The sequence below is a fragment of the Xyrauchen texanus genome, chromosome 6 (genome assembly GCF_025860055.1).
Source record: "Xyrauchen texanus isolate HMW12.3.18 chromosome 6, RBS_HiC_50CHRs, whole genome shotgun sequence".
NCBI lineage: Eukaryota > Metazoa > Chordata > Actinopteri > Cypriniformes > Catostomidae > Xyrauchen > Xyrauchen texanus.
The window spans coordinates 31,230,170-31,518,527 of NC_068281.1; the positions used below are offsets into that span (position 1 = coordinate 31,230,170).

Genomic DNA, 288,358 nt, shown 5'->3' on the forward strand with positions numbered 1-288,358 from the left:
TGCCAAAACATCGCCATCCCTCATATCAGAATAGCATCCTGAGATGATATTCTCATCACAATAGTACAGAGCGGTTATCTGAGTCACCGTAGACTTTGTCAGTTTGAACCAGTCCGGCCATTCTCTGTTGACCTCTCTCATCAACAAGGCATGTCCATCTGCAGAACTGACCCTCACTGGATGTTTTTTTTGTTTTTAGCACCATTCTGAGTAATTCTAGAGACTGTTTGTGAAAATCCCAGGAGATCAACAGTTACTGAAATTCTCAAACCAGCCCATCTGCCACCAACAGTCATACATGCGATTATCTGATCAGCCAATCGTGTGGCAGCAGTGCAGTGCATAAAATCATGCAGATACGGGTCAGGAGCTTCAGTTAATGTTCACATCAACCATCAGAATAGGGAAAAATGTGATCTTAGTGATTTGGACAGTGGCATGATTGTTGGTACCAGATGGGCTGGTTTTAGTATGTCTGTAACTTCTGATGTTGATCACCAAAAAAAAAAAACTTTTTCAAAACATTGCATTGTCATGGCAATGCCGTTGTAAAACATTAAAAGTTGTAAGCGATTTATCACACTAAAATCATGTTAACATGCATATTGTTTTTTGTGAATCTATACTTTTTTATGCACAGCCCCGTTTACATCCTTTGTAAGTGCCTCACTTTAACCCAGATTTTTGCTGTTTGTATAAAGAAGGGATGAGTCTAATTGATTTGTTTGTGGTAATCAAAATTATGCCAGCAATACTGTCAAATGATCTTAACTTGTATTGAACCCAGATTATTCCTTTACAGGTTAGGTCAGGTAAAAGTTGTTTATAACAGTTAAAAGTGCAGGTTGCCATTTTAAACAGTGCAGATACATTATTTTCCACATGAATGAATACTCCATAGAACAAAAACAACTTTTAAAATTGAATTTTAATATTTACTTATGTACAAAACAATTTCATGTTTCTGAAAAATAATGGTAACAGTGGATTCAATATGCTTATCTCTGTATGTACAGGGTATGTGAGGAGAGTTCATGTACAGTACATACCATTTTACCCTGTATTCTGTACAAGCAAATGATTTATAAAAACCATTTAAGGGGATAGGAGCAGACTTATTGCTTAACTCTACATTAAATGTGTGGCATATCAGCAGACAATTTACACACCATGGGCTTGATTCAAACTGCACAAGCGGCAAACAGACAAAACGTGACACGACGTATCTAAAGATTGTTATTAGCTAAAGTTATTCTGTCCCCGATCACATGAATCTGCGTTATAACAAACTTTAATAAAACAGCTGATTAGTGCAGCTGAAATGAATGGCAAAGAAACATTTAGCTCTTTCAGTAACAGGCTCACAGACACAGCAGGCATTTTCTTTTGAGAATGACAAAAGGCTGCGTCAGGAAGTCCGAGTGTCATGGTTATGGTTTTGGTCCACATGCCTTGATCCATTTAAATCAAACCCTTAACCCCCCATTTCTGCAGTGCACAAAAAAACTGAAACATAACACATTCTCCATTTAGCTCTGCTAATGCTCTGACTAGGGTAGTTGTGCTGTTTTTGACCATTCTGCATAGCCTTGTTCAAACACAGTATTGATGCAAACAGAATACTAACAGGCTGAAGATGCTGTAAATATGACTAAACTCCATGCTGAGGTCCTGTAAACACATTAAAGGTTGTGAACTTTGAAAGGCATTTATAAAATATAATAGCCACAGACTCTCACTCCCACTTGTCCGTTTGTTTCAGTACAATACTTATTAATTTAGTGCATCATTGCAAACATTTAAAAAATTAGTTTAATTATCTGCACGGTAGAAATGTTCAATAAAATAATCCTATATATCAAGCATTAATTCTAAGAATACAGCATTATTGCACGGTTGACCAAGCTATGAAAATAAAATTACATGTAAAATAATTCAAATGTGACTGGATTGCAAGTACACAGAATATCCATAATTGTAATTAGTTATATTTCAACACTTTGAATGTCACTGGATGAGATCTGCACAGTGGACCACAAACTGCCTGGTTAGAAGGACTGTGTGTGATGGTATTTATACAAAAGCTGGTTCTAACACAGTCTAAAACCTTAACACTCAATCTCACTGGATTCCATTCCAAAATCCTTGTGATTTGGTGTCTGCACTAGATAGTGTGTCTTAAAGGGGTAGTTCACCCTAAAATAAAACTTGTGTTCATGATTTACATTTTGTAATGTAAATCATGCTCATTTTGTTCCAAACCCATGACTTTCTCACTTCTGCAAAACACAAAAGTAGATATTTTAAACAATGTTGCAATCACTGAACTTTAATGTGAGTCGCTATCAACTGCTATTGTGAAGAAATACATCAGCGGTTGTAAAAAAACAAAAACAAAAAAAAAACACCTATATCATGATGTCATGATATTTGGTCACGAGACGTGCAAGAACCAATGATGTTTAATGTTACTGATGTATCGCCATATTTGATTTGTTCTGTTTACAGGAGTTGATCAATTATTTGTTTTTGTTTTTAGAGCAAATAACTACGTAAATTGCGATCTGTTCAAGATACAAAGTGTTTGTATGTCTTCAGAAGACTTGGAATATGGTGCACAAATCGCATAGACTACTTTCATGACACATTTGGGTGCTTTTTTAAGCTTTAAAGCGAGTCGCTATCAACTGCTATTGTATGAAAATAAGCAAATGGAGCATCAATAAGCTTTATGGGTTTGGAACGACATGAGAGTTAGTTTGGGTTTACAATTTCTTTAAACTCATGAGCACATGCAAATAAGTATCAGGCTCTGGATTTTTCAATGCAGGATCATTTAGCCTCATAAATGCAGTTCAAATTCCCCGAGGCCAAATAATTAAACCTGATGAAGTAATATATACATTAAACAGCCCTGTGCAATCTTTTTAAATGGTTTTATTTAAGCTTACTGCAAAGCAGCGCTCCATGATGAGTATTGTTTGTGCAAGTGTTTGTGCATGCAAATGATTGTATTGGGGTGAATGCATATAATTAAGAATTTAAGAGCCTCCATTTGGAGTTTCTCAGGATATTTAGTGCTTTGTACATTTTAATATGGCCAGGCAGCTATGTGCTACACTGGTCTTGACACATACTGTATCTGCGCATGCTTGATGTGTTGTGGGCTATCATTACTCATAATTACATGCAACATCATCCAAACCATGTGCTCAATGAAGGCATTTTTCCGATCTTATCAGTAAGGAAAAGGTTTGTGTATTGCTGTGTAACGTTTGAATGGTAATTACAATGCGTTTTGCATCATTTTCTTGTTCTTCATGTACTTTTTAGCCCCCCACCCCTTCCCCCAATTTCCTTGCAGTGTGGGTTTTTAGGGTCTATATTTAGAGCAATATTGTAGTTTTGATCTCAGAGACTATTTTATTTGGATTTAAAGTGTCGGCACCAGATGGGTGCGTTGGCTAGCTGCAGCTGAGTCACACTGGCACACACTCTACCTTTCTTACGCACATTCTCTCACTTACTCAAAAGACAAAACACACACATCAACTAACATACAATTTTAAAGTGAATATACATACAAAAACAAAAAATCACATGCACATATGATCATTCATGAGCCTGTCATGGTCTGACATAAATTTTAAACTTTAAAATCAACATTTAATCCTAGTCTATTTACTTTAATGCACATCCCTGGTATTATTATGAATGATTAGTGCATGTTATTCCAAAAAACAATCCTAGTTTGTTATTATAGGGCTCTCAATCAATTAAAAATGGTAATCTAATGGATTATTTGCGATATTGATGAATCAAATTAATCGCATATATTAATGTTTGCTGTGAAAGGCCCCCAAATAAAGACAATTCAATATATAATAGACAAGACAAGTAAAGCATTGATTAGACAATGCAAAAAGTGGCTTACAGGAATGTTCCGGGTTCAGAACAAGTTGAGTTCAATCGACAGCATTTGTTGCATAATGTTGGTTACCACAAAAATGTATTTCAACTCCTTTTCTTAAAAAAAAAAATAAATAATCGAGGTTACATTGAGGCACTTACAATTGAAGTGAATGTGGACAATTTTTGGAGGATTTAAAATCAGAAATGTGAAGCTTAAATTTATAAAAACACATTCATTTTTCTGTTAAAACTCATTAATTATTTGAGCTGTGAAGTTGTTTAAATCATAATTTTACAGTCATTTTAGGGTTTTAGGGTTGGTTGACATTACGTCGTCATGGCAACAAAGTTGTAAAATTGGATATAACTTTACACGCAGAAAGTTAGTAAGTGTTTTTATCAAACTAAAATAATGTTTTGTGGATATACTTTTGAAATGTGAGTATTTTAATGTTAAAAACTTGGCCCCATTCACGTCCATGGCAAGTGTCTCACTAGAACCCAGATTTTCTTTTTTTAAAGAAAAGTCAAATTCAAAATAAATTTTTGTTGTAGTGAACATTTTGCCACAAATGCTGTTGACTGAGCTTAACTTGTATTGAACCCAGAATATTATTTTAGGGGCTATTGGGTAATGTTAACCAATAGCTATTCATGTTTAAAACTTACATTCGGTCTGGCTCCATTCTGGTCAACCATTTTTGCAATCCAATCAATTCACAATGGGTAAATCAAGTTTCATCCTATATTTTTTCTCATTAAATATCCTGTTTCACTCTAATATATCTCATTATGGAGGTAAAATGGGTTATAAATGGCAATTAACACTGACATAAAGTCATACATATCCTGATACAAAGTTTTAAAATGTATCCTACCAACATAAATCCACACAGTGTACATACACACTGCAGCATATCTATGAACATCCCACACATACAAACACACACCCACACACACAGCGTGTTTTGTGGGAGGGCAAGACCAGTTACTGAGGTTTTGATTAGTACACAGCAGACAGTGTGCTTCACCGCTTCAAGATTTGCCTCCAAGTTCTCTTCACCCTGACTTCACAATACTGTGTATGGTGTAAATGGAGTGCGCATTGCCAATCACAGCCAGCTGTCATTCTGGTTGCCCCTTTGAGTGGGAGGGGCTTGCCTCACTCAGTGGTTCCTCATTCTGGGTTGGGCAATGCTCGTTGACTTCCTCCAAGCTGTCCTCAAGTGGGAGGCTGCAGTCACAGGGGAGCTGTGATTGGAGCTCCTCTTGGGGTGTGGCATTGGTGTAGGGAAGCTCTGATTGGTCGTCTGTGTGTAACAGGCTGTTCTGGCTGGATAGCTCCGTGCACTCGGTCTCATTCACAAGGCTGCCCTCGGACGGCTGCTCCCCTTGGTCTTCCAGGTCAGGGAGGTTGAGTTCCCTTGGCAATGATATGCTCCTGTGACGACTCCAGAGCTTGTGGAGTTCGGTAACCTCTGAAATGCTGCTGCTGTTGCCGCTGTCGCGGAAGCTGGCCAACGGTGGACGGACTTTCACTCCAGTCACTGTTACAGAGCCCTCAATGGCCTTACGCAGCTACAGACAGGCATAGTGATTAAATCCTTCAGCTCAATATACTGAGTGTGCATTAAAGGAATAGTTCACCCAATAGTTGTTCCAAACCCATATGACTTTCTTCCGTGAACCACAAAATATTATGGCTACTTTGATAACATCAGACCTCATTAGTTCTGGTGACATGACATCATGACGAAGCCGATGTATTGGAGTTTATCAGTGATTTCATTTAAGAGTGAATAATGACTTGATTGGCTGATTGTGTGGCTTCATAAGACTTATATATTGGAATATATTGCATGTGTCATATCGATTGCTTTTACTGTGGTTTTAAGATATGTTTTTATGTCCTTTTTGGAGCTTGACAGACTGGAGTCACTGTTCACATTTATAAAATGGCAAATAAACCATGTAAAGACTTACACAAAAATAACTGATATGGATTTGGAGTGATATTAGGGTAAGTAATTAATCACAGGATTTTCCGTTTTTGGGGGTGAACTATCCCTTTAAAAGCTGTATTTTACTTGCATTAAAAAAAATCATTGATATAACGATGATAAAGGGCTTTTACAATAAAAATGCAGTAAGGCAATGAATCTCTCTCATGCATAAAGACAACATGATAAAAGAATACAATCAAACAAACCTCCTTTAATGAGACAACCCCAACTAGACGGCCAGTACTGGTGACATAAGCATGATCCAGGCCAAGTAGTGAGAAAATAGTGTGTGTCTGTAACGCACAAAAGGACAGAGATAAAGGGATGAAGTTCTTGCTTCATTGAAGGGCAACTGTGATAACAGAACTGTCTTGTTAGTTTTCCAAATAAAACCCCTTTTTTCCCATGTGAAACAGAGAAGAACGTTTATTTCCTTTCCTCCTGAGAACTCGACTTTCTAAAAAGCCTTTAAAACATTAACAATACTTTGTGAATGACTTCCTCATGTTTCACTGATCTTGTTTATGATACTGTAAGTCCTTACCTTATGCAAAGATGTCCGCTCCACCAGCTGAAAGGGGGCGGGGTCTATTTTACAATTGTTGAAATCTACAGCCTCATCCAACTGTTGCTCTTCCCACACTGATATCTGTAAAAAAAGTTAATTGAGCAACATCTTTTAAAAAGGTAAAAAATAGACGGGGTAATTTTATGTGAGACTTCATATAATGTATGCAATATCATAAGATGCAGGCCGTAAAAGATTAAGAAGCTACAGAGTTAGCTTTGTTATGAGTCCTCCAAACCATGCGGATACAATATGAAGCTATTAATATAAAGCTATTTTTTGTACAAGCAATGACCGACAGAACATTTTGTCAGGTGCAAGGTTTATATTATAAAACACCACCCACAGTGAAATCTCACTGGGACAAAATCCAGATTCACATTACTATATTAAACATCAAATATGTTTTTATTGGCTGTGATTGTGTTGTGATGTGCAGCATTTATGCTTTCAGTGTGGGCAAATAACTTGTACTCATATTAGGGGCCGTTTATAACGAACACGTTTTTGCAATTGTTTTTCTACGTAAACGTGTGCTAGATGAGGCTTGTTTTTTCCCGCATAGGAACGGCACTTATTTTTAGATGATGTGTCAAGTTAAAAAGAACTTCAACTATTAAAAAATGTCTCGACACCTGCGTTTTTCTCTATTCATTGCAAGGACACGTTTGGTCTGAACAGTCCCTTAAGCCACGTCCATACCCATACATTTTCCTTTTAAAAAGCATTGATTTTACTACGTTAACGCTTCTCATCCACACTGGAATGGTGTTTTCCTCCACCGAAAACAGAGACTTTCAAAAACGCTCTTCCTAACCACAAACATTAAAATAATGAATTCAGGAGTTTTCAAACTTCAATAGATTAGTGTGGACGTGGCCTTAGTTGTACAAAAAATATATGTTCTAGAACACATGCTATAATGGAATGGAAAATGGAAGCATTGGCATTACCTTTGAATGTGTGATTACAACATAGATACACTTTACAAGAATCTTAGATCATTATGAATCGTTATTAGGGGCTTATGACATCTTGATTCAGTAAGTATTTATCAGTAAACACAGTAAGTTTACCTCTGCTGTTGACATGTCATCTTCTACATTAGGAGTGTCCTGAAAACGAGTTAGAGTTAAACATAGAAATGCACTATATTGTCCCTTGCATACACTTGCCTCTACAAATGATAATGCAATTAATAAAAAATGTTGTTCACAAGACAAGCAACACATACTAATGTAGTCTACCAAAGCAGCTCAAGATTTACTAAACATACTGTAAGCAAGCTTAAGCAATAAATTAAACGCAGCCTAGGGGAGGGTAAGGGAGACTGGATATCATTAAGAAGGCAATAAAGAAATAAGACAGGGAATAGCTTTTGCGAAAGGTTGTTAATTTGGTTGGAGAGTTTAAAGCTTGAGGTTAAATTGGGCTTCAATCTGAAGTTTTGTTCAAAAGAAACAGTGCTACCCATGAAATGTCCTGACATCCGTCTTTTGGTATATGGACATACAAAGCTCCTAGGCTCATTTTCAATCTTGACAACCGCAAAAACCAAACCATGCGTCACACAAACGCACTCATCCCATGAGAGACATATAAACTTCATAACATGGTATGAATCATCTTGTGAGTCAGCTAGTTCCCTGTTCCCTAGAGGGAAAGTACTAAAGTGGAGCAGAGTTATCAATACAGTGCATAGGCAGAACTCAATAAGGCCTCTGTGCTGTACAGGTCCTATTGACTGTGCCACTGCCACCCCATTAATGCGTGTTTGTGGGTAGCAGAAGAAAGGGTCTCTGCTGCAGCTCTCTTACCGCCATGGTTATCTTCACACGCTTGGGCCTCTTGCTCCTCTTAGGAGCCATGGGGCCAGCATTGCTCTTCCAGACAGAACAGAAAAGGGAGGAGCATAAAGCATTAATGCAACTTTAATGCAATGCTCCCTCAACAGCTGTACCTTCAACATTAACTATTATCAAGGGACACTGTTAGAGGCAACCATTGCTCTTCAAAATTGAAAGGCAGAAAAGGGTTATGTATAACAAATGGAACAGCCAAACTCCGTAGTTAATGCTCGGCTGACAGAACATTCCCTTTACGCTGGTCAACAGATGCCGCTTTATCAGAGAATTCCTGTGGGAACCTAGTTTAGCAGAGGGTGAAAACTTTAGAGTTATAATGAACAACAGACAAAAAGCTTTGATCACACCAGGGTTATTATAGTTTTGATTTGTTTAATTTAAAGCTAAAGTAAAATACTTTCTTCTATTAGAGCTTATTATGCAGAGACAACTATAAAACTGAAAAACAGAAAACTGTAAACACTGTGTCTCAATGGCGCTATAAACATTCCTTTTTTGTTTGTTTTTTTTTAGTTACCCATCCAGCCTGACACAACAACATTGGTTCGACCAATGGCATAGGTTGGGGCGAGACAATCTGTTTGTTTGATTTACGGCAAAGGGGGGTAGTGTTTGAAAAAGCTGTGTGAAAACAATGTGTATTTTTGCAATTAATCCAGAGAGTTTTCTTTGGATTTCACTCTCCGACTGTTAGTTTAGCTGTAGTTTTATAAGTGTTTTCTAGTTTCAGTTTAGTTACTTTTTATTGTAGCTTTAGTATTTAAAGGGATATTTCAATTCTCTCATCATTTACTCACCCTCATGCCATCCAAGATGTGGATGACTTTCTTCTTCTGAACACAAACAAAGATTTTTAGAAATATTTCTCAGCTCTTTTAGTTTATTTAATGCAAATTGCTCTCTGAAATCTGAAGATCCAAAAACCACAAAGGCAGCATTAAAGTAATCCCTTTGACTCCAGTGGTTAAATCTGTGTCTTCAGAAGTGGATATGATAGGTGTGGTTGAGAAACAGATCAATATTTAAGTCCTTTTTTACTATAAATTCTCCTCCCTGCCCAGTAGGTTGCGATATGCATGAAGAATGTGAGTCACCAAAAACAAAAGAATTTGAATGTAAAAAGGGGAGCTTGATATTAAAAAAGGACTTATATATTGATCTGTTTCTCACACACACTTTCAAAGATATGGATTTAACCACTGGAGTTGCATGGATTACTTTAATGCTGAATTAATGCGCTTTTTGGACCTTCAAAGTTCTGACCACCATTTGTTTGATTGTTTTGACCTATAGAGCTGAAATATTCTTTTTAAAATCTTCCTTTGTGTTCTGCAGAAGAAAGAAAGTCATAAACATCTGGGATGCATGAGGGTAACTATTTTTGGGGGAACTATCCCTTTAAGGGCTGCCACGGTAAAGCTGACCATACTAAGTGTACAGAACTGGAAAATTACAGAACTGGAAAATTAACATTGTTTTCAAAAAGCCTTACGAATACAACCCCCGTCTGCTATTGATTGGACAAACATTGGTTGAGTCAATGTTGTTGTGTAGGGCTGGACGGGCCGCTCAAAACAGAATTTTTATCGCACCACAGTAACACAGTGTTTATAGTTTTCAACTAAATGAACCTACATATGGCTCACTTTTAGTTGTCTCTGCATATTAAGCTGAGATAGGAGACAGTAGTTAAACACCAAAAAAGTTACACTTTAGCTTTAATGAATTAACTAATATCAATAAAATATGTTCAATAGAGTTAAATTTCTTAGAGCAGTCTAGTGTTACTGCTATCTAATGGTGTTTCGTTTAATGAATGTTTTATTAAATGTTGTCAAATTGTATTATTTACTGTGTATGTATATAAAACAAAACAAAAATGTAATTTAATTTAGTTTTGGAGTTAAATGTTTTTTAGTTTATTTTATTTTCCCCCCAACTATGTTTATTTTATTATTTTCATTTAGCTTTCATTTCGTTTTTGTCAATGTTAATAACACACTGGTTCACACATAACATACTATAAATCTGATTTATATCTTTTGGACTGACAGTGTAGTCAATATCCTGAATCTATATCGGTAGGCATAGTAATGACTTGAGCATCAGCAAAGAGACACCAAGAAACATAAGTCACTTGCTTTCATTATGGAAAGAGAGGATAATAAACTAAAAATTATGCCTCTGCTCATGTCTTTCATGACATCTCGCCACGGTGATGAACTCACAAGAGAGCATTTGCATCAGAGGTTTGCTCATTCAACATTCAATACATAGTGAATGCCAAATGTTAGCAAATATGAATGAATTTAGACACTGCTGTAGAAACTACTGCACTTTGTGACACAATGTGACTGTTACATCCATGATAACAGAAAACTATTTGAAATCCGCTCTCACCATTCAGACAGAAATGGCATTTTTAAAAATCAGATTTTAAACATATCTCAAACAACATATTTACAGAATCAGAATCAGAATGAGCTATATTGCCAAGTGTTCTCATGTACAGAAGGATTTTGTTTGGTGATAGGAGAAACAAGTGCACACAGAACATTAGAGTGAGACACAGAATATAAAACAAGGTAAGAATATAAATATACATACAAATAATAGGACAAATAACAGAATGGCATATGTACATGTGCTGATGTATGTGCAAGGTGTATGTACAGTTAATTAATTAAATCTGAGTTAATTTACATATGTACATGAGATATTTATTTACATTATTGCACTATGGGGGAGTCCTGATGCAGTTTAATTTTTCATGTGGAAAATGGCCTGAGGGTAGAAAGTGTTCTTGTGTATGGTTGTCCTGGTGCTCGATGCTCTGTAGTGCTGGCCAGAGGGCAACAGTGCAAAGAGGGAGTGGGCAGGGTGTGTGGGGTCCAGAGGGATTTTTACCTGCACATTTCCTCACTCTGGAGACGTACAGGTCATGGAGAGGGGCAGGGGGCAACAATAATCCTCTCAGCAGTCCTGACTGTCCGTTGTAATTGTAGTGGCACGTTACGATTCGACTCGCCTCAACTCTACACGCTTTACGTTTCTGAGCTTGCATTTCCACTGCAGTTTAGTGCCATCTCAACGTGGGTGGGATTATAGGCTGATCGTCATAGTTGCGCCGCCTCTACTGTCGTGACATCATCACGACACAAACTGACCTAGCTGTTAGCTACAAGCTCATTGTGCTGCATAAAGCAGTTGTTGCATGGGGATTTTGGCCTGGTTTTTTAGAAGCAAGCTTCCAGTAGCTGCTTCAACTAAATAAAGTGAAGCTTTCAAGCAGAGTATAGAGTTAACGTAACAAAATGTACATCCTCCATTGTGGCTGAGTCCAGGGCACTCTCCCTCCCATTGCTCGCCGGTTTAGATAGCGTCCATTTGGTCGAACCACTTCCACTTTTCCTTGATGGTTCTGTAGTCACTTTTAAGTTTTTATGAACTTTTCCCTAAACCGTTGGTAGGTCCGGTGATAGACGTGTACGGCAAACAGCTGATACACTTCCTGAGAGACTTTTTTCGCTAACGAGTGGACCGTCTGCACCTCATTTATTGACCACGGCGTGGTTTTGCACACACTGTAATTTATTTTTTCACAATTGAAAGTCACGTGAACAAATGATACTGTTATCGCTTTTGCTAACTTTAAAACTAGCAGGTTGATGTCGCATGTTGGAAATCCAGTGACGCTGGTAGTGATGATTCTCCCTGATCAGTCAGTGAGCTGCAGGATTTCGAAGTCACATTTAGTATCGCCTCGGCTCACTTGGAACCTCGACCGAGGTGGTACTAAAAAAAAGTATCAGGTACTATCCACAGTGTAAAACCCCAAAAAAGCGTGCAGAGTTGAGTTGAGTTGTACTGTGCAGTGGAAAAGCCCCATAAGTCCTGTGATTTTGGCTTTTTTAGGGACCTGAAAGATGGTGGAGCGTTTGAAGCGGCAGGGAACTTCACACTGCTCCAGTGATCGATTGAAGATCTGTGTGAAGATGGGGGCCAGTTGGTCAGAGCAGACTTTCAGACAGGCAGGTGAAACACTGTCTGGCCTGAAGCTTTCCTATGCTACCGGTCAAAGGTTTTGAAACACATACTCATTCTTTATTATAATATATATATTTTTTTTTCTTCACATTTTTTAATAATAGTAAAGTCATCAAATCTATGGAATAACATAATAATAATAATAATAATAATGGGAATTATGTTGTGACTAAACAAAATCCAAAATAAATCAAAACTGTGTTACATTTTAGCATCTTATGCTATATTAGTCACCCTTTGCCTAGAATTTGCAGACATGTTCTCTTTACATTTTCTCAACCAACTGGGATGCTTTTTTTTGTTTTTTTTAAATCAGCATTTTTCAGTAGCATGACAGTGGCAGCTGTTTACATTTACATTACATTTATGCATTTGATGACACTTATTACAGGGACAATCTGGAGTTAAGTGCCTTGCTCAAGGACACAATGGTGGTGGCCGTGGGATCAAACCAGCAACCTTCTGATTAACAGTTATGTGCTTTAGCCCACTACACTGGAATGCTTTTTAATCAGTATTGAAGGTGTTCCCATCTATGTTGGGCACTTATTGGATACTTTTCTTTATTATTTGGTCCAAGTCATTTTTATTAAATTTTTGTATATAATGAAATAAATTATTATGGTGGCACAATTATATTTTTTTCTAGTAGTAGGTGGGGGGGACGAGGGGGGGTTCCAGTAGGTGTTGTTGTGTGTGTGAAGTGAAGATCAGAGCGGGGAGGGGTGCGACACTGGGCTTTTAAACCTGCAGTTCATCAGCCATTAGTTGACTCTCTACATTGCAAGGGGGAGGTGTCATATACTTGGTAATGCTCTTCAGGCCTTTCCATACAGATGCAGGATTGTTGGCTGAAAGTTTTCAGCTTTTCAGAGCTGCTTCTTTTAACCACTCTGATTTCCTTAGTCAATGTGTTCCTGGCCTGGTTGTACAATATTTTATCCCCACTACTGTAAGCATCCTCTTTGGCATGACGAAGCTGTCTGAGTTTTTCTGTAAACCATGGTTTATTGTTATTGAATGATGAAAATGTCCTAGTGGGGGATGCACATATTCTTACAGAAGCTGATATATGATGTCACAGTACTTGTGAGCTTGTCCAGGTCTGTGGCTGCAGCTTTAAAAACTCTTTACAGTCCTTACTACAGGCTTAGCTGATTTTAGTTTCTGCTTGTAGGTCAGAAGATGATGAACCAGACAGCGATCAGAGAGTCTTAAAGTTGCACACGGGACAGAGCGATATGCATCCTTTACAGTGGTGTATCAGTGGTCCAGTATATTTCTGTCTCTGGTGGGGCATGTGATGTGTTGTTTGAATTTTGGCAGTTCACAGATGAGGTTAGCTTTATTAAAATCTCCCAGAATAATAATAAGAGAGTCCGGGTGTTGTTACTCTGTGTCTGTGATGTGATCAGCCAGCTGTTGCAAAGCTGCGTTCACGCACGCTTGTGGCGGGATGTAAACATTCACCAGAAAGAATTAAGAAAACTCCCACAGTGAGTAGAAAGGTTTACAGTTGATGAAGAGCACTCCTAAATTAGCACAGCACATATTCTTCTACGCTGTTACATCTGTACACCAACTTTCGTTGATATAAATGCATGTTCCACCGCCTCTCGTTTTCCCCAATAACTCTGTGATTTGATCTGCTCTGAACAGCTGAAAGATCTGCAAATGTAACATGCTATCGGGATGACTTCATTCAGTCAGGTTTCTGTGTAACACAGAACAGCAGAGTTAGAAAAGTCCTTATTGGTTTGAGAGTGCTGAAGCAGTTCATCCATTTTGTTGGCGAGGGAGCGGACATTCAACAGTTGAATACTTGGCAGCGGAGTCTCAATGCCGCGTTGACAAAGCTTCACAAGCGTGCCGGCTCTCTTCCCTCACGTGCATCTTTTGGATCACTTGTAGAGTACCGCTGCGCCTCTAACTATGATGTCTAATAAAACGTCCGAATAATCAAACAGCGGCAAGAAATTATCATGTATGCTCTGCCGAATATTCAGCAGTTCATCTCTGGTGAAACTGATCAGAACAAAAAGAGTGACAAAAACATGACAAACAAACAAAAGTAATAAAAATGCTAGAGCGCTCCACACCGAAGCAGCCATCTTGCGCGCCATCTTCCCGGTGTGTGTTTTGGATCGTGTTTGTAACAACAGGACTTCATCTAGGTTTTTTGCTGTTCAGACTACAAGCAACTTAATGAATTATGCCAAAAAATCTTATTTTTGGACAAAGCCTAAGACAAGGTTTGAAACATGAAGGAAGTAAATCATACAAGACATTTTAGGCTAATTGTGATTCTGCTTTGCCAGATGGATCCACTTATGTTTCTTGCCCCATATTCATTCTCTGAACACCTGTAAAATCTACAGCAATATAAGTGCTTCATTTCACCCACTCTCCCTAGAGTGCCATCTTACCTCGACTACCTCATTTACAGGTTCCCTGGTGGAGAGATTTGGAGAGCCTGCAAAAAGAGGAGTGATTAGATTAGCACAAGATGGGTACATACAAGAGGTTCGTTGAGAGAATGAAACAGCGGAACACGGCTACATGTGTGGGAGTTTAAATGTATGAGTAAGTGTTAAATACACACTATTCAGTGACTCTGTGTTGCTGATCGCAGACACTGTCTTCAGGGCAGACTTGAGGGGGATCTGAGAGTTAGTCAGAGTGGGGCTGTAGGAGGACTCTTCAGTGGAGATCTAGAGAAAGACAGTCTGTTAGATCCACATATTAACAAGGTTAATTACTAACATACTCCCTTCACATACTAACAACTGTAGTGCTGAAATCAGCATTGTCTGCCTGCCACGCATTTCCCTCTTTGCAATGACTGACATAGAAAACAAAAAACAAAAGAAAACTGAGTGTTGTGACATTAAGATTCATTTGTTCTTCTTGTGAAATACAGCTGAGAACCACAGACTTAAAAAACGAATGTGAGAATAAGGCTGAACATAATTAAAATAATATGTCACCCCAAAGAGAAAATTCTGTAATTGTTTACACATCCTCAAGTCATTTTTGCTGTTATTTTTTACCATTGCTATATTCTGCCGTACAATAGCTTTGTGTGAGGAACACACAAAAATGTAGGTGGTTCTTCACTGGAAATCTTCTGCTCTCAGATCTCATTCTCAATTCTGCATGTTTGATCACAAAACACATACAAACAAATGCAGTTTTGGCATCAAATCATGATGCAACAAGGCACCATTCTGGATAGACTGATCTCACTGTGAATTCGGCAACAGTAGGTTGAATGTTAATCTTCAGCTGAAATCAGTCTGTGCTTACCGAAATTCAAACTGCCAACCACAGTTGCCAAGGCTGGCAGTGTTGTTGAACAACATGTTTAACAAGTGTTGTTGAGCACGCCAAAAGAGAGTAGTAAAGCAAGTTATTTTTAGCTGTAAATGACGTACGGTCAACAGTCACGTAGTACAGCCTAAATCAAACCCCAACCCTGAGCCTAACCCTCAGTGGAGTAAAATGTTTATTTTAGAGTGAAAATGCGATCTCTGAATCACTATCGCCCTTATTTCTGTGAGCATGATTATTCCTGGTATTCATGGGTCGAGAACCCATGTCCCTGATGCTGCTCACGCAACATGCTATCAGTAAAGTCATAGGAAAAGGTAAAAACATTTGGCCCGATTTGAGGGTACTGGAACATTAGGTAGCAACATGTCAACTACCAGAGTAATTGTGTGATGGAAAATAACAGCATATGGTTAAACTACATGAGGATGAGTAAATAATATAAAATGTAGAATTTTCATTATGCCTGAACTATTCCTTAACCTATTATGTTTTTTTGCATAGATCTACATGTATGTCTGATTAATCTAAAACTAAATAAATAAATAAATAAACAAGGGGTTGTTCAGTGTAAGCCTCATACCAGGAAGCGTACACCATGGGCAGTCTTGGGGGGAGACTCCTGGGAGAACGTGGGCACATGGGTGCCGTTGTCCTGGGTACGCTCTCTCAAGTACTCCAGTCTGCGAGCACGTCCGAGCTGCTGTGAGAGTAGGGACTGCAGCTGAGAACGCTCCATAGAACCCAGCAGGATCATGGACTCTGGAGCCAGGTGGGGACACAGGCAGGGGAGACAGCAGAGAGACCAGAGAGATAGGGAAAGAGAGAGAAAGAGAGAAGTGAGAGAGACACTTCAGGAGAGCTGGAGCAATGGAGGATAGCTGGAGGAATGGAGGATAGCGAAGGGAAATGGAGGGAGGGCGGGAAAGGAGATGGATAAGGTAAAGAATGTGTCTGTCACTGGGTTAGAGGTGTAATTATGGGAAAACATTTCCATCTGTGAGCTTTCATTTAGGAACTTCAATAAAAGGTGCTGCTTTCTGAAAAAACATTTATTTGCATTTTTCCTTAAAGAACATTATCTGTTTTGAAGCATCATATAAACAACTCACACTAAAATGTTTCTTTAGATTCATCCAGCTCATTCCTATTTCAGGCATCTACAACAATGAGGTCGTCCTCATTGCAGACTGTAGTGCAATGACGTAATGGATTAAATCCACTACGTAGTCGATTTCTGTAACATACTGGATGTTTTTAAAGCACACGCACAACTGGTAAATTACATTCGATTTTCTTTACAACTTGTTACCAAAATTATATAATTTAGTATTATCAGTATGGCATATGGCTTATTCACAACTTTTTTTTTTGACAGGCTTTATTAATGGCTAAATAAATGTTAGTCTTCTAGGGGAATACCAAGATCATTAATTGGCTGATTTTTGGCCAAGTAACCATACCAAGCAAGCTGAACTTCAAAACAGAATGCACTTTTTGTTATTTAAATACCAAACAAATCGCTTGACGAGTGCTGAGTGCTGATATACTCCCTCCTCTCCACCAATAGCTGGAGTGTGGTGAGCATACTGGTGCTCTATGGCTGACGACGCATCATTCAGGTGGATGCTGCACACTGGTGGAGGTTGAGGAGAGTCCCCTGTTCACTGTGTAAAGTGTTTTGAGTGTAGTGTCAGAAAAGCTTTATATAAATGTAACGTTCATTCATTCCACAAAGGGCTGCTGAGGCTTAGTTGGTAGAGCGGGTTGGCCACTAAACGCAGGGTTGGTGGTTTGAATCCTGGCCCACACGACTCTATATGCTGAAGTGTCCTTGGGCAAGAGACTGAACCCCAAGTTACTCCAAATGGCAGGCTAGCACCTTGCATGTGTGTGTGAATGGGTGAATGAGTCACAGTGTAAAGCGCTTTGAATACCGTTAAGGTTAAAAAGGCGCTATATAAGTGAAGACCATTTACCTTTAAAAAAACGAAATAGCCAATAGGCTTTACATCACAGCCATGAACAATGATTTGCATTATTTGCTGGGATGTGTTGCAGGTGGTATTAGGGGGAGTGACCTTCTCTGAGTGCATCTGTTTGGAAAAAACCTGTGTAATGCAAGATGGGTCATCCATATTTTTGGTCCATATTCCCAGAAGAGAAAAACTACATTTTAAGTGTGTATCTGTGAAAGGTTAATTTTGTCAACGTGCAATAGGATATAGATGGCTTCACTTCTAAGAGACAGACTAAAAGCCACACATTTTCATTTCATGGGGTTTTAAGTAAAAAATGTGTGACATGACATAATATAATATAATGTAATGTAATGTAATACAATATAATAATATGTATTGCATTATATCGGCCATTAGCAACCTTGCACTCTTGGTATCGACATCAGCCATTGAAAACCCACTTCGGTCAATCACTGCTCCCTTCTTCCCAAAAATTGCTTCAGCAATTAAAGACTCCAATTGCAATGAGTGATTTCAGCAAAATTGTTCTTCCCATTTGAGTAAAATAATAATAATAATAATATACATTAAAAGACTATTTCTGAATGTTAAAGGCAGTGGCCTTGACATCCATTCCATAAAGCTTAATCAGAACTCTCTCTTAAACTCTCTAAAATGTGAGATAGTGATTATGTATGAAGGACATATGCAGAACGTGGACTAACTGAACAAAAACAAGAGCTCAATAATTCCCTTAATAAATGAATAGACATACAGGATTTTATATACAATATGTCTCACCTTTGGACTCCACCAGTGCAAGGGTTTTAAGCTGGCCTGTTACAAGAGCTTCCTGTAGGTCCCGATAAGTGGAGAAGAGAGTGATATATCGCACGTCTCTCACCATTATGTCCTCTACACGGATATTATATTTCCTAGAGGTAAAAAAGAACCATATGGGGAGTTAGCACTCAAAAGGCCAGGGGAATGATTTGAGATTTAAAAATAATATCAAGGGAAAATATAATAGCATAAGTTCTCACTCCTGTCCCCAGCCCAGCTCTGGCAGATAGGGAAGCTTCTGGATCCTGATGATGGAATCATATAAAGAAGGCTGCAGACTCTGAGCCACAGCATTGGCCAATATCACAGCGATCATCACAGGCAGGATGTGCGAGATTTGACCGGTCAGCTCAAACACAATGACAGCGGTGGACACAGTGTGAGTGACAGCACCAGAGAGAGCCGCCGCCCCTGTGGGAATCACCATTTCATTACGCATCAAATTACAGTAGCAGTCACCTACCGCAAAAGCCAACTGATTTCCTATTGTGCTCCTGACAAGCTTTCTGCTTCACTGCACAATGCAGTGCTACTGCTGAAGCCATTTCCACAAGCAAGATCTAATTTGGCTGTTGGTCTGTGTGGGTTAATGAAAAATGTATGACTCTTGCATACAACACCCCGCAGGTTCAATTACGTGTGTGAATAAGATATAGCCACGACGGGCTCAAACTGATTTGATTTGAAAGAAAACAAATGGACATCCTCGAGAATGTCGGCACAATGGATGCTCTCACCTACAACTGCGTAACCGCCGGGAACTATTGGATATACTGTGCTGTCAGCATGAATCCCTTCAGGGAAGATGGCAGCCATACTCTCACCAACCAGTCGACCGAATGCAGCGCCTGTACAACACAGACATAGCATGGTACAGAAGTCCCAAAAAGTGTTTGGACACTTTTGTCACACTTCAGAACGCCCGAATGCCATTGCATTATATTCAAAATATCAAATGGCATCTGAAAACAAATTATGGAGAAATAACTTTTCTTCTAGTAATTCATTTTAAACAATATGGATGATGAATGTATGTAGTCAGTTCTCCTCAAGTTCACAAAGGTGTCCTAGCAATTTAACCACAGATGCAGTTCATCACTTAACCCTTGTGCGATCATCTGGACATTTTTGTCATTTTCATATTCATTTTGCCGTTAATGCCAAGGTGTGTATTTTTTGGGAGAATTTAGATTTTTCAACCTCAGTTCCCATAATACATCTATAATACACAAAATAGATACACTCAGGACCTTAAGGACAAAAATGTCCCCATTAAAACCCAATGAAACTGCAATATTTGATCTAAGGGTATCATGCATTCATTCCAGAGCCCTGGCTTTAAAAATATTTTTTTTAATATATTTTCCACCATATGGCACCATTTTTCACATGTTTAGCCTATGGAGCAAATACATGCTTTTTTCCTATTTTCTGTTTGCTGTATTATAGAGCACTGCAGGCCAATTGAAAAAATGATGCAGCTAAAATTGTTGGTGTGACTGTCAGAGTGTGTTTTGTATGTGTGTATTGAGAAATGTGTGTGTGTGTGAAAAAGAACAGTGGCATTATATAAATAAAGGCATTTAAAGGGTTAAAATACAAAAAATTAATTAATATTTGGTAGTTATGATCAGGACTGATGTTGGTTAAAGAAATGTACAAATTGAAAGTGGAAAATAATATTAATATATAATATTATGGCAGTTTTTTGACACGGACATTTTTGTACTCTAAGGACCTCTGAGTAACTTTTTTAAATTGACGCACAAGTGTTAACTATGAACACAGAGTTTCGCTACCAGAAAGTGTCCAAATACGTACGTTTTGTCTTAATTTTGAACAATCTATCTATTGCTTTATAATTTGTAATCTAACATTCTTTTTGTTAAATGTTTTGCTTAAAAAGTGTTTGGTTTGATACTTTGTTATAGACTGTAAAGACAATCATATATTTATAAGTGTGGCCTGTGTTCATAAACTTTGTTGGCATTTGGGTGTGACAAAAAACAAACAAAAAAAGACACATAAAATTGTTAACGCATAAATTACGAATACTTACATGAGATCAGAATCATTGACTCCACAAAAGAGCTGCAGTGATTTGACCACTTTATGCACAGTGTCTTTAATCATTCAGACAGTGATGAAGGATGGAAATGGACAGCATGATTGCGGGAAAATGAAAAACAACCATTTAGAAGAAATTAAAACATGGTGTGAATATGACAGCAAACAATTTTCAAACCTGCACACTCATGCAATAGTGGCTTGAAATGAAAACCAAAAATAAAGCATATCCCACAGTGTTGTTGTATGACTGTGAAAAACACCCGCACTATGCTACAATCACATACCAATGAGGAAAACCGGCATGAAGGCCCCACAAGGCACAGGCATCGTCGTGGCCAGAGCTGACATCCAGAACTGAGGAAAAACATTCAGAACCAACATTCAGATGGTCAAACACTTGATCAGAGGAGCATTGAAATACAGAAATAAAATATGATACATGATAGGTAGATAGATAGGCAGACAGACAGATGAATGGATGGACGGACATACAAACAGGTAGACTAATAGACAGACGGATGGTGGACAGATGGATGGACCGACAGATAAATAGACAGACAGACGGATGGTGCATATTGTGAATGATTAATATCTATGGATGAATATATATCAGTGGGGATTTCTTTAAGACTGCAAGGGAAGCTCAGCTTCCCCTATAATGTCAAAAAAATAATGGTCAAATATGTACTATTGTGTAAACAATTTATTGACTAAAAATGCGTTAGAACACGTTCATCTCGAAGACGAGTTCGTTCAGAATCAGCTACATTACATATAGCAGGTCGGCTGACTCGATTTACTTCTCATACATTCCCGTAGCGTCAGTGCATTTCCCTGTTGAAGTGAGCGTCCACTGACTTCAATGTGGCTGCTCTGAACAGTTTTTTTCAGTGCTCTGAAAATAGACGGTCATTGGATAAATGCTGCGATTATGTCCCGCCCACGGACGCTCAGCGTCTCTGGGGGTGAATGAGGAGTGGGCTGGCCCGGACGCCGGGCTTCCGCGTGATGATTGGAGGATCTGTCGAAAGACTGCATCTCCTTTTGATTGACAGCGAATCTGTACTATAAGAAGTCACTGAAGCTATTTTGCGCTCAGTCCCATCGCGGATTTCTCAAGTGTAGTCGAAAGACAAACTGCTGCAACCTATTTCTTTATATTTGTTTGGCGAAATTGGTAGTCAATTTGCATAATACATTTCACACAATTATACACCACATTCCTTGTTTCAGTTTTACCAAGTTTAATATATTTTGTTTTAGAGCGTTCGTTCGTTCATTCATTCATTCATACAGTAGGCTAGGCTAGGCTAGCGTCGTACGGGTGAAACTGCGCACGATGGCAGACGGTGCTAATATTGTCGACCTGATTTTGGCGAAGCCATTTGAAAGTCTTCCTTACGAGGAAAAAATTAGAATTAAACAGCAGGGCAGATCAACACCTAAGATTGATTTAGTGCAAAAAAATAGGGTAAATAAGTTTATAATGTAGGCTGAAAATGAGCTTCCCCTCTTTGAAAGACCAGCAGCTGCCACTGATATATATTACATAAGGCTTACCTTCATGACAATGAAGAGCAAGAGTGTTATGAAAACACTGACTTGCGGGTGCTTCCAGGCTTCGGGTACATGACTGGCATACTCAAACTCCTCGGCAACACCTTGCTTGTACCAGGTCAGGTTGTCAAACAGTGCAACTAGTGACTCATGTTGAGTCAGCTAAATGAGGGGGCAGTGCTCTTTGTTAATTGTCTGTTAAATGCATAATTACAGATTTTGATCAGAAAATGTTTCAGATTCACACTCACTTAAAAGTTAAATAATTGGTTGTATTTCTTTATTTACAGATACAGGATTTTATAGTTGTTTCTTCTCAAAGAGAAAGTATAAGAATTCCTTATATACTGTAGACTGATGAAAGAAAGACATTGAAAACTGACACAACTGAGAATGACACACACAATAACAATCTGATACAACAGACCTGGCCTGCCATAAACTGTCCAAACCCTGGAGGAAAGGTAAGTGTGGACACGAGAAGAGTGACCACCGCAGGATACACTAGTCTTCTATAGGAAACAGAACATGAGAGAGAGAAATTAGTATTTCAAATCTCACATATTAGGACACATACAGTGGCAGCCAAAAGTTTTGAAAAATGTATAGACTTTGCTCTTATGGAAAGAAATTGGTACTTTTATTCACCTACTAAGTGGCATTCAGCTGATCACAATGTATAGTCAGGACATTAATAATGTGAAATATTACTATTGCAATTTTATTTTTATTTTTTATTTTTTTCAATTTTGAAATACTTAAACTACTTCAAAGAGTTCTCTCAAAAAAAATCCTCCACATTTAGCAATGAGAGCTTTGCAGATCCTTGGCATTCGAGCTGTCAGTTTGTCCAGATCCTCAGGTGACATTTCACCCCACACTTCCTGTAGCACTTGCCATAGATGTGGCTGTCTTGTCGGGCACTTCTCACACACCTTACAGTCTATCTGATCCGACAAAAGCTCAATGGGGTTAAGATCCATAACACTCTTTTCCAATTATCTGTTGTCCAATGTCTGTGTTTCTTTACCCACTCTACCCTTTTCTTTTAGTTTTTTAGTGTTTCAAAAGTGGATTTTTCTTTGTAATTCTTTCCTTAAGGCCTGCACCCCTGAGTCTTATCTTTACTGTAGTACATGAAACTGGTTTTGAGCGGGTAGAATACAATGAATATGTCAGCTGAGGACATGTGAGGCGTCCATTTTTCAAACTAGAGACTCTGATGTACTTATCCTCTTGTTTAGTTGTACATCTGGCCTTCCACATCTCTTTCTGTCCTTGTTAGAGCCAGTTGTCCTTTGTCTTTGAATACTGTAGTGTACACTTTTGTATGAAATCTATAGCATTCTTAAAAACAATGACTGACTGATGAGTTTCAAGAGAAAGCTGTTTCTTTTTCTGCCATTTTTGAATTAATATTGACCTTCAGACATGCCAGTCTATTGCATACTGTGGCAACTCAAAAACAAACACAAAAACAATGTTAAGCTGCATTTAATGGACAAATAGCTTTCAACTGTGTTTGATATAATTGGAAGTGATTGTGATTTTCTAGAACTAAAAAGGTGTTGGAGTGCACCTTATGGTGCCTGCTAGATTTGATCAAAAATGACTTTTTTCAAATAGTGATTGTGTTGTTTTTTACATCAGTAATGTCCTGACTATACTTTGTGATCAGTTGAACGTCACTTTGGTGAATGAAAGTATACATTTCCTTCCGAAACAGCAAAATCTGTACATTATTCCAAACTTTTGGCGGCTGGCATATATTTATTTATAATGTTCTTTAAACCTGAAACAAAAAGCATATTTCCTGGTCACATGTCAAGTTAATCACAGACTACAGAGCATTAAACATAGAGTAAGTGCAGGAGTATATTGTTTTTCATATAAAAAACTCACTTTTTTAGCAAAAACTTGTTGATGATTTTCTGTTTCCTCATAGACTCCACTATCAGCCTGTTCAGGTAGACGAACAAAGCCCCTCCAAAACCACTGGCAATACTGAGAAAGAAAATCTGTGACATTACATTTTCTGAAAAAATTACAAAGACATTGTACTTTCTATTTGACAGCAGATGGCATGGCAAACTAAGAATCACTGACAAGTTGGATTTTCAGCCTGGACAAATAAAAAACCTGGACATGTGAACCTTATTATTACAGCCTTGGTCACCTCAGCACAATTCTTATTGTGAAAGTAGAAATGTGAACAAATGTTATTAGACTAGGCTACTGGCTTGCAGATCATTGGTGTCCTAACTGCCATAATTCAATTCATATAAATCAAAATTTTTTCTAGAAAAAGGTCCCAAAGGCAAAACACATACCCGAGCACAACAAAAGCTGGAAGCTCTTGTAGGTCAAAGGGAAAGTCCAGACGAAAGCGAGTTTTAAAGAGAGCTGTGATCGTCTCTGAAATTTGACAAAGGAAGCAAAAGCGAGAGAGAATGACAAAGTATGACATTTATGAAGAATGAATCATCTGATTATGTTGGCTATCTAACAGTATCTCTCCCTCACCCTCATCCTTATTCCACACTGCCAGCACCCTGAAGATAAAGGCACTGAAGGTTGCAGCGAAGAATCCTCTCCAGTAGTTCCTTACTGCAAAGAACGTTGATGTGACCTCAATGCTAAACAGCACTCCTGCAACAAACACCGCACACTGCATGACATACAAATTTGGTCGCAGCTGAAAATATACAGGAGAACTGAACTGCCATAAATGTGATATGACGTTATCTGCAGTGGCCAGCTATGATCACAATGTCTGGTCTTACCTCCAATTGGGGCCGCAAAGCAACAGCCCACCCCCACTGCACAGGCGGCTGACAGCATCTCTGTGTTTCTCAGTTCATTCTGTCAGATTAACAAGAAAACCAAATACATGCAAATCCTGCTTCAAACAACTGTCACTGTGGCATTTTACAGGCAGCCATCAGTGAAACGGTGTAATTACATTGATGGATACATGAAAACGACATGCTGAACAAGATATTGCTATGCACTCAATTAAAAAATGGACAAACACTGCTCTTTCATTCACTACACACCATTTTCATGAAGACTATCCTTCAGCAATTGAAGATTAAGTCCAATAGACTCTAAATTACAACAGACAATGGCCAACTGAAAGGAAAATCACAAATGTGCAAGAAAACAAAATGAATTTTAATTTATTGTATAACATTCTCAAACTGGTCGACTGGATTACATGGACACACCCAGACATACACTATGTCTCCAAAAGTATGTGGACACCAGAACACCACATCCATACAGTATATGGTTGTTGAAGATTTAATAATAAATTTTAAAAAAACAACAACAACAACCAAACAAAAATGACTTAAATCGGGAGTTGGTCCTCTTCCACTCCTCTCAGAAGGCTTGCTTTTAGATGTAGGAAAATCACTGCAAGGCTTTGCCTACATTCAAACACAATAGCATCAGTAAGGTCAGGCACTGATGATGGGCGATTGGGCTGGAGTCTGCATTCCAAATTGATCCCTAAGGTGTTCAGTGGGGTTCAGGTCTGGGCTTTGGTCATGCCAGTCAAGTGTTTCCAAACAAGATGCCACGAAGAACGCCATGTTGCTTCAGAAAGTTCATGGACTCTGGAATCAACCCCATTCAGCACCATCAGACATTTTTATACCAAATCAAGTGGGAACATATTTTCCTCTAGCACTACTCGCTAGGAACCAGTGAGGACCAGGAAGTTATTGTGTTCACATAAACAATAGTGGGCGCAATTCAGAGTTTCATTACTGCTCTAAAACTACATTTGTACTCCACTGATGTTTATGTTTAGCGTTGGGGTTAGGGTTAGGGTGTAAAGTTAATCTAATATGCATTCCTGTTTATTGCATTAAATTATTTACAACTAAAAATACAACAATTTTAGCACCACTTTTGTGGACATTTCACCTAAAAACTGGAGCACACATATTTGGCCACTGGGGGCAGTGATTAAATTTTCGGTAAGCACAGACTGATTTCAGAAGCAAAACTTTAGATCTACTGTTGCTGAATTCCCAGTATGATCAGTCTGTCTATGGACCTCACTTTGTGCAAAAGGGCTGCTGAAATACAAAAGTCACAACCCTACTAAAAATGTTTAAGGAGATTACATAAAATTGTTTGTCTAAATAGATTGCATGTCTGTATGCTTGATTTTCTGCACCTGCCAGAAATAGGTGTTGCTGAAATAGTAAAACCTGTCATAATTAGAAGGGGGGTGTCCACATACTTTGGCCATATAGTGTATAAAAACCTGCATACCATCTTACCTTGTTTCCCTCAAAGGGCTCTTCCTTCAGCAGTAAATCAAAATAACACATATACAAGTGAGTATCTGAGCACAGTGTTCTTTTAAAGTCTTTCAAAGCCTAAAGTTCTTCTGTCGTTTTGTGACTGAACACTCAGATTGCATTTTGACATGAAAACAGCTTTAAAGGTGTTTTGAATTGCATTCCACTGAAAAATTTATTTTCAGCCAATGATCACCCCTGGCCTATATCTAAATTACAGTATGTGGATGTGATTTATGAATGTTATCTCAATATTGACATTATCCTTTAAAGCCAGTATATCATCTAATTGGAGCTGATTCGTATCCTACTATCAAAAGTAACACCCACAGGTATGAGGTGTCAGGCAAATAATTACCAGCACGGCCTGTTAACCCAGACCATGCTGCCTGATTGACTGTGTAAACATGCAATTGACATTTGCCTAATTAAACAACCTTCAATTACAGTGAAACAGTTCAAATGTGTTGTAATGTTTATGCTCTCCGATCTTCTGTCAAATTCATTCTGTACTAACAACATGTTATTGATCCATTACCTAGTGGGCTGTGATTTCTCAAGTTGCTTGGCGGACAAAGTCTAGACTAGGTTTATTAGGAATCATTAAACAGAAAGTGGGCCGACTTGCATCATAATTTCCGAACAGCTTCATTCACTGTTCTTGTAGTAGTTCCCTTGAGAACTGATACCTTATGCCCTCTAACTAATCACAGTCTATCAAAAAACCCTAGAGAACCATCAGCTGCTTGTTTGTATGATAATGTTTCAGAGGCAGTGACATGTACAGCGTTGTTGCAAACACTATTCATATTGGTAACACATTAATAGGTCATTCATAAAAAGTCATTTAAAAGCATTCTATTTTCTTGAACAGTAGTTCATTTACATTCAAATACTAATATTCTGTGGGAATCCACATTGAAAATCTGACATTAAAAATCTAGTTTAAACCTGGAAATAAAAAAAGCTTAAATAGCGTGACGTAATATGAATGAGAAATATTTAAGATTTTGTACTGTTTCTAGTCACTAATCAAATGTAAGCACAATTGTGACATTAACCATATTAACACCTTTGTTTAAAATGTCATATTTCCTTGCATCCATTAAAGCAAGCAAGATGCTGCAAATCATGCTGGGATATCATGAATTAATAGGCTTTGCATAGACTTGTGGAGTCCATGCCAGCTCGAGAGCATGCTGTCATTGAAGCACAAGGAGGCCATTTCAAATACTAAGTCATTCGGAAATTCTTGTTTATTTTTCTAGTTCACTCAAATTGTTATGCTAAAATTACAATATACTGTATAAGGTACTGACAAGAGGTTAGGGTGAGCATTTTTTTTCAAAGAAAGTTTCTCACCATGTAGATTCCTCCAAACAAAGCCATAAATTTGCTCAACAGAGCAGCACACAGACTGGCAACATGAACAAATGGTCCCTAGAGGTGCAAGAGAGAGCAGTAACAGATGACTGTGATTACAGGGCAAAGACTTTAAGGTAAAGAGGTTTAGATTAGAATGCTTATCTAGGATCAGATATCCCTTCTGACGTACCTCTTTGCCCAGAGGCATGCCACTGCCAAGGGCACAAGTTAAGCCAATCACTTTGGCGACAAATGTTTTGAAAGTGAGGTACTCTTTCAGCACCACACCTCGGAGGATGGTCTTCATCTCGGGGATCCCAGAGCCTAGAGGAAGGAAAGAAAAAGGGGGTTACAGAGAGACAACTAAAAATCTGGGAAAACATAAAGGTCATTTGGTTTAAAGTGTGTGTGCACGTGCGTATCTCACCCACTGCCTGTGGTGCAAGTATTTGTGTGAAGCCAGCAGAGAAGGTGATGAGAACAACAGGGTAGGTGACCCAGGCCAGGTACTGCAGAAGCATATTACTATGCAGACCACCATACATCCACTTCTGTGCTGCAGACACCGACACACAACATAATATTAGACCTGTGTAAAAACTACACCTCTAGGTGTACTTTTGATCCTTTACTTTATTGTTTTATGTTTATAATTCATTTTGTTGAAAAGTGGAAACAATTAGATCCTCCTTAATATCTCTATTGTTTCTCTTAGACAGCAATGAGATTAACATTTGCATAAGTCTCCTGCTTCTTAGAATAGCCCCCATTAATCTTATATGTGTCCTTTGGAGTTTGAGAATAGATACCAACAATGTCTGTGTTCAAATTTGCCAAGATTTCGATATGAACTCAAACTAAAGTTATCTTGGCCATGCTATACACATTCATTTTTAAAGATGGAGAAAAGGGAATAGTATTTGACTGACCACTATGAGGGGGAGATCCACCTCATGTAGAATAAAACTGCTTTTTCTAAGCCACTGGAGTGATCTTTTGTGTTATTAATATTTTAAAAATGTTTGTCAAAATTACCATTAATTTCTTTAGGTGTAAAATTTCCACATTAAAGTAATATTTCACCCAAAAAGTATAATTCTCTTTTCATTTACTCACCAAAGAGACTGCAGATGTCAAGATTTATAGTGAAAAAGGAGTTACATTTTGGTCTATATCTCACCCCAAACAGATCATCTCACATCAGAAGACATGGATTATATCCTTTATATACTTGTAAGAGCTTCAAAGTTTTAGACCCCATTGACTTGCATTGTATGAAAAAAAAAACACCTCATATATCCTTAAAAAAATCTTTGTTTGTGTTCTTGGAAGAAAGAAAGCCAAACGAGTTAGAAATAGAGTAAATTATGAGAGGGTTATCATTTTTGGATGATTATACTTTTATTGTGGAACAACACACTTAATGTACTTTCAAATGCTAGTCACGTTGCCTGCAACCTTAAATTTGCCCTTGATACTCCCTTAAAAAGCCCTTTTGTCACACCACCATCCCTTGTAAATAAAATCATTCTTTAGCAAAAAGAGGTCAGTGAGTTGGCACCAATTCGTTGAGGCATTAATGTATCTTCCATCCCAGAATACACATGATGACAAAACCCCACTGGAAAAAACAATACTTTACTGATTAAATGACACCATCTGTACTTTAATGGAACCCTGTCAAGCAGAAAATTGTCCTTTTCTTTCTTTCCATTCCTTTCTTTCACTCACCTTGCTGGCAGAAGGCAATAGTGTAGTCCATAGCCCAGCTGACCAATGCCATGAGAAGCCCCAGAAGGATGAGGAAGATCCAGTCTTCACCCACACGGGAAATCAGGAACTTCTTACACCGTGACGTACAGACTGCAGACAGAAGTTAGTTAAGAGTGCACGTTCACCATCCACACTTTTACTCTGCTTTATAGGTCAGTCTGTTTTCACAATAGAGAGACAGGCCATATGAACAGTATATGGACAGCCCAGAGCAATTACCCAAACCCAGCAGTAGGTGCACAGTATGCTTTAATGAAGTGAACAATTGGCCATTAAAGACCTATTTTTTCTCTGGTTTCCAGATACACATGAGAACTGTTTCAACTGCACAGTTTCAGTCGTGGACAGGGTTGCAGAGGCACCGACCAGAAATGGCTTGTGTGTGTGAAGATAATATGCATCTGAAAGACAGCGAAAAGGGAAAGGCCGCGGCAGGTGAATGGACATTTCAATGTACCTGACAGAGCTGTTGCCTCGCCAGCCACAGCACCTGCTGAGTTCAGGAGTTGGCGCGTGGGCCGATTTGCCCACCGCAGTGGCCCAACAGATGTATTCACCCTAAAAATAAACCCTTAACAATCCACAACAGAGAAAGTACTCTCTGTTCATTTTAAGCCTAACCAAATTTAGCCCAACTCAAGACACATTGTGGACGCCGCGAATCTGCAGCGCTTATCTCCAAACCACAGCAGACAGAAGTGCTGAGATTTGGCATGTTTTGACATTTAATTGGAGCTTGAGGAATAACTGTATAAATATGCAGAGCCTATGCTTCCACACATATATCTTAGTGTCTTTGACACTAAGCGAGTCACAGGCCAGCACGGAAAGTAACATCCTTAATATATGCATAATATAAGAATATACTGTATTACATATCCAGGAACGGTCTATTTATATCCACAGTGCAAGTAGAAAGGTGTAGGTGGTTTGGTGAAAAGCAATAAAACCTGCCCTCTTTCTGCCTCGTATGACAACTAATGCAAAGTTTTCCATGTTGAGCCTCCAGGCAGTACTCACAATTTCCCACAAGAGTGAGCTTGTGGACTGCTGCCAGCTCTCTGTTTTCATCCACATATCCAAAACAATTATCATGGAAATAGACAGAGTAATCCAGCTATTATGATAGTGGCACTTCACTCTAAACTTAGAGAACCAGCAGCGGTGGTGACAGCCTGTCGCAAATCTACCCCCTTGTGTTATGTTAAAATTCACAAATAAAGTCTAATTACACAGGAGAGAGAGGGATGTGAGAATGTATTAAAATAGGAACCAGACAGACAGACAGACAGACAGACAGACGGTGCATGATGTGGGTGTGTAGGTAGTGAGCTGACAAGCATCCAAACTCTGTCAAGGAGGATCAGAAGACCTTCGCTGCACACTGCGCTGATAGATTTCTCATGCTTTTCACACTCAACAGGGAGGCGGGAAGGATGATATAGAGACAGATGCTGTGTGTCTTTGGAGATTACAGAGGGCCAAAAGAGCAGTCTATTTATATTACTAGAAACCAATGAGATATCTCATTAGTACTAAAAAACATTGGACTGCGAGACACTGTTGCCTATTTAATGAGGACTCGCCTTTGAATAGGAATTTATCATAGACTTCCGAAATGAATCACTGTTGCATTTGTTCAGTGTTTTTTTTTTTAGCAAATCATCTTAATGGACCATTAAATGAAAAATAAATTGTTGCTGGAGGGAAATGTTTCTTCACATAAACAAACGTAACGGTGGAAATTCTGTCCTTATACTACATCCCTTTGGTGAGAGTTGATGTATTTCAAGGCATAGGCATACAGATGCACATGGACTCATTATGGATACACTGCACGTCTGTGTGTCTCATCTATCACCCCTAAACAGTGCAGACTGATTATGCTCCCTGCTGGTGAGCAGCTAGCACTGCACGGAGGAGCAGAGGGAATTGAGCATTCGCCGGCATAGTGCAGATATACGGTATGCTACAGGTTGTTGTTTACAGCCTTGACAGCAGCTAAATTACACTCTTCGGTGGCGTTGCTTGAAAAAGTGTCATAGAAAAAAGTATTCAACATCAGTGTGAGGAGACTGGCCCCCTACAACCTTTTAGGATGATGGCCACACCTGTGGAATGTACGTGACAGATATAAATAAACAAAGGCAGCAACACTACCACAAATCAGTGACAGTTAATGATCAGTAGAGGGCAATCTAGAAAACAGCAGTTAAAAGGCCACATTTACCGAATCAGACATGACCATATCCTGTCATCATGCTGCTTTCAAACACATGAGAAGGTTTATGAGACCCATAAATTAAAATAATAGTTTTTCTGCTGATGAAACGGCAACTGCTTCCTGCTAAATTAATTTTCCAATCATTTTCCAATCCAGGCATTCATAACCAATCATTATCAGAGGTAACCATTCAAGCCAATCAGCTTTCAGTATCACGTTAATGCATCATCAAGCCTGCTTGTGGTTACCCCTGCTTACACATTTGGGAAAGCTCAGATGGAGCTTTTGACACAGTAGGAAAGGTCAGTTTGGAAGGCGTGCACCACAGAGGGTAGAGGCGGTCACAGATAAAGATGATATTAAAAATATATCCTTTTGACAATGTACCAGAAAATACCAAAACTTCTCCAGGCTCTCTCTACAGAAATATTTTTTAACCTGACAGAAAAAGATAACAGAGGACAGGGAATAAATACACCGCATTTCACAGTGCAACTAGTCCCGCCTCTGTGAGATTCCCATTGGTCAATGGATGTCTACACCAGAATGTGCTGCAGAAAAAGTTTAAATGTTTTCAACTTTTGGTCCACTATCTCAAAACCTTGCGTTGTCCTACTCATTCCGACGCAGCATCCCCTTTGAAATCAATCCATTTGCAGCGTTCTCTGACGCAGCGTAAACTCTAGTGTGTAGGTGCTTTTAAAATTTGCCAAACTATCTATGAAATCTAAATTATTCAAGGATCTAAAAACACATGAAAGACTGAGCGACAGGATCACATATAAATTAGACTCAGAGTTGTGTGGGTGCAGCTTCTGTGTAGGTCTGCATATGAGTGTGTATGCATCACACCATGCCAAGTAAAGCTCGGATCTTCAGTCATATCTCTCTCACTTATCTCTAGCATCAGTCTCACCTAATCCCCAATTTCAGCACTTTGTCACTCACTCCCTCTCTTCGTTCCCTTTGTGACCCTATTCCTCTTTCAATTCCTGATGCCCTTCATCCCTGTGCTTCTGCCAGCTCTGCTTTCTTGGCTTTGCTCTGCTGCCAGATGAAGCAAACTGCTGCTTGTAAACTATTGGGATAGCAGCATAGTCACTGAAAAGTTGGCACACATACATACAGTATATATACAATATACCCACCTTGACACTTGGCACACGGGTCCTTCTCATACTCCAGCAGTTCAGGGGCCTGGCCTCGCACACTGGCGGTCCTCCGCAGCGCTCCATCCTCACGCAGGCGAGCTGCCTCTTCTTTGGCATAGGCGCCCAGCTCCTGTGTATAGCGTCCATACATCTGAAAGCGGGACAGAACCAAGATCATGTACTGTGCAACATTTCAGGCATTTTGTCAAAATAGTACACTGTGGCGACATTTTTGCAAAACGATATATTACAAACTTCATTACATGTATCGTGGCAGCTCAGAGGTGAAATGTCCACTGAGTGGCGGTAAACATTCTCCCAAACAGATGAGGTCTTTAATGCTCTACCGTATCAAATTTTAAATCAATAAAACCTAACTCCATACCCAAAACCTTACACCTAAACCTAACTGATAGTGTCATAAAGCAAATGGGACATGAAAAATGCAATTGCTGAAGCAACCTATGACACTTTCGGCTCACGTATAAACATTGTGTGCTCTCCTGGACACATATCCTGATCCTTTGCATCAGATGAGCTACTGTGCAATTTCTATCGCACTGAACAAGCATATACGGTATATGTAGTTGGTTATGTAATGGAAATGTTAAAATGTATTAAAAAGTCATCCACTATAGTAAAAGTTTTTCGATGTCAGAAGATATCATTGTGTGAGAAACAGGTGAAAAGTATTAAAAAACTGATCATCTGCCCTTGTTCTTTGATTTGTGTGAAAGTCGCTGTTTTAGCAATTCTAGTGTTTATTTCATCAGGAAAGTGAAGCGACACATGCAACGAGCCATGTTAAAACCATTTTGCAAAATTGTAGGTATAGTAACGTGATTTTATGAGACCAAGCAGGTTGCTTTTTCCAAATGTCTGACACACAGCAAACAGACAAATGTAGAGTACCATGGAATAAAGATTGTAATGACAACGTTTTATAGACGTATAAGCTATTATACGAACATTGTGAGCACCTTCGTATATACAGTGACAGCATTTTAAGCATATAAAGTTCAATAATGTGTTATATGACCACAATCTGCAATAAAACATAGGGCACTATGACAAACAGTATCAAGCATTTTAGGTATTGTGTTTGAGCATTCATAAACGATGAATCAGTCAACTTGTATGCAATTAGTAGACACCAGATATTTTTAGGACTAAATGAGAAGAGTTGAACCCATCAACTAAAAGGAGGTAGATTGTCAAACTTCCCAGTCCCTGAGACCCATACCTAAAGCATAAAGATATCACCAGCATGCTCCATTGCAATAGTGTTCTTTGCATGCTATGCTTTGTTAGATTTGCATCAAACACAGTGCTTAGACCAAATGTCCAAATTGGTCTAATTAGACCACTGATACATCCTTGAGATTGTTCAGTCACCCTCATTCCTTTCAGATAAGTCCACCTGAGAAATGATTTGAATTTTCCTCTTGCCTCTTTTCCAAACAAGACAGATTATGAATTGTGCATGCTGTTTTTGTCTCATGCACAGTTTCTTTGATCTGTCATGAAAGTGTTTTGGTGGTCTCCATTACAAAGGCTCTTTACACCAAGCTAGTCAATTTGATGAAAAACAGTGAATCTCAGCAGATTCACAGTTTTAACAATTTTTAAGTTAAATTCAGTGCTTTGGAAATCTTCCTATATATTCCTGACTGTTTTTTGATGAAGCTTAAAACATTCTAATTTGAAAGTATGATTGCCCTTATGGAGCAGTGTTTCCATAAAACTACACAGAGATCCTCGCACACTTATCTGCAGAGAAGCAAACTTTCAAAGATAATTTAGCTGTTCTAGCAAGTAAATATGAGTAAAGCAGTAAAATATTATTATTTAGTAAAAAGACTATGTATATACAGTGAGGAAAATAAGTATTTGAACACCCTGCTATTTTGCAAGTTCTCCCACTTGGAAATCATGGAGGGGTCTGAAATTGTCATCGTAGGTGCATGTCCACTGTGAGAGACATAATCTAAAAAAAAATCCAGAAATCACAATGTATGATTTTTTAACTATTTATTTGTATGATACAGCTGCAAATAAGTATTTGAACACCTGAGAAAATCAGTGTTAATATTTGGTACAGTAGCCTTTGTTTGCAATTACAGAGGTCAAACGTTTCCTGTAGTTTTTCACCAGGTTTGCACACACTGCAGGAGGGATTTTGGCCCACTCCTCCACACAGATCTTCTCTAGATCAGTCAGGTTTCTGGGCTGTCGCTGAGAAACACGGAGTTTGAGCTCCCTCCAAAGATTCTCTATTGGGTTTAGGTCTGGAGACTGGCTAGGCCACGCCAGAACCTTGATATGCTTCTTACAGATCCACTCCTTGGTTATCCTGGCTGTGTGCTTTGGGTCATTTTCATGTTGGAAGACCCAGCCTCGACCCATCTTCAATGCTCTGAGGGAAGGAGGTTGTTCCCCCAAATCTCGCAATACATGGCCCCGGTCATCCTCTCCTTAATACAGTGCAGTCGCCCTGTCCCATGTGCAGAAAAACACCCCCAAAGCATGATGCTACCACCCCCATGCTTCACAGTAGGGATGGTGTTCTTGGGATGGTACTCATCATTCTTCTTCCTCCAAACACGGTTAGTGGAATTATGACCAAAAAGTTCTATTTTGGTCTCATCTGACCACATGACTTTCTCCCATGACTCCTCTGGATCATCAAAAGGGTCATTGGCAAACTTAAGACGGGCCTTGACATGTGCTGGTTTAAGCAGGGGAACCTTCCGTGCCATGCATGATTTCAAACCATGACGTCTTAGTGTATTACCAACAGTAACCTTGGAAACGGTGGTCCCAGCTCTTTTCAGGTCATTGACCAGCTCCTCCCGTGTAGTTCTGGGCTGATTTCTCACCTTTCTTAGGATCATTGAGACCCCACGAGGTGAGATCTTGCATGGAGCCCCAGTCCAAGGGAGATTGACAGTCATGTTTAGCTTCTTCCATTTTCTAATGATTGCTCCAACAGTGGACCTTTTTTCACCAAGCTGCTTGGAAATTTCCCCGTAGCCCTTTCCAGCCTTGTGGAGGTGTACAATTTTGTCTCTAGTGTCTTTGGACAGCTCTTTGGTCTTAGCCATGTTAGTAGTTGGATTCTTACTGATTGTATGGGGTGGACAGGTGTCTTTATGCAGCTAACGACCCCAAACAGGTGCATCTAATTTAGGATAATAAATGGAGTGGAGGTGGACATTTTAAAGGCAGACTAACAGGTCAATGAGGGTCAGAATTCTAGCTGATAGACAGGTGTTCAAATACTTATTTGCAGCTGTATCATACAAATAAATAGTTAAAAAATCATATATTGTGATTTCTGGTTTTTTATTTTTAGATTATGTCTCTCACAGTGGACATGCACCTACGATGACAATTTCAGACCCCTCCATGATTTCCAAGTGGGAGAACTTGCAAAATAGCAGGGTGTTCAAATACTTATTTTCCTCACTGTATATATATATATATATATATATATATATATATATATATATATATATATATATATATATACATATATATATATATTTAAGTAGTATCACATGAACAAGAATCTGATATGGCTCTTCATCAGCACTGCTGTGATTCGGACGCAGGCCGAGTGCCGTATCACAGCAGTGCTGATTTAGAAAAACGCATTTGTGCATGCAACTTCTTTCTTACACCACGGATCAGAATCTGCCGTTGCTGGTTCAAACCAAATGATGCATCTCAGCCTCTCAAAAACATCTCTTCAGAATTATTAGTATCACAGCTTGAGCTGTTTCTAACATGTTATTGGAGTATGGTAACAAGGGTGTGTGTGTGTGTGTGTGTGTGTCAGAGCAGTGCTGATGTAGGGCCAAATCGCACTCTTGCTCGAGCGATATTGCTTATATATGTATAGATAGATAGATAGATAGATAGATAGATAGATAGAGAGACAGACAGACAGACAGACAGACTGTCACGAACGCCGGTGAAGGCGCCTCCTCCCTCAGCCGTCAGAGATCGCTTTCACGCGAATACTGATTATGTTAACTACATTTCCTTACTGCCCGCATACCTAGGTCTGATTAATCCCCAGCTGTTTTGTGTTACCCTGCCCTATTTAACCATGCCTGTTTAATCCTTCTTTGCGAAGTCTTGTTAGCCCCGGCGACATTACCAAGCAAGTTATACGCTGTCAATTTCTATAGTTATTCTGTGTGTCAACCTAGCCTGTTTGCAGCCTGTCTTGTTTACCTCTTGCCTGTCTCTTACTACGATTGTTTGCTGCCTGCCCAGACCCCTGCCTGTTCTAGTTACGCTATTGCCTGCCTGTTATGTTCTCCGTTTGCCTGCCCACGACCTTGCTTGTACGACTTGTGTTCTGCTATTCAATAAAGTACCGCAGATGGATCCCAACTTGCCTGAGTCTTCGTTACACAGACAGATAGACAGACAGACAGACAGACAAATAGATAGATAGATCGATCAAATACAGGTCAAATATATACACATTTTGGGAAGAAGACATTGAAGACTTGTGTACAGTTCTTTCTAAGCACGTGCACTTGGCTGTGTATTCACATAACACATAACATTAAAGGGAAAAGTATCAAAAAGGTACTGGCAGCCTGTTTTTCACAGAGATAGACAGTAATAATATACGACCAGAATTTCAACTATTTTTACTTTTGCTGCATTGTGTTGTGATATGGGGGTGCGATTATGTCATACAACAAAAATTTGCCAGAGCAAGTTGACGCTTATAAACATTAAAGTTCCTCCTAAATAGTCATTAATTCTGTTAAATTTATGAGCCTAAAATTAATAAATGACATTACCCACACCAACTTAAGCGTTTTCCAGTCACCCTGTTGCAGATGAATATTTAAATAGTCAATATAGTAGTTACACGTTGTTGCCATACACTCCATGCACAAACCCATGACATTATGAAGCACACAGATTACCCAAATTTTAATCATCAGATTGCCAGCTTGATGTCACTAAAATTAACAGTGATTTTTTTATCTTCTCTTAACCCAAAATTATTGCATATTTTTGGAGAAATCAAATATTATGTTGTTTTGTGGCATTGCATGTATCTAAAGCAATTAAAGATTTAAAATATAGTTCTGTCTTTGTTTACTTAAACGGGTCTGTTTCTGTCTACATACTCCAAAAACCTTGTCTGCATGAATGGATAATGAATTTAAAGTTAAAAGCATATTGGGGGGAAAAAAAAGAGTACATTCTGTGTCTGTTTGTGTTTTTTAAAAATACAGTTGGAGACATATAGAGGACAATGCAAAATAATACCATAAAAGATGTACAGTTTTATACAGTTTTATTTATGGAACCTATTTTCATTTTTGTCTTTACTGTCATAGTTTAGCACAACTTTATACATTACATAAGACACCTGACAAGACTACCTGGAGATCTGATCAAAATGACAGATTTCTGCTAGTGCCGTTGGAGGTGATGATTAAAGCATTTCGAAAGCTTCCCCCAATTGGAGTGGTAGAATGGTAAGAGTGGTATTCTCATTTTCCATCCCACTGCAGAGCTCAGTGACCCCACACCATAATAAATAGGGCAATCAATCAATATTTAAACAAAACATCATTGCATTATGACCACTGAATAATATTTAGCAGGGTAAAATTTATTTATGGAATATACGCTTTTGGTTCAGACATCATCTGAAACCTCCACACACTGTGCTAAAACGTCACTGGTGTCCAAGTGTCTTAAATACTTATTAAAAAACATTTATACATTCTAAAGATTGTAAATTGTATGCATAACTTTAACACTTTAATTGGATTAATTAATGAATTAATCAGGGACTAAAAACTTCCATGAACAAGGAATGAAAATTAAAACTGAAAACTATATATTTTTAGCAAATTGTTTTACTGAAAACCAAAACAAAGTGATTTTAAGTTTTTCCGAAATGAAAATGCTATTTTTAAGTGCTGGTAACCGGTTCTAACCAGTTAATTTTGTTCCAATATTTTTTTAAGTGAAACCAAAGGCAAAAGGGTTTATTACAGCATGTTTTTGGAATTTCACAACTTCATATTGCCTGAAAATAACAAAACATGTGCGTTGATCCTAAAGGAAACTGTTGCATCACACATTTCTTTACCTAACTGCCCATTGAGATGTTGCATTCTCTGAATAAAGACCTTTTTAACAACTATGTATAAATACTACATACAGTATACATGCACGGCTAATCTATATATAAGGAAAACATTAAAAGAGGTAAAAAGTACTTTTCTCAGTTGTTTCCAAGTCTTCACTGAATTATTGTTAGATATGATGCATTAATACAGATTTGATGCTGCTGGGTTTTGACTGAGAAGCAGATCTGTAAATAAAATTATTAAAGTTATACAAATTTAAGTTAATTAACTGCTTGTAATGATTTCTATGCTGATAAATCCACCACACAGAAAAAAATTGCTTATTTTTGCTTATTTTTGTGAGGCAAGTGGCTTATTTTGGACTTGTTTTTCCAGACCATGTTGCTTCTTTCTCTTGCAAGATCTGGCAACACTGCAATTGGTATTTCACCTTCCAAGCAGAGTACTGTCATTTTAAAAAGAATGCTATTAACCCTTCTTTTATTTCGTTCTAACTGGTAATCATTTGGAAAGGAGACTGCAGAACTGAACTTCTGAACTGGAATGAAAAAATACAGTTTTTTCTCAGAACCAACTGAAATAAAAAACAATTTGTTTTTAGTCCCTGGAATGAATACTTGGACACCTCCAGTGTTTTAGTGCTGTGCTTGGAATTTTCAGATGGTCCATTACAAGCGCTAGTCCATGAAAGCCCATCTGAGCATTTTTACCAAGTATAGGTCTCTGCAGAACAGTAATGGGTGTTTTCAAATCTGTGGGCATTTCCAAACCAGGATGGGCGTTTCTAAACTATCCAATGAAAGTAGGGAATCTCAGTGTAGTAATCAGTGAACGTTTCCAAACCGGGATGGGATTTCTAAACTATCCAATGAAAGTAGGGAATCTCAATGGTTTGAAAATATCCACTGATTGGGAAAAGCCCATTTTTGTTCTGCAGAGATATTAGTATAATTAGGCATAGTATTAGGCATAATTATCCAGCTACAACAAGCGTTGACCATTTGAGTTCAGTTTTATACCTGTATGTTATAGTCATACTGTATATTCTTTAACCTAATTGTGCTAATGATATAGTTGTAAAATTGTTGGCTTCCTGTTGGCGCAGGAAGGAGAATCCGAAAGTCAAACAACTAACAAATGGACATTAGGTAGAGGTTCAGCGTTAGTTTTGCATCTTTGGACCTGCCAGCTCCAGTTTCAGTTCTGCTTAATGTGGATTATATATACTGGTGTAAATATAAGTGTAAGTTAAGTTACTTTTATGGCGAAACCCAATTTATTATCACAAAACCCGATCTGGATCTGATTTTCTTGGTTGTTTTGATTATAACCTGAAATCTACGCCCCTGATCTAACAGGTTTTAATTTCTAGAACAACTTCCAGTGCACACTTATGTTATTAATAATGAGGTATTTTAACACTCAGCGGCACGTGCAACAGCATCAGAGGAGCGTGCGTGTTTAAGCTTGTCTGGGAAAAACTCAGTTACACTGCTCTTTAAAACAAGAACCAGCAACTTTTAGGTGAGCACATTTTATCACATCTCATTCAATCAAATGTATTCATGCAAATTGCTTTGCAGGTGCAGTCAAAACTACAGACTTAAAAAGTACTTCACAGCTGTTACAGAAGTGATGTCAGCTCATATGCACAACCTTTTTCAGCAGAAGATAAATCGATGATGAAAAGCTAACCTTTTTAAGAAAATAACCAAAAATGTTTGCTTTTACCCCAAGGCTCCCACACTTGGGGCTTTTTACCCCAAATACCACACTTTTTTAAAAGGTTTTTTGACAGTTTTTGAAAAACGTTTGATTGAATGATCTTAAACAAAACTGAAAATGATAAATGTATAATGCATAATGACAAACAGGTGTTTAGGAAAGTGCAGTGGTTGTTTTTGTTGCTATTTAGTGTTTTTGGAGAAAATAAAATCAATGGAGCCTTTAACCCCAGGGGAGCCTTTAGTCCCATTATACCCTACTGTTGGGTACAGTCACAACTAACCGGGAGAGAGAGAACAAAGCTGCAGAGTAGATCCTGCATCTCTTGCAAACTAAATGCAAGAGAAGCGCTAAATAGTTTATAGGGAAGATAACAAACACAACGGCATTTATGAACACCATTTATCAATCAAATACTGCACGCGTGGTGCAGCAATCATAAAGGAGAGACTCACATGTGCTCAATAATGGAGAATTGAGCTTAATATTAGCAACAGCATTCTCTAAAAGAGATGCAAGTCAAGCACACTCAATAGAGAATGAGCATAGACACTGACAGACATAATGATTTAACACACACACACACACACACACACACACACACACACACACACACACACACACACACATACAGATTAAAGCCATTGGTCACTTATAATTATAATGCATGCAACTTTTTTAAACTTAGTAACTGAGATAGATACATACATTTACAAATTCACTTGTTACAATGGACCATTTAAAAATGTGCTTAAAAATTCTTAAAAGAATCTTAAATGACATGGTGACTATTTACACGACCTGTACATGATGATTATAGCTACTGATTAAATTCTAATCTAAAATCATGATGTAGCCTTTCATTCATGACTGCATTAGTCATTCTAAAGAACAGCATGGTAACATGGCTTAAAGTTTATAGGGTGCATTTAAAAAAAAATATTTACAATTTTAACAATTACAATTTTAACTCAAATTGGGTGAATCTTTGGTTGTCTTAAAGAATTGCATGTCCGCAAATATTAAAACAGCAAATTATGTTTTACATGTGTACAGGCAGGGTTGGGGAGTAGCAAAATACATGTAACAGGATTACATATTTAAAATACAAAATATAAGTAACTGTATTCCACGACAGTTAGAATTTAAATCATTGGTAATTACAATACAGTAAGATACAAACAGTATTTTCATTACTGAAGAGATTAATTTGCATTTTATTGTAATTTGTTTAATTTAATATTTAGTTCTTTCAGATGGAAAACATTTATGCATATAAATGATGCGATCCAAAGAACAGCGGTGAAACACTTTCTTATGATGTGTTACATTCATACGAGCGGACAGAGAAGTTAGTTTGAAGTAAGTTTGGAGCAGAAGAAATAGAAACAAACCTTGTGTAAATTGTCAGATTTGTGCTAAGATAAAATGCTATTTCTAGCCATTTTACATGCACATGTAACCAGACACGATCATATTGTTTTATCAAGAAAATTCATGTTGAATCATAAATTCTTCTTTTCTAGTAAGACCTTTGATATTAGGTTAAAAATCGTGTCTCTGACAAAACAAGTGACAAAATCTACCAGTGCTGGAGAAGTAATCCAAAGTATTTATAATACATTACTAACCTTGAGTAATCTAACAGAATAAGTTACAAATTAAAAAGTAACCTTTCCAACCCTGTACAGTTGCCCGCTTACAAGCATTAAGGCCGACTCTAGACCCCAGTCAAAATTGTCTAGAACCGCCGATAGTTTGTTGCAAATCTGCAATAATGCTTTCAGTAACTTAGAATGCTTATGCTGAATTCATATTTAGTTATTTTTAATATTTTATATCAAGTAGTACTGACATTTTTACCCCTGATATTAAAAATCCTGTGTGGATTACTGTAAGGGGGTGTTATATGCCCTTCCCACCCTTTGTAACCCTGTCCTTTGCCTTTCTTCATTCTTTTCTTCTTCCACCCCTTGTTCTTACAGTCAGCTGCTCCCACACAGGCAGATGCCCACGGCATTAAAGATGGAGAGAAGGGGATATTGGCAGGTCCGTTGTGTGAGCGCCACAATCCCTCTCTCCCACTCCCTCTGCGTGTTTCTCTCTCTCTCTCTTCTATAAACACATGACACTCTGATCTGAGTAGCTGTGCCGCCAGCGGCACATTGAGATGAGCATCACGATTCCAGCAGACTCTCTTCTTTGCTCGCATGAGCAGGTGCAGCTCAAAGAGAGAAAGCAATGCAGCCTGGTATGGATTGATCCGCACACTCCTCTTCCTCCTCTGCTCCATCTGCCTCGTTTTATATAACCTTTGCACCACTTTGTCACTCACTCAGGACATTTACCCACCTGAAGCCATCCTCCAACACTGATACCTCAAAAATATACACCAGACACCTGATCTTCATCAGTTTGGCACTTGTCCCTTCTTAGACAGCTTGACATACTAGTCTGGTGCAATTAAACTCTCTCACCATTTATTAGCAGAGTAACATCATCAAAGTGGTAAGTGTTGTTGGGCGTATGGTCATTTGTGGCTGAGTAAAAGAGGATGTCATGGCCTGCTCATTCTTCAGTGCGCAATCATGATAATTTTGATAGTACAATCATAATGTGAAGCTAACACTAGCAAACAAGAGCGTTAAGTTAGGTCTCAATATATATGCTAGTTTCAAAACTTTTATTTTTTTTACATTTTAAACTGAAAGTTTCTCTCTCTTTCTGTCTGTCACTCTCCCTCTCTCTCTCTATTTCACAAACACACATACAGCACCCACACACACAAACACACATTGATTGCTTCATCAATTGCTGTGCTGTTTTTGGTTCTTCATTAGACAGGCGTCATAGAAGCCTTCACACTGCAGGAATGTGGCCTAAATTTTCTGACACAACCAGAATGCCATCAGTGGATAAGATTCATTACATAGGCAATTCATCGGCCATCAGTAGGCATGTCACACTATGAAATCCAAGACTTATAACAAACAAAACATTTTATGATCTGTAAAATCATTTTTGTCAGGCAAAAAAGTGGCATAAATCCTACAATGTGAATTTGGCTTAACCAGCTGTTCAGTACAAATTTTGTAATGTGGGAAACATAATTAACAATCACATATAGAGGGGCCTGGGTATCTCAGCGAGTAAAGACGCTGACTACCACCCCTAGTCGTGAGTTTGAATCCCAGGGTGTGCTGAGTGACTCCAGCCAGTTCTCCTAAGCAACCAAATTGGCCCGGTTGCTAGGGAGGGTAGAATCACATGGGGTAACCTCCTCATGGTTGCTATAATGTGGTTCGCGCTCAACAAGCCATGTGATAAGATGCATGGATTGATTGTCTCAGACAAAGAGGCACTTGAGATTCATACTCCACCACCTGGACTGGGGTGAGAATTGGGCATTCCAAATGGGGAGAGAAAAGAAAAAACATAGTACACAAAGAAACTATAATAATACACACGTTTCTAGTAAACACCAAGTAAAACAGCAATATAGATTATAAGGTAGATCCAGGGTAGATGCCTAATTTTTCACAGATTTCACAATGAGGCTAAGATGAATGGATGTACAGTACAATCTGTTCAGTTGGTTGTGTTGTTAATATCTTAGTGCAGAGTGATACAAATTTTAACCAAAAATATCCATTACACAAAAAACAAACAAGGAGGACATGGGTTGATAATTAGATGTGATCTAGAAAAGTGGTCCTCAACTGGTGGGTCATCGACTGTGTAAAGGGATCAATGGAAAGGAGGAGGCAAGAACCGGCTTGACAATATAAATAATATTTGAATGAAGAAATAAACCAAAAGATACAAACACACACATATGACGGACAGCTGCCTGTAAACGTTCTCTCTCTGTCACGGCCCGCCCTCCGCCCTGTCACAGGCCGATATGGGATTTTTGAGACCGATAACACCCGCGTTTCAGCGGCTGGTAGGGGACACCTTCGCCCCTGGCAGCGGCCCTGACCGCTTCAGGCGGTCGGTTAGGAGGTCCTTCTCCTTTCATGGTCGGCGGCCGTTCCTCCACTTCCAGGTGGCCGGGCATCCCCGGAAGATGGCCCCGGCTGCTCCGTTGGGGTGGATGGTAGCAGCGAGAACTCTACTACAGCGTATCCCTCCTCCTTCCCGGGTTTGGGCACCAGTGTAAAGGGAACAATGGAAAAAAGGGGGCGACAACTGGCTTGAAAATATAAATAATAGTTTAATGAAGAAATAAACCAAAAGACACAAACACACACATAGGACGGACAGCTGCCCGTAAACGTTCTCTCTCTATCGCACCACCATCCGCAGTCGGCCTTTATCCCTCTCTGAGGCTTAATTAGCCTGATAAGGGACCGGGTGTGTAAAATCACGACCCGGCCCCGCCCTCCGCCCTGTCACCCTGTCATATGGGATTTTTGAGACCGATAACAATTTTAGAGGGGGAAAATTTACTGATCAACGATATGGTGGCCAATATAGTTTATAGAATATTTTACATTATAATTATACATGGTCAAAAAATTCTAGAAATGAACTTTGAGAAAATAAAGAATAAGTAAAAATACAATAAATAGCTTAAAAACATCAGTACTGTATGTTCAGTATCAGTCAGTTTCTGACCATTAAAATAAAGAATAAATATTTTTTTTTTTTATAAATGGCTAAATAAACATCAGTAATACTGTTTAGTATCAGTCAAATGCTGACTATTTTAATACTCAATTAGTCAGTCAATTATAGGCAGATTGTAAAACAAGAAGTATTTACACCTGCCGAGTCAAGAGATAAACAGCGGCAGTGGTGTTACACTGTATTCTGCTATACAAGTTCAGGAGAAACTTTCAACAGTGGAAAACCAGACTTTTAAATATTACATATTATAAATGCAACGGCTGGAATTTTTCGGTTGAAGGGGTATCAAACTTCAAATTTGGTGAATAGACAGTCTGCAACAGTTTGGTGAATACATGTTTACACATTAGCTATCACTCATCTGATTAGCATTGAAAGTAGCTACGTGGTTAGCTATTTATCTATGAGTAAAAGATGGACTAGCATTGCGTCTCACCAACTAGGTAACAACGTAGCGTGAAATCAACACTCAACAGACACAATCCACCACCACACTGTTGTCTGCTAAGCTGCAAAAAAATGTTCTGATGTTTACCTTTCAATCTGCTACATTACTGACTGCACTGACAAACTATAGATGGCTAACTGCAAACAGACATGAGTGACATGGTTGTCAGGTACAGGGTTAACATTATATTAGTTATATTGAAAAGGGAAAATGACAGGGTCATTTTTTATTAACTTTCCAGTGTGTATTTCACAATCTAGTTAGCAATTTACAGAGACAACACCACTCAACTCTGCATCACTTAACTCCGCCCTGTCTGCAGAGCCACCGTTAGCACAGCTCTCTAAACAATGGAGTTGGAGCATGCTCTGTTGGACAAACTACGTCATGACACAATTCTAAAGCATTGTTTTCTGCATTATATATTCTGAAAAAAGTTTTCATATCTGCGCATACCGGTAAACTTATATGCCAATACGATATATCGGTGAAAGGCTAATATCGGTAATATATCGGTCGGGCACTAGTTGTGACCCAAAATTATCTTGCAGGTCTGTTCTGATAGGGTCGCGTACAGCAGGATAAACAATACTAAATTGTAAAATAGTTAAAATATTACCAAAAATGTTTTTTTTTTTTTTTTTTATGTATTTACTTTTTGTATGATATGCAATTATGGTACTGTCTTGGGTCGCCACTTGATGCCCAAAATGTTCACACCGCAGATAAATGAATTTTCTGCTCAAATCAGTTTTTTTTTTTAAGATTGTTCACATTTTAAATGTATTTTGGGGTTGAAAAAATTTGTAGTATGCCTATGCCCACTTCATCCGTCAATAATCCACTGCACAAATTTATGTCTGTATCTTTTCATGTGCCTATTTTACTACATGTAGTCCAAACTGTTGAGCCTTTAATTTTATTTTCTCTCTTTAAAAAATAAATGAATGCATTAACTAGAAAAGATATGACTCACTATTAAAGGTTTTAAACCGTAACACGTCAATATAAGTCGGAAATCAAGTGCACAAATGACGAATGTTGAGATAGATTAATGTAAAAATCACATTAAATCTGACTTGGCTGTTCAGACTATAGGCACATCCAAAAAAATCTTATATGTATCCAGGGCCGGATTAAACATATGGGCAATTGGACATGTGCTCAGGGGCACAATGTGCAGGTTGGCACCACACACAAATTCTTTAAAAATTGTCTATGGTCTGTTTTTATTTCAGGTTTATTTTAGTTTTCAGTATCATAAATAAGGTATAAATTATTGTCCAGAGGTCCGGACCGCTACTGAAGCAGCATGTAGATGGTGCTGAGATGAGGTACCTCTTACTATTCTCAGCACTGGCCAGGATGGTCTAATCACAGTAGTTTATTATTACTTGATGTTGATTTTAAAAATTATTTTATAGATACTGCTGAGGCGAATTTCTATTCACAGTTATGAATCCTTGTAATTATCAGTTTTTATTTAAACTGACAATCCAATGAGCATTATGAGATCTGAATGTGGATGAAAGCATGATTCTGTTTTCTGAGCCATCAAGCGTCCCCTGCAGGAAGAAAACTTTGAGTCTCATAGGACACAGTCATAGTAACTAAAGTGTCTCCAGCCCTGTACGTTTATTTCCACATATGAAAGTGGCCCAACTCAGAATTGAAAAAGCCAGATTCAAAGCACTTTTTGCTATTCACACTGTCATCCAATTAATAGATCTGTGTCACATGTCAGTGAAAAAATCTGATTAGGGCCGCTTTCAGCTGCGTTGTGAATGTAGCCTTAGATAGTACAACCCTTTCAAATGACTCAGAGGGGCAGATTCACTAAGAATGAATTGTGGACTGTAATAGCGCCGTTTTTTGCACACACTCTCTGCATTGATTTACTAAAGAAATTATGTTAATCAGGCACCTGTGCAAACATGCCTACAAAATCACTACTGAGCGCTGTTTCCACACGCAATCCTGATCTTGCGGTCCGATCTTGAGCACAATCTAGCGGTGGATACTGCAGACCACTGTATTTGACACACTCTGCCTGGACTTGCAGCATCAATTTGATCCAGATGCCTGGACGTGCGCTTGACGACACGTGCATCTGGATATATGCCAGGTTATAACACTCTTTTCCATCATTTGATGATTATTTGATTATTAACTGCAGATATGATCAGTTCATGTGTCAGTTCATGATCAGTAATGTGCACAAATATCTCTTTTAAATTAAATGTATTTGACTGCATACTTTCATTTGGCGGTAATAGAAATGTGTAAATTGTGCAAGGCAATTTTTGTGAATGAAATTTCTGGACAATATTTAACCACACCCAAGTAACCATTTAGTGCACCCTAGCAATCAAAACCCATTGACTTCCATTAAAATGACCTTAGATGATATCTCTGGATCAGAATATCATAGAGACTTCATTGTTGGCTCGTATAACTCAGGCTAGAAATTAGCCTTGTTAGTATCACTCTGAAAAATCATACATCTCTGTACCAGAACATTGTAGACACTTCTGGTTTTGTTTATTTAACTCATGGTAGCAAGGAGTCTTATGAGTATTACCTTGGTAACTGCCTAGCAACAAAATGGGATTACCCTAGCAACCAAGTAACAAATCACATACAGTCAGGTCCATAAATATTGGGACATCGACGCAATTCTAATCTTTTTGGCTCTATACACCACCACAATGGATTTGAAATGAAACAAACAAGATGTGCTTTAACTGCAGACTTTCAGCTTTAATTTGAGGGTATTTACATCCAAATCAGGTGAACGGTGTAGGAATTACAACAGTTTGTATATGTGCCTCCCACTTTTTAAGGGACCAAACGTAATGGGACAATTGGCTGTTCAGCTGTTCCATGGCCAGGTGTGTGTTATTCCCTCATTATCCCATTTACAAGGAGCAGATAAAAGGTCCAGAGTTCATTTCAAGTGTCCTATTGCATTTGGAATCTGTTGCTGTCAACTCACAATATGAGAGCTGTCACTATCAGTGAAGCAAGCAATCATTAGGCTGAAAAATCAAAACAAACCCATCAGAGAGATAGCAAAAACATTAGGTGTAGCCAAATCAACTGTTTGGAACATTCTTAAAAACAAAGAACGCACTGGTGAGCTCAGCAACACCAAAAGACCTGGAAAACAGCTGTGGTGGATGACCAAAGAATTCTTTCCCTGGTGAAGAAAACACCCTTCACAACAGTTGGCCAGATCAAGAACACTCTCCAGGAGGTAGGTGTATGTGTGTCAAAGTCAACAATCAAGAGAAGACTTCACCAGCGTGAATACAGAGGGTTCACCACAAGATGTAAACCATTGGTGAGCCTCAAAAACAGGAAGGCCAGATTAGAGTTTGCCAAACAACATCTAAAAAAGCCTTCACAGTTCTGGAACAACATCCTATGGACAGATGAGAGAGATCAACTTGTACCAGAGTGATGGGAAGAGAAGAGTATGGAGAAGGAAAGGAACTGCTCATGATCCAAAGCATACCACCTCATCAGTGAAGCATGGTGGTGGTAGTGTCATGGCGTGGGCATGTATGGCTGCCAATGAAACTGGTTCTCTTGTATTTATTGATGATGTGACTGCTGACAAAAGCAGCAGGATGAATTCTGAAGTGTTTCGGGCAATATTATCTGCTCATATTCAGCCAAATGCTTCAGAACTCATTGGACGGTGCTTCACAGTGCAGATGCACAATGACCCGAAGCATACTGCGAAAGCAACCAAAGAGTTTTTTAAGGTAAAGAAGTGGAATGTTATGCAATGGCCAAGTCAATCACCTGACCCGAATCCGATTGAGCATGCATTTCACTTGCTGAAGACAAAACTGAAAATGCCCCAAGAACAAGCAGGAACTGAAGACAGTTGCAGTAGAGGCCTGGCAGAGCATCACCAGGGATGAAACCCAGCGTCTGGTGATGTCTATGAGTTCCAGACTTCAGACTGTAATTGACTGCAAAGGATTTTTAATACAACCAAGTATTAAAAAGTGAAAGTTTGATTTATGATTATTAATCTGTCCCATTACTTTTGGTCCCTTAAAAAGTGGGAGGCACATATACAAACTTTGTAATTCCTACACTGTTCACCTGATTTGGATGTAAATACCCTCAAATTAAAGCTGAAAGTCTGCAGTTAAAGCACATCTTGTTCGTTTCATTTCAAATCCATTGTGGTGGTGTATAGTGCCAAAAAGATTAGAATTGTGTCGATGTCCCAATATTTATGGACCTGACTGTATCTCTGCACAGAACATTGTAGAAACTTCCAGTTTCGTTCATTTGATTCAGGGTAGCAAGGGGCCTTTTGAGTATTGGTAAATGGTCCGCGCTTTTTTAACCTTAGAGGTTACCAAAGCACTGTGTCCCAATCCTCCATTCTCACACACATTCACACTCATACACTAATGGTGGCAGAGCTCCCATGCAAGGCGCTAGCCTGCCATTGGGAGCAACTTGGGGTTCAGTGTCTTGCCCAAGGACACTTCGGCATGTGGAGTCGTGTGGGCCAGGAATCGAACCACCAACCCTGCAATTGGCACATATCTCTGCACCAGAACATCATAGAGACTTTTGGATTTCTTTAATTTTACTCAGGGTAGCAAGGAGACTTTTGACCATCACCTTGGTAACTGCTTAGCAACCAGATGGTGTTACCCTAGCATGGGGTATCTATCTATCTATCTATCTATCTATCTATCTATCTATCTATCTATCTATCTATCTATCTATCTATCTATCTATCTATCTATCTATCTATCTATCTACAAACTTTTTGATCTAGTTGTCTTTACCCTATTAAGTTATATCACTGTCAGACCAAATTCAAGTTATATATAGCTCCAAAAACATAACTCTAAAACTTGTGTTTTAGTTTAAATGAAGCAATTATGAGGCAGAAACTTCTCTTAACATTTTTTCATAAACTTAAGCTCCCTCAGCTTTGGGCCTTGAAATCTAATTTTGTGTTATCAAACCTTTTTTGTGCAGATTCCTTTCCCTAGTTGGAGCATTTTACATCACATCTCTAGGAGCAAGCTTATCAAGATATTTGACAAGTTTTAGCTCCTCCATGTCAGACCTGCATCAATATATATAATGGAAAGAGGGAAGCGAGGCAGAAGATGTATTGGATTAGCATTTAACAGAGGCAGAAGATGCACGAAAACAACCCCTGTCAGCAGTTTCCCAAAAAACATCCCCTCCAAGAAAAAAAAGACTGACTCAAGACATTGATCCCATTACACTAATGATTCATCTGCAAATCACTGCACCTGGTGTGGAGCAATTTGATACTGAGCCAGAATGAAGAAAATTAAAGAAATTTGTAATATCCTTACCTGAGGTGTTCTATTAAATTATAGTGGTCCAGAGCCAAATGGTGCTTCAGATGCTTGGATGGGGATCATGCAACTAAATGCTGATGTGAGATTAAACTGCCTTCTTTAATCCGTTTTGCAATCAGGAAGGTATGCCTCTCATTAGTTATTGCCTGCTTAAGGTTATTTATTGCTTAATTTGAGGGGACAAAAATGGAGGGGGGGGGGTGATCTTGGTGAATGATTAATGGCATATCTACTTTCACATAAGAGCATATGAAAAACACTGATCGATGTACTGTATGTAAAACAAAAACTGCAGCCGGTCACAGTGGTTGTTGGAGACTTCCCACCTTAATCTCTTTATCCATGGTTTATGGGCAAATTGTGAGGTCATTACTGTCTTCCTGCTTTAGTAACTCAACTGTAAAGATCATCTAGTAGTTCTAAAAGCTTTATCACATGTCAGTGACGGCGTACCCCATACAGGGAGGCTGATGTCGCACTATAGGAATAGTATCCTCTGCATGTCCACAGACTTTGATCTCATCAGTGGCCAAAATCCTGCTCCCCTCCACAGTGGAATGGAGGACACTGGCATACTATCTTAAACATCTGCTCTTTCATATTCTCAATCTTGAAACACAGACTGAAAGGTCAGAACCAGGGGTCATACACCTTCACTGCTGAATATGGTCTGAGAGACTGAAATACACATGTTTAGATTCTGTTTTCCATACAATGAAAACAGAATATTGTGTTGTTTTCAGTATTGAATAGATAATAAGAATATTGATAATTTTAAATTTATCTTGCATTGTCCACCATCTTGGATTTTTTTTTCCACCGAGTTCATCAAGGTTCATTCTAGGATTGCCTACCCAGAGAAGGATACATAAGATCATATCTTAAAATTTGGCTAAAAGGAAATTGTAATGAGGAGGAGGGCGTGGCCGTGCCGTGATGGAGCACGGCCGGTGCTGAATCAGCTGATCAGCCAGAGATGGAGATAAAGGGCAGCAAGAGACGGTTCGGGAGAGAGAGAGATGCACATGCCGCATTGCATGTGTGCGACTTTCTGATTAAAATTGATGTTGACTGTTCAGCCGGCTTCGATTTTCCATGGAAAAACTGTACATCTTGTTTTTTGCCAATACTTGCCTCCAAACTGACACCTTTCTCTAGTCGCTACTCAGCTTCTGTCTGGCTCTCATATGTAAATCCCAATTTGGGCAGCAGCATTTCAGCTGGAGATGCTGGATGGATTTTTGATGGATTGAATGCTGCTGGTGATCAGACAGGGTGATAGCAAAGGCTCTCCAGTGGACTATGCTGTTGGGGAACTGTGACACAAAGGAGTGATGTGTGCTAATGCTGTGAGGATAGCATCCCCAGGCATGCTATTTTTGCAGAGAGCTTGTGGGTAACAAATCTGACCTGGCTCTCTTGAGGAAGCAAAAATGGAAGCTTCATGGTTCTTTCCCTGTTTCTCAACAATACACTGCAATTCTTCAAGGCATTGCCAGTGCAGCTGAAAAAGATTTGATAAAATAGATTCTTCACTCAAAGTGGAAAAAATTGCAAATAGTGTGGGCATGTGCTATCAAGAGCTGCAAGATACGAAAGGCCACCGAAGAGTATGCTGAAATGAATCAAGACTCTGCTAGAGCACGCATTAGTTCACTTGTGATGCCCATACTTGCAAGACTATTTAAAAGGACCTTTGTGATGATATTATTGTAGGTACAATCACACGACTTCTAAATAGGAGTTTCTGTGCAAACATGAATCACTGTACAGGCCTAGATTTCCAAGAAATGACAACATTGAAACCACCACCAGCCAAATTAAGCATCTGTTTGTGGATTTCAGCTCGGAAAATAGTAAATCACAAAAGAAAATGCATAGCAATATCTCTAGAGATATTCAAAAAAAGAGATAATAAAATACAGAGTGAGCTTGTTCACATAATGAATGAAAAACAAACATGAAGAGGAAAGTACACATCACTAATCCATCCTTGGACAAATGTGTCCAGACTTGTATCTGGCTGTGCAGTGGAGCACGTTGCAAGGACATTAAATGATAAAGACATCAATCAGAACCAGGTCAATAGGGAAAGGTGTTGAGAAAGGGAATAAAACAGTGAGTCTCAAGCCACCATTTTGTATAGCTCTGTATTGATCCTCTCACCGATAAGGGAAGCTGGGCTGGGAAAAAAAAATGTCCCAGTTTCATTCATCACATATGTAGACGCTGTGGAACACATAGTCTGGCCCTGCAGGGAGAAAAGCTGCTCAGAAATAGCCTGAACTCAAAAAGACAAGATACAAATGCAACACATGGATCCAAGTGTGGCCACTTAACGCCTACCTTCATTATGCAAACACATTTGTCATAACAGTGCAAAACAACTTGTTCAGATAGATGGGTGTTAGTGGGAGGGGTGGACTAGGGGATTTTGGTGCAGAATGAAGAGTCTGTACCCCATACACACCATCTGAATGTGTCCTTCAATCCGCCTCTCTTTACATCTGCCTGAATATTGATATATCACTGTAAAGTGCTCCAGAGTACAGCTGTCAATCAACATGTGACAGAAATGGGGGAGGAATCTGGTGCATGAGTCAATTAATATTCAGAGAGGATCTACATTTAGTCCACTAGTAAAAGAGCACGAGCAGAAGGGGTACTGAAGGGGACTTTAAACTTGAAATTTGGGTGAACTCATAGCTGCAAAAGATGCCATTAAAGCCACATTAGTTATGCATAAAATGTTATCATGGACTCGACAGACCTAAATTACCAGTTGTATCAAAATACAAATTACTTAATTAGCGGGAGATGGCATATAACTTTTTTGCAAATGTCAAACAAGACACACAAATGCAATATCAACTGTCTTTCATAACATTAAATTTTTTACTTCTCTCAAGCAAAACACAATTTTCAGAGCAGATTTATTTCTTGACATGAATAGTGAGATGCAACATCCTTATTGCCTATAATGCGTCTTATGACTGGCCTATAACAATTAGAGTATATTACATTCTCACCCATTTAATTAAGAAATGTCACACACTAACAGAAAACACACTCACTCTCTCATAGTTTTACACACTTCTGCAGACGTGAAAGCCGCTAGTTTTAAGATAATATGAGCATAATTACATTTAGCTGCATTACTCACCAGAGTTTGCTGGTACTGAAGCACACGTTCCTGCACTCTGTCTTGAGCCATAACCTTTAATATGACAGGGATGAAGTATTTAAACGTGTACCGTATTTCCATACACCACAAGATCACATCCGCATCCTATTTGGGACGCAATCCAACAAGCAGCAAGAACAGAGTAACAGGTCCTTTCACAGAAAACAGCCCAGCTCCCTTTCAAGCAGTCGAATGAACGCTTCCCTCTGACAGAGCGCGCTGCTGGGCTTGATGAATATGGCATAAATGCGCAGGAAATCTGCTCGCTTCGTGTGGGAGGACAGAGGTTACTACACTTGATACCTGTTGACTCGATTGTCAAAAATCAATAGATATAGTTGATATCCATGTGAGTAATCGCTATATTTGTACAGCTGTGAACTTGACCACTTAAAGAGTAGATTACTCATGCCAGGATATTGCATGACTAAGATTTAAACAAACTGAAATGCACAGCAGAACAGTATCTGACATCACTAACTGGTGCTGGCATTCTCTTTTCCCGAGGTATAATTTATTCAGTCAGTCCAAGCCATTAAAAGGTCCACACAGTCTTTTTTTTTATCTAAACAGCATGTACCATCCTGTACCAAGGCAGGAACAGGTTATGTTACATTTGGGTGGGAAAAATGACTCCAGTGAATCAAACAAAGATTCTCTTTTAAATTGGAAACATAGTTGACAGAAAACGCCAAATGGGTAGACAGTTTCCCTCTACCTTTAACCTGTTAGTCTTTCTATCGATTGTTAGTGGAATTGAGCTCATCTGTAAAATGACATTAATAGAATAGTGGGCAGCTCATCAAAATATTCATTAATATTTCTAATGGTGGTTACAGTAAATACCAAATATAGATATGGTTGTGCATAAGCTGCATTTCAAGCTCTGCACACAAGCACCAGCAGCTTCATGGGATGAAAGACAGAATTCCTTGGAGAGACAGAGAAAACCAATAGGTTGTTAAAGAGATTTCCCTGCAGAGACAAAAACTCTGGTAGGCTGCATTCGGGCTCAGTAACAGGTCTACTGCCAACTCAGGCAACAGCAGGGCCTCAGAATGAGATGAAATATGAATGTACAGTACCACTGTGAATTCAGAGATTTCTTGCAACACTGCAGTGTTTTTGTTTATGTGTTCATTCTTGTTCCCACTCTCTCTCCTCTATGCCTGCTCATGCACACAGGCCTAACTCAAAAACTCTGCTTATACTGTACATACTGTAGACAGCAACAGCGGCTACACTGTCATGTCTTATCATCTACATCACATAATGTCTGTTATCACAACACTTCCTTACAGACATAGACTGTTTCTCCAAATTTTCCAGATCAATTTGAAATAAATACATAGGATATAATGGGGTAAAAGGCACATTTGATTTGATTTTCTCCAAAAACACTAAATAGCAACAAAACTACCACAGCACTTTCCTAAACACCTGTTTGTCACTATATGCACTGCACAATTTTCCTGATCAATGGGGTCATTGTGTGTAATTTCTAAAAGTTGATTTTGAGAATGTTGCAAATGTATGTAGCTAATGTAGCTAATTCCAAGCTATCCTTGGAATTATCCAAAGGATAGCTTGACAAAATACTTTTCAGTTTTGTTCAAGGTGATTATATCAAAAGATATTAAATAACTGGACAATAAGTGAAAGGACTGTATTTGGGGTAAAAAGCCCCCCAGCTGCTAAAGGCCCCCGTAAAACACATTGTTTTTCTTAGGTGGGGTGAATAGATTTGTAATGAAGAATTTTCTAAATGGGCTCACATTGACTGATACAATCACAATGGAGATTAATTTGTTAATAGAATACTTGAGATGTTATGAAATGCCAAATGTGATTGAAATTCACAGGAAATGGTGCATACTTTTCTGAAATCTCAAATGTGGGGTAAAGGGCCCCTCACCACCTTATTTTAAAAACTGAATTTTAATCAAAGCAGGTTTTAATTTAACCTTCTGTTATTATTTATTTTTACACAAATGATTTTGCTCCAACAATAATATTAAATAAAAATCCATGTTTTTTTCCCCCCAATCTTGATATGCCTACATTTTGTGATCAGAAAAAAAAGAGAAAAGAAGTCATTTTACTTTAGGTGTGCCTTTAGCCCCATTGTACCCTATGAGACCTTTTTGTCTTTGAACATCATACTCAGTCTACACAGGGCCATAGCAAGGTATTCTGGGCCCCCTGACTGTATATTGCTCTGGGCCCCTTAAAATTACAGTTAAGAATACTATAAACTATAAAAATATGTGTCTACTCTTGGAAAATGAGACGTTGAATCGTCGATGCATATGGGAGTGTGAAACAAGTGTCAATATTGGATCACACACTACCATCCCATATGGGGAATATGACCCATTACGCACTACGCTCAATAGCATGTGGTTGTCCTGTGTTAAACATTGGCCTGCAACAAACTGTGTATAGATCAAAACACATTCAGCACATAATCAAAATAATCTTGCCTTATTCAACCTGCCATTATAGCAATCAGTCAAGTTAAGCAGATGAAGTTTCTCCCCAAGTGCCTAAAACTATTCCATTTCAATTATAGACGCATGGTCTGCAAATGCATGTAGACATTCCATAAATTCCTGACTTGAAACATGTGAATGCAAGTATGAATGTCTGTTTTTTTCTGCGCTTCAGATTCCTCCATCCCCAAGAAAGGACCTTGAAGGGACATTGGATCTAGATGCATACACCACTAAATCTACAGGGTTTATAGAGAGGGATAGGATATCATCTTGCAATGAGCCGGTCGGACTAAATTGTGCCTATTTGTCCTCATTAAAGAAAATTGACAAGGAATCAGGCGTATGTTCAACTCCCTATAATAACACTGTGCCCTTGAGCCCCGAGGGATAACCAAGTCGATATAATGCGCCCTTTGGAATAAAAATGAAATGCAAAAGCTTTAAAGGCTAACGAATTGTTTTGATCGCAGTTTGGTGACTCCGAAAGCGCTCTCAACGCGCAGTTTATCGTCAGCAATCTTGAACACCGTTGCTATTTCGTCTTTGGTCAGCTACTTACATTTTTTTCCTCGCCGGCTTTTAGTCTTGATAAGAGCTCCTCTTGAACGCAACAGTCCAAACGTCACCTACGCCGCTCCATTTAATGACGCAACAATGCATGAAATCCCCACACAATTAGACCAACGCAATCAAAATCAAGTAATGACGTCAGTGCTTCTGGTCACAATTGTTCCATCAGAAGATCGATATACTTTCTTTGTAATTGTCCGCGCTGGTGAATTGGCAGTGCCCTGTTGCTGCTGCCGCCTCTGCTGCCGCTTGTTCGTCTTGGAATTCGGCTCAGACTGGAGGCTAAACTTCAAAAAAAAAAAAAAAAAAGACTAGTGCTTCCCTTAACACATTGCCTTGACGGTATTAATGCATCACTTAAACGGCTCGGATTTATGTGCGCTGCACGTGCAAACATGTAAAGGAGTAATTAAGCAGAAACTGTGGCGCGTGCAGTGGCCAGTAATTGATTCTGTGATGCAATGCGGGTTCCGTCACTGGTTTAGTTGGAGCAGGTTGACTCCACTTCTGTTCCTATTGCCCGTCATTAATGTGATGGCGCATGTCTTAATCAGTGCAATTGTTTGATGAAGTCTTGGTATTTAAACAGAATGTTAATGATCTATCTATCTATCTATCTATCTATCTATCTATCTATCTATCTATCTATCTATCTATCTATCTATCTATCTATCTATCTATCTATCTATCTATCATTTCAGTTGGAGGTGATATGACATGGGCTGATTTTTTTATTTTATTTTTTATTTTTGCAGAGGCTTTTTGCTCTATGTTGTTTTGTTTTCCCCACAGCTGTGACTCGTGGGCTGGTGCAGAATGACCGAGTGCATTGAGGAGAGAGGGTGATACAACAGGGACAACAGGAGTTTTTTGGGACTTGGGAGGATAATACTCAATGCTACATGTTTCAGTACACCCTTGTACTGTGAAGGCTGTGGCCTGGAGTTTGTTTCACTTTTGCCGAAAGCTAGATTGGGATGTTTTGTTGGGTCATGATGATAAAACATCTCTATCACTTTAAGCAATAAACATTAAAGGGATAGTTCACCCAAAACTGAAAAATCTCTAATTTACTCACCCTTATGCCATCCCAGATGTGACTTTTTTTCTCCTGCTAAACAAAAGAATATTTCACCTCTGTAGGTCCTCACAATGCAAATGAATGGTGACCGGAAATTTGAATCTCTAAAAAGCACATATATGCAGCATAAAAGTAATCCATAAGACTCCAGTGTTTAAATCCATGACTTCTGAAGCAATATGATAGTTTGAAATTTAAGTCATTTCTTACTGAAAATCAACACTTTCACATGCAGCCACCTACTGGTCTGGTCAAAGTTGGAGCTTAATAGTAAAAAGGACTTAAACATTGATCTGTTTCTTCATAATTATGAAAACGGATTTAACCACTGGAGTCTTTTGGATTACTTTTATGCTGAATTGATGTGCTTTTTGAACCTTCTGAGTTCTGGTCACCATTCACTTGCACTGTGAGAACCTATAGAGCTGAAATATTCTTCTAAACATTTTCATTTGTGATCAGCAGAAGAAAGAAAGTCATACACATCTGAATATTTCCGCTCAGTCTGTATTTTTAAGTATTTAGTATTACTTTTAAGTATTTTTGTCTTGTTTTCCTGTAAAATTATCTAAACATTCTTACAATGTGATTTATTTACTAGTCAAGCAAAATGGCATGAGATATTAAATCTTGTTTTAAGAGAAATCTGACAAAATTTGGTGAACTTTAGACTTAAAACAAGAAAGAAATATGCCGAAATGACGTAAAAATCATCCCCTCGAATGAAGCATATTTTTCTTAGCCCATTGCCAAATAGTTTTTTCTTGTTTAATGCATGAATCTCACTTGAGTTAGATTTCTCTCAAAACAAGACCTTTGACCAGCCCCAGCCAGTAGGTGGCTGAATGTGAAAGTGTAGATTTACAATAAAAAGGTACTAAAAAGGATCTGTTTCTCACCCACACCAATTATATCACTTCTATATGTATTTAACCTCTGTAGTCTTATAGATTACTTTAATGAAGCCTTTATGTGCTTTTTGGAGATTCAAAGTTGGGGTCACCATTCACTTGCATTGTATGGACCTACAGAGCTGATACACTGATCAGCCACAACATTACATTAAAACCACCTGCCTAATATTGTGTTGGTCCCCTTGTGCTGCCAAAACAGCGCCAACCATCATCTCAGTATAGTATTCTGAGATGATATTCTTCTCATCACAATAGTACAGAGCGGTTATCTGAGTTACTGTACATCAACAAGGCATTTCCATGTGCAGAACTGAGCCTCACTGGATTTTTTTTAGTTTTTGCAAGAAAACCCAGGAGATCAGCAGTTACAGAAATACTCAAACCAGCAACAATCATCCATGCGATTATCTAATCAGCCAATCGTGTGGCAGCAGTGCAGTGCATAAAATCATGCAGATACGGGTCAGGAGCTTCAGTTAATGTTCACATCAACCATCAGAATGGGGAAAAATGTGATCTTAGTGATTTGGACCGTGGCATGATTGTTGATGCCAGACGGGCCAGGTATTTCTGTAACTGCTGATCTCCAGGGATTTTCACACACAACAGTCTCTAGAATTTACTTCGAGTGGTGCCAAAAACAAAAAAACATAAAATGCATTGTTGCTGAGAGAGGTCAACAGAGAATGGCCAGACTGGTTCGAACTGATGAAGTCTAAGATAACTTAGATAACCACTCTGTAAAATTGTTGAGAAGAATATCATCTCATAATGCTTTACTATACGGATTGGTGCTGTTATGGCAGCATGAGAGGGACCTACACAATACTGCTATTCTTTATGGCAGGTGGTTTTATTGTCTGGGTATATTCTTCTAAAAATCTTCATTTGTGGTCTGCAGAAGAAAGAAACTCATCCACATTTGGGATGGCATGATGGTGAGTAAATGATGAGGAAATAAATATTTTTTGGGTGAACTATCCCTTTAAAAGAACTGCTTTCTGTCTGCGTATGATATGAATCAGCAGAGCTGAATGAGTGCGATCAGACGGCCTACTTTCATGATCATCAGCCTGCTGGTGTCTCTGTCCCTTTTCATGCCATCATAAATATTTGTTTTATTCAACTCAAATCAAACTCTTTGCCAGATCAATGAGATTACACAAACATCTGCACAAACAGTGCACCTCAGTTGTCATTTTATTTCACATTTTAAGGGTACAAAATATGTGATATTTTTAAGGGATAAAAAATATGTGCAGTAAAATAAATTCAATATTATTTGTATGTTTGTGTAGAGACAAGAAAGTATGTCCTATTGGATGTTGGCCACCCACTGAGTAGGCTACAGCTGATTTATCAAGTAAAATATTAACTAGGGCTTGTTTGTTTAGCCTTTTTTAAAAGCGTTGTTACTTATTTATTTAGAAATGTATTTAGAAGAGTAAGTGCATCTGTATCCACTACAGGACGGTATTTGTTTGAAAATTATTATCGAACCCTCACTTACTCTGTTGGCTAAGTACTGTGAGCAGTGTGGATGACTCACTTTAAAGGAAAGTCAGGGCTGAGAGACGAGATAAAAAAACACAAAAAAAAACATTACATCCGGTAAAATAACAGCAGAAGAAATCAGTAAGTGTGTGGGTAATGCACAGCACAATTGTATGTGGTGGAGAAGCTCACAACTTGATGGGAGTTTTAGTGTTACTTCTCTAGAACAAGAATCTCCAATGGCAATCAACGCGACTGAAGATTTCATGTTGTAACAGGGCATGGATTTAAGTAGTGAGTATTCATGAATGATAACTTCCAAAATAAATCTCATTCTCTCTTTAGCCTATAAATGTATGCAATTTTCAAAGCTAATTAAAAAATATTTTTATTTTTAAATAATTGGTCACATGACTTTTGGGGAGTTTATAACTTTCATCAGTAAGTAATTTGCAAACATAATTTAATGCTTATCAGATTGTGTACATTCATGTACATTGAAATTTAAAGAGATACCAAAGTTATTTGACATTTATAACCACTTTAGATACTTGTAGTTTAAAATTAGTAGTATACAATAACTACTGTTTTAAAATGTTTATAATGTAATAATGTGGTAACACTTTACAATCAGTTTCTATTTGTTAACATTAGTTAACGCATTAGTTATACTTAACTAACAATTAACAATTCAATTTTACAGCATTTTATTTTATTAACGAAAAAACTAAATAGTTATTTTTAGTTATTGTTAGTTCATAATACATTAACTAATGTTAATGTATACAACTTTTTGTTTTAAAAAATGTATTAGTATATGTAGAAATGAACATTAACCAAGATTAACAATTGATGTAAATGTGTTGTTCATTATTACTTCATGTTAACTAATTTTGTTAACCAATGTTAACGAATACAACCTTATTGTAAAGTGTTACCAATAATGGCCTAATGTCATTATAAAGTATTACTACTACACTTAATGTATTATGTTAATTCATTACTGGAGTTCACATACTGTAGTTAATACAGGCACATGTTTTACCTATGGATTGGTTGTCTCACAGGGGTGCTGGTAGTAGTGTTGAGCATGGTTGCCTCTGAACTGTCTCACATTCACGCTAGACCAATTGACTTTGTGTGTGACAGCGAGGCCAGACGAGTCATGAACAAGGTGAAGGACTTAGAAGGGGAGATGGTAAGACTTTGGCAACTAATCTAGATGCAAATACTGTAGCTGTAACTCCTCATGTGGTAAATCATACCAACAGTGGCAATATTTTAACTATCATACGGTTTGTACCTCATAGGGTAAAAGATACTAACTGCGCTGGAAAAAAGGTCTGGAAATATATTCATCTATTGAACTGACTGGCTTTCCAATGTATTTTGTACCCAACAAAACATGTTAACTGAATTAGGGGAGACCAGGGCTAGTTATTACACAGGGAAATAGACATAATCTTAGCAACTCTATGTATTTGAGTCAAACATCCAATTACATACATGTGTGCTTTCTCTACCAGTGTTTTTGTATGTTGGTTAGGTATAATAGTTCAAAACCTTTATAGATTTTAACTGAAAGGTTTTACTGTGTTCTCAGGACTAGAGAGCTTTTAATGTAAGGTCAGTGCAAGTTGTCACATTTTTATTGGGACAAGCTGTTGTGTGTGAATTGATTAATTACCAAATGTATTGGCCAAAACAATGGTGTGATTTGTTTATGTTATCTTTTACATTTGCTACCTGAAGTTTTACATTTAATTCATAATTAAATGTATTTTTAATTGTAATTGTTTTAATGTTTAAATCATAGGCTGTTTAATGGCAGCTCCTCCGTATAGTGTGACAACATGCCCTGATTTTGCTATATTGTATCTTTTCTTATGGCAGTAACGGTATAGATGTTCAACAGCTTTATTGTAGCCAAGACTTCAAAGTATGTGCACATACATAAACTGATTTAAAAAAATAATCCTACCCTGAGAAATATTCCCTAATAAGTGTGACAACTAACCCTGGTCAACCCAACATTGGCATTAAATTAACTGAATTAGGCTTTGTTAGACTTTTACCAGTCAACTGAGTCATAAGTCATCAGCTGTAACTTACTGTTTCTTGTATGATTGTTTATATTTATGTCAAAAGCATTACTGATATGGATTTAGGTTTTATCATAAATGCCTCAGCCTCATTAAGATGTCTTCATGCTGCACTCCACTTGAAAGATGTCTGACATGTGTCAGTCTACCTATTTGCTTTGACGTTAATGATCTTGTTTGATGCTCGTCTGTATTGGCAACATCTACAATCTTGCTTATTGACTTGACTCTTTAATAGTTTGCCAGTCTGCTGCTCTGACTCCTCAGTGTATATTTCTGCTTTTGTATCCACCAGCGAGACATTTTATGGGCTGTGCTTTTTGCTCCCTTCACAGGTAGACTGCAGTGCTGCATCGTCTCTACCCTCTTCTATTCAATTGCCATGCATCAGAATTCACAAAGCGACCTGGGAGATGAAATCAGTGAGTCATTGAATGCAGCCCACTCCCACACACTCCCTCCATTACAACATCCACCCACTCATGCTGCTATCGGGTGCACACTCTCTGAGGCACTTGTATATGTGTGTTCCAGGTGTATGAGAGGAGAGCTGAGATCCTACTGTCTTTGGAGACTCTAGCGCAGGATGTGCGGTCTGCCAGGACACTCAGCCAAACTAGCTGTGCGCTCACTCTGCTGGAGCGCTTGGAACACAGTGTCAACAACTACCTGCATGTAGTGAAACTACTCCACAATGAGGTGAGGATGAACAGTTCAACCATGTGCTGCTTCTCAGATACCTGTAGATAGTGGCATAGTATCGGTTCATACAGATTGATGGGCTGCAAGAAACTTACACACTTACAGATGAGGAAATGATACTAAACGGCAAAACTTGTAACTCTAAACAACAGAATAAAGGCATGTGATTTACCACAGGCCTGAATACAACCTCAAATTAGCACATTGTTGCTTTTACAGAGTGACATTTCACTAAACATTATAATGAGCTTATTGCAAGTGTTCACACTTACTGGTATACTTATTTAGTATAGGCAACATTTTCTAGATTACATAACACGTTAAAAGTGTAAGATATAATTCCTTATTTTTTAAACCAAATGTATTTACTGTATTATTAGGTTTCATAAATTGGCTTCCAAAATAAAAAAAATATATATAATTTCCCACCTATATAATTGAATGGCATTCTTCATTTGGTTTCCCAAATTTCAATGCGACCGAGAGACCACATAGTTATCAAAGAAAATATCCTGCCTTCCCGGAATCTTTGCTGATTTGTCACGTCATCTTGGTGGCTCCAAATCCAGCTGACCTTTGCCTTCCTTCCCCAGGAAAGAAAGGGAGATAGAGACACATACTTGGCAAGTGAGAAGGATGGGAACATAGTGATATCTTAAGTGCATTATAGCCATGCCCCACTGATAAAATATACATACCACCACTCTTACAATCAAGCACGTACTTTGGAGTTGAGGATAACTGTAATTTGGCTTATTTCTCATCTACTTCTGAATATGTACTTTATTTCAGTCATGGCAACTATTGGAATACATTTTAAATATTATAATAGATATGACAAGCTAGTAGGTTTGGTCTTGGTGGACTAGATCTGCTAATGCTACTGCAGAACAAGTACGAAGACTTCAATTAAAATGGTTGTGCCGATTGGATGACAGATTACATTCCAACGGGACCCACATTAGGTGTTTTTAACTACTATGTATGCACTTAAAACAACGCACTTATGCGCTTATGTGCTGTTGCATTGTACTTACATTTAGATATAGTCATATTAAATTATATATTAATTAGAAGTAACCTAAAGAAGCACATTTTTACCTAACACAAGCTACCGGCAATTTTTTTTTACATATGCAGTATATAATTTTTTTTTTATAAATAATAAAATAATATTGTAATAAATAATATTGTAATAATACATTTTGTTACACAACAATATTGCCCTTCAAACAAAGTAACAACACATTATGTCACAACTGAGTTATGACTGGTGTCTCTTTAGACTCTATCAGAAAAATAAGTGTTAACCTAAAAATGTGCTTTATGTTAAAACATCTAAATTACTGGTAACTGGTTTGATTAAAGTCAAAATATTATTTAACATAAGTGAATTAACTACATTAGGTTAAACCACAAAAAGCCAGTTTTAGGGGGTTAAATCAAGTAGAAAATGCTCTTTAAGATAACAATAGCAGGTTACCACATTTTAGAGTGATCTGTCCCATCTCACCACGCAACAGTAAATAATATGGCAAATTTTTATCCAGCTCGGGTGAGTAACATGGTCGTCATGGAAACAATGATACATTACGAGCTCGTGTAGTATGTGGTTGAGCAGCTGCTATTGTCTCTAAAGAGACTGATTAGTGAATTTTAACATTTGCATTTACACATATACACATTTGCTGTATGAAATGCACAACGTCAACACATTTGCCCCATGAAAAAGTGTGGGGGACAAACCTTGGTGTTATTGAAAGTGCAGGAGACACGTCCCTGTGTAACTCACAGGAAATGGGAAACAGTAGGTTGAAGTTTCTTTATCTGAAATTGGTCTGTGCTTACTGAAATTTGAAACACTGCCTCCAGTGGCCAAAGCGGTAAGTGTTGTTGGGCGTATCAAAGTGCGTGAGCTACATTTTTTCTTGTGTAATGTCCACGGAGGGGCGGCAAAAGCACATTGTGAAGCAAGTTGTTATCAGCTGTACAGGTTGTAATACAGTATAGAGAAATGCATAATTTATAAAAAATGAACCCCATCAGTGGAGTAAAAATGTAATCTTCAAGGAAAAATGCAACCTTCAAATAACGCTCCTTACTGATAATGTGAACGCGACTACTTCCTGGTTTCAGTGCAGGATCTGAACCCATGTCACTCCCACCAGATGAAATGTGCCACAGGGGACTGTAAACACACCAATGAAAAAATGTCTGATAGGAGATGCCACTTGTTGGGGAGTCGGTATAATGCGGCTGATCCTTGGGTACCGGAACTCTCGGAAACAACATGCCGACTTCTTGTGTGATCGTATTGGAACAATATGTCATTAAACAATAAGTACATTGTATGGTATGTATATTAATGTTAGTATATAGTAGTTAAAGTCACCTAATATGAAGTGAAAACTTCCAGTGACCTATCGCTTAAGCCATGTAGTACGGTTGACCGATTATACGTTAAGGACTTTATCAGTTTGTGCCATATATTGTCATGACAGAACTTAAAAATCAAGTAAGGCACAAATCCTTTGTTTCCAATTATGTCAATGCAGATCCATTATTCTAATATTCAAAAGTAGCTCAGTAAATGTCACTCTTGTTCTCCTTTCTCATCATGCTATTATTATTTTTAGAGTGAACACCATTTTTCCTTATTCTGTCCATCTTTGTCTGGTCCACCAGGGGGAGCAAGTAAGGCCTCAGTCAAAGAGCTGTCTGGGTCAGGACTCTAAGGATTTGGGTCTGGTGTTGAAGCACTTTGGGCGTCTGCTCACAGGAAAGCTGGAGTGGCTCGTAGTAGAGATGGCGAAGGGATGCTAGAATGAAAAACTGACTTGTAATCTCTGCCTTTCTTCAACCTTATGTAATGGGATCAGACAAGCCCAATCAATTTTAAATACGGTTCACCTTCAAGAAAATGGAGGGTCATGCACTTTACAGGAGACCACCATCTATGTTAAAAAAGGAAAAAGTACAATATGTGTAAATGGCAACACAGCGCCATCTACTGGATCAACTACAAGCACTGACTGACGCCTGTTGAGATGAACCCACTGAACATATAAGATAGAAAACTGGTTCTGAAATGAAAAACAAACAAACAAACAAACAAACCAAAAACACCTTTCTGGTGAGTCTTAAATAACATTTTGTATAACAGATTATATTTATTTATCTTATAGCCATAAAGTTTGAGTAGGTTTCAATTTAATTAATTTTATTGCCATTACAATGTACAAGTTCAGAATACATTTTCTGTGTGACGCCACACAGGTGCAACGCATCAGGTGCAAAATAAACAGAAGTAAATAAAAGGGGCAAGAAAAGTGACACAGCCATGCCATAGTGCAAATGTAGATGTAGTGCAATTGTAGTGCACATTCAGGTCACTTTATACACTCCAAGTTATTTATATGGAGAATTAGTGTATATACTGTATCATGTATATAACACCAAATGCATAGGATAATTAAAATTCAAGATTTGAATTGCCATGTGTAAGACATGCATTGGAACACTAATGTATTAACACACAACACTGTGTAAATAAACACAAAGTATGTGAAATAATATTGAAGAAAATATTTAAATGGCGAAATAACATATTGTTTGATATCCTTTCTTGTTATGTTACAAAAAAAATGTAAATGTATAATTTGTAACGGTTTGAAAATGTACATAATTAAATATTTAAATATATTTTTCATTGAATTGGTTATGTCGATTGTATTTTCTTCTAATGTATGGTAAAACACTGACCATAAAAATCAGCTTCATTCTACACTGAAATCTATAGGTCTGTGTACAATATATGCCAGCAACATTAACATTGCTCAGTGGTTTTTATTGTGAGATTATTGATGAGATAAACAGACAATTCATGTTTTGCTATTTGATTATCTTTCAGGCACTTGTGACATCAGAAGTAACCATTATTTATCACTTTCAATTATAACTTGAATCAATGAAATTACAAAAAGTGGCTATTGTTTCACATTGAAAAAATCTTTCACATTTGAGAAATCGTTTTAAATAAAAAATGTGTGTGTGTGTGTGTGTGTGTGTGTGTGTGTTTAATGCAATTACTTAGAAGGGCTGTATTCCTAGGTTATTCATCATAAGGAAAGTGGTGACAGGGCACAAGGAGCCATGAATAAGAGAGCATATCTGGCCCAGCCAAACTCACTGGGGAAAATTCACCATCTGGACAGTTGCAGCCAACATCTAAAGAGTAGAAAGAATCTCAGCATTGTTCAGAATGGTTATACCAACCCTCTTTTGCCTTGTTGTCTTCAGGGTTTGTAGACCCTGACTGAACTGCATCAGTCTGTTGTCATGTTTAAGGATGTCATCCTTAAACATGTGTAGTGGGCTAAAGCACATATCTGTTAATCAGAAGGTCACTGGTTCGAGCCCCACAGCCACCACCATTGTGTCCTTGACCATGGCACTTAACTCCAGGTTGCTCTGGAGGGATTGTCCCTGTAATAAGTGCACTGTTAGTTGCTTTGGATAAAAGTGTCTGCTAAATGCATAAATGTTATACACTTCATCATGTTTTATTTTACTATTTTTACTTTGTTTACTCCTTTTGTTTCATCTACTCTACGTAGCCTACAGGTGATCTAAACTAAGGATGTTTTACCAAGCCATTCCCTGCTGAACAATGACAATCCAATTCTTTATTACTTACAAGTTAATCTTGACAGCGTTTGTGGCATAATATTGATTACCACAAAACATTATTTTGACTCATCCCTCCTTTTCGTTAAAGAAAAGAGAAAATCGCGGTTACAGTGAGGCACTTACAAATGGAAGTGAATTGGGGCAATTTTTGAACATTAAAATGCTCACTGTTTCAGAAGTATGGCCACAAGACATAAACAATATGTGTTCACATTATTTTAGTGTGATAAAATTACTTACTAACTAACTTACTTTAAAGAAAAGTAGGAACAAGTTGAAATGTATTTGTGTGGTAATTAACATTATGCCACAAATGCTGCTGATTGAGCTTAACGTGTATTGATCCAGGAATATTCCTTTAAAGAGCATCTTGTGTCCTTCATTGGAATACTTTTCTACAAAAGAATTATCTATACTCTGAATTTTTAACATACTCTGTCCTCACAAGGCCAGCAAACTGATTACCTGTACCTGATATGGTTGTTTTACCTGCCCATCTATGTGCTAAGCATAGTGGGATTCTGGTGAGGATGATACTGATTAATGGCATTGATGTGTCTGTCAGTGTTACATCCATGCTGCTTTTCCTTTTGCTCATCTACTTCTTCACTACATCAGCTGGGGCTACATCTCTAAGGCTTTTTTCTTTCACCAGGTATTTAGGTATCTAGGCTACTGTACCTCCAACAGAGTAATCAGAGTTGTCTCAGACTCAGACACACACAGATTATAATAACTGAGCCTGATCTTTTTTTAAATCTTGACTGTTTAATAGTTTTGTTTATTAGTTAGGTATATGCACACTACATATAGCACAAGATATTAGCTGTCTATATTTTAGGGTTTTCCTAACACAGACATTTTGCCATCAGATCCTCTACTAATATTTTTATTAGAGGTTTTTGTGAATCAACATGACAAAGTCACACATGGTCAATTATGAATGATTCTCTAAAATTTAGTTTTTGCCTTCATTTGTCTATAATCAGTGCTGGGTAGTAACAAATCAGATTACAAAAATCAAGTACTTAGATTTAGTAATTATATTCAAATTACATTTGAAAATACTCATAATCTGATTATGTGTACTTTTGAAGGATTACATGATTGCATATTTATCAGGCTACTGAGGTAAATTGTAAATTGCGAATAAAAGAAAAAACAATTCAATAAAAAAAATTATTCATATCATCTTTTTCTGTCATCATGGATGAAAATAGTGGGTATAACACAAAAACTAAATTCTCATATTTTGATTAATTGTAAGTTTTCTGAAATGCATTTAAGCAGCAGTATGTAATAGATTATCCTACTAAAATGCATGCACAGTCAAGAAAACAAGAATTAGGCAAGAGGCAAAAGTAATCAAATTAGATTACCTAAAACATATAATCCAAGAGATTATGTTACTGATTGCAATTTTAGTCATGTTATTTGTAATTAGTATCAGATTAAATTTCTGAAGTAATTTACCCAGCACTGTCTAGAGTGCACTGATAAAATTGTAGTATCATGTAGTATTCAAGGCAGAGTGCCAGATGAAGGGCTACTGTGAAATAATAATAATAATAAATATAGCTGCGAGCAGCGATGGCGGGCCCAAGCCGGTGGCACCGCCACCCCCATGCCTTTAGGGTTGCTGTGCACGATGGGCAATAACGTAACCTCGCTTTGACTGTCGAGAAGATGTGTGCTGTAGACCTTGCATCAGTGTGGGCTCTGCAAAAGTGCGCATCGAGGGCACATATCAACCACAAAGTATGCGTGAGCACCCTTCTGATACCTAAAATGAAAAATGAGACACCCTACGGTCTCATGGAGTTAATGGACACATGAAATAAGTACACAAGACTGAAAATTCATATGAAGTGTGCCATTTGGGACAGGGCCTATGACCGTGAACCACAATAGTCACATCTATGAGGTAATTCAAATGTAGAATAATTTTTAATGTCATAGGATGTCATAGGCCAATATCTTTTGCAGCACTTAAATGTGTTAATCCAGAAGGCCAGTATTTATCTGGAGGTCTTTGTACAGGTTTATTAATGTAATTATAATTTACGCTTATGTGTTCCTATGATATGCAATGGAAGTACATTTTTATGTTTAACATGGGTGTATTCACAATACATAGCATACGATATCATATTTTACGATTATTTATCATTATGTTAAGTAGATCATTAAAGTTAAGATAGTAAATGTATTTATATATTTTGTAGTAGCTAATATAACAAGCAAGTACACTGTGGGAATTATGAATTATACCAATGGAGTCGTATGGATTGCTTTTATGCTCCCATTATTATGCTGTCCTTTTTATTCATAAATTAATTTCCTCGCCACGGCCAAAACGTTGGAGATATCAAAAATCCATCCGCAATGTAGCATCCTCAATGTCTTGACTTCATGCTGACCGAGTTTGGTGGCGATTGGATTAATTCTCTAGGAGGAATATATATAATTCCAGAGCATGTGTTTCCAAACAACCTATAATAGCCGACTTCCTGTTGGGCTGGCGTAAAACTTAGAGCACGAAAGTTGTTCGGCCCGATGAGATCTAGAAGTGTTCCAAGTTTCATATTATTACATGCAAGCATGTTTGATATATGGACCAAGTTTTCAGACCCCGTTCAAGGGGGCGCTGTCGAGCCCCCCTGCCACGCCCGGGTACCAGCTTCAGCCCGGCCCCGATGGCCGCGGGTTCTGACCCGTGTGCAAAGTTTCAAGAGTTTTTGAGCACGTTAAGGGCCCCAAAAGTCCCGGAAACCTTGAAAAACAATATCTTAATGCAAATCTCACCCAAGATTGTGGGTTAAAGTATAAAACCAACCCCCTCACTTTTGTCAAAAGGTGGCGCTACTGAGCCCCTGCACCACGCCCGTTTCTGAAACTTTGCACATGTCTACTGGCTAATAAATGTGATGTGTCTGTCGAGTTTCATGCAATTTCAAGTATGCTAAGAGTCTAAAAAGCATCAAAAAAGAATATTCGAGTTTGAAGCATTGCCGCTGCAACAGTATCCAAGATATCAATAATCCTTTCACATGTCTACATCTGCCGTGTGTTTACATTACACACCAAAAGTTTTAAGTAAATCGGGTAAAAATAAGAGGGTGATTTCAAAGCATTTTGAAAGTGACACACTTCCTTCTGCCAGTTGGTGGCGCTATAACTTTGACTCACAATAGTCACATCCATGCGATCGGGCTCTTACAGCGAACAAACTGCTGAAGTTTCATCGAGATCAATTAATGTATGCAGAAGTTATAACACACTTCCTGTTTCTCTTTTCGCGCCATCATTTCGTTTCCTCGCCACGGCCAAACCGTTCGAGATATCAAAAATCCGCCGGCAATTTTTCATCCTCAATGTCTTGACTTCATGCTGACCGAGTTTCGTGGCGATTGGTGGAATTCTCTAGGAGGAGTATTTCAAATTCCATTGCATGCCTTTTCCAAACAACCCTAAATAGACGATTTCCTGTTGGGCTGAGGTAAAAAGTAAAAGTATGAAGGATATATGAAACGATGAGATCTATATGTGTACCGAGTTTCATATTATTACATGCAAGCGCGTTTGATTTATGGACCAAGTTTTCGGACCCCGTTCCAGGGGGCGCCGTCGAGCCCCCCTGCCACGCCCGGTACCAGCTTCAGCCCGGCCCTAATGGCCGCGGGTTCTGACCCGTGTGCAAAGTTTCAAGAGTTTTCGAGCACGTTAAGAGCCCCAAAAGTGCCCCAATAGTCGTAAAAAAAAATATAGCTGCGAGCAGCGATGGCGGGCCCAAGCCGGTGGCACCGCCACCCCCGTGCCTTTAGGGTCGCTGGTGGCACCGCCACCCCTGTGCCTTTAGGGTCGCTGTGCACGATGGGCAATAACGTAACCTCGCTTTAACTGTCGAGAAGATGTGTGCTGTAGAGCTTGCACTGCAAAAGTGCGCATTGAGGGCACATATCGACCACAAAGTATGCGTGAGCACCCTTCCGATACCTAAAATGAAAAATGAGACACCCTACGGTCTCATGGAGTTAATGGACACATGAAATAAGTACACAAGACTGAAAAGTCATATGAAGTGTGCCATTTGGGACAGGGCCTATGACCGTGAACCACAATAGTCACAATTCAAATGTAGAATAAATTTTTATGTCAATGGATGTCATAGGTCAATATCTTTTGCAGCACTTAAATGTGTTAATCCAGAAGGCCAGTATTTATCTGGAGGTCTTTGTACAGGTTTATTAATGTAATTATAATTTACGCTTATGTGTTCCTATGATATGCAATGGAAGTACATTTTTATGTTTAACATGGGTGTATTCACAATACATAGCATACAATATAATATTTTAAGATTATTTATCATTATGTTAAGTACATCATTAAAGTTAAGATAGTAAATGTATTTATATATTTTGTAGTAGCTAATATAACAAGCAAGTACACTGCGGGAATTATGAATTATACCAATGGAGTATGGATTGCTTTTATGCTGCCTTTATGTGCCTTCTGGAGCTTCAAAGATTAATTTGCAATGTGTTCCACATTCAAACCAAAATATCTGACTGTCTGTTGGTCGGAGCTAATGACTGTAAATTAGAAAGTTGTTCGGCTTGACGAGAACAATATACACGCCGAGTTTTGTAACTGTAGATAGAACTAAGTTATAACACACTTCACGTGTCCTTTTTTAGTCATAAATTAATTTCCTCCCCACGGCCAAAACGTTAGAGATATCAAAAATCCGTCGGCAATGTAGCATCCTCAATGTCTTGACTTCATGCTGACCGAGTTTGGTGGCGATTGGATTAATTCTCTAGGAGGAATATATATAATTCCAGAGCATGTGTTTCCAAACAACCCATAATATCCGACTTCCTGTTGGGCTGGCGTAAAACTTAGAGCACGAAAGTTGTTCGGCCCGATGAGATATAGAAGTGTACCGAGTTTCATATTATTACATGCAAGCATGTTTGATATATGGACCAAGTTTTCAGACCCCGTTCAAGGGGGCGCTGTCGAGCCCCCCTGCCACGCCCGGGTACCAGCTTCAGCCCGGCCCCGATGGCCGCGGGTTCTGACCTGTGTGCAAAGTTTCAAGAGTTTTTGAGTACGTTAAGGGCCCCAAAAGTCCCAGAAACCTTGAAAAACAATATCTTAATGCAAATCTTACCCAACAGAGAAATCCCCTCTCCCTCCCCCTCCCCCTCCCCTCCCTCCCTCCCACACACACACACACACAGAATCGCAGGTCTGTCTGTCAGAGAGAGAAAAATTCAGAGAAATCTACATTCAAACCACAATATCTGACTTTCTGTTGGTCGGAGCTTATGACTGTAAATTAGAAAGTTGTTCAGCTTGACGAGAACAATATACACGCCGAGTTTTGTAACTGTAGATAGAACTAACTAAGTTATAACACACTTCATGTGTCCTTTTTAGTCCTAAATCAATTTCCTCGCCACGGCCAAACCGTTCGAGATATCAAAAATCCGTCCGGAATGTAGCATCCTCAATGTCTTGACTTCATGCCGACCGAGTTTGGTGGCAATTGGATTCATTCTCTAGGAGAAATATACATAATTCCAGAGCATGTGTTTCCAAACAACCCATAATAGCCGACTTCCTGTTGGGCTGGCGTAAAACTTAGAGCACGAAAGTTGTTCGGCCCGATGAGATCTACAAGTGTACAGAGTTTCATATTATTACATGCAAGCGTGTTTGATATACGGACAAGTGTTCGAATACCATTCCAGGGGGCGCTGTCGAGCCCCCCTGCCACGCCCGGGTACCATCTTCGGCCCAGCCCTGATGGCCGCGGGTTCCGACCCGTGTGCAAAGTTTCAAGAGTTTTCGAGCACGTTAAGGGCCCCCAAAACCTTGAAAACAAAAATAAAAGCATTTCACTCATCAGCAAAATCAGCCCCTCCTCCCAGACACAGAGAGACGTAGGGTCAGTGAGAGAGGCAGAGAAAATTCTCCAAAAATCCACATTCAAACCAAAATATCTGACTTTCTGTTGGTCTGAGCTAATGACTGTAAATTAGAAAGTTGTCCGGCTCGATGAGATCAATATAATTACTGAGTTTTGTGACTGTGGGTCAAAGTATAAAACCAACCCCCTCACTTTTGTCAAAAGGTGGCGCTACTGAGCCCCTGCACCACGCCCGTTTCTGAAACTTTGCACATGTCTACTGGCTAATAAATGTGATGTGTCTGTCGAGTTTCATGCAATTTCAAGTATGCTAAGAGTCTCAAAAGCATCAAAAAAATATTCGAGTTTGAAGCATTGCCGCGGCAACAGTATCCAAGATATCAATAATCCTTTCCCATGTCTACATCTGCCGTGTGTTTACATTACACACCAAAAGTTTTAAGTAAATCGGGTAAAAATAAGAGGGTGATTTCAAAGCATTTTGAAAGTGACACACGTCCTTCTGCCAGTTGGTGGCGCTATAACTTTGACTCACAATAGTCACATCCATGCGATCGGCCTGTTACAGCGAACACACTGCTGAAGTTTCATCGAGATCAATTAATGTATGCAGAAGTTATAACACACTTCCTGTTTCTCTTTTCACGCCATCATTTCGTTTCCTCGCCACGGCCAAACCGTTCGACATATCAAAATTCCGCCGGCAATTTTTCATCCTCAATGTCTTGACTTCATGCTGACCGAGGTTCGTGGCGATTGGTGGAATTCTCCAGGAGGAGTATTTCAAATTCCATTGCATGCGTTTCCAAAAAACCCTAAATAGACAATTTCCTGTTGGGCTGAGGTAAAAAGTAAAAGTATGAAGGATATATGAAACGATGAGATCTATATGTGTACCGAGTTTCATATTATTACATGCAAGCGTGTTTGATTTATGGACCAAGTTTTCGGACCCCGTTCCAGGGGGCGCCGTCGAGCCCCCCTGCCACGCCCCGGTACCAGCTTCAGCCCGGCCCTAATGGCCACGGGTTCTGACCCGTGTGCAAAGTTTCAAGAGTTTTTGAGCACGTTAAGAGCCCCAAAAGTGCCCCAATAGTCGTAAAAAAAATAATAATCATAGTCATCCTAACGAAAACAATAGGGCCTTGCCTTTTCAAGGCTTGGGACCTAATAATAATCATAGTCATCCTAACGAAAACAATAGGGCCTTGCCTTTTCAAGGCTTGGGCCCTAATAATAAAACACATTTGTTTTCAGCCTGAGATTATGGCATTATTGCTCCAGCAGGCCCAAAATTGGAATCCACATTGTTACAACAAGTGTAAGGCTACGGCTGAATGGGAAACTAGTGCCATCTAGTGACAACATTTTATACTCAATAGCACAATACATTTTTCGAAGAAAAGAAAAAGAAAAAAAAGAGAGAGAAGAAGAACAGTCTCATTAATGCATCACGCAGTTCTGATTGCAGTGGACCTCATATAATTGTGATCCATCAGACAGTTTAGTAAGGTGTTTTAATGGCGTTTCAATTTATTGCAGTCTGAAGGCCAAAGTAATTTTAACTGCCCGCTGTTGATGAACTCACACAGAGCACCGCGATATTCACGCTGACCACTGGGTGTCGCACTTTATGCAGATAGTGAGGTTAGACAGTTAACCCCAAAAAGACAAAAATAGTGATATTCCGAAAAACACCCAGGAGCAACACCATAACTTCAAATTGAATTAGAACACACTCATAATTTCACAAACCTTGAAATAAACATCGGCAACACAGGAAACTTCAGCATGGCTTTGAAAGACCTGAGAGACAAGGCACAAAGAGCTTTTTACGCTATTTAAAAAAATATATCAAAATTGACATCCCAATCAGAATCTGGCTAAAAATAATTAAATTGGTTATAGAACCCATCGCACTCTATGGATGTGAAATCTGGGACCCAATCACAAACCAAGAGTTCACCAAATGGGACAAACACCCAATAGAGACCCTGCAGGCAGAATTCTGCAAAAAATATACTGTGAGTACAATGAAAAACACCTAATAATGCATGCAGAACAGAATTAGGACTGAACCCACAATAATAATAATTAAAAAAAAAGATCCATTAAATTTCATGCCCACTTAAAAAATTGTGATGCACAAACCGTTCACCACAATGCCCTAAGACAGAAAGAGCTGACCTCAGAGCTAAACCCCCTTAGCTGGTTGGTCTTTGAGCTGACTTTGCAATCTAAAACATGTCCAGCTAAACCCCAGAACAAAACTCAGCTAGACCAAATCAAATAAAAAAAAAAAAAATATCTAAAATATTGGAAAGAACAAACAGCTCAACAAAGTAAACTGGAATGCTATCTGTCCCTAAACAGAGAATATAAACTGGCAGAATACCTGAACACAGTCACTGACCCTAAACTAAGAAAAGCCCTGACCATGTATAGACCTAGCCAGAGCGAGACGGGTAGACACTGTTTTTGAGCATTCCAAAGATGGCTGACAGTGGACTGACATGCTAGAAAGACTTCGAAGCTACACTGATGCAGATTTCCACAGAATTGCAACATTTGTAATTCACAAAAGATCTACAAATTACCTACTCCTTGCATGTTTGTTTATTAAATATTCTGGCTAATTTGATGAAGCTTTCACAGAGGATTAATATATAAAAATAAGAATGGGAGAAATTGGAACAACCATTATGGCGAGTTGTAGAAAAGGAAGTCCCATCTTACAGGTAATAGAGCAAATCACCTTTTAGATTCAAACTGTTAAAGGGATAGTTCACCCAAAAATTATAATTCTCTCATCATTTACTCTCATGTCATCCCAGATGTTTATGACTTTCTTTCATCTGCAGAACATGAAGATTTGTAGAAGAACATTTCAGTTCTGTAGGTCCACACAATTAAATTATAAGGTGACCAAAACTTTGAAGCTCCAAAAGCACATAAAGGCAGCATAAGTGGTTTAATCCATGTCTTCTGAAGCAATATGATAAGTGTGGGTGAGAAACAGATCAATATTTAAGTCCATTTCAAATTAGATTTATTTTAATATGCTTAAATTTGCTAAGTAAAAAAATGCCTGCTTTGCCATTTACCAAACTCTTTTGTTTAAAACAGGAATTTTGTTTACTACGTTTTAAAAGTTCATTTATTGTCATTCATTTACTATATAGTTTTAATTAATTTCGAATTCATAATATACACATCATTTAAAGATTACCCAGTTCTTTGGAAATTGACATTTGCCATTCAATATAAATGAATAAATCTTAAAAACAGACTGAAATATATTTTCTGAGTGTACATACAGTAATAATACAGTAGTCTACATACAATCATCAATTATTTACTCAAAATGAATCCTTTTAAATCAGGAAAGGTGGTTTATCAAGTAAAGCAAATTCATCTGAAAATACTCGCACTACCCAGATGCACGAGATCTGCAACAAAAGTCTTTGCTGCCAAAAGATGCTCGATTGTTGCGTAGTAGTGACGTCACATCGGCTCGGGTACCGCCCCGCGGTAATATTGCCACGGGATTCAGAGGCACAGCGGTGTCACCCCGCTGTGAAACATTTACCACACAAGGTTACGAAATAGACGCCATTTTGGCTCAACCATAAACTGTCAGTGTGGGAATCTCTCGCCCCACCTCAGCGTACCTTGAGCCAAAATGTCCCACCCTTGCTGCAGTTCGTAGTAACCTTCTTCTCCATTCGGGGGAGGGATTTACGAGAGCCGTCGCACGAACTATTTCTACCCCGACTTCTGTGGAAGACTGGAAAATGGCCTAGCCGTGCCAGGAGATATACATGATGTCAAAGACGTTATCGGTTGTTTATACGACACGAAGTATGTTGGATTTTACCCGTGGAGTTTCATGGCGGAATCGTGCGTGAAGATGTCGGGGTTTCCACCGGTGAGTGAACGAGCAACACACAAACTGTTATTCTCTTATCATAGCTGTGATGTTTACTATACGAGTTCAGCATTTTAGACTCATTTAGTCTAAAAAAAAACAAGAAAGAGTGAAGAAGGATTCACCAATAGAGCTGTTAAACTGTGTGTTTCTTTCCAGAGATGGATTAATTAAGGCGGAAGCATTTTTATCTTCACTTTCTAAGCACTAAGATTACATTACCCTCTGTCTGACTGTTTGTGAAGCCTTTATAAATAGCTGGTAATCAGGTTAGTAAACATATGCAGTGGAGCACGAAGCTAAATTCTGTAGTGGGATATTTGACCTGCTAATAGTTAGCAATCGTTAATAGAGTCTGTGGAGACTGCAGAATAACCTCAGCAATACACAGCTGTGTGTGTGTGTGTGTGTGTGTGTGTGTGTGTGTGTGTGTGTGTGTGTGTGGTCTCCTAACACAGTGTTGCTATGAAATGTGTGTGTTCAAGTATATATTACTGTTGTTAACACTTTGTAATAACTTTAATAAACAGTTATTAACAGACAGACATTATATAATAATAGGGGATGCACCGATTTTAACAAAAAACTGTATGTCGATACAGAAACCAATATTTTGCCGCTCGCCTTATTTTGTCATCAGAACACCGTTTAACTTAAGAATCACAGTTGAAGTCAGAAGTTGACATACACATTAGCCAAATACATTTAAACTCAGTTTTTCCACAATCCCTGACATTTAATCATAGAAAACATTCCCTGTCTTAGTTAGGATAACTACTTTAAGAATGTGAAATGTCAGAATAATAGTAGAGAATTATTTATTTCAGCTTTTATTTCTTTCATCACATTCCCAGTGGGTCAGAAGTTTACATACACTTTGTTAGTATTTTGTAGCATTGCTTTTAAATTGTTTAACTTGGGTCAAACTTTTTGGGTAGCCTTCCACAAGCTTCTCAAACATCACTGGTGATTATTTTGGGAACTTGGGATGCAGCTAAGAATGCAAATATGACTAACTTGTAATAATCACAGATAATGACACCAAACCTTTTTTAATGTTCAGATTTGACAATATTGTTTTATTCTGGTGGGGCTTGTGTAGAGTCATCAGGGCTTGGCACTTGTTTTGCCTGAGTGAATCAACACTTCTGCAGTGCAGAAGTTACTGTTACTCATTCAACTTTATTAATGTGTGACTGAGTCTAACCTCAACTTGATATATTTTTGTATTTGGGAGAAGAGGAGATGCAATACAGAGGAAGGTCTTGAAATCCAGTGAACCCAGTGGACTGCCAAATTCATGCTCCTTCAGCAACAGATACAGCCTGTTTGCTTTATTTAGACATCTGAGCTACTAATGTTGTTTCCTGCAAATGTGGCACCTCACTACTAACAGCAGAACAGCGGCTAGTATGTTGCTTTCACTCTTTTTTGCCTGCTGCGCTCTTGCATTATCTAGTTTTCCTCAGCTTTTGATGGAGCATCACTTAACGTTTGTCCACCAGAACCCTTAAAGGTATATTCCAGGTTCAATACAAGTTAAGCTAAATGGAAAGCATTTGTAGCATAATGTTGATTACCACAAAACATTATTTTAACTTTTCCCTCCTTTTCTTAAAAAGAAAAAGAAGCAAAAATATGCGTAATAGTGTGGCACTTAGAATGGTAGTGAATGGGGGCCAATCCGTAAACATGAAAATACTCATTGTTTCAAAAGTATAGCCACAAGGCATAAACAATATGTGTTTATGTGATTTTTATGTGGTAAATTGCTTTTCTGTGTGAAGTTATAGCCAATTATCAACTTCATTTCCATGCCAATGTAATGCCATAAACCGTAAAATGATCATAACAAAGTTTTAAATGGCATTACGCCTCAAAAAATACAAAATATTTAACAGAAGCTTTAAAATAAGTGCTTTTATAAAATTATAAGCTTCTCATTTCTGCCTTTTAATCCCTCCAAAAATTGCTGCCATTCACTTCCATTGTAAGTGCCTCACTGTAACCTAAATGTTTTTGTTTTGGTAGTGCTTGACTAGTATCAAACCTGCGATATTCCTTAATTTATGCAGCCTTATGTTCAGGATGACTGTTATGGATGGGTGAAATGCCGCAGCTTGCCATAGAGTTTATCCAGTTCAGTGGTAAGAAAGTGACAGGGAACGATTCTTGGAGTGTGGAAGCAATCAAACTGAGCTTCCCGTTAACAGTCTTAACAGCACAGTCTGGGGCAGAAGGATGCTTTGGAAAATGAACAATAACAGGAAAGAAGACCATACTTGATGTATAAAAAAAGTTGACAGATCTCCACATTCCAATGCCTTGCAAAAGTCCAAACTGATCTTGTCACATGACATTCTCGAAAATTTGTTAGTTTCTTGCTAAAATAATATTTACTGGGAATACAGGGAGTGATTTTAGCATATCAGGATAATGTTCATTTTTCCAATATCTTAAACTGTCTAAAACACATAGTAGTCTAAGCAAGTAAAGTTCACAAAACCACAAAATTCACAAAAAAAAAGTAGCTAATACGGTATGCTATAATTATTATTGGTTATTTTTGTCTAATAAAATTTTTATAAATTTTTGTTGAATATTACATGAAATATTGATAACGTTTAAAAGATATATAAAGGAAAAAAACATTATGACCTCAATTTTTTTTTAAACACATTTGGAAAACAATTACACGCTGTACATGTAACTTCCAATGGCTTTTAAATATCTGTATACAATCCTACACATTCTAAGTGCAGGCGTTAAAAGACTGCAACTTGGTTGACTCTGACTTTCCATGTATTATTCAGGGAATCTGCTGAGTAATTAAATCTTAATCAGGAATAGTCCCTGGTTTCTTGGGTCGCAACTAGCTTGTCTCCAAAACGTTTAGTTTATTCCAGTGACTCATAATAAAAGACACAATAAGCTAAAATGTTGCAAATTTGAACTACGCTCTGCATTAAATACACTGTGGATTACACAGTGCGTTTTTTTAACTTTGGTGATTAGTTCTGAATCTAAAGCTCTTTGTATGAAAACATGGGTGGATTCACTGTACGGTTTGAAGGATTTGTTGCTATGCTGCCACAGTCATCTATAGCAACGAATCAACGATTGCAGATCAGGTATTGGTCAAATAATACGGAAGCATCCCTCGAGCGTGCAGACTTAGTACAGCTAGATTATAACATGATGGATCGCGACTTATTGAATCATAATATATGTCAATGTGCATTTCTTATTGTGAAGAAAATTGGCAATATGCAGCTTTATTAATAAGATAAATTATTTTTTTGTGAGTTAAAGATGAATCACAGTGACCAGAAAGGTGAGAGAGGGAAGTCTTTGCCACATTATACGCTGCAACAAAATACGTTCATGATTTCTTTTTGTTTTGGCTTGTTTTCCTATTTAAATATCTAAAACTCCTTTAAAACAATGTACAGTTTCTTTAGCAGCTATACTGCAGAAGAAAAAATTGTTATCTGAGAATGTTGAATATAATATAAAAAATCCTTTAAAAAAAAGATGCATTCACCTGAGAAGCAGCATATATGATATTTAGACTTGCTTTTAGAGAATAGATCTTGAATATAAGTATATTTAGTCTTTACTATCAAAATGTCCCAGATTATAACCAAGTGAAAAAAAACACTAATATATAAAATACACTTACAGTATATTTAAGATACATTCTATTAAAGCAAGTCTAAATATCTTACATGTTGCTTCTCAATTAAATTGATCTTGTTTTAAGGATTTTTAGACTATTTTAAATGGAAGACAAGATAAAACAACTGAGATCAATAGGATTTTTTGCAGTGAATTTCTTTACTGAATTAAAGTTAATAAAAAGTATTTTTCCCCTTTTAATTCAGTGAACGTCATTTAGAGGTATTTTTAAAAGATTATTTTGTCCTTAATTATTAGTAAGCATGTTTAATACAACTTTTTAAGTCGGGGCACAAGCTGAAAAAGCAGTTAAGAGCTAATGATTAATCATTGCAATAATCACAGAATAGTAGAAAATAATTCTAATAATCTTCGTTATTATTCATTATTATTCGTCTTAAAATAATCGTTAGTTGCAGCCCTACTGTGCACGAAATGATTAGCAATGCAGACAACGGAAGTATACTTTGGCCTTTACAGTAATGCATAGTTTAATTTAATGGATCATCTAGAATTGGTTTAATGTGAAAAATAATTTAAAACATTTGCTAGGTCTAGATCTTAATTTTCATGTAGCAACTAAATGGCAAAGCAATTTACAAAACACTAGGAGGTTCAGTCCTCTCAAATGAATTTTATTTGCAAGTGAACTTGGTTCTTTGGTACAATGATCAATGTTTCCCCTAGGTTTACATCTTTAAGGAGGGGTCTTCTTCTTGCAGCCTATTGCGGATGTTTGTCTTGACCTGCAAATACATTAACTCTTAGGCTTTAAAAGTGATAGCTTAAAATAGTGATAGCTTAAAGCAGCAAATCCCATTGTGAAAAGTATGTATTACCCTGTTCATGGTTGAGAAGTCCTTACACTGCTGACCGGGAACGTCAGGGCAATGGAAGCCAGCAGGCTCATAGTTGGGTACAGGACACAAAACTCCTCATATTTTGAGGGCAGTTCAGACAGTATGGCCAGCTGTGTCTTGTTCTGAAAAGGTTCAAAATAATATCAGTAACACAGTATAGCATTCATGATAATGTCATGTAGAGGTCGACCGATATTGTTTTTTTCAGGCCGATGTCGATGCCGATCTTTTGAAATCCGGGTCGGCCGATGGCCGATTAGTGCTGCCGATTTATTTTGGCCGATATGTGCTTGTTTTTAACCTCTTATTTGAACCTTTTATTTGAAAGATAAAATGTAACACAAATAATTACTTAAGATAGACAAAATTTCTCAACAAATACATTTATTGAACACAAACCACTTGCACTTGTAGACTTAAATTAAAAATGTATAATGTAAAAACATATTGTATAAATAATGTATAACAAATATATTAAATAAACAAAGCAGGTGTTACGAACTGCTCCGAGACACGAAGGTTCAGATCCAAATGCAGCTTTAATTAAGGGGCAATCCAGACACGTAATCCAATATTCAGAGCATCCAAGAGAAGCACAGGCATAACTAGGGATGGGTATCGTTAAGTTTTAATGGTATTACTATCTTACCGATACTGCTTATCGATCTGGTACTTCAACGGTATTCTTAACGGTTCTTTTTGTTATATATATATATATATATATATATATATATATTACACGCTGTTATTATGCACTCTTTTTATTATTAAATGTGTCCCGCAATTTAGCAAAAATTTAGCTAGACTGCATTTTACAACAATCACCGATCGTGCTGATGCTGACGTTAAGTTTGAGTTTTAGGGAGAAATGTCGGTGCACCGCTGTGAAGGGAAGGAAGTTGTGCTAGACAGAATGCGGCTTATGTATAAATATTATTTTTATAATCTTTGGAAGGCGAAATCTAAAATAAAATCAGACTAATATCACAGATCTAAACCAGGCTACGTTTGAATGTTTAGTTCTGTCACTCATTAAGCAGGGCTCTTGTTGTGCTCGCTGTGACACCGCGTGAGAGAGATGTCTCTCTCTCTCTCCGACTGCGAATAGCTAAATTGCATCACAGACGAATGGTTTCATAGAATTATTATACATAGAAATGGCTGGCGAGATAAAATAACTTTCTCTTTATAGCAATAATAAATGTATTTTCTTAATTTCTCCAGTACCGACAGCAGACCCGATAACGTCCGAGCTTACCAAAGCCAGTCCTTCACTAGCCTATAGTGCGTTGGTATCTTTTTTATTAATTATTTCTCTGCATTGAGTGACAACCCTCTCAAATATAAGACACACAAACAGAACAAATAAAAGTCTCAGATTCACTGTCTGTAATTGCAAAATTCTTGCTTACTTATTGTGACATGATAGCAACCCTTCTGCTGTGATGATGCAACTTCAACTACGCTATCAATATCCAAAGTAGCCGAACGTCGCGTTTGTCGCGTTTTTTTCTTGAAGTTGGCAGTAACATATCAAAAGTTTTTAATTAAATATAAAGAAGTTATACAAACTCTTTGCTCACTCTGCTCACTCTGCTGGAAAATGACTCTAGGGGCAGCGTGCGTCGAACACATGTTCCACAACAACACTAGGCTGCCCACAGATGCGCCTGCCTAATAATCGGCTTGATATACTTGGATATTGGCCGATGCCAAAAATTCAATCAGCCGACCGATTAATCGGTCGACCTCTAATGTCATGTGAAAATGTCACATATTTAAGTTAAGTTCTGCTTTCCTCTCACAACTGCCTGTTTATGCTGTCTACATATTCGACAGAAAATTCCTAAAACCAAAAAGAAAACTGAAATAATCCCCTATTCATTCTGTAGTCTGTCTGTCTGTCTATCTATCTAACTTGTATATCTATCCTGTCTATCTATCTATCCTGTCTATTTATGCATGCATGTATGTATGAAATGTATGTATTTACTTACCAAGATCAGTCTTGTACAGCCAGGGGGAGTATTTCCCCTCTGACAGCCAAGCTGGGTCAAAACCTGTCGTCCGGTGATGTCTGGCTGCTACTTGCAGGAGAGCGAGTGTTGCCATCTTTACCATATCTGGGAGCAGATATTTTTGTCTGCTTTTCAGGTGGTTGACACAACATATTTTCCGACGCGTGCTCTCTGTCCGCTGGTGGGAGTGTGTGATGGGGAGTCAACTCCAAAAGAGTCGATTCCTCAACTCTGAATCGCCCCAGAGTCGGGGTCGACTCGAGCACAGGAATCGACTCTCGGTGTTGACTCTGATACTGTCCGAAATCACTCACTTGTGCGTATTTAATCCCTATACATTTTTTTATTTTTGCAGTAAAGTTGAGTAGATTGTATATTTTTTACATTTGAAGAAAACCTGGAATGGAACACCCCTATGTTCACCTGTGTGTGCGCGCATCGGGGCAGAACTCGGCCGTGCGCGATACAGAAAGCAGAGGAGAATTGTAAATGCGCGACCATGTAGAGACAGAAATGACATGCCGTTGTGTAATTAAGATAAATAACATGAGGGCTATTTAGTTTGTTTAATATTTATTCATTTGAACAAGGTATAGACCTGTTCTATAGGAAAGGTTACCTTAAATGACTTCTGTTGTGATCTGGTGCTATATAGAAAATAAAATTAACTTGACCTTCAAGGTGGGGCGGGAAGCCCCCCTAATATAATGGCAAGGGAAACGCTGATGATAATAAAACACTATAGTAATCTCAGTAACCCTCCATGTGCTCACTCAACCGTACTTAATCAGCAGACTTTGCGTAAGGATCACTCATCCTTAAAGAGCACCTATTATGGTTTTTCAAATAATACCTTTCATGTAGTGTTTTATAAAGCTGCTTGTAAATGTAAAAAAGTCTGCAAAGTTTCAAAAATCAAAGTGCATGACAAATGGAGTTATTGACTCCCAAAAGAAAGAACCGATACTGAACACCTGAAACTAGTCGTTAGTAATTCCAGATTAACTTCCTGTACTAACCTACGTGAATTGGTAACAAAAAACCCACCTCTGGTCTTCATTGGCTGCTCGCGAACCGCTTTGACCTGCCCTCAAACACTAGACTACACAGCGGTAGACCAGTCACAACAGACTGGGACATCTGACCAATCAGAGCAGAGTAGGTTTTCTGAAAGGAGGAGTTTAGAAAGAATCCTTTAGAATGGTTCATTGAGCCGTTTTTGACACTGGGGAAAAAAAGGTATTGCTGCAAATTAAAGTGTTTTTTTTTTACCTTAGATGCATGTAAATCTATTGTATGAGACCTTTAAAACAAAATTAGGCACGTTTCAAAACCATTATAGGTGCACTTTAACAATTAGGCTACAATTAACCCATAGCAGGATAGCTTATAACTTCTCAGACTGATTTTCAATAGAACAAACTCCCATAAGATTTAATTTTTGTGTTTACTTTTGTAACGACGTTCATGTCAGATGTAGGTTAAATGTTATTTCTTATGATCAGAACTTCCTATTGGTTGTTGTTTGGACATGTGAAGCCATAATAATGTTGTACGGTCATAGATGAGCACATTCTTAGGAAGTGTCTTGATGGGAAATAAGGGTATTTGTGTGAGGAATGAGCTCTCCCACCTACATTCCTTTGCTTGTTTTCTTCAACACAACTCTCCTAACGGTATTCAAGTATGGCAGTGGATTTGTGTAATTCAACACAATAAGATACTGTTTTGGTCTGCCACATACAGATTTAACAAATTACCCCTTAGCTATACACTTTGGCACAGAACATTGCTTAAGCATGTAAGACTTAGTTGTGTTTTCATAAGCTGGGTTTCCATCCACAAATTTGTATGTGCATTTTGGTATATCACATAAAAACTGCTGGATACACCAAGATGTGAATTAAATCTTCAAAATGCACAGAAAAGGCATATACGCTCACTTGAGGTGTATACATTTTTAATTAGATTAGAAGAAATGTACTTAAACTGATGGAAAGACATTTACTGAATAAACTCCCATTGAATTTATTAGGAATACAGGAAGCTCATCAAAGTCATGTGACTGAATAACTTGTTCATAAATGGACTAACCAGTGGACCAATCATCGCATCTGAAATGTTGCTCTGGTCATCCTGAAATATGGCATCCTGAAAATCCAAAGCCTGCAAAGAGTTTGATGCGCAAATAAGTCAAATATAAACTTAAACTGTGCCAAAGAGCTTTTGAAAATATCTTATAGGTGTGCACGGATAAAGTCATAAGGGTGGAGGAACGCACACACACACTTAGCTAGTGCTCCCAGAACTGTGTGATGTGCTGTTGCTCCCAAACATGAGACAAGTTCTTTAGTGTTTTTTCTGCTCTGAACCGCAAGTATTTTAATTAAGGCTGTCGATTTAATGCGTTAATTCGGTGTGATTAATTATATAAAAAATAACGTGTTAGAAAAATAAACTCAAGTAATCATGTCCCCGGACCGTGTTAAGGAATATTCCTTCCAACTGAGCAGTTCAAGCTTGAAGTACCACCTGTTTTCTCCAGGGGGCAGTAAGTGAAACTTCAGCTGTTTGGGCAACGCGCTTATACAGAGAACAAACCACACTCACAGACCGGCAGATAAAACAAGATGAAAACATGTTCTTGCATTCAAACAGCTTAATGGAGCACAAATACGAACGCAGGGATTTTAAGTTTCAAACTATGTTTAACATGACACAGCGACCTACACAAATGAGACCCTCCAAAAGCATCTGACGCTGGTGTGCATTGATGCATCCTTAAAAAAGCCCTCATAATAAATCTATCTCGGCCTGATTCAATTACAATATAGACTGCTGTGAACTGTAAGCCAATGATAGGAAGATGACAAGTTCAATAATATGGAAATAAACAAAATAGTCTTTTTGGTAACACTTTACAATAAGGTTTTATTTGTTAATATTAGTTAATGCATTATGTATCATGAACAAACAATTAACAAATATATATATATATATATATTACAGCATTTATTTATATTTTTAACAGCATTCTTTGTTAATATTAGTTAATTAAAATACAATTGTTGATTGCTAGTTCATGTTAGTTCAAAGTGAATTAACTGATGTTAACAAACACAACTTTTGATTTGAGAAATATATTAGTATATGTTGAAATTAACATTAACTAAGATTAATAAAAGCTGCAAAAGTATTTTTGTATTGTTAGTTCATGATAACTAAATTTAGAACTAATGTTAACAAATAGAACCTAATTGTAAAGTTGGGATTGACAACCTCAGTCACCATCCAATTTCACTGTATGGAAAAAAGATGCAATTAAAGTGAATATTGACTGAGCCTGTCAGCCGTAAGTCTTATGTTGTAACTCATTTTTAATTATTATTATTAAATTTTTTTACCATTTATTTTAAATTGTTTTTTAGTTGATTTGTTATTCTAAAAACATAGCAGATAGATAGTTTTTTTCAGTCATGGAGAGCAATTGCCTGTCCTCCGTCCCACAAAAATGGTTTGCCCAACTGCATGTATCGTATTCCACTCCTCCCATGTCTTCTTAGCTTTGCGCTAACAGCATGGCAGAGCCTGCATCTTTAACTAAGTGTAAAATGTGTTGAGTCTGCTACTTTCAAAACACTCTGCTTGCCGGAATGTCTCGTCTCTCGTGTAATCCTCAGCACACTTGTTCTTATGTGTCACCAGCCTTCTCCATTACCCACTTTGTCAGTGGCGTACTGCACGTTGCAGTTTATCATAGAGTCAACCACAACTTTGTGTGGATCAGAAGGAATTATTATACACCTTATTGTAACTGTGCTCAAAGTTCTAGTAAAATATATAAACTCTGACTTTAACAACAGTCAACTGGAACATTCTGGTTCTTTTTGGGCCCTAAGGGTATTAATAGGCATCTATTTAGCATATGGCTTACTAGGCTGAATCAAGCATTAGAAGAATTCAGAACATCTCATTGGTCTGGCCTCTGTTCTTATCGTCCTGTTCCGTTTCAGGTTTGGCTGTCCAATGTGTGCGAGACTGGGTGAGACAAGGGCTCTGTCAGGAGCCTTTGTGCAGATTTTCCTTCAATTACTGAAGAGGACCTCTAGGCAGGTGAGAAAGAGTATTACTGTATATTTATATCTATCTTTGATCATTTTTATTACAAATTTGTGGGTGTGATTTATTTGGGCTTGTCTGACATTTTTGGCACTTTATATGATCACCAAGGCATTTTATAGAACATAAAAATTAAGTCAGAATGAATCAGTAACCTCATATATCTCATAGCTACCAGACTCTGGGAGGCTTTCACAGTTTGCAGTACCTTTGTGACACCACAAACACTTGTTAACAAGGTTTTTAACTTGTTAGCTGAGCTGTTTTTGTCATATGGAATAGATGTAGACCGATTTATCGGTTTTACGGATTCATTTGTGCCAAAAGTTCCCTTTTGGAACAAGTAATTTGCAGAAAATACAGTATCTCACAAAAGTGAGTACATCCCTCACATTTTGTTAATATTTGATTATATCTTTTCATGTGACAACACTGAAGAAATGACACTTTGCTACAATCTAAAGTAGTGAGTGTACAGCTTGTATAACAGTGTAAATTTGCTGTCCACTCAAAATAACTCAACACACAGCCATTAATGTCTAAACCGCTGGCAACCAAAGTGAGTACACCCCTAAGTGAAAATGTCCAAATTGGGCCCAATTAGCCATTTTCCCTCCCCGGTGTCATGTGACTCGTTAGTGTTACAAGGTCTTAGGTGTGAATGGATTGCCAAGACCCTGACACTGAGCTTCAGCATGGTGACCATACAGCGGTTTATCAGGACAGGTTCCACTCAGAACAGGCCTCGCCATGGTCGACCAAATAAGTTGAGTGCACGTGCTCAGCGTCATATCCAGAGGTTGTCTTTGGGAAATAGACGTATGAGTGCTGCCAGCATTGCTGCAGAGGTTGAAGGGGTGGGGGTCAGCCTGTCAGTGCCCAGACCATACGCCACATGCTTCATCAAATTGGTCTGCATGGCTGTCATCCCAGAAAGAAGATGATGCACAAGAAAGCCCTCAAACAGTTTGCTGAAGACAAGCAGACCAAGGACATGGATTACTGAAACCATGTCCTGTGGTCTGATGAGAGAAAGATAAACTTATTTGGTTCAGATGGTGTCAAGCGTGTGTGGCGGAAACCAGGTGAGGAGTACAAGGTCTCTAACATCCACCAGCTCCGTGATGTCGTCATGGAGAAGTGGAAGAGTGGACTCCAGTGGCAACCTGTGAAGCTCTGGTGAACTCCATGCCCAAGAGGGTTAAAGTAGTGCTGGAAAATAATGGTGGCCTCACAAAATATTGACACTTTGGGCCCAATTTGGACATTTTCACTTAGGGGTGTACTCAATTTTGTTGCCAGAGGTTTAGACATTAATGGCTGTGTGCAGTTATTTTGAGGGGACAGCAAATTTACACTGTTATACAAGCTGTACACTAATTTATATTGTAGCAAAGTGTAATTTCTTCAGTGTTGTCACATGAAAAGTTATAATCAAATATTTACAAAAATATGAGGGGTGTACTCACTTGTGAGATACTGTATATGCCACTAGTTGCCGATAGCCTATTTATTTTTATTTTTATTCATGTTACACTGTGGCCAGTGCTGGATGATTCTACAGTTCTTATTACAGAGGCGAGGTGAAATGAAAACAATTACTGACACCTTGTGGGGATATGCTATGGAATTAAGAAATTGTGTTTTCCAGGCCTGAAAATGTCATGGAAAAACAAGTTAATGCTGAATGGCACTTCATTAATGCTAGATTAGTTCACTCACAATTGCTCAAGTTCATATGGATAGTGTATTAGTAAAGGAATTAATTTTTATATTTATATTATTGTTTGAATATTTTAAGTCTTTGAATGTTTGTATAACTCACCATGTTAATTAAGCCTTTGGTGATGTTTGCTTGTCCATTTCTTGATGAACAATCATTGAATGTATCAACTACGTTATCCTGTTTTTAATGGAAAACATGAGAAGACGTGTGCTTATTGTCATCGTTGTCCCTTGATCTTTCCCTCGTTCGGTTCTGTCAAGAGTCACATCCATGTACTAGCGTAAAAGCAGATTAAGGGCTCTCCCGTGAAAGGTGTCTGTTTCAGGTCTATTTCTCTCAATTTGTTTTCTATTCTAATCTGTAATTATTAACATTGACAAATATATGTGAAACTGATGCATGTGTATATATATATATATATATACACAGTAAATAGCCTTTAGATTTTGAAACATTCTCAGCTGTTTGGATGAGGTGCTGGCTGAAATAGACTACATGACAAACTGCGTCCCATATTGATTTAATATTAAACACAATTCTGTTCTCTTGTTCTCTTTAGTACTGAACGATACCGTATTATAGCCTACGTGATGGTTTATATTTTGCAGAACAGATGAAAGAAAAACCGTGGATATGCATGTCTGATTCAGTGTTTTTTGAGTGTTTCTCACAGAATGTGCATTTGAAGAATTTCTCTGTATCAGTGGTCCGAAAATTGTTTACAAGAATATTGGCTCAATTGTGAGTGCTGCAAATTATCTCAGACCATGCCGGAGGTGCTCAGAGTTGAATTAATGTTAAATCCAGTGGTTAGCATTTTACTGTACATGTACCTAGATATACTGGTATATTTTCCTCTTTGTTTGAATAGGAAAAAAGTGGCTTGTAAAAATCGAAGTGGGCATTAAAAGGTAAAAACAGTGGGTTCACAGCAATAAATTAAAATAATGAAGAATGTGTAGAAACTAGGGCTGTCAATCGATTTTTTTTTTAACCACAATTGTTCGAATATATAAATATTTGCTGAGAAACCCCACAAATAATAATAATTCAATAATAACAATAATATATAATGATCAAATAATAATAAATAGTTATATTTAAATAATTATAAAAATAATAATCCTAAAAATAAATAATTAAAATGCATTACATTATTGTGGCAGACAAGTAAAACTATGAGAAGACAAAAAGTGACTTTAGAAGACAATATATTTATTTATATTATTAATATATTATTGAACATAATCCTATCATTGGCCTACAGTCCACAGCAATCCATTTTGTAATTGAATTAGTTAATCTGTCCAAAGGTATATTTCTAGGTATGTTCTAGGTATGTTTTCTAAGGACGCTTCAATTTATATATGGGTCAGATGAACGCTTTGGTTGCATCGTGCCATAAACGCAGCTTTTTTGGTCACCATATCAAGTTAAAAACATGCCTTATCACGGTCCAGGGACATAATTAATTGCATTCGTTTGTTTAATGCATTATTTTTATATATCATTAACTGCAATGAGTTAACATGTTAAATCGACAGCCTCAGTAGAAACATTTGAAAATGCTGCAAAATAATTTTTGAAATTTATTATATTTAATATATTTAAGTCCTTGAAAACCCATGGAAATTTACTAGCAAAAATGTGTACGAACCCTGCAAATTATGCACAAAATTTTCATTTTTTATTCTAGTTATTATTGTGATTTTGGTTGGACAGTAAACTGGATCTGGGATTTATTTATTTATTTTTCATTTTGGATTCTTGTAGCCTCTATGTCTGTGCTTGTTATGTTAATGAAAGACTTGTTTTATATATTTTGAAAACTACTAGCCAATGAATAGGTTTTCAGTCTTTTCCACCACCTTAGTTATCGTTATTCGCAAAATCCACTATATATCGACCGCCAGCATGGAAATTATTGATGTTGCATTTATGTAGTTATAAAAATTACAACTTTTCTTTCAGGTTCATGCAGCGCTTGGCAGGGTGGAGTTTCTTGACCCATGGAGAATTACTTCCAGGCGGAGGCCTTTAACCTGGACAAGGTGCTGGATGAGTTTGAACAGAATGAAGGTAAGAGGAAGCTACTATTTGACTACATCTTGCAAAACTTTAAATTAATTTAAATGCAAAAACACTTAAGCCCCATTCACACTGACAGCAATAAAGCTTCTGAAAGTCTTTCATTTTTAGTGAGAGTTGGAGATTTCCAGCAACATGAGCGATGGTGACTGCTTGTGATGCTATGTAGATGTCCAGCGAACACAGCTGGGAAAAGTATCTGTATATTTTGTCCCTGACTACATGCTGGGATATAATAAAAGAGAATGTGTGGAAAACCATGTCAGAAATTGGTGGCCTTCTGATTCATACATTGATACATGTTTTACTAACATAACTCGTCATTTGTGATCCGATTTTCAAAGGCTATGGCCAATTGCGGAGCCCACCAATAATATTTGATTGTCCAGTGACAGGAATGCCTACTAGTAACCAACAGTACAATTACCTGGTGACCTCCTTCGAAAACAATTGCTGACAGTGTGAAGAAGGCTAAATATATGCTGAGAGAATGAATACTCTTTATTAACTGATGTGTTCGATGGAATAAAAATGATTGCTGTACAGAACAAATGTTATTATATTTTAGTACATTTACATATCTTCAGATAACATGCATAGTCAAATGAATTGGAGCATAATGAATGAGCCAGAGGAACTCGGGTGCATAAGTATAACAAATGTTTGGCACTGCTGCTTAGGTTGAGCTGCACAAAGCATGGCTAGCACAAGAAGGTAGCTGTGCTGGTGGCAGCAGTCTGTAGTGTAAATGGGGTCAATCGAATTAGCATTTCCCCTCAGGACTTCTGCTTCTCTCTTATTTTCCTAAAGACTGTTTAATTGGTGTCACACGGTCGTGTGTGTGTGTGTGTGTGTGTGTGTGTGTGTGTTTGTGTGTGTGTGTGTGTGAGATCATTCTTGGGTGTACGTAAGGGACAGGAAATGCCTGCCCACTTTCCAAAGCATTCATGTGTCACTTTTACAGATGAATCCCAAGGCGATGACCAGATTGGCCCACTTCCTGAACATTTTACAATCTGGCTTGTCCTAATTTCTCATTTTATCTTTTATTTGTTTCAATCTTTTCAAACTTTCTCAGAAGGAAGCTAATGAGTTCTCTCCCTATTTGTCTTGTCCACTCAGATGATACAGACACACCGACTCTCTCGGATGCCAAATGGACTCAGATTCTGGCCCCTCCTTCACACTTTCTTTCCTTGAACCCTGCCTTAACCAACTCTGACCTCAGCCCAAGAGATAGTCCCATTAGCTTCAAGCCTCTTCTGGATGCCCACACCTCAGACAGCTCCTCTTTGGCTGAAGTCACCAGGTTAGAGGGGAAACAGGGGCTGGGGCAACAACCAGAGGGCAGGAGTGAGGACCGGCAAGCAGATGTTCACAGTCCCCCTCTGCCTCAGCCCAATATTGGCAAGCTGGTGAGCACTGACGGGCAGTTGCCGGACTTGCCATCCTCTAACAGAGTGGGCCTGGAAAACAGCTTTTCAGCTAGTCTTAATCATAGCAGATGTTCGGAAGTCCTTCTGGACAAAAATGAAACAAGTCAACCTATTTCAGACCAACAAAGTGTTATTGATACTGGTCCCTTTGAGTTTAAGATGGAGCAGAATGGTACCGATGAGAGAAGTGGTGCTGGTTTTAATGACTCTCAGTTCTCCTTTCCCAAGGAAGTACTTATAAGTAGGAAATCCGTTTTTAAGAATGGTGGCTCATTTTTTGAGATGGAGGCAAGCAAGACTGCCAGTGGTAGTTCACCTGTAGGGGACCAGGAAGTTGGAATGAGGGACTGTAATCTGGAATTTCCAGAGGGAAGTGATACCCAGAAAGGGGAAACAGTATTGCACAAAACAGCTAATGGAAGTGTGGAGCTGGACTGCATGAGAGAGAATCATGAGGGTGCCTTTCAGAATGGTGGAGTGGTTGAGACTGAAAGTGAAGGAAAAGATACCTGGACATCAAATCAGGACGAGAATGACAAAACACTAAATAAAGCCCAGGATGGGACAAACAGTGACTCAGTTGCTGAATCACCAGGGGTGGAGAAGTCCCTGTCCAATGGACTGATTGTGGACCTTGATAGAGATGCGGACAGCCAGCCACCAGTTCCTTCAAAGGAGGACTCTGTGACAGAGGAAAAAGAGATGGAGGAGAGCAAGCAAGAGTGTTGTGATCCAGTTCGGGGATCAGAAGCTGTGAGAACTGGCAAACTCAACAACAGCCGGCTGCAGCCTGTCAGTGTTCCCTACGGAGGTGCTCGGCCAAAACAGCCTGTCAGTTTAAAGCTGCAAATTCCCCAGCCTCTCTTGAGCCAGGTCCAGAATGAATTTGGCACTACTGGCAAGAACAAGAACCTGGTGACGCAGTGTATGACAGAAGGCCCCGAGTCGTCTTGTGGTGGAACAGAGTTTAGAGTAGTTCGAATGAATGGAGAGACTTGTGATGATTCGTCAGCCTCGCTCATCCCTTCTGAGAGTCCCGACAATGACATTCTGGCAAGCCAACAGGGGGCCTTCTCTAGGAAACCTTTCAGTTCTTTGGGGGAGCTGGCCCCTGTATGGGTTCCTGACTCTCAAGCACCTATTTGCATGAAATGCGAGGTCAAGTTTACCTTCACTAAAAGAAGACATCATTGTCGGGCTTGTGGAAAGGTAAGGCCTCTTGTTCATTCATTAGAAGTGCTTGCTAAGACAAGCATCACTATTATTTTAGTTAATACCTATGGCTAGGATATGGTTAGTTTTTCCATGTGTTATTAAACCTTGTGTACAAGCCTTTCAACGTATAGTCTGTTGACTGCGAGCCCCTACTGATGCATCCATGATTCCATTACTTTGTGATTCTCTATAATGCAGTCGACTTCATGCACATGTGTAGAGGTTACGAAGACTGGGCTGCGCATGGACATTCTGCGTGGACTGTGCTGATGACTAAATTTCTTTTAGTGTGAGATGTAGCGGTAAATGGAAAGTAGAAGCGAACTTTGGCCTCTAGGTTTAGGGATCCATCCAAACCCCTAACCTAAATATTAAACTTTCGAGCACAGCTATGCCTGCCCAGTTTGGGTTTTAGACATAAATTATACTTCATTGTGTAATTTGTTGAGGAGAGATGTGGTATTACTTTTCAAAGCAATCATTCCTACAATTTTTTTTTTTATCTAGCAGACTCTAAAACGGGTGTATAAATCCATTGATTTTCATTTAAGAAGGGATCCAAACCATATCTAGTGGTCTGAATATTATAGAGACGTGGAGATGGGCTCTTTTGACTTGCGCCAGGAAGCAACCATCTCGAACACCCTATCAACCTCATAGCAATGTATAAACCATCTCAGCAATTACATATCAATTCCATTGTAACAACTCACACCTTAGCATCGTAGCACCAAGTTTGGCAGAGGCAAGCGCCACTCAAGTTTTCTTCAGAAAATGTGAAAATCTAGTTAAAATTTGTGCTCATGCAAGTTGGAAGCTCGCGGAATTCAAGATTGTCCCACCTCTCACAGTTAAAATGTCACTTACCTTTCTGTACATGCTTTGCAATGTCACATAATGTGGTAGCTATTGTTCCTGACATACTGATAACCATACCACTGTAAAATTAGTAGAATTTAAAGGAGGGAATTGTTGGGATATCTTAAAACATGTGAAACTGTCGGAGAAATGGCTGTCGATGCTGCACTTAAAAATAGCTGCGGATCGGCTGGAATAGTGCCTTAATTTCCCTTGGTGATAAACTGCTGCATCGTTGATGACATTTGCACAGATATGGGCTGAAACGAGTGGAAGGAATTTTGTGAAAATGAATTGTAGCTATGGTGCAAAATAGTCTAATCTGACAGAACTGTGATTCTTCTAGACCATGTACTTATTTGGAATAAAAATGCAGGTGTCTCGAGACATGTTAAGTTTGCATTCATTGTGATGTGTCTAGCTTTTTTGCAACACGAGTGTGTGTTGTCTGAATGGCCCTGTTTTTTAAAAAGATTTTTTTTTATTTAGTTTCATTTTGTTGTGCACATTCATTTCAAACAAGCATGTTTATGATGTGTGTGTCTGGCCAGGTATTCTGTGCAGCATGTTGTAGTCTGAAAAGCAGGCTGATGTACATGGACAGGAAAGAAGCGAGAGTTTGTGTAACCTGCCACCGTGCTCTCATGAATGGTGAGTGAAGTGAAACTATTCTAAATTGTAGTAATGATAAATTCTCCATTGTATTCTGTGAATTTTCATACTAATCTAATTTACCAGGTACCTTCATGTAACATGAATCATGGTTACACGGTTCCCTTTATTATCATTTTTAAAGGCACTTGTCTGTAGCAATAGCTTACTGTAGTTTTCTTTTAAATTGATGGTGGTATAATTCAAAAGTGTTGCGTTCAATTGAAGTCTTTATTTTGGGTGATTCAGAGAGCATTTGAAGATGTACAAATCCTACATTTTACAACTGATTTTATTGATTTAAAAACGTACAGTGTTTTGTACAGTGTAAGAAAGTAAAAAGGACCCATTTGAAATTAAAAGTTGTACTGTGTAAATAACCAGACCCTGTAATCTTTCCTTTATTAGCTCAAACATGGGAAAATATGGGAGGTGGCTGCAATCAGACCCCCAATCCCAACAACCCAGCGGAGTACTGCTCCACTATTCCCCCTCTGCAGCAGGCCCAGGCGTCAGGAGCACTCAGCTCCCCACCACCAACTGTCATGGTGCCCGTCGGTGTCCTCAAACAGCCAGGAACTGATGGTAAATAATTTGTGGATTTACACAGACTTTCATTAAGACACAAGAGTTAGCTGATCGTCAACCTCACCATGGTTGTGTACTGCCAGGTTCACTAACTCGAGAGCAAAGAAGGGTATGGTTTGCTGATGGCATTCTCCCCAACGGGGAAGCTACAGACTCTGCTAAAGGCCCTGCGGCAAATTCCAATCCCCCACAGCCTGTGGCTGCATCCCAGTACTCAAGCAAATCCTCAGGCGCCAATGCTTCTGAGGTGAGAACTTACTTTGTTCCATTCAAACTTGATAAACTGAACAATTCATCTGTAAAATTTGTTTTTTTTTTCCCTCAGGAATAATCTCTTCCAATTGTGATAAACAGTACGATTCATGAGTACATTTTTGCTATTGCTGTTTACTGGTTATGCATATTTATTATACTTTTTATGCTATGTTTAAAATGTTTGTACAGCCAGTGCCTTAGTTTATAAGGTTTAGACTTTCTAATGTGTATACTTATGCATACAGAACATTCATCAACTCACTCTATACTCGTGCTATAACAAGTCTTAGGCATATAACTATCATATAACTGTCATGTAAATACTGCCTATTGAGTAAATCATCTTATCATATCCTATTTATTGTTTATTTTCTGTTGCAGTAGCTGTTGTATTTTACTACCATGCAGGTATAGCTCAATTTGACGTATGTCTGTATGGATCTTATATGTCGTACTGTAGTTTCCTGAAGGAAATTCATTTCATTTTGTTCATAGTTCAATGTGTAAAAATTACAACAACCCCGGCTTTGATCATCAGACAGTCCTATTGGTATGTTTCAGCAATTAGTTTATCTATTATACCTGGTTGTAGGTGGCCCGTGCCCCTGGAGCCCTGACTGCTAACCCTGTGGGCAGCTCCCTCAGTCTGATTCCAGAGGACGGGCTTCCTCCCATTCTCATCTCCACAGGAGTTAAAGGAGGTACGGGAGGCCACATCACAGGTGCTTGCTCATCCTCACCATTCAGCTGCCTCCACTCCTCTAAATTTGTGTATTTGTACTTATGTATGTATTTGTACTTGTGTATGTGTGCATGTATTCTGTTTCTGCTTATGTCTCCACCACTCATGCAAAGGGAGGGCTTTTATTGTGTGGGACGATGGTTCCCCATCAGAGTTGCACCATGAATATATTAAAGTGTTCGTAACAAGAATAATAATGAGTGTCTTGTCTGCAGACTATGCTGTGGAGGAGAGACCTGTTGAGATTGTGCTAATGCAGCAGCTTGAGGAGGGGGATTCTCATCCCCTGGTATTTGTCCTCAATGCCAACCTTCTGGCCATGGTCAAACTTGTCAACTGTGAGTGTGCCACTTCTTGCTTGATGTTCTCTACAGTTTTATGTCGCTATGGAGTGAATTCTTTTAGAGTGTCAAATATCCATTAATATTATTCCATTTAACAACATGTAAGATTGTTGTATTCATTAGTGGTTCTTGCAAAGGTGTGCATTACTATTATTACTGCACATTCTTAGGTTGTTCTAAACACCTGTTAATTCGTGCTAACTAATGTTAACAAATGGAACCTTATTGTAAAGTGTAAGGAAGCTACAAGCTAAACTTGGATAAATCTTGTTAATCTTTAAATTTTCATGGGCAAGAATATTTTTGTGATGTAAATGTAGCTATGTTTTCTAACCATTGTAATACTTTTGTGGAATTGTAGAAAGTTACAAAACAGTGTAGCTGTCTTTTTGTGTTATTATTTTGCTTTAAGATGTGAATAGGAAGTGCTGGTATATGACAACAAAAGGTATGCATGCCGTTGGCCAGGCGGAGGTAGTAGTGCTTCTACAGTGCCTGCCTGATGAGAAAAGAATTCCCAAGGACATCTTCAACCACTTTGTCCAGCTCTACCAGGAGGCACTCACAGGTAAACTGATACACTTCCACCAGGAGGCCCGTTCTGGTAAACTGATCCAGACGATATGAGACCAAGGCCTACATAGATACAATTAAACCGACCTATCAGGAGGCTCTCAAAGGTAAAATGAGGCTGCTGGCCTTATTTGCATTGAGGAACCACTTCAGCAGAAATAGTTTTTCCAGACACAATCCTCCTCTTATAACCCAGCCCTACTTCATGTCAGTAAGTGCAGCCACAGAACAGTTGTCATGTTGCACACTGACCGCCATCCCATTGAGCCTAATGTATGATCTGTCAAAAGTGCAGAGGTCTAATTCAGACATCTTCTATCTGTCTGAGTAGATTTAGTGGCTGTCACCTTATAGTGGCTAATGCTGTGAAACTCATGAGTCTTTTTTCCATGCGCCTTTTATTTTTATTGAAATGAAATTTGTTCTGTTCTAAATCCTAGTGTGCTGTCTACGTTGGCAGCAGCCTTTGGTCTCCTAACCTAAACAGAACCTGACTGATTTAAAACAGTCTAAATAGGCAGCAATTCCACGTTCCACATAAATAATTAGTTTTGCATTAACACGTGCTGCTAAGCTAACAACATGATACTCTAATAAGCCAAAAATGCATAATACACAAATATTGGATAAAATAGTACATTTTGTATTAGATTTAACTCTGTATCGCTATTTTTCAGTATTCATAATTTACATTTCTGTTAACTTTGTGGGCTATGTATGTGTATATATATATATATATATATATATATATATATATATATATATATATATATATATATACATACATGTATGTATATGTGTGTGTTTGTATATGTATGTTTTATATTATATATTCATATTAAGATTAATATTATTGATTTATTTGTTTATTTTTCATTTTTGTTTTGCTTTGTCTGCAAAGGATTGCTGCCCTGGAATTTGGTCATAACAAAGTATCTTAGAAGGCAGCGTAATTTTGGCGTCAGGAATGAGCCTATGATGCCTAAAAATACTACTAAAAGTAGTCAGCTCACTAGGTTTTGGAATAGAGCTTCTATTTCCAAAGACTTAATTTCTAGCCCTGACCCTTATTGTTTTAACCTGTCGTAAAAAATGCACCTCGTTCAAGTCGTTCCTTATATATTTTCAGTGTTTTGACAGAATTTAAACAGTCTTTAGAGCTACTTAATAAGGTTTTATAAACCATAGCTCATGTTATATCTGGCATTAAAACATGGCCTTATGGTTGCTGTGCACATCTCAATCAATGCATATTGATATATCTGTCAGTGCTGAGAAGCTGAGATATTGTTTGATTTAAAGAATTTCCATCCAAGCATGAAATGTGGTAGAACTTGAGCCAATCCCACACTGTCTTCTGTGCAGGAAATGTGTTTAGCCACCTGGGTCACTCCTTCTTCACTCAGAGCTTCCTGGGAAGCAAGGAGCATGGCGGCTTCCTTTACATTAGCCCCACTTTCCAGTCCCTGCAGGATCTGCCTTTGCCTAACCCACCCTACCTCTTTGGCATCCTGGTGCAGAAGTGGGAGACCCCTTGGGCCAAGGTTTTTCCCATCCGACTCATGCTCCGCTTGGGGGCGGAATACAGATGTGAGTTTTTGGTTTGATGTTGAGGGATCATTAAGGGTTTAGCTGTGTTGAATGATTTTGATTCTTTATCTTAGTTGAATATGGCTGAATGATGGGATACATTTTCTACCCCTTTGACAGTAAAGTGTACAATTGATTATGAAAGGATCTGCCACTATTTGAATACCAAAATCTCTATTCGGTTATTCTATACGTGCAATAGGTCTTTAACCCAACCTTTAATTATGGAGCTAGTTAGGGGCTCTTCAAACATGCTTTTGTGCGAGTCTGTGCTATTTTTCTATATACTGTTAATGCGCTGGACGGACGTCTTATAATGTTGCGCAGAATCTCGCTGTTTTTTCTTTTACAGGCAGGATAGCAACATTTTTAGACGCCAATTAATGTTAAAAATAACTTGTATTTATTAAACGCATCTCGAAAGACCTGTGTTCTGTTTTATTTGTTGTGCTGCATTCTTTGCAGATGTGTGACTTTGTGTGACTGGTACGCTTGAAACACGGTTAGACTGTTTTTTTTCCCTTTTGATCTGGTGTGCATATTTACATACAATAATTTGACAAATTCAAAACTATTCGATTTTAAACTATTTAAAAATGTAAAGCACGCTGAAGAGGCTATTTAACCACAGCACAATAGCTCTATTGCGAACAAAATAACACAATTGTGTTCGCATCCTCACGGAAATGTGAACCTGTCCGGGCGGCGTGCACTAACAGGCAGTGATAGTTTGATTATTTGTGAGATTTTATAATTTGAAGATCTATGAATTGTGCTGTTTAGGCTCACAGCTTACTCTGCACTTTAATTGCTGCTATTCTGAGTGTTTGAGGAAATTCCATTGCAATTAACGTTCTTTATTCCCACACCCCAACTCTTGGCTAAAAAACTATTAACTGTTGGTTTAAAACTCACGGTCAACCGATTGTTAAAATCTTTAACCGTGCACATCCGTATTATGAAATAAGCCCCCTTTCTGATACTGTTTAGGAAAAGACAATGCAGAAAATGTCTTCACATTGCTCCATCTCTCTGAGACACCATCTCCACACACAGAGAGAGCTTCTCCAATCTAATTCGTAAGCACTACCTCCTGTGGAGATGGAATATATAAACAGAGAGTTTCCTGCAGAGCTTTCCTTGACACGCAATGGACTCCCTTAGAAACAGCATGAACAGTTTTAATCTCAAGTATGCTGGGATCTTTAGGGAATGGTGACCTATAGCACACAGGTGTAATAACTTTTAAATATGTACATTACAGTTGCTTTATTATGTAATATCTCAGCCATTTGAATTGTCAAGGAGATTATTCTGATCTAGACATTTCACATACAAAAAAAGAGCTTGACTTTTTAAAAAGATTATCTGGAATACTTTATTCTGATTTGTCAGTCATGGCACTCTGCAAATAATTTTTGTAAAATGACTGCTAAACTGAGTTACACTGGGCTAGTTTCATGTCTCTCAAGACTGTTTCTTTTCACATAATTATATAATTTTAGCTCAAATACAAAAAAAAAAATTCTGTGCATTTATTGATTTGGTAGGTGGCCATGTAATAAGCGGGATAATGTACAGTAACTTCCCTGATCACCCTTTCAGGTTATTGTGTGATAATAACCAGCTGAATGTACATTATCCCTTACTTGTTTTTCTGGTGTGTTTTCAACATGTTCACTTGTTTTGCAGTCTATCCCTGCCCACTATTTAGTGTTCGCTTCAGAAAACCACTATTTGGAGAGACTGGCCATACCATTATGAACTTATTAGCGGTAAGAATACTAATATTGCACGTCAGTCCCTTTTATTAGCACATTCTTTTCTCTTGTACTCAACTTTAAACCAAAAAGAGTCACCAAAGGCCATTTGTCTGTTTGCAGGATTTCCGTAACTACCAGTACACATTGCCAGTGGTTAAGGGGCTGGTGGTGGACATGGAAGTGAGGAAGACCTGCATCAAGATACCCAGCAACCGTTACAATGAGGTGAATGGAGATTCCAAATCTCACAAAATGCTAGTAGAATACACCATAGAGATGCAATTCAGATTCATAAAAGAATTTGGTTGTTGTCTGGCAGCAAAATAAAAATAGGATGCATGAAAAATGTATGTAGCTGATCTTTATGTGCAACAGAGTGAATAACAGCTCGAATAGCAGCATGATGCAAACTGTTCTACAGAACAAGTGATGCATTAATATCAGCTTGCCTTAGCATCCTTTTCACTAGTCTTCTTTGAAGACTTTAGGTATTTATCTTGTGTTTGACCAAGCAAAAATTGTAATGGCAAACAGTTGACACATGGATGAACTTATTCTCTTCCTTAAAAAGCTGTAATTTTTACTCATATCCACCTTTTTCTCAGGCAGCACCCATTATGCTTAGTGTGTTCTTCCAATGTGGATGCAACAGACTTCTGCTTCACAACTTATTCCCATTACCAAGCAATATAATATCACTAACAACAGTCGAAAACGGAAGAACAGTCTGTGTTTACTTAACGTAATCACTTTCTCACTAATATCTGCGTATGCAGATTAGTCAACGGCAATCCCGAAGAGATGAGCACACAAGCACACACACATTTTCATGGTAAAGTTACTTGGACTCTATCGCTCGGCGTGTGTGTGTGTGTGCGTGCGCATGCGAAAGAGAGACACAGACATACAGCACGCAGAGAGAGAGAAAGAATCCACGAATATGATGCGCTAGATTTCAATGCGTTTCTTGTTGTGCACTTCAATATGAAAACAGCCAAATCCCGGACATTTTGGGAATCTAGAAATCTGACGAGATGCTTTATTAATGTTCGAAAAAGAGGACATGTCCATGAAAAGAGGGTGTATGGTCATCATATGTTCCATTTCAAAATGTTCTTCATTATTTCTGCCGCCGCCTCACGCACTCTGCCGACAGCAACTCTGTCTGTCTCTACCTTGTTCACATACACAAAAAAAAACAACAACAAGGAGCATGGTTGAAATGCTTTTCATCTTTGTTATCTTCCAAAATGGCAGACATCATTTGGAATTATAGGTCAATGTTTTAAAAAAAAATAGGCAAGTAACTGAGAATTAATTTAATGCATCCTTTGAATATTACATCTGGTTTGACTCAAAGTTTCAGCATTGGCAGCTTTTGTGGGGGCTTATTGTTGTGACATTCATTTAAAACTGTAGTTGTTATAACATCCTATAACAGCACATATTCACCCAGAGCCTCCGCTGCTCACAATCACCAGTAACGTTAGTCTAGTGCAGGGGCCGGGAACCTATGGGTCGCAAGCCACAAGTGGCTTTTTGTTCAAAATCAAGTGGCTCGCCTGTTGTCTCACCATTCACCAACACATGATAATTTAAAACTATCTAGAGATAATTTTCCTGCAGAAAGTGTGGATGCAATTGCAAAGCTTGAATTCAATGACACTTTTTTTATTTTATTTTCTCCCGAATTTGTCATGCAGCCTACTCCTGGTGAACAAGGTTTGAAATTAACTGTGGATTTTTCAAGCGCAATGGCGGGTAATTTTGCTGATTGAGCAGCCACTGTGGAGGGCGATCTGTAAGACTTCTCAGAGTGATATATGACAAGAAATTAAACACAAAGACATGTGTTTGCCGAAATGTGTGATTATATTTTGAAGAACAGATGAAAGAAAAGCTGCCAATACGCGTCTGATTTGATGTGTGTGCAGTGAGCTCTGCTATTCACGAGTGCAATGAAAGCGCTTTTCCAAAACACGCACATGCATAGAGTTCTGGGCCTCGTTCCCCAATATCTATTGATCTTAGCGGTTAAGAGCATTTTCTATTATTTCATGTGCGAGTAATTTTGCTCATCTACCCGCAACAGGCGGGTGACCTATAAGATGTCTTGGAGTGACAGTTGACAAGAAATGCTATTAGTCACAAGGACATGCGCTTGAAGAAACTATTATATTTGATCATATAAGAATAGACAAAAGAAAAGCCATCATTGCTTGTGTCGAATTCGCTGTTCAGAGGCGTGCAGCGTGAGTCTGTCTCGTGGAACACACACATGTAAAGAGTTATCATTCCTTTTTCTGTTTCAATTGTCTGAATTTTTTTTGCAAGAACAATGTCATCAATGAGCATGCTGCAAATGATCTTTGATTATCTCAGGAGGTGCCATGAGTTTCACTTTATTTCCATAGAGTAACTTGCGGTTAACATGCATTGTGAACGCAACACTGCAAGCTTAGTAACACGCACGACGCACGCACACACACACACACACACAAATATATATGTGTGTGTATGTATTAAACAAAGATGAAAGTGATTCAATCATAAAATAATACAAGACACCTTGAACCTAAAATTTAGTTCTATTTTCTTTAGGCAGCATAAAATGTTACCAAAATGCACTACAAAAACATTCGATAAGAACACACATATGGCAGCATTTTTGGGAACACAAGGGAATTTATTAGGCTTATTTATTATGAGTATTATTATCGTTACATTTATAATTGTCCTTTAGGTCTTAATTTGTAGGCTATTAGTAATTTTTCACCTGGTGGCATTTACGGATACTTACGTGTTGGCAAATGCAGCTGTTGGAGACAGTAAATGTTTGGATTTGGGGAGGTGGATATATAAGATTTTTTTATCACTTCTTTATTTTAATTGCTTTTTTGTTTCGTTTAAAGTGCAATTTGAATTTAGAAATGTCTTTTTGTTTAAGTTTTTTGTGTTTCAATAAATTAACTTAATTTTTAAAGCAAAATCAATAAACTTAAAATATTTGCTGAACCTTGGCGGGGGGTTGACCATATAATCGGATATCAAGATTTTTTTTTTAAGGCAATTAAATTATTTACATTTTTTTTACATATCGCCCAGCCCCAAAATGAAGTGAACTTTATCATGAAAAATTGTTCATGTTACCTATTAATTTTGCATATGTGTTTGTTTTTGAGTAGTTTATGGGCATAATAAACATTTTAATTAATTGAAAAACTTTTATTAGTTTGTTAAAAATTATTAGTTTGTGCTATGGCCCTTTTGAAAAAATGCATCAACCAAAAATAAAAAAATTGGCTCCTTAATGAAAAAGGTTCCCAACCCCTGGTCTAGTAGATAACAACAACCAAGCGGAAGCATCCGAGAGGAAGTCTCGCCGTAATGGCGCCGCCCATGAAGAAGTCAGGAAAAAGGTGGACTTAATTAAGTCTTAAGATTATGCATGAGTTTGTAAAGTAATGCTAACGTTTTCTTTTGGTTTCCTCCTTTCTCAGCTGATGAAGGCAATGAATAAGTCCAACGAGCATGTGCTGGCCATGGGAGCGTGCTTCAATGAGCGGGCAGATTCCCATCTTGTGTGTGTTCAGAATGATGATGGTAACTACCAGACCCAGGCCATCAGTATTCATCACCAGCCTCGCAAAGGTGCGTCATGATTACATTTGAGAGTCTCATGGGAATATATAAAGTAATATGGAGAGTAATATATGCCAAAAATTATATATTAAAGGTGTATGAGGCCAGCAGGGAGTGCTCAGCCTGCAGTCTGTGTGGGTTCTAATGCCCCAGTACAGTGACAGGATGCTATATTGTCTTTTGGATGAGAAGTTAAACTGAGGTCCTGATACTCTGTGGTCATTAAAAATCCCAAGGCACATTTCTTAAAGACTAGGGGTCTTGGCCAAATTTGCCCATTGGCCTCTATCCATCATAACTTCCTAATAATTCCCTATATATATATATATATATATATATATATATATATATATATATATATATACTGCATGAATTGGCTACATCACTGTACTCTCCTCTCCAACAATAGCTGGTGTGTGTTGACTATAGCTGCTGTCGCATCAACTAGGTGGATGCTGCACACTGGTGGAGGTTGAGGAGATTACCTCAATACTATGTAAAGCACTTTGAGTGCCTAGAGAAGGGCTAGATAAATTTAAGAAATTATTATTATTTAGAATAGCCACGTCTAAAGGCTTTGCTAGTAAATTTATAATATACTGTAGCACTGCCTCAATTGCCTTATTGCTTTTATTAAACAGTTTCTAAATAAAATATTTATGACACAATTAAAACTTTATTTCATAAAGCAAATACATTAAATTCCATCCTTCCATTGACCTGTCTGCATCTATAAACAGAATTACTTGTTTGATAAGCTTGTGACATAAAGTTGATCACCACAAAATGAATTTTTTCAGTTTGTTTTTGAGTTGCCACAGTATGCAATAGACGGGCATGTCTTAAGCTCAATATTAGGTCAAAAATGGCAAGAAAAAGAAACCGCTTTCTCTAGATAATCAATAACATCAATAATATTTTTGAGAAATTAAGGCTATACAATGCTTGAAATTGGCAAAAAAAAAACTGAAGATGTACAAAGGTGTACCTACAGTCTTCAAAGACTAAGGACAACTGGCTCTAACATGGACAGAAAGAGATGTGGAAGGTCAGATGTACAACTAAACAAGAGGATAAGTACATCAGAGTCTCTAGTTTGAGAAATAGACGACTCGCATATCCTCAGCTGACAGCTTCATTGAATTCTACCCGCTCAACACCAGTTACATGTACAACAGTAAAGAGAAGACTCAGGGTGCAGGCCTTAAGGAAAGAATTACAAAGAAAAAGATACTTTTGAAACAGAAAAACTAAAAGAAAAGGTTAGAGTGGGCAAAGAAACACAGACATTAGACAACAGATAATTGGAAAAGAGTGTTATGGATCTTAACTCCATTGAGCTTTTGTGGGATCAGCTAGACTGTAAGGTGTGTGAGAAGTGCCCGACAAGACAGCCACATCTATGGCAAGTGCTACAGGAAGTGTGGGGTGAAATGTCACCTGAGGATCTGGACAAACTGACAGTTAGAATGCCAAAGATCTGCAAAGATGTGAAGATTCATTTAATGAACTAAATAGCTTTCAACTGTGTTTGATATAATGGCAAAGCTGTCGTTTCTGCACATGAAGGATTTTTTGATGAGATCTCTTTGAATTAGTTTGAGAAGTTCTGAACATTAAATTGTAATAGTCATTTTTCACGTTATTAATGTTCTGACTATACATTGTGATCAGTTGAATGCCAATTTGGTGAATAAAAGTACCAATTTCTTTCCATAAGAGCAAAATAAAAACATTCCAAACTTTTGGCCACCAGTGTATATAAAACAATTTACCTTTTTTTTTTTTTTTTTGGAGTTTTGTAACCCCCCTTTTTTGGTTACGTATTGGAATGTGCTACTTTTAAGTGAATGGCTTTCACTGTGTTGTTAAGTACAAGCGCGGGCAAGTTAGAAGCAACATAGTTTTCTGATGAACAAGCTGTAATATAAAGAAAAAGACAAAAAAGTTGATGTAAGATGTAACTTGCACTCAAAACTGTGTGAACATTTTGAATAAAATTTTATATCAAACTAATTGTTACTACTTGTCTGTTTAATGGTTTATGAACTTAACATTGGAACAAAAAGGATTGCCATTACACCATCCTTTTCTTTAAAATAAACAAAAATCTGGGTTACAGTGTGGCACTTACAATGATTGTAAAAGGGGCCAATCCATAAACCTTAAAATACTAATTGTTTCAAAAGTGTATAGCCACTTGATGAAAACAGTATGTTAACATGATTTTAGTGTGATAAGTTCATCTACTCACCTTTTCTGTGCAAAGTTATATCCAATTTTTCAACTCCATTGCCATGATGACGTAATTCCTTAAACACTTATCATGGTAAATGAGGATTTAAACAACTTTAAAGCTGAAATAATAATACACATGTTTTAACAGAAGAATTAATGTAAGTAGTTTAATTAAAAGCTTCACATTTTTGCCTTTTAAACCCTCCAAATATTGTCACATTCACTTCCATTGTAAGTGTCTCACTGTAACCTCGATTTTTGCTTCTTTTTTTTTAAGAAAAGGAGGAATGAGTCAAAATAATTTTTTTGTGATAATCAATATTATGCCACAAATACTTTTGGTTGAGCTTAACTTGCATTGACCCCAGAATATTCCTTTAATGAAAGACTGTTTTAGCATGTACTCATGTTTTTTCAAACCCACTAATTTCTTTCCTCTTTTAGTTACTGGTGCCTCCTTTTTCGTATTCAGTGGGGCTCTGAAGGCTTCATCGGGCTACTTGGCTAAGACCAGTATTGTTGAAGGTACTATATAAGGCATTTATACCCTCTTTCTGTTCATGTAGGACAGCTGATCCCTCTGGAACAATGTCTAAACTGGACATAACTTCCCATTTCACTTCATAAGGTTGAATTGTATATTCAGTACCATGTAATGGTAACTAAAGATTCAGTCTCATCAACTATTGACCCACAGAGCTCATTTAGCACTATTCTATGTGATGTGGTAGTAATGTTGAATGGTTATGTCTCAGATGGTGTGATGGTGCAGATTACGGCTGAAACTATGGAGGCCTTACGGCAAGCCCTAAGAGAGATGAAAGATTTCAATATTGTCTGTGGGAAAGCTGATCAGGAAGAGAACCAGGAGCAGGTCCAAATCCAATGGGTTGAGGATGACCACAACATTAACAAGGGGTGAGCAGACAAGTAAAGCTGGAACTAGGGCTTTCAATCTATAAAATGTTTTATCTACTTAATTACATGACATGCTGAATACTGATTAATTAATCAAATTAATTTATTAAATCACAAACAAACAACATCTTCACAAACTAATGAGACAGGCTGATTTAATGGAGTGTGGTATTGAGATCTTAATCAAATGCATATCAATTCAGTATTTAGCAGTAATTGCAGGCTCTGAAATGTGTTTACCTGCAAATTGCCAAAGTAAAAAAAAACAACAAGTGATAGAGCTCTAAAACTAGACTGATGTAACCAGTCAGGCACATTTAAAAGTGCACCTGTTCAGGATATTTGATGGCATGGCAAAAAATGTCACTCTTTACAGAATAAAAAGGTGCTTTTTTGACCACAGTGCAGGTGATAAAACCAGATAAATATATTCTTCATGACACCCAGGAACTTAAAGGGATAATTCATCCAAAAATGAAAATTCTCTCCTCATTTACTCACCCTCTTGTCAACCCAGATGTGTATAACTATCTTCCTTCTGCAGAATATAGAGTTTTAAAAGAATATCTCAGATCTGTTGGTCCTCACATTGCAAGTAAATGGGTACAAAAAAATTTAAGATCCAAAAAGCACAAATGCAGGGCAAAAGTTATCCAAAACACTCCAGTCGTTAAATCTATGTATTTAGAAGCTATATAAGTGTGGGTGAGAAACAGATCAATATTTATGTCCTTTTGTGCTATAAATTCTCCACGCTGTCTAGTAGGTGGCGATATGCATGAAGAATGAAAATCGCAAAAAAACAAAAGAAGAATGTGAAAGTGAAAATGGAGATTGGCTGTAAAAAAGGACTTAAATATTGAGTTTCCCACCCACACACCTATAATCTTGCTTCTGAAGACATCGATTAAATCACTTGAGTCATATGGATTACTTTCATGCTGCCTTTATGTACTCAAAATTTTGGACACCATTTGGAATCGCTTGCGTTGTGTGGACCTACGGGGATGAAATATTAAAAAAATATTTGCTTGTGTTCAGCAGAAGAAAAAAGACATACACATCTTGGATGGCGTGGGGGTGTGTAAATTATGAGAGAATTTTGAATGAGAGAACAATCCTTTTAAGACTCTTCAATTCAATATCATTCCATTCAATGCTATATGTATGATCCATGATCACAGGCGTAGTCTAACTGATGTTCATGTTGTCCTGACATCATACTGGCAGAATTCCAACCTCTTTTCTGTTTACAGCCTTATCACCATCTGTGATCATGACATTGTGTAAACCCACATTTAATGATTTTGTATTATGCCTGGTGACAAAATCATAAGTGAATAAGGAGAAGAGCAGGAGGGCTAACACAGACTTGGATTAGCTCCAGTGTTTACAGTCAGTGTAGATGATATGTTGGTACTGAGCTTCTACCCTTTTGTGGACATACCATCAAAATGATAAAAATCTGTTTTTAAAGGAGCTTAATGAAAGGATTTGAGGGTACTATGGTGAATGCTGAACTTTTAAAAATGAATGGCATTTTCACCTATGTGCTTTTGTTTTTAATGACAGAGTCATCAGCCCTATTGATGGGAAATCAATGGAGTCAGTCACCAGCGTTAAGATCTTCCACGGCTCCGAGTATAAGGCCAATGGGAAAGTCATCCGCTGGACAGAGGTTCTTAATACTGATTTGTTATTTATTTTAGTTTGTGTAGTCTATAAAAGTATGATGTGTAATTATTTAGTTTTCTTGAAAATGATTAATTAACTTAATAATACTTGTTTGCGTAGGTGTTCTTCCTGCGGAGTGAGGACCAGACCAATGGCCTGAGTGATCCAGCAGACCACAGCCGACTCGCTGAGAACGTGGCAAGGGCTTTCTGCATGGCCCTGTGCCCTCACCTCAAACTTCTCAAAGAGGATGGCATGGCAAAACTGGGCCTGCGGGTCACGTTGGACTCTGATCAGGTGAGAATGACTGGCTTTAAAATTAAAAACAAGATTACCCATAGTAGTCCATATTGACCTCTGATATATTCCAAAATGTGTTACAGGTGGGCTACTTAGCTGGCAGTAACGGCCAGCCACTGCTCCCCCAGTATCTGAGTGATCTTGACAGTGCCCTCATCCCAGTGATCCACAGCAGGGCTTGCCAGCTGAGCGAGGGGCCTGTGGTTATGGAGCTCATCTTCTACATCCTGGAGATCATCTCCTGAAAGGAGGGTATCCTTCCAGCTCTCCTCTCTTCCTTTGCCTCTCTCTCTCATTTGCACTTCAAATAGCCTGAAAGCTGTGCAGGAAAAAGTCCTCCATCTATGCACCATCTCCACTGGGACCCTCAGCCCAGCCCCTCTGAATGTGGTGCTCTTTCGTTTCTCCCCAACTCCACTGTGGAAACCATGGGCCCCATTGATTGACAAGAAAGGGCGGTGACCCTGAATCAGTTCAGAATCCATTGTAGCAACACTAAGCTCCTAAAAAAAAAAAAAAAAGAGGGTGCTGTACCCTCACGGCCCTTATGGAGACTCTCCTTGGATATTGATTATTAAAGACTGAGAGAAACTCTAGCAGGACGATTTGCTCTAAGAAATGTTTTTTGGTGGACAGTGCCTGGGACTCAATATGAAACGAGGAATGGATTCCTTTGAGCTTCAGTTTCGCCTCTTAAGCTTTATGAATCACCAGATGCTTTATTTCATGAAACTGGACCTCAGTTTGTTTTATTTGTCTTTTTTGTTTTTGAGTGTAAATTGCTCTAAAGCTAAAATGATGTAGCTTCCTCAGAGATGGACTGCTCTGCAGACAGAGGTGAGAGCATAGTGTTTAGAATGAATACACTGAGTTACTGTTACAAATGTCTAGAATGGACCTCTGTTACAAGACATCTCGACTGGTTATTGAATCAAATAAGATCCAACTATAATTTCATGCAGCCGTCAGGATTTTAACTTCAACTTCATGTGTTGACACATCCTCTAAAGGAGCATTTTGTAGTGGATTGGTTATGATCTATAGCTCATCTAATGATGGAAGCCACTTAATTTAGTATTCTGTCCATCTCATTTCTTTTCCAAACCTTTTTAGTGACCTATATTTATATAATGTTCTCCCAATGTTTTTAACATGTTTTCATTGAAAGGATTATGCAAATGCAAGGAATAGACCTAAAAAAGCAATGCAGTGCACTGTATAGTAAGCCATAATTAGGAAGTTGAAGGAGGGAATAAAGAACACAAAAGAGTTGGCCTGAAACGATTAGTCAACGTTATTGACAACGTAGATAATAAAACATTTTCGACAACATCATTTAATGTAACATGAGATCATATGAGACACTTATTATGATGTGTGAGAGCAGCGCTGCAGCTCGTGCCTGACTGAGGAGAGGAAGTCCAGATGCACTCTAAACTTTCCAAACAGCTTCAGGTGATGTAGATCGCAAAGTATGAGGCAATTATAAAGCAAAAATACAAAAGTAAAAACAGAAGTACTCCGAAACTGGCATTTCTCTTAGTGTCAGCGCCTCTTCTATGAGTTATGCGAATGTCCCGATCTAAGGGGGAGAATTTGAAAACACAGCTGTCTGTATCACACTCTGCCGCAGGGACGCTTGTCCTCGAGCGCACACACTTAATGCAGCTAGATAATAACTTTATGGCTCGCGACTTATTGAATAATAATACATCAATGTGCATTTCTTATTGTGAAGAAAATTGGCAATATGCAGCTTTATTAATAAGAGAGTATTTTTTTTGTGAGTTAAAGATGAATCACAGTGACCAGAAAGGTGAGAGAGGGAAGTCTTTGCCACATTATACACTGCAACAAAAAAAACTAAAACTCCTTTAAAGTAATGTACGTTTTCTTTACAGCTATTACTGCAGAAATTGTTATCTGAGAATGTTGAATATAATATAAAAAATCCTTTAAAAAAAAGATGCATTCACCTGAGAAGCAGCATATATGATATTTAGACTTGCTTTTAGAGAATAGATCTTGAATATAAGTATATTTAGTCTTTACTATCAAAATGTCCCAAATTATAACCAAGTGAAAAAAAAACACTAATATATAAAATACACTTACAGTATATTTAAGATACATTCTCTTAAAGCAAGTCTAAATATCTTACATGTTGCTTCTCAATTAAATTGATCTTGTTTTAAGGATTTTTTTTTTTTTTTTTTAGATGATTTTAAATGGAAAAAAGACAAAACACTTGATAACAATTTAATTTTTTTGCAGTGAATTTCTTTACTGACTTAAACTCAAAAAGTATTTTTTCCTTTAATTCAGTGAATGCTATTTAGAGGTATTTATTTTATAAAAAAAGAATTTTTTTCCTCTATTGTTAGTTCAATACAACCTTTTAAGTCGGGGCACAAGCTGAATAATTGGTTAACAGCTAATGATTAATCATTGCAGAATAATCGTTCGATTAATCGATTATCAAAATAATCATTAGTTGCAGCCCTACCGAAGAGCTTTAATGGTTCTTGAAAGATGGATGATATTTTAGTTGATAATGAGAGGAACGGTTGGATTTTGGCATGAGGTCTCTAAGCCATTAATTAAATTGACAGCGTCATTAACTCAATGGGTTTCTCACAGTGTTTAAAGCTATATTATTTCTTGAAACAAACCTTCTGTGTGCTGCTATGAATATTGTTAATATGCATTAGTTGAGTAAATATCAGCGGTTTTCCCCAAAATGTTTGTTTCTTTTACAGATATAATGTGTTATAAAATTTTACTTTCTTCATGAGCAGTGCTTATTGTTTTAATGAACTTTAATTGATTCATTCAGAAAATGGATTGCCTTCTGTGGTTATCTGGTATAATATTGACACTTTCCCGAAATAGATAACTATCAATATACTATAAGGAGCTCAATGTACAGTATGTGGGGAAACGTCGATAACGTTTTCAGAGAAACGGGCATTTGGTTTCAAATTTCAGAAACTGATATTCCCATCATCAGACATATTCCAAGGTCAGTTGTATTTATTGAGTGCATTTACATGCTCACCAATATATGAATAACCAAGCTTATTAAAAAAAAACAATAACACAAGAAAACCATGCTTACATGGGATTCGTTTTTGATGTGAAAACGTTTACGGGCATGCGCACGAAACTTGCATACATTGGATAAGCCGGTGACAATGCCAAGTAGGTATAGCTGCAGGACGGAGATCTTCAAATGGGGTAGTCTCTCCCAAATATGGCATGGGTTACTCCAAAAGGGGATGACACCTCCATAGACAGTAAGGGTTATGTATGGAGCTCTCGTCCCTTTTTTGGAGCTCTGTTTACAGCTATACCCTTCTCGACAATACCGGTAATGGTGTTTACATGGAGAACGAAATCAGGCTAAAATCTACTGTATATGTGGCGATTAGTTTATGCTTAAACAGTTTATGACCTTATACCCTGACAAAGGAAAACAGTTTAGGCAATTTACATGACCTTGCTCATTGTCAGCTTATTACACATAGTCAGTGTAACATTTTGCATGTAAACGCACTCATTGTCCATCATGCTAAACTGAAATAAAAGGCACTGTGACACCGCAGAATGTCTTTGTTAACCATTGCTATAATGCCCTTTTTAGTTAACGAGTCAATAATTAAAATGACCTAAGCTGAAGTAGGATCTTGACAATGACAATCAAATTGTAGTTCATCTTTTAATCAGATAACAGAGCACCAGCCAGAGAGTTAAGGTGGCATGGTATCATATTCACCTATTTTGCATAATGACTTTAAAATGGCATTGTCATTCTGTGAGCTCAGTGAGATGCAGGGCTTTCAGAGCATCTGATGAATGAGGACAGCAGCTGATATAAATATCCACAGCAAGTGAACCTCACAGACCTACTGTAGGAGGTCAATAGTTGAGACATAAATCATGTGTTTCTAGCTGAAGATTGCTGACAGCTTTGGAAACAGACTGTTCATTAAAAATAAATGGCATTACATGAAAGCTGCATTATATTCCCACAGCCCAAAACACCCCTTTGTTACTCTGCATTCAACTTTGACATTCTTTCCAGGTGTGCATTAATGTATATCCAAAATTATAACCTGTTATTGTTTTGTCTGTCATAGCCTTTATTTTTGACAGTCCTCCCAAACCACTAACATGACAGCATGCATGCTGAAACCAACAACAACTTTTGGAGCAACATTTCAGAGGTGTGGATCTGCTTGGAAGAACATATTTGTACAAACTATTCATTACAGATTGGTTTGACCTGTGATTATACACAAAAAAAAATGTATATGGCCAGAATGGAAATGAATTTGCAATGTATGAAAAGCCAAAAATAAAAAGTACACATCCTTTCTTGTACACTACAAATGTCAATAAAAGCAGTCTTTATCAAACCTGTTGAGTATCCAAAAATATGCCATCTTTGCACAATATGAAAATAAATTCTTGCAACATTGATAAACTGCAATGTAGAGTAGAATAAAAGGAAACATTTCCTTTAATGAGAAGTCAAAGAAAAATTCCAAGAACTACGGTTCATAATTTCTCACGTTTAATAAAAAAAAACAGCTGAAAGTTCACAAAATTTGTGTGAAATGGAAAGAGAATACAATAGTGCCTCCAGAGCAATCAGTATAACAAAACAAAGATTTTGGGAGTAACTAGACCAGAAAACTAAGCCAGTTTTCAGAATAAGCCCAGATATTGAGGAAAGAAACAACAATATAACAAAAGGATCAACACTGACAGTGCAATTTAAGCAAGGACAAAAGCACAATCTGTGACTGGAAAATCTGGCACTTCAAACGTAAAAACCAAATACTTCACATGAGATGGGAAGACCTGTAAGTGAAATGAACGGACAGCGCTGTACAGAATAGGAACTAGATTGCACATTGTCTAGGCTTAAAAATGAAAAGCCAGTCAGTTCTTTCAAATTTAAAATCCAACATATCCCAAAATGTAAAAGGGGGTAATTTTGGACTTGTGAATTAAATACTAAACAACAGATTTCTAAGGTCATTTCATTGGCAAGTGAAGCCAAAAGGTGGCAATCTTGTGTTTGTCTTAAATCTTAGGTAACGATAACTTATGTAAATATGGCTAAAGCACCTTGAGAAATTTGCAATCCCTTCAGGACAAGACCATGATGAGCAACAGCGTTTATAACCTAAAAGATTTTAACTCTCATAAATAATGCAAGGGAAGTTTTATTTATTTATACAAATGAATGCAAAACATCTCTAAAATGCATAAGACTACCTTTGCGAAGTATTAACCAAACTGGCTCTTCAGACCTCAGATGATATACAAGTGATTGTCAACAAAGTGCTGAAAAAGCTTATTCAAGCTTTCAATCTCAATACTATTTGGAACATTTAATGAACAATTCACATCTGCTTCAATTAGCAAAAGCTAGACTATGGAATTTCTATAGAATAATATATAAAGACAGAATTCTGGCACGATCAACCCATGTTAAACTGTGCATTGAATTTAAATAGGCTGTAAACAAGTTTTGAAATGTCTGGCAAAATGTTTGGGATGCAAATGCAAACCTTTTTTGCATAGCTAATCAAATTGACCTCATTTGCATAGCAATCACACATTAGTATTAATGGTATGGCAGCCACAGGTTCCTAGTACGAGGGAGAACAGATTAAGTCATTCATCTTATTGCAGCAACAGTGATTACTTTGGCATTAGTGTGTAAGTGCATCCCAGAGCAGAAAAAATGGTAAGGTCTCATTGGTTCAACTCCAATGCATTAATATAAGAGTTGGGGTGTGCGGTTATTATAAAATCAAGAGGCAATCTATCTCAAAAGGTAGATTTAAAAGGAATTTCAATCTCACGCAAGTGCTCCTGCTCCCCTTATTAATATCGATTGTATTTTTAATCACCCTCAACTATTACATCCTCATCTAACCTCTTTTACCCTGATAAAAAACAAGCCTGTAAGTGACGATGTCTCTCCATAAATGGCTCAAGGCACAGAGAGTGTGTTGAGAAATTTCCTGGCGATATCCACCTAGTGGCAAGTGCTTGAGGCTAGCAGCACTGTGGAGATTTCACCCTCAATATCTTCATCCACTTAGAAGCCATTTAGACCTCGAAACCTTGAAGAGTAAAGTGTAATCATTAAAGATCATAATCTGTGAGCTATCTCTGTCTTAAAAAGAAAAGGACAAAACAGTCTTACTTTGAGAAGAAGTTCTGTACATCACAATGCCAGTTACAGCAGTACCTAACATAAACATTAAATCAGAATTAAGAATCACTTGGGAAATATCATGTCATTTTTATAGGTGCACACTGCATAGAAAAGTCTTTATGTTTTTGCCTTGACACCTGGCAGTGTAGATGCAGCATTACGAAGTTCTCAATTACCGATATAATTGTAAAAATGCATTATTTGCAGTCAGCCATGATTAATAATTTATTAATGAGTGAAAGCATCTAATTGGGTGTGATTGGATGATATTCATATCTCACTATTTGGTTCAATATACGATATGATGTTCACAATTCTATATAATTTCGATTCGATATAATAACACTTAAATGACAAAATATGACAGAAAATTTTGTTTATTTTTTGAAAAATGTTTGAGCAAAATGCACATTATAATTTCCCATCAAAATAAAGTTCTTTAATCTACTATATTAGAGAGTTTCTCATATGCCTTTATAAGAAAATATCACAAACAAACAAACAAACAAACAAGCCATCAAAAATAGTGGCTACATTCAGGCTGATGAGGTGTAGAAGCAATAGAACTGAACACAGCCTGTCCTGGAAAAGTTTGTAAAAGATTCTAAAAAAAATTATAATTGGTTTGTCATCATTATTTAAAAAAATTAAAATGTAATACATATTCTACATTCTATCAATTAATATTATATCATGAAATTGTATATATAATAATAATGATTTGAGCTATCACTGTTTGAAATTAAGTAATATCATTGAGTTTACATTCATTTGTACAAAAAGTGCATAAATGGTACTGTCACTTTAAGAGTTAAACGAGAATCTCAAAGACCCCATTTACATCTGATATTAAGAGGAGTTTTTGGTGATCCGATCACATGTGGTCAGCGTTAAATACAGGTCTAAACAGGGTCTAAAATGTTTTGTTATCAGATCACAAAAGATCAAAAACACATGTAACCATCACATTTCAGGTGTAAACACAAATCCATCCTGAATGTGTCCTGGATATCAGTGATGCGCCACCCCTCACCTGTCAATCAACCGCTGCGCTAAAACATCTAAAGCTCCTTTAATACATGCAAACCAATAAAATAAAAGAACTTCTGCTCAAATGTTTGTGCTTAGATGAAATTTTAACTGCATCAGTTTTTGCACGCTTTGTCTTTTCTGACTTTTTGCTGTTTATTATCATGCAGTAAACACACTGACATAGTGATTGATGTATGCCAATATGAAATCAGAGACCCTTCCCTCAAAATCTGAACACAAGTGGTCATAAGAGATGCATTAACGACCAGGTATAAACAGCTTTGTGTCTCGTCTGACCCCATGTGATCGGAGACGCATCTTAAGCTGTTCCAGTAATTAACAAGAGAGAAGTCTATCGCATTTGTGCTATTTGTGATTAAAATTAATATATCTTTTTACCTTTTTATGAGACAATAAAGAACAGAAAGGATATTAAAAGACATTCAATGAAAGTGGAGTGTGTGGATCTCATCTTTGATGGACACATTATAATGGTTTGTTTTAATCTCAAGTTCTTCTTGAGATTAAAAGAAGGGGATTTTCCAGGCATTCCAGTGCTTACATTTCTAAAAGCTAAATTAAGTACTTTAAAGTTGCCGTGAGCGATTTTAGCATTATGAAGCTTTCACGTGACTGAGCCCTTGAATTAGCCACGCCCCCTCTTTTAAAACTCTGCCCTCCAAAGATCATTATAAGACCAAATCCCAGAAAAAAAGCAGTATTGTTTGTTCCTATGGCTGTCAAATTCAACAATAGCGCTCTCAACTGACAAACATTATGAATCGTAGCCTCAATGATCCGCTTCAAATGAGAACGAGCATTTGAGCTTTGTTTGCTGGTTAAAAAGTCTGCAGAGCTGTCACAGAGACCAGTGACACTCATTTCATTAATATCTTTAAGGGAGTAGGACATTTTTTTGCATACGATCGCTTACAGCACCTTTAAGCACCATGTGCAAACCTGTAAATGGTTTAGAAAAAAGTGCATTAGGGGTAAATCAAGCAAGAGAGAGATTATGAACATTGACGTGTCATTTATGATCATATGGACAGAAAACTATGGAGGCCAAAGTGTTATGACTCTAATATATGTGTGCTGCATTAAGGAAAATGAATCCGTCTATATTAAACAATTTCTATTTGCTAATCCACGCCCTTCTGTGGCTATATTTCAAGTCTGTAGAATCACATTTCATTTTGTCAACCACAACATGTCACTGTGGCCTCTAATCTTCACACTGGACTGCTCCGATTGCTATGCCACAAAGTGAAAACACACCCCCTCATTTTCATACAGACAAAGAAATCTATACATAAATAAATGTGGAAATAATGTGTAACAAAATAAATGAGCCAATATATAGACACATTTAAAAAACTGATACATTTGGAAATAAATAAATGTGGAAATAGATGAATACATAAAAAAAGGATATAAAAGTATAAATATTAATTTATGTCACATTTGAAAATGAATTTATTTTGGTGTAAAATGTTTTTTAACATTTATTTGCACATATGTATTTATTTATTCCTATTTTGGCAGACTTGGTCCTCCATAGAACACGTTACAAATGTCGAAATATCAAGTCTATATGGTTTGTCATTTTTTGTTTTGTTCACAATATATAGAAATTCTATATATTGTGTCATTCCTTATCTAGATAAAGTGAGAAATATTCTGCTGGTCATATGATTTCAATATGGCAGCTCTCATGAATGTGCAGCTTGTGCACCCAGCACCATATTATAGAATAAAAGCTTCTCCAAGAATGATATGAGAGTTTTCATTTTATGTGGGTGTACACATAAAAAAAAAGATTATTCTACTATGACTTTCTATTTAAAAGCCAAGCAATAAACAAAAAAAACAAATAAATACTGAGTGCAGATTTAATACCAGGAAAACAGGATTTGGAAATCGTAATGAACAGGTAAAAAACTAGGGCTGTCGATTTAAAACGCAATTAATCATGATCCTGATCTGTACGTAAAATACGTAATAAGGAATGTTCCAACCATCAGAGCAATTCAAGCTTGATGTACCACATTGATATAGCAGTAGGGGGTAGTCAGACCAGTCAAACCAAAAAAAGCAACAAGCAGCTCTGCCTTCCGCAGACGTGCTTTAGCACTCAATGACAGCTGAATGAAGCACAACAGAACATACACTATTTATTTATGAGATTTTTCATCATTAACCATGCTGGGGAAGATACTTTGAAACTGTAGATTTCCAAGCAACTTGTTACTTAAAATTAAAACTACATTCAAGCTAAATGTAGTTAGCTAAACAAGTTAATAACAAGCAGTAGCTAACTACACAGAGGCTTTTTAAAGAAAATATATTTCAATATAAAAAAATCTGATTTAATTCAATCATATTTTGAAGCTCTTCCTCGCAATCTGATTTAGGTGAGCACATTTGATTACTCCGTTGGCTCCTTTGCTGTGTTCATAATATGATACAATGAGACAAACGTGACTCGTTACTGGAAAAGCTGCACAATTGTGAAAATAGTGGAGCTGCTGTCTTAACTGAATATGTACTGAATTGTATAGTCACTCCCCAACAATGATCATTAGAGCCCTAACAACAGTACACAACCACATACACTGCATAATGTTTATTGTGTATATTTAATCTATTATTTATAGTATATTGACTATACTGTAGTATCTGTAGACATGGTATATTTTACCCCATAGGAGGGAAATTACAGTAAACCTACATTGACTTTGACAAGCACTGACCTGTGGCTCTTCCAGCACTAGCCATCGTTCTGTGATTGTTTGGAGATCCTGCCCACCCAGAGGCTCTCTGAGACGCACCCTCACCTCCAGACGACCACCTGTGGCTTTTCGCCCATCCATAACCTATATACACAAATAAAGGCAATAACATAAACATGAACCCCCTTTGCAAATGGAAACAGCAGTATCTCACGGAGTTGAACCAATAAACTCAAGTTTATTGGTTCAACACAGATGTTTGATTTTTGCAATTATGTTTGCATACTCGTATCCAATTCCTACACATGTACTATTAAAAATGCAGTTCTGGATGAATGCCTCTTTAAACACACAGAAAAAGGAGAGCTGTGGATTAAAAAGTCAATAGATTACCTCAACTATTTCCCTCACTTCACTTTCAGCTTCCAGTTTTTCCAGTTTAAGGGTGGCTGTTCCTACTGGCTTGTCACTCCTCAGGAAGCCACTGTCATAAAAACAAAGATATCAGTGTGACCCTCAGAGCCACCTACAAATACTGACCCAGCATACACCACAGCCAGGCACAGAAATCAAATCAGGGCAGCATTGGTCACATAATTTTGACTAGGTTTCCCACTCTTATTGACCAATACATATTCATTAGTTTTTTTGAGTGATTACTGACATTTAAAATAAATATGTTTCCACCAATTCACTGAAAAACAACTCAAAAGAATGATTTGCTCACAAATCGCACATTATTATGGCTTGAGAGCAAGTTTTACTCACAAGCTATACACAAAAGCAATATCTATTTGATTAAATATTTTAGAGCACAGCAAAACTGCAAAAATATGCATTCACTATAAAAATTTGTACAGATAGACAGATATATTGGTTTTACTAATTAATCAGTGCCAATAGTTACTTTTTGGAACTATCAGTTATCAGAAAACAAAAAAACAACAACGAATTATAATAACCAATTTTAAAACTATCAGCCGATTGATTGGTTATCTTAGATATCTGCAAAATCCACTCTCGGTTAACCTCTGGAAATTTCCATTACTTTTTTTTTTAAAGATTTTATTATTTTCCAGGCCTGTAAAACAAAAATCCTGATTGACTGACATTTCACACACACACACACACACACACACACACACACACACACACACACACACACACACACACACACACACACACACACACACACACACACACACACACACACGATAATAAGAAGAGTAATATCAAATAGGCAACTTGGATCATGTGGAGATATAAGAATAATGTGGTCATAGATTATTACAGGAACGCTCACCCTTTGTGCAGCACTTCCAGCTTTAAGCCTTTAGACTGTACCACTCTCCTGAAGCCACGGTGGTTACGGTTGATGTTCAGCTTGAAGTTCTGGTTATACTCTGCCAAGACACAAAATAATAATTCAGCACAGCACTAATGACAAATTCAGCAGAGAACATTAATATGATGTATATTCAACAAACAGCTACTGTAAACAAATATGTATTGCAAAATCATAATACATCACCAATCAAGTATTTAATGGTACAGAAATGAATAACTAAACATTTTTACCTGGGTTATTGGTATTTTTGATTACTGATGTTTTATGTTTCTGAGGTTGATCCTACGATGAACACAGACAGTGTTAAGATCAAATTAATGATTAAGTAATTTAAGCACAGATTACGGAGCTGTTACTCACTGAACTGGGATATGGGAATTCAAACTTGACATAGGCATCCAGGTCATTTGATGCAACACCTTACAAAGAAGCAGAAGAGGAGAGGTTATGAGGATCTTAAAGATTATTTTTAATCTTTGAATACCCTCAGAATTGAAGGTAATTATTTGTAATGAGTGGATCATTGTTAAAACACTGCAGAGGGGACTCAAGGCTGGATTACACAACCCAGCGTTAACACATTTTTGTTATGATTTGCAATTGAGTAAAGTTGGTGCTCGTCTGCAGATTTTGGGCCAGTCGAGGTTGACAGATTTCACAGAATGCTGCCTAGTATATTATGTGAACAGTCTCTGATTTCTTACATCTAGTCAGAGGATATCAAACATGTTTGATATTTCAGAGTCGACAATAGAGGAAATGTTGTAGTGTGCGATGCTCTTCAACATAAATCTTAAATCCAACGGTGACTAACCAATAGAAATCAAATGCATGGAGCAACTCAAAGAGCTTCATGATGGAGAAAAAGTTGTGGCAGGAAAATTGGTGCCTCCATGATGTCGAAAACAGTTTATGTGAGATCGACTTGAAAGTTGGGTGTTGTGTGATCATCAGTCAATTGGTGTATGATGTCTGTAGACATTCACATCGTTTTAAAGTGTGTGATACCTAGTATTTTTGTACTCAAGTCGGGTGGTGTATTCCAGATTTAAGTTCACGAAAAGCATAGGTGTTTGAGGTTTAATGTTTACCAGAAGGAGCAGGGAGGTTCATCCCCCTGACAATGACTACAACCATGTCTGTACTACTAAGCTCTGGAAATATCCTAGAAAAGAATAAAACAGAAAAAAAGCACTGAAAATTCCAACCGCCACAATGACTGTCGTGTTTAACGGTTTAACAGAGAGCATGTCAGACCTGACAGTGCGGTATGTTCTCTCCTCAAAATAATGTTTAGGAGGCTGAAGCCCCCCATTGTGAGCCAGCTTAAGGATCTCCAGACTCTTTTTACATTGTTCAGCAATTTTCTCGAATCTAAAGAGAACCAAATGGCAATAAATGAATAGCTTAAATAAACTATACAGTATATGTGAGACATGAGGTATATTTACATACTTGGTCGTCTCTGCAACGTTCCCCATGTGCGTGAACTGCTTTGAGTATGTTACACATTTCTGAAGAAGAGAAAAACATATCAGATTCACATGATCCACATCCACATATACTCTCAGCTACTTCATTAAAGGGATAGTTCACCCAAAAATTTTAATTCTCTCATTATTTACTCACCCAAATGCCACCCCAGATGTGTATTAATTTTTTCTTCAGCAGAACACAAATTAAGATTTTGAGAAGAATATTTCAGCTCTGTAGGTCCATACAACGCAAGTAACCAGAACTTTGGAGTCTTATGGAATACTTGTATGCTGCCTTTTTGTGAAATTAGGACCTTCATTGTTTTAATCCATGTCTCCTGAAGCAATCCAATTGGCTTTTGGTGAGAACAGATAAAAATGTATCTCCTTTTTCCCTGGACACCTTGCCATTGCTTTTTTTAAGTACAATCATGATTTCAAGCTTGATTACACTTCCTAGTGCTTGACGCATGCGCAGAGCGCTAGATGAAGTGTAATCAAGCTTGAAATCACGATTGCCAAGGAGACTGCTGTCAAGATTTATAGTGAAAAAGACATTACATTTAGGTCTGTTCTCACCCAAAACTGATTGGATCGCTTGACAAAATTACTGGAGTCGTATGGGCCTACAGAGTTGTAATGCCCTTCTAAAAGTCTTCATTAATCTTCTGCAGAAGAAAGTAAGTCATACACATTTGGGATGGCATTAGTGTGAGTAAATGATGAGAATTTTAAAATTTGGGTGAACTATCTCTTTAAATCACTGCCTTCTTATTACCTCATGTTGATCTTTGAGTAGTTTGTTAAGTTGACTATAGACCTCCTCAGCCTTTTCAGAGATCTGAACATCACGGTGATGAACCTGGATGATGTCTTCATCTCCAGGTAGTGATGGTACCTGACGACAACACAATTCAGAATCGCACTACGATTCAATTCTACAGCACAGTACTTGAGATGTCCTTGCAGTAAAATCAAGATCTAATAGCTGGATCCCTCCTGGTGATGGTTTACAATTATCAGGGTTTTAACCCTGCCATATACTTTTTCCAAAACATTTGCTAACACTACCATCCTTTCGTTGGGTATTTCTTTATAATAGAAATGGGGACACGGTGGAGCAATAATATTTATTACAAAAAACAGCAATCAGTTTACCTTGCTTATGTCCACTATCTTGCCACTGCATAATGCTTCTATCAAGGGGTCCAAACCCTTGGCTGTACGCAGGAGGGTCTTGGCCTTCTCTAGATCATTCTTCTGCTTTGCCTGCAGTGCTGCTTTCATGTACTGTTTTTTACGGCCCTCCAGAAACTCCAGCTGCTGCTGAGCTGAGAAGACAATAACCAGAATAACTGGGCAAACAAGCACAAACTGAAACAAAGACCATTTGATAAGAATTTTCTGTGCTTCTCACATAAATCAGTAAAAAATAGGAAAGCGTCCCCAATGAACAGGTAAAAAACTAGGGCTGTCGATTTAAAATGTTAATTTAGTGCGATTAATTAAATGAAAATGAACGCAATTAATCATGATCCTGATCTGTATGTAAAATACGTAATAAGGAATGTTCCAACCATCAGAGCAATTCAAGCTTGATGTACCACATTGATATAGCAGTAGGGGGTAGTCAGACCAGTCAAACCAAAAAGAGCAACAAGCAGCTCTGCCTTCCGCAGACGTGCTTTAGCACTCAATGACAGCTGAATGAAGCACAACAGAATTAAGGGACCTCGAGGTGGGTTTCTCAAAGTTTCAATCTTAATTTCACTTTGTGAAATATGTATTTGTATTGTAGAAATGTTTGTCTGCTGCCACAACATATGTATATTATGTAATGTATTTGAATTACATTTATTTAGGGGCCTTTCTTATAAATATTGATACAAGCGTTTAAATGTGATTAATTTGATTAATTTCATCATGTGGCAATTAATTTATTTAATTCAAATGTTTAATTACATAAACCCTACCAGTATCAGGCAGACTCTCCCTTTTGGATGTCCTGTCTGGGGAAGGGGTCCTTTTGGGCTCCTGTACCGTTGGCTGTACCGCAAGAGTGGGCTTCTTCTGGTTGTCTACTTTTGCAGTCTAGAAGGCAAAATTGTTAAACAGAGACGGTGTGCTCATTACAAAAGATTTAATGTCTTTAATGAACCAAAGAGAGGACATTTACATTACATTTACATTACATTTATTCATTTGGCAGACGCTTTTATCCAAAGCGACTTACAAAAGAGGAAGAACATCAGCGAATCATCTTAGGGAGACAGTGGTACAAAAAGTGCCATATTACAAAGTTTCACTATCATCATAATAGTATACAAAACAGATTTAAGTGCAACAAGAAATGTAAATATATATTTTTTTATTTATTTATTTATTTTTTGTTTTTTATTGACCGGTTAAGTGCTTTTGGAAAAGATGTGTTTTTAGCCGTTTTTTGAAGATAGAGAGTGAGTTAGCTTCCCGGATTGAGTTGGGAAGGTCATTCCACCAACGTGGTATGATGAAACTGAAAGTCCGGGAAGGTGTTTTGGTGCCTCTTTGTTTTGGTACGACAAGGCGACGTTCCTTAGCCGACCGCAGGCTTCTGGTGGGAACGTAGCTCTGCATAAATGTTTTAAGGTATGCTGGAGCAGACCCAGTGACTGTTTTATATGCCAGCATCAGGGCCTTGAATTTAAAACGGGCATGAACCGGCAGCCAGTGGAGAGAGACAAAGAGTGGTGTAACGTGTGCTCTCTTAGGTTCATTAAAAACCATTAATGAACCCGAGGACACGTTACACCACTATTTGTCTCTCTCCACTGGCTGCCGGTTGATGCACAAATTAAATGCTGGCATACAAAACAGTCACTGGGTCTGCTCCAGCATACCTAAAATCATTTCTGCGGAACTACACGCCCACCAGAAGCATGCGGTCGGCTAAGGAACGGTCGCCTTGTCGTACCGACACAGAGGCACCAAAACACTTTCAGTTTCATCATACCACGTTGGTGGAATGAACTTCCCAACTCCATCCGTAAAGCTGACTCACTCTCAAAAAGAAAATAACGACTTAAAACAAATCTTTTCCATGAGCACTTAACCAGTCACTTAAAAAATAAAAATAAAAAAAAAAAATGTAAAAAAACTTGTTGCACTTTAATCTGTTTTTATTCTGATGCTAGTGAAACTTTGTAGTATGGCACTGTCTCCTTAAGATGATTTGCTTATGTTTTCCTTTTTTGTAAGTCTCTTTGGATAAAAGCATCTACCAAATGAATAAATGTAAATTTAAATCTACACTGTGTCATCTTTAAAGGGGTCATGGCATGCCGTTTCTATTATTATTTTAATATGTTCCTTGAGGTTCACTAATATTAGAAACATTTTTCTTTTCTTTTTTTTGCACAAAAAAGAGTCATATATTTGTAAAACATGATAATTTTCCACCCTCATTCTGATCCTCTGTCAGAAATGCTCAGATTTGGTGCTGCTTCTCCTTTAAGACTTGACAGTAAATACCCACTGTTATGATTGGCTCTCTGTTCTTGACTGACCTGCTCTCTCTCCTTGCAATCTCACTGCTTATCACTACGGGGCAGGGCTACGGAAGTCATAAGGTAAAGTAAGCATTGATGTGTTGTTGTGGAGGTGGACAGATGCAAATATCTACCACAGTGTGACATCAGAACGTGGAGAGGAAATAGAGAACGAGTCGTTTTTGACAGCTTAGTTTAAAAAAAATGCTCTTTTAAGTTTTGAGTTCTAAAACTTAGTGGTTTTTTTTATAATACAATGACCTCATATGTCAAAGAACCATGGCAAATTTGATTCCTCGTCTCATTACCCCTTTAAACAAAAGAGGACAACTTTTGAAAATTACAAGAACATTTTATGGTAATTTTAATAGAAAAATACTTACTTTTTCTGCCACCTTCTCCTCCCCATCTCCATCTTCCTCCTCAGCACCAGCATCAGCTTCATTAGATGTCAGCTTATTGGCTGTTTCCAGCACAGCATCCAATCCTTGCTCTGGTGAAGTGGCCTTCTGGCCTGGGATTGGTGGAAAGCCTACAGGGAACATTTCCATTTGAGCTCCATAATTTCTTGGCAGGCATTCAAACAAGTCATTAAAGAAATGTTGATATGTTCCTGTAGCTCAAGTTGTAGACCATGGCGCAATTAACGTCAAAATCATGGATTCAATTCCCAGGGAACACATGTTATAATAAAATGTAAAGCTTAGATGCACCAAGTTGCTTTAGTTAAAAGCATCTGCCAATGGATGATTATAATGTAATGTACTGTACAAATTATATTCTTGCATTTGGCAGTTGTGCTAATCTTCTCTTTAACTATTGAATTTAAGGTAAAATATATACTATGCAAGAGCTCTGAGATCAAACCTGGTGGGGCTGGAAGTTCATCGTAATTGACTGCTCGACCTGCTTTATGGGTACGGATGGCAGCCTGGTATTGCTGTGAACCAGAGAAAGAAGACCAAAGATCATCCACTTGCTTCCATAACCAAACAAGTCTGTACAAACACCCGGCTATGCCTACAATGTGCAATGCTTTGCTAATGCAAACCTGAATGGAGTTCCATACCCCCATTGAACCAAACTGATCAAATCTAAACAGGAAACTATGTGACTGAAACTGAAAGCATGATGGTAACATTCAAATTTGACTACATGCCATTGCCAACACATGATGTGGCTGATTACAGGTCAATTTTCCGTGTGACAGCTTAACTAACCTTAGCGATGCGGTCATGCATGCGGGCCTTGCGATCATCCCCGCTGGCCTTAGCTTGTGAGAAGGCCTCTTTGTATTTGGCCATCCTCTGTTCCAAAGCTTCAAGAATAGTTTTGGGCTGAGCAGGGCCAGAAACATTGTCTGCTAGAATAACCAAAAACAGAGAATGCAGATTAAAAGACAGGACAAGCAACTCATACAACTCTTAGTTCCATTTAGACCACAATTAGACTATTAAAAGAGACACATGGCCAATTGCTAAAAAAAAAACACTACTCACCTTGCACTTCAGGAGCAGAAGGTGAGACTTTAACAGCTGCCTGAGGTGTGACATGAGTAACTGTAGCAGCCAGGAAAAGAATTAAGCCTTTAAAAGCAGATTAAAATACAGTAGACAGTACTACTTCAACTGAATACTGCTGTATCCATACAAACCACAAAATCTCAATCAAGTCTTACAAGCTAAATGAAAACTAATTAAGTTTGAATATTACACTGTATTGGCTTCCTTTAATTTTTTTGTACAATGCAACAGCAGCTATTCCGTTAAGCTACAAGGCCTGAAACAACATCACAATCTGCATATGCAGAGTATGTTTCTGTACATAGATGACACTTCAAGTGGTCTAACCTTGAGTCAAAGGGGAGGGAGGGAGCTCATGTCCACCGACTGGCCTTTCTCCAAAGCCTCAATTGCTGCATCGAATCCCTGGTCCAAACAAGCACACAGCATATTTAGCTCTCTTTGTGACTTCCTAAAGTCTTGAATACCTATAACTTTGCAAAATGTTGTTACTAGTGAGTTATTAAAAATCATCACTCATGTTAGAATAGAATAGAATAGAATCCTTTATTTTGGTCACACATTATACACACAGTTTTTTGCATATATACAGTGAAATTTATTAGTTTTCACATATCCCAGCTAAGCTGGGGTCAGAGTGCAGGGTCAGCCATGATACGGCGCCCCTGGAGCAGATAGGGTTAAGGGCCTTGCTCAAGGGCCCAACAGTGGCATCTTGTTGGTGCTGGGGCTTGAACCCCCGACCTTCTGGTCAGTAACCCTGAGCCTCAACCACTGAGCCACCACTGCTCCCATGTTGATGGGAACAAAGAAATGGTTATGAGGAATATCCACTTAAAAGTAATATGGTTGATTTAAATGAATTAAATGCAATGCTAAATGAAAACTCTACAAAGGCTTGAGGAAAGTTCAAGCTCTTCTAAATCCCCACATTAAACAAAAGGTAAGCGAAATAAACAACACATTCTGAAACATGTAAACTCAGCAAAAAAGGACCATCCCTTATTCAGGACATTGTATTTTAAAATAAATTTTGTAAAAATCATACTTTACAGATCTTTATTGTAAAGGGTTTAAACAATGTTTTCCATGCTTGTTCAATGAACCATAAACAATTAATTAACATGCACCTGTGGAACACTAACAGCTGGTGGGTGCACACTTTACATTTTGGCCATGATTCTGCTGTCTGAGACAAATTTTGGGAATCCTAAAGGATTTCTCTGGTCACAGGGCAAAATCGGCAATCTTACAACGTTCAGTGTAACATGTTCACATGTTCACGCATAGCCAATACGATGATCTTCAGCCTCCGACGAAATTTGTGTAGTGTCTGAAATGTAGCATCAAAGCCGTATAGTGTGACTGCTATTAAGACAGCCAGATGAGATCTCTCGCACCCCAATTCACTTGGAAAGAAACCTGCTCTGCGTTTGCACCACCATAGCAACATTTGTGCCCAGTCATCACTCTACTCAAGCACTTTCAATGTTTTTTCTTCTTTTCTTCTTGTATAAAATGTTTTAGTTTAAACTTACAAAATTAAAATAAATAAATGATGCATTTTATAAAAAAATTTCTTTACATTTATCATGCATTTTATTTACAATGTTATTTTAATTACTATTTTACTTTTAATAAATTTGCTTTAAATGTCTGTAAACTTCTTTAGTTAAGATTCACAACACTCCAATTTTATTTATAAATAAAATAAATAGAAAGACTGAACAATTTATACTGGTAAGTATTTATGGGACATTTTAATCCAAATGAGCAAATACAGTTGGATACAATTATAGAAATCAATGTCATGTTTGTGCATCATCCATAGGGTATTTGCAAGCGTGATATATTATCAGCCTTTATTAATTTTCTAAATTTTGCGTGGCAGACAGGTTACTAATCTAAACGAGGAGCAAGACATAGATTTACATTTTACATTTATGCATTTGGCAGACGCTTTTATCCAAAGCGACTTACAGTGCACTTATTACAGGGACAATCCCCCCGGAGCATCCTGGAGTTAAGTGCCTTGCTCAAGGACACAATGGTGGCTGTGGGGATCGAACCAGCGACCTTCTGATTAACAGATTACCAGTTATGTGCTTTAGACCACTACACCACCACAATTATTTTTATTTCCACAATAAATATTTGCTTGTGGTAGCTCATTATTGCTGTAGGCAACCTCCCGCACTCACGTTTATTCTCAACATCTGTCATTTTCTGTATTTGTGATCAAGCGGTCTTATTATAGGCCTATTTGACAAAATCCATCTTTCTAGTAAATGTTAGCCTATGCTTGTGATGGAGTGGTATTGGAGCAATGGAAATGCTGATGTACTGACTTTCAGAGAGAGAAAAAAATGCTCCTCCATGGTGGGTAAATTTTGCCGTACCGCTTCTATTCCACAACACTCCCGTAACTTGAGTCACGTTCACTGATAGGGACGATTGGGACAACAGTCGGCTATGATGTATATCGTGCAGTCTGACATAACGTCACACAGTGTGCTTTAGCGATATCAATGAGTTCATATCATACAGTCTAACAAGCAACAATAGTAACGGATTATTAGAAATCATAAAGTGTGCACCGCCTTAACCACTATCCCACATAGGCTAACCATCATCAATATTTGTCCTTTTCAAGAACTTGTCCATGTTTTCTGTCTGTCTAAGTAGCGCGTTTACTTGTAATGTTTAAAATTCGGCTATAGAAAAATGTCAAAAAAATTTGACCTTCTCATCGTCCATCATATTGACAGACAGGGTCGTAAAAATTCAGTCATAATCTATTATTACCCATATTTTAATGATAGTGAGACATTTAATAGCTTTTATTTTTGTTCACATTTTCATTTTTAATAATGAATTTACAGGATGAGCATATAGCAGATTATGCATTTATTATGAAGAGAACCGATGAACAACAGAGACGAAGCAGATTTTTTTACCTGCAGTGACCACGGAGGCCACTAAAACACGACATATGATCAACGTAATATTACAAAAAACAAATATGATTAAAATATGAAAAACGTAAAATATGAACTGAACTCAATCGACAACTCAACTTCCATCTGGTCTGCATCGACTTAAACTGTGTGCTCTGCTCGCCAGTGCGTAATCAAACACATCAAGGGAGACTGATGCTGAGGTAATTGTCATTAGATTTTGCGTTTTTGTCTCGGACAGACGACTTCTCGTGGCAGTTTTAATTTGGTTCTGGAGGCTGAACGCTGCATCAAGTGCCGCATTGCCCTCCACATGACAAGAGTTGCAGAACGCAGAGCAACCTGGAGTTAAGTGCCTTGTAGGGCTGGGATAAATGATTATTTTTTAAACGATTAATCTAGCGATAATTTTTTCGATGCATCGATTAATCTAACGATTCATTTTTCCAGTCCGATTCGATTTCGATTCGATTATCTCCCCATTAATTGACTAATAGCAATTTCTACATGTTGATTTACATATCTCAATGAAAAAAAATTTAATTCCTTACCATTGCAATGTATGTTTATTGCTCTTAAAATTCCAAAATAAAAGACTATACAAGTGCAAAGTAATGCATTCTTAGTCAGAGGTAGCATTCAATAAAACCTTGAAGCCTTGAAAACACATAGGCCTAGCTTACTGAAAAAAGTGCATCTTGTAATTCTTCTTTCAGATTAAAATAACAACAACTTCATGTCTAGCATTCAATAAAAAAATAAAAAGGTCACCCAAAATACTTGTTTAGAGCAATTGAAAGAATACAGTATCCAATGTAAACTTGAGGGCTTTAAGCTAATACAGAAGTGCTTTTCCAACAAAAAATAAATAAAAATTAACAGCGACAGTGGGAGCCAGCAGCCTGTCATGGCGTCCTTCCTGAACCAACAGAATTGAACATTTATGTTGAAAACACATAGTCCTAGCTTACTGAAAAAAGTGCATCTTTTAATTCTTCATTCACATACAAATAACAACATATAGTAGTAATACACTCTGCCACTCACCTTTTTCTTAAACTCAAAATTCAAAAATATAAAATTTTATAATAAGTAAAAGTGTACAAGAGCAAAATAATGCATTCTGATGTCTAGCATTCAATAAAAAAATAAAAAGGTCACCCAGCCACCCTTTCTTAGAGCTCTTGAAAGAATACAGTAACTATTGTAAACTTGGGGGCTTTAAGCTAATACAGAAAGTTATTTTCCAACAAAAAATAAATAATGAAAATAAACATTCAGAATTCAACATTTATGTTGAACATACTGAAAAAAAGCATCTTCATTCACATGCAAATAACAACTTACACTCTGACACTTTCCTTTCACCTTAAGAATACTGTGTGTGCGTGCGTGCGTGCGTCGTGCGTGCGTGCTGGGGCTTGAACCCCCGACCTTCTGGTCAGTAACCCTGAGCCTCAACCACTGAGCCACCACTGCCCCATAATCATGCTAAATTGCTAATTTGGTACTAGAAAATCACTTGCCATTATATCAAACACTGCTGAAAGCTATTTGGTTCATTAAATGAAGCTTCACATTGTCTTTGTGTTTGTTTTTGAGTTGCCACAGTATGCGATAGACTGGCATGTCTTAAGGTCAATATTAGTTGTAAAAATAAAAAATAAAAAAATTACTTTCTCTAGGAACTTATCAGTCAATCATTATTTTGAGGAATAAAGGCAATACAATGCTTGAAATAGCCAAGAAACTGAAGATTTCATACAAAGGTGTACACTACAGTCTTCAAAGACTAAGGACAACTGACTCTAACAAGGACAGAAAGAGATGTGGAAGGCCAGATGTACAACTAAACAAGAGGATAAGTACATCAGAGTCTCTAGTTTGAGAAATAGACGACTCGCATGTCCTCAGCTGACAGCTTCATTGAATTCTACCCGCTCAACACCAGTTTCATTTACAACAGTAAAGAGAAGACTCAGGGTGCAGGCCATATGGGAAAAATTGCAAAGAAAACAGCCAGCTTTTGAAACAGAAAAACTAAAAGAAAAGGTGAGAGTGGGCAAAGAAACACAGACATTGGACAACAGATAATTGGAAAAGAGTGTTATGGATCTTAACCCCATTGAGCTTTTGTGGGATCAGCTAGACTGTAAGGTGTGTGAGAAGTGCCCGACAAGACAGCCACATCTATGGCAAGTGCTACAGGAAGTGTGGGGTGAAATGTCACCTGAGGATCTGGACAAACTGACAGCTAGAATGTCAAGAATCTGCAATGCTGTCATTGCTAAATGTGGAGGATATTTTGATGAGATCTCTGAATTAGTTTGAGAAGTTCTGAACATTAAATTTGAATAGTAATTTTTCATGTTATTAATGTTCTTGACTATACATTGTGATCAGCTGAATGCAACTTAGGTGAATAAAAGTACCAAATTATTTCCATAAGAGCAAAATCTGTACATTATTCCAAACGTTTGGCAGCCAATGTAGATATAGGTACTGACAGAAACCATGTCTTACCTTGCTGGCCATCATGTGCATTTTGGCTTGATCAATATCTCCTGCTTGTTTGGCCATGACGGCTGCCATCCTGTACTCTTTCTGTCGCTCCAGCAGAATGTCTTTTGTGGGCTGTCTGACTGGAGAGTCTACTTGACGAGTAGAGGAAACCACAATGAGGCCTTTCCAATAAGAACTTCAGTTAAATTAGCATGTCAGGAACAATTTAAAGGGAAAGGTCTTAAATTTCAACATACTTTTAGTTTTTACATGTCTAACCTTGTTGATTCAATCAATCAAAAATATTAAAGATCAAGAATTGTATAATAATACAAATACTGAAGTTACATCTAAAGAAAAGGCGTATACTCAGGGAATTTATTACATATATTTAAAATAATTTCATTAAATTTTTCAAATGCATGTGTTTACTTGGAATCACAAGATGTCACAATGTTAAACTGCCAAACAAAGTGTTTAAAAATGCAACAAATGCATAAATATAAATATTAAATGAAAGGTAGGGATCAGTATGTTATCAAACAATACATTAAGAAAACTTTAAATTACATTTTCCATAAAAAAACTACTTCTGTTACATTTTCCTTAAAATAATCTAAATTGTGTCCTCGTTGCATCAGAGCCTTCAGATTTTTTATTATCCTGAATAAATCAATGTTTAAGTCTCTGTGGTCACAGCTTCAACATGTCAACTCCATCATTCCCATTGTTATGATTTCTGTTCAGTGGAATAATTTTTGCCATATTAGTTTAGGTTATATAGGCAAAATTAAGATAGAAAATTCATAGAGGAAAAAAACAAAATGGCTCCAGTGTACAACAAATGGTTAAAATGGAAAACAATTTACATTTTGTCTACACCGTCAGAATAGTGTGAAAACAGAAAACATTTATAGAATATTTTTTTATCACTTAACTCCTTAAATGAACACCATTGTTAGATAATTAAAGTTAACACTCTTGTTGGATGGATCAAATTAAAATGGAATGCTTTTTAGTGTATTTGTCAGAGTTGACAAATCACAGTAAAATGTGTATGAAGAGAAACAATGTCAATTTTCAGAAAAAAAAGCATTATTTTATTATATGGTTTGTTAGCTGATACCTTTGACAACAAATTTACCCATTTTAAATTAATTTAGTATTAAAAAAATTAAAAACTATGATTTAAAACATGTTTGGTCCATCTCAAGAATCTGCAAATTAGACTTTTCCTTATTTATATGTGTTTATCTCTGACAAACTAGGTCTACAATTAGTGATAAATTAATATTGTTTTCCCTTTATTTATATTTATATATATATATATATATATATATATATATATATATATATATATGAGTTGTTGAACAACAATGAAATATATTTTTAAACAGAGAATGTGCCAAATGTAAATCCAAAAACAATATAAATGCCAGAAAATTAAATTATCTAACTAAAATCTAATGTATCCATTTCTTAATAGTTTGTAAGCAATAAAGGAACAAAGCCTGTCTAAAGGAACAGAAAAAGCATAAAAAATACAAACCAAATAGGAAACCAAGTTGAGCTGATCTCACAACCACAAACTGTAAAATGGGGTTCAAAAGTCTGAGATCACCAGTGATAATGCTTCTATTTTGCATTATTTGAAGACATCTTTACACTACAGAGTTAAGCCTGCTCAGTGGCTACGTACAATTCTGTGTAAAAACACAAAAGCCAGACTAAATCAGCCAATGATAAACTTGAATGTTTTGATATTTACATATTCATCTCTTAACATTATTTACGCAATTGTAATTGCCGTTTAAACGATTTATGCCTGCTCTGAGCAGCTTTAAACTACTTTTTCCATGGACTCCACAGTTCATGAAAAAATGTGTGATCCATGTTATTCCGGCATGATTTGGGAAATATATTGTGTGCTTCAATGGAAGCAAGGCAATCTGACATTTTGTACAAAGGACTCAACAGTCCTTTATTAAAAAATAAAAAAATCCCAGACTTTCAATGTGTAATTGTAACTGTAATTGTAAAAATTAAATAGTGGTCTGTTGCTGCAGAAGCACATCACTGACCTGAGGATGATTCAGCAGCACTTCTTGCATGTTCCTCTTCTGGAGATGACAGGGAAGCTGGAGAGGTTACACCAGAAGACTCCTCACTAGTGTTTGGTGCTGGATCCATGTCAACATGGTCGGCTTCCACTGAGACAGGAGAGATCTCAACAGCGCTATCAGACTCCCCATGCTGATCAGGTGATGTTGCTGGTGGGGTAAGAGGCCAGTCATGACCACTAGAGGCCCCACATGCAACTGGTGGGGGAATCTCCGTTTCGTCAATCTTCCCTCCTTTCCGTGCTGATGCCAGCATAGTTTGTAGTGTCTAACAAATTTTTTAAAAGTTAAAAGACTTCAATTTTCATCAATTACCATTTAAACAAATTAAAAGAATGCATGAATGATTGTGTTTTACTCCCTAACACTGCATGCTTTTCCCTTATCCAAAGTTACACTAAATCCACTCACCTTTAGGCCTCTCTCATATCTCCGGGCTTTAGAGGATTCCCCTGCCGACTTGGCATTTGCAATAGCCATTCTATACATGCTTATTCTCTCCTCTAAGGTGTGTTCAATGCTCCCAGGCACTGACGTGACCTTAGTTTCCAGTGGGAGAAACCGAAATATGATGTGGCTCATTATTCTTATACAAAAGCATTCTACAAACTCCTGACAAATATAGTATAATTGATGTAGTATTATGAAGAAAATCATATTTATATGACCAATTCAATACTTTTAAGGTGATAGGGATTCACATTTACAACATGATAACTACATCACTTAGGATGTCCTAAATAAAATTCGCCTTATACCGGTTGTGCTGTTTCTGTTGAAGAAACTTTGGCACTAACAGGGGAGGCTGAGATTGTGGAACCGGAGTCTTCCATTACCTCCTCTTCAACCACTTCCTGTAGCTCAGCCTAGCGACACATCACAACATATATATTTGTTTTAACATATCTAGTAGGTGCAGAAAGTGAAAATAAACAGTCCAAAATCTATTTAATTTACCAAGAGATCTTCGTCATCTTCCAGGTTGTCATCGTCATCATCATCAACATCTTTCATGCGTGCCTCTGCCATTTTTGCAATATCCTCCATTGGTAATGGGGCTTTATCATAAAAAAGTAATGTCAGTGAATCTGAAACCTTCACAAACCATTTTCAAGTTATAAAAGAATAACATAAAAGACAGAAAATAACCGATCAGATTGATAACATTATTAAAGGAATAGTTCACCTAAAAATGAAAATTCTCTCATATGGATTACTTTTATGACGTCTTTATGTGCTTTTTGGAGCTTTATATTTTTGGCCACCATTCACTTGCATTGTATGGACCTACAGAGCTGAAATAAATCTTCTAAAAATGTTTGTTTGTGTTCAGCAAAAGAAAGAATGTCATTCACATCTGGGATGGCATGATGGCGAGTAAATGATAAAGAGAATTATCTTTTTTTAATGTGGCAGTCAATACCAGCACTTTATTAAGTGTAGACCTACTCTGTCATCTTCTCAGTACTGGTTGCGAAAGATACAATCTGTATTCATAATACAAATTTGAATATTATAAGAAACAATAACCATGATACCCACCTTTGCCAGACTTTTTCCCCGTTGCAGCAGGCAATGGTTTCTTCCCAACAATGGCAGCAAATTCTGCTTCTAAATCGGGGTCATCCATATCTTGGTCCATGTCCATCATATCATCTGTTTTGAAATCAAGCAACAACCCCATCTGCAAAAAGACAATCTAGCATTACACTTTCCACTGTACATCTGTCGTGGTCCGCAGATGGTAAGTTCAAAGAGGGTTACTAAATCATAGACCCCTTCCTTTACATGTCTCAGACAAACAACATACCTACAGCTGATGTCATACAGTTGCAATCGAAATCATTCAACCCCCCTGACCAGCAATATATTCTGGTGATGTGAAATAAAACACATTAACTAAAAGAGAGCATCCTGACTGGCTGCATCACCGCCTGGTACGGCAATAGCACCGCCCACAACTGCAAAGCCCTGCAAAGGGTGGTGAGATCAGAGACTCCAGCCACCCGAGTCATGGGCTGTTCTCACTTCTACCATCAGGCAGGCGGTATCGCAGCATCAGGACCCGCACCAGCCGACTACATGACAGCTTCTTCCCCCAAGCAATCAGACTTTTGAACACTTGATCTATCAGGATCAATAATTAGCACTGCACTTTATTCACTTATAATCTCACACTGGACTGTCAACATATTCTCCTCAATATACTACTATATATATACATATATATATATATATATATATATATATATATATATATATATATATATATATATATATATATATATATATTTCATATACTCCTTACTTATTGTATTGTATATTGTGTATTCTATATTGTGTGTATTGTATATAATTATTGTGTTGTGCAAGTATGTGTACATTTGATATGTAAATTGTGTTGTGTAAATATGTTGTTTACTGTAATTGGTATATGTCTCGTCACTGTCATGACTGCTATGTTGCTCGGAACTGCACACAAGAATTTCACCTACTGTTGCACTTGTGTATATGGTAGTGTGACACAAGTGATTTGATTTGATTTTATTTGATTTGAAACCTAAGTAAACAGTCAAAGTAAGTTTTTAATACACATTTGAGTGATTTTGAGAACAAAGAATTCAGTTTACCCAAATTTTAAAATAAAAAATAACTAATTCTCTCAAGTAAAAAATATTCAATGCCTAAAGTCAATCATTTGTGGAGCATCCTTTATCCTTAATAACAGCAAATAAATGTTTCAAGTAAGTGTTCTCAGGCATCGGACACTTCTCTATTAGAACACATTTCTCATGAGCAAAAGCTTCCAGCTCATTGGCATTCTTTGGTTTCTGTGCTGCCACTGCTTCCGGGGATGTAATTTTAATGATGGACTGAAAGGGCTATTTAAGGACATTCCACAACCTATCCCTGAACCAGATTTTGGACAACTTGGAAGTATCCTTGGTGTTATTGTATTGCTGGAAAGTCCAGTGATAACGAGCTTCAATTTACACACTGAAGGAATCACATTTTTCATGCCAAAATGGCCTGATACCTGAAAGAATCCATGGCGTCAGTCACATAGTCAGGATAGTCTTTTCCTGCAGCTGAAAACAACCCCATAACAGGACTGACCCACCTCCATTCTTGACTGTGGGTTGGTGTCATTCTTGGGACCTTGCCTTTCTTACTCCAGATGTACTGCTGACCCATGAGTCTAAAACTAATTTTCAGTTTAGTGTCATATGTCTATAAAACCTTCTTCCAGGACTCCACAGTTCTTTCCTAATTACTTCTTGAATATTCAGTCAACTGGAGTCAACATTTCCCTTATTGAAGTTTTACTTTCTTCCACACCACAAGAACGTTGCTGTTGTACCATATTTAAAAAATTTATGAATGGTGCAGCCAACTTCATCTATTGGAAATTGAAGTGCCTAGGAAATTTACTTTTAGCCATGACCTTTCTTGTGTAATGAAATAATCACCTCTATTAGCGTTTGCATTTTGTTTTTGTTTTTTTGCATAGAAATACATTTTTGCTTACAAAGTTAAACATAAATAAAAAAAATTAAATAAGTGCCATGCAGATTAAAGACTTAATTTTGTTTTTAAAAAATTACATGTGTAGCCTTACATATTTAAGAAACAGCTACATGCAATAGCGGTTTAATAATTATGACATGGATGTATTTTTAAGAAATCCTGCTATTCAGAAATATTAGGTTATATATTCACACTATGACTTTAAATGTGTCACTCAAATGATATAGATGTAAAGTTAAAGGATTCTGAGTCATCAGAAAAGCTTTCCTTTGTAAATCCTTACTGTCTTGGGGGGTCGAATAATTTCGATTGTATATGCCAAAAAAAAAACAAACAAACAAAAAAAAAAACTACACACACACCTGTTTGGCTGCAGCTGCGCCTTGGCCTTTCGGCGGTGCTGCTCGCTTGTTTTTCCTGCCAAACATTCCCTCCTGCCCTGCTCGTCCACCACTTACTGGACAAACACTGTGCCTGAGGCCAGACTCTAGAGTGTAAATAAACGAAAATAGGGCTGTCACGAAGGATTAATCGAGAAGATATGTTGAAGAGAAAAGCTCTGTGTTTCTATCTTCAAGGTTTTGAACAGTTGTCATGTGAGTATGAACTAATAGCATGAAGGTTTCTCATGGCAAACTGACACAAGTTTAGAGCAAACGACAGTCACATGTGCTGTTAACACGTGGACTGCTGACTCACCCCAAGAGAATCCTGCAAACAGTTATGAACTGTTAGTTCACTTTCTTTTCCTCGTCAACAGCAAACTGTCTCCACTTCCTCCTTCCGTCCGTATGAAGAAGTGCTTCATAAACCTGAATACATTTTTATATGTTAGAAACAGCAGCACTTCACGGATATGAGAGACAATATATAATGATAATGTCAGGCTAAAATTAAACTCGCTGAAAAGTAAAAAAAAATACATACAGTGTATGATGACAACCGAACCGAAAAATCCTTAAAGACGTCCCATTCGCCAGCAAGCCCTCATAGTGGGATACCGGTGCATTACAAGTTAAGCGGTTTGACAGAATGTTGTTTAATTTACCTCTGTGATAAGGAATAAATAGCAGCGCTCACTGCAGTGCCCACACCATTAGATCTGTTATGCTAATGCAACGAAAACATCAAGATACGTCACACCCAACAGAAGCAAACGACACCGGTCTGTCAGTCTCTTCAGTTCCTGAGAAATTGTGTTCCGGTGGGCGGAGCATTAACATGAATATTCATTACTTATCCTGACATGCGCGTTGAGGTGGAACTAAAAACAGCGCACCACTGTCGTGACTCACCTTGTATGAAAGATTATTTTGAAAAGGGATCTAAGTTTCAGTATCGAATAAAGTATATATAAACGGTAATATTCAGATTTTAGTAAAGGTTTACAGTTTGTAAAATATAATAAAAAAAGTTTTATTAGTTTAGTGTTACTGAATACAACATTCAACGAAGAAGGTATTAGGCTAAGTTAGTATACAACAGAGCAAACTTTATTAAAAAAAAAGGGAGTCTACATTGTGCGTTTTTTCTTTTATACATTTAATTTCATATGTCTGTAAGTTGTTATAATTTGGTGACTCTACAACAACAGTGACTATGGCACTTATTTAGCTTATTTCCATGTCTTCATTATCCAACTTATAATGATCCATGGTGATGAGTTAACTTACTCTTTTAATGACTAATGTTTAACAATCTAATTTCTCACTTTTGAGTCCTTTTCCTCAGTTAGACAGTTAGGTAAAGTCCTTCCAAAATAGCCTTGTGGGTAAATGTTCCTTTTATTGAACACTAAAATGAATGTTTGCAGTGAAACTGCAATAAAAGAATTTGGGCATTTGAATCTCTAACAGCACATTGTGAGTTTATGTTTCATTCTTTAAATGGTTTAAATATGTTATTATTTATAGTTAAATAAACTAAAAACCAATATCAGAAGAACTCACCATGCTTAGTGATCACAATTTAAGTGTGATATAATAATAAATGTGTTTAACTGTAAATAACTGTATCTGAATGTTCCTTTGAAGTACAGAATTGATTAATAGCCACTAGCATTAAATCAATTATTAAATATATGATCCAGAACAATCAAGTCTCACAGGTGTTATTCCCATCTCTTATTGTCAAGTACTTTATTCTGTATGTACAATGACAAATCATCCACTGCACACATCAAAGGTATTTTGCACCAATTCCGATCTTCTCCGTTAAGTTATATAAATATAAGTCACATAAAACAACATTACCTAATAATTGAGGAAGAAGTCACAAATGAGATTGATTCTTATTGGAAAGATAACAAAAGCTTCAAAAACATATGAAATAAAACACAAGATTAGCAAGTATCCCAGAAAACAGTTTATTAAGTCCTTGGCACACTGAACAAAATTAAACAGCCTTTTGCCTGGATCACAATTTGCTAGTGGTACCAGCAACTACAGCTCTGTCTGAAAGAGATAATGACATTGACATTACAAGAGTATGCATTTATTTTAACAAGATCATGTCAGGTTAATACACATTTAAAGTTTGTAAAGCAACCTGAAATTCCAAATTATTTTTAATACTACCATAATAAAATGTCCACTTACAGTGTATTGTGTGTAATGATATTCACTCCCATATACTTGCATCATTGCCCATTAGAACGGTGCCTCTGCACTACAAAATACAAAAATTAAACAAAGTATTAATCAACGTTTTATGCATTTTAAGTAGCAATTTCATATTACCGCATAAATTTATAAGTGGACCACATGGATGGCACATTTGCCATAAGGTGTTAAGACTCAGAAACTGTAGATTGAATGAGTGTATTTTGTCCTGTGTCATTGGCAGATTTTGAAACTGTTAAAATTAAAACCTCTTTGTGGAAAAATACTTCACAAACGAACTGTATCCCAACATAGTAATTCATACAAGACCGCACAAAGCACACTGACTGCTCAAAAGCACTTTTAACAAAAACATATATTGCTACGGAACTGTATAAAAACTTTAAAATTAACTTTGACAACACTCTATTTACAAATAAAATACCTACACCCTATCTACCTTCACACCTAATTTCAAAACCCCATAGGGGCTACAGCTTCAGCTGGCACTGCATGTTCAGCTCCTCTAGCTTCCACATGCAGCCCCTAAAAAAATAATTAAAATCCTTTCATCGTCTATTCGATTAACTAGTCTAGTACTTTCCAGATATTTCATCACTATGGATCTTTTATTACTTCCTATTTGTGGATTTAACACATTCTTTAATGTAAGCTGTTCTCCCTTTCTGCTTAACTCATCTATTATACTCTTTCTTTACACTTTATATTTCCTACACAGAATAATTACATGCTCCACCGACTCAATGACACACACACGTCACAAAATCCTTTTGGATGTTTGCCTATTAAGTATAATGTACTGTTCAGCACTATGACCCAACCTTAGTCTTGTTTTTATATTCTCTTCTCTCCTCCTCCCTCCTGATAACCTACCCTTTCCTTCTTCTGGTTGAATTGCATACAAATGTCTGCCTCTTATTTCATTATCACATTGCTGTTGCAATATGTTATTAATTTTATTTTTGATTATTGATTTTATTTCTGATCTACAAAAAGACACTGTTTCCATCTCTAATGCCTTCTTAGCCAGTGTATCTGCCTCTTGATTTCCTTTCAACGCCACATGCGCCAGAACCCACAAAAACGTATTTTGCAGTAAGGAATATAAATTATGAAGAATCTCTATTACCAAATCCTGTCTTGTATCTGATTGCTCAACATTCAGACTTATTAGGGCTGAGCTAGCGTATACCTTTTTTAAATAATCCTTTATACAAGTTTAATAATGACAGTGGTGGGCTAATGGTTTTAGTTCCACCTAAACGCACATTTCAGGATAATTAATGAATATTCATGTATGCTCCGCCCACTGGAACACAATTTCTCAGGAACTGAATATATTGTAACACCGGTGTTGTGTCCCTTATGTTTCTCCGGTTAGTCTTCACCATAGTGCTGTTAAAAATTAAACATGGGGGAACAGATTTTGACAAAGGGAAAACATTGGTAGAAAACAGACTTCAACACTAACCTAAGCGGAAACATAGGGGGAACAGACTTAGACTCTAACTTAAGGGGAAACATAGGGGGAACAGATTTCGACAGAGGGGGAACATGGGGGAACAGACTTAGACTCTAACTTAAGGGGAAACATAGGGGGAACAGATTTCGACAGAGGGGGAACATAGGGGGAACAGACTTAGACTCTAACTTAAGGGGAAACATAGGGGGAACAGATTTCGACAGAGGGGGAACATAGGGGGAACAGACTTAGACTCTAACTTAAGGGGAAACAGGGGGAACAGACTTAGACTCTAACTTAAGGGGAAACATAGGGGGAACAGATTTCGACAGAGGGGGAGCATGGGGGAACAGACTTCGACAGCACCATTAAAAATTAAACATGGGGGAACAGACTTCGATACTAACCTAACTAACTTTTTGAGAGAGATATAGATTTTTATTAACATTATAAAACAGGGAACATTACAACACTGTAAGACACAACTACTTAGATGAATACAAAAATACTTAATAGAAACAAAACAAAATATATAAAGCAAGGATCAAGAAGAAAAATTTATGTTGGGATGGGGAAATGAATAAAAGACATTAGACAAGAAACAAAACTGTACTAAAATAATAAATATACAGCTTTACATAGAGGAACATATAACTTGAGTCATTTTATTTTGTTTCTTGAAGTATTTGAAACTCTGAAATGTATTCACATAATCACTTGAGAAAAAGATTAAAAGAGGGTTTAAATTTTTTCCCCATTTACATGAATGAAGATGACATTTACCCAACAAAAGTACCAATGTCAGAGATTTAAAAAAAAAAAAAAACTTATTAAAAAAATTATTTACTAAAAAAAAAAAAAAATATGATTATATTTTGCAAAACAATTGGAGACATATTGTCAATTACACACCCAAAATGTATAAGAAAAATCATAATTATAAAAATATGCTCAAGTGTTTTAGAAGAGGATTGAACTTGAAATTATTGTATCAGATCGCAAAGAAAATAAGTGGTATCACACATCCCTAGTAAATATCACCTACAGGTTAAATCCAAAATTGGATTTTGTAATGAGTCTCTTTTATCTCAGCAGGGTATGACAAATAAAATGTAAATTATTTGTCTCTTACTGAAACGTCAACATTTCCAAAGGAAAAACACTGAACATCATCAACAATAATATGCTTAAAATCCTTTTGTCCAAAGAATTTTGTTACTGCACTTATCAATTATATCCCTATTATGGCATGTTATTATGTACATAAAGTTAAATGGACTGAAAAATACCTGCATTTGAATAATTAAAAATTGTAATTAAAACATATTTGGAAACAATATCTAAAAGTAAAAATCTGAAAGCAATAAGAAATATGCAACTGTTTAGTTTATAGAAAATTTTTGCTTCAGTTTCCTGTATTTTTTTCCCCATATACCCCTGACATGTTTGTTTTATAACAATGTTTTTAAACTTGTTATATGTCCTCTTGTTTGTACCATCTGAATCGTTTTCAATAATAATAATATTATATATATATATATATATATATATATATATATTACATCCTTCACATTGGCTCTGTTTTATCTATTTAAATAATTATTGATTGTTTTTACCATTACTTTGCATGTTTAATTCAGTCATTATTATTATTACATTAATATTAAGAAAACGCCTTGTGAAAATTTGCGATTTCTTTTTCACAATTGCCTTTTATATACACATATACGTTTGCCTATTTAATAATTGCAGACTTACCTCAAGATTGCAGTGAAAATGGAACGTCAAATCGTCACTTGCATTTTAGTTTTGAACAGGTTTCGTATCCTGTAGGATTTTTGGAGAAAGCAGCTGACCTCTTTGCAAATATTCCTCTCTTTTCAATGTTATTTTCATGATTTCTGTAAGCTGTAAAATGTGGAAAAATATGAAAATGTATTATATGGGCCCTAATGTGTTGGAAAATAGCAATGAATTAATTTTCTGTGGTATATTTATGCTCTTGCCCTTTTAGAAGATCCATCGTCACTGTGAAAAATAAAATGAAAATTTAATTTAGTTTTGTTTTTTCATATAGACATATATTTTGGAGACATTTTGCGTTGATCGTAAACATTTTTTACTATATAATTCCTTTATTTAATACTGGCAGAAAAAAAAACTCGTTATGACGGTCTTTGTGATACATTAACAACTCAAGCAGAATGCATCTTTTGAAAATAGTAACCTGTCGCACCGAGCCGAGGATTTGTCCTGAAATTAAATTTCTGAAGATGCTAATAATGGAGCAAATTGTTACAAAATTGTCAACAATACAACAAACTCTTAAGACGTAATACTTCGAGGAAGTCCTCCAAGATGTGATTCACCAATCAGCGCGCAGCTTTCTGCCTGGCTACCGTGGTAACAGCAAAATCTTGTTTTTTGAATTGACCAATCAGGACAGCGCGCTTCAGACCTTTAAACTGGCGTTCATCCGTCAGCCTCCCATATTCAGCTAGTCTGAAGATCGTTGGCTTTGCTTGTGCACGTACGACAAACTCACACAAATTGCATTAAATACAAGCGCTTAATCATCGGTGAAAGTTTTATTGAACATCGAAAAGAAGTTGTGGGATTTGTGGTAAGATGGAATATAAGTGTTTATTGCATACTTGTTTTAAATGCTAGTTTTGAGTCATTGAGATAAGCACTGTAGCTGCATATGTTTTGATGCTCTTATTATTTATAATTTTATTATACTTGGGCAAACATGGTTGTATTTTTATCGTATCCATTACATTGTTCAAAATTCAAAAGCTTCATCATGTTAAGAAGTGTGTGCCATGTCACAAGACTCAGACAATATTTATTATTTTTCCATAGTGTTTGCATCTACAGTAACCATGTCCCAATTTGGGTTTGAGAATGACATTCACAACGTCTTAAGGCTAGATATGCCTATCACTAACGCCCCGATGGCAAGGTGGCAGAGGAAGGCCAGCACATCCAACTCTACAAACTCAAACCCCCTCTCCCTCTCACCCAGCAAGAGTGCTAACAGATCAGTGAGCCTTTCTAAAACGCCTAGTAAAACACCAGGTACGAGCCACGTTTTAATGTGCAGATCCTAGTCAATGTGGAGCTGTTTAATTTGCTACATACTTGATGCATCTTCATGATCCCTGCCAGGAAAAAGTGGCAAGACCCAAAACACACCATCTAAGGCAGGAGGAGATCGTTTTATCCCCACAAGAAATAACAATCAGTTGGATATGGCCAGTTTTCTTATTTCCAAAGAGAATGAGCCGGTTGAAGAGAGCCCCTCAGCAGCAGTAAGAAGGCCTAGCCATTTTTCTCTTTATTTTTGCTGTTGAGATATGTGCAGCAGATTTCCAAATTACAGTCTGTCATTTTTACTTACTTTGTGTCTCTGTCCTGTCAGGCAAATCAGAAAGCTTGGTCTGTGACACTAAATGGTTATGACATTGAAGAAGCAAAGATCTTACATTTAGGAGGAAAACCACTTAATGCACCTGAGGGTATGGTATTAGCTTGTTGTTTTGACAAAATATTGTTAATGAAATATTGCACTGCCTTTGAATATTGCACTGTTTCTTCGGCAGAACACTATGCAGTATAATAATAATTATACGTTTATTATTACTAATGTATTTTTAAAGAATATCTCCGCACTGTTGGTCCATACAATGCAAGTGAATGGTTACTATTGAAGCTCAATATGTCAAAGGCAGCATAAATGTAAGCCATAAGGCTCCAGTCATGCAATTCACATCTTCTGAAGTGATTCAGAAGGATTTGGGTGAGAACATGCCAAAATACTCCTTTTTCAATATTAGTCTTGACATTAGCAATGTCCTTGACAATCATGGTGTCAAGCTCGATTACACTTCCTAGCACCAACTAGTGCTCTGCATATGCGTCAAGCACTATGATGTGTAATCAAGCTTGAAATCATGATCATGCCTTGAGACTGCAATGAGATGTACAAAGTTACAATTTTGGTATCTTCTCAACCAAAATTGATTTGTTTGTTTCAGAAGACATTGATTCTTATGGTTACATTTATGCTGCCTTTATGTGCCTTTTGGAGCTTAAAAGTTTTGATCACCATTCACTTGCATTGAATGGAACTACAGAGCAGAAATATTCTTCCAAAAAGATGTTTGTGTTCTGCAGTTCTTGTAAGTCCTATTATTCATGCTACTGCATTTATTAGCAGGAGTGCAAGAGTTTTAATATACTACCCACTGTATCATGCTAAAGGTAAAATGTGTCATTTCTGCACTCCGTGTCTCCACACAGAATTGCAAAATTGACTGGTTTCATGAACACTTTCTCTGTCTGCCCATGGTCAAACGGTCTTAATTGTGCAAGTTAAGGAAACGTCCAGACCTATTTTGTCCAACAAATGGCTTATAGTTTTCTTTAAACTGAGAAATATATATATATACACTTCTGTTTACATGTGTATATTTAACTACACGCTTTCTTATGGTTGCTGTCCATCAAGGCAAGTTTATTTATATAGCACATTCATACACAATGGCAATTCAAAGAATTTTACATAAAATCTATCATATAAATACAAGATATATTATTAATTTTGAAACCAATTATGAACAAGAAATAAGAATAAAACAAATTTAAAAGTGCACATGATTAAAAATGAAAAAATAATAAAATTATGCAGTGCAATCAGTAAATGCAGCACGGTGCTCTGTGAATAATCTAGTAAGTGTTGTAAGCTAACAGAGTGCCATCTCAAACAGGTTATCAGAATAACTTGAAGGTTCTCTACAGCCAAGTGCCCACACCTGTCTCATCCAAGAAGTGCCGGTACATTGCCTCGGTTCCAGAGCGGATTCTAGATGCCCCTGATATCAGAAATGACTTTTGTAAGTTAATGGCTTTTCAAAAACACTGTCCATTTTAAAAAGGAGTACTTGTTGGATTTGCCCTTTCTTTTAACATGGCAATTTTTCCTCAGATCTGAACTTGATAGATTGGGGAAGGCAAAACATGTTGGCAGTTGGCCTTACCAGCGACGTGTATTTGTGGGATGCTGCTGCGGGGGACATAGTTTTATTGAAGAAAATGGAGGATGAACATAGTTATATCTGCTCAGTCTCTTGGAGCAAAGATGGCAATTTCTTGGCCATTGGGACCAGTGATTGTAAAGTTGAGGTAATTGATCTGATGGTGGATTCCTTTGGTTGTAATTACGTATTTGTTCTTAAAGATGAAGTGTGTAATTTCTGAGCAACTAGTGGCACCAAACGGAATTACAAAAAAAGTGTTTTCAAACAACCCCTTTGACCCATCACATCGTTTCGCACTCTGATTCCCTATGAACAAATAGGCCATACTAAATAAATGCTGATCATAATAATAAACAAGACCACTTTAAAAACCACACCAGACAGAAATTGTTGCAAAGAAATCGGCTTGTCTGATAACATTATCGGATTGAATGGCAGCTGGTTTGGGGGGAATTTAGCACAAGGTAGGATAGTTCTTGGTAACAAGCAAGCAAGCATAACAATACATATTCTGAGTGTCTTAAGAATTTATCTGAAACTTGACAGTTATGAGCTAACTTGTGTGGCAATACCAGAGAGTAGCTTACCTGTTGAGAAGCATTCCCTCGAAGTCCTCCACCTTGTAAATATTCACTCTAGTTTTTTACTGGTCTGTCTCTGTCTTTTAGATAGTCTTTGAGTTTTGGCAAAGCTAAGTTTTGATTCTCCTGTAACATGTCTGCCATGGACTTTCATATTCTCCCAGTTAAACAGTTTGCTACAAGTAGCCAAGCCAAAAGTTTAAACTTTTGGGGGAGGCTTCCTCAGTTGTCAATGAACAACAAACTGGGATTTTAATGTATTTTGACCAAAAAAGTTACAACCTTTTTCCTTTTAAGATTGTGCTCAGTGACACCCATAATAAAGAGATGCATATTATTTTTGAGAGTTTTAACAATGATGTACATTTGCACTGCTTTATTCAACATCAGGGCTACTCTGTCTAAATCTGTCTCTAATATTGTGACATTACATATTTTAGCCAGCAGGTGGAGGCATTTTTGCGTGTAATATGAGCCAGTTGGTGACGTGAAGTGAGCCAGCATCACTCCGTGTTTCCATTCAACAGCACTCTATGATCACTCGTTTTACTACTAAAGCTAAGAAATGCTTTAAACTAACAACTTCAGCATTAAGGCTCATCACAGCTGAGAGACCCAACAGACTTGATTTAATTACACAATTTCAAGGAGCTTACCTCTTACCGGACTTTCCACGTTGGAGAGGACAAAATTGTGGAAGACATTGCAGTTTCTATAGTGAAAGACCCTTGCCCACCGGCTACCACGAAGAGGACTAATATATTTCTGATGATGATATCAGACCGCAAAAGATCGCTTTAACTTGAGTTACTCTGTTCTACATAATGGTGCTGGGCGCACATTCCTGAGCGCTATTGTTTTGAGATCATAGGAGCCTCTGAACAATCCCTTGTAATGGAAATTTTTAACTTGTGGAATTTTATAATTTTTTGGCTGACTAGCATATTTCTGAAATTATATTGGTAACCTCATTGCTCTTGCATGATGCTGAATCTAGGCCGTTAGTTGTCAGTGCAACGTACACTGAGTGCAACTTTAACAATCTTAATGCAAGTCAAAAAGACCACAACTAAAGTTAAACAAGTTCTCTTTGTGACTGCCATCTTTTTTTAGGGGGTTTAAAGGGGTCATAAAACAAGAAATACAATTTTCCTTGATCTTTTGACATGTGAGGTAATTTTACTAAAACATCCTGTAAGTTTCAGAACTCTTACTGCAAAAAGAGCATTTGTTAAAACCAAGCTTACAAAATGACTTGTTCTCTACTTCCTCCACATTGGAATATCACAATGTGGTAGACATTTGTACCTGACTGCCTCCACAATAACACATCAATACCTACTTTTACATTATCACTTCTATAGCTCACCCAGCATTGGTGAGCAAGGAGAGAGCCAATCAGAACAGTGGGTGTTTACTATCAAGTCTTAAATGACAAGTAGCATCAAAATCTAACACATGGGGGTAGAAAATCTTTTTATTTGTATTTATTTTTTCAAAATACTTTATCACAAGTGAACATCAAGGAACATATTAGAAGAATAAAATAAAGCATGTCATTAACCATTTATCATGTATGTTCATGCCTTTTGTTTTTGCAGTTGTGGGATGTGCAATACCAAAAACGTCTTCGCATTATGGATGGCCATTCGGCAAGAGTTGGTTGCTTGAGTTGGAATGATCACATTTTGTCTAGGTAAGACCATTATAACTTTGTGCTCCACTGATAGTGTTCTTGGAAGAGATAAAGCCCTTTATACCTGTTGTTTCTCCTTTTAGTGGCTCCAGATCTGGTTTGATTCATCAGCATGATGTTCGAGTAGCAGACCATCACATATTCTCCTTCGGGGGACACACTCAGGAAGTCTGTGGCCTTACCTGGTCTCCAGATGGGAAATATTTAGCTAGTGGTGGCAATGATAACATGGTGTACATTTGGGCAATGACAATGGGCACAGAGCATCAAGCTATCCATGCTCTCAGTGAACACCAAGGAGCAGTCAAGGTAACTTGATTTTAGTTGGATATTAACTGGCCAAGATTTTGAACATTCTTTCCCCAATTGATCTTGCACTAGGCTTTAATTGGTTTAACATGATTAAAAAAATTTTTTTGCTCCCAAAAGGCTTTGGCATGGTGCCCATGGCAACCTAGCATCCTTGCGTCAGGAGGGGGCACCAGTGACCGTCATATTCGCATCTGGAACGTCAATAGTGGCTCCTGTATCAGTGCCTTACCCACTTGTTCACAGGTATAATTAATCTCTGCCTCTATAATGAAAACATACATGCACATGGATTAATATAATTACCTCCTTTATCGCCTTCTTTCAGATATCATCTCTTGTGTTTGCTCCGAATTACAAAGAGTTGGTCTCAGGCCATGGTTTCGCTAATGACCGTGTTATCATCTGGAATTACCCCTCACTCACTAAAGTTGTGGAGCTTGAAGGTAATTTTTGTGATTTTGCTGTGCACTGGTTATTCTTGTCAATTGTTCAGGTGAAAATTTTCAACCACTGCAAATTGTATGATGATTGAAGAATTTAACAATGATATTTTATTTCTCAGGACATGAAGACCGAGTTCTGAATTTGTCACTCAGTCCAGATGGTTCCACTGTGGCTTCTTTATCAGCTGATGAAACCATCAGACTTTGGAAGAGTTTCGAGAAGGATCCTGTCAAGAAACCCAAGACCACCAGCAGCATTATTCAGCAACATATTAGATAAATTATTATTTTTTTTAAACAAAGATTGAGTTGGGTAATAACTGGAAAATCAATGTTAATAACTCTATTTTATTGTAATTTTTATCTTGCCAAAAATTTGTAAAATCTTATTCACAAGCACAGAGGAACTCAGTTGGGTGCCCTCAATCACGTGACAAGCTACACTAACTTCTTATTGGCCATTAGATGCACCTTTTTATTTCTGTTTTCAAGAGCTCAGAAAAACTGAGCACGTCATGGTGGTTAAGTGGGGTTCCCAAAAGTACACCCACTTTGGAAGCTAAACCACCAAATATTTTTTAATTGTGAAATTTTGTTTTTTCCCTATTATGACTTATTTAACCCTGAAATCTATTAAATTATATACAAAAATTGTAATTTCAAATAAAGTTTTGAAAGGACTTTATGGCTTCCTCTTGCAATGTTTATGACCAGCTATCACGGGGTAATGATTTTTATTTTTAAGCAGGATAAGGATTCCCATACTGGTACAAGGTTTGGAAAACTTTGTGTAAGTCATGCTATGTGAAAAGCTTGAAAATTGTAGGTAAATTAAAGGTGATTTTACAAAGGGTAACTATTACATCTATAGCCTTTAGGGTTAGCCAGGAAGGTGTGATATACTTTCTCCTAACCGATCTTAATATACTGAGACCACCAAGTCAAATATTGGTTTATTTTCCCCAGAATAAACACTGTTGATCCTTGAGACTATGACATTAACTAGACCAATGGTATGAACTTAGGGTGGGATTTTGTTTAACTATTGACAAATAAGAAGCATTTGAGGGTATTTTCCAATCCTGTCTTTGGTTATTATGTGAATGTATACTGATAATGAATACAAAAAGCTCTACATATGGCAATGATTACATAATCTTTGTGCAACAATCACATCCAGAAATGCTATGAATGATACACTAGATTTAAAAACTGACAAGCAACACCTGGAGAAACGGCTATGGATCAGCGTTTTTATATAAATAAGTCTACAATTAGAAGCTCAAGCCTATTACATAACTAAAGAGTACAATGGTCGTGCCTAGAAGGCAACACCCTGTCTGCCTAATCTTGCAAGAATCTCATTGTCTTGACAGATTAGATCTAGGTAAAGGGTTTCCATGGGACTCTAAACTATGTTTCTAGATTTTTGGCAACCAGGGGGGTTTCCTTCTAGAGATGACAGAGTAAAAACGTATCCAGAACGTGGGTGCAAGTGCATGAGAGGTTTCCGTCCTAACAATGCTGCTGTTGAGATTCTTGATGACCTATAAAATTAATGGTGAGAGAGAACTATGGAGCATTTTCTTTGCCCTATGTATAGAATTCATTGCAAGACCTTTCCAGACTATACTGGACACTACCATGGAGGAATGCTGCTAATATCCATTCACAAAGAGCATACAAATGTCAAAAATTTAATTTATTATAAAAAGCTTTTATTAACTGATAAGGTATGTACATAAAAAATGGACAACTCATACATTTCCAATAAACTGAGGAAAAATTTATTTACAGTCAAGTTTGAGTTAGATCTGTGAGAACTGTGCAGTGTGCAAACTAGGAGACTCATATGCCAGAAAAAAGCCAAGGTCAACAAATTCAACCACAGACAGCTGTAAAATATGCTGTCAGGTTTCAGAATGACGTCTACAAAGCCGACTTCAGCGGACAAATTCTCTTCATGCACTGTGCTCCCCAGCCTGATGCTCAATAAATACAAAGAAAGGGGGACCCACTGCCAGATCAAATGTGCCGTTTCATCTTCCACACAATTATAAAAAATCTAAATTTGACAAAGAAAACAAAAATAATCTAACAACCATGTCGCTTGACTGTGTGATGTTCCAGTGGAGTCCTGTATGCTACTAGCCTGTTTAGACCTCCTTTACTTTCCCATTGTGGGCAAATCCATTAGTGTAGTGCACAGTGCCATTTTCCAAGTGTTTGCCGTTGGCCACTGGAGCCAGCTCAATCACAGTGGTAATGCCATTCTGTTTGGGTTTGTCCTCGCTGCTAACAGGTAGTCGCTTGCCCTTTATATAGGCCTGGATCCAGAAGTTGGAGAAGAGGATAAAGAAAAGGGTGCCGTAGATCCAGATGAGATGAATAAAAATGGGAACCTGGTAGTCACACTTTTCCATGAAGTAATACTGAGATATATGGACAGACACCAGCACAAACTGAATCTGTGAAAATCCAAGAAAGAAATTAAAATGATAACGGTAATATTTGTAGTGTAAATGCTATCACATCCTGAACAACAGCGAAGGAAAACCAATGGCCTATATGAATATTAGAATAATGACTAAATCTGAATCTGAAGGTTATCAATTTGAATTCTAGAGATGATACATTTAACAAAATTGTTAAGATATTTGTGGCTTATTTTATTAATTTGTACTTTTTAACAGCAGATTTATTGTTTTTTATTTTTAAAGAGGTGGAATTAGCTGTAAATATTCAGACATCTGGTAGCTTTGTAATTGGCCCAAATACTAAGTTTGACTATTCTGAATTAGAGAGATTTGTATATGGAGATCTAGATTCAAATATTTTAGTCATTGTTCTAGAACCAAAACACTGCAATTAAGTTTAGGTTTTAAACTTTGCTTGTAACGTTCTGCTTAAAAAGACAATAGCTGTAATTTAAAAAACAACAACAAAAAAACATCATCTACATCTTCAGTGTCTGATATCAACACACAATGACACAGATCATGTGAAGCAAATCGGAGGTTAATACAGGTACTCAACTAAAATAAAATGTAACTATTGGAAGCAACAGTGTGCAGACTTTGTGCTTTTTTAAAACTTTTTTGCACATTATCAACATAGAGTAACACTGTACACTTGGTACACTTTTCATCTGGCATTATCATGCACTATCGGATAGCACTTGACCACATTAAACGACAGGAGTATTTGCACTCAAGACACATTGTGATCGGATCATTGAAACCAATTTCGGAAGTGGTCAGGGACACATTCTAACTACATTCTAAGAAGGTTTAAATTCAAATGTGTTTTCGTTATCTGGATACAACTACTTAATTATGTAATGAGGTTGCGAACCAGTCACCGGTTCTGAAAGCATTGTGTTGCGGGTCCTTGACCTTTTCTATTTATTCTTCCATCGCAATGTAAAGAACACAACAGACACTGAGGTCTTGTGATCTTATCAGAATCAGAACAAGCTATCTTGCCAAGTGTGTTCACATACACAAGGAATTTGTTTTGGTGATAGGAGTAACAAGCAAGTGCACACAGAACATTACAGTGAGACACAGAATATAAAACAAGGTAAGAGCATAAATAGACATACAAAAAAAAGGACATATAACAGAAATGGCGTATGTAAATGTGCAAGTGGTAATATACGTGCAAGTTAGGGGTATGTACAGTTATTGAATTAAATATGAGTGAATTTACAAAGGTATATGTCATATTTATACATTGCACTATAGGAGTCCTGAAAGCAGTTTAATTGTTTATGTGGTAAATGGCCATAGGGTAAAAACTGTTCTTGTGCCTGGTTGTCCTAGTGCTGAGTGCTCTGTAGCGCTTTTAGTTTCTGCTTGTTGGTCACAAGGAGATGAACCAGACAGCGATCAGAGCATCCTAAAACTGCACATAGGACAGAGCGATATACATCCTTTACAGTGGTGTAGCAGTGGTCCAGAATATTTCTTTCTCTGGTGGGGCATGTGATGTGTTGTTTGAATTTTGGCAATATACGGGTGAGGTTGGCTTTATAAAAATCTCCCACAATAATAATAAGAGAGTCCGAGTGTTGTTGCTCTGTGTTTGTGATGTGATCAGCCAGCTGTTGCAAAGCTGCGTTCACACATGCTTGTGGCGGGATGTATACACACACACCAGAATAAACGAGGAAAACGACTGCGCGAGTAGAAAGGCTTACACTTGATGAAGAAATTTTCACCTGCTTTAATATACCATTAATTATTCCATTTGAATACACATGGGACCCCTCAACTGTTTTTTAACTGTAAAAATGGAGGAAAAGGATTTTAATTATCCATCAATGTTTTTAAAACTATTTTAAATGGAGAATTTTCAGTTACTGCAGCCTATGCAATATGTAAGTGCATTGTGCATTTTCCATTTTTCACAGGTAAGTTTGATCAGATGTCTATCAAATGGCATCACCTAAAGGGGTCACTGACAAAGTGATGTATGCAGCCAGGTTCAGAGTCCCTCCCCTCTACAAAAAACGATCACAAGTGGTCAAAGGAGACGCATTTGAGATGCATGTACATACCAGGTGTAAACACCAATCTGATTCAGCAGTCCACATGTGATGGGATCACCTGATATGGATTTCAATGCCAGGAGTAAACAGAAAGGATGGTTCATGATGACCGACTAGCAGTCCAACAACTTAATTGTAAATGAGTGAGAATGACTAGATTATCTAGATTTTTGTTTTATATTTTTCTAATTTTTATATTTTTCACAGGTGCTTTAATTAGCATGCCATGAGCATTACATTTTTAAGATCAAGTTAAAAGTCCAACTTCTATAAACGTGTCACAAGATCCATGTATGCTGTTCCATTCCATTTTACATAAATTACCCTTGAGAAATATGCCCGATCCAGGTCAGGTGAACTTGAGATTAGCCTAATTATACAAGGCTTCCTTAAGAGTGATTAGTTGGTTGATTTTGACAATATGTTGTTTTACAAATGCCTAGTAAACTGGGCACAACATAATTAAAAAATAGATAAAATATTTTGCCATTCCAGTTACACTTTTGTAAAATGTAAATTAGATGTAAATGCATTTAATAAAGTTCATTAAAAGAGTGTACACTTGGGGCCTGTGTAGCTCAGTGTTAAAGATGCTGGCTTCCACACCTGGAGATTGCTATCCCAGGGCATGCTGAGTGACTACAGCTCGGTCTCCTAAGCAACCAAATTGGCCCAGTTGCTAGGGAGGGTAGAGTCACACAGGGTAACCTCCTTGTGATCGCTATAATGTGTTTCGCCTATCAGTGGGGCGTGCGGTGAGTTGTGCGTGGATGCTGCGGTGGACGGCGTGAAGCCTTCACATGCACTATATCTCCACGGTAATGCACTATATCTCCGCGGTAACGCACTCAAGTCACGTGATAAGATGCGCAGGTTGACAGTCTTAGACGCGGAGGCAGCTGGGATTCATCCTCCGCCACCTGGATTGAGGTGAGTCACTATAGCATCACGAGGACTTCGAGCACCTTGGAAATTGGGCATTCCAAACTGGGAGAAAAAGAAAAAAACAAAAAGGAAAAAAAACAAAGAGTGTACACTAACCAGCTGGATTGCAGTCAAGTACTTCTTCCACCACAGATACTTATGGAAGCGTGATCCTGCAGCAGCCAGACCGTAATAGGTGTACATGATGACGTGGACACATGCATTTACCATAGCATGGAAGGAACCCATTCCACCAGCTGTGATTTGCAGATGAAAACAAACTGATTAACATTATGAAAAGAGAGGATATGTTTACACTGGTTCTAGCTTAACCTTATACTTTTAATAACTTTGCTCACATCCACGAAAGTTGTGATAAGTTGGAACTAGGGCTGTCAATCGATTAAAATTTTAAATCGAATTAATTACATGGTGTCCCGATTAATTAATCGCAATCACATTTAATCACATATACAAACATTTGCTGAGAAAGCCCCTCATAACAATAATTCAATATATAATGATGAAATAATTACATATAAGTTATCTTTAAATATTAAAAAATTATATAAATATAATAAAAAATATTCAGATGCATTACATTCTTGTGGCAGAAGAGTTAATCATTGATTAGACAACACAAAAAACGTCTTTAGCAAACTTTTTTTTAGCAAATTATTATAAGTTTAATAATTTTTAAGCAAACTAAAAGGAGAATGCATCTTAAATAAGTATAAATTAGCTTTAACTCAGTAAGCACCAGTAGTAACTCACCAGGAGTGAGAGTGACGCCCCACCACCACGTCCAGGGTAAGATGGAATGATGGAAGATGTGCAGGAATGTCACCTGATTGTGCTTCTTTCTCAACACAAAAAACACCTGGATCACAGACACATGTCTTCTTAATTCACAAATCATCCTGCAGTTGGTGGGAAGATGAATGCCACATAGACGGCTTTAGCAGGATACACTTTATGGAAAGAAAATGTATTCTTACCGTATCAAGAAGTTCAACATATTTAGAAAAATAGAACAACCAGGCAGCTCGAACCATCTGAGCAATCAAGGAGAAACACATTGATAGATTGTTTACAAACCAAAGAACACTTTTAAATAATGAGTTCTTCTGAGAATAAGATGAAATTAAGTTTGAATGAAAAGGATAAGGGCTGCTGCAGTACTTACTCTGAGTGCTTGTGGGCTGCTGGAGGGGTCACAGAGGTCACATCTCCAGGTGTATGTTGTTGCCCAACCAGACATCAAGAACTGTGACAAAAGAAAGTGTCAGGCTAATCTAAAATATCTTTAGCAATACATGCAAAGAAACACTGTTTGTTCATCTATTAAAATAAGCGAATGATTAAGGGTGAATATATTTCTTTGTTTGTTTGAGCAACCCAACTGGCTTATAAGAGTGTTTACCTGACCAATGGAGGGAGTTTTTGAAATACATAGATTTTTACCACAGATCACCTGAAAGACATGCATTATTCTTGAATCTTATCTAAGCTCTGCTTCTAACTGGAGAGGATCTATTCAAAGATATTAGTTCTATTTGCAGTAAGTTTAGTTATACTACAAAAGTAGATCATCTTACATTGACATACAGTACTGTGCAAAGTCAAAAATTATTTGTCTTAAGATTGTCATGTTAAATCTTCTGCTTTAGTACGTCAATAGGACATCTCAGTTATAGATTTCCAAACATTTATTTTGCAAATAGAATAGAATTAGAACAAGGAGTCTTGCAACAGATGGCATGGCTCCCAAAGAGCCTGGATCTCAACATCGAGTCAGTCTGGGATTACATGAAGAGACAGAAGCAACTGAGATATATAAAAAAAAAAAAACTATGGCGAATTCTCCAAGAAGCTTGGAACATCCTATCTGCCAACAACCAGACAAAACTGTGTCCAGGTGTACCTAGGAGAAATGGTGCAGTTTTGAAGGCAAAGGTTGTCACACCAAATATTGATTGAGCTTTTTTTATGTTTACTGCAATTTGTAAGAAATGTATTAATACAAATTTTTCACAGCATTACTTTGAAAAAATATTCTAAATTTTTCACAAACAACTCTTGCACAGTACTGTATACATACTAATAGACAGAAAATTATCCCACCTCGTAAACAATGTAGGCATTATAGGCCACCATTGTGAAATTATAGATGATCATTGTTGTGTTGAGATGGAAAGGTTTGCGATTGGCCATGTATCTTGGTCCCACATATAGAACGAAGAGCACGTATCCCAGCAAGATGAGGGTCATCTGTATGGGACTCTGCATCAGCGGATAATCCCGCACTCTGGCATCTGAAGAAAATTACACATCAACTGATCAACCTGATGAGATGTGCCTGTACTCTATCATGACATCCTTCTAGCAGTGTTCCCACCTAATTCGACCAATTAACTTCAATTACCTTTCCCATTACCTTTCCAGTCGTTCATGACTAATGGATAAGGATTTGAAAGAGATTGCTGGGGCAAATATTCGTTTGTATGTCAGGTACCAATTTTGTGATTTAAAAATGTGTGATTCAATTTGTAGATTTAAATGATTATACTAGAAATGACTCATCCTCTCACTTTCAAATTATTTTATTTTCAGCAAACTTAACATGTGTAAATATTAGGGCTGTCAATCGATTACAATTTATAATCAAATTAATTACATGGTGTCCCGATTAATTAAATCGTGATTAAATGCATATAAAAATATTTGCTGAGAAAGTCCCTCATATAACAATAATTCAATATATAATGATTATACATATTTATATCAATATATAATTATACATAGTTATCTTTAAATATAAAAATAAATAAAAAATAAAATAATAATAATATATATATTCAGATAATTAAAATGCATTACATTCTTGTGGCAGAAGAGTTAATCATTGATAAGGCCAATCAAAAAGCGGCTTAAGAATACAATGTATTGTTTACTACCATATTATTGATCAAGTCAATCATTGGTATACAGTTCATAGCAATCCATTTCACAAGTGAATTTGTCAATCAGTTGGAATAATCAAGTTAAATATAGTTTAATACTCAATCTTTAAACATCTCGATATCCCTTAGATCACATTTGTGCTCCTTTGAGTATTTTGAATGCAAGAACATAACGCATGTTTGTGGATCAAATAGTGACACTGCCTACTGAAGTGTTTTCTTCACTGTATAAACTGCGTGTTGCTCATACAGCAAAAATTTCGCACAGCTTTGAGATTGCCTGCAATGACAAGTTCAGTCCGATGATGCTGTGACACACCGCCCCAGACCGTAACGGACCCTCCAACTCCAAATCGATCCTGCTCCAGAGTACAGGCCTCGGTGTAACGCTCATTCCTTTGACGATAAACGCAAGTCAACCCCTGGTGAGACAAAACCACGACTCGTCAGTGAAGAGCACTTTTTGCCAGTCCTGTCTGGTCCAGCGAAGGTGGGTTTGTGCCCATAGGCAACGTTGTTGCCGGTGATGTCTGGTAAGAACCTGCCTTACAACAGGCCTACAAGCCCTCTGTCCAGCCTCTTTCAGCCTATTGTGGACAATCTGAGCACTGATGGAGGGATTGTGAATTCCTGGTGTAACTTGGGCAGTTGTTGTTGCAATCCTGTTCCTGTCCTGCAGGTGACATTTGGAAGCACCAATCCTGTGCATGTGTTTTTACACGTGGTCTGCCACTGCGAGGACGATCAGCTATCCTTCCGGTCTCCCTCTAGCGCTATCCTTCCGGTCTCCCTCTTGCACTGTCCAAGGCGTCTCACCGTATGGACATTGACATTTATCGCCCTGGCCACATCTGCAGTCCTCATGCCTCCATGCAGCATGCCTAAGGAACGTTCAAGCAGATGAGCAGGGACCCTGGGCATATTTTTTGGGTGTATTTTAGAGTCAGTAGAAAGGTCTCTTTAGTGTCCTCAGTTGTTATAACTGTGACCTTAATTGCCTACCATCTGTAAGCTGTTAATGTCTTAACGACTGTTCCACAGGTGCATTTTTAATAATTGTTATTGTTGAGTTTTTTTTTTTTACTCTACACAAGCTCTCAATTAAGCTAATAACATACTGCAGAGTAAAACTATATATATATAAAAAAAAAGATATTCACTATAGAACCACCTCCAAGACCTTTCCAGGCATAAACATACATTTAAAAATTCCCTGATATTTCAAGGTTTTTCATGACCATGACAAACCGGTTCTATACAAGTGGAATAATAAATACTGAATTACCTCCGACCAGTTGTTTGATGCAACACTACAGTTTCAAGCAAAATGATTAAACAGCATTAATACAATGAGCTCTTACCAGTTCGTTTGAGAAGGTAGTCATAGAACTTCAAGACGTTTGAAACCACCTCTCCCAACATCTTGTCTTTATTTCTTCAGACAACTAATAAACTGAAGGAAAGAAGTACATTTGTTAAAACTATGTGCCCAGACAATGATTAGTACAACCGGAAATGGCTGATGGTAATGTGCTGTTATCAGTAGGACAGAGTCAACAATGATATCCCACCAAAAGCAAACAGGCAACAGCTGGCCAAGGGAACAAGAGATAGCCATACCTGAGAGGCACTTGTAGATGATGTTACAACGATTACTAGAGCCATACTAATTCATTCTAAAAAGATGTGCATCTTATTAAATAGCAATTTCTACAAGTGATGGATCAACCTGGTCTCATGACAAGCCATAAAATTAGTATGAGTTGGGACTTTTTTTTTCCTTTCTTAAAATAAAATATTTGATATGTGGCTAGCTAATTTGATGCTTGTATTGTATCAAATTGAAATGTTGTTTGTTGATTGGTTGGTCTCTATGGGGATAAAACTTTTTGTACAATATCTTACACTTTGGCCATCTCATACAAATTATTATTAGTTGGACAGATATATATTTTGGCCAGAACAATTACTAGGCTAATATTTGACAACTTTAACAATCCAATAGCTACACCCACTTAGCCGATTAACAGGGAGTCACATATTACTGGTGTCAGTTTTCAAAATACTCAAATTTTGTCAATGAATAATGAAACTTTTCTGTTTTACGAAGTTTAAGTGAGCATTCTTTAAAATGGCTGTAATTTCAGCAGTCTCATTTGGCACCGTTAAACTGCAATAAGTAACTATGTACAAATGTACAAAACTGATTTTCAGATTCAGTTGTTGAAAATCAGAGCTGCGCAACACAGTAAAGCTAAATGAGAACTCACTAAAGTCAATAGACTGGTCTGAATAAACAGACAAGTCAGTGTTTTTCCATGCTCTTGGGCACGAGCAGGATTCAACCAGGCAAACAAAACAGGACTATAAGGACTTAAATATCATTCTTCATTCATAAGAATGTTTGTAAGGGCACAGAGTCAATGGGATGACAAAGCACGCTTTAAAAAAATCCTATTATGCCTATCGGACTACAAATCCTGCTACAGTGCCTGTTTTATTAGAAGAGAACAAAATCACCATAAAGGCACAAAAGGAGTGTTTTGATCAGAAAATCTTTAAAAACATATTCCATGGATTATGAACATGAACTTGATGCCATGACAAACTACTCCCTAAACTCTCTCAGTTTCACTCAATAACTCATTAACTTTTCATTCTCACTGAATCATGCAAGTTACAAGGTGGTTTAAGTCTCCGTTTTGATTTAAAAAATTTTTTTAAAAAAATACCAGCTCTAAATCAATTCAAAATAATGTCTAAAATACAACTACACTCAAAAGAAACACTAAATCACCTGTAATAATAAAAGCTATTCTACTACCAGATCTTCAATGACTAATAGTGCTAGTCAAACTAGTGAGGTAGAGTAAGGATATCTTACTATCCCATCGTAGAATCAGATTAGCTCACTATACAGGAACCATTAATGAAAACATCATGAAAATTAACCATAAACTGTCAACTGTACACAGAAATTCAAACATACATAAGGCACAAAAATGAAATCTTGACAAGCGCAAACAGACCATAAGCAGCACGATTATAGTGTGCCATCTGATTCTATCATATTCAGTCAACTTCATAATTCCCATCAATCCCATTAATGATACAGAAAGTAAATTTTTCAATCGTTTTAACAGACAAGTTCTTTAAATTACCTGTTATCTTTCTTTCCACTCAGATACTCTTTAACAGTTACTCCAGACAAAAAGATTACATAATAAATAAAATGAAATGGAAAAAATACTGCCCCACAGGGGCAAAAAGATCTCACTGGAAACTATTCCCAGTGTCCTTATCCTTTCTTTCAATCACAGAAGTTGCCACCAGTGTACTGACTGAGAGAATGGAAGGCAGTGACAGGCCAACACTTAGAAGAGTCAATCCCCGCCCAATATAAACCGGAGCAGCAGCTCATTCTAAAGAGACAACACCCGCCTGGTTTCGTGATTCCTTCTGAAACCCACCTCACAACCCAAGGATTGGCTGTTGAGACTTGGTCAGGGCTGGTCAGTGATTGGCTCTGAAACTGGTAAGATTTTTGTTATGGCAGTGGACGTAGGCGAGAAATGAGTGCTGATGGCTTGACAATGAAAAGTCTTTTGTTTCCCTAAGGTCACAAAAATGGGTGCAAGGCTTGTCCACTGAGAATAAGACCAATAGTAAATGCCTTAGAAAATATAAGACACATTTATAAAAAATGTACACAGTTAACTTTTCTAGTAAATGCAAATGATTTAAGGCTCCAAATAGGTCAGTTATAGAGTAGGCTATATTAAGTTTTTGGTCAATAAAAGGTGATTTAACAAAACCCAGATGTACTATGTAACATGAAAGTCTATGTTACATTATAGCCACCATTTTATAAGGGTAAAACACAGATGAACTACTACATAATTTGATCAACTTTTATCTGTCAGTCAATGTATGGCACTGATGAACATCTGGATATTCTGGGCCTCCATTTACATCTCAATCTAGATATGTTTTATCACAATGTGTGATAAACTATATGTGTGATAAGTCAGTGAGCCCTAAAGCTCGTAGTTACCCTGTGGCATTTTTTTCTATGCTGAGACATTAACATCCTCAAGTCAGTTTCAATAGATTCTCGTAGCACTGGTCTGACCCGTTCCTCAGACGTTGAGGAAAGGGTGTGGGATCCGTCAAACTGACTCAGTCGGGGAGGAGGTGAAATATTAAAAAAATCCTGACACCAGTGGGGAGTCTTATCTCTACAGCCATTTGCTATGACACAAGAAGCAGTGTGACAACCGATACACTCAAGTGTTATGACAAACCCCATGAAATAGCTTTAATGAATAATATTTCACATATAAAAACTAAACAAATATTCTAACGAGTTTATCTTATTCTAACTCAACATTTAGGAATAAAACAGAAAGCAACAACACTATTTTAGGGCTACTCAACTTTGGAAAGCTCAGGACACAAAGCTGAATCCCTATAGCCTCAAGGACCACACACTTAAATTTGAGCCTCTTTCCACCACATTCATTGAATTACCAGATAAAATCAGTTCTGTTGTCACTGTCAAAGATACTGTCAACGAATAAACACCATGAGTGTTCAACATCATATACACCAGAGATGCGTTCAAAAACAAGAGATTTATCAAAGATTAAAGATTAACTCCAAAACTGTTATAACTGTATCAAGAAAACATATATCTCTGATTATCAATTCAAACAAGTTAGACATAGATTTGAGATTGATGAGTGACTCTCAATGCGAGATTGAGAACTTGCATGTTTAAGTGACAGACCGCGCATGTGTGGACCGCAAAAGATGGCTCGAGGGCCGCATGTTGAGTAGTGCTGCTCTATCTGTTAACTTGTGATTTCAAACATGGAATCTTTTACATGACCAGCAAATCCTGATATGGTTCCGAACAGCCCTGTGAACTTTATGTGGCTGGAGGACACAAACACTGAGCCAACTACACTTTTTGATAATGAAAAGAAAATATGCCAATTGCACTTAAACTTGAATGCATTCACACCTTCCTGGGAGTGTATAAAAAACTTTGTAGAACTCTGTCCACTTCTTAAAATCAAAGTATACTAACCAAAATTAACCTTAGAACTCTATAGGTGCTGGCCGTCACAAAACTTCCTACCACAATTCCTCACCAAGTGCCAAAAGAAAAATACACTGTCAAAAGAGCCCAACCACATGTCTCAATGATTTTCTGGTGCAAAGTTTCAATATGGATGTGAGGGTGCTCTGGATGCTTGCTAGCATACTGTATGCCTAGGCAGTTGCCAGGGTGATACTTAAAGGCTGCTTGCTGGCCCAAGCCAAATGAGCATATCTCCATGTCTCTATGATGCCCTGGTGCTGCGATAAGGGATTACCAGGGTGCCTTGAATGGTTTCTAGGGTGTGATTAGCCAGTTGCAATGATTAATACTGCTTGCTAGCCTGGGTCAAATGAGCCCAACACCATGTCTCTATGACATTCAGATCCGCAGATATGAGCAATGAGATAACTTGTGAAGTCTAGGGGATTTACAAATCCGATTTTTCTCCTGCCAGGTGAACATCAATGCTCGATTGCAAATTACTCCACATTAAGCTGGTTGATTTGACAACTCATTCCCAGTTGTACAAAAAACGATGCGGGTTGCACAAACTAGATTCTGAAATTTCTACGGTAGAAGAATTGTGTTAAGATTTTTGGGGGAACCGTAATAGTGGCACAATGCTAAAGCAAGCACAACTAATAATATATACTTCTTTTAAGAAGGATGTAAATATCTTTTAATTTACATTATTAGTCTTAGCCACACCCACTGAGCCCAATGACACAACCCATTGAGCATGTCCAAAGGATACTGAGGTACAAAAATTACGTATTACCATACACATGAATGAATAGGCACACAACAGTCTGAATTCTTCTTTGCACACACAGTGATGGAATATCAGGCTCCCCGAAACTCCTTTGAAAGAATTTGAAGAGAGGGAGAGATGGGAGTGGATGCGAATTATCAGAGAGATTTTTGGATTCCTTTTACCAATGGCTAAAAGGAAAAGAAAAAAACATGCTTACAGTTGTCAAAGATGAATGACGAGATCTGAACCAGCTTATTTACATGAACAAATATGTGCTAAAAAATGTAATTTACTTGCATGTAAATGCCACTACTACAGCCACCGGGGTGTGGTGGTGGCGTAGTGGGATAAAGCACATAACCGTTAATCAGAAGGTTACTGGTTCGATCCCCACAGCCACCACCATTGTGTCCTTGATCAAGGCACTTAACTCCAGGTTGTTCCGGGGGGATTGTCACTGTAATAAGTGCACTGTAAGTCACTTTTGATAAAAGCATCTGCCAAATGCATAAATGTAAATTAATACCACAAAGTATCTTGAAAAATGGCACAGTGTATGACAGAAAGAACTGCCACAGGCAGCCAGTTGAATTCAGTGGTATTAATACATTTCCTGACCTCTTGTTGATCTCATAATTTCAGTTATTAATTAACCAAAATTAGCACTTCAATAATTTTATGTAATCCAACATGTATAACTAAATTGAATCAGATAATATATCTATAGAAGATTTGTTTTTTCCTCTGGAATGTTGTTCGTAAAAGCAGTGTGTCTGTAATCAGAAGAACTGGCAGTTGTTCTGCCTGTTTGACACTATCAATCTCTTGTTTAACATTCTTTTTTCAGATTTAGAACACTTCTTATTGACTCACACATTTGAAACAGAAAAGCAAAACATATTCATAGAACCAACTATAACCCCCATTGTTTCCTTTACCCATCCCAATGCCCACCCTGACTCTCTACAAATGTCCCTGTGGTCACAACTTGTGACACACACACAATACATTTTTTTATTAATAAATAAAACACATTTAAAATTGCACATCTCTCTCCACTGCCCCTCCCGACAGCTCTACAAAAAGGCCAAATTGCAGCCCCATTTTTTATTAAACAAATCTAAGTTTCCTAGCCTTCTACATCGCATCTCCTCAAATGCCGCTACCCTGCACCACTCTTGAAATGAGGGCACTCCAGCCGACTTCCATGCCCTAAGAATGACCTGCCTGTCAATCATAACACTGGCTAGGACCAAATCTTTATGTACTTATCCCCTATATTATTGACCGCCCCATCACCTAAAATACTGGGGCAAAATGAGATTTGAGTGCCCAATACATCACACATAAACTCTGAAACCTCAACCAAAATTCTTGGATTTTAACACACCACCAAAAAAAACATGGGTTGTGTCCCCATCTTCTGATTGGCACCGCTAGCAGGTGGATGTGTCTTTAAGACCAAGCCTGTACAATCTAGAGGGGGGTCCAATAGAATCAATGTAAAATCTTAAATTGCATAAGGCGCACCCCTTGCATCTCTAGATGTAGACTTGATGTTTTTTTTTAGAATCCTAGCCCACACCCCCTCCTCCAATACAAATTCTGAATCGTTCTCCCATAATCTCTTGAGAAGCCAAAACTCCATCCCCCAAACTTTGAATTAACAGGGAGTAATACCCTGATGCCTCATAACCTTTTCCAAAAGCAGTAATCACCTCTCCCAGAGTATCTGCTGCTCTAGGGGGGGTTTATGCTACTCTCAAAAATAGTACAAAGCCTGAAGAATTGAGATCTGGGAATCCTAAAATGTTGAACCATATTTTCAAAGGATCGAGCGTATTAACCTCCATCACAATCCACTCTGTTCAGCAGAAAGGGGAATTATTAATACATAAATTGTGGTTCAGCCATATGCTCCAAGTAATATTTAAATAAACGTATGAATTTAACAATCTGGATACTTTAGTCCATATCACGTGCAAATGCGAGATAACATCTCCAGTTAATTTGTAACTTATTGAAGTGTAATCTGGGACATTTACAAATAAAAAAAGACTTCCAAATAAAAGACTTTGCAATGCTATCAAATTGCTTGAAATAAGAAAGGGGGACATCTTGGGAAGAGATTGTATCAGGTATTTGAATTTTGGAATACAATTCATTTTAATAACATTAATCTTCCCAGACATAGATAAATGTAATGAAGCCCACCTGCTCCTATCGCTCGAAAACATTTTTATTAAAGGGTCAAAATTAACTAAAAATCACAAATTTACAGGGAATAAAATACCCAAATACTTCAACCCATGTTTGGGCCACTGGAATGTCCCCAGCTGATTAGCAGTTACCGGGCAGTATGCTGTCAGAACCACAGCTTCGGATTTAGACCAATTCACTCAGTATCCTGAGATAATTTCTGTGGAGGCAAGGCATAGATCTAGTAGGATCAAAGACAAATAATAATATATAATCTGCGTAAAGCAAAAGCTTATGCACTACATCTCCTACCACCACCCCTGGAAAATCATCCTCATTTCTTATCGCGGCTGCTAATGGTTCCAGGGTAAGACAGAACCATAATGGGGAAAGAGGGCAACCCTTTGGGTGTCCCTATCCAGAGTAAAATAATTTTAAATTAATCCATTCGTTTGAACCGCCGCTACCGGGAGACTGTAAAGTAACTTAATCCCCCAAAGTATTCCCGAACCCGTACATTTCCAAAATCCTAAAAAGATAATCCTATTTACCACATCAAATGACTCTTCGGCATCAAGTGAGATGGCAGCGACCAGAGTCTGATCATTCGCCACTGCCCACATGACATTAATGAAACACCTAATGTTATAAGAAGAGTTACAGCCCCAAATAAACCCCAACTGATCTATATGTACAGCTGTGGCAAAAAGTATTGGCAGTGAGATACATTGTGTTTTGCAAAGTTTTCTGCTTCAGTTGTTGTGGTGTTGATTCACATCGTTTCTAGATTATTGTGCAGAGTGATCAGATGCATTTTAAATAATTGCAAAAAGATTAATTGGCCCAAAAAAATGAACTTTAAATCACAAAAACCCAAATTTCACTGTTTTTTGGCCCTGGCACAAAATGACCAGCTAACATCATTTCACTAATATCAGCAGCAACTTGGAAAGTGTGAACGAGTAGTAGTCAGGTGAAATCACTCTATCATTCTGATTGGATTATAAGAGCAGACTGATTACTATAAAAGTAGGTAAGAAGTGCTTCCAATCATTGTGTTCTTATTTGTAATGGTTACCTCTAAAGAAAGACATGCAGCCATCATCACTTTGCATCAAAATTGCCTCGCACGCAGGGAAATTGCTGCAAAGAATATTGCACCTGAAAGAACCATTCATCGGATCATCAAGAACTTCAAGGAGAGAGGTTCAACATGTCCCAGAAAGCGTCAGGGCCTTCTCCTCCTGAGGAGTCAGCTATGGAATCGTGTCACCACCGGTGCAGAGCTTGCTCAATATTGGCAGCAGGTTGGTGTGAGTGCATCTGCACGCACAGTGAGGCGAAGACTTTTGGGCAATGGACTGGTGTCAAGAAGGGTAGCAAAGAAAAACATCAAGGACAGACTGAAATTCTGCAGGAAGTACAAGGATTGGACAGCAGAAGACTGATGCAAAGTTATTTTCTCTGATGAAGCCCCCTTCCGACTGTTTGAGAAAATCGATAGTCCGGAGAAGAAAAGGTGAATGCACCATGAGTCATGTGTTGTGCATCCAGTGAAGCCTCCTGAGACCATCCATGTGTGGGGTTGCTTTTCATCCAAGGGAATGGGCCCTCTCACAATTCTGCCCAAAAACACTGCCATGAATAAAAAATGGTATCAAAAAGTCCTGCAAGAGCAACTGCTCCCAATGATCCAGGAGTAATTTGGTGATGATCCGTGCATTTTCCATCATGATGGAACACCCTGTCACAAGGCAAGAGTGATAATGAAGTGGCTCGGAGATTATCACTTTGTTCCATAAACTCAACACCTGACTGGATGAAAATACGTGACTATGGCATGTTGGTGAACTCTGACCCTGTTTTGTTTTTCCCCTCACTTCTCTGCTGTGTATTTATACTTGGACGGCAGACGAACTCCAAAACCCATTAGTAACCAAACATATGAGGACCAGGACGTCACATTGGAAGGCCAGTCAAAACAATTATGTATATAGAGGTCATTTTCAAGTTCTAGAAGTTCTCTAACCTTTAACCAATCTTATGTGTTAGAAGAAATAAAGACATTTTGACCAGTTTTTTTTTTTTTTGCATCAGTTTCTTTATTTGAGTTTAGGATATTTTGTCTGGAATTTAAGTCTTTAGATTAATTTCAGCTCTAAACATTAGCTGTATTGTATTGATTTTTAGGCTATGCTGCAACTACACAAGCAAGAAAAAATAATTATTTTAACACTGCATACTAAAGCAGTCAATGCATTATAGGGCAAATTGCAGTCACACTAGACTTCACACTCCTTTTACTTACATTCAGAAGCATTAGAACATGGCAGAATGGAAACACAAGCTGATGTGAAGAAATTTCATCTTCGCTCCAAGCTTGGTGAACTTGCGAATTTGGATAGCTAGAGCTTTCAAAAGTCAAAAAGTTCAAAGTCAATTTGTATATATTTAAAATTAATTAAAATGCACTTTATGACATGATATTGATTAAAGTAGGTAAATTCCAAATGTTTCAGTTAATAAAGCAATTTTTAATTAAAACTCTGATGTAAAAGGTACTTTAATAAACTTTAAACTTAATTTAATACAAATACAATTAAAATTTTCTTTAGAACAGTTCACAAATTGAACTTTCCTTATAAACACGTTTAATCATGTACCACATGCCATACAGAAGCCTTCTACAGGGAAGCATAATGCATGCTATAGTAAATGGTCTGCACTTATATAGCACCTTTTTAACCTTAACAGTACTCAAAGCACAGTGTAAACACTGTGACTCATTCACACGCATTCATACACCAATGGCGGCAGAGCTGCCATGCAAGGTGCTAGCCTGCCATTGGGAGCAACTTGGAGTTCAGTGTCTTGTCCAAGGACACTTTGGCATGTGGAGTCGTGTGGGCCGGGATTCGAACCACTAACCTTGCGACCCGCTCTACCAACTGATCCACAGCCGCCCACGTCTGTGCAGCAATGCACAGTCTATTTAACAACATCCCCTTGCATTACTGGCAATAAACACAAGATACAAAGCTATGCACACTGACGTAAAAACTTGGGAGAAAAAAATAAGATGACGGTAACAATCAATAGATAATTTTTTTTTAACATGAACGGGTCATTTTGAGTAGAAAAACGTCAGACTTCACAAAAAAAAAGGTTTCCAAATGTAACAACAAATTTTTTTTTTAAAGGTGTAAATATACTTCGAAACAGTGAACCCCTGCAAGCTTATTACTTATTCAAGCCCGGTGCATTCTGAGAAAAAATTTGAAAGAAACACCTTAGAAAAAACACCTCCCTCTGCAACTGGATCCTGAAAATCCTGACTGGGAGATCTCAGTCAGTCCGGATTAGGAACAGCATCTCCACTGCCACCACACTGAGCACTGGGGCCCTCCAGGGCTGTGTGCTCAGTCCACTGCCGTTCACTCTGCTGTCTCACAACTGTGCAGCAATGCACAGCTCGAACCACATCATTAAGTTTGCCGATGACACGACCGTGGTGGGTCTCATCAGCATACAGAGAGGAGGTGCAGCGGCTAACGGACTGGTGTAGAGCCAACAACCTGTCTCTGAATGTGGACAAAAGAGATGGTTGTTGACTTCAGGAGAGCACAGAGTGACTACTCTCCGCTGAACATCCACGGCTCCTCTGTGGAGATCGTCAAGAGCACCAAATTCCTTGGTGTTCACCAGGCGGAGAACCTCACCTGGTCCCTCATCACCATCACATTGCCAATAAAACCAAGCACCGTCTCTACTTTCTTTTGAAGGCTGAGAAAAGCACATCTCCCACCCCTCCATCCTCACCACATTCTAAAGAGGGACTATTGAGAGCATCCAGAGGGGTACCGAACCAAAGCATTCGGGCCCTAACGGCCAGACTGTGTAATCCAACTTTTGCACATGTCCAGAGTTGCACTTAATTCACTGTCACTTTATACCTGGCTGCTACCTCAATAACTGCCATGTCCATAGAACACCATTTCATAGTATGTTATGTTTACATTTGGCATCTTTTTGCACTAATCAGATTAGAAATGTATACTGGTCGGCCCTGCACTGTCTCTCACAGTGCCTATTGTCTATTTGAGTAATTATTGTACTGTCCTGTATTTTTTACACACGTTTGCACGTACACTTTATGTAGGAATGTGTAGGTCTTATTCAGTCTGTGTAGTCTCATGTGGTTCTGTGTATGTCCTATGGTGTTTTATGTAGAACCATGGTCCTGGAGGAACGTTGTCTCGTTTCGTTGTGTACTGTACTAACTGTATATGGTTGAACGACAATAAAAAACACTTGACTTGAACACCAGCTTCACAAAGTTCAGTGAAATGTACTTATTTTATTTACCTGTGAAATGTACTCAAATAAGCAAATAGTTATGACTAGTTTTACTACTTTAGGATAACAAGAAAAATCATTAATAAAATTTACTTATGTTTACATGTTTGAATTGAGTACAAATGTAGAATTTGCTTAATATTTTTTAATTCACATTTAAACTAACTTGTAGAAAATGTAGAAAGTACTTAATCTTTTCTGACATATTTATTTCACCAATTTTGTTTTTCAGTGTAGTTGAGGGATGGTAGATTTTAACATTTATAATATAATATTATTTGCTATTTTTACATTGATTATTCATTAAAAACAGAACCACTAGAGTGTGACATCATATCCTTTGTTGCAGGGTCCAGAGAAAATTTGCAATCTCAAAGCCTAATGTGACAGCGGACTTGGAGAGTCTGTGAGTTTAACAAATAGGGCATTTAACAAAAACTGGCCGAATTGATTTAATTTATGAAATTAGCTTTCTCCCATTTTACTAATTAACACTGAATAAAACTTTGCATACACTTCCAGACCATGTGACTATGAAAATTTAATGTATGTAATTTTGCAAAATGCATGCATTTGTGGGACTCAAATACACGACTGCAAAGGTAGACAGTGGACTTCTATTTTCAGCTATGGTCTTAATTTGAGGGAACTGCAGTGAGTTGCTGCATGGAGAGAGAGACATTCAGAATGCTCAGCATTCATGTGCTAACAGATGGCTTTGACACATCAGCAGATTCTGAATAGGAAAAAAGCTGGAGTCGACGCCGTATCAGACTAGCTCAATAAACAAGAGAGCCATTCACTGAAACTGTTTTTATCTGATGCGTGAGAGGGGAAAGCCCTTCTAAAAAACAGTGAAAATGGACTGTTTACTGTCAAAGGCTGATTTGAAGTGGTCAAAATTCAATACTGTAGAATTCAAAATTTACATAGATATAAGAAACTTGCAGCACGTTCAATCTTTTTCTCACAAAATAAATTGAAATAGTAAAATAATACGACATAATATTGCATACAAATATAATGTGTGATACAATATTACAGCAACTGTTCTGTTCTTCTCTCTATTGATATTTGTATTAAACTTTTTGTATATGTTCTTACCTTACAAGTATGTTTTGGGAAATGTAGGTTAGAAGTAAATTATTTTAAGCTTAATTGTGACATCACATCATTAGTGTGGTCTAGCAGAAAATAATCATGCATTTGTGAGTGTGTTAGTGTAACTCACTGATTCTATTGCATACAGGCTCAGTTTTGTGAAATGTCATGATTTCTAGAACCTTTTTGTCTATTGGTGCCACTGATGTTGTTGGCCTCCGAGAATTACGTAACATCAACAATTTATCGGAGATGATCTTAGTAGTGGTTCCGGATTCCAGTCACCTGTTGTCTACAACTCCAACAGACCTTTACCCTACTTCTCATCTCAACCAAAGTCAGGACTCATTTTACTTTTCGAAGCACAGAGGAGAATGTTACAAACATGGGTAAAGGTTGGAGGTCAATAATTCAACAAAAATAAAGCTCAATGACACTAAATCACTAAAGTTAGACAATGAGATGACTAGAACACTGCAAATTAAGCCTGTTTATCAATGAAAGCACAGCAGTCATTAACTTATCAACAAACCTCTGTAATACAACACCATGGATGAATGAATGATAAATTTGGTCAGAAGCACAATGAAGACGTGTCTGACAAGACAACTACAAATCACAACCCAATCCACGCCTCATGCTGAAAGGCAATGCTGACATAAAAAAACTAACCTTTTAGATTTTAGGCAGCCATAAATGTTTGGAACAACAGTAGGGTGAGTAAATAATTTTTTTTTGGGTGATTCTTTTAAGTGGCACTTCACGAGGTTCTCTGAAAAACAAGACAGTCAGATGTTAGGCAGAATGTTATCCTTTATCCCAAAGTATACTTCGGTTAGATGAGTGATGCAATTTCATCATCGAGCTCGAGCACTGAACACGTGCAGCCCATATTCTGTGTATTCTGAACGTGCAGTATTGAGTGGGTCCACAAGGTGGAAACACTCACAGTTGAGCTGGTGTTGTCCCGAAGACACGCTAGAAGGAGATGTATTCGGCGCTTAACAACAGAAGACGAAGGTGGAAACAACAACAGTGGATGTGCAAGCCAAAACTACGTGCGCAAGGAGGTCAGGAGATCCCTGCAATTGTATATCTCGAGTCTGAAGGTATATAAAGTCTAAACTCCAGAAGAGAAACAGTCAGTCCAGTATCTCATAGCAGTCGTATCGCGCATGCGCCAAACGCCTGTCAAGTGAAGTATACTTTGAAAGGCTATGCATTCGACTGTATGGAGATGCTTTAGTACAGGTGAAACTCGAAAAATTAGAATATCGTGCAAAAGTTCATTCATTTCAGTAATTCAACTTAAAGGTGAAACTAATATAGTATATAGATTCATTACAAGCAAAGTAAGATATTTCAAGCCTTTATTTGATATAATTTTGATGATTATGGCTTACAGCTTATGAAAACCCCAAATTCAGAATCTCAGAAAATTAGACTATTACATGAAATCAATAATAAAAAAAGGATTTTAAATACAGAAATGTCGGCCCTCTGAAAAGTATAAATCATGCATATGTACTCAGTACTTGGTTTGGGCCCCTTTTGCATTAATTACTGCCTCAATGCGGCGTGGCATGGATGCTATCAGCCTGTGGCACTGCTGAGGTGTTATGGAAGACCAAGATGCTTCAATAGCGGCCTTCAGCTCTTCTGCATTGTTTGGTCTCATGTCTCTCATCTTTCTCTTAGCAATGCCCCATAGATTCTCTATGGGGTTCAGGTCAGGCGAGTTTGCTGGCCAATCAAGCACAGTAATACCATGGTCATTGAACCAGGTTTTGGTACTTTTGGCAGTGTGGGCAGGTGCCATGTCCTGCTGGATAATGAAGTCAGCATCTCCATAAAGCTTGTCTGCTGAAGGAAGCATGAAGTGCTCTAAAATGTCCCGGTAGACGGCTGCGTTGACTCTGGACTTAATAAAGCACAGTGGACCAACACCAGCCGATGACATGGCTCCCCAAACCAACACAGACTGTGGAAACTTCACACTGGACTTCAAGCATCTTGGATTGTGTGCCTCTCCTCTCTTTCTCCAGACTCTGGGACCTTGGTTTCCAAATGAGATGCAAAATTTGCTCTCATCAGAAAAGAGGACTTTGGACCACTGAGCAACAGACCAGTTCTTTTTTTCTTAAGCCCAGGTAAGACGTTTGACATTTGAAGCCCATGTCCAGGACCCGTCTGTGTGTGGTGGCTCTTGATGCAGTAACTCCAGCCTCAGTCCACTCCTTGTGAAGCTCCCCCACACATTTTAATTGCCTTTTCCTGACAATCCTCTCCAGGCTACGGTCATCCCTGCTGCTTGTGCACCTTTTTCTTCCACACTTTTCCCTTCCACTTAACTTTCTATTAATGTGCTTTGATACAGCACTTTGAGAACATCCAACTTCTTTTGCAATTACCTTTTGAGGCTTTCCCTCCTTGTGGAGGGTGTCAATGATGGTTTTCTGCACAACTGTCAGGTCAGCAGTCTTCCCCATGATTGTGAATTCAACTGAACCAGACTGAGAGACCATTTAAAGGCTCAGGAACCCTTTGCAGGTGTTTAGCTGATTAGAGTGTGACACTTTGAGCCGACAATACTGAACCTTTTCACAATATTCTAATTTTCTGAGATTCTGAATTTGGGGTTTTCATAAGCTGTAAGCCATAATCATCAAAAGTATATCAAATAAAGGCTTGAAATATCTTACTTTGCTTGTAATGAGTCTATATAATATATTAGTTTCACCTTTTAAGTTGAATTACTGAAATTAATGAACTTTTGCACGATATTCTAATTTTTCGAGTTTCACCTGTATACTTTGGGCTTTAGTCACCATTTACTTTCACTGTATGGAAAAAAGATGCAAGAAAGTCCAAAATTCTGCCAAACATCTCCTTTTGTGTTGTACAGGTATGGAACAACGAGGGTGAGAAAACAGTAGCAGTAGTTTAATTTTTGGGTGATCAGTCTCTTTTTAATATTAAAGGAGGAAGAAATGTTGAACACAATAGAAATAGAACCGAGCTGAGAATATACAGCTCAACAACATTTCGGCCTTTGAATGTAAATATGCATGTAAATGAACAAAACAACCACAATGTAAGTGCTCTTTGAATAACATACCGGTTCTAGAGCAACAATCACATACTGATTGTCAACAGCAAATGTCTTCATTCCCTGTTTATCATTCCAAAAGACATGTCAACTTAGTAAAATGCATGTCTGGTTTCATGCTAGGTATTAAGATCTGCAGGCCTGTAACAAAGCACAACTTCACACTTCTGAGCTTATTTCATCAGATCTTGTAATACTTCGAATTCGGCACAGAACCAACAGAAATCCAACAACACTCTAGTTAGGCGACACAAAACAAAAGTCACATACGAAAAAGGTTTACCTGTAGGGATATCGACTGCAACACTGATTGTCTTGCATGGTAAATAAATGTATAGCCTGAATAAATATTTTCAATGTACACTGCATTAAGCGTTACACACGTGTTCCCCGGAGAAAATTACCGTGCAAATCCAACACAAACTAACACGATATACCTGGTGTAAAAAATTACATTCTTCAAATATTTACTCGACAGTTTAAACAGAATTTAAAGCCACAAATACAACCATGCGGAATAAACACACAATTAAGTTTATAACAGAAAAGTTGAGCGAAGGTAAATCAAACTCCCACCTGATCAATTGTGCGTCATGACGCAGGAAACGGAGTCCGGAAGGTGTGGAATTGTTTTCGTGTGCCTATTTAGGTCTTGGGACATTCATTAAACTTGTTTCAGTGAACATTGTATTAGGACGTCTATATAGCTCTTTAGGAATAACACAGTAGTGCGCTCTGCTGAGAAACAACGAGATTGATAGACTCTTTTATATAGTTACTGAATCAACATCCTTTACGTTATGATCAACTGTGAACCGCTCCTATTGTGATTGCTCGGTCAACCAGTAGATGTCGCTGTACACCAGCAAAAGAGCAAACTAGAGCTATTTTTTTAATCTCCGCTATGTTTTCATGGGGAGGGGGGGCCGGAAGTTGCCTACGGGTTTTTCTTTTCTTCTTTCACTTAGATTATTTTTCTGCTTTTGTTACATGAATTAATTTTACAATTAAATAATAATTAAATCTTAACAATAGTTAGGCATACTTTGTCATGCGTATTATCTCTATTCACTGACAAGTGCATGCCATGAAGAGGGTGGGCAAAGGTCCAGTTATTTTAACAGAACTTTCATTATGTTTTTCTATTGTAGGTAAACAAGAAAATAAAATTAAAATGTGTGCGAAAAGTTACATTTAGCCTACTTCATCTTACATCAGTAGATCCATCCACTGGCTCAAAGAACTTAGATTATTCTCATTGATGAGTCTTTTTAATCTGTTCACCAAAAAGATTCGTTCAGATTAGTTCATTGATTCGTTCATTGTCCTTTTTTTGTGTGCAAATACGCTTCTGCGCCAAACGACCGTCTTTTACGCTTTGAACGAGGACAGATCAGATTTATTAACGATCGGGAAAAGCCTAATAATCATTTATTAAAATTTGCGTCTCAACAATTTTACGAGAGTTCCTCACTGCGGATTGTTTAAGCATCATAAGCATTTCCGAACAAATGACAACTATGCATATCTATCAAACTGAAGTGTATAGTATAGCCTAAAAAATAATAACGAGTTTCAATAAAGTCCGTATGCCTTTGTAAGAAGTTGTTTATCATTCAATTTTTTTTATTTTTATTATTATTCTTGCCTCGTGTTTTGTTGTTCAGCAGATCCTCGTCAATGATGACTGATTCATCAGTTCCTTCATAATTTCTCGTTCAGACACAAACGACCGACTCGAACTTTAGTGAAGGGGCGTGCTTGTTCAGCGGGTGAAACCAATGATATGCTCCTTAACAGTCTGCACTCCAATGCTATTGGCTCAGTTCATACAAGCAAGAAAAGCCACCTAAGCAGTCTCGGCGCTCCCAGTGCATGCTGGACAAAACGTTTCGTAGTTTTGGGACCCCTGTAATAGACTCTTATCAAAGTTCCCGAAATAAAATTCTCCCAAGTGTATCTGTCTGCCTCAAGTTAGTTTGATGGTACTTATTGTGTTGTAGAACTTGTGGAGGTTTGGTGTATGCTGTTCTTCGCTGATACTGGCCTTTTTAAAAAATAAATTATGCTTTATTATCAACGAATGACATACAAGATATCACAATAGCCTTTATTACAGTCAGTGTGTTGTCACAACCGGCTCAGAATAGTAGCATAACCAAACATCCGGCCATCGATCTCTCTATTGACTATCGCGTTCAGTGAGCTCCGCACCAATACGGACTTAGCGATGTGAGCCTTGAAAGTCACTGCATAGGCCTTTGGCACGTAATTGATCAACCTGGTGTTTTTGGATCATCACATCTGGCTGACCCTTACAGAAATGTATGACGTGGGAAAAGCCGCTCTATTTGATGCTCCGGTGTATTCAGCTGCCTTTTTCGAAGGCTCTGTGGAGAGATGTGCTGAGGGCTACGTCACAACTCAGCAACATTCACAGGCTATGAGACATTTTATGACAAAGCGGAGCAGTATTCATCACAAACGGATGGCTCCCTCTCTGTCTCAGGTCAGCGCCTGGCTAAAAACCCCACACCAGCTGCATCAGCCTGCCAAATGTCGTCACCAAGCCACTGGTAAAGCCATGTAAGCTGTGGCCCAAACATTACGCTTCTAACATAGGTTGGGGCGTGGTGTGTAATGAACGTCCAACTTTTGACACCTGGACAGGTGCGAACCGGCCGTGACATGTCAACTGCCCAGTGCTACTGGCTGTCTTTCTTGCTTTTCATTCCAATATTGTGAAACACCACATTCTGATTAGTTTGGACAACACAACAGTAGTGGCGTATATATATATGTCGCCATGACGTGCAGGCCCACATATGCTCAGCAAAACGCAAGTATTCATTTCCACCGGTGCACCTCCTTCATTCTGTCATCAGCAAAGTCTGATTGGACATGGAAACTGTTCTGTTAATTTCACCGAAATGGCCCAATCAGAGATGGTAGAAATACTAGACGGGCCTCCATGACAAATACTGCTCTCTCAAACACAAGGCACGGTTTGGCATCCCCAGCCAGGGCTGTTATACACATGTGGCTTTTGAACGGAACACAGTGGACGAGCCAGAATTGGCTTGGTCGGTTATGAACACCATTTTTCAGGCTAGAGCGCTGTCCATGAGACGCCTTTATGCACTGAAATAGAATTTGTTCACTAATTGTTTCTTTTCACATTGCAAAGACCCAGTGAACTGCCCCATACCTGAAATTCTTACATTTCCAAAGAGCGATCGGACGCAGGGCTCACTCCGTCTATGCTCAAAGTTTACGTGGCATTTATATCTGTGTATCACACACACCTGAAACCGGCACCTCTATAAGAAAACAGGATTTAATCATAATTTGTACGGGACGGGGAAGCTAAATCCCCCTCTCCTGGCTACAACCTAGACATAACATCTCTCTCAAAACAAGTCCTCTCTGTCTAGAGCGCTTGCTATTTAATTGGCCAAATATATACTCATGCCCCTCTTTTAAAGTATGGGCTCCCTGTCACTTTACACATCCGCCTGCATTCAGACCATTGTGTTTCATGTTACAGGCACATATTCTGAGTGTTCCCCTCCTGGCTGACCATAAGGGTCATTCACTTGCGGCATACTTATGTCAGGCGCCGCCCTGCGGGACTGTGGCGTTATGTTTCCTCACTTGAAGGTTATGTCGTGTAGTGTGGCGTGATGGGACTCTGTTCCCATATGTGTCAGTTCAGTGATGCAATGTCAAGTGTACTGAGTACCAAGGGAACGTTTCGGTTGCATACGTAACCTCAGTTCCCTGAGACGAGGGGAACGAGACATTGCATAAGCTGGCCGCAATACAATACTCAGTCAGAAAAATTCTGAGAATTGGTGTTTCAGCTTCGCGTCTAAAAGGGCGGTGCTCAAACACCATAGCCAATATTATAATTGGTGTTATTGTAGTGAGGTTTCAACTAGGTCATGTAGAAGGACACTCCACCAATATGCGTCAGCTTACTGACGCAATGTCTCATTCCCCTTTTCTCAGGGAACCGAGGTAACCTTGTAACCAAGACGTTTGCACTTGGCAGTAAACATCAGACATTAAATTACTTATTTGGATTAACACAGCACTTCACCATATGTGTTATTTACCACTTTAATGTGTAATAGTATCTGAGCGAGGCGATTATCATCACAAAGTTTTCTCAGTTCAGGAGGAGCTGCACATGCTGTTCAGCTGAATCCCAGAGGATGAAAGTGCTCAACTCATGTCTGAAAATACAGCGTTTATGTGTTTTAATGTTGTTGTTTTCACTATTGTAAATATAATACAGTTAATACAGTAGACACTGTGACAGTTTCATCTCTATGTTTTAATTACATTGCATTCGGTCGCGACTTGCAAGTGGATGCTTCCCCAATAATCCTGCTCAGACCACAAGGATATAACTCCATGTTTACAGTGATTAAACTAGTTATTTTCTTTAATTGGACTCAGGGATGGAAAGGTTTATTTGAATTTTTTTTTTTAAATGGATCTTACATTTTTGCATTTATTTTATAATTTTTTATTCTCATTTCTTGGTCTTGGTTTAAAATATATTTTAATGTAACTTATATTTATGTAAAGCACTTTGAATTACCATTGTGTATGAAATGCGCTATAACCTATAATAAACTTGACTTTCCTTGCCTTGTGCAGCCTAAAAAAAAACATATATGCTCTTTAAATGGATTTTCAGTAAAAAATTAAAACAATATGGAAACACAAACAATTTATAAAACAAAAGCAAACATGTAAAATGAGCACAGAAATATCAAATAATTGCATTTGTTCACAGAAATTATAATTATTGAATTGTATATATTTAAAGCATACAGGATAAAACACATGTGACCACTTTTCTCTATATAAATCTGCCCTGACATGATATTTAGGAGAAATACTCTTTTCCTAAGAACACATTTCAACCTTTCATTTAAAACAAATCTACTGTAGTTGAACCTTACCATAATAGATCTCAGTGTGGTTTTATAATGTTCAATTATTTACTCGATAACTATTGCAAAAAATATTTTTGAAACACACAGGCTTCATTAAAAATGACTTTAAATGTGCACTCAGTGTAACGGTTACCCTGTCTTGTCTCACTGTTGCCCTTTGTTTGTGATTTTGTCACTTTTGGTATTCCTTAGTTTTCACTTTTGTCACGCTTGTACCTCCATAGTCTTGTGTTCACTGTTCATTGTTTGCACCTGCCCTTGTTAATTTGCCTTTGGTTTCTGTTAATCACCTTGTTATCTTGTTTGAGTTCTGTTCTTTCATTGGCCCCTTTTCCCATGTTTGTGTATTTATACCCCGTGTCTTTGTTCAGTCTTGGTCGATCGTTGTTTGATGTCAACCTGGTGTGTTTGTGTATTTATACCCCGTGTCTTTGTTCAGTCTTGGTCGATCGTTGTTTGATGTCAACCTGGTGTGTGTGTGTGTGTGTGTGTGTGTGTGTGTGTGTGTGTGTGTGTGTGTGTGTGTGTGTGTGTGTGTGTGTGTGTGTGTGTGTGTGTGTGTGTGTGTGTGTGTGTGTGTGTGTTTATCACTTTGTGGGGACCAAATGTCCCCATAAGGATAGTAAAACCCGAAATTTTTGACCTTGTGGGGACATTTTGTCGGTCCCCATGAGGAAAACAGCTTATAAATCATACTAAATTATGTTTTTTGAAAATGTAAAAATGCAGAAAGTTTTCTGTGAGGGTTAGGTTTAGGGGTAGGGTTAGGTTTAGGGGATAGAATATAAAGTTTGTACAGTATAAAAACCATTATGTCTATGGAAAGTCCCCATAAAACATGGAAACACAACATGTGTGTGTGTGTGTGTGTCCTCCTCGAGTCCCCTGTTTGCTATTTTATGTTTCATTTCCCCATCGTGGGTTGTTCCTTTTGTGTTTTCCTGTTTTGTTCATCTAATAAAGTTCAAACTGCGTTTGGATCCGCATTTCCTCGTCTGCCTCGTTACTCAAGCGTTACAGAACGATCGACCCACCCATGAATCCAGCAGTCCAACGTGCGAACTACCATCTGCTCTGCTTAAAGCAAGAGGACCGCCCCATTGAAGACCACATCTACGATTTCCTGAACCTGGCGAGTGTCTCAGACTTCCCGGACTCAGCCTTGGTGGCCTTCTTTAGGGGCAATCTGAACGCGGCGCTGAGGGAGCGGTTGCCACAGGCAATGCACGGCTGGACGCTCTGCGACTTCCTGGAGGCGACCCTTCTAGTTTGCGGCTCACAGCTCACCGTGGGCGTCGTGGAGGACGCCTCCACCCACTGTGGAGACCCTTCAGCTGTCCGGGGCTCCCCCTGTCATACCTACCCCGGTCTGCGAGCCAGAACCCACGCCTGCCCCGGTCTGCGAGCCAGAACCCACGCCTGCCCCGGTCTGCGAGCCAGAACCCACGCCTGCCACAGTGAGCGAGCCAGCGGCCACGCATGTCACAGTGAGCGAGCCAGCGGCCACGCATGTCACAGTGAGCGAGCCAGCGGCCACGCATGTCACAGTGAGCGAGCCAGCGGCCACGCATGTCACAGTGAGCGAGCCAGAGGCCACACATGTCACAGTGAGCGAACCAGCGCCTATGGCCTCTACCATCAGCAAGCCTGAGTCGTCGTCAACCACGGCCAGCGAGCCTGAACCCACGCTGACCAGGAACAGCATCCCAGCCTCGCCAGTCGCATCAGCCCGGAGGAAGAGGAGAAAGGGAGTGGTCTCTGTGCTCCAGCCTCCGCCTGCCGCAGCCCCATGCCCTAAACCCCCCTTGACTCTGCCCACAGCGCCCGGCGAACCTAAGCCGGCACATACCACGGTAACCCAGCCAGAGCCAGTAGCCTCAGACGTCCCTGAGCCAGCGCCTGTAGCCTCGACCGTCCCTGAGCCAGCGCCTGTAGCCTCGACCGTCCCTGAGCCAGCGCCTGTAGCCTCGACCGTCCCTGAGCCAGCGCCAGTAGCCATGACCGTCCCTGAGCCAGAGCCAGAAGCCTCGATCGTCCAAGAGCCAGCACCTCTCGAGTCTTCCAGGGCTCCTCCTCCCGAGCTTTCCAGAGCTCCGCCCTCCGAGTTTCCCGAGCTTTCCAGAGCTCCGCCGTCTGAGTTTCCCGAGCTTTCCAGAGCTCCGCCGTCCGAGTTTCCCGAGCTTTCCAGAGCTCCGCCGTCCGAGTTTCCCGAGCTTTCCAGAGCTCCGCCCTCCGAGCTTCCCAGAGCTCCGCCTCTCAAGCCTCTCGGGCCTTCTAGGGCTCCGCCTCTCAAGCCTCCCAAGCTTTCCAGGGCTCCGCCTCTCAACCCTCTCGAGCCTTCCAGGGCTCTGCCTCTCAACCCTCTCGAGCCTTCCAGGGCTCCGTCTCTCAAGTCTCTCGAGTCTTCCAGAGCTCCGTCTCTCAAGCCTCCCAAGCTTTCCAGAGCTCCGCCCCCTGAGCTTCCCAGAACTCCGCCTCTCAAGCCTTCCAGGGCTCCGCCCCTCAAGCCTCTTGAGCCTGCCAGGGCTCCGCCTCTTGAGCCTGCCAGGGCTCCGCCTCCTGAACCTCTCGAGCCTTCCAGGGCTCCGCCTCTCGAGCCTTCCAGGACTCCGCCCCCCGAGCCTCCTACGGCTCCGCCCCAGAGCCTCTTGAGCCTCCTACGGCTCCGCCCCCAGAGCCTCTCGAGCCTCCCGCAGCTCCGCCTACGGGGCCTCCTGCGGCTCCGCCCCCAGAGCCTCCTACGGCTCCTCCTCCAGAGCCTCCTATTGCTCCGCCCCCAGAGCCTCTTGAGCCTCCTAAGGCTCCGCCTCTCGAGCCACTCAAGCCTTCGACGGCTCCGCCCTCAGAGCCTCCCGAGCCTCCTATGACTCCGCCTCCCGAGACTCCTACGGCTCCGCCTCTCGATCCACTCAAGCCTTCGACGGCTCCGCCCTCAGAGCCTCCCGAGCCTCCCACGGCTCTGCCTCTCGAGCCACTCAAGCCTTCGACGGGTCCGCCCTCAGAGCCTCCCGAGCCTCCCACGGCTCCGCCTCTCGAGCCACTCAAGCCTTCGACGGCTCTGCCCTCAGAGCCTCCTACGTCTCTGCCCCCAGAGACTCCAGAGTCTTCCTGGTCTCCGCTCCTAGAGCCTCCCACGGCGCCGCCTACCCCAGCTCCGCCTCCTGAGCCTCCTTCGGTCCCACCTCCTGAGCCTCCCTCAGCTCCGCCTTCTGGGCCTTCTGAGCCATCACCTCCCTTGGCTCCGCCTCAGAGGTCCTCCTTGGCTCTGCCTCACACGGCTCCGCCGGCCTCCCCTGTGGCCACTCCATCTCCTAGGCCACCAAAACCGGCCTCTGTCCTGTGGTCATCTCCCAGGTCCCCTGAACCGGCCCTTGGCCCACGACCACCTCCCAGGCCACCAAAGCCGGCCTCTATCCTGTGGCCTCCTCCCAGGCCTCCTGACCCGGTCCCTGTCTTGTGGCCTCCTCCCGGGGCTTCTGACCCTGTTCCCGTCCTGTGGCCTCTTCCCAGGCCCCCTGACCCAGTCCCTGTCCTGTGGCTTCTCCCCAGACCTCCTGACCCAGCCCCAGTCCCGTGGCCTCTCCCCAGGCCCCCTGATCCAGTCCCTGTCCTGTGGTCTCCACCCAGGCCTCCTGACCCTGTTCCCATCCTGAGTCCTCCCTCCTGGCCTCCTGACCCAGTCCCCGTCCAGTGGCCTCCTCCCAGGTTCCCCAAACCTGTCCTTGCCCGGTGGCCAGCTCCCAGACCATCAAAACCTGTCCCTGCCCGGTCGATACCTCCCTGGCCCCCTAACCCTCATCTCCACTTGTGCCCCCGTGGACTGTCTCATTTCCCCCCCGGACTTCCTATCTGCCCCTGGCACCTCCCGGACCTGCCTGTCTTGCCCTCTGTGCCCCCCGGACTTCCTGCCTGCCCAGTGTGCCCCCCTGGTCTGCCTGTCTGCCCATGTGCCCACTTGTACTGTCTGTTTGCCCCTGGTGCCCTCATGTTGTTCTTGTGGATTTTTGTCTTTTGTTGTTTGTTGTCAAGGATCGTCTGGTATCCGATCCTTGAGGGGGGGGGGCTATGTAACGGTTACCCTGTCTTGTATCACTGTTGCCCTTTGTTTGTGATTTTGTCACTTTTGGTATTCCTTAGTTTTCACTTTTGTCACGCTTGTACCTCCATAGTCTTGTGTTCACTGTTCATTGTTTGCACCTGCCCTTGTTAATTTGCCTTTGGTTTCTGTTAATCACCTTGTTATCTTGTTTGAGTTCTGTTCTTTCATTGGCCCCTTTTCCCATGTTTGTGTATTTATACCCCGTGTCTTTGTTCAGTCTTGGTCGATCGTTGTTTGATGTCAACCTGGGGTGTGTGTGTGTGTGTGTGTGTGTGTGTGTGTGTGTGTGTGTGTGTGTGTGTGTGTGTGTGTGTGTGTGTGTGTGTGTGTGTGAGCATGTATTTATCACTTTGTGGGTACCAAATGTCCCCATAAGGATAGTAAAACCCGAAATTTTTGACCTTGTGGGGACATTTTGTCGGTCCCCATGAGGAAAACAGCTTATAAATCATACTAAATTATGTTTTTTGAAAATGTAAAAATGCAGAAAGTTTTCTGTGAGGGTTAGGTTTAGGGGTAGGGTTAGGTTTAGGGGATAGAATATAAAGTTTGTACAGTATAAAAACCATTATGTCTATGGAAAGTCCCCATAAAACATGGAAACACAACAAGTGTGTGTGTGTGTGTGTGTGTGTCCTCCTCGAGTCCCCTGTTTGCTATTTTATGTTTCATTTCCCCATCGTGGGTTGTTCCTTTGTGTTTTCCTGTTTTGTTCATCTAATAAAGTTCAAACTGCGTTTGGATCCGCATTTCCTCGTCTGCCTCGTTACTCAAGCGTTACACTCAGTATTTTTCTCATATTTAAAAATATTTACTTTTAAAGAAATAAACTGTAATTTTGAGACATATATATATATATATATATATATATATATATATATATATAAAATCATGAGCTCTCACATGAGATGAAGACTCCAGTTAAATCAGTAGCCTTATAAAAGCTGTTTGATTCTACATGGAGAGGGTCACCTAATGGGGCGGCCATGTTGGGATCACATGAACAGCCAAATACTATTCTCTTGATCTCAGTAACCGCCCTGTTATTGGACACTTTCACTCATGGATTAAATTGATCATGACTGACTGTGAATAGTGAATTTCTACAGTGGCATTAGTAACTTGTTTTTAATGATGCTACATCCATGTCACTAGGTGTCTGTGTAGGTCCAAGACAACATATTAAAAAACTACTGAGTGCACCTTTAATACAATGCAGAACAACACTGGCAGCCAAAAGTTTGGATAATGTACAGATTTTGCTCTTATGGAAAGAAATTGTAACTTTATTGTGGCATTCAACTGATCACAATGTATAGTCATGACATTAATAATTTGAAAAATTACTATTACATAAAAAAAAAAATTATAATAATTATTTAACTACTTCAAAGATTTCTCATCAAATAATCCTCCATATGAAGTAATGACAACTTTGCAGAACTGTCAGTTTGTCCAGGTACTTCCTCAATGATTGACTGATGAGTTTCTAGAGAAAGCTTTTTCTTTTTTGCCATTTTTGACTTAAAATTGACCTTAAGAAATGCCAGTCTATTGCATACTGTGACAAATCAAAAACAAACACAAAGACAATGTTAAGCTTCAATTAACATACCAAATTGCTTTCAACTGTGTTTGATATAATGGCAAGAGCTTTTACCAAATTAGCAATTTAGCATGATTACTCAAGGATAAGGTGTTGGAGTGATGGCTGCTGGAAATGGGGCCTGTCTAGATTTAATAAAAAATGACATTTTTCAAATAGTGATGGTGCTGTTTCAGTAATGTCCTGACTATACTTTGAGATCAGTTAAATGGCACTTTGGTGAATTCAAGTTCAAATTTCCTTTCGAAACAGCAAAATCTGTACATTATTCCAAACTTTTGGCAGCCACTGTAGATGTTTGAAACACATATACAAAATTAGTGCTAGACAGAATAAGTATTTTTGCAATTGGACATTTGACACAAAACCTTATACTGTAGTTACTGATATACAGTACATGCCTTGTGACAACATCCCTGAATGGTAAATTGTGAAATGTCAGCTCTTCTGCTTTTTTTTTTTTTATCTGTTAATTATAAGAATAGCAGTGTCTAGTAGTTTTCTGTTCTTTTTTGCCCATTATAATAAACATAAATTCCAAAGTTGTCAATGTGTAACACTTATTGCATTAATGACACTAAATTTTCAGACCGGTTCTAACTGGCAAAAGCTTTGTTTCTGGACTTCACACAAACTTATTGTCTCTCACAGTTTCATCCTCCCACAGAAACAGCCTTGCAGACCTGTGATATGGATACAGAGTAGGTAGCTCACCTCTCTTGTAATTGAGTTCACAGCTGGTAACTTTGCCTCAGTAGACTTATCACCCAAGAGGGAAAAAAGGCCAACCTCTCCTCGGCAGGTCAGAGTGTCTCATCAATAGCATAGACTTAAATGGATGTTGCAATTATGTGCCTCAATTCCAACAGACTAATTATTGTTGGGGGCTGTAAGCTCTTTAGTGATGGCAGCCCACACTGTTCATTTGTCCCGCAGCATCCTCCTCAGTCAGCAGAACATCTAAAGCCCGGCTGCTCCAAGATTTCTGCAATGTTCATTTAATGCAGAGCATAATCTCCTACTCTTTCTCATTGAGATTTTTCAATGCCCATTTACTCCATGATAGTGATGTTGTTTGTAGTTGTGGGCAGTTCATGATTTTGCCACATATGGTGTGAACTATTTTCATGAAAAAGGTCACACTAAAACAGTTAGCTTTCATTAGCAATTAAAAATCTGATAATTCTTTTAATAATTAAAAATATTTATATTTATAAATTGCATGTCAGCAATAAAGTCATTCTGAGAATTATCATTATGATGCATTTTACACACAGACTAAAGGGATATTCTGGGTTCAATACAAGCTGAGCTCAGTTGACAGCATTTGTGGCATAATCATTTAGTATGACTGGTGAGGCACAAGTGAATGGGGGCCAATTTTTATGTTAAAATATTCACTGTTTCAAAAGTATAGCCACAAGACATAAAGTCACTTACTAACCTTTTCCATGTAAAGTTATAGCCAATTTTACAACTTCCTTTCCATGATTATGTAATATCAACAAATGCTAAAATGACTGTAAAAATTAAAATTTAAACAACGTTACAGCAAGTGCTTTTAAGTTTCACATTTCTGTGTTTAAACCCTTAAAAAATTGGCCACATTCACTTCCATTGTAAGTGCATCACTATAACACAGATTTCTTGAAGAAAAAGAACGATGAGTCAAAATAACATTATGTGGTAATCAACATTATGCCACAAATGCTGTCGATTGAGCTTAACTTGTATTGAACCCAGAACATTCCTTTAAGTATAGATTCCTTCAGTCAACCTAGTTTAGAAACGATTCATCTTCCTTGGCATGAAGAAGAGGACTCTGTTGAGTAGTCCACTTATTTGTGTAGAGATAGAAGAGTCCAGATAGTTTGTGATAGTGGATTCCTTCAGGTAGGTCTGACTGACAAGAATGATGATGTGAGGGGATTGCTGGAGAGGATGTAAATGTCATTGCAGAGCAGGAGGGCACAATTCCACATCTAAACAGAATAAAACAAGAGTTGAGTTCACTAACAGGTTCAGGGAGCTAGAAGACAGAAAGTGGTTTCCAGCAGTACCTCAGAATAAAAAGCTTTTCTTTAATGCTTCTTTTACACATGGAGGTTCAAGCCACATAACAAGTTTTGATGGAATTGTTTGTGGCATTACACTAATAGATCATATAGGATTCAGTTCAGTTGTACATTATTTTGTATAATTAACATAATTATTTAATGTGGTCCTGAAACCATGAGCATTGTTTTCTGATTATTTGCCATGAACATATCCACAAAACATTGCTATTCAGCCTCTAATATGTAGACAATGTCATGTGTCAGTGGTTCTTAAGCAACATGATCACACAGGAAGTCAGCATGTTGTTTCCAACAGTTCCAGTACCCTAGGATCAAACACATTATGCATCATCATTTTTGCATTTACATTTGGTGCCACTGGAAGCTTGTTGCATCAGCTGCGTGGTAGACCCGGGTTCAGATCCCGCTTTGAAACCAGGAAGTAATTGCATTTGCATAATCAGCGACTAGCACAATTCAGAGTTTGCGTTTTCCCTCGCTAACATTAGGCTACATTTTTACTCCACTTATTGTTAGGTTTGGGTTTGGGGTTTGGGTTGGTGGTTCAGTTTATAAAATAAGCATTCCTCTTCACAACTCTCTTCACACGATGCTTTGGCGCCCTCCATGGACATTGCACCTGTAAAATGGAGCTCAAACATGCCCTTACGCCCAGCAATACTTAATACTTTGACCACTAGGGGACGCTTTTCAAATTACGGTAAGCACAGACTGAATTTTATCTTGGAGAGTTGGGAGGGTTGTTGGTGCCTTAGAATCATAAAGTTGAGAAATACTGTGTTAAAGGAGGATTTTACAAATACACACTTTGAAATGTGCACAAATCTACACAAAGTGTGCATCAGTATTTTAGTTGTTGTTTGCAGTGTACTAAACACTTTTAACATGTGAAATTGTACTGTATATGCCTGGCCAACAGAATTTCCAAATGTTAAAGCAGAAATAACAAGCCTATATGATTTGCAAATTACTGACTTGTTTTGTTTGAAATAATAGCCTCTTCCTGTGTGACGAATCAAATTATTGCTCTGAATTATTTCTCTCTATTTGCAGTAATACTTTAGACTGAAATTTAGCAACAGAATTAAGACCACACTAATACATTCATCAACCATGCATACATAAGTGATGATGTTCATTCTTGTTACTTATTTATAGCAACTTCATATTTCTATTTTTGCAAGAAATAGGTTTGAGGTACACCTTTCAGACCAGTGTATTAACAGCAATGGACATTTAAGAACACAACAAAATTGAATGAATTCTGATTAAAACCAAGATAAGAGGATAACATATAATACATACTAAAGTAGTCATCTCTATAACCAGCAGCATCACTGAGAGGAATTGTTCTCACTTTTCGTTTATTCTGTGCATTGTATTTCTTCATATGACGTCTACTATGACAGATCAGTCCTGTCGTAATGTCATTTTTATCTAATGGCTTGTTGGATAAAGTATGTCCTGTCTATGGCTCTGACCTAATTATGCTTTCAATGGTGAAAAAGAGTTGTACTGTTGTGTTTTCGCCTTCTCTAATGCTATGCTAGATTGATGTTGATTTCTGTTAAGGTAATGATTTACACTGTAGAACCATGCTGATCTACAAAATAAAGAACCATTGACGTTTCATTTGAGTTACCTAACTTAATTGAATTTTTTATTACACCTCTGTATTATTGTCCCAGGAAACATACATTTTAAAATGGAACTTTTTGCTTAAACACTCTGTAAATATTGAAGGGCCTAGTACATGAACAGGAAATGTGTCACTTTTTCTTCTCCCGTTAACGTCATTTGTTACCCAACTCTCTGGTGTTAATCCCACTCACCCCCGGCTCCTTCAGTTGCCATGGATATGCCATCCCTATGGCAACTCAGGGGCCTTTGTGGATGGTCTTGTGTCCTGACGGCGAACTCATTACCCATTCCCTTCAAGCTCCAAGTCAAATCAGTCAAAATGGGAGAGTGCATCTGTCTGCTACATACTACAGTCAAGAAACCCCTGTGAAACTGCTGCACAGCATAACTTCTTGAAAACAATGCAGTAGCACAGCCCATTCACATTGTGGATTAGGTCACATTCACATTAAAGGGGTAAATGACAACCCTAAAGGGGTTGTTCTTTGACTCCACCCACCCCCCCCCACCCCCGCCCCCGCCACACCCACAATATAAATGTGCCCCAAAGATCGCATTTTAGTACCAGCCCTGAATACCATCACTGTCTCTGGCAGGGAAGAGTAAAGTCAGATTAGACCCTTAGTGACTGGAATAATACAATCATATCCCTCTGCATATCCACTCAAAACCCTGCTAAATCTTTATTGACATGTGTACGAAATGAACAAGAAATAAATAAAAAAAACATCTCATTCATAAAGCATACAGTTTCACAGAGTTTATCAATGACCTCAACCTGTGTTATGCAATCTGTTTTTATTTTTTTATGATTTTCTTTGTCCCCTGTGGTGACACTGTGAATCTTGCGTAGGCAGCACTTGAAAACATCTTCAGTCAGAGATTGGAAACATTAGGTAATTTAGTCTTTTATGTAGATGGGTTTTTGAAAGAATAGCACAATGTTTACCACAGTGAATTAGTTAACATTGTGGATTTCAAAAGAACAGAATTAGTAAATAGAGTTTGCCTATTCATTTGTATTTGCTTAGGTGCATGTGCATGTTTATTAGGTTAGAATTAGCAGCTGAGATAGCTGGTAGCAAATGTTCTAGGTCAGGTTGTTACTAATATAGCTCACATCTGATTGTACATTGGTGCAACAGTGGATTTCAAAGGATTACAGTACTATTTAACCAAAATATATTGTTAAAATAGATTTAATAGAGCAGTTGCGCATCCATTTTCCTTACAAATTCTGTTAGAATGGCAAAGAATACAGAGGCCCCAAATATGTTTTTGGACAATAACACACACACACGCACACGCAAGTGTACACACACACACAAACTCATTTTAAGATTTACACATTATAATTTCACAACAAAATTACATCCAATTGAATTAAGTAATCTAAAACTAAATATTTTTATTTTATTAATTACATTTTCATAAAAAATTACACAATTCAATTTGATGGAATTTTGTTATGAAATTAAAATGCTGTGACGATGTGATGGGTTGTTTTTGAGTCCTACATGCCCACATTATATGTTTGAGTTATAAGTTTGATGATATGTTCTTGTTGTCTTTTTGTTGTCTAAGAGTGCACATTAGGCAGGAAAGAAACACAAGAGTTTTTCTTTTGTTTTATTCATTTTACATTTTTAGATTTTTCTTCTTGCCTCTCTCTTGGTTCATGAAGGCAGCATGGTTCAGGGGGTGGGTTTTAAGAGAATGTCCGGTGTTTCTGTTTCCTGTTTTATACAGTAATCATGGAATTATGGGTAATGTAGGACTAGGTCAATTAGGCCTTCTGTTGAGGAGCATTCACTGTTTATAGTATATGTATTGTTAATGTTAGATGTGGTAGTTTATTTGTTATTTTCTGTATTTATGTTGATGAATATTTTATGTTTTAATGTTAATTATTAAGAGTATGTTTATTGATGTATTTATCTTGTGTGTGTGTGTTGATTATTTTTTCCTCTTGGAGGGTCAATTGGTTTGATCCTTGGGTTAAAAATGTGGTGTCTTTTTCTGACTAATTAGTCCTGAAGTGGGTCAAAGGTTTTTCTCCATTGTTTGTACGTTATATATAAATGGCAAAAATGGCTCAGAATAGTTTGTTCTGAGAAAAGGTCTTGCATCCATTATTCACAGATGACACATGGGTTGATATTTTGCTATCTTATGCAGTCAAATTCATGCATTTTTAAGTGTGTCTAAATACTTTTTGAGGGGCACTGTACATTTGAGTAGCATGGGCCCATAAGGCTCAGCTTGGAATCCCCAGTGTATTGATTAGTCAGTTTCAATCAAGCCTAAATTAGTTTGAAGGGGAAGAGAACAAATCCGACAAGGTAACCAGAGCCCAGTGTTTAAAGATGTATGAACAGCCTTGAGGAGAAAGTATAGTCTCTGTTAACCCATCTCACTAACAGTGAAAGTTCCATTCAGCTCTTGTGCGACGCTGATCAGTGCACTCTCGTGATATCTCAGTGTGTACGCGGTTTCAAACGTGTGTGAGTGGTGGCCAGACGGGGCAGGTGGGTGTTCCACCTGCTGAATGAACGCAGTCAGTATTGGGGAGTACCATGGGCTGCGGGTGGGCTCTGCCCTTCTCAGCATTGTAGCGGGCTGCATCATCATCGGTGTGTCAAAGGACTGTGATGCAGATGCTGTAGGGGGCATCTTCCTGGGGGCAGGAGGGCTTGGTAAGTACATCTTCTGTTTACTCATCAGGGCCATAACCTCTATGGACATTGTAAGGGCATATTCATTTTTTATTTTAGAAAAAGGAGGTTTTCAGTGGACGATTCTCTTGTGGAACACAAAAACTATAATGCTGAATGTTAGTCTTAGTCACCATTCACTTTCATTGCATCTTTTTCCCATATATGGAAAGTGAATGGTGACTGAGACCTACACCCTACCTACAGCAGACTCGAGCATCGCAACGTGACACAAGCAAATCACTCCCATTATAATCAATGATGCTGTCTACACTGGATGCGTAAGTTGCTTCATGACAACTGTAAATGCCCATTTTGCACTGCACGCACTGGCGCTATTCATACCAACAAGACAAATAAACAGTTTAGAAAACCTGTATCGAAAGGACTAGTGTAGACAGCCTCAAGCGACATCGCTTGCGTCCAGTTACACTGGGTGTAAAATTCTGCCTAACGTTCCATCTCCATTGTGTGTTCCACAGAAGAAAGTGATACAGGTTTGAGTAAATGATGACATTGTTTTCATTTTTGAGTGAACTACCCCTTTAAATTATTACATTATGTCCACCTTATCCCGTATGTGGTTGTGTATTTGCCTTTACAGCTGCCTGTATAATACACAGAATATTGAAGTGTTATATAAAGAGTTATTTGATCTACAGTATATATAATGATAAGTCGATTCATTCATTTGACCTTCTATGGAAAGACAGAAACACCTGAGGCTATATAGCTTTCATGGCATTTGCTAGCTACAAAATACACCAAAAGGCCACTAATCATATCGACTCTCTTAAATGCATGCAAAAGTGAATTAATTTCCCTTTGATCTGAAGGGTTTTGCTGGGTTTTTTCAGGTAGTGTTACCTTTGAGGATACTGACTGCATTATTGACCATTCCACAGTGCATGGCTCTTCTGCATATCATACATTTTTTAACACTATATCTAATCAGCACATTTCTATCACACATTGTTATACTTAGCCTATTCACTACATTATGAAAACTAACAATTACAAGGAGGGATGATATAAATTAAATTGATGTATGTTGTAGACGTATCCTGCAGTATTCCCCAACAGTCATTCTTTACTGAGGTTAGTCAAAAAAGGCACATCCGTCATTTGATCAAGGTCTGTAATCCAAGCCAGCAGCTCATGATGGGGGGTATGTAATCTATACAGGACCCTGTCACAATAGAGCTGCACTATACACCAGTAGCCTTTGATCTCTTGTCTATACAGCTGGCGAAAAGCCAACTGTATCTATACAGAATCTTGCAGATGGTATATCAGCCACCATTATTGTCTATACTGCTGATACCTGAAGGCATGTGTTCTTCAACCGCCATATCAGAAGGTCAGTCTAATTGGCAGCTATTTCCCTGAAAATGGCCTGAATTTCCATGCTGGTCCAGGGTGGTCTGTGCTGGGTTGGTGCTTGACCAGCTTGCTTTTTCACCATTTACTCATCCTTATGTTGTTCCAAACTCATAAGTCTTTATTTCTTCCTGGGAACACAAATAAAGATGTTTGGCAGAAAGTTAACCTCAGTTAACCTCAGTCACCATTCAGTGTTATGGCATTTTTTTTTATATACAATGAAAATGAATGGTGACTGAGGCTAACATTCTGTCTAAGATCTTCTTTTGTGTTCCATTTGAAAAATGAATTCATACGGATTTGTAACAACATGGGTAGTAACACTTTACATTAATGTTCCCTGTATAGGGGTTCATTAATGACTAATAAGTGATTTACTAATGCATTATAAATAATTGATATGCGGTTGTTACATCATGCATTAAAAGGGTGACTTTCATGCAATACCTGCCAACAGTAAGCCATTTTACCCCACATATTAGAAAAGTTTAATAACACTAACTCAACATTAATAACTTATGAAAATGTATCTTAATGTAAAATGGACACATATACATTTATTTTGTTGCTGCAATGTGACATAATAACCTTTAAGACCTTTAATAACCTCTTTGTAAACCCTAAACAAAGAGGGCATTCATGTAAAGTGTTACCATGAAATGAGGGTGAGAAAATGACAACAGTATTTTTTGGGTGAACTATCTCCATGAGGATAGGCCAGTTAACGGGATAGTTCACCCAAAATGAAAATTCTCTAATTTTTTACTCTCCCTCATGCCATCACCATCATGCAATCCCAGATATGTATGCCTTTATTTCATCTGCAGAAGAAAGCCCATGCCTTAATATGGTCCTGCTGAGCAAGGAGGAGAATTTATAGTAAAAAAGGACTTACTGTAAATATAGATCTGATTCTCACCCACACCTATCATGTTGCTTCTGAAGACATTGATTTAACCACTGGAGATGTATGGATTACTTTAATGCTGAATTATATGATTTTTGGATCTTCAACATTTTGGCAACTTTTCACTTCATTGTATGGACCAAAAGAGCTGAGAAATTCTTCTAAAAATCTTCCAATCTTTTCTCATAGAATAAACATTACTCTATATACATTTTTGCAATCTGACCATTTCGCTGCAGTTTCCTGGTGAAATGAACACTAGAGGCACTACAACAACTGTGCATTTTATTAATTATATAAGAAATCATGAGAATTTTCGCTCTGTTACTCACCCCTGCTATGCTATGATATCAAAACACTTTTACTTTAATGCATGAGTTGTAAAACTATACATTTTAACAATTATATTACAGACCCACCTACATATACACACTTATTTCTATATATTCACATGTTGCAATGTTCACGTAAATTTCATGAGATCAGGCTGAAATCTTCATTTGAGGTCAGCAGATGAAAGAAAATCATACTCATATGGGATGGCATTAGGGTGAGTAAATGATGAGAGATTTTTTTTTGGCAGAACTATCACTTTAAGAAGTTTGGTGGGGCAAACTAGCATCTCATGCTGGAGACCAGAGTCCAAACTACAACATATACTGATGACCAGCAATGCTGGTCTTTTCTTCAGGACTTTGTTTGTTTGTAAGTTTAGGAGAGCTTTGTGAGATATTGCTGGCATGCTGTTCATTGTAGAGCTTGGAGCTCTTTACTGGTGCATGAACAACAAACAAGATAGCTTGATTGCAGCGTTAGACTCTAAAGCATCAACCGCTGTGATGGATTCATAAATCTGGGGCGAGTTAGAAAAGAAAGAATGAAAATTACAAAGGGAAGCCACAAAAGGATGCTTGCAGGAATGGAAAGAAAAAAGGAGGCTACATAAGCTGGACACGTGGTGAAGAGGCCTTCAGCATGCAGCAATCATGCCTGGGCAGTGGCCTCTCATAACAGAAATTGGCCAAAATACAAAGGCAGCAGAGGTGCCTTGTCCTTTTCAAATGGGAATTGATTCACAGCATGAAGAGTAGGTGCTTAATCAAAATCCATCACAGTCCCAGCAGTCTATGCAGTCTCCCCAGTAGCACAAGACCTCTCAAAACAACAACATGGCAAAACACAAGAATACACAAAGAGATCAGCTGCCTGCCTTCATTAACCACAAGGAGGATTTTTACTGTTCTTTTTGGAAGGCATGTAAAATCAGAGTGAAAGGCACAAATCTTAAACTTAGCATAAAAAGAACCTGGAAAAATTCATTCTCAGTGACTGCATGAAAGGAACAAGCCTTTTTGCTGCAATTCGCTGCTCACAAGTGGTCATTTCGTTCTGCATTCTCATTATGACGCTAAAATTGCTGTTCATCAGTTTGCAGTATAATGCAATATGCATGAGACATGTCTTATGCTCTGGTGTTTAGCTTTGCTCAAGGAGCCATTGTGTGGAGAGGATATGTAGTTAGTAACACTGGAGTCAAGAATTTCCCTAATGACAGCAGAGAGTGAGCAATTCAGTGCACATATGAAATGGTCTTTGTGTCTTATCTGTTGCTGTCTGTGTGTGCTCTGCAGGTCTCCTCATTTCAGTCTTCCCTTTCATCAGAGCATGGTTCAACTTCCATCACATACTGCCCAACATAGGTGAGACCCCACCCAGTGCTTTCTCAATCTCATGGGATGAGTGAAAAAATCAAGAGGCAATTTTATATAGCACTCATTTGATTTTTAAAGTGTCTGTATTGCTGGACACCAACATACATTGAGTTTTGATGCTGGTGTCCCCATCACACCCTGTCTACACTGGAAGTAAAGTAAATGTATATACCAGTGGATTTCATTTAAAATGATTTAGGATACAGGTTATGTACCCACTTAATCATTGCTAAGTCTACTTGAGCTCACAGCTAATTGGTCCGTGCTTTCTACACATAATTTTGAATGTTCACTTCGAGGCTTCCAGTGTAAACAGTGTCAAGCCGTTGCAGTATCAATGGACATGCACTATGTATGTATGTATGCACTGAGCACTTTCAAAGTGTAGTTTCGTCCCAAATGGAATACTAAAACCACACAACTTGTCACAACATCATCTGACAACATCTCGTTTTCCCAGGTAACTTCAGAGTGCACCCGATGGCTTCAAATCCAGCCCTCGAACAGCCTGCAGCCACACTAACAGGAGAAGGTATGGCTGTTCCACATGGATACGCACACCCAAACCCATTCAGGTTTTCACACACCCCTCTGCCTCTAGTCTGACAATGCTAGACTGATTTCCTATGACACCATTTTAGAGTGTCAATAGCTTTCAGAGTCAGTGTAGAGTTGTCCTGTACTTCTCATTTACACTCTCTCTGGCCTGCTAGATCCTGGTCATGGGGCTGTGACAAAGTCTTGATCTCTGTTCCAAGCTAATACAAATTGAAGTGGAGCCTTTCCATTAGGTCACTTCATGTGAAATGGCAGTTTGTATGGGTAATAACAACACGTTTATTTCCAATAAAGATTAATTTGCAAAATACTAATTGTTTTGTTTGTTAGTTGCACCAACTCCATTGTGCCCCAATTTAACATTTTACAAAAACTGCAATCTAATATTGTGTGAGGAGATCATTATGAACAGAGAAAACAGCCATAGACAGCCACTAAATATATGCACTCAGTATGACCTAACACCCTTACCATTACGGAAAGTTTGCAGTTCAATTTCTCTCACAGCTAAACCTTTTTAAAAAAATTTTTTTACTGAATAATATTTAGCCATTTTATGCAACAGCTGCCCCATGTATTCCCATTGTAAGTGCATTTTTATTTGTACAAACCTAAATTATTTTCAGTGGTAATCGACGGCAAGCCACAGATGATGTCAATCGAGCTTCATTTGTTTTTAACTTGGAAAATTCCTTTGAAGCTTTTTTCAAAATACTTTCTCAAATTCCAGCTTAATATGCAGAGACAATTATAAGGAAACCATTCATAAGCTAATTTTCTCGAAACATTTAAACAATGTTGCTCTACATCCCTATTGCTCTGCTTGCTTGAGCTGCCCATCCCATCCAGTATTCAGAAAGCTGTTTGGAAGCAAATAGTTTTTTAAATTTTTATTTGCAATTCCAAATGTTAGTGCATGTGGCGATTAAACACTTCAGCTTTAATATATAGTTAAAAGTCCATATATAAGATATATATACTGTATATATCTTTATATATATCTATATCTATATATAAATGAGCAACAGTGTTTAACAATACTTTAAAACACAGCTTTATTTTGAAACCTAACATGGGTACTTTTAGTTATGAAATGATTGCAGTCATGAGAAAGGCTATCAGGAAACTGTGTTTATGAAGTCAGAAATCTCACTCTCTGTCCTGCTGTGGAATTAAAATTAAAACCTTCAAACTCTGCTGATCTGTTATTGTCAATTGAGCAGCCCAGTGTCCCTCACACAACTAGTGTATGTCCTTGACGCCCACTTTCTGGCCCCCTTCCTACATGCACTGTTTGCTTCAGTATGTACTTTGTTCAGTTAGGTCTATTTCTACCTTATACATAAAGCACAGCTTTTATAAACTTAAGTCAAAGGAGATTTTTCCTCAGACGATTTGATCAGGGAAAAATATTTAACTTAATTTGATGCCCCCTCACTTGTAATCACTTTCTAGGGTTGTTTCGCAAAAAGAGTTTATCAGATTTTATATAAGTTTAAACGAGGACAAGGTTTTCTATGAAAATGTGAGCCTGTGACTTGGCTGTGAAAGGCTTTAAAAATTAAGATTTTGCAAAAACATTTCACTGTCTGTATTATGTTTTAAAACACATGGCAGTCATGCCCTGAATCATGTAAACAGGCCAAAGTAAGACTGTGTCAAGTGTATGAATACCAGTCTAAGATATTATTTTTGTCTGTGTCTATGTCCCTTTCTCTGCATCCACTACTCTCGCTTTCTCTCTCTCTGTTCTTTCTCAGGGACTCAAAGCCAGCTGAATCTTGAGCGTTCCAAGAGTCGGATGGGGACATTTGTGGAGACGGCAGCTTCTACAGTAGTTGAGGGCTTACATGATGATGGGTGAGACATGCATTCTCAGTGCAAATACATGAAAACAGCACAGGCTTGAAGGGATGGTACACAAAAAAAGAAAAAAAGGTAAAAGAATATTCTGTTATCATGTACTCACCCTCATGTCGTTCCAAACCAGTATCACTTTCTTTCTTCAGTGAAACACCAGAGAAGAATTTTTGCAGAATGTCCGAGCCGCTCTCTTACATATAATGAAGGGAATGTGGACCAGGGCCTGTCAAGCTCCAAAAAGGATAAAAAAAGCATAATTGAAGTACTACCTATGACTTAGATTCCAGGTCTTCTGAAGCCATCTGATAGCTTGAAAACAAGACAAATATTTGTCGTTATTCACTGAAAATCTTTCTTCACAGCCATAGTTACCATTCACTTTCATTGCATAGAAAAGAGCATCTTGGGCATTATACTATAAATAATTCTGTTTGTGTTGCACAGAAATTAAAAAAAGAAGTAATATGCGTTTGTAACAACAAAAGGATGAGTAAATTATAACAGAATTATCATTTTTGGTGAACTATTCCTTTTTTAGCAACATAAATGCATTCATCTATGCAGCTTTGACCTGTGTAAGTCATTTTGTCATTCACATACTCATAATTTTGCAAGCACACACACACACACACACACACACACACACACACACACACACACACAGAGATACTGCCCTCATTACATTTGCGACAATGAATTCCCTCTCTCAATATGGTAGTCTCTCTTGGGCCTGAGAGTAATTTATTCCTCGAGCAGTGGTGCCAAACAGCCCACATCTTTGTAGCTCACTGGAGGAACAGAGTGATTGGGATTTCCACTTGATTTGAGAAGGGCTTTTTGCTCCCCTATTGAGCTTATATTTCATTCTATGCCACGAGCCAATCACTTCCGAGGCATTATTTTGATTGACCCTCTCTGTGACATTTTATGTTCATATAAGGACCACTACAGTGTAGCAAGATTGGTCTATTTTGAGGAAATGTGTTCGAATTGACATGTTGAATGAAAAAGACTTCGCTTCGGAGTTTAATGTGCATCTTGATACAATCTGGACATAGATTAAAGGCTGTAAGTCATTTTCTGCTGTGAATAGCCTCCCTAAAAAATGGAAAAGGGAAGGTGTCGAACGCTCCCCATTATGAGCTTATTGGTCTCAAACCAACAAAGAAGTTGCTGTGGATGTGGTTGTCATGGTGACTTATCCCTCTGCCTTCACTCATAATGTAATTTATGTTGCATGAGGACCAGACTTGGAGCTGCCTATTCAACTTAGAGAAACACACACACACACACACACACACACACACACACACACACACACACACACACACACACACACACACACACACACACACACACACACGTTGTGTTTCCATGTTTTATGGGGACTTTCCATAGACATAATGGTTTTTATACTGTACAAACTTTATATTCTATCCCCTAAACCTAACCCTACCCCTAAACCTAACCCTCACAGAAAACTTTCTGCATTTTTACATTGTCAAAAAACATAATTTAGTATGATTTATAAGCTGTTTTCCTCATGGGGACCAACAAAATGTCCCCACAAGGTCAAAAATTTCGGGTTTTACTATCCTTATGGGGACATTTGGTCCCCACAAAGTGATAAATACACGCTCACACATACACACACACACACACACACACACACACACACACACACACACACACACACACACACACACACACACACACACACACACACACACACACATATGCTCACATGCTTTATTAACACTCACACACATTTGGACACTCAATCCATTCTTTAAGATCTTCTATTACTTCTTTTAGGCCTTCTGCAGACGTTCCAGATATCTTGGGGAGGCGAAAGTTCAAGACACCTTCTTCTGAGCAAGAACCTTAATAATTGCTGGATCCAACATCTCATTAAAGACAAACAGTATTCCTTTCGCAATTAGCAAAGCTGCTCTATACTTACAGCTTATTGCAGGATCCTATCTCATTTCACTGCCTAATCATACAAGGCATTATATAATATGTTATAATATTAAAGTGGTAGTTCACCCAAAATTACAATTATGTCATCATATACTCACTCTCATGTCTTCCAAAATGTGTAAACACAAAGGATATACGAATTTAACTGAATTAATCAAGAATTGTATTTTTTCAACTGTTGAAATCATGGTACACATGACAACTCTTTCGATTGCATACAGTCAAGTGCAGCACACTCAACACCTTATAAGGAGAAAAAGGAAGAAGAGAAGAAATGTGCACACAAGCTTCCCTGGCTATGTATCCTGCCACACTAGCTTTACATTTGTGAAAATGTGACTCTCCTATTGTGTTCCTATTGCGTTTTTTATTGTAAAGAGCAACTTGGGTATTTTTTTACATGTGTCAATGACAAATCCGGTTGTCTGAGGTGAAAAAAATACAAAACATGGTAAAAATCTGGTTTAAAGCGTGTTCAGTTCGCTGAAATGTAATCCATGAGCCCATGCTGGTTTAGAAAATTGTGCTGTAAGTTGTAACCATCAAGTAAAAGGTATTAAAATACTTTCCTTGTACCTTGAATACACGAGAGTGTACGCAACTTAATTATTAATTTCGAAAACTTTTAAAACATATTTTTCAAGTTAAATATATTTAGAAATCTTGAGTCAAGAATTTTAAGAAGTTTTCTCAGGGTTACACCAAATATCCTGAACAAAATGTGCCTTTTCATACAAATTTATAAATATTTTAATTCAATGATATGACAAAATACTTTTTTGTTGTTGTTGTAGTTGTGTTTACAAACAGTGTTGAGGGTCCTCTCTGTGTTTTTTTGTTTAATTGAAAACATGTTCATAATAGAAGGGGTGTATTCATGTAACTGTTTTATTTTTTTATTTTGTGAATTTCATTTTCAATGTTTTTGCTAATTATTTAATATTTAAATTCTGGACAGAAAAATTAGCATCACGTTATTGACCCACATATTTCCATTTGCGTTCCTTAGATTAAAAAAAACAATCATGTTTTGAATGACATGAGGATGAGCAGATGATTACAGAATCTTTGGGTGAACTATCCCTTTCAGACATAGCTTGTTGAAGGCAAAGAGGTTTGTTTCAAGGTCCAAAGCAACACTGAAAGAAAATATGTTTTTTCAAGTCAAGAACAACAATGTGCTTATGACTTTTCACACCATTACCATTTGGTTTGTATTAGTACTTGTCTGTGCATTTAGATTTTTTTTTCTGAATTGCTCAAAATGATTCATAAAATGGTTTTGTATAGGAGACAGTAATATGTAAGAAAATTCTAACAGTAAAATAATAATAATAAAAAAACTTTATTTGAACTTGACAGCACATTCAATTAAAAACTTCAGTTATGTCTTGATAAGCCTGTACATTTACATATAGCTTACTATAGCTTTAGTGTAGCCTTTTTGCAGTACTATCTAGAAATGACTCATACTCTCACGTCCGGACACACAGCATGGACATCCCACACAGACCATCGGTGACACACTAAGGCTGTATATGCAGTCTCTGTTCCTGCATGGTGACGACGTAGAGAGACGCTGTCTTCTGCTGCCAAGAGCTCTGACGTGGGCTGATGGCTGAATAATGTACAATTGTGCTGAGTGTCTAACAGGACAGCACCAGAGAGAAATTTCAGTTGAGCAGTAAAGAATAACTTCATGATAAATGGAGAAAAATAAAGAGAGTACACAATCATCAGAGCAGCAGAACCATTATTCCACTGTATATCTGTATAGCTGCCTTAACAAAACTTTACCATGGTAACCGTAGTTTACACCAGTATGCAATAGTTAGTGCAACTGCCTAATAATTTTCAAGAAATATTCTATTTTGTGGAAGCTATGATTAAAAAAGACATTAGCTGCAGTTCTGTGAACACAGTATCTCTTAAATGATTGTTTGTACTATATATGACTCAAACAGACCCTTACACGTCTTTTACTATAGTACCCGTAGATTCAGTAAAAAAAACTGAGTTTCCGCAGTTTTTGTAAAAAAAAAAATTACAAAATATGTGGTGACATCTTGCACTGTTTGAGGGAAATTCCCAAATACATTTACTATCATTTTTCAGCAGCATAACAATAACTTGTAACTATGTTTTTTGTTGTTGTTGTTGTTGTTGTTGATGATGTTGTTTTTGTGTGTGGAAACTATTGTTACCATTGTAAATTTTGAAAGGGGAAATCCAAGAGACAGAAATGCAATGCAAACATTTACAATGGTAACCTGTAAAAATACTTTAGGTCTATTGTTACTGCTGTAAAATCATTATAATTTTGGTAAACTTTGCAATAAGCTTCTATCCATTAACATTTGTTAATACATAATCATGAACAAACAATGAACAATATACAATATTTTAACAGCATTTATTATCAATCCTGGTTAAAGTTCATTAATGCTAATTTTATTGTGCAGTTTTAGTTCAAAATGCATAAACAAATGTCAATATCTAAAAAACAAATATTGTAAAAATGTTTTAGTATGTGTTGAAATTAACATTAACCATGATTAATTAGTGTGTAAAAGTATTGTTGGTTGTTAGTTCATGTTAACTAATGTCGTTAATTAATGTTAACAAATATAATATGGTAAAGTGTTTTATATATATATAAGAATAACTCTTTATTTTATTATTATTTTATTTTACAGTACTTTCAGTATACTTACCCAAGAAAGTACTGTGTAATATTAAGTAACTACATGTACTTAATATGGGTAAATAAAGTAATTACTGTAGTTGCTGTATATAGTATGTTATATAGTATGAAGTGCAACCAGAATTTTATATAGGATCTCCTTCAAACAGTGTAAGAAGATCTTACACTTAAGTCTTTCTGTCATTCTTATTCCACACAATTTTATGTATACACAATTTTTAAATATGGCCTTTTTATTATATATATTTTTTTTTTTTTTTTTTTTGCTGGATGGCACTTTTTAGTAAAGATGTTCTTTGTTGGGTTCTGTTATCTCTATCTAAAGTGGTCATTTGTCCTTTTACCAGAAACCGGCGTTCAGCACTGGGAGATGTCCACACGGCAATCATGATGAGAGTGTTCCTCCTCCCTACACACTGCCTGAACACATGCACACATTCACTCCTGTGTTTCACTGGAGGCACTACATTTCTCCACAACATACACGCTTCATCTCAACCTGTTACTGCCAACACGCTATTGTTCAACATGACATACACACACTTACTCAAACCAGTGCTTTCCTTTCTGCTAAAAACCGCTTAAAAATCGTTTCTTAAAAAAAATCTTGTCGTTCTGTTACTTGATCGCAGCATGTGGAACAGGACGGACGACGACGTATATCGGTGTTACAACAGGAGCTCTGAAGAGATGATGAGTCGGGCAGATTTGGCGGATGAAAGCGGAACCAACGGGAAAGATGTCGTACATCGTCGCAGTGTCTTTTTGAAAACGGTGTTTTAGACTTAACAGAGAAGACATGTTTCTTATTAAACGGGAGACCTCCATCAAACCTATGTAATTCCTCTGCACGTCGATTAATAAACGGTAAGACGTTTATGCTGACTAAAGACACGCTGATAATCTTTCTAAATCACTGCATGTGTTTCAGATTTTCATATGGCAGCGCGCCATCAGAAAAGCTCATATGTTTTTTTAAATGGTTGTCTTTAGCCACACATCTCACAGTCGGTAGGGGTGAAGGTCGAGGATGCTACTCTATTACATATGTATTTTAACAGATTACTTTTACACTTAAGCAATTCGTGGCACAAAAAAAAAAAAAAAAAAAAAAAAAAAGGATTTTGTTAAATGTTTAGCTATCTAGGTTTCTGGTGCCACTATTTCAAGGCATTGACATTTAGTAATTTAGCAGATGCTTTCATCCAAGTGACTTAATACATAACAAGCAATTTGTCTTACAAAAGTCAACATTTTCACATTACAAAATGTGACCTTGGTCTTTTAAGGTTTCCTTCGAAAACAAAATCTCCAGCGCAATTACAGAAGACACAAACAGCATTTGTGGCATAATGTTCACTGCCACAAAAAATGTAATTCCTTTTCTTAAAAAAAAAAAAAAAAATGGAAACATTTGAGTTACATTGAGGCACTTACAATAGAATTGGGGCCAATCTTTAATCCTTAGAATACTCATTGTTTCAAATGTTTGCCACAAAACATATAAAATATGCATGCTAACATGACTTTAGTTCGACCAAGTCGCTTATTAACCATTTCTGTGTATAATTCTATCCAATTCTGCAACTTTGTTGCCATGACGACATAACACTGGTGACAAATTTCTAGAAGTTCATCCACCTTGAATAGTAGTCTTCCGCAAAAACGATGATTTAAACAACTTTACAGCTCAATACTAAAGTTTGAACAAAAGTAATTTTATACAATTAAAAGCTTCACATTTCTGCCTTTAAACCCTCCAAATATTGGCCCATTCACATGCATTGTAAGTGCCTCACTATGAAATAGTGCCTCTACATTATGCCCCAAAATCTGTTTTTCTGAGTGTAGTGACTGTTGAGTAATGAGGCATTGGTGCATAAGGAATATCATTAACTGTGTTCTTACAAACCACACTTGTGGCTCTGACACTCATTTCCGTTCTGCGCTACAGGTATCCTCCCTGCTGTGTGTGAAGGAAGCACTCAAAGAAGCAATGCTCTTCTTCACTAGTTTGCTGATGGGGTTGAGACTGTGACCTTTACCGATATGGTTTGCAGCGAGCAGAGTTCTGGCACATCAGTGCCCAAAAAGGAGACCCAGAGCCGCAAGAAGAGGAAATCCCGTCCTCAGGGTCTGCCCTCTCCAGCCCTGTGTTGTGCATGTGGATTGTGCATTATGTTGGCAGGCATCAACATCACTTTGGTGGGTGCTTTCGCCTTTAGCACACTTGTGCCCTCCAGCAATCCTCCAATCATCATTGGACCTATACTTCTACTGGTGGCGTTCTCCTTCTTCGGAGCCTGTTGCATCTGCAGTCGGTTGCCTCCTCCTCAAAGCTCTCGCCGGTCCAAGGGAGGTGGTGGTTTGGGCTTCATGGGTCGAGGAGCAGGTGGGTTGGGTGGAGGTGCAGCATTTGAGATTGAAACCAGTGAGCATACGATGCAGGACACCACAGCGGTGCAGCTCAGCCCCACCAACTCACCCTGCTCCTCTCACGCCTCCAGTCCAGAGAGCGAGGCTCTGGCCAATGCCACCAATGCGACCGTTCCTGCCCCAGAGTACGTCCCACCACGAGCCTGCAAGCTCTTCACTATGGAGTCCAATGGACCCAATTCAGCTTTGGCAGCCTTTTCGGCTTCTACAGGGGGCGGAGGGGCGGTCCGACTCACTTTGCCCTCAGACTGTGCCGCCACTTAAGGCTGTCGGTTTAGGTTGCTCTGTGGAGAAAGGCCTGGTATAACATTGTGTAAATAGGTTTGCAGAAGGGAAGACAGTGCTTTGCATGGAGTTCCATTTGATTGTCACAGCTGGCATATGCCATGAGGTGCAATAACAGAAAAACGTTCCTGTGAGGGCTGTGCCACGTGTGTCTAATAAAAACGACAGCATATGAAGAGCTTTTATTCTCTTATGCTCCCATACCCGAAGAGAGAGATAGAGAGCCTTGAAAGCTGAATTACTGTGGTGTGTTTCACATATTCATACTGTGCCACTGTTACTCAGAGCGTTCACAGTTACTGCGCTCAAAACAGACAGAATCAGCTGTTGTGTAAAGAGCCGAAGAAACAGAACCAGTGAATCAGCAGAGAAAAACACAGAGGATTGTTATATGTCAGTTCACAGACCGAAAAACACACTGTAGGATGTTAACAGTGTTTTTCAAATCTGAATTCAAAAATGGCTGAACTGCCAATAGCCATGATGGAGATGTTGTATATTTTCTCTTAAACATGTCAGTGTTTTAAATCAGTTCAATGCTAAAAATACATTTGGCTGTGAGTGTTCCCTTTTTGATGACTTTCCATGACCAAGTGCTTTGGATTTGGTGTTTTTCGGATGCGCAAATAAGCCGTGACACTGTGTAAAACATTTTCTATTAAATCATGACTCTTGAAAATTAGGTTACTTAGTGGTACCGATGAAGTGCGGAATAAAAACAACTCAGTTTCCATATGGAAAAATGCATTAGGGTAAGATTTGCGATAACACAGATTTGTCAACAAATATGCAATTAAGAAGAGCCAGTTATTGTATTGAGCTGTACTCGTACTAATGTTTCATTTTATTTGTTGTTGAGAGTTGTGACATTATTTAATGAACCAACAGGCTATTTATCTGTAAAAGAAATAGCCGCAAACATTTAGTTTACACTGTGGTTTATAGTGCTGCCAAGTAAACCGTTATCTCTCTTTTCCTTGTAATTGCCTAAGGCTGTTTTCTCCCCCATGTATCTTTCCGTCTTATGTTTAATATTAAAATAAGAATGCATATTTCCAACTGCTCACTGTATTTTTCCCCAAACTGTCACTCTGTCTCTCTATTTTACTTCTTTTCCCTCTTGTTTTCCTTTGCCCTTTGAAATGAAGAGCTCAAACATGCCCTCCATCACTGACCTACGCTGATGGTTCAAGCCAAACAGTAAAACAATTTCCGTCATGTTGATTCTATCAGAGAGGTCTCCTCAAATCAGCTTTCTTTGACTCTGTGGCAGAATCACCAGCACACTCATAAAAAAAGCAAAGGACATCGTCTAATTAGCTTAAACCTTTGCGACAATACAGATGATCAAAATAAAGCTCGTAAAAGTAGCTAAATTAAAGGGATAATTTAGGGCAAGTTTCCCCTCTTTTATCATTTTCATCACCTCAAAACAGCAGAAAGGGCTGATTTATCCTATGATATAATTCTGTACATTGTTTTCTTTCATTTTTTGAGTGCCAATGCATCTGTCTTCTGTCATTGTAGTGATTACATTTTTAATGTGCACCTTTATCTGTGTAATGTATTGGAGTATATTTATTATAAATGAAATGTGCATATGGGTCAGTATTTGGTAAAGCGCAACAAGAACTGCACACTTACAAACAGCGCACTGTTGCCACAGAAAAAAAAACAATATTTCAGTGTTTTTTAAAACATTTCAAGAGCAACATTAAATGGTCCGCCTGTTTGTTTCGAGAGTGCGAACTATCCAGGTGAGAAATATCGGGAAAGGAGATGTTGGACAGTGGACCCTGGACACAATGTTTACTGTTTAGGTCCCACCTGTTTTTGTTTGCTGCTATTTGCCATCTATATACATCTGCTGTACCAGTCTGAATGAATTGAATGCTGCCTTAATGACTGTGATCTCAGGATCGAACCTGTGAGGGCTACTCAAATATCCACTGAGAACATTTGGTCATGTGTAATTATTGTACATTCAGAGATATTGTGTTGTTTTCATTTTTTCTTGGCGTTCTTTCAAAGGTATTTAAGTGGTATTTGAATGGAGAGAGGTGCAATGAGTTGAGGTTTAGATTACTATTTTCTTGGCAATAAGCCATGTTGAGTAAAATGACGTATGAATGGGGAGTTGTTATTAGTATTGTTGGCACTAAAAACAAAATCATTACAAAATACAATTTTGCTTTTGTAAAATGTATAATGTCATTATAGTTGTAAACAGTTTAACTGGCATGACAGAATATACTGTACATTAAAAGCAACATTCTTAAATGCTGGCTCAAATAGTTGTCATTTTAAACAATGAGAAAATGTGTGATTTGATGTTCAGTTAGTTGAAACTATATGGAAGGTATCACATAAAGAGAAAAGTGGTCATTTGAGAGGCCATTACCCTTCCCGTACAAGTTGCTTTAAATGGACAGAGTAGACGATTAAGGCTATTGCATGTACAGGGTGGGCCAAAAACTTGCTTGACATAGATGTGCTTGTGAAGGTTCCCCAAAGGACAACACCAGTCAACAGCGTCCTTAAACTTAAGTGAGTACGTTATTTACAGAAAACAAAACACTCGCTTTACAGCTCAAACTTAATGAACACACAGTCTCAAGGTGTTCCTGGTAACTCTCTTCTTTGGTCTGCTGGCTATGTAGCTCTTTTATCTCTCCCCGTGTTCACTGTAATCAGAAACAGGTGTTAGACATAATTTAGCTCAGGCGCAAGCGCCCTTATCGCTCTCCCTCTCTCCGGACGGACACTTGACCACGCCCCCGCTACCACAGTGCTATAGTGATTTGGGCAGCCCTCTTAAAAGTGATGTTCACTTATTTGTCATAGACACTTAGGCTACTATGGGATGAACTGTGTTAGTGGGATATTGACAATAGAAATTCATATAGCAAAATGACTTACTTTTATATCTCATTAAGCTTTATGACATCTAAAAAATCAAATCCAGTCGCTTCAATTTGACTCGAAAAGGTATTTAAAAATGTACGTATTTAAATTTAATAAAAAGAGTAATCTTAACAAAATAAACCAACAATATTTTAAGTTTTATTACAATTATTTTGTTAAAAATAACATGTTATGAAATGAAAATGAAATGTACATGTCCTATAAATAGGCTAAAACATTGTTTTTTCTTACCATATATACTGTATATATAAAGCATTAGTTATTATATATTATTATATATAAACTACATTGGTAGATGATAGTTTGGTGGCAGATTAAAAGTATAAAACTTGCCACAGATCTGATTTTCTAATTGTTTGGCCCATGATAAACAAACTAAAATAAAATAAAATAAATAAATAAAACACTTCACAATTTTACTTAGAACATAATTTATATCAATTTTCAACACATTGGTTGATGTCAGTTATTTTTCATTAATGATCAGAATGAAAATAAAAGTACAACGTTATTTTATTTTAAGAAGAAGGTTTTTAAAGAAAGCTATCTTTCCCCATATCTTCTTAGTATATTCTCATGGTTTAGGGATAAACTTTGAGCTCAGTCACTTCATCACAAGCTGCTTTTTTCTTTGGTGCAGTGAGTGTTTTTCAACCGTGGTCCTGAAGTATCAACATAAAACAGTAGAAGCTCCATGACTTGAATTGGGTGTGTCTAATCAGGTAGACGTCCAAAATGTGCAGTGTGCATTGTACTCCATGACCAGTGTAAGGAAACACTGTTTCAGTCGGATTAATTGACGGACAGCGCCTCCTCCTGGCTTTGTTAAAACTACAGGTTAGAGGCTTCAAATATTATAGTCATATCTGGATCATGGCCATGTGGTCATTAGATAAACCTAAAAATACTTACTCAATTTGTATCATATCATATGAATATTAATTATTTTATGAATACTTTAATAATACACTTCACTTATACACCACATACTCTTTCTGTAAATCTCAGCTCAAATGCTGCAATGTCATGGATTGCATATTATCTGAATTACGTAATCAGATTGCAAAAAAAGTACTTGTAAATTAATTACATTATATTTTATAATTTCTGTAATCAGAATACAGTTAATTTTATACAGATAACATGGGTACATTATTGATAACATTACTATCAGCAGTAACTAGTGTGTAATTTACTGATTTCAGGGCTGTGTAATAAAAAGTCAAATTCCATTTGTTATTAATTTCACAAATAAAAAAAATTCTCTTAAAAGTTGTAAGTGTTTGTTTTTGCTTGGTAATGTTTAATGTATGGAGTGCTAACTGGATTTTCACCAAAATATGCAACAAGTAATCCAAAAGTACACAAGACTACCTAAAAGGTGCTCTCAAACTGAAATCTTACATAACTGATTACAATTTAAGTTGCAATCAGTATTGGATTGCATTTCAGAAGTAATCTACCCAGCGCTGATCACTGCTCTTCTGCTTTGGTTTATAAATCAACTTCATTAGCAGTTTGTTCGTTTGTGGGAGTGTCTCCTTTTTTGCCACCAGAGGATGGTAGACACACATTTATTATGCCCTCACCTAAAATTACAATATATATATATATATATATATATATATATATGTGTATATATATATATATATATATATATATATATATATATATATATATATATATATATATATATGTGTATATATATATATATATGTATATATATATATATGTATATATGTATATATGTGTATATATGTGTATATATGTGTATATGTGTATATATGTATATATGTATATATGTATATATGTGTATATATGTGTATATAAGTGTATATAAGTGTATATGTGTATATGTGTATATCTGTATATGTATATATGTATATATGTATATATGTGTATATATGTGTATATGTGTATATGTGTATATGTGTATATATGTATATATGTATATATGTGTATATATGTGTATATGTGTATATATGTATATATGTATATATGTGTATATGTGTATATGTGTATATGTGTATATATGTATATATGTATATATATATATATATATATATATATATATATATATATATATATATATATATATATATATATGTATAGCCTATATTTTGTCTTGACTGGTTCCTTTTAGCTGATAATTAAAGCTATTTTATAATTTCTGTAAAACTGCCATGCGAATAATATTTAATATGCATATGTAGATATATAATCCAAATGAATTGTTCAACAGTTGCACATGACATACAGAAATGTGCAACAGTCTATATTACATATTACTGTCACAGTGAATGACTCGTTTGATAATATCAACCAATCCAAACCTGTTTTCTGTTTTAAAATGTATTTAGGTGGAAATGTAAAAAATGTTAAAGTCAGAGATTTCTTATGTATTATAAATACTGTCCAACAGTTTACATATGCATTTGCAAATCTAAATCCTCTGTCAGCTTGGTTAATATTCAAAACTACATCCAACAGACAACTGTAGATAGATCCAAATACTTTGTTATCCCTCTTTGTTTTATTTCAGGGTAGTTATTTTATTCATTTAGTAAACAAATTGAGACACTGACGTGCATCCTCCATAATAGACAATCTTGTGTATGTGTATGTCTTGTTAAGTTGTTTGTGTATAACTTTCTCATCTTTTTACTCTAAAGATTGCTAGTTCCTATTGCACATGAACATACTTTTTAACAAAATGAAATAGTCTTTATTATCTGCTAATCACTTCATGTTTGTTATGTAATAAACTGGTATACTTTGCAGGTAAGCAAGATTGTATTTGTACCATGCTTTTTACTACAAACATATCTATCTAATGCAACTCTACATAGCTAAGAGCACTAGTGAAGTAAGGAGTGATTCCCTTATCTCTCGTCAGTATTATGCATGTAGATTTACTGGCATGCCCAGAGATTTCAGGGCAGAACTTTTAATACTAGAAAGGCCATTTAGATTAATTTAGAGACAACTCTTACATCGTTATCTCTGTTTTTTCCAGCCCATTGTGTCAACTCATGATGTAATATACTACTAAGATTCCTTCCCCATATTTGTCTCTTAAGTCACATGATCTGATCAAAGAACAAATAGTGGTTTCTCTTAAAGTGCAAGTATCTCTGTGTAAGGGTTTATCTGGCCATCCCCTTGTTTCTGAATGCACTGTGAACTGAATGCACTCTTGTGCTTATCTGCAACACTTCAAAGACAAGACTGTCTCTTATTTCAGCTGTATTCTCTGAAACCAGTCTTAGTTACAGAGTCACTCCAGGACACTTAAACACACCAGGACATAATACTGTAAGTTCTCTTCACTAAACAGCCTGTCTTGGGGATCAGTACACAGCATGAGCTCTCTTAAGAATGAGTTTATGTGTTGATCCAGATGTTAGCAACATGTTGGAGTTACTGTTTTATGGCACACTACAAGTATAAATATGATGAGTCACATGCCAATCCACATCGTCATACACACTCTACCATGACCATAGATAATGATTTAATGTTTAAGGAGACAGCAGATTTGGTGGTAAACCATGCTGGTGTACTGTAGCTATGTAATGTATCTATGTTGTGGACTGCAAAGGTCAGGGTGAAGGTCATCCTCCTGGATAACAATGAATATGCAGCTGCAAGGCAAAAAAATACGTTGCATAACAGTGAATATTAACAATGCATGGCAATCACTCATTTAAATGTACTGGTTAATTACTTATATTTGATTTGCCTGTAAGGAGTGAAAAATGTTAGGCAGTATTTTGTCTGTTTATTCAAGTTCATTTGTATTGCTTGTGAGAAATAGTTGACAATGTTCATTTACATTTACAATTATCTTAAAAATAATTTAAGATTTGCTCAGTTTTTGGTATACCCTTGCTAATAACAACATGCACATCCCAAATATTTCTTATGTTCTTATGTTTCTTATTAGTTTATAAATATTAATACTAAATATTTAGTTACAGTTATACAATTATTTTTAATTACATGTTATATATAAAAAAACTTTCTGTCAATTTTCTGACTTTTATTGTGGGTTTTTCAAATAGCCTTGAGGCCTGATCCAACCCTTAAAAATAGTTTTTTGGTGTAACCTAAAGTATTCAGGTTGATTTAGTGATGTTAAATAATATTTTTGAATTAAATCACTTAATTTCACATGTTACCACATTACGCAGAATTTTAAGGTTAACAGTGTTCCAGTGCACAGTTAATGTTTGCACATTTATTTTTTACATGGCAACCTTATGATATTATATAAAAAGAGCCTGTTCATATGTTGCCAAACAGAGCACAGCATGATTTGAACAGCTTTTTTGACTGATTCAGTGATGTTTCAAATGGATCTGGGAAGAGCCTCGCAAAACGTACTATGGTATTGCAAGACGGGGGATGCAGCATGCTGGATTGCAGGTGCGCAATGCGAATGAGTAGTGTAATGATTAAGTCAAAAAATTGCATATTTTAAAACAAGGTTCCAAAATATAATGTCTTGGACGGACTTTTCATGGACTCATCTCCATATGTTTAGGTGTAGTCGTAACTGACAGACTATGTCGTGTACACTGTTTATTAGTGATCTTTAGTTCAACCTGAATGGGTTCAAAAACAGTATTGTTAATGAGGTTTTATGCTTAGTTAGAAAATAATATTTTTTGCAGATGAACTCTCAAAATGTCAATGAAAAGACATGACATTTTTGTTGGAAAAAATATACTTTCTAAAAAATATATTTAGCCTAATTTTATTACATTAAATAAAACTTTGCCAACTGAATTAGGCTATATAACAGTTTAATTATTTTTTGATAGCTGATTTTTAAGGAATAGTTTACCCAAAAAAATGAAATATCTGTCTTAATTTACTTACCATCATGCCGTTCCAAACCCATGTGACTTTCAATCTTCCTTAGAACACAAAAGGAGAGATTTTGAAGACTGCGTTTCGCTCATTTCCATGACATTAGACTGAATGGGGATTGAAACTTTCAACCTTCAAAAAGTACGCAAGAGCACAAAAGTATCATAAAAGGACTGTAATCATTGTGCACTGTATTCCAAATCTTCTGAAGACATGCAATAACTTTGTGTGAGAAACAGGTTGAAATTTAAGCCGTTTTTCACTGAAAATTTTGAATGAGTGTTCTAAAGAGAGGTAGTGATGTCTGATTGTAAGTTAATCGTTCTTTTGAGTTGTCAGGTATCAATTAATTGGTTGATGTGCTTCACAAAACCGGTCTGAAGGATTCGTTCACAAATTACACTGATGCGATTCTGATTCTCTAGTAAGCAATTTGATTGACTGACACAATTATCTGGTCACAGCAGTTAACAGCTATCTGGTGGGTAAGATTATCAGTGAATAACAACTTAAATTGTTGTCTTTTTCTCATACAAAGCTTCAGAAGACTTGGAATATAGGGCACAAGTGGGCCTTTTTATGGTACTTTTATGGTGCTTTAATGTTCTTTTTGAAGATTGGAAGCTTCAGTGCCCATTTATTGTAATTGCCTGGAAAAGAGCGAACAGCACAGTCTTTCAATTTTGCCCTTTAGTGTTCCGCACAAGAAAGTTGTCCAGAATAGGAATGATATGAGAGGGAGTAAAGGATGACAGAATGTAAATTTTTGGGTCAACTATTCATTTAACTATTCCCTGTTCAGAGATGAAGGTGTACTGTGAGGAAGCAGGTGTGTGTTTGTGTGTTTTTCTTGAGAGTATCACTTCATTCTCATGTATGAAATCCTCTTACACCCTCGAGGGAGAGACGGGGTCTTTAGCCCTCTCGATCCGCTCTGAACTGGACCATGGCTGTTGCTCGTAAGTGTGTGTTGTTTGTTGTATGTGAATAAGCAAGCTATTCTGTGTCCCCAGCTTGAATGAGTCAGGGAGGAGCTTATATAGAAAAAGAGAGAAGGAGAAAGAGTAATCAAGCAGAAGAGATTAAGGAAAGACGAGCTGCATGAGATCTATTCACACAGAAAGCAGTTATGTAACCATGATAAAATTCAACCTAGCTCTATAATAGAGAGCATACTGGGAAAGACCAGTAGAGACGAGAGCTCTTGTATGAGAATGGCCTCAGTCACTCAACAACAGGGCCTTTGGAAAAAAATATCCCTTATCAGTTTCCTGTTGTTTGATGATAAGTGGGTCCTGCTCAATCAGCCTTGCATCTTTCTGATGTAATATTGTGCCATGAATGTTACGTTTTCATTGCATAAAAATCAATATCTTATCCCACCTGTTTCAGAGAGGGAATCAAGATGCTTTTCCATTGAGCTAACACAGAAATAATTATTATGTAATAGTATGCAAATCATCCAAATGATTCCCCAAGCAGTCATTTGAACCAACCTGACTGCTTGGGTTTATTTGCAACTGGCATTTGTTGCAGTGTTGTAAAGCTGTGATTTCTTTGATGAAGTTAAAGGGATAGTTCCCCCCAAAAAATATTTATGATTCACACTTATGTAGTTCCAAACCCATACAAATGTTCATCCTATGTGGAAAACGAAAGGAGATGTTAGGTAGAATATTAGGGTAACATTTTCTATGAAGCCCATATTTATAATGCATTGTAAAGTCATTATAATGCATTATAATGTCTTATAATACACCTTATAATATGTAAACTTCTCATTAATAATTGTAACCACAATTGTAATACATTATAATACTGACCTATTCATAGTTATACCTTAGAATCTAATGCAATATATCACCAGAAACATCCAATTTTATCTGCAGAAGTCATAATGTATTATATACATATTTGAAGTATTTATAATAGGTATGCTTTAAGTAAAGCAATGTCTTTAATTAACATCCATAAGATAATTCTTAAGTGGTTATAAGACATTACAACTGGAAGTGATATACATTACACATGCAAAAACTACAAAATAACACCCATTCAATGTACACTTTGAGATAGTACAAAAAACTTGAGGTTAAAATATATCAGAAACATATTTATGTTGATCACACATGTTGCCGATCTTCCATGAATAATAATAATAAAAAATACTGATTCTATACTGGGCCCTATTCAATAAACTTTAATCTTATTTGGGGATTTATTTTATAAATATCTTCCATTGTATAAGTTTGACTTGTAATTTATTGTATGTTACATGTTTATGTTATGGCTGTTTATCAGAAGATATTGCTTTTGTAACTTAAAGCAGGCAAAGACCACTTATAATATGATTGTGTGATAAAGCCTTTTGACTGTTTACACTATGCTGCTTTTGCATGACAACACTTATACGATTAATTTATATGATAAAATTTGATGTTTTTGTTTCACATGGAAAGAAAGACATATGGGTTTGAAACAACATCAGGGTGAGTGAATGATGACAAAATTTTCATTTTTGGGTGAACTATTCCTTTCAGTAGCACTAAATGTTCTAGGAATTACTGTCATGTCGCCAGGGTTGGGGAGTAATGGAATACATGTAACAGGATTACATATTTAAGATACAAAATATAAGTAACTGTATTCCACTACAGTTACAGTTTAAATAATTGGTAATTAGAATACAGTTACATTCAAAAAGTATTTTGATTACTGAAGAGATTACATAGCATTTTATTGTTTCATTTAATATTTAGTCCTTTCAGATGGAAAACATTTATACATATAAATGATGCGATCCAAAGTGCATTTGAACAGCGGTGAAACACTTTCTGATGATGTGTTACATTGTCACCATCCTAAAATAATGTCCTAAGTAATTTTTTTCAGGTTTTTCAGAAAACACAAAAAACTGAACCAAATATCATGAGGAGATGATTTAGGCAAAAAAAAAAAAATATTTTTTGTCAAAAAATGAGGTAGAACATTATTTTAGGAAGGTGACGACATTCATACGAGCAGACAGAGAAGTAAGTTTGAAGTAAGTTTGGAGCAGAAGAAATATAAATAAACCTTGTGTAAATTGTCAGATTTGCGCTAAGCTAAAATGCTATTTCTAGCCATATATGCACGTTACCAGACACGATCATATTTTTCATCAAAAAAATTCACGTTAGATCATAATTTCTTTTTTCTAGTAAGACCTTTGATATTAGGTTACAAATCACATTCTTGCTAATAATTTTGTATTGCTTTCCTGTAAAAATATCAGAGAATGTATTTTTAACATGTGTATTTTGTCTTACTGTACTGGCAGAGTTTTTATAGTCAAAACAAGTGAAACCAGTGCTGAAGAAGTAATCCAAAGTATTTAGAATACATTACTAACGGAATACGTTACAAATTACATTTACAGCATGTATTCTGTAATCTGTAGTGGAATACATTTACAAATAATCCTCCCAACCCTACCTGTCGCTGGGTAGTTGGGTTTTTTGGTTAGTTCCATGCCAAAAAAAAAAAAAAAAGGTTGGTAGAAAGTGTGGGAGCTTCATATAAACCATTTAATAAGGTTTTTTTGCTTACCCAAGCCATTAAGAATACCAAAGGCCTACAACAAAGAGTAACCAGTAACTTTGACCTCCCATGAGAAACCAGCAACCCATGACTTTGGGGTTGCTTGCACATGCCCTACCAGATACAGGAACCCACCAAGCCATTAAACAGAAATTGATCAATGATATTTAATTTTAGTATTGTGAAAATGCCTTTACAACATGTCAATTTAATTGCTTTTCCAGGCATGCATGGGATTGATTTGTATGCCTTTTATGTGTGTCTCCACTAACTTTGACTCTACATGTTATTCAAACAGATCAATAGAGGGTGCAACAAAACAAACAAACAAAAAAACAAACAAAAAAGACTCAGTAATGCCATGTTGTTTCTTCTGTAAGTTTACTTGGCCTAGTACGTATTTTGAATAACATAAAATTTCTGCAGAACTCACATTTGTATATTTTCTTTAGTGCTCTTTTAAATGACCCATTAGCTGGTTATCAACAGGACAGTTCCAAATCTTTAATGACAACAGGGCGACTGTGTGGGTTGAATTATCGATTATTTTGCTTAATATTTAGCTCACCAAACTTAATGATGCATTGGTGCTTCATTCACCAGAAAAGGTTTTGCAGGCTCCTGTATGGGATGATGTTGGTAAACAAGTTGCATTATTATTATTCACCAATAGAGGCCTCACTACAGCACCAGATGATGTGATGCACAAACAAACACTATTCGGAACAGACTGCATCATACTGGTTTACAGCTGCATTTTGCAAAGATGATTCTGAGCATCGTTTTTTTCTAATGCATCTTTTCTTCTCATGAACATATAGACTGAAATATATAATCATCTCAATCAGTAATAAAACTTGAAACACATACACCTGTGTCAAAAATTATGTTTTATATTAAGGGACATTATTTGCCCCCTGAATTAGATTTTCAGGGGCATTTTTACATTTCTGATGGTCTTTCAATATTTAAAATCACCAAATGTATTACTTCTTACCCTAATCTATCCCATTAGATTAATATCTAGGACCATAATAATATTTAGAATATATCAGATTTTACTAATAAAAATGTAGTTTTCTTCATTTTTTGTCCTCACAGTCATTTTTAAAAATTATTATTATTCGTATTTAGAGGCATTTTTGCACCCATTCCTCCTTAATTTCTAACTTTCACTAACATTTACATTTAGTCATTTAGCAGACACTTCTATCCAAAATCACATACAAATGAGGAACACAACAAGCAATTTGTCATGCAGAAGTCAACAATATCTGCAAAAACGCACTCCAAAGTTCCAGAGTATCTAGAGAAGTACAGAAGCTTTCTTTACACGAGAGAGCTAAAGTTCCTGAATTCACCTGCTTGACACTTGAAAAGCACTTCCTTTACAATTGCTCAGCAGTTAAGCTTAAATAGCTTGTGACAAGCCTTTAAAAGCCTCCATTAGCTCATCAAGATGGGGTTACGTAACAGGTGTGTACGTGAGCCACTTAAACAAATGATGATTTGATGGGGTCTGTTGGAAGGAAGAAGCGCTGTAATAAAGTGACCAGACGAGGTGCACAGATCAAACATTGTAATGTGTCTATTGCTCTTCCCAGTGGTGAAAGGCTGAATGGATGGCGCATTGATGGAGAACAGCGCTGATTGACCGAAACTCTTAAAATGGAAAGACTGACATGTCTCCACTCATTACCAGCAGGATCTCATCAGCTCCCTCGCTCTTTTCTAAGGGATCCCTCTGAAAGAACTAAAAGAGTGATGCTTTACACTTTAATGACTTTCCCACAGTGCACCCCAATAAAACAAACAAGCCCGACACTGTGACCAGAGGGGAGAGGACCCTCGTCTAATAAGGCTGAGGAATACAGAATCCAGTGTGTGACCAGACCTGCCATCAGCTGCCCTTGCCAAACAACGGAATAATCATGCTTTTATGTGGACAGGGACCTCCGGGGACAGCTTTCTCAGCATGCAACCCCCCCCCAATGGTTGTGGACCCTCTGAGTCGTCACATTGGCCCACCAATCTTTGGTTCTGATCTGAGTCCCCTGAAAGCAAATTGCTCTAACCATTTAGTTAATGTACTGGGAGAAAACAGGCAGAGCAAACACCTCCTTTTCACTTGGCACAAAATTCATAGCTGAGTGTCTTTAACAAGACCACAAATTTCAGAGGCTTTGGGGATGGTCCGGCCTGTTTCGACCCTCCTGGAGAGAGAGGGTCTTCTTTTAAGAGCTGTGATTTGTGTGAGTAGTCGTTGAGTCGTCACATAAACATAAAATAACCTAAAAACAGCAATATATACAAGTGTAATAAATAATACAAAAACATACATAAAAGCAAAATGTGAATAACAAAGCATCATAAATAGTAAATAAATACAATTATAATATCATTAGGGATAACTTTCCTCTACACAGGTACATATTGTAAACTATTATTGCGCATTCCCCCATATGGCAGGATCCAAATTGTTGAACATTCCCATATTAAAGTATTACAATCATTGTATTTTACATAGAGTGCAAAATGTTAGTACTCTTCATGTCTGATTGTGTTTTCAGCAGTAACGTCCTAAAAGGACTTAAAGCTGCAAAGGCTTTCACAAGCCCTGGACATGGCATTCTTCTTTTAAGAGCTGTGATTTATATGTGTAGTCGTTTAGAGTTACACTCTTGACACCTTTTTTTGACTCGTTCGCAAGAGAGATGCTGGCTTCTAAATCCTTCTAAACCAGCAAACCAGACCATTCTGAACAGGCTGAGAGACCGGCTAGGACTGGCAAACTAGCAGGGCAAAGGGTCTATAAGGAAAGTGTTTCTGCTAACATTTTACATTGGTGTTGTATTTGTTAATTAGCATTAGATAATGAATTAGGTATCATGAAGTAAAATGTATGCCTTTTTTTATAATAACTTTTTTTACAGAATTGAATTAACCTTGGATGATTTTAATTTATGAAAATAAAATGTATCGATGCCATGTTGGTTTATAATGCATTAACTAATGTTAACAAATACAACTATTCATTTTCAAATGTTCAAGTTGAAATGAGCAGCAGCTTAAATAAACAATGTAAAAACGTATAATACATTATAACTATGGTACCTATAATACATTATAACTTAAAAACATGGTGTTGATCAAGTGTTATAATGCAGCATAAGTATACTCTTAAAAGTATTAAATAAAATAAAAAAGTATTATTTCATATTATAATTGTTGTTACAATTACTTATGAGACAATACAACATATTATTAGGTTTATTGTAAGGCATTATGCATACATTATAATGTGTTAAGAATAAATTAAGGCATTATAGAAAGTGCAATCATAAATTCTACACATTGACTTGATGTGTTGCATGTGTTATATAAAGGTTCTGTAATAAAAATACTATATTTTGTTTTTGTTGTAATAAAATAAAAGTGATTTTGATGTTCTAGTAATTGCATATAACATCTATGTTGAAGTATTACCAATCTATGAGCTACGATTGATTGTCAGGGGATGCTGGCATGTTTGGCATAATATGTATGGCAATGTTGGCAAAAATGGATGTGATTATTGACCTAATAGTTGCATAATAGATAACTGCAGATGTTCTATGAATAGGGTTTGTCTAAATGAATGAAATAAACACAGAATGCTTTTCTGAAGGACTGTCTAGTTCATAACAGCAAGAGACAGCCAGCAAAATTGCCACAAGGATAACCTTACTCTGTTGCTTAGCAACAGGGTATGTCCCAATTTAACACAGAACTGGGCACTGCACTGATTTTTTTTAAAAGAGTAAACACATAATATTAACAAAATAAAGTGACCCCTACCAAAATTTGGGGTTATAATGGAATGCCCAGATGAAAAGACCAGCACATGCTGTGTGTTTAATGCTGGTGTCCCCACTAGACTTTTTAACTGGCTTAACCAGTGAGACTTCCTTGGTAAACCAACTTCACCTGTAAGATAATGTTGGTCAACCATCTTTACAAGGTGACTTGTGTTGGTGAACAGCATGGCTACACTGGTCAACCAGCTAGATCAGAAACTAACCAGCATAAACCATCTTGAACAAGCATGGAAATTCATGTTGGTACATTCAACAGGGAGCTTTAATATTAAAAGCCATTCTAGGGATCTTGGAATGAGCCAACTGGTGATGTTTTGTCTGTGAACCAATCAGTCTTTTTTGAATGAATCTTTCAAGTGAACGAATCGTTCTGGTTTTCCTCCATACACTGACTCATCATTCTCTTTCACAGACGTCTTTCGCTTTCGAAGCTATTGAGCTCTGGTTTGAAGTACGAGACTGCTTTGGCGGCTTTTCATGCCTATAAAGACTGATTATAGTGCAGGCCAATTGCATTTGAGTGTGGGCTGTGAAGGAGAATACAATTGTTTGACCCGCTGAACAAATATGGCCCTTTACAGTCAAATTGGTCTTTTGAGTCTGAACGAGTTGAGATGTCTTGTTCATGAATTAACTGAATGCAATGGTACACTCGTTCATTGAACGACTCACTCACAGTCGTCTCGTTCATGAACAAAGATCTGCTGACTGAATGAATGAGAGCAGGCAAGTTGTTTGTTCAGTTCGGTCAGTCACCCTCAACAAAGAGAGAAAAGAGTGAAATGTACTAAAACATGTTTATAGGTATGCACAAAACATAATTCCCTAATTATGAATGTGTAAAAATGACTGAAGACCATACAGTTAAAAATGACATGAATTGTGAATGAAAATATTGTGATGTGGTTGTATTATGTTGTTTGAACTCAAAGTGTCTTGTTAAATTTGTAGACATGCCAATTCCACTTGTGTTGCTTTTGATGACTTACTTTAGTGCGTGCAAACAGCACTGGCTGTGAAGGAGCATAGTATTGGTTTGACCCACAGAACGAACACAAACGCTCACTGAACCAGTCAGTCATATCATTCATGAACAAACTGAATGTACTGGTACACTCGTTTGTGAACCAAATTTTCTTTTTAATAAAGTATAAATAGACTTGTTCCAGTCGTGAATGATTGTTTTTTGGGTTCAATGCCTTTTAATTGTTCAAAGCATAAAAGACGGTCATTTGGCACCATCTGCTGGTGTAATTTGCAGAAATGGACAATGAACGAATCATTTAATGAATCTAAGCAAATCTTTTTGGAGAGCAGATTCAAAAGACTCGAGTCACTGAGATTAATCAAAATCATCACCACTAGATACAAAGTTAATTTAAAGGATTCACATGCCAGTGAAACTCCCAGCATGGGATGCTGGTGTCCCTACCAGTCTTCTTAACTAGATTAACCAGCAACTTCCTTCCTCTTCCTTGGTCAACCACCTTAACCAGAAAGAACATGGTGATTGACCAGGATGTTGTGCTGGTACATAGCATGACTATACTGATCCACCACCTAGACTAGCACCAAACCATCACTAAACAGCCTGAACAAGAATAGAGATTCATGCTTTTGCAAGTGGGTCTTTTCATCAAGGGTGTAGTTAGAGATTGTTAGAGCTTTACTGTCACTGTCAAAGTCAACAAAATTACAAAATTAGCCAAAAGTGGTATTCCATTACAGTGTCACATAAACAAAACATAACCGAAAAACAGCAATATATACAAGTGTAATAAATAATACAAAAACATATATCCCGTAATTTCCGGACTATAAGCCGCAACTTTTTTCCCCACGCTTTGAACCTTGCGGCTTATACAATGATGTGGCTAATATATGGATTTTTCCCGCTTTCAAATTTTATAAAAAAAAAAAAAAAAAACATTCTGTGACGTGCTCAGTTTTTTACGGCGTGAAGCTTTCATTAGACCAATGAAATTGCCGAACGGGTTAAGGTCAAAACAACTTTTTTTGTTTACTGTTTAGATTAAATCGAGCGCGCTCAAACTTCCCATCATTCTGATTACGGTAGTCATTTTGTCACCCTCACCATGGCAAAGACATGGAGAAATGCATATGATGCAGCTTTCAAGTTGAAGGCGATTGATCTGGCTGTTGAAAAGGAAATAGAGCTGCTGCACGGGAGCTTGGTCTTAATGAGTCGATGATAAGACGTTGGAAACAGCAGCGTGAGGAATTGACTCAGTGCAAAAAGACAACTAAATCTGAGGCTATTTAACTCCGACACCGAAGGAGATGAATTCAGTGGTTTCATGTGCACAAGAGGAGGAAGATAGTGACCAATGACTTTCTTGGTAGGCTACTGTTTACTGCAAATGTTTTATTACAAGCCGTGTGTGGCAGCGGGGGCGTGGTCAAGCGCCTGTCCGGGAGAGAAAAGCTGTAAGGGCGCTTACACCTGCGCTAAATTATGTCTAACACCGGTGTCTAATTTCAAGTGCCCTGCTTCACGTGTCCTTCTTGGGAAAACTGTCACACGGGCACCAGTGTGACAGTTTTCAGCAGGGCACTTGACGTTCCAGGTAAGGCTTTTAATGGCCACAGCAATGTTTACAATCAATTTTATAAAGTTTCTCAATTCTTCTATGCGCCAACACTAGACTGACGTGTGTCACTCTCTCAGCTTTGTGGCTGCTGCCTTTTTATGCCGCTCTCCCCATGCTTACTGAAATTAGACACCGGTGTTAGACATAATTTAGCTCAGGTGTAAGCGCCTTACCGCTTTTCTCTCCGGACGGGCGCTTGACTACGCCCCCGCTGCCACACCGTGTTTCGTTAAAGCCTATTTATTTTTGTTACAAGCTGTGTTTCGTTAAAGCCTGAGTAAAGTTAATTTGTTTCAATGTACCGGTAGGCACCTGCGGCTTATAGACTGGTGCGGCTTATTTATGTTCAAAATAATATTTTATTTAAAAATCAGTGGGTGCGGCTTATATTCAGGTGCGCTCAATAGTCCGGAAATTACAGTAAAAGCAAAATGTGAGTAACAAGGCATCATAAATAGTAAATAAATACAATTATAATATCATTAGGGATAACTTTCCTCTACACAGGTATATATTGTAAACTATTATTGCGCATTCCCCCATATGGCAGGATCCAAATTGTTGAACATTCCCATATTAAAGTATTACAATCATTGTATTTTACATAGAGTGCAAAATGTTAGTAATCTTCATGTCTGATTGTGTTTTCAGCAGTAACGTCCTAAAAGAACTTAAAACTGTCTTAAAATGCTTTCACAAGCCCTGGACATGGCATTCTGTATACTATATAGGAGTGTACCACAAGAGAAGTTACTGTAACTCAATGCCGAGCTGTTATATAAAAACTGTTTATCAAAGAGGGATATCCACTGTCCCTTATTAAATTTGGCATTTAAAGAGTACACTATTGTTGAGATCATAATAATGTGTACCCAGCCACACACTTGAATTGTGCTTATTGACATCAAATCAGACAGGAGTGTTCTCCTTTTCAGCTCATTTCTATGGCTATCTATAACTCCAGGTTTACTCTGAAGCAAAAAAACAAAAAAAAAAAAAAAAACAATACTCCTTGGATTTTTGACCAAGCCAACCCTGCGTACATAATACACAGGTCTGTTCACCCTCTCCTGTGAGATTTCTTGCACTCATAGAACAGTCTTTTGTGCAACCAAACAACAGAGTCCTCAAGGAGTTACAGGTTGAGTTCCATAAAGCAGCAGTGTTTAGTCCTCACAATAGGCTTTCATATAACATTCCTCAGTGATAGCCTGGGGTGTTACGGCCCACTCGGTCCTGTCTCTTTCAGCCCACACTGGGAGTTCCTAATCCTTTCAACAATCTACTTATTTGGACTTCCTGTTGGGTTCAGAAAATAGCGAAAAATTGTGAAACAATAAATCAGATCACGTGTAACACCTGGTTTTGTTATCTTCCTGTGTTTTCCAAATTTTGTATCTGGACTCGTTTTCTTATTAAATAAAGCTGCACTTAGATCCTGCTCTCTTGACTTCCACTAGCATTCATTACAGAACAACTGATCATGCAACTATGGAACTTGCAGCTTTGCAACTGCTGTCTGAAACAGGGAGACTTTAACGATCGAGCAGTACACTTAGCGTTCCTGCAGTCTCACCCAGGAATTTATTTGGGGAGATATTTGTTTCAAGAACATCTATCGTTTTGGACTCAATGAGCCGGTTATGTCCTGCCTGCCTGCCTAGAGGCAAGTGTGAACTCTCTTTAGTAGAATTCATTGACTATGCTTTGAGGCTCACATTCTCCCCTTACACTGTGGGGTATGGCAGGAACCCTGTGCTGCTGCCAGAGCCTATGCCAAGGTCCACGTGCCAGTGCCAATGCCAACGCTTGCACTGTCCATGAGCCAGCGCAAAAGCCTGCCACCGTCAAGATAGCCTAGAGACAGCATCTGCAGCCTTGACAGTCCCAGAGCCAGTGCCAGAAGCCACGTCCATCCCAGTGCCAGCGTCCTCAGCCACAGAGGCCATTCCAGAAGAGGAAGAGGAAGAGAAGGGCTCTTACTCCCCAGTCGCTGCCTGTGCTCACGACCATGGAGGTCGTTTCCCTGTCACTGATGTTGCTCACGACCACGGAGGTCGTTCCCATGTCACTGCCTGTGCTCACAACCATGGAGGTCGTTCCCCTGTCACTGCCTGTGCTCATGAACATGGAGGTCCTTCCCCTGTCACTGCCTGTGCTCACAACCATGGAGGTCGTTCCCCTGTCACTGCTGGTGCTCATGGCCATGGAAGCCATTCCCCTGTCACTGCCAGTACTCCTGGAGGCTGCTTCCCAGTCACTGCCAGCGCTCTTGACTCCAGTTGACTCCGTCTACAAGCCTGTCCAGTTGCCCGAGGCTGTCGACGAGCCTGTCAAGTGCCCCAAGCCTGTCCAGTTTCACAAACCTGACCAGTTCCCAGAGCTGGTCCAGTTCGCTGACCCTGGCAAATTTCCCAAGTCCGTCCAGTTCCCAGAGCTTGTCTGGTTCCCAGAGCCTGTTCAGTTTTCAGTATTCATTAAGCCTGCTCCGTATCCAGCAGCCACCCATGTCCAGTATGATCCCTGTCCAGTGGCTGTCGTCCAGACTGCTGACCCTGGTCCAATGGCTCTGCCCTCTGAGTCTTCCACGGCTCCGCCCCTGCTGTTCTGCCTAATCAGCCCTGGCCTCCTTGGTCTACGGGCCATCCACCTGATCAGCCCTGCTCACCGGACCATCTGCCTGATCTGCCCTGGTCTCCTGACTGTCTGCCTGGTCTTCTTGGTCTCCTGGTCCATGTTGGTATTCAGACTCCCCGTTTGCTCCACCTTGGCTGCCTTGTCTATTTTGATGTCCTGCTCCTCCCATGAACAATTTTTTTTGTGTTATGTTTTGGAGCGCCAGGAGTTGCCTCTTAATGGGCGAGGCTATGTAACACCTGAGACATTTTCCCTGGTGGCCACCAGAGTTATTTAATAGTATATAGAGTGTATATAATGTCCTTGTGTTTTCTCAGTCTTTGTCAGTTGTTGTTCCTATTACCCTTCAAGGATGTGACGTTTGTTCTGTTCCTGTGTTTTGGTTTTGCTGTGTTCCTGTGTTTTCCAAGTTTTGTATCTGGACTTGTTTTCTTATTTAATAAAGCTGCACATAGATCCTGCTCTCTTAGGTTCCTCATGAATTCGTTACATCATGGCTAGACACAGTTTGTGGTTGGGTTTGTGTACACGTCACATGGAAACTGAATAATGGCATTTGTGATATGCTAGGTACTAGTTCAAACAGTTTTTTTAATTTACGCAAACAGGAGCTTTAGCAAAAGGTCTCTCTGAATTTATATTTAATGAATACCTTTGCATCTTTTTCTATACAGATGGAGCCACCATACTGTTATCATCATATTCTCATAGTCATGTGCTCATTTGTAAAGGTAGAGCAGGTGTAATAAGGCTCCTTCGGATAGTCTTTTCAGGCCTTGCCTTTTAAAAACCCTTACATATTAAAAGAAGTAGAGAGGGTTGATGAAAATAGATGACTAACAAATGATGGAGCATTTCTATGTAACACCTGTACTTGTCCTTCCAGAGAGGCAGTGCCACACACAACTGAATGTTTTTTTTTTTTTTTTTTTTACAGAGCTCAATGACAAGCAGGGGGCCATCATATATATCATATTTTCGGTGTGATAATGGCTCTGTTCCAAAACCTAGTGATCTGTCTTCAAAGGCAGCATCCTAACTGAAATGGAGCTGCATAAGAGAACGATTTAGGTCTCCAGTGTGGCAGGAGAGGATTTTATCACCGAACTACCAATGCTTGAATCGTGGTATAAACCAGACTGGGCTAGTATGGAAATTCATCATGCTGATCTTTTCAGCAGCGTTGTCTGATTGTAAAGACAGCAATGCCCCTGTAGTTGTGTCTGGTGAGTGTGTCAGTGTCCCTGTGCCAAGCATCTTCCTTGCCATGTGATTCAAAGAGTGTGAGGTGATGTCACAATCCATCTTTCACAGAATCACTCTCTGAAGCAAGAATTGCTCACTTTGTATATTTGCAGCAAGATCTCAGTGGCCCTTACAAAGTACTCATATATTTGTATATAAATGAGATATTTTAGTCTCTCACACACCCACACACACAAAACATATTTTTACTTGTAGAATGGGTATTCTTAAAATTAAACCTGAAATAACAAAAAACTTTGAGCTAAATTAGTTGTCATCCTTCAATGTGCCAAATTGTTAGTTTGAGCAGAATTGAATGATTTTATAATGTGCCTTAGTAAACATATCCAGACCTCAGCCACACTTTGGTTTACAATTTGGTTTAGAGCAATTCACTGTAAAAATTCATGTAATATATTTTGAATGAGTGTTATAATGTGTATATAATATGCAAGTTAATTAAAACCATAATGTTGTTATGAAACATTCTGAAAATAAAGATGATGAATACAAAGAAATGATCAAGAGACAGACTTATACAACTGCTGCTGAAGCTTATCCTGTTTTCAGCAAAACACATCCAAAAGATTAACTCTAGCCCTGACAAAAGATTGCTCTGTATTTCAAAGCAGTATTAGGTCAAAAAATAGAAACAGTTATTTATTTATTTAACTTTAAATCTAATTGAAGTATCTCTTTACATAAAGCAATGTGAATGGAGAATAAGACAGAAACAGACTACTACAGTGGTGGCCTGTGCATTTTAAATCTAGGCCTTCAGTTGGATTCATGCCTTTAAGAAAACACTGTTTCATGATTAATAAGACCCTATGCCTAATTACGTCACTGTCAATTAATAATACCAATTAATATTTTAATAATACATCCACACATGAAAGCCAAAACACAGGAGGTCTAATACCAGGAAAATGTATCTAATAATATTTGTGATTAAAATGTTGCTAACAATAATTTTTTTTTCGCTGGTAGAGAGCTGTGCAGTGTGTAAACCTCACTCTCCTCACCTCAAGAGCCTGTATCCTTTAGCCTCCTTGTTAGCATACCCACCTCCCATGCCGGTTCGAGTCCCGTTTGGAGTGGGGCGAGCAGGACCAGTGACACTGGCCCTGAGAATACACCACTGGACTACTAAGATTGTGCCATTCACAGCTGTTCTGCAGTTATTTGTCCTAAGTGAAGTCTAAAGTAAAGTTTATTTTTTAAACTCATCCAGGGCATTTTTCAAAGGAAAGGGGCTTACACAAGCTGAACAGATACATCCTTAATATGAACAATGCAACACAAAGCATCTTCTTGTCTGAATGGCACTTCTCTGCCAGTGCCAATACTACACATTGGAACACTTCTGCAACACTGGCATCCTATAAATAAATTGTGAGCTCAGAGAAAGAGGTGTACCATTCACAGGTTGAGAGTTCTTTAGGCATTATTGCTATCCAAAAACAGACCCTAGATTTTTTTTTCTGGCTAGTTAACAGAGCACCTCACATAGCCAGACTAGAAGACTAGCTGAAGATCTGCTTGGAGAGGCTCAGAGACAAGCTGAAGGCCAGCTTGGCCAGAGTGGAAGACAAGCTAGACCAGCAGAAGACCAGCTTGGCCATGCTGGGAGACAATCTAGACCAACAGAAGACCAGCTTGGACTTTCTGGGAGACAAGCTATACCAGCAAAAGACCAGCTAAGCCAGATTTGAAGACCAGATGAAGACCAGCTTGGCCAGACTGGGAAACCAGCTTGACCAGCAAAAGACCAGCTTAGTGTTAAGTGGAAAACTCACTAGACCAGCAGAAGACCAGCTTGGCGAGAATGAGAGATGAGCCAGGCCAGCACAAGACCAGCAGATGTACAGCTTGGGCAGACTGGAAGACTAGCTAGACCAGATTGGCCATACTGGAAGAGCAGCTGAAGGCCAGCTTAGACAGACTGGAAGACCAGCAAGACAAGCAGAAGAAAAGCTTGGCCAGACTGGAAGACCAACTGGATGCTAGTTTGAAGAGGTTGAAGAGGTTAGCAGAATTTAAGGAGTTACACACTGAACGAGAAGAGCAACACCATGTCTCGTCACTGGTAGGACACAGCAAAAAATATTATCATAACAACTAATAATTAATACACAAATAATTAAAAAAAAAATTAATTGCACAACTTTGCTCTTTGGGAACTTTTATTCCCAAAGAGACCAATCAATCAACAAACTGAAATTAAAATAGTTTATTTAAATAAATAAATAAATACATTTGTTAAATTAAATCAAAAAATGTATCATGTTGGTTCATATGGTAACATTTTATGAGCTTATTTTGTCTAGGTATCCATGTAGAAGTTGACACAAATTTCAAAGTAACTATCTATTTAGTTAGCTAACATTAGTTGGCTAGTTTGATTTGGAATGTTAATCAAACAGGTCAATGTGTTTCTTTCTATAAAAAAGCCATTTATGGGTCAAAAATAATTAATAACTATGCTTTGAAGAATTCAGAGCCCCCGAAGTTGTAGTAAAGCACTGGTGATGGTGGCAGCAGTATACTTCCAAAGGTGGGTGCTACATTTACTCCATTACATTTACTGGAGTAACTTTTCTTTCCTTTTTTTTTTTTTTTTAAATGTACTTTTAGAGTAGGTTTAAAAGTAGGTACTTTTTACTCTCAATCAAGGAAATTTCTAATTCAATTTTTTTACTTTTACTTCTTAAAAAATTGGTGGCATTCCTGTTGTTACACTACTGGGTTTAATTTGAGTTAATGTGTAATTTAATGAGAGATTATTGAATGGGACTTTTATGATAGCTGAAGTTCACACAGCTGCGCGCATTCAATAAAGATTCATTAAACAGCAAGACAAGCTGATATTTCAAGATTAAAATCACAGCTCCAATTTAAGGCAGCACACTGAGGCGTGCCCTAATCTTAACGTGGGATTTTCTGTGTAATGAGATTGTCATTTTCAGGGTGAAAATGCAACTGGCTCTCATGCATCAGTTTTTAAGTGTATATTTTAAAATCAGTGCATCAGTATATCAGTGCGCTTTGTCCTGCGTCTCGCATGTCATGAGCAGTATTTTTCGAATTTACCCTGTGCCCTCGTAGGGTTACTGGAAACTATCGCAGCTACTTCAGGCGGATTAACTGTATAAATCCATGTAAACATCCAAGTTGAGTTTAAATAAATATATTTTGATCTTCCATTTGGATAATCGACAACTGGAGTGGAACACACAGCATTTCTGTGCATGCACAGCGAGGTGTGCGGGGCACGCGCGAGTGAAATGTGCAGGTGCGAGGCCATCGTATGACGAAGAGAGTGTCTGTGTCCGAAATCGTTCACTCATTCACTATTTCCTATATAGTGAATGGCAGTTAGTGCACTATATCAGCAGTGAGTGAACAAAATGTGTGAGTGATTCGGACGCTGACCTATACACGGAGAGTGTCAGAGCTCTGGGGCAGTTGCAGGGTCTACTTGGGCCTTACTTTTTATTCTTATTTAATAATATATTAATACAATATATCTTCATTCTGATTGCCATTTTTAATATATACTGTGTGTTAATATGAAGAGTAAACACATTTTATCAAATAAAGAGTACATTTTAAAATGTATCTGTATGTTTTGCCTCTCTATATGTTATTATGTTAGTTTAATCAAGTAATGATTTGTCAAAAAGTTATTTACTACATTCAGCATGACATAAAACATTGCAGGAGTGAAGAAAGCAGTAAACTCCCAGCTCGTATGTCTTCCCTGTGGTGGATTATAGGCAATCAACCATTGTCGACTGTACATCAAATGTACACTCTAAATTAGTGTGCATTGTGGGTAATAATGAGTGAACAAAAGTTGGGAACGAGTGGCTCACTCAGACACTCCTACAAAATGGCAGGCACCCGAAATAGTGCACTATATAGTGGATGGGGTGGTTTCAGACACGGCGAGTGTTCCACGACCTGGGTTGGTGCCCTACGCACAAGGCTGCATACTCTGCATTTAGAGTGGCAGTGCTGCAGTACAGAACTAATGATCTAAATGCTTTCAACACTGAAAACTGTAACTACACTGTAATAATAATAATCCACACAGAATGTTAAAAGCTATGAAATAGCTAAAGTAGGCATTAGTAAAACATGATCTTGCTTTGGTTTATATTTCAGCATTATATATAATGTCCTTGTGCGACATTTTACATTTTCACTGTAATAATTATTAGAAATGCTTCCAAACCTCATAATGGCATAAGGGTGAGTAAATGAGGAGATAATTAAAATTTTCTTTAAATCTCTTTAAAGTGATAGCCCAGCAATAATTTTATATTCTGTCATAAGTTTCTCTACCCTCATGTTGTTCCAAACCAGTGTGACGCTTTGTAGAATGTGGAACACAAAACATGTTAGACAGAAATATGTTAGGGACTGACAGTGTCGGTCACCATTCACTTTCAAAATATATATATAAAAAAACATTCACTGAAAGTAAATAGTGACTCAGGCAAACATTCTGTCCAGTATCTCCTTATTTTGTTGCATGGAAGAAAGAAAGTCATACAGGTTTGGAACATCATGATGGTGAATGATGACAGAATTTCCATTAATAATAATAATAATTCTGTGGTACATGTTCAATGTGTATTATCTAATGGAATATAGAGGAGCAAAAGACTATTATGTAATCTGTGAAAGTAACGAGTTACTCGCTACTTGAGTCCTCTTTTAATTGGATACTTCCTTACTGTTACACAAGTAATCATTTATGTTAATACTAATTATTTCTACTTTTTGGCTGCTCTACCCACCTCTGTTGCATTCAAAGAAATCAATAAAAACATAAAAAATTTAGGATGCTGTATGTCGCCCACCTGCAGCATTTAGTGTACGACAGCTCTGTTTACACATTTTTCATACTGAAATACATTTCACATTATTTCACAGATTGTCTCCCAAAATCAGTGCAGAAAAAAACAACAAATGCAAATAAAGCCCATCTGGGCTTCCTAACTACTTTAGTTTTGCACAAACCAGCACAAGCACTCAGACTAAGAGCAAAGTCCATGTGTTTCAATATAAGCTAATAGTTATTAGCTTTTTCCATGTTCGTTGTAGTTAACTGTAAAGGTTAACATCCAAAATGTGATTTGTATGTATTGCAACAAAGATTTATGCTTGTGCACAAGCCCACACAAAGAATTATTAAGAATCTTAACAGTTCTTTAGTTTAAGTATACTAATTTGCGTTGGTTCCATTCGGATTAAGGATAAACGAAACTAGAGCACAGAACATAAAGGCCCAGTTCTGACTAAGCAGTGTTTGTGTTCTCTACACAACAGGCCAACACAGAGCTTTTTTACTGACCTCATCCAAATGCCCAGTGACAAACTTTGAGCTATGAAATGCCCATTATTCATATAGAACCAGAATTACAAATAAGACTAGTTAGCCTGATCATCAAAGAGTTTAGGACAGGAAAAAGGGCATGATGGTCCTCATGGTCCATTGGGATATTGAAAGCCTCATCAGCAATGGACTGGGCTCAAATAACATGGAAAACAGCAGTCTGCCAGCATTTGAATTAGGACCATCCGGTGTACAATTCCTATTATAAACTTGGTTCCTCTTTGACCGCTCCAGTATCACTGACCACAAGGGCAGTACTGAACGATTGACAATGTTCCCACAGAACAGACGCCTACCTAGGAAAGAGGTAAATGTTGCAACTCATCCAGGGGGACCTTTGTGAAAACCAAGTGCATGTAATTAAAAGGAAAAAGGTCTAGCCTGGTCATGCTGCTACTACAGGCAAAGGGCTGTTATAACAGTTGTCATGATGCCAAGTACCTAACAAATACGTCTCATTGGGAATAATGAGAAAGGGAACCTATTAAACAGGAGAGAACTATCACAGAGTAAGTTCAAAAAGACACAGAGATGTTTGTTCCATGATGTTTTCTTTGAGGAGGGAAAGAACATCCTCTTTCACAGTTATCCCACATCTCATCTCATATTCCTGCGAAGCTCTATCCTCCCTTCAGAAAGGCACTCAGTCATGTATAAAGCATTCAATGAAGCATAACTTAAGTTAAAAAGAGTAATAGTCATCAAAAGTCCAAAGCTAGTTTAAGTATACATTTAAGCATTATACAACTTGTTATTTAGTTAGATTCAAAACAATATGGGATGAGTAAGCGATATAAAACTAAACTCGAAAGTTTAAACATTAAAACATTAAGATAACAGTAAAGTGTTTTTAACTCTTTCTGCTAATTCTGTCATATTGTTTTTGATAGATAGATAGATAGATAGATAGATAGATAGATAGATAGATAGATAGATAGATAGATAGATAGATAGATAGATAGATAGATAGCAGGATGAAAAATTAACAGGACTTGAACTGATGCAAAAGATTTGATGGGGTACTTTCTTATGTAATGACATTGTAGTTGTAGTACATTGTAAAACTGTGAATTGTTGCAAAATGTCTGATGGAGGATGGCGCTTGTCAGTAATTTGGCAGAATGTGGTTCATTTCAGGGTACATAAACTTTCGGAGCAACATGCCGATTTCCTGTGTGATCATGTTTTCTTTGCTTATATTAAAACCATTTATAATCATTATAAACCTTTACATTGAATTTGAATTTGAATTTTTATTGTTGAGGATAACCCCTTGAGATGAAACATCTCGTTTTCGAGGGGGTCCTCGAGACAAAGACAAAGATAATACAATACATATACATTCACTCACACTAAAGCTCTACCTCATCCCGCCTCGCCCTGCCCGCCCAGCCCACTAGGCCCACCAGGCCCACCAACTCCTTATTGGAAACAAATCCTAATAAAACATATTGCAGTATTAAGATGCATGACAACATTTAGCCCTTACATACACATATGTCTATACATACATACATACATACATACATAATGTATACGCACACCTACACCCATACTCGCATATGTACACATAAATAAATAAAATAAAATAAAAAGTATCCAGATATAAGGGGTATAATAAACAAAGTCCAGTCACACATGAGGAAAACATTTGCAGCAACAGTTTGCTTGCAAGTAAAGAGAGATATTTTGAAGGAACACAATGATGTGACAGATCTTAGAGACCCGGGCAGGCTATTCCAGTCTGAGGGGGCTTTGAATTTAAAAGCACGTCTACCACTCTCTTTGAAAATGTTTGGTACAGTGAAGGAGAGATATTCAGTGTGTCTCAATCTATAGCTGGGTCTATATGGAAGTAAATATTCCTTCAAATAAGAAGGATAATTATAATACACACGTTTGAAAATGACCTGATACCAGTAATACTGTCTTCTGGCTTTTGGTGATAATAAGTTCAGTGAGTCATACATTACACAGTGGTGAGTAGTAAAAGGACATCTCAGCACAAATCTACATATATTATTGAAAGCAACATTCAATGCCTTCAAGTTTGATTCTGATGTGTTTTGATAGACAACGTCCACATAGTCTAATATGGGAAATATTAACTGTGACACAATTCTTAGTCTAATCATTTGAGTGAAACAGTTAATAGAGCGATACAATATTCGTAAATTACAATTAATCTTTTTTACAACAGAATTGATATGACACCTAAAAGAGAGTTGTGAGTCAAGCCAAAGGCCCAGATATTTAAGTTCATCACCTTGATCAAGTTGAGTATCGTCTAGGAATTTGAGTGAAAGATTGTTGTCTTGATTCATTGAAGCTGATCTGGTGGGAAACAATATGCTATATGACTTTTTCTTATTCAATAGAAGATGGTTGGATTGGAACCAAAGTTGAATGGCATTAAAATTAGATTGCAATAAGGATTGAATCTTAGAGACAGACATATTAGCACAGTGACTATATGATAATGATCATTGTATGCTGCTTACTGAAAACAGGATGCATACTAAGAGTCATATGATAACAGCAAAGGGGTTCTGATCTAATATAAGCAGAACAAAAGCCTAAGTTTACCTAAACCTTTGGCACTACTCTTTTACTACCTTGACATCACTACTATTATGGAACTGCAAAACTATTCATTACTTTTTTGTTGTTGTTTTTGCTTTTAGCAAGATAAAATTATTTCTAGAGTGTACAGCGAACGTCATGGTTACTGTTGTAACCTCTGTTCCCTGATGGAGGGAACAAGACGTTGTGTTGATTGTAGTGACACAAGGGGTCTTCCTTGGAAGCCTCGCGTACCTCTGAACTTGAGAAAAGGCCAATGTGAAATTACCAGACAGAATTTGCATGTCCCGCCCCCGGACATACGGGTATAAAGTGAAGCGGGCGTGCGTCTCTCAGTCAGGTTTTTGCACTGAGGAGCCGAGAATAAGGTACAGCGCATTACAGTGGTAGGAATAGTGCCATGGCAAGGGGGACACAACATCGTGTTCCCTCCATCAGAGAACAGAGGTTACAACAGTAACCATGACATTCCCCTTCTGTCACTCACTCAACGTTTTGTCGATTGTAGTGACACAAGGGGTCCCATTTCAAAACGGCATGCACTAAGCCATGTTACGTGAACTGCTGAGACAGGTGCAAGCAGGTTGCGTGCTAGAAGCAGCTGTATTGGCCCCATGTAACCCTCCCCATCGCCCCCAATAAAAGGTGTCATATACTGCTCTTAGGTTACAAGTACCCGCATGGGAACAGGCGACATGTCTAGCATGGGAGTCCCATCCAGGGGCCAGACGTGGACGTTCCAGAGGTCTGGGCATGGGTACCAGAGGATGCCCCATCCCTGAGAAAGAAGATCCTTCTGCAGAGGAATTTGCCAGGGAGGCGCTGTCACGAGGAGCATGAGATCCGAGAACCAAGTCCGAGTGTGCCAGTAAGGAGCCACTAAGGTGATCTGTTGCACAGCACCAGTGCAAAAAGGCTCACTGGGGGAAATGCGTGCTTGCGCAGCCCCCCGTGCCAGCTGTGTGCCAACGCGTCTTTGCCAAAAGGGGCCTCCGTTTGGGTGTACCAGAGCGGGCAATGGGAGTTGTCCTGGGAGGCAAAGAGATCTATCTGTGCTATGCTGAACCGGTCCAGAACAGCTGGACCGCCTTGGGGTTGGAGCCTCCACTCTCCGCTGAACTTAACCTGCCACGACAGTGCGTCCGGCGTCGTGCTGTGGTCGCCCGGGATGTGAGTGGCGTGGAGCGACCTGAGGCGCGGCTGACTCCAAAGGAGGAGATGGCGGGCAAATTGTGACACATGACGAGAGTGCACGCCGCCTTGGCGATTTATGTACGCTACTGTCGCGGTGCTGTCTGACTGGTTCAAGACGTGCTTGCACCGAACTAGCGGGAGAAATGTCCGCTTGGCAAGAAATACAGCCAACAACTTAAGGCAGTTGATGTTCCAATGCAGGCGGGGCCCCGTCCAGGAGCCAGTGGCTGTGTGCCCATTGCACACACCTCCCCAACCCAGTTGAGAGGTGTCTGTGGTGACCACGGATTGGTCGCAACCCGCCACCTTTTTTGGGTATGATGAAGTAAGGGCAGTAGAAACCCTTCTTCATCTCGGCTGGAGGGACGGGCTCTATCATGTCCTTGAGAACAGAGTCGTGATCTCTGCCCGTAAGCACTGGCTTTTTCACCACGTACGCAGGTGGAGCGAATGCCACCGAACGAGGCGGGAGCAAACTAAATCGTGTAGCGCAGTCGGATGGTCCTGGCCAACCAGCGCGACGGGTTTGGCAGCGACAGCCACGTGTCCAAACTCCGCGCGAGGGGCACTAACGGGATGATCGCTTTTGACGAACCAGGCGGGGCTTCGTGGCAGGGGGGAGCAGGTAACCAGTGCGTCGGGAGGCAGAAGAGTGTCCCGAGGCTTGGTTGCTGAGAAAGGACTCAAAGCACTTACCTTGCTCTGCACTCCCGGCAGGGGGTTAGTTAGAGATTGAGGAAGAAGTCCTGGAAAGGCGTCTTCAGGAACTCGTCAGTGCTGGCCTGCCAGGGCTGAGCAGTCGCGGGTCTGGAGGAGAGGGAGCTGCGTCCAGGGAGCCAGGACTGTAGAGTTTTGGGGCGGACGTGGCTATGAGCGGCACCCTGATCCAAGGAACCAATCGAGTAGGCGTGAGGGGGGCGGGGGGACGGCAGTTTCCAGTCCAGACTCGAGGGGTAGAGCAAAGCATAGTGGACATCCGCGTGTCAGCCTCAGACTGGGCGAGCAGACCTGAAGGTGGCAGCCCAGACGAGTCATCAGCATCAGACGCGGCTGTAACGCTCTCCGATACAGCGGCAATGTCGTCATCCAATTCCGTGCCGGGGTCCGGGTGGTTCGTGGGGATTTACCCGGAGAAACCGAACCCGTCGTCATCCCCAAATCGCCTTCATCGGCAGCCGGGTCATCCTCAATCCCGTGGGAAGAAGGAACGACGCGGGGTGCGGCTGAAGTGGTTTTCTCTCATGAAGAAAGAAAGCCGCGACCACAACGTTGCCATGGCTATGTTCTCGCACTGAGAACTTGAACCATTCATAAAACGCTGCCTGTATGATCGCAGACCAGGCAGCTTTTATGACCATCAGAAGTGGAGAGAAACAACCGCATCCAGGAACTACACAGAGGCGGAAAGATCAACACCTGCTGTGTATTGCTCTTTTGTGAGTGAAAACTCAAACTCTCTTAGAGAAACAAACTCTTTTAGGAGGGAAAAACACTCTTTTAGGCAGTTAAAGCGCTGTCGAAGCACCCAGGAGCTTGGACTGCACAGTATGCAGAGAGAGAGAAAACGCCAGCTGGAAATGCGCCGTAAGATCCAAAAGCAGTTCTTCTTGCCAATTGAGGTGAGTGGAACATTGGTGAACTCAGTTGGCTGTTGCACAACCGCTCGGCTCCGAAGAAAAAATCTGACTGACAGATGTACGCCCACTTCCCTTTATACCCGTATGTCCGGGGGCGGGACATGCAAATTCTGTCTGCCAATTTCACATTTGCTTTTTCTCAAGTTCAGAGGTACGCGAGGCTCCCAAGTAAGACCCCTTGTGTCACTACAATCGACAAAACATTGAGTGAGTGACAGAAGGGGAACTGGTGTGAAGGACTACATTTGATGAAGCTCATATGGAATGATCACAGTTTTTTTCTCAAACACATAACATCTCCTTTAGGTAATACGATGCTCCCAAACAAGAATGTGACCAGAATGCTATCACTCTTAGCCACTGGAGGGCAATCCAACTTTCAGAATAGAATTTTATAGTTTTCACTGTGTGCTGGAGCAGTACATGTTTACCCTTTGACAGTCCAAGCAAGCTGCCCCAAAAGTCATGTTGGCAGTGCCTGACATAGTAATATTTTCATGACATGGTAGTGTTTACATAAACAATAATCGCAAACTTCTCGCTAAAAGTATATAGCTGGGCCTGGTTCAAAATCTACAAAAGAGTTAAGGCAACTGTCCAGTTTCAGGTCATGCAGTTGACTTGAGGTTTTATGGTGGAGATTATGATAAAACAAGGTCATAAACACAGTCATTATAATAAACAAGACAAGGTGTACCAGAGCAATCCATGTCAACAGGGCATTTACCACTCATAAAACCTCTCTAAATTCATTGACTTGAACAATGAAAAGGATGAAAGTCTCTCAATATTGTGAACTTATGTCCTTTCACTTTGATGAATGGTGGTCCCATTCTGTTTTGAATTAGAGGTGTTTAGATTGAGATGTTTAGATACTAGAACAGGACGAACACTTTGGATCTTTTTAAATAATTACCTGAAAATTTGTATTAATAGTGCGAGGTAGTGAAAACATTAGAAATCGTACAAATTGGCTTGTACAAAAATGTGCAACTTTTATTCCCATAGAAAAACAAACTAAACAATAAACTAAAAATAAATATGTTACCATGATTTATCCCAAGCACGGTATAACTTTCAGTTTAAATTTAAACCTAAACATAAAGTCTAACCCTTTTCCCAAACCATAAATCTAACCATGATTTAAATAGGGCTGTAATTTTGGTGTACCAAAACCTGTATCCTTATTCAAAATGAGATGAGGGAAGCGTATCCTAGGTTATTGATATACTTTACATCAGTCATGTGTATTGTTAAAAAAATTAAGAAAAAATGAAAGGAGATACCAAATTTGATCAATGACATTTCCTTCAATTAAAGTGTTGAATGGAAGGCTAGCTACATTTTGATGCCTATATTGTATTCATCTGAAATTCAGTTTAATTTGTTGGTGTTTAAAATCAAGAACTTCATTGAGTCAAGTCACCCACATCATGTCTCTCACAGTTTACTAAAAACAGCATATCAAAATAAAAAGTGGTGGTGGTGTAGTGGACTAAAGCACATAACTGGTAATAAGAAGGTTGCTGGTTCAATCCCCACAGCCACCACCATTGTGTCCTTGAGCAAGACACTTAATCCAGGTTGCTCTGGGGGGATTGTCCCTGTAATAAGTGCACTGTAAGTTGCTTTGGATAAAAGCCAAATGCATAAATGTAAAAATAGATTAATATTATTAGATATTAAGTATCTTTTAGGTGTAATGTATCTACACATGTAGGCTTCTGTAGTCTTTTTTGTGGTCCACGCTGTGTTGTCAGCTTGAACTGGTCCATAATAGCTTGATGAATTAACTGTGTAAATTTCTAAATAGTCGGGGGAAAGCATTATTGCTAAAGCAGACAGCAACTCTATACAGATAAACAGCACCTATTTATTATTGATTGACTATTTTCAAAGCATTGACGAGCTGCTTAAAATACATTCTTTTCCAGCATTTGTCCACCATTCACAACATTCAACCATACACAATAAAATATTACGATATTTTGGGCAGTGAAATATTTTGTGTATCATTTAATTATATACTATAAAATAAATGTATTATTCGATGACAGAGTTTGTGTATGAAGCCAAATTTCATGTTAAGAGATACATTTATTTGGTTGTGATGTATTTACTTTAAATGTTTATTTTATTTTATTATAAATCACCGGGTACCTTATGCACATCTTTATTTAGCCTATGTCTCAGACACTTTTGAATGACAATTCTGTTAAATTTATGACTCAAAATTATTATTCTGCACGTTTTTGCGGTTAAAGAAGAGCTAAATTACATTTTCTTTAGTTGGTATTTAAAGATTTCAGACTGATTGCAGACCAATGCAGCTGCCGCTCAAGCAAATATAAATGATGATTATTTTTTATCTTCTGCGGCAGCTGCTGAGAGACACACATGGACACATTAGGGATTTAGGTACAAGAGCAGTGCATAGAACCACTCTGCATTGAGCGGGTTCCCACAAATTAACTAGAAAATCATGTACGTGACCAGTACCGCCGCTCCCTATAAGCAGACTCTGCAGTCTTCGTAGGGCACCATCTCCATAGGGGGGGCACCATATTACCCTTATTGGGCACCAGAAAGTCCACCGGCTGCCACACGTCACACATTATACGTTAATGAAGGACCTGAAAGCAGTTACGGAACACAGATGATCGCTTCGCACTCATATAACGTCAGCTCAGACTCGGCCTGTTATGGACTCGACTCAGCCCCTTTTGTACTCTGATTCAACTCGGACTCGATTGTTTAAAGACTCTGACTTGACTTGGACTTGACTAAGGTGGACTGGAACCCAACACTACTATAATATCTAACACCTGTTTCTGTTTGCAGTAAACACTGGGGAGGGCGATAAAAGGAGAGACCATGTCAGAGATGGGGCGAGAGAGCCGAGCTTCAGAGCTATGTTTGTGTTGACAAGAGTGTTCTGCTGAAAAGCACGTTGTTTGAGTGTACAAATAAATTGACTAATTTGAGTTTGAAATTCCCTGTCCTAGCTTCCTCCTTTAAGAGTGCAAGAGATCCTTTACACTGGTGCCAAATTCAGGAGTTTGGTAGAAGAATATGTCGGCATGGAGTCCTCACCATTGGCAGAATGACTTCCAGTCCCTCGCCAGCATACATTATTCCCAACATCAGGCCCTGCTTGAGCTGCGCAAGGATCAGACTCGTCAGTTCCAAGTGGTGCTCCAGGCTCAAGCAGAGGACCGGCAGCCGATCCGGAGCTTACTGCTCCAGGAGAAAGCCCCTGTCGTGACACAGCAGCCCCCATGCCTCAGGTTGCCTTCATAAAAGTGGGGGCAGAAGATGATCCAGGCATTCTTGGACCTATTTGAAAGAACGAACGATATTTGGAGGTGCAGCCATGCACATACAGCTTCATTGAACGGAAGCATTGTCGTGCTGTTTGGGGCTGCGGCCAGCCCGCTGCAGGATGGTCTTCTTCAAATCGTCATACAACAGGATACTCCTCACTGGTAGTTGCTGCACAACTGGGCTTCCCCGGACCACAGCCGAATTAGACTGGCTGCCCACTGGACATGAGGGAGTCATCGATCTAGTGGTGCTGGATCAGCTTATCCGTTGTCTGCCGAAAGGAACTGCGGAGTGGATCCAGTGCCATCACCTGGCGTCGCTGGAGGAGGCCATCCAACTGGCTGAGGACCATATGTCAGCATACCAGTGGACGGAAGAGCCCTCCCACTCTCTCTCCCCTCACTCTGTCTTTCCCCCTCTCTCCTCTCTCACTCTCTCTTTGCTCTACCCCTCAGGTGGTTGAACTCACTGTCACAGGTGCGGACATAACACCTGGGCCAGCCTGCTGGAGTTGCCAGAATTTAAAACTCTATTAAAGGGAATATGTGTGGATGGGTCCTGTGAGAAAATGATTAGATATGAAATGTGTGATGGCTTGGCGGGGGAGGCAGTGCCACGGCGGTCTTCATCAGCTCCACATCAGGATGGAGTGGTGGTGGTGTAGTGGGCTAAAGCACATATCTGTTAATCAGAAGGTTGCTGGTTTGAGCCCCACAGCCACCACCATTGTGTCCTTGAGCAAGTCACTTAACTCCAGGTTGCTCTGGGGGGATTGTCCCTGTAATGAGTGCACTGTAAGTCGCTTTGTAAATGTAAATGTAAGGGAGGGTGAGGCTTTGGCCCCTCCCATCCTTAGAGGATATCCTGAAGGGTATTTCCCTTTTCTGGAGCAGTCAGGAAAAATAACCCTTAGGCATGCCTTTGACCAAGTTACAGCTCCAGCCAAATGTTGCACTTTCATATCCATATTTTTCAGTAATCAAGGACTGGTTGAACTGAGTGACACAGGATGCATAGACAAAAGAGAATACAACCCAGTTGTTAAAACTGCAGAGCCGTCGGGAAATGTTATTCCAAATTCTTGATATTAGAGCAAAACGCCACACTTTGGGACAACTAACACAGGAAAATTTGCTCCAAGCTCAAGAACGTTAAAGCCGAATGTATGACAGGGGCACTCAGCTTTGGGAATTTGCACCGGGAGACAAAGTGCTTGTATTACTAAAATGCTGAGCTCTAAATAACTCGCCAAGTGGCACGGGCCCTTTGAGGTCACATGACATGTAGGAGATCTCGATTATGAGGTAAGATGAACAGATAGAGGTGGTGCACATCAAATATACTCTCAACCTCCTGAAATTATGGACTGAAGCGGTCCCTGTGACATTGGTGACGGTAGTTCCAGAGCGGGAGGAGCTCTGGACGGAGGTGAAGTTAAAAGCCAAACATATCACCCCGGTCCCTTGTGGTCCCTCTCACAGTCTCAAGTCACAGAGGTTGCCGAGTTGCAAAAAGTATTTGCAGACGTGTTGTCGCCTCTGCCTGGGTGCACAAATCTCATTGAGCACCACATCGACACGACACCCGGGATAGTGGTACGCATTCATCCCTACCGGCTTCCCGAAGAAAAGAAAAAAGTAGTTCGGGAAGAATTAGATGCAATGCTCGATATGGGAATAATAGAAGAATCCCACAATGATTGGTCCAGCGCGGTTGTTCTAGTCCCTAAGAGCGACGGGTCAGTACAGTTCTGTGTGGATTATAGAAAGGTCAATGCAGTGTCTAAATTTGACGCATACCCAATGCCTTGTAATGATGAGTTGCTCAATCGGTTGGGCACAGCTAGCTTTTACTCGACACTGGATTTGACAAAGGGTTGTTGGCAGATCCCCTTAACGCTAATGTCCCGTAAAAAAAAAACGCTTTCCCCACACCGTTTGGCTCACATCAATTTGGGATAATTCTGTTTAGTTGGTTCAGGGCCCCAGCTATGTTTCAGCACCTGATGGACCACGTCCTCAGACCGTACTGCACTATAGCGCTGCCTATCTGGATGACATCATTATATAATGTAATGATTGGAAGTGGCACATACAGCATCTGAGTGCTGTTCTGAGATTGCTGCAATGAGTGGGACTCACGATAAACCCCAAGAAGTGTGCAATTGGATGGAGGTATGGTATCTGGGGTTCCACTTGGGTCATGGGCAGGTGCATCCCCAAATTGATAAGACTGCAGCGATTGCAACATGTCCAAGACCCAAGACCAAAAAGTAGGTGAGGGGGGCTGACTGGCTACTATAGAATGCTTGTTCCTAATTATTTGTCGCTTATGGATCTCACTAAAAAGGGAGCACCAGATCTGGTCCAGTGTACGGAGCAGTGTCAACAGGCATTTAAGCAGGTGAAAGCTGCATTTTGTGTCGGAATGCTTTTACATTCACCCGATTTCTCTCTCCCTTTCAATTTACAGACGGACGCTTCAGACAGGGGGCTGGGGACGGTGCTCTCGCAGGTTGCGGAGGGGGAGGAATGGCAGATGATGTACTTTAGTCGCAAGCTCTCACTGAGGGATACTAAGTACAGCACCATTGAAAAAGAGTGTCTTACCATCAAGTGGGCTGTCCTCACTCTGCGGTACTACCTGTTGGGGCGTGCCTTCACCATCTGTTCAGATCACGGCCCGCTCCAATGGCTCCACCACATGAAAGATAACAATGTGTGGAACACCCGCTGGTATCAGGCTCTTCAGATGTTTAAGTTCAAGGTGGTCCACAGGCCGGGGGCACAGATGGTGGTGGGGGAAGGTGGCGGCGGGGGCGTTGTCGAGCTTTCGTCTGGAGAGAGAGAAAGTGGTAAGGGTACACACCTGAGAGCTTTAATATCAAACACCTGTTTCTGTTCGCAAAAAGCACTGGGGAGAGCGATAAAAGGGGGACCATGCCAGAGATGGGGAGAGAGAGGCATGCTTCAGAGAGTGTTCTGCTGAAAAGCGCATTGTTTGAATTTACAAATAAATTTACCCTTTTTGAGAACGGAAATGTCTGAAATTCCCTGTCCTCTGCTTCCTCCTTTTAAGAGTGGAAGAGATCCTTTACAACATGAAACACTGATTTGCATTGGAATTATGTAATTATGTGTGAATAAATAAATCACTGTTGGTGTTTATTTTATAATAAATTACTGCTCATTATGAATCTAATTACAAGACTACTTGCCAAATAATTAAATACATTCACATTTGTATGGGTTTAAATTATTTTATTACCCTATTATCATGCACAGTAATCCGAAAAGCAGGAAAGATCGCAAATACCTGGATGTGCGGCCTGATGCGTGGATGTGCGGTTGTTACTAAAAAAATTATCAGACCGCTAGATGCTGCCATTTTCCAATCAGAGTCAAGTATTCCAGAGAGCCATGTAGTAAATATATTTATCTCAGTGTTTACCTTTGTGCTTAACTGTTGCGCTTATAACATACAAGCAGGTATTTTAGGCACCATAAACAGTAGTAGATAGACAGTGTGTGATTAGAATGAACTGAAGCTGCCATAGAAAATGCCAAGATTCAACACTGCTTAAATCAAGTCAGTGAAATCAAACTAAACTGGAAAGAAATGAGATCCCACTCCTGTTAATAATAAATCCACTTGAATAGAGTTGCAATTTTACTTGATTTATTAAAAAGGATAAAGGACCCCCTAAGAGCTCTGATACAATTTGATCATTGCTTAAATTACTAAAAAAGTCAGAGTTCTAACTACACTCTTTAAAACTAGAATTATTTGAGAAAGCAGTAAGCTGTTTTTTCCAATGTTCAAGCCCGACCCATTTAGCTGATCTGCAGAACTTAATTTCCTTCCTCAGCCAGAACAAAAGTCTCTGATGTCAGGCTAATTTCAGCATTCTTCTCTTTTTCTGTGCTGATGGAAACAGACGGTTCCTGATTTGTACTGTTTAGTGGGTCACACCTATTCATAGCTGACATTTAATTCCATACATCCTTGGCATGGCTATTTTCACACTGTGTAAATTATACATTTTAACATCATATTGCGTCTGAATCTAATACCAGCTGACTGATGGCTTGTATTTCGAGCTAAGTCACAACTCAATAGCACTAAGGCTGTTAAGAGTTTATGAGTTTATGGTCAAGCCATCTCTCTGTTTTGGAATAAACTGATAAGGGAACACTGTCATTTGCAAAATGCTGGGTGTGTGCATCAGAATTGTCTTTCCAGAGATAATAAAATACTCAGCAGTCTATCAGTGCAGAGAAGTGTTACTGGATAGGTCGACGAGCCACGCTAAAAGCTTATTTTCTTGTTAGCGATTGTCTTAGACTGCTGTATGACTGCATTTTGTTACATGTGTATCATTTAATAAATATATATGTTTCTAATTGGTCATCAAAAGCCACAAAGGTGACTTATTTCTATGCTTAACATAGTTTGATTTCCCCCAGTTGAAAGTGCGGAATGTTGTCATGTGGCAGTAATAACATTTAATCTGTATGTACTAAAACATCATATTTGTCACATACCTTTTTTTAATCTAAAACTTGACCTAAGGCACCAGGAGTAAAGCATGTGTGTGTGTGTGTGTGTGTGTGTGTTGGATTAGGATTCCTTATTTGAGTTTATTGCAATAATCTCTGCAGATTGACCTCTCTAATATCAAGTCATAGCACTGACACTGACATCGTGCACGGTCCTTTCATATAAAGGATTTGAATGTTATGACATGTGCGCTGATTAAAATATATATTTTTTCTAATACACTCTGTTTCACTCTGCACTTTGTACACTCCTGCTTGCTGCAGTGCACAGCTAATTTGTTGCCATTGTTGGGTAGTAATGGACTACATTTAATCTGTATTATATAGATATGTACATATAATGTATTACATACATTATATCATAATCAAACCTTTTTTGGATTCTTTTTGGAATACAGTTACTTTTTTTGTGAATAAAATGATTACATTACTAAGCAAATTGTTGTTTAGTTTTATGTTTACTGATATGAAAAGGAAAAATTAAAGGAGTATAAATTGGTACTTAAGAAACTTTACAATTAATGCACAAATACACTTTAGATTTTCATCAAAGCATGCAATACATAATAAAAAAATTATCTTAAAATATTCAAATTGGATAACCTAAAAGTGCTATCTAAATGATTATAATACAGATAAAAATATTAGTAAGAAATTTGAATTTATAATCAGTACCAGATTAGATTTCAGAAATAATTGATCAAACACTGTTTTTAACCAGCCTTCTCATAATATGTTGGGAAAAGTTTTTTCTTGAATCTAAAAATTTATTAAATATATCAGTAGTAATAAACTTCAGACAATAATCTCTATTATTATCATATCACAAAAACAATGATATTTCAGCTTTCAATGACAACTGTTAATGCTATATACATGTTTTTCATGGTAAACAGACTGCACTGAATGCCCTCCACAGTTATGCAGTGCCCACTGTTTCATATAACCATGATTGGTAGGTAACAGATTTCTTCAGAATTTCCTGCAAACTGTGTATGTGACTGCATGGATAAAATATGGAAATAAACAGAGAGAGATGAAAAAGATGTTGGTGCCTAAGATTCTATATGGATTGACACAAATCTTCATCAGTTTTACCCACCCAAAGACGCAACCCCAGGATCAGCACTTGGACACTTGCGTCATTGTCTGTTTTTCATACATCTCTTTTTTTGATTACTTGCTCAGGATTACACAGTTGATTCCAGTGATGACAATGTTCTCAGCACACCAGTTTGTCTTTAGACTGTCCTGTCTCTGCGCCTGTCACCCTAGATGAGTGTCATTAAGACATGTATATCAGATGTATATCATCCCCTCTTGGATTCTTAGGAAAATAAAGGATTTACAGGGATTAGAACAGAACAGCAGGCGAGAAAATTGTGGCACACTGCATCAGATAGAGTATATAGTCAACATTTAAGGTGAGGCAGAAGGCAAGCATGCTACATAATTACTATGAGTTTTTAGTCAAATGCATAAATGTAAATAAATGTGAGTCACAAAGTGTTTCTTTTTCCAACATGTATTGGTGTAATCTTCTTATGATGGTATTTTAAGAATTCCAGCAAAAGTGTATTCATATTTTTCATTATTGTTGTACAAGTTTTAGCATTATTGCAAATCAAAACCTCATAAATTATTTGTATTAAAATGGATTAATATAGAAAGGTTTTAGTGCAATCTTCTTGTGTGGTTATATTAAGAATGGTTAGTATTACAAAGTATCATAAAGTATCATATATTGCTCAGAATTGTCCTTTTATTTGTGGATTTCTTGCCTGAAAGTGTAATGCCATATATTTATATTTGTAGTAGGCCTATATTTATTTATGTAAGTTATCCTCATAGGTAAAAAGAAGAAAACATTTAAATCTGATGAAAACTCCCATTGGATTCATACAGTATACACATAGGGACATGGGAATTTATTTATTTATTTACTTTAAACCTATGTATTTCATCCTGTTTGATCATGAAGAATAAGCTTAGGATACAAAAATGACAAGTTTACAAGAACATATTCAAAACATGTTTATAAAAGGATTTTTTTTTATAAATGTAAGAAAGAGGCACAAACAGTGTGCCAATAAAAGATCTACTGTATATATATATATCAGTGGCGGCTGCTGGTCTTTCAAAGAGGGGAAGCTCATTTTCGGCCTACATTATAAACTTATTTACCCTATTTTTTGCACTAAATCAATCTTAGGTGTTGATCTGCCCTGCTGTTTAATTCTAATTTTTTCCTCGTAAGGAAGACTTTCAAATGGCTTCGCCAAAATCAGGTCGACAATATTAGCACCGTCTGCCATCGTGCGCAGTTTCACCCGTACTGACGCTAGCCTAGCCTACTGTATGAATGAATGAATGAACGAACGAACGCTCTAAAACAAAATATATTAAACTTGGTAAAACTGAAACAAGGAATGTGGTGTATAATTGTGTGAAATGTATTATGCAAATTGACTAGCAATTTCGCCAAACAAATATAAAGAAATAGGTTGCAGCAGTTTGTCTTTCGACTACACTTGAGAAATCCGCGATGGGACTGAGCGCGAAATAGCTTCAGTGACTTCTTATAGTACAGATTCGCTGTCAATCAAAAGGAGATGCAGTCTTTCGACAGATCCTCCAATCATCACGCGGAAGCCCGGAGTCCGGGCCAGCCCACTCCTCATTCACCCCCAGAGACGCTGAGCGTCCGTGGGCGGGACATAATCGCAGCATTTATCCAATGACCGTCTATTTTCAGAGCACTGAAAAAAACTGTTCAGAGCAGCCACATTGAAGTCAATGGACGCTCACTTCAACAGGGAAATGCACTGACGCTACGGGAATGTATGAGAAGTAAATCGAGTCAGCCGACCTGCTATATGTAATGTAGCTGATTCTGAACGAACTCGTCTTCGAGATGAACGTGTTCTAACGCATTTTTAGTCAATAAATTGTTTACACAATAGTACATATTTGACCATTATTTTTTTGACATTATAGGGGAAGCTGAGCTTCCCTTGCAGTCTCAAAGAAATCCCCACTGATATATATATATCAAGAAAATAAATGATCAGTTGTGAAAAACACACATCAGTGATGCAAATGAATGCTTTTATTTGCTGTTTGTTTTAATGAGCTCAGCAACTGTAGGACAGTTTTTACCAAACAGTAAAACTGGCTTAATCCCGGGTCAGGAGGGCTGTCATGAGTGTGACCTGCTCCTTCGGAAGCAGTGTCATGCTGATAAGTCTCCTTATCATAACCCATGTCCTACTCCACTCCTGCTGATCATGGATGTAAAACTACCGTGTGTAACACATTTACCTTACCAATGTGATTTAAACAAATGTAATACACAAGATTGACACAGATGTCATGTTACTGTCCGACCACTAGAGGCCCCTATCTAAAATGGTCACTGTTGAAGGTCTTGATTAGTGACAACTGTTTATTAAACCCTCTTTATTTATTCAAGAGTGTTCCATATACATTCATGACATCATTTTTATATCACCAGATCTTGAATTTGAAAAAGCCTCCGAATTCATGATCTTGAAAAAAGACTTGCTGTAATTTGATATCATAAAAAATATTTGCTGTTCTTTTTAAATATTTGAGAATATTTTGTGTGAATTAAACTGAATTAAAAAAAATGCAGGTTGTTTTAATTATTCAAGTGGTGGATTCAAGTCGTGAAATTCAGGTCTCAATATTCAGGTTGTTGAATAGGCCCTATGGGTTGAAAAATTCAGAATGGCAAAATTTGAGCATCGATGTAATCGATCTCTATCTTGGACAAAGCAATGGAAACAGCTCAAAAAACATTTTAAACGAATTAATGAATATATATATATATAGTATATTATACATACAGCATATAGCAGTAAATATATATAGCCTACATGTTTAATAATGTGCAAAACATCTTTTCTTTGCTTCTTGGCAATTCACATTGAACGAATCTGCAGAAAAGGCCATTAAAATGATTCCCGTACACGCATACATGACCAGAAAACTCGATCCCCAGTTGATCCATAACACCGGCCAAACTCAGCGGAACATCACCAAACATCTCTCATTCAGAAGTTTCAAATGTTTTTATGTTGTTTTGTGGTCTGATTAAAATACAAAAGGTCTGAAAAGCGAAAGCATCCGAGGCAGTGTTTATGCCTAATGTTTACATTATAGTCTGTCGGTGTGAATAAAGACTGTGCTTCATAATCTTATGTGTTTATTGATCAACATTAGTATATACACATAAATAATATACTATAAATGGATATTTTAGTGCTTTTTTATTATTATTTTAATATGTTACGGTCATGACATACCATAGTCTGGATGTTATGAACTTGATATAAACTAATGTTAAACACACTCTGTTGTTCTCTGAAGGTAGAGAGAATATATATATATATATGTATGTGTGTACTGTATATAATCTTTTTCTTTTAGATTTATTATTTAATACTTCTTGACTACAATTTTATTTTCAGACTTGCAGTTAAAATGAGGTAGTTTGATTATTCGTTTCCACTAGTAAATGTCATTTGCCCATATGATTATGAAATAAGTTGATCTTTTCTGCAAAACACATTAATGAAACATTATAATAAATATCCCTAAAGTGTAACTTTTTGTGTTTTCACAATGTTATTGTAACAGTTGTTTAAAACAACTTTTGAGGTGTTTCCATCGCTTTGTGATTGTAAAAGGGAATGATTACATCGATGCACGTTTGCTTGATGTCATCCTCAAATTTTGCCACCTGCATTTTTCAACCCATATTCAACCACCTGAATATTGAGACCTGAAATTCTCGCACTGAAATCCACCTCTTGAATAATTCAAACTTGAATTTCAAAACCAGATGTTTTTTAAGGAGAATTCACACAAAATATTTTCAAATATTTAATATGAACAGCAAACATTTACGATAACATCAAATTATACCCAGTCTTTTTCCAAGATCATGAATTCGGAGGCTTTTTCAAATTCAAGTTCTGGTGATATAAAAACTACACCATAACATTCCCTGATTTTACAGCCTTGCTTTTGCTTACCAGCTGTAATTATGAATGGTCCTGGATTAATCTTGGTAAACAATATAATAAAATTAAGTCTAATTTGGCCATTTTGCGTCACTCATTGGAGAAATGCAACAAACAGCATTCTTGCTTGTGAGGATGGCCATCAAACACTCCTCAGAACCCATAGGGTGTTTAAATGTATCCCTGTTTTACAACACAGTATTGGAACCGCAGCTTAGCTAATGACATTTTGTGGAACCTGACTTTCCAGAATAGAGACATGAGTCGGAGATGGAATGAGACTCCACTGTGGTCAGAAGGCCCATTCCCCTACTTCCTGTTTATGGCCCAGTGAGTGTCAAGCTGGGTGTTCTTGGCAAGTCTTTCTCCCAATACACACAATTTGATGAAGCAAGTGATGCAGAAATATATATTTTTTGCTTTAATCACAGTGTTATTAGCCTATTGGTAACGGCATTCTCATGATAAATTAGGAAAAATATCCATCATTTTTGTCAGGTGCTGTCCAGGTACCTTGACAATATCTTGCATGCCAAGGCAGTTGTAGAATGGTCACTGACTAAAACAGTGAAAGCAGCACTGTAAAATTTACAGATTTGCTCATTTGTGTAAATGGTTCATCCATGAATTTGTATAATTACTTATCCACTTCTTATTGGCAACAGTGGTCAAAACGGGACTAGAGGCAATTTAAAAAAAAAAAAAAATTCACCATTACCACCATTCTGAATTGTTCATATTCTCACTTCCATCAATTATTGAAGTACCGTAGATGTTTCAGTGGTCAAAGAGAAAGCAGATTTATCTTGGCACCATGGTAACCTGGGTAAGTTACATCCATGCACTTCTAACAAATTTTACTGTCAGAATGTTGACTGTTGGTTGGTGGTGGGCTCTTTTGACTTTGGCCAGTAAGCAACCACCTAGCAACCACACAGACCACCCTAGCAACATGGTAGAAACAACCCAGAACACCCTAGAAACTGTATAGAAAAAACATCTTAAAAAAACATCACACAACACCTTAATAACCGCATAGCATTGTCCTAGCAACCACCCCCCACATCCTAAAATTGTGGTGGTAAGTTTTCTGAGGGCAAACACCACAAATCTTGTTTCATTCACAAATCTGAATCAGATGTGATGCTATATCTTCTGTATTATGGATCCATGGAGGCTTTTTACTTCTCAGAGGCCTCCAAATCCCACAAAGGAATAAAATAATTTGAATCCAATGGCATGGTCGAATGAATCCAAATATAAAATATATGCATTTACATAATACAAATTTGCCATTGTTCTGTAGTTTGTGCCATTATGCCTTAATCAGGAACATTGTACATAATTACCTCTGTTCTATGTTCACTCTATTTGTTTAGCACAATATATCCATGTACTCTGGCAACACAGCTGATATGCTCTTCACTGAGGGTAAAGACGTGGTATTTTCCTCTAAATGGAAATCACTGTAACCTGTTACCATTTAATTCTTCTTACCACAAAAATACTGTACAGCCCATTGAAATAACACTCAAAGCGGCTTGAGGTTTCAGGAGAGTTGATGTTCTATTTAGAAGTTTTATATATATAAAGAGATGTTATCGGAAACAAAAATAAAATCATACAACATCATTGTATGAAATCATACTCATGTCTTTAGGAGTTTAAAGTGTGCAACAATAGGGACGTGAGTTTAAGACTCACAGTGCACAATGGTTCCAATGTACATCAAAGTATTGTCTCGTCTAATATTTCTTGGCTAAATTGTTTTTGAATTCTCTACATGCTAGATATAGAATTTTCTCAAAGCTGTGGTGTAAATATTTCTAAAAGTCCAGTAAAAGCTGAATAATTGTCCACTTTTGCATTTTTTTCCCACATTCTTTTTTGAATGATGAGTTTTAACGTGAGTACAAAGCTTCAGTACAAGTATATGTTTTGCACATGAACTCATGATTGATTTGTGCATATATAGGTTAGCAAGTTCTTCAGTTGCTGATCACTCCTTTCCCAATTCACCTACTCCAGCAGATTTTTAATGCAACATTCATGAAGGCTTACTTAATTCTGCATCTTGTTTGGTAATTGTTCTGTAACTAGGGCTTATATAATCTCACTGCTATCGATCTCAATACAGTATATGACAAAAATCTGATGATGCCATTTACCTTGAGAAGTTTAGGATAAAGGTTGATGCATTATGAAGAAACAATTTTGTTATGTTCATGTATACATGCCATACTATTAATTCACAATAACACTAAAAGTGAAACAATTATATTTCAGATAAACCTATGTTTTAAGTTTGAGTCGTGCTTCTAGCCTTGACCCATAATGTTAAATTAAATAACATTATGAGTCACCCCTTTATATGTTGTTATACTTGAATAGTAAGAGCTAAGACAAGTTTGTGGTTTGTTAAGTCAGAGAACACACTCTTACTCTGATTGTTTTTCTGTAACTGAATTCCTAAAGTGGTGTGCAAATTAGTTGAATGCACGATTTCTGTTAGCACTGTTTGAAATGTTTATAGGAGGCTTGTGGGGATGTAAAGGGATAACCGGATCTAAATGATAGAAGAGGGTGATGTAAGATTTCTTTCTGAGTGGGGGGAAAAGAGAAATTACAGGAGGGAGAGAAGGGGAGTTTAGTATTATATAATTAATTATCCACTGCATAAATGTACTACATGCAAGCAAACAGAGCAGAAAGTGCAACACACATTTAGCATCTACTTTCAAATGATTTTATTTTTGTATTGTGGTGTTTTTTAGTCATTATGAATCAGTTGCATCCTATGCATCATTGTCTCTCACTCTGATATTGGCAGAATTTGAGAAATACTATGCTCGACCAAATAATGTTCTTGTTCAGTTATTGTAAAAAAGTATTGTATTTAGTCTTCTGTTCTCCTTTCAAGGACAGAACATTTTGTACGACACAAAAAGAAAAAATGCACCTCTCTTTGAGGAAACTCTGGAGATGGGAGGGGCTCTGGATTAGACTCTGACCGTGCTGTTTTAAGTTAAAGGCGGTTCTACCAGGAGGGAGGAACTCGAGCGCTGAGACAGAGTTTGTGATTAGCAGGAAATGCTTTGTTCCCCAGTGCCAGCATTTTTTGTCCATTCTTGCAACCAAAGCATCTGACTCTTGATATGCTTTGGCATATGGCCTTGTATCCATGTTCCAAAACAGAACCAGTCACAACTTGTGCCTTCTTAAGGTTTGTTTACTTGAATGCTGTTTTTATGCAAGGCTTTATTGCATTGGTACTGCAAAAGACACACACGTTTCACACCATACTCCAAAAAAGTATGTGTGCTCAATGGTGACCTGTTTGCCAAAGGTGCTTTTGGGGAAAAGGAGAAGTAAATTGCTATATTGTCTGAAGGAAGCTGACTTTTCACAGTCAAAGCAAAGAAATGTGGTCCAGTGTATTGCTTTCTTGGATTCAGTACATACAGTATTTTATTAGGCCTTAAAATGATATCAAAAGACATGCTTATCACTGGCAGTGCTGTAAATCAGGCTGATTGATTACCATTGTGCTTCATATATGTTCTGTGCTGCCTTAACCTTATTTGCCCTGTTACGCCACAGATCAAAGTTCATGCAGCTGTCTGCATTGCATAATATTTCACAGAATTCTTGAATCCATTTAAACCTCAAAATGGTTCTAGATGCATTGATGTCCCTCTTGACGTCTACAACAATGACTCGTAATTTAGAAATCCTGACCAGACACTCGGCAAGACGTCCGACAATGAGGACCAGTTTGGAAAAAAGAGGACGGTCATTCTATTATGTGGCTCTTTTTTGTGTGTGTTGGATGTTAAGGACTCCGTATGCTGGGTATGAAATTTTTGGGTAAATGTCCAATTTTACCAGCCACATTGATTTTTTATATAATTTGAACAATGTTATTTTAGAATCTAAAATATAACATACCTCACAAGGCTTTCATTATTATCATAATGAAAAACTTGCAACATTCAAATGGAGGCTACAGACTAGACAAGCAAAGTAGAAAATCTTCTTGTTCAAGATCCATTTCTGAGGTTGTGCTGCTTAAAATGGTTCTAGAGATGCATTGCCCTCTTGACGTCTACAACAGGCTCTAGAAGTTTAAAAAATTACTCAACATGTACACAGCTGCATATTTGAAAGGGACAAAAATTTCGACAACATCAGCTTAAAAACAATGTGATATTCTGGCTCTTTCAATTCTCTTGAGTTGTGTGGGTCCCCTTTCACCAAACAATACAAAGACTGTACAACTATTGTTATGTTAGAACAACAGCTCATGCTGCTACTTTATGCATGCATGAGAGTGAAAACAAGTCAGTGTGTCATAGAAAGTGGCCCTAGCTAAGCAAACGGCAGGTGAAAGTCAAGGACTAAGAGGATCTATGGAGCAAACAAATCACACCACGATGCTGACCCAATCAGGCATGTTTGTTGAAAGAAAAAGAGACTACTTACTGAGTAAAGCACAGTATACATGTAAGCGCAGCCTAGTTCTAGCAGGAAGAATAGCAGCTGTACCACATCGCACCATTAGCTGGGTAATTCCCAGCCAATCACATGTTAGCCATTGCTTTATATGTCTGCTCACAATCTATCACATTGCTGTTTCAGTGTGCTAACACAGCAACCTCAACCACCCCACCACCACCAGTTGAGTCCTGTCCTGCATGGGGGTAGGCTCCTCGCCCCTGCCTCCTATCTCCGGCAGGATATGACGGTTTTGAGTACAACTTCTTCGGACCGCTAGACTGGGCTTACGCCAAAGAGAGACATTACTTTTCTGTTTTATATTCATCAAATACATGTCATCTTAAATTTCACTCAAGTCTTCCAGTCTTCCTGATAGAAATGGTATTCTAAATACCATTATTTTTAATTTTCTTAAATTTTTGTGAAACAGCAGATTATGCACTGGTAAATGAACATGATTACATGCATGATGTTACACTGATTATTCTTAATAAATCAAAAACGTGTGCGGTCATGTACACGCCGTCAATGTTTTTCTTGTATCAGGGTAAGGTCATAAACAGTTTAAGCAAAAAAAACTATCAGCACATGTACATTTTTGCCCATTGCATGTAAACACATTTACTGGCATTCTTATCAGCTTATCCAATGTGTGCATGTGTTGTATACATGCCTGTTTACATTTTGATGTCAAAAGCAAAGAATAACCACGATGAAGTCTCATGTAAACAACATTTTCTTGCATTGTTTCATTATAAGCTGCATTTTTGTCACATGACCTTATCCCTTTGCATGACTAATAGCCTCCAGTTCTCAGCTCGCAAATTTTAATGCATATTTGGCATTTTTTAATAAAAATGTTTGCAAAATGTCTTACTATTTGTCAGTCCTATCAAATACTGAGTCAAGAAAGAGAGCTATTTTTACTGGATGCATTCGATAGTGTGCTCACACTTTTCTGCAAATGTAGTAGGCCATCATGTTATTCCACATATAAAGGTAATTAGCATACTGTGTATAGTATACATACTAAATATTGCAGAAATACTCAAAGTAGCACAGGCAGATAATAGATCTATTGGTCAAATAAATGAAGAATTGGGAATCTTATAAGTTACTTACTTAAAACCAAGATTATCATGGCCTGTGAAATGAGTGTATCTACACAAGTGGAGCTGTGCCACCAGCAGCCAGTGTTGTAATTAAGGACGCAAGCAGCTGCTTGGGTGGTTGTGGGCATTTATGTCCCATGAGGCATCACAACCGTTGCACCTGCCTCTGGGGTGTTGTTCCAGCAGCCTGTACTTTTCACACAGCTGGTCTTGGAAGTCCCCAGGCTTTTAACATGGGCCCTCCAAGGGCTTGGCATAGGAAAGTAATGGACATGTTTCAGTACCTGCAGTCTACAGAAGAACTGAGATTCACAGAAACCTTTGGCCAAAATATTTCAATATATTCTATGAAGTTGGCAGATGCTGTTTAGTAATGTATCCAGGACTTGATAACTAAATTGTTAACAGAGAGGTGTTATGATAGCCCTCTCCAGTATTTGAGATACACAAAATGGCCAAAAATGTCAACACCCCTTTCTAATTGACAGGTTTGGCTATTCCAGTAATTCCGGTGTAAACAAATCTTAATGTTACACCGTGCAATGACATTCTAGATAATTTTTTTCATTTAGGGGAGGGCCTTTTCTGTTCCAAACTGACAATGCACCTGTACACAAAGCAATAACTATTTGATGATTAAATAATAAACTGAGATAACTGAGTGGATGATTTTATAGCCAACAGTGAGCCAGGCCCCATCATCCCACCCAACTGATGCTCTTGTGTCTTGTTGACCATTTAATTTCAAAAGCATGGGCATTAATTCATCCCTTTACTGCCACAACAGTTTTCACTCTTCTGGGAAGGCTTGCTTCTAGATGTAGGAACATGGCTGCAGGGATTTGCTTTGATACAAACACAGTGAGGTCAAGCAATGAGGATGGTCTGGCTTGCAGTTGTCATTCCAATTAATCCAAAATGTGTTCAGTGGGGTTCTAGTCTGGGCTTTGTGCAGGCCAGTTAAGTAAATAATGTCTTTATGGATCTCACTTTGTTCAAAGGGGCAATTTCATGCTGGAACAGAAAAGTACTCTCCCCGAACTGTTGCTATAAATTTGTGTAGAATGCCATTGTGTACCTTTGCATTAAAGGGTTAGTTCACCCAAAAATTAAAATTATCTTATCTTTTTCTCACCCTGATGATATCTCAGGTGTGTATGGGATACCTTCTTTCATCAACAGAACACATCTGAATAGTCTTTATTTTAGCTCAGTAGGTCCTTAAAATGCAAGTGGACGGTGATTTGACTTTTTAAGCTTAAAAAATCACAGGTCAGCATAAACGCCATCCATATGACACCAGCTGTTAAATTATTGTCTTCTACAGTGACACGATCACTTTTGGTGCAAAAAGGATCAATATGTAAGTACTTTTTTTAACTCTAAATCATTGCCTCCAGTCAGCAGCATATGCACGTGTGACGTAATCATGTTGGCAAGTGAGACATCCCAGAACGGAGGCACATGCGACAGACATGGAAGAGCAGCACTGTTTACAAATGAGTATAAGGAATTCTGTACAGAAGTTTTGTTGGTTTTAGTTTAGATCTGTATGAATCTGTTTCTTTACACACAATGGTGCATTTGTGTGCTTGTCTTGGATGTCTCAACCAAGAGGAGAATGTGAGATTACATCCGTAACATGGCAACGCGAATACGTCACATGAGAGACCACGTGAACTCAGCCCTCTCGTGAAGCTTACCGGAAAAATTTTATTATAGATAAAAAATATTAAATAGAGAGTCACGTGATGCCATGCGAGGAACGGACGTGTAAATGGCGTCCTCTGAGCACTTTGCTAGTTTTGAATTATTTTTATGTCATAAACCGGTGAGATTCGACACATCCTGCTACATATCTGTTCTTTAAAATCAACATGGCAAAGAAGTCAAAATCCTCGGGCTCTGGAGATATTAAAAGACACTTATGTGCTCAAGCTGAAACCTCTGACGGGCCTGCAGACCAGGGACTCGGTTAAGATGGTGTTGTGGTAGAAATCCTGCATCAACTGTCCAACATGTCTGTAATGCTGGCGAAAGTTGTTGCCGACTTAGAAGATCTTGCTATAATATGGTGATCGATTACTGGATGGAAACTAAATTGTCTGAGTTGGTTACAAGATTGCTGGACGTTGAGAGACGGATCAATTATCTGGAGTCATCAGAGAGGGAATTAGCTGCTATTTGGAACGAGTTTTTGAAAAACTAGAGTATTTGGAGAACCGCAGTAGGCAAAATAATGTCAGAATTGTTGGAATTCCTGAGCATGAGGAAGGCAGAGATATGGTAAAATTCCTAGACGAGCTCTTCCCTAGTCTGCTCGACATAACAGGCCACAATCTGGAAATCGAACAAGCTCACAGTGTCCCGGCTCACAGATCCACTGAGGGAGATAGGCCCCGATCAATTCTGGACAGATTTCTGAGATGAACTTTGGACTTTTTGTGTTTAGAGGGATGGACATCGGTTAGCGCTCTCATGCGCGGGGATAATGCGCGTTTTCCTTTTTTTCGTTTTTTTTTTCGTTCTGGGGGAAGTTCAGGGTTTGATTGTGGCATTAATGGAGAATGTGGATTATATAATTTTATTTTTGACACAATCTATGTTTTCTAATGAGTCAAAATGTCAAATGTTAATATGAGTGGATTTTCTCTCTCCACGTGGAATGTGAATGGGTTGGGGCACCCCATAAAAAGAAGGTTAATTATTAAGTAAAATTAAGGCTCCGCCTTTCAAGGCGACACAAAATCTGACTGCACTGCTTGGCTATTATGAATAAAACTACACCCATTTTTTTAAATAAACTTTGGAGACAGGCTTATTTTGTTTATGAGACTCTAATATATAAGACAGTATACAGTTTTACAACATGAATGCTGCTCAGATTGCATAGTTTGTTGAAGAACAATGACGAAGTGTAATTCTTTCAGGTGAGATCTCATGTGAACAATGGAGAATATATCAATATTTCTCACTTTTATGGACAAAAAGTGCTATTGGATGTTTTTCAATGAACGCTTGTCATGGACAATTGACCCAAGTGTGGTGAACTGGATTCATCTGGCGATCGCGTTTTCATAACAAATATATGAAGTCCTGTTTTGATATTGCATGTTTTCATTTGTACTCCTGGAACAAATAACTAAATTACTGTTTCTGGAGCATTGCTATCATGACACAGAGATCGGATATCAATGTTGAACCCTTAGACCTTTGAAAAGATGCATAATTTGTTAACATTAATTACATTTATAGACCGTAAATTATATATTAAATGTAAGCAGAGTGACGTCACTACCGCATGCGGGGGGATTGCATATGAAATGGTTAAGCGTAAGATATATGATATAGTTTTTCTGCAAGAAAATATATGATATAGTTTTCCTGCTTCCCCGTAGGAAGCTGAGAAATTTGGAAAGATATGCGTGGACATGTTTTCTTTAGTGCTGGCTCAAGTACAATTAGGGGAGTCATTACATTGATAAGTAAACATCTACAATTCAAATGTCTCAAAAGAATTACAGATAAATTAGGGAGAGTCATTATTATTTTAGCAGAAATTCAGGGGCAAAGTTTGAATTTGGCCAATATTTACAGCACCGAACAATGAGGATCAGGGCTTTTTTAAAGTTCTTGTAGGGATGTTGCAAGCCGCTGGCACCCCTCACAATATAATATTGGGAGGAGACTTTAATCTATTGATGGACTCAGTCCTTGAGCATAGTGAAGCAAAAGTGTGTAAGCCCCCTGAGCAACACTGAGGCTTCACAGGATGTGTAAAAATATTGGTCTTACAGATATTTGGAGACTTTTGAACCCATCTGGTAGGGATTCTACATTATGTACATCAGTCCATAAGATGTATTCTAGTATAGATTATTTTAATATCTAAGTCCCTCATTTCATATGTTGTTGATTGCTCAATTGGAAATATCTCAGTCTCAGATCACACCCTGGTGAGGTTAGAGGTGTTGCCACATATGGAGAAAAATAAATCAAATTGTTGGTGCTTTAAGTACAGGGTTGCCCTCTTTCCCCATTATTGTTCTGTCTTGCCCTGGAACTATTAGCAGCCTCTATAAGAAAGCATGATGATTTTCCAGGAGTGATGTGCTTTATAAGCTTCTGCTTTATGCAGATTACATTTTATTATTATTCTCTGACCCCACTAGATCTGTGCCTTGCCTCCACAGAATTATTAATTCCTAAATTCTCAGGTTGCATAGTCAATTGGTCTAAATCTGAAGCTTTGGCTCTGTCAGCATACAGCCCAGTAACAGCTTTTCAGCTAGGTGCCTTCCAGTGCCCAAACAGGGCATTAAGTATTTGGGCATTTTATTCCCAGCTAATTTTGTGTGATTTGTTAGAGTTAATTTCAACCCTTTAATTAAAAGGTTTTCAAGTGATGTGAGTAGGTGGACTTCATTACATATATCTATATGATTGGGAAGGTTAATGTTATTAAAATAAATTGTATTCCAAAATTCTACTTCCTGCTTCAGTCTCTCCCTGTAGATATCTCCCTCTCTTATTTCAAGCAATTTGATAGCATAGCAAAGTAATTTATTAGGAATGGTAAACGTCCCAGATTACAGTTCAACAAGTTACATAGGCCGATTGACAAAGGTGGGCTAGGCTTACCCATGATTTATTTATATTATTATGCATTCATTCTCAGACATTTGGCTCATTGTCCACTTCCACCTGTGAGAACCCCTCCCTGGTTTTGTATTGAACAGGATGTTCTTGACCCTATTTCACCATGGCAAAGCCTTTCTATCAAACTAACCGAAGAAGTTAAGTCACACCCTGTTATCTCACATTTGCACATGGTTTGGACAAAAGTATCCAGATTGTTTAATTCTGACATTTATTTAAATGTTGCCTCAAGCATATGGCTGAACCCTAAATTACATATTAATAAGTATCAATTCTGTTGGTCAGAGTGGATTGTGAGGGAGGTTATTAATTTTGGAAAAGGTCATGAGGCATCAGTGTATTACTCCCTGCAAATTCAGAGTTTGGGGGATGGAGCTTCAACTTCTATCAAGAGAATATGGGAGAACTGCACCAAAAGATGTCTGCATCAAAAGATGCAAGGGTTTGCCTTATGCAATTTAATATTTTACCTGGGTTTTTTTTGGACCCCCCTCTAGATTATGTAGGCTTGGTCTTAAAGACACACCCACCTACTGGCGATGCCAATCAGAAGTCAGAGACAGAGCCCATGTCTTTTTGGGGTGTGATAAGATCCAAGATTTTTGGATTAAGGTTCAGAGAAATTTGAGTGATGTTTTGGGCACTTAAATTTTACTTTGCCACAGACTTTGTATTTTGGGCGTTGGGGCAGTCATAAATTTGGGAGACAAATATATAAAAAAATTGGGTATTCTGACTAGCATTATGATTGGCAGATAAATTATTTTAAGGAAGTCGGACAGAGCGCCACCATTTCTGGAGTGGTTTGTGGAAATGGGGAGGGTGGCAGCTTTTGAGGAGATGGCAGGTAGAAGGCTGGGGTTTGGGGACATGTTTTTCAGAAAGTGGGGTAAATATTTGGCAGTTTTGGGGGACGCTCTGGGAAGGAATGAGGAGAGAGAAGTTTAGTTTAATTATGTATATTTATTATATTTTATTTATTATATTTTTATTAAACACATTTTTGTTTGTTTGTGTGTATGCGTGTGTGTGTATTTTATGTGACCACGGGGGTGTTCGTTGGGGTTAGGGTGGCACTTGGTGTTTGGGGAGGGATATTAGTGAGGGTTAAAATTTAAATGTTGATTCGGTGTGTATGTGTCATGTTTCTCTCTGTTGTGTTTTTTCTTTGAATCAATAAAAAATGTTAATTACCCCCAAAAATTGTTAAAAATTGATATCTTTTCACACCAAAAGCTATTGAAATAAGGCAATATTTTAACCGCTCTAGTCGTATCGATGACGTTTATGCTTATTTTCTGTGATTTTGTAGCTTCAAAAGTCAAATCACCATCCACTTGAATTTTAAGGACCTACTGAGCTGAGATATTATCCTATTTTTCTTCAAATGTGTCCTGGTGAAGAAAGAAACTCATACACACCTGGGATATCAGGAGGGTGAGTAAATAATGAGAGAATATAATTTTTTGGGTGAACTATCCCTTTAAGATCTGTCCTCAGAAATCACTGCTGTCCACATACTGGTACCTTTAGCCACATATGTATCGGTCATACATGTTTTGAAAGGGTTTGTAAAAAATGTTCAGATCCTGTTACACTAAAATGTTATGCATATTTGCATTATCCACCAATATTAAGGCTAATTTCCAAATTTCTTTGAATCTGTCGGTATATAACTGGATTACTAATGTAGACTACACAAATGCATCAAACATGTGCTTGTCCATGTGTCTGCATTATGTGTAATTAGTGTGCATTAATGTTCATCTGTGTGCACAAACCAGCTTCACCCTCCAAAAACTCCTCAGCAGGGTATAAATGGCTGCATTAAGATTGTACTGAGTACATCAGGAACCCTCAGCCAGAGAGGAAGTGCAGCAGAACCCCCTCCTCTCCCAACCTTGATTTCATGCTGCCTCTTTCACTGGATTACAGGCAGCCATAGTCAAAGAGTTGGTCTCAACCAGTCCACAAGCTCATTCAGAAGTCTGCCGCTTTGTTCATTACCCTCTCTGTCTATTCAGTCTCTGAGCAATAATCATCAATAATCAATAATACATTTTTTTTTAATGAAAATTCCCTCTTGTTTTTCTTCATATATCATATATATTTACATATATTCACCGAAACTCACATAAGCACACATAACATACAGATACTGCAAAACATGTGTGACAGACAGGCTTACATGGGAATGGCATGACTGCTGTTATATAACTGAAAAGCAAACCAAAGACTGGAGCATTTGAGCATGTAAAAGTGTGTGCATTGCTTGTTGTCAACAATGCACAACAATGATCACCCATGATGGAATTGAAAATGGCATTCTGATGCCAGCTGCCACAAACAACTATTTTGCTAAGTAACACATTGCACTGTGTCATAAAAAAGTGTAATTGCACTTTTATTGTTGATTAGTGTAATACAGGTCATTGTTTGGCTTGAGGTTAAGTTTGCAGCTCTGTTTCCCATACCTGGTAATTGTTTCTCCTTCCTGAATGGATAACCATGCTTTTTTCTCCTCTCCATACTAGAATCAACTGGTTCAACCTGAGCATTCCGGTGGTCGTCATGGCAACTGAGCATATTCCCTCCACTCCAAGCTCTTGTTGAATTGCAAGTCTCAACCAGCATGTTTTCTAAGGGTTACAAGTGATGCTGGGGAAGGCATGAAGCATATGAAGACAATATGCATTACATATTGTTTTATATCTTAATATTACTATGATAATATCATTTTTTTATAGTACTAAAGAGGTAGTTGAAGGGGGCTCTCAGGTGTAATGCCAGTGGCACACATTACAACTGCACTATGCATGCCCTAAATATTACATAATTCTATAGACCTAAATGAAAAGTCAACATTGCATTATATGATCTCAGATCAGACAAAAAGGTCATATTTTTTGTCAGAAGTTAACTTTAGGCTTTAATCTAATCTTTCTACAATTACACACTCTTCTATATACACAGTCTGTGTCTCTGTTTTTAAAGGGGAGGAAGGAAACTGGGTCAGCAGTTTCCACATGATTTATGGAGATACATGCAGTGTTATAATTTGCCCCAACTTGAAATGATATTCATTAAGCCTCATTGTTATCGACACCTACATTATTTATTGAGCTCATTGACTATGCATTGACTTATTCACATGCACAACTCAAATGGAAATAGCCAATGAAAGAACATCAACCCTTCAATCTATTAAAATTAAAAACAAATTTTATTCCTAATCAGGCTAATATATAGAGAAAGTAAATAAAATTTTACCTTTTGACACTTTCTTTTGAGAAAGCATTCAAAAACACTTCACTGTATATGGCCTTTGTTTACTTATTTTAAGCTTATTGTTAACTTGTTTTTTCTGGCAGATCGCATCACTGTGCAGAGACTTCTTTTCCAAATGGCTGGATAGCGACAGCACAATTCTAATTTGCGATTGGTTGACTGTTGTTTTGGGGAGCCAACCACAAGACATAACTTTTTCTGTCTTTCAGGCATGGGAATGTAGGTGAAAGGTTTCACAAACAAACTTGTTCACCCAGCCCCCACCGCACAGGCAAGTACATTAAGTAAATATTTTTATCCCTGGAAACTTAGATGTTCCAATCCTTTGTTACTGCTTTAGAGCCAACAAATAACATGAACCACTCCGTGTTGGCTAGCTTTGTGTTTATGTGCTGCTCACTGCACGAGATAAAATAAATCTATAGGGATATCGATGATGTTGCAAAAGTTGATCTTCTAACTCTGGGAGTGGTGGTGGCATAGTGGTCTAAAGCACATAACTGGTAACCAGAAGGTTGCTGGTTCGATCCCCACAGCCACCACCATTGTGTCCTTGAGCAAGGCACTTAACTCCAGGTTGCTCCAGGGGGATTGTCCCTGTAATAAGGGCACTGTAAGTCACTTTGGATAAGAGCGTCTGCCAAATGCGTAAATGTTAAGTATTTTATTTCAGAAAACTTTTTCTCTCATTTGACCGAAATGCAAAATGTGGATGAACCGAACCATTTAGAAACAATGGACCTGTTTTAAGCTTTTTGGTGTGACCATGTACACTGATATTCATATACTTAAAAATAAGAATCTATGTTTAAATTTACATTACATTTAAATGATATGTGTTTCTAGATCCATAACTACAAAAGACAAAAAAATTCTCTCAGTACCTGTAATAAACAAAAGATGTTACCGTGTGCAAAAACTACTCAGAGAGGGTATCCCAAAGTAGAAGAGCAAGTACATTTAACCGAAGTTTGAACATATTCTAGAGAAGAACTGGTAAGGATGGCGTGTTAAAATTTATGGCAATTAATGTTATTACATTGCCTGATAAATGTCAGTTTTTTTACGCAGAGTTGCGTAATGCAATTAATGGCAAAGACCCTACTGAAGTATGGCTGAGCTGCGAGAAGCAAATTGTGATCTCATTGTTGCCCTGTGATCCCAAACATGTTAAAGTTGGATCTTTTTTGCAACTATTGTTGGTTTGTCTAGAATACCATACATCTCAAGTACACAACCAAAAGAACACCACTGCACAGTTAAAGGAACACAATGAAATTGAATGTGGTAAAAATAAAGGTTTAAGTCAAAACATTTTGGCAACTTCAGGTTTTTACTAAAACAGGTGCAATTATGTCATAGTAGTAGACGAACGGGACCAAAATCCTTGAGTCGAGGATTTTTAACATGACAATAACAGATCCACAATTATACAGGACAGCTATTGAACCTCAACTGTGAAGTGTACTACACAACATGAAAAGTGAACAATCAAAATGGATACAACATATGCCATTTAATACAGTTCTCTTTTTAGTAAGTAACATTGAAACATCCCATATTTGAATAATCAAGTCAACATATGCAACAACTAGCGATTGTTTTAAAGAAATTACACGTGTTGTCAAGCCTTTGCAGCCCTAGGTTCTGAGTGTGCACTTGACGAATGTTTCAGTCCATCTTAAATACCCACAAAAAGGTATGGCCATGAGATTATTTAGAGAGGTTTTAATGCTACCATCCACTCTCCAGAAAATTAAAAGGAGAATAACAGAGGAAGAGGTCAGACATGCCCTGCAACAACCGTGTACCCAGTAAGAAGGTTAACTTCAGATTTAATCTTAAAATGTTAAGTTGACCAGTCAACTTTAGAGCTATTAAAATGCCAGGTTAGAACCACCCTGATAGAAAATAAAGAAAATACAGTACTAAATTGGCCTCATGGTCATTTAAAACTAAGGCAGAAAATAAAAATAAAAAAGGGGGAGCGGGGAATAGAGCGGAAAGAGAGAGATGTTCAGTCCAGGAGAAGAGAAATGTAATCTAGTAGTCCACAGGTTCGTCACCCTCTTCATCAAGCAAACATGTGCGAATCAGGGCCTCGGTGACCGCATAGGGGTCGCAGTTGGCAGATGGGCGGCGATCCTCAAAATAGCCTTTCTTTTCTTGTCCGACTGTTCTTGGGATGCGGATACTAGCGCCACGGTTGGCCACACCTGCGGAAAACTCATGGATGTTGGAGGTTTCATGGTGGCCAGTCAGTCTGCGAGCATTGTCCAGGCCTCCCTTTGGATCATAGGCACGGATGTGGTAGTTGTGCCTCTTTCCGAGCTTGTCAATACTATCCTCAATGCATCTGGTTAACAAACACAAAATGTAACAGTTTTAATACTGGGGTCTTGAAAGGGAAACAAAGAAACCTTCAAAAGTCCAGAAACAATATTGCATTATATTATGCAATGAACAATATTTAAATCAGTTGAGCCAGATGCATAAAATAGATATTGATTTGATACTCACTTCAGCCCTCCCTCTTCCCGCATTTCCTTGGTGCTAAAGTTAGTGTGGCAACCAGCACCATTCCAGTTTCCTGGGATTGGCTTGGGGTCAAAAGAGGCTACCACACCAAAGTCTTCACAGACTCTGTGCAAGATGAAACGAGCTACCCACAAGTGATCCCCCATGTTAATGCCTTCACATGGACCAACCTGAAACTCCCACTGCAAAAGAAATTGTCAAATTTAAATGAGTATGTATTAACTGAAGAATTGTTAGCATTCTGAAATGTTAGATAATTAAATTTTTCCAGTGACTGAAGAATTTGGCCCAGATTAGACTGGAACATAGGTTACCTGAGCTGGCATGACTTCAGCGTTGGTTCCACAGATCTTCACACCAGCATACAGGCAGGCCCTATAGTGGGCCTCCACAACGTCTCTGCCGTAGGCCTTGTCTGCTCCAACTCCACAGTAATAGGGTCCTGTAGATATAAAAAGAAGCATATCATAAACTAGATCTATTGAGAATATCATTAGTATAGTCAATGTCTGCATTCCACTTCACTTTTATCATCCACTTGTTAACTCCCTTAAGCACTTCCCCTTGGGGGAATCCCCGCCGCCATTTTGAAAGTCCGTTCCACTTCGTTAAGTGAGCGAGGTAAGTTTCAGTTGACAGACCCTCAAGGGAGCGACCCTACTCTGATGTATGCTTCAGGCATGCATGTATGCTTCCATATCCGATAATGCAACTTGATTGTGACGTGACAGCAGATTGCACTTTATAATCCCCACCCTCACACAGCTCTAATATATGATCGAAGTGAAGTTAGGTAAATTAAGCAGTTTAAAAAAGTTATATTGAGATTTAACAGCATATTACTTGAAGCTACCTCTTACTCTTTATCACACAGTTATAGCCTGTGTTTTCATTGTTATGTAAACATTTTCGTTTGGGTTAATCTTGATTAATCCTTTCTAACAATTAATTCTAATGAGAGAAAAAAAAAAACATTTAACATACAAGATTTATACATAAGCCTCTGAAATCAATCTCAGAAAACATTGTTTTCTCAGGTGCAAAAATCAATAATTCCAAAAATGTACATCAGCCTTCAACATGCTCCAAGTGAAGGGTTTAGGGTGTTCCAGTTAAACCCATTGCATGTATTCTGCCAGTAGTGGACACTCACGCAACGCAAGCAGTGACGTACATCCGAGTCCATGAGATGGAACGACGGTTGCAAAGGATGGGGATAAAAATTTGAAATGGAACAAAGCCAATGTAAAGATAGAGGGGCCGCCCTTACCTTGGGGACCAGGGAAGCCATTGGAGGGCCAGCCAAATGGATGTCCATCGGTGCCTAGGATAGTGTACTCCTGCTCCATGCCAAACCAAGGGTTCTGATGGTCTACCATTTCCATTACCTTTTTACATGTATGCCGATGGTTGGTTTCTGTTTTGGAGTCAAGAATTGAGATCTCAGTTTTCAATTGGGCCTCAGCAAAGCATTCATAATGTTAAAGATTTCCTGAAATGAATTTACCAGCAGGCTTCCGGTTGTATTTGAACACCTCACACAAGACCAGTTTGTTGGGGTCTTTGCGGAAAGGATCCCTGAACATGGCAGATGGGATGAGATACATGTCGCTGTTGGAGCCTTCAGACTGATAGGTGCTGGAACCATCAAAGTTCCACTCGGGAAGATCTGAATAACCAAATATAATCTATTAAACTCAAACCTTAGGGGAAAATATGTAAGATTCTGTTAAAATATTGGAGACTGGTGTTCCTTTGTTTGGCAAACCTTCAATGCTTTTGGGCTCAAAGTCCAGCGTTCTGGTCTTGCACCGCAGTCCTTCTCCGGTTCCATCTATCCAGATATACATAGCTTGTACTTGGTCTCCCTGAGGCAGTTCCATATACTGCCGTTTTACCACTTTACTCAACTGAGCACTGGCAGACGTGGCCATTTTTATCACTATAATACACCTAAAAAAGGGAAAAACAGATTGAGCTCCATCAACATTATAATACCTCAGATGAACATCAAAATGGAAGTTAAAAACAAAAGATATCAAACAAAAAACTAAATTAGAGTTACATATTTCAAAAATAAGATTTACACTTTTCAATTTCACAACAATTCTTCAAACTGAATAGAGTAATCTTTAATAAAATAAAACAAGCCTAAATATTGTTTTACATTAGATGCAAAACAGATCAATAGTTTTAAATGTTAACATCAAACACAAACAAACCGATGATAATTTCATCATAACAGACCCAGTTAATCCTCTTTAGCAGCCTACTTGTAAAAGAACATCATTGATTGGATTAGACCACGTGCTTTTAATGTGCGTTGGGAAGTCTTTTCGCATTCCCTTAAAAACTCAAAGGTCGTTCGATCAGTATAGATCACTCCTTTCAGTGGATCAAAATTGCTAAATGCATTATCGCTGCTCTACAAACATCACTCAACTTGAGGCTTTTCTGAGCGCATCCCTGGCTAGGCAAGCAGCTGGTAGCCATGGTTACAAGGAGGCAATTACATAATTGATAAACAACGGCTAATTAAGACAACAGCAAGCCAATAATTAAAATGACCATCAACAGAATAATTAAATGTTGGCATAGACACTTATTAAAGTTCACAAAATAGCACACTCGCACAATGGACACAAATTACAGCCTGTTAAATTACAAACATATGAAATAATAGTTACCATACCTGGACACCAACAAAAATGTAAATCTATGATATCGGACTGGTAGTTACAGTTTCTTGAATGATCAAATTGTGTTTGATGTTGTTTCATTCTCCGACCAGGGATTTCGGCTGTCAGGCTGATTTATATGTGGGAGCGTATGATCCCGGCGCGTGTGATTGGTCAGAGGAAAGCGTGATCTGTTTGTTCTCAGGTGATTGAAGGGAGACTCGACGACATCATTGGACGGAGTTCCCAGCAGTGAAGTGACGCCCTCTGGTTCGGCGAGGGAACATTTGCGTACGAATAGGCTTTTGTTGTTTGACAAAGCGACAATAAAATAGTTTGTCCCACCGAAGTAAAGTCATGGCATTCCAGCCTGTTTAAACAGGAGCTTAAGGACATGTTACCGGCGAAATTTAATTTCTTAGCAAACCCAGATAAACAAAACAGTTATGTATGAGAGAGCGAGCCTCGTATTTAATGAGATGTTTAATGCCCCCATGTGGTATAAAATATATATATTAGTACATTGCTGCTCTTGGAAACTGCTGTGAGTTTATCTTGGTCATGAGATGGAGAACATCCTACTTTTTTTTTTTGGCATATTTTTTTCCTTTGTGTAAGCCATGTAAGTGTATAAACTCTTCGGTAAAACTTTAAAATAAGTTTCCATTTGTTTACATGGACTAACACTTAACATCACATTTACAGCTTTTAATAAACGTGGTCAATATTAATTTCAGCGAATACTAATACATTTTTAAAATCAAAAGTTATTAATGCACTATTAAGTAACAGCTATGAACAATTGTATTTTTGTAAACTAACATTGCCAAAGATTAATAAATGCTGTAAAAAATATATCGCTCAACATGAGTTTATGATATCTAATGCATTAACTAATGTTAATGAATGGAACCTGTAAAGTGTTACCTACTCTTCTTTTTGACCAATATATCTGCCAGTGTACCCAATGTAAACTGTGGTGTACAGTATGAGTTGAGAAATGTAATAGATGGTGGAGAATTTCCCTTCTCAGAAATGTCAGATATTAGAATAAATTCATTAATTCATCCCCTGATAACACACATCACACAGACATCTATTTGATGTGTGTTTACATCTGGAACAACCATTTTTAACATAGTTTGCATATATGCAATAAGTCTGCAGAATAAGATGTTTCATCTCAGATGTCTATAAGACATTTATGTGAAATGTCTTATGCTCAAGTACAATTTAAACAGAATACTTGTACTTTCTCATAAAAAATTTTTTTAAGCCTTTTCACTTCATCCGACAAACGACTGATCTATCCAGATATACATAGCTTGTACTTGGTCTCCCTGAGGCAGTTCCATATACTGCCGTTTTACCACTTTACTCAACTGAGCACTGGCAGACGTGGCCATTTTTATCACTATAATACACCTAAAAAAGGGAAAAACAGATTGAGCTCCATCAACATTATAATACCTCAGATGAACATCAAAATGGAAGTTAAAAACAAAAGATATCAAACAAAAAACTAAATTAGAGTTACATATTTCAAAAATAAGATTTACACTTTTCAATTTCACAACAATTCTTCAAACTGAATAGAGTAATCTTTAATAAAATAAAACAAGCCTAAATATTGTTTTACATTAGATGCAAAACAGATCAATAGTTTTAAATGTTAACATCAAACACAAACAAACCGATGATAATTTCATCATAACAGACCCAGTTAATCCTCTTTAGCAGCCTACTTGTAAAAGAACTAATGCACTATTAAGTAACAGCTATGAACAATTGTATTTTTGTAAACTAACATTGCCAAAGATTAATAAATGCTGTAAAAAATATATCGCTCAACATGAGTTTATGATATCTAATGCATTAACTAATGTTAATGAATGGAACCTGTAAAGTGTTACCTACTCTTCTTTTTGACCAATATATCTGCCAGTGTACCCAATGTAAACTGTGGTGTACAGTATGAGTTGAGAAATGTAATAGATGGTGGAGAATTTCCCTTCTCAGAAATGTCAGATATTAGAATAAATTCATTAATTCATCCCCTGATAACACACATCACACAGACATCTATTTGATGTGTGTTTACATCTGGAACAACCATTTTTAACATAGTTTGCATATATGCAATAAGTCTGCAGAATAAGATGTTTCATCTCAGATGTCTATAAGACATTTATGTGAAATGTCTTCTGCTCAAGTACAATTTAAACAGAATACTTGTACTTTCTCATAAAAATTTTTTTTAAGCCTTTTCACTTCATCCGACAAACGACTGATTACAGATCAGATGTCTTTCATTTCAAATAGAGTGTTGCACTGCAGCTGTGTGGAGTTCCGACCATCTGCAGAGGCATAATTTCAGATATGATTTGAGCTTCGGATACACTGAAAATTTGTGCGACACACTGTATGTAATCGCCTGACTGAATGTGATGTATTCAAAAGAAATTGTTGTTTTAGCCCCTGTAGTGTTCATTCCACCAGGAAATTGCAGTGTTACGTATAATGGGCCACATAAAAATAATTTTGCAAAACTGTAGTTATTGATTCTGTGACCAGGCTGCAAATGCCGCTGGGGAGAAATAGGACATTCGTCAGAGACAGTAAAAAGGCGACTTTTAAATCAATTTAATTTAACATCCTCTCTCACACAATCTCCTCTCTTGATTTCATTCTAGCTAGGAAAAAGTAAATTTTTACATTATTAATACTTAAGTACAATTTAATGTGAATAGATTTTGTAGGCTTGGTAAGCAGGATGTAGTCATGCAATCTTATTTTGCTTTCAATGTCTACTTTTTAAAATGACGGGGACAGATGAAACATCTTCTGTTTTAGGATTAAGGGACCTAAATCATTTATCAGAGAGGACGAAGAAACATGAGTCTACAAGAGCACATATGGACAATAGTGTCAAGCTAGCAATCTTTGGCAAAGTCAGCATAGCTTTGCAACTGGACGAAGGCCACAGAATCGGGGAATCGAGGTGGATAAGAATTGGCACATTTTATCAAAGCATTCCTGACTTCAATAATAGGGTAATTGAGACCTTTGCCACTCAGAAGTACAGAGGGTGAAATTCCTGTACAAATAAGATGTCTGTCACACACACACCCACACACACACTCGTTTGTAAAATTGTATTTTGTTTAATACTGGCATTGAAAAAATTTAAGAATAAAAGATAATTTATGTCTTGATTTGGATTTATCGATAAATCCAAAATTTTGCGCAAACATTTTTCCCGCACGCACATTGGCTCAGAGACCCACCTGAAAATTTGGGCACTAGCCACCACTGTGTGGGAGATGTATGTGTTCTATCAGGGAATCTGATCTTTTTAAGATGTTTAGCAGATTTAATTAGAATGTGATGGTTTCCAGATACACTGGAAAACAGACATCTCAGCCTTTCTAGAGCAAGATGTATATCTGAATATCTGTTTTAATCACTGATATGAATGAATGTTGAATGTTACATTTATATAGCACTTTTCTGACAATACACTCAAAGTGCTTTACACAGTGAACAGTGGACTCTCCTCAACCACCACCAGTCTGTAGCATCCACCTGGATGATGTGACGGCAGCCTTAGTGCACCAGTGCGCTCACCACACACCAGCTATTGGTGGAGAGGAGAGAGTGGAGTGATAGAGCCAATTAATGGATGGGGATTATTAGGAAGCCATGATTGATAAATGCCAATGGGGGGAATTTGGCCAGGACACCGGGGTTACATTTCTACTCTTTTTGAGAAGTGTCCTGGGATTAATGACCACAGAGATTCAGGACATAAGGACATGATAAGTAATGCTTCCTCATCTTTGGAGAAATCTGAACCACACATTACTCAAAATGTATTGTAGTTGGTACCAAAAAAAAAAAAAAAAAAAAATGTGTACTATATATATATATATATATATATATATATATATATATGATAGATAGATAGATAGATAGATATAGATATAGATATAGATATATACACACACACATTTAGATGCACTCTTCAGCCTTTAATAAAAAATCATTAAGCCATATAGTTTTGATATAGCTTACCCAGAATGTGCATAAAACAATTAAATCACTCGATCATTCACTCAGAATTGCCCCTTTCTACACTCTGAAACTATGTGATGTAATCACTGTAAAGGCATCAAAAATTATGAGATCAGCATGTTTGAATGACGGAAATGAAAAGGAGCTGAGTAGTCTTCACACCACACCTAGACCAGTGGAATTGAAAACTGCATTTGAATTAAAATATTTTTTTAACAGCATTATTACACAAATACTTCTATCCAGTCATGACTAGATTTCTCAAGACACCATGGCTGGTAGAACAATATTAATGGGAAACAGTGGTATTGGATTCATTACATATCAAATTCATCATGCTTTCATTTCACCCCTCAAAATGTACTATCAAGAATCAGACAGCTGAAAGCTGAAACTGTTGTTTGTTGTCTGATGTCTGACCGCCTCAACAATTTTCTCTATAATGCAGACTGCAAAGGCATTAAAATGAGATTTCCAGACCAGTGTCTTTATCAAGAGCATGCATAGATTGTAAACACATATAAAAACAATGAAATGCAATGTAGGTCCATATTCTGTCCACTCTCCTTAGTGTTTATATTCATTTATTGTACCAAGGGCATTGCAAACAGGAGTTATGTGTGCTGTTGACGTTCCACTTGGTAAGACCTTGAATGTACAACATGTTCATGATGGTTATGGGAAATTAAGTTGTAAAATGTCTGATTACCATGTGACTAAGATATCTATGCAGAAGTAAAGCCAAAGGGGTTAACCTGCATTTTAAGAATGTATTTTGAATAGCCTAAAATAGCCATCATGGCAATGAATGCCAATGTTCCATACAGTGTTTAGAACCATCAGCTGATTCAGTACCTGTTCTGGTCACTGAAGAATATTTTTTCTCAATTATGAAAGAATCCCATTACAATACAAGATAGACAGCTGATGCCTGGGATCAGTTGATCAATGACAACCTGGCACAGAAATGAGACACTGTACAGGTCACTGTAAGGGAAATGGAGATCAAAGTGTGTGCCCTGTGTTAGTTCATTGCTTCAGAAAGAGAAGATACACTAAAAAAGGCAGACAGTGTGAGATTTATAAAGGTGTGTCCACTCATCATGGTGATCTTCACCACCTGTATTTGTGGATAGCTGCAAAAGTGCTGCAATCTAAATAGGGGATCGTCTAGAAGCCTAGCTACTGAAGTGGATAAATGTACCTTGACTTCATCCACTCCATCTATCTCTGCATCATAGTCTCACATCAGGAGACATGACTGTGTTCAGCTTTTTAGCCAAAGAGCCAGGTAGTGCCAGGTTGGTGAAGTGATTATTGGTGAATCTGAATATATAGTCATTCTATGGATCACACTACTCAGTTTACTCAATCCAAGTTTTTGGTCAACACACCATATTTACTTGTAATGTTCTCAAGCACAAACAAAGCAGTATTTTGTTTATAAAAGAGTTCTTAAATGTGTCTTTCTTCATACGAGGTTTCGTTCAGGTAGGCGCTTATAACATACAGATGGCTCCTTCTAGTGGAAAGAACATTGCAGTGCAGCAAAAGATTTTGAGATTTCTCTGTTTCAAGTTTGTTGTGCCAATGGTGAGGGCCATACAGGTCAATATGATATTAAAGAGGCTAACCGCACCTGGATGCAACAGTTCAGCAAATGATAACCTCATACACTTTGCCCACTCTGTACTGTTAAATTAAATGTATCTGGTAATCTATATACTATTATATGTATTAGGTGCAGTGGCGTAGCCAAGGGTGGGCCAGAATGGGCCTAGGCACACCCAAATTAGACCCATGCAGGCCCACCCAAAATATTAGAGATTATTCTTTGACTTTAAATATATATATTTATAAAACAGTTTAAAAAATGCACAAATTCTGATTTCTGAAAGTGTGAAATACTGTTTGAATGCTGAGCTTCTCTGTTGTTAAGGACAATTTTGTCAAAATAAAAATGGGGCAAAAACTTGGCCCATCCATTTAAATTGAGGCTCACCTAAAAGTAATTTCCTGACAACGCCCTTGATTAGTTGTGACCTAAAGATGATCAGAGGCAATCCTTATGCAATGCAGATCATCACGGAAAGGCAAGCTATTGCCCATGATCTTATCAGTGCTCATTACAGTGTAATAATAATAAAAAAGCAAGGTTAGAAGTCTTTTTTAAGACAAAGACTTCTGTTCCATATCAGACTTTTTAGAGCCTTCAATAGGCCATTGTTTCCAAAGTCTGTAATGCTCACTGAGCCATAAATGGTACATTTAATGTTTGAGGTTATGTCTACTCAAGTCAAGTCAAGTCATTTTTATTTGTATTGCGCCTTTCATAACACTCATCATTTCAAAGCAGCTTTACAGAAAATCAGGCATTAACAGAAGATACAAATTTAATATCTATAATGTCATCATTGTGTAGTTTGATAAAATATGATTGTGAATTGTGTTTAAAAATAAGTAATTAAATAATAATTGTATTAATAACCCCAGTGAGCAAGCCAAAGGCGACTGTGGCAAGGAACACAAAACACCATAAGATGTTGGTCAGTGGAGAAAAATAACCTTGGGAGAAACCAGACTCACTGTGGGGGCTAGTTCCCCTCTGGCTAACATCATGAATATAATGCCAAATTATTAAAAATATTAAAATAAGTAAGTGTTAAGGGTCAATGTTTAAACAAAGATTTTGTGGGAACTGTAAGAATAATGACTAATGCCATTGAAATCCATCCTGTATTAACTGCAAGTCAGGTCAGGTCAAGTGGTTTTTATTGTCGTTTTTACCATATACAGTTAGTAAAGTACACAGCAAAACAAATTGAAATACCTATATACAATACCTATATATACCTACTGTATATAAAGTGCACTTGCAAACATGTGCAAAAAGTATGAGACAGTGCAAGAAATTTCTGACAATGAACAGGACAATAGGCACAGTGAGAGACAGTGTAGCGCTGACCAGTACACAGTAGTGCAAAAAGATGACAGTTTCTAAAAACATAAACATAACATGCTATGAGATAGTGTTCTATGCACATAGCAGTTATTGAGGTAGCAGACAGTTATAAAGTGACAGAAATTTAAAGTGCAACTCAGGACACGTGTATGTGCGTGTCAAACCAGTCTCTGAGTATTGAGGAGACTGGTGCAGAAGTTCACATAGATGTAATTGTCCTCGTTAGTTGGCTGATGAAGGGTTTTGTAGGGACTTAATTGATAGTCTATGTATTCCATTTCAAGAGTGTAGTCCATCATTAGACCGAGGTGACGCAGACAGAGATCAGTGAGGTGCAGAGCAGTTCAACCTGGCTGGTAATTTTGGTGAGGTCTATCCTAAGTCCAAGGTTCAGGCAGTGGCATATGATGTATTCCATGTCTTATGGTTGGAGTTGGGATCAGTTCATCCTCTGAAGTCCATTGTAATAGACTGAAGTGATGTTTGGCTGGTACCGGCTGCAATTAGTCATCATCATACAGTGACATGTAGCAGTTGAGTCCAACACGAAGCAGGAATGGAGCTGGATCCAGCCGGTTCTGGTGACCTCAGGATAGGATTCCCGAGGTTGAGACAGGGAAACAAATAAAACAATATTAGCATAGATTCCATTCAATTTATTGCAGATTTATAGATCATGAACACTGTTTCTGGTTCCGCAGACCTAATAAAGCAGCCCAATTGTGAGTTGAAGGATAAATTAGGTGTATGCCTGGCTAAATAGATGAGTCTTGTCTTAAACTGAGTGTGTCAGCATCTCGAACAATGTTAGGGAAACTATTCTATAGTTTTGGAGCCAAATATAATCTACTCACTGTATCGTAAAGTATTTGCTGTACTCTAATAGACATACACGGAGACACCATGCTGCTTACATTGTACACACCTTCGCCTTTTTATTCCGACTCTCGAAGTGCACTCCATGCATTCTGGGTATTGTAGTTCATATACAATTACTATTAATCATTACAGTATTGATTTGTAAAAGATTTCTTCAGCAGCAGAGGGCAGTCCAGCAACAAATTCACCACTCATAATGTCGTCTTGTTCAACCACCTCTAAATTTCTCCGTTTACAAATCTCAATGATCACATTTAGTGCAGTGATGGCTTTTTCTCCTAGATCCCTAAAGATTCGATTTTTTTAATGATGAACCTGACTACACAGAGTCTGGTAATCAAATCGGTACAGATACTGGGAATAACTACAAAATAGCTACAATGTGCCATCACACCACAGAGTTTAGATTATAACTTAAAAGTCTGAGCCATCATAAAATGTTAATGGCACCGCATTATCATTTTATTAATGTATTTAAATTAGAGTAGCTTCATTCCAAAGAACATCATGGATGTTCCTGCTGTTTTATTTCATGAATGCCACTGTCTCGTGCTGGGCATCCATGCCTTGATATCTCAATTTACAGCATGGTTCTGGATCATAACTTGTCCATAAACCATAAGTATTTGCCAGAAGATGTTTGGCGGACGAGTTTTAAGAAATGTAAAAATGTAATAGATACAGATGTGTTCGTGTGAGACATATGAGCTGTTTGTTACAAGAAAGAGCATTTTATGGTATTAAGTTTTAATGCTGTAAAATACGGATCTTTTGCAGATATGTAACTCTGCTCGCTTTTATGTAAAAAAAAAAGAAAAAAGTTATGGCATATTAAGATGTGATGAAAGCATCTGACAAATACATCAATTAAATGAAAATATATATACACAAACAAAACTTTTGCCTTCATCAATACTGACACATCTGTCCTGACAAACGTATTTTCTTTAAACAATTCTTTTATTTATTTTTTATTTATATTCAGCCTTTGTAGGATGTAGCAAAAACTTTCATTGCTCAGTTTTAATGAAAGATGTTACAAGTCAAGGTAAAAATTAAGCTTTTAGCTTAATGAGTTTTCCCCAATTAATTAAGTAACTGCATCACACAAGGAAGGAAGTAGGACAGCAAAATAACCAAGGGGTATCCCCTGATCAGATGAAGAGTGTAAGGATTGATGTGAGACACTGACAACAAGGTGAAACCAGGAACAAAACAATGGCAAGAACACTGTGACTACAATACAGGAAATTCATGGTTATAGGCTTGGAAAACTATGAAATAGCACTAATGCACTTACATACACATAAGGACTGACAAACATGACTGAAACTACAGGGTATATGTATACAGATGTAACACAGTTAAAGGATGGGCAAGGAGGAGGCGAGAACCGGCTTGTCAACATAAATCATAATTTTAATGAAAACTTAAACCAAATGCACAAACATAAACACACACATGACGGACATGCCCGTAATTCTCTCTCTCTCGAACCATCATCACCGGCTGCCTTTATCCCTCGCGAGTGCCTCATCAGGCCGATTGGGGACCTGGCGTGCGACATTCCGACCCGGCCCCGCCTCCCTCCGCTCCACACTCCTCCCGGCATTATCTCAGGCCGGGGTGCCACCGGCATGACTTACACCCCCCCCATCCCTGGGGCGGGGTGTATCTTGCGTCCCGCGTGGTCATCCCCGCCTTCCTCGCCCTGGGAGGAGACAGGAGGGGAAAAAACAACAACAAAACAGGCGAGGGAAAAGGCCAACATGGTGCGAAAGGGAGAGAGAGAGGAGAGAGAGAGGAGAGAGAGAAAAGGCTCACTCACCGGTTCTCTGATGTACCGTCGCGTGGTCCTCGAACACTCCTCCACACTCAGGCGGACGACAGCCGCTCCAACCCTGGGTGAACCGGAGTCAAACCTTCGACCCCCAGTGGGCAGAACGCCCCTCCGCTTTTCTGGCAGCAAATGGGGACACTCCTCCGCCCCTGGCAGCGGCCCTACCGCTCCGGGCGGTCGGCGAGTTTCTTCCCTCCTCCCTTCGCGGACGGCGGTCTCCCTCGACCCCTCTGCGTCTCTGGGGACGGCAGGGCACTCCTCCGCTCCCGGCAGCGGCTCCCTCGCTCCAGGCGGTCGGGGTATCCAGTCCCCACTTGCCCCGCGGACGGCGGCCGTTCCTCCTTCCCGGGCTTTCGGCACCAATGTAACACAGTTAAAGGATGGGCAAGGAGGAGGCGAGAACCGGCTTGTCAACATAAATCATAATTTAATTAAACTCAAAACACACAAACATCAATACACACACATGACGGACATGCCTGTAATTCTCTCTCTCTCGAACCATCGTCACCGGCCGTCTTTATCCCTCGTGCGCCTCATCAGGCCGATTGGAGTCCGGGCGCGCGATATTCCGACCCGGCCCCGCCCCCCTCCGCTCCACAACAGACTAGGATAATAACCAAACACAAAACACCTGGGAGACATTATGGGAATCATGGGAAATGTAGTACAGGGGAGACTAGAAACAGATGACAAGACCATACCAAAATAAGTGTCCTGGGAACTTAAAGATGACAACACTGTGACAAAACCATGACTGAACATGGACAGAGACTTGCAACCGACCTCCGTAGTCATGTACAAGGGCAGAGAATCTGAGATAACCTTCGTGTTTGTGTATATGGGCAGAAACTTGGAAATGACCTCTGTGGACGTGGGCATGGGCGGAGACTCAGGAACAGAAGTCTTTCTTCTCCTCCTTCTCTGGATGGCCGAAGTTAGCAACACTGGCTCTGGGATGGACAAGGCTGGCAAAACTGGCTCTGGGACGGACAAGGCTGGCAATGCAGGCTCTGGGACGGATGAGGCTGGCCACACGGGTTCTGGGACGGACGAGTCTGGCAGCACAGGCTCTGGGATGGATGAGGCTGGCAGCGCAGGCTCTGGGATGGATGAGGTTAGCAAAGCTGGCTCTGGGATGGACAAGGTTTCCAGCTTGTTGGCTATGGCATATGTGGCCGTTGGATCGGTGGCTGTGGCAGGCTTGGGTATTGGCTCGGTGGCCGTGGCAGACTTGGAGCAAGGGCACCGGTTGGCTTGGAGCAAGGGGCTGTGGGCAGCTTGGCTATGACATGGCATCGAGCTGACTCTGGTGTGGCTGTGACATGGCATGGAGCTCACTCTGGCGTGGCTGTGGCATGGCATGGAGCTGATTCTGGCGTGGCTTTGATATGTCTGGACGATGCTGGCACCGCAGGCTCTGGGGCGGACGAATCTGGCAACGTAGGCTCTGGGACGGACAAGGCTGGCAAAGCAGGCTCTGGGACGGACGAGGCTGGCAACGCAGGCTCTGGGACGGACGAGGCTGGCAACGCAGGTGCTGAGACAGACGAGTCTGGCAACGCAGGCTCTGGGATGGACGAGGCTGGCAATGCAGGCTCTGGGACGGACGAGGCTGGCAACGCAGGCTCTGGGATGGACAAGGTTTCCAGCTCGTTGGCCATAACATATGTGGCCGTTGGCTCGGTGGCTGTGGCAGGCTTGGGTATTGGCTCGGTGGCCGTGGAGCAAGGGCATTGGTTGGCTTGGAGCAAGGGGCTGTGGGCAGCTTGGCTATGACATGGCATGGAGCTGACTCTGGCTGTGAAAAAACATGACAAAGAGAGTGCCTATTGTCCACACTAAAGGTCAAAATAACAGGTAATTAATACAATTTAATTACATTTAAATAGAGGTAAATGCTCTGATTGCTCAGTCATTGTTACCAAGGAATGACATTCATTCTAACCAGCCTGCTTTGCAGCACTCCAGTAGCAATGTGGACATATTGAAGCACACTTTACAGATGGAGATGGGTAAGCGACCCAATAAAAATCATCAGTGAAAATGCCACATGTGATTTTGAGCAATAGATGGATGACATGGACAGAAAGTGTGTGTGTCTCTGCCTTGCTCTGGCAGTAATCACTGTTGTCGAGGCACTAATTGGTCTTGTCTGTTTGTAAGGCCACACACTGTGACGTGGGGCTTCTGGCAGATGGGTTATGGACATTGACTTTTAGGCAGGGATGCCAGACAGTCATGATAAACAATAAATGGCACTCCAGGTAGAACACTCACGGTTTGTCTGACAGATAGTTGGTTTGTCTATCTATATGAGTGTCTCTTTCTCACACAAACAAAAATACAAATGAATGACATTTAAAAAACAGAAATGTCTAGTGTAAGTATTATGCTAGTGTTACACAATCTTTCTCAACCCACTTAGATGTATAAAACACAACCTCGAATGTTAGTATCATCACCATTAACCTACAAAAAGTAAATAAAATAAAAAGTTTTGAGCAGCTGCCATTTACTGTAATTTACTTGAACTTTAAAATCATTTTACAGCATTTATAATTTATTTTTTATTTTTAAAGAGGCCTACTATAATTAATTGTTAGTTTAGCCATACAGTCATACAGTATAGTGCATTACCTAATGTTGATGTATAGCCCGCCTACAACATGTATGACATAAAGTTAACAATGTATTAAAAGGGATAGTTCACACAAATTGTTTTATTATCTTATAATTTACTCACCCTCATGCCATCCCAGATGTGTGACTTTCTATCTTCTCCTTCCCTTGGGCAGCTTTTATGTTAAGTGTCGTTTGTCTCTGTTTTAATACATTTTTATGTACCATGTTATTAACTATTGTCATCGCCAATGCTATTATATGTAATTCTATAAGGGATACAATTAGGCCAGCATTAGATCTTTACTTCATAACATGTAAAGATTTTTTAGGCAACATTAAAAGAAAAGCATTAGTAATTTAATTTCTCAGCTTAGGTGGTCAAATGTGCCCCCAGTTGGAGAATCACCCTGTTATTTTAGGTGAACTATTGCATTAACTAATATTCGCCTTACTTCCTTACTTCCGTCAGACAATGCAAGTATATGATTGTGACAGCAGATGGCAGTGTTTAACACCAAGAGAATCTCAGCGACTCGGACAGCTGTGTGCCTTTTCCTGTGCTCTTCTGCTTTTGATTTCTAAAAACTAGTGATGGCTGAGTCATATCGAACATCAGGTCTGCAACAAAGGCTTATTCTTTAATTCTGTCAGGGGTTACTGTCCATACATATCTCCTCAGTGTGATTGAGTCAGTGTGATTCTGAATGAAAGTGTGCAGAGGTGAGCTGAGAGTTTGCCAGTATGATTTGTAGCTCTAGCAGGATTAAGATAACATGCAAGGGCGTGTCCAGGATGTTTTGCCTGGGGTGGCAAGAGTTGAGTATGGGGTGGCATCCAGTAAGTTCATCTGATGGGCGGTGGGGGTGATGTCCTCCCAGACACGGGGTGGAACGTTGTTATGGACCATGAGTGACATGGACGGATTAAGCCAACGAGCACCGTCTCCAGGACGCGAGCGGGGTCCGAGTTGGGGGAAAGCTAATTTTTAGGGTGGCAGCTGCCACCCCATGCAACGTGTCTTGGACTACTCTGACTAGTGATCCAGAATATGGTGATAACTGTATGGCAGATGTCAAATGTATATAAATAAATGCTTGTTATTTTCTAAATGTTTTTATTTTAAGTTTTAGGCGCATACTTCTTTGGGAAAAATCTCTGTGATTTGGTTAATTTGGTTTTGACAGTAAAAATAAAGCAGTGGAAATTTATCATATTCATAAAAATAAGTACATTACTAATTTTAATGAACATTTTTAATATAAAACATATTACATAAGAATTCTACAAGCAACATTATTTATAGGACTGATGATCAGGGCTTTAATTAATCTATTATTCTGCCATATAGTTTTATTGCAGTGAAATTGATTTGCAGACAACTTCAGTTTACCTAGGATTATAGAAAACATAGTGACAAATTCATAATTGTCTGTTTATTATTCCCATGATGAGACAGAAGCCTTATTGCTAAACATGTTTGGAATATGAAACGATTTTTGACACATGGGCAGATGTTTTGCTTTTTATTTTCCCCTTTCTCCAGAATCCTCAGTGAAAAGGTTACTCTTCTCTCCACTCTTATGTTTATTAATGAAGTGGGAAAATTCTTCACCTGAGAGTTTGGTATAGGCACAACAGGAATACTAATGCCCAGAAGTGAAGCACTGCAGTTATAAAATATACATTCACAATTAGGACTAATGTTCAAATGTATAAAACATTTATTTAGTTAGTATCAAAGACGTTTACAATGATATCATACCTACAGTACATTTAAATTAATAAATGCTAATCATTCCAATGCAGTGCATTCCTTCCAGAATCATCTAATTACATTGGTGTGGCAGCGGGGGCGTGGTCAAGCGCCCGTCCAGGGGAGAAAGCGGTGAGGGCACTTTTGGTTTGCCACAATTGGTTTGAGAGGACTAGCTATAGAATTAGAAACAGAGTGTGAGTGTGCTTTTTCTGGTCACAGACATTGTTGATTTTCTTTTAGTTTCATTTAGACAACCTGCTGACAACATAAAAAATTGCTCCAGATCTGGGTAACACTGCATTTAAAAATGCATTTCAATGTAGCACCAGAATTTGTGTAACACTTTTTTTCTTCTTCACATTTCTACACAAGGACACCGACTGATTTGAACCGTGACCTGTTAGGATTGGCCTTCCACAGCATTATGCATCTATCTTTCATTCTTTAATTTAATCGAATTCTGTCTGCTGAAGGGAATCTGAGTGTGTGAGTACAGCGTACATGTTGCTGTTTATACAAGAAGATGCAGTTATAGACAATCTGCACAGAGACGACATCTGGTACTGCTGTCACTCAAGCACGTTCTCTCTCCTTGTTCCACCAGGTGACACGCTCGTTTTCTCCCTAATGTCATGTTTTGCATCACGCAAGATAAATATTTATAGAGCCTTGACAGTGAATTGAATAAGCCACACTCTCCCGAGAAGTGCGTAAGAAACATGTCAAAACAGGTCTTAAAAAAAGTCTCATCAACTGTACTTTCTGAACTGTCGCAGTCGCTACCAGATGTTTATAGTAGTCTGTCGCATGATAGTGCTTATTATTTGAGGTGCTCCTTTGTGCAGTCAGTCATGAAATTTCAGATTATGCAATAACAATTTAATTGGCTTTGATGGTTCATCATGATGTGTACATATAATTTTCATTCAATTCCACATACTTAACATGCACAAATGTATTTTTGCTGCTGTGGGTAAGTCTGTGACAATACTGCCATATTGACATACACTGCGATTCAACAGAGTGCATGCAATTCTTACTTAAAACTGAGTATGTGTGGACCCAGGCAAGGCAATATGGTTTGTCCAGCATGAAAAGCTCCCTGTGGGGAAATTGGTCTTCTTTAACACAGGAGATTGGTTCT

General features: G+C 38.2%; 8 protein-coding genes across 11 annotated transcripts; 4 read left to right on the top strand and 4 right to left on the bottom strand.

Annotated features, from left to right (window-relative positions):
* Positions 1-966: 966 nt before the first annotated feature.
* LOC127645409 (chloride channel protein 2-like) lies at positions 967-54,529 on the bottom strand. The gene is made up of 24 exons (XM_052129020.1): positions 54,469-54,529; positions 32,983-33,136; positions 29,569-29,700; positions 28,265-28,393; positions 28,028-28,161; positions 27,835-27,912; positions 24,940-25,018; positions 24,680-24,805; positions 24,487-24,571; positions 24,059-24,160; positions 22,584-22,668; positions 22,160-22,318; positions 20,884-20,953; positions 19,267-19,377; positions 18,730-18,940; positions 18,488-18,621; positions 16,309-16,487; positions 14,998-15,106; positions 14,822-14,868; positions 8,301-8,366; positions 7,560-7,598; positions 6,460-6,564; positions 6,122-6,208; positions 967-5,490 (listed from the first exon to the last, which is right to left on the bottom strand). The coding sequence occupies exons 1-24, from the start codon at positions 54,517-54,519 to the stop codon at positions 5,038-5,040; spliced, it is 2,925 nt and encodes a 974-aa protein (XP_051984980.1). The 5' UTR covers positions 54,520-54,529; the 3' UTR covers positions 967-5,037.
* A 23,689-nt stretch (positions 54,530-78,218) lies between these two features.
* zfyve9a (zinc finger, FYVE domain containing 9a) lies at positions 78,219-116,118 on the top strand. Of its 2 annotated transcripts, none has more exons than XM_052128429.1 (19): positions 78,219-78,405; positions 88,975-89,074; positions 92,778-92,885; positions 94,017-95,539; positions 96,955-97,054; positions 97,463-97,639; positions 97,726-97,889; positions 98,490-98,619; positions 98,855-98,977; positions 99,396-99,551; positions 100,922-101,146; positions 102,839-102,921; positions 103,030-103,134; positions 106,410-106,560; positions 109,234-109,314; positions 109,545-109,707; positions 111,280-111,385; positions 111,502-111,678; positions 111,765-116,118. In XM_052128429.1, exons 3-19 carry the CDS (start codon positions 92,816-92,818, stop codon positions 111,924-111,926), a joined length of 3,696 nt encoding a protein of 1,231 aa, XP_051984389.1. In that variant the 5' UTR covers positions 78,219-78,405; positions 88,975-89,074; positions 92,778-92,815; the 3' UTR covers positions 111,927-116,118. The 2 variants fall into 2 exon arrangements, with proteins under 2 accessions (XP_051984389.1, XP_051984390.1); XM_052128430.1 differs by having other exon boundaries at positions 98,490-98,598.
* A 107-nt stretch (positions 116,119-116,225) lies between these two features.
* On the bottom strand, positions 116,226-141,825 carry LOC127644969 (coiled-coil and C2 domain-containing protein 1B-like). Its single transcript, XM_052128433.1, is given in 28 exon segments — positions 116,226-117,824; positions 117,908-117,952; positions 121,705-121,827; positions 122,077-122,167; positions 122,987-123,086; positions 123,262-123,313; positions 123,392-123,450; positions 124,123-124,196; positions 124,289-124,405; positions 124,487-124,545; positions 125,285-125,404; positions 125,665-125,837; positions 126,480-126,597; positions 128,417-128,565; positions 128,901-128,973; positions 129,254-129,396; positions 129,533-129,592; positions 129,884-129,893; positions 129,896-129,961; positions 135,037-135,164; positions 137,097-137,403; positions 137,547-137,675; positions 137,894-138,001; positions 138,093-138,193; positions 138,678-138,819; positions 141,026-141,150; positions 141,363-141,475; positions 141,591-141,825. Coding segments are annotated over 25 exon segments (2,580 nt in total). The 5' UTR covers positions 141,092-141,150; positions 141,363-141,475; positions 141,591-141,825; the 3' UTR covers positions 116,226-117,824; positions 117,908-117,940.
* Positions 141,151-153,493, top strand: LOC127644968 (cell division cycle protein 20 homolog). Of its 2 annotated transcripts, none has more exons than XM_052128431.1 (11): positions 141,151-141,259; positions 147,612-147,827; positions 147,918-148,060; positions 148,171-148,267; positions 149,519-149,644; positions 149,737-149,933; positions 151,971-152,065; positions 152,149-152,374; positions 152,495-152,620; positions 152,703-152,820; positions 152,940-153,493. In XM_052128431.1, the coding sequence occupies exons 1-11, from the start codon at positions 141,205-141,207 to the stop codon at positions 153,098-153,100; spliced, it is 1,560 nt and encodes a 519-aa protein (XP_051984391.1). In that variant the 5' UTR covers positions 141,151-141,204; the 3' UTR covers positions 153,101-153,493. The 2 variants fall into 2 exon arrangements, with proteins under 2 accessions (XP_051984391.1, XP_051984392.1); XM_052128432.1 differs by lacking the exon at positions 141,151-141,259 and adding an exon at positions 147,248-147,369.
* Positions 153,494-154,522: 1,029 nt separating this feature from the next.
* LOC127645750 (elongation of very long chain fatty acids protein 1-like) lies at positions 154,523-178,657 on the bottom strand. Of its 2 annotated transcripts, none has more exons than XM_052129412.1 (8): positions 178,462-178,657; positions 162,621-162,712; positions 160,421-160,611; positions 159,483-159,563; positions 159,295-159,351; positions 159,071-159,176; positions 158,414-158,553; positions 154,523-155,288 (listed from the first exon to the last, which is right to left on the bottom strand). In XM_052129412.1, exons 2-8 carry the CDS (start codon positions 162,679-162,681, stop codon positions 154,977-154,979), a joined length of 948 nt encoding a protein of 315 aa, XP_051985372.1. In that variant the 5' UTR covers positions 162,682-162,712; positions 178,462-178,657; the 3' UTR covers positions 154,523-154,976. The 2 variants fall into 2 exon arrangements, with proteins under 2 accessions (XP_051985372.1, XP_051985371.1); XM_052129411.1 differs by lacking the exon at positions 178,462-178,657 and adding an exon at positions 164,421-164,591.
* Positions 178,658-194,827: 16,170 nt separating this feature from the next.
* Positions 194,828-203,304, top strand: kncn (kinocilin). The gene is made up of 5 exons (XM_052129413.1): positions 194,828-194,975; positions 198,915-198,983; positions 199,456-199,527; positions 201,314-201,413; positions 203,232-203,304. The coding sequence occupies exons 1-5, from the start codon at positions 194,828-194,830 to the stop codon at positions 203,302-203,304; spliced, it is 462 nt and encodes a 153-aa protein (XP_051985373.1).
* A 3,255-nt stretch (positions 203,305-206,559) lies between these two features.
* tmem275a (transmembrane protein 275a) lies at positions 206,560-210,973 on the top strand. The gene is made up of 2 exons (XM_052129127.1): positions 206,560-206,970; positions 208,058-210,973. The coding sequence occupies exon 2, from the start codon at positions 208,153-208,155 to the stop codon at positions 208,801-208,803; it is 651 nt and encodes a 216-aa protein (XP_051985087.1). The 5' UTR covers positions 206,560-206,970; positions 208,058-208,152; the 3' UTR covers positions 208,804-210,973.
* A 56,754-nt stretch (positions 210,974-267,727) lies between these two features.
* glula (glutamate-ammonia ligase (glutamine synthase) a) lies at positions 267,728-273,218 on the bottom strand. The gene is made up of 7 exons (XM_052129089.1): positions 273,093-273,218; positions 272,169-272,353; positions 271,908-272,069; positions 271,671-271,817; positions 270,715-270,842; positions 270,383-270,582; positions 267,728-270,218 (listed from the first exon to the last, which is right to left on the bottom strand). Exons 2-7 carry the CDS (start codon positions 272,332-272,334, stop codon positions 269,906-269,908), a joined length of 1,116 nt encoding a protein of 371 aa, XP_051985049.1. The 5' UTR covers positions 272,335-272,353; positions 273,093-273,218; the 3' UTR covers positions 267,728-269,905.
* Between the last annotated feature and the right edge of the window lie 15,140 nt (positions 273,219-288,358).

Coding starts and splice junctions, on each gene's coding strand:
- LOC127645409 (XM_052129020.1), bottom strand. CDS start 54,519: ATGGCTCAAGACAGAGTGCAGGAACGTGTGCTTCAGTACCAGCAAACT. Junction 33,137..54,468: donor TTCAGTACCAGCAAACTCTG/GTGAGTAATGCA, acceptor TCCCGCTTTCAG/ATGTATGGACGCTATACACA. Junction 29,701..32,982: donor CCCGTGTGCCAAGTGTCAAG/GTGGGTATATTG, acceptor TTCTGTCTGCAG/TCTGTACGTCACGGTGTAAG.
- zfyve9a (XM_052128429.1), top strand. CDS start 92,816: ATGGAGAATTACTTCCAGGCGGAGGCCTTTAACCTGGACAAGGTGCTG. Junction 97,055..97,462: donor CCACCGTGCTCTCATGAATG/GTGAGTGAAGTG, acceptor TTCCTTTATTAG/CTCAAACATGGGAAAATATG. Junction 99,552..100,921: donor CTACCAGGAGGCACTCACAG/GTAAACTGATAC, acceptor TCTTCTGTGCAG/GAAATGTGTTTAGCCACCTG.
- LOC127644968 (XM_052128431.1), top strand. CDS start 141,205: ATGTTGAAGAGAAAAGCTCTGTGTTTCTATCTTCAAGGTTTTGAACAG. Junction 147,828..147,917: donor AACGCCTAGTAAAACACCAG/GTACGAGCCACG, acceptor GATCCCTGCCAG/GAAAAAGTGGCAAGACCCAA. Junction 152,621..152,702: donor CCTTACCCACTTGTTCACAG/GTATAATTAATC, acceptor GCCTTCTTTCAG/ATATCATCTCTTGTGTTTGC.
- LOC127645750 (XM_052129412.1), bottom strand. CDS start 162,681: ATGTTGGGAGAGGTGGTTTCAAACGTCTTGAAGTTCTATGACTACCTT. Junction 159,177..159,294: donor ATGTTGAACTTCTTGATACG/GTAAGAATACAT, acceptor TCTGTGATCCAG/GTGTTTTTTGTGTTGAGAAA. Junction 155,289..158,413: donor ACTTGACTGCAATCCAGCTG/GTTAGTGTACAC, acceptor GGATTTTCACAG/ATTCAGTTTGTGCTGGTGTC.
- kncn (XM_052129413.1), top strand. CDS start 194,828: ATGAACGCAGTCAGTATTGGGGAGTACCATGGGCTGCGGGTGGGCTCT. Junction 194,976..198,914: donor CCTGGGGGCAGGAGGGCTTG/GTAAGTACATCT, acceptor TGTGCTCTGCAG/GTCTCCTCATTTCAGTCTTC. Junction 198,984..199,455: donor TCACATACTGCCCAACATAG/GTGAGACCCCAC, acceptor TCGTTTTCCCAG/GTAACTTCAGAGTGCACCCG.
- tmem275a (XM_052129127.1), top strand. CDS start 208,153: ATGGTTTGCAGCGAGCAGAGTTCTGGCACATCAGTGCCCAAAAAGGAG.
- glula (XM_052129089.1), bottom strand. CDS start 272,334: ATGGCCACGTCTGCCAGTGCTCAGTTGAGTAAAGTGGTAAAACGGCAG. Junction 271,818..271,907: donor ATACAACCGGAAGCCTGCTG/GTAAATTCATTT, acceptor ACTCCAAAACAG/AAACCAACCATCGGCATACA. Junction 270,843..271,670: donor TGGCTTCCCTGGTCCCCAAG/GTAAGGGCGGCC, acceptor TTATATCTACAG/GACCCTATTACTGTGGAGTT.